Here is a 288358-nt window from a genome sequence, read left to right on the forward strand (position 1 = left end):
GAGTATAGGTGGGGAGGTAGGGAGGGGATAGGTCAGTCCAGGGAAGACGGACAGGTCAAGGAGGTGGGATGAGGTTAGTAGGTAGATGGGGGTGCGGCTTGGGGTGGGAGGAAGGGATGGGTGAGAGGAAGAACCGGTTAGGGAGGCAGAGACAGGTTGGACTGGTTTTGGGATGCAGTGGGTGGGGGGAAGAGCTGGGCTGGTGGTGTGGTGCAGTGGGGGGAGGGGACGAATTGGGCTGGTTTAGGGATGCAGTAGGGGAAGGGGAGATTTTGAAACTGGTGAAGTCCACATTGATACCATATGGCTGCAGGGTTCCCAGGCGGAATATGAGTTGCTGTTCCTGCAACCTTCAGGTGGCATCATTGTGGCAGTGCAGGAGGCCCATGAAGGACCGCAACTTTCCCCCCACAGTGATCGAGAACGCCCTTGACCGCGTCTCCCGTATTTCCCGCAACACATCCCTCACACCCCGCCCCCGCCACAACCGCCCTAAGAGGATCCCCCTCGTTCTCACACACCACCCTACCAACCTCCGGATACAACGCATCATCCTCCGACACTTCCGCCATCTACAATCCGACCCCACCACCCAAGACATTTTTCCATCCCCACCCCTGTCTGCTTTCCGGAGAGACCACTCTCTCCGTGACTCCCTTGTTCGTTCCACACTGCCCTCCAACCCCACCACACCCGGCACCTTCCCCTGCAACCGCAGGAAATGCGACACTTGCCCCCTCACCCCTATCCCAGGCCCCAAGATGACATTCCACATTAAGCAGAGGTTCACCTGCACATCTGCCAATGTGGTATACTGCATCCACTGTACCCAGTGCGGCTTCCTCTACATTAGGGAAACCAAGCGGAGGCTTGGGGACCGCTTTGCAGAACACCTCCGCTCAGTTCGCAACAAACAACTGCACCTCCCAGTCGCAAACCATTTCCACTCCCGCTCCCATTCTCTAGATGACATGTCCATCATGGGCCTCCTGCAGTGCCACAATGATGCCACCCGAAGGTTGCAGGAACAGCAACTCATATTCCGCCTGGGAACCCTGCAGCCATATGGTATCAATGTGGACTTCACCAGTTTCAAAATCTTCCCTTCCCCTACTGCATCCCTAAACCAGCCCAGTTCGTCCCCTCCCCCCACTGCACCACACAACCAGCCCAGCTCTTCCCCCCCACCCACTGCATCCCAAAACCAATCCAACCTGTCTCTGCCTCCCTAACCGTTCTTCCTCTCACCCATCTCTTCCTCCCACCCCAAGCCGCACCCCCGTCCACCTAATAACCTCATCCCACCTCCTTGACCTGTCTGTCTTCCCTGGACTGACCTATCCCCTCCCTACCTCCCCACCTATACTCTCTCCACCTATCTTTACTCTCCATCTTCGGTCCGCCTCCCTCTCTCCCTATTTATTACAGTTCCCTCTCTCCATCCCCCTCTCTGATGAAGGATCTAGGCCCGAAACGTCAGCTTTTGTGCTCCTGAGATGCTGCTTGGCCTGCTGTGTTCATCCAGCCTCACATTTTATTAACCTCCCATTCTCGTGTGTTTTGAATTTGCTGAAGGTCCTGCAGGGGACGCTATAAAACCTGAAAATTTCAGTTTGTTACATCCGTTCACTTTCCATAATCAATTTTGTGACTAACAGCCCCCTGACCTCCAAGTTGCAAATTCGTAATGATTGTGCCCTACATTTTTGTCCATTCATCTATTGATCATATTCTTTATAATTCACTTCCCCTACTACTCGTGAGAGCTATTAAGTCTGCAGTCGCCTGTTTTCTTTCTCACTTCCTTATTTATTAGTGGTACGACGTACGTAGCTTCCAACCTTTAGGAATCACTCCTTAGAATTTAGAAGCTGATGACCAACGACGCACTGTCCCGATAGCAAACACAACAAATGCTGGAGATTACAGCGGCTCAGACAGCATCGATGCAGAAAGAGTCGGCTGAACATTTCGAGTTTAGATGACTCTTCATCACAGCTGAAGCTCGAAACGTTAGCTTTCTTTCCTTTCGTGGATGTCGTCTGACCCGCTGTGATCTCCAGCTTTTTTTTGTAGCATCTGCAGTAATTTGTTTCCTTCATTATCTTGATAGCCACGTCTTTAAACTGTGTGGGATTTAAACTATCAGGTCCTTGAAGGCCAACTTTCAGCTCCACTTTTTCTCCAGTAGAACTTTTTTTATTAATACTAATTTGCTGGATTCGATCTCTGGTTCGGGGAAATAGCTTGCACCATCCTCGGTGAAAACAAACACAAACTCATCTACCATTTCTCTTATTCCTCATTATGACTTCTAGTGACTGCCAGTAAAGGACCTACATTCGCCTTAGCCAAACCTAGCCATGATAAAGTGTGACTGACAGACGTATAATTTCTTCGTCTTTCTTCCTTACAGTGGGCACTGGAAGCGAGAAATCTTCAACGGGAGTGAGGAGTTTGCAAATCGATTGAACTCGTTCAAGCGTGGGGAGAATTAAGACAAGTCATGTAAGAAAGCGGGGTGATTACTGGGGAACGGAATTTGGCAGATTATCGCTGAGTCAGTGTAAATCTAAATGCAGATTTATTGAATAAAAATGTAACCATAGCCACGACCTCAACGGCACAATCCAGATCAAGTGGTTCACCTCTCCCCTCCCCCAATAACCGGTACAACAGGCCACGGACCGGTACTCTGATTGGTCCAGGATCCCTCTGTTGCTAGGATGGGGACTCATTCCTATTATTTACTGCAACGACGAGGTGGCGACTTCATTAGAAAACAGTATAAGTTAGCCGGGGGAGGGGGGGGCGGGGGATAAATAACGCCAGGACACCATTCAACATCCCTCATCATAGGAGTATGTGTTTCAATTTGCTTTAAACGTGTACATCGCAACGAATGGGTGATAAATAACCTGTACCGACAGCTACCGTTCTCCCCGAGGCTGAAGGCGGAGCCAAGCCGTGCCGAACCACACCACCGGTCCCGCCCATCCGTGGCGGCCCCTGTGATTGACATTCCAGTAGCCAGAGGAACGCTGCCCTGAGAGTTACGCGAGGTGGGCGGGCTGGGGAGCCAATCGCAGAGAGGCGCAGGCGGGACTTCCGTTGTTACTGGCTGGCTTCACCGGCACGAGCGGGAGCGGTTGTCCGGCGCGTTCTGAACCATCCTCGCCCTGAAAATGCACGCGGATGCAGTCAGTAAGTATCGAGGATCCGCCGCTCTAACTACTGCTGTCCCCCATGGTGCATACATATTTCACATGGCTATGCCATTTCCTTTGTCAGCACTACAGGGTTCATTTGTTTTTGTCTGCGTTTAGTGCAAGGTATTCTGTTTCACCTGCGTCTCTTTAATGGAGATGATTCGTGTGTCACAGAAGAGAGGTGACGCAGTTTTCTTTCCAGAGTGTCTCATATTAATGCCCTGACTAACCTGATCGCATTCTTTTTCTCCTTGTCCGATTCATGGTCGAAAGTGGATATCAGCAGAATGATATGGTGGCGGCATTGGGCAAGGAAGGGGATTATTATTCTCTTTCTCTACTCCCCCTCCCCCCGATGCAGAAGCTTTGTCAACTCTGCTGAGAAGCTGTCTGGAGTTGTATTTATTTCAGGATGTTGGGGAGGGTACGAGAATGTGGGACGCGTATATCAACGCGCAGGCGCAACGTTCGTGACGTTTTCTGGGAATTGTAGTTCTATGACGACTAATTATGTGATGACACACCTAGTGGCGTCACAAGGGAACTGCAATCCCCAGACTGCTTTATGCGGTGTAACCTAGGGAAGCGTTTACCTGGGGGCTCAGCTCCTTGGCCACTCTGGCAGATTGGTCTCAATGCAGTACTCTCTATCTAGGTTTTTTTTCCATCTTTGGCCATCCGCAGTGTCCGTTATTTAAATAAATATATTTTTCTTTGCGTATTAGTTCTACTTTAAATGGGGTTTACCTTTTTGTTGAACGGGCATTATTTTAACTACATTGTCCACCTTGGCAAATTCACCCAGTTCTGTGGCTATGCAAGATATGGTGATGATTCTGCATTCTGGTCAGTTGATTTCTACTGTAGTTAACAAAATTCCTTCAGTTTTGTTTAATTGTAGAAACCTTAGCATGAATATCATGTCTGCTTGGAGTTGATCTAGATGGCTTAACCAGCTTTCACAACTACGAGCTAATGCTGTGTTTTGCTACTTGTTAGAATTGCGTGTTTACCTGTACTAAGAATAAAAGGCAACTTTTTTTTGTTAAAACTGGAAGGTATGACACTTATGAATAAAGTCATGGCATGATTTTGATTTATTGTCATGTCTGTTTACTTACAAAATATGGTAAAAATTGTGGTATAATGTTGCCACTCTCCAGTGTCATCTTAAAATACAAATAAACCAAAATTAAAGAATTTTAAGGCAGAAAAATGAAGAAATAAAGAATAAAGAAATTGCTGACTTCTCATCTGTGGCCCAGTGTCATAGAACCCCCTGAATGAAGATGTATTAACTTCTGTCCTGATTTCCAGTTGTGGAAGTTTATTGTTCATTGTACTAGACAAGTATTGTCTTTTGCGTGCATTCAGTTTCAATCCACATTTTGAAAGTTGAAATTTGGTCTGTTAAGTTGAGGATATAAACCAAAGTTGCATTTTACATTAATTACAACTATGATAGACCAGTTTTGTAGTACAGTAGTTTTTATTTGAACTTGTGGAACAGGATGAAGAGAACCCAATACTTAACAGTATTCAATATAAGTTGTATTTGCACACTTTTGTTACATCCAAATGTAAGTGGATACTTTTATGTTTCGGTATAAGCCAAGTTTTTAGAACTAGAGTATAAAATGTCCGAAGCAATCACAGCTGGATTCTCAGGCTGTTGGAGTTCAAGAAGTTCAGACATCTAAGTGTGAAAATCTAACACATGAGATAGAGGGGGATGTTCTGAGATATGCAGTACTGAATGTGAAAGAACTGGGAAGTACAGGATAGTTAGAGCTGAGAGTTTAGAACCAAGTGTAGATAAGTGACCTCACAGCAAGCGGTACTAAGGTACTGTTCATCAATTATTTGCATTTTAAGACAATTTGTACTTTTAATCTGCACATAGTGATATAATAATGGAAATTTAAATGTCAATATGCAGAACTTAAAATGATTTGTAAATAAAGAGGAAAATTCACTAGTTTTGATGTAAATTAATGCTTAATAATTTGGCTTTAAATATCTCACCTATGTAATAAACATGACATATTTGACTTGCTCTTTAAAAGTGACCAGTGTTTAAAAGTTTCCTTTTGAGGACAATGGTAATGTAACAATATTGTTCATCTTTTTTTAAAGTTCTGGGTAAAATACTCCGAATTAAATCATTTGCAGTTCATTTGAGATAATGATGAAATCAGTGAATTATAATGCAATAAACTGATTAAGGGGCCTTAATGATCTCCTGAACTTGAATAAAGCCTAACTGAAGACTGAAAGCAGCCAAATTCACTGACAGGTATTTGTTCTTGCACAGCAGTGAAATTTGTGATTTATCATCCTCATTGTTTGTCACTGCTTCCTTAGCAAGGTAACCACTTTTAAATAATGAAACTGTAGAAAAGTGCACCACTCTTTGTGGATTATTTGAACCTCTCTACAATCTGTATTTACTACACTAATATATTAAATGGTCCTTTAGTTTGCAGAATTATTTTTGAAGATTTTGTACCTCCTCTGTCAAAGCTGTTCCAATGATCATATCAATACTGAGTATAACACAATAACATAAGGTTTTTGAAATTTGCTAAATTGTTTCCTAGTTAATATTTGTTTTTATATCTTTCTAGAAAAAAATCATTGGTGTTATATTATGGAAGCTGGTATTAATTATAATTGTGCATTAATTTGCAAATCTGACAAAATCCAGAGATTATTTTTGTTTCTGTAGATTAATTGTTAGGATTGATTGCTGTAACAACTTTATTGTTGTATCATGCGATTACCGAGATGGTGAAACATAAACTAGAAGGGTCTTGGCCCTTTTTACATGTACCAGTTCCTATGACTGTTCCACTGAAACTCTGATTTTAGAGCACATTTTACTGAAAATAACAGTCACTGTTTAGGTCATCCCGAAAGGTTTTGACATAGTCTGACACTGTAAAGGTTTAGTCTGTTATATAGTTTTCTTGTTCTTCCTTCGGCAAGTTCTATGTTTGATGTCTTGCCCTAGTACTTTTGGCCAAAAGGTTTTTTTTGTCTTTTTTAAACTTTATTCCTGCTTGATGTGAAACCTATCCTGTTCTTGATTTCATTTTGTTGTGCGTTGATGAACTTGTTTCTTATTTCGCATACTAAGTCCTCTTCTACTTCTTTCAGTGTCTTGAGTATCATTGTATCTTAATTGGAATCTAACATTTTTGCAATTTTTTAAAGATTCAAGACATGAAGTATGTACACAGTGTGATTTTTTTTTGATGCAGCTTTAGACTTTATTTAACTTTCATCTCATTGAGCCCATGAATTTTCCATTACTAACATTGTGTCTAAAGAATTTGAATTTTTATTTTTTGTGCCAGTGTTTTTGATGAGCAACGATACAGTGTTAAAATCCACGGTTTGAATGCCAGTAGGGGTATTAGTACCCTGAATAGAATAAGAGAATTGCTTTTCTAGTAAGAGAACTGTTTTGGCTTCCACCCTCTAGTGAGTGTTTGATTTGATATTCCTCCTGCCTTTACTTATCAAGACTTTTTGAATTTCCTTTTCTTTCACATACTTTCTTAAACGATGGAATTTCAATTTGAGTTATCACTGTATTTCTGTCTTTGTCAGTCTATTTTTTAAAATCTGAGGAAAATACCATACCTTCTAATTTAGCTCATTTTTATTTTCAAATTTGGCCATTCTTAGTGAGACCTTGGACTCGTGTCTGGTTTCGCAACATGAATTTTTTTTTGTGCTGAATTCATAATCTTCACCAAAAATAGTGATATATGGGGTAGAGCTGAAACTTCCCTAAATTGTCAATTTAAACTGGGTGTAAAATTTTAAGGATGAGCAATTGTAGGATGAAGTTCATAAGGCATGGTTGGAAATGCCGTCTGAAGTATTTCGTATGCAATGAAATCAGCTTTTAAAAAAAATTAAAATAATAGCACCAACAGGTTGTGAACTTGTACTATATTGAAGAGAATTTATGAAATTGAGGTGCTGACTTCTAAGCTAAAGCTTAAGTATAGGTGGGATGAGGACCATTTCTTTTCATAATTGTAACTCCTGACACTAAAAGAACGAAATCAGGAACAGTTGAGCGCGTACAAGCCCACACAACGGCGACTGGTGCATGTACACCTGTTTCAGTCAGTGACAGGAGCATTGAAGTATTTTTAAGTATTCTAATGCTAAATTTCATAGAAATATTTAAGTGCCTCATTAAGAGTCATCATTCTGTGTAGGAAGCTCCTATACAGCCCAGCTATCTTTATTGTATTTAATGGGTAATCCAGGGTTGCAGTCTCGTGCTCCAAGTTGACTGATAGAGTGAATAAAAACTTGGTTTCAAACAAATAATGTTGAAGCAGAGCATTAAAAACAGTTTCTAGAATTGGCAGTAATCTTGTTCAAAATGGTTTGTCTGAATTGTTGCACTTTCTTTCCATTAACTAGTTTTGTGGTGAAGGAGGCAGTTATCTGCTTGCTTCCACTGGTCCAGCTTAGTAGGAAATCCAAGGCCAGCAAGACACTTCCATCCCCAATCCATCGCAGAGATAATGGGAACTGCAGATGCTGGAGAATCCAAGATAACAAAGTGTGAAGCTGGATGAACACAGCAGGCCAAGCAGCATCTCAGGAGCACAAAAGCCGACGTTTCGGGCCTAGATCCCCTCTGATGAAGGGTCTCGGCCCGAAACGTCGGCTTTTGTGCTCCTGAGAAGCTGCTTGGCCTGCTATGTTCATCCAGCTTCACACTTTGTTATCTCCAATCCATTGCAGTCTGTTTTGTTCCAGTCCATGTGGTGTCCCTCACTTAAATGTACTTCACTAGGTCTGCTTCAGCTACTGCCTTCTTTTTCTACCTGATAGTATATGTTCTGTCACTCTACCATATTGTCTGGAAGGCAAAATATGTCAGCAACTTGCAAATTAAACTATTTAACTCCATGGTAGAAAAACAGAATTGTACATAAGCTGTTCTTACTTTATACTGACCTAGATAAACTGACACTGCATCTGTGTGCTAAGTGGCTCCCCTGGTTTGTGGCAGAAGTAAAATGTGCCTTGTCTAGATGTCTCAAGAAATAGTCTGAAACCTAGGGTGACACTTCTGTTTAGTACTGAGGGATTTTGGATTGATGGAGATGCTTTCTTTCATATGGGAAGTTTCTAATCAAGGCCTAATTTTCAATCTGGTTGATGTACAATATTGTATAGCACTATTTTGAAGTAGAGTGGCGAAATTCACCCTAATATCTTTACCAGTATTAGTTTTTCAACTTACAGCATGGGGACTGAGGAAAAAAGAATATCGACTGATTTTAATTGAATTGTCTTGTCAAAATTGGCTGAGAGTTTTTATATTAACATAGTAGCTATAGACATATGACCACTCTTTCAGTCTCTTTTTTTTTCAAAGAAGTTAAGCATTCACAAGAAAACTTACTCACGGATTATCTTCTTAATGGAGTCAAGCCATTTCTAACTTTGAAATTTATTAAGCAATGAGAAAGATCTGTATAATTTGTGCAATACCTTCTTAATCTAATTCATTTGACAATCATTTGGGCTATTATTCTATACTTGATTCAAAATAGCTTTCATATTTAAATTGCTTTACTGAAGTTAGTTAGATTGATTGATTCTTCATGGGGTGTTGGTTTTGAATTAATAGGATTAGGAATAGATTACAAATAAACAGATTTAAATATTCAATCCTGTGATATTTGTTAATGAGTTTTGAGAAGACTTGTAGCTCAGGTTGAGGTTCTGGATGTGAGTTTGCTCGCTGAGCTGGAAGGTTAGTTTTCAGACGTTTCGTCACCTTTTTTTATTTGAAAAAATATACTTTATTCATAGAATGTACAAAAAATAAAACATTTATACACCTACCCAGTCATGCAAGCCACTCCGGGTTACCCAGGGGGTACGTACACCAACTAAAAGGAAAAAACAAAACAGAGAAAAAAAAACAAAGCAAAGAAACCACCCCGGCAGTCGTCACCCCGCACAGTCCCAGTTGGCCCCCTGACCAGTTGGGGAAGGCGCCAGCTGGGCCCAGTTACCAAATAGAGTTCTTTTTTCTATTCTGGACGAGGGGGTTCATACGGTGGTCTTTCCCCACCGCGCCTTGGCGGTGGCTGCCCCTAGCTTTAGCGCATCCCTCGGCACGTAGTCCTAGACCTTGGAGTGCGCCAGTCTGCAACACTCGGTCGGGGTCAGTTCTTTCAGCTGGCAGACCAGCAAGTTGCGGGCAGACCAAAGAGCGTCTTTCACCGCATTGATGGTCCTCCAGGCGCAGTTGATGTTGGTCTCGGTGTGCGCCCCCGGAAACAGCCCGTAGAGCACGGAGTCCCGCGTCACGGAGCTGCTCGGGACAAACCTCAACAAATACCACTGCATCCCCCTCCAGACCTCCTGCGCATAGGCACACTCCAGAAGGAGGTGATCAACAGTCTCGTCCCCCCCCGCAGCCACCTCGAGGGCAGCGTGCGGTGGCACAGAGATTCCGGGCATGCATAAAGGATCTCACTGGCAGAGCCCGTCTCTCAGCCAGCCAAGCAAGCAATGGACGTTTCGTCACCATTCTAGGTAACATCATCTGTGAGCCTCCGACGAAGCACTGGTGTTACGTCCCGCTTTCTATTTATCTGGTTAGGTTTCCTTGGGTTGGTGATGTCATTTCCTGCATTGGTGATGTCATTTCCTGTTCTTTTTCTCAGGGGATGGTAGATTGGCTCCAAATCAGTGTGTTTCGACATCATCAACACACTGATTTGGAGCCAATCTACCATCCCCTGAGAAAAAGAACAGGAAATGACATCACCAACCCAAGGAAACCTAACCAAATAAATAGAAAGCGGGACATAACACCAGCGCTTCGTCGGAGGCTCACTGATGTTACCTAGAATGGTGACGAAACGTCTGAAAACTAACCTTCCAGCTCAGCGAGCAAACTCACATCCATATTTGTTAATGGCCAGAGTGCATTTAAGTGCAGCAACTTTTTAAATTAATTGGCACCTATGGGACCAGAAGTGTGCCATTGATCAAAAAGTCCACGTAATCATTGTGAAAACACAAACTAAATAATAAATATAATACAGGAGATATACACATCATTGTTTATACTTGCATAAATCACTTAAATAATAATTCGGCTTTGCCTTATGGGTGGCACAGTGGCTCAGTGGTTTGGGCGGCACGGTGGTTCAGTGGTTAGCACTGAGGCCTCACAGTGCCAGGGACCCGGGTTCAATTCCAGCCTCGGGTAACTGTCTGTGTGGAGTTTGCACATACTCCCAGTGTCTGCGTGGGTTTCCTCTGGGTACTTCGGTTTCGTCCCACAGTCCAAAGTTGTGTGGGCTAGGTGGATTGGCCATGCTAAATTCTGTAGTGTTCAGAGTTGTGTGAGGGTGATGGGTCTGGGTTGCATGCTGCAAGGGATGGTGTGGATTTGTTGGGCCGAAGGGCCTGTGCCCACACTGTAGAGAATCTAATCTAATCTTAAACAAAATGTACTGGCAGAGAGCCTTCTCACTCGCAACCTCAACTGACTACTTGGATATTGCAGTGATCATGATAATACAATAAACTTTTGATATTTTGGGTATATAGAGCTTTTAGCCTGTTTATAGAGAGTGCTGGTTCATAAGGTGCCCGATTATAACATAGTTTGCTGTAGCATGTTTTATCTTTATTAAAACCAAAGAATGAGAGGAAATTTTGTATGGTTATCTTCTAATATTTATTTATCTCTTAATGTTAATTAATGTTAATTCTCAACTTTTTCCCTTTCTCCTAGATTTTCCACTAACTTCTCACCTGTCTACACTGGCCAATATTCACAAGATTTACCACACCTTAAACAAACTGGTAACTTTAATTTTCTTAATACTCAGCAGTGCAGAGTAATTTGCTACAAACATTTCTTCACTGGCTGGATAAGTGCAAACTTCAAAAGGAATGGCTTAAATACAAAATGACAGCAACAAAATTATCGTATAATTTTCTGTGTCCTTGAAAGCTAATTTAACCTCTTCGGTTTTAGTTTGCTGGCTTAAATATCAACAAACGATTTGGTTTGGTGTTCTTGGGAAGGTAGGTAACTTTTGTAGTGAATAGTAAACTCGGGTAATAAACACAAAAGGGAAACAGATGCTCAAATAAAGCAGAACTTGGATAGACTGACGAACCTGGCTGATACGTAACCTGGCAGATGACTTTTAATGTGGATAAGTGTTACAGTTGTGAAAGTGTAATAAATAGGAACTATGTAAGGTATTATTCTACAGTCTGTGATAAGCAAGAGCTATCTTGGGACGTGGTGGACATATTACTAAAGGCATCAAGTCAGTGAAGAGGGCAAAGAGGATCTTACATTTTGTAGCCAGATAATTAAGCATTGGAATTCACTCCGTATTGACATTTCGTGTCTATTTATAGCATATTGCAGCGGTTTAAGAAAGCAACACCACCCTTTTCTCGAGGGCACCTAGGGATGGGCAATAAATACCGGCCGGGACAGTAATGCCCATAACCCATGAATGAGTTAAAAAAGAACGACTAGAGTTGCTCCCCAAGGCTTTGTACCGAATGCTTGTTTGAACCCAATTGGACTACTATGTGCTCCTCTCCCTTGATCCAGCTGAATTTTGGTGTTCGGAAACATGGTGTTTGGGGCTGGTGGAGAGTGCAAGGAAGCAAAGCTGACAGCAGGAGAGTGGGTGGCTGTAAACAAATGTGGAGCCTTGAAGTTAAGGTCGCAAAAATTTGGGAACCTGCCCTATCCCTTTATAGGTGGTGCAGTACTAATTAGGGAGAATGTCACATTTGCACTCAACACATATGGGAGGACTCATCTGCTGAGGCAATATGAGTAGAGCTCAAAAATAAGATGGGTGCAATCACTGTGATAAGCTAATACCATAGCGCCCACCACCCCCCCCCAAAAAAAAAGTGATTGAGACGTTGAGGAACAAATATGTAGGCAGATTATGGAAAGAGGCAATAACAACAGAGTTGTCATAGTGGGTGACTTTAACTTCCCCAGTACTGACTGGGACTCCCTTGAAGCAAGAGGCTTAGACGGGGAGGAGTTTAAGTGCCTCCAAGAGAGTTCCTTGAAACAGTATGTGGATGATCCAACTAGAGGACTTGTACTGGCTAATGAGCCTGGCCAAATGATTGATCTTTCAATGGGAGAGCATTTCGGAAACAGTGATCATAATTCCTTAAATTTTAAGATAGCTATGAATAAGGATAGGTTAGGACTTTGCTGGAAGGTACTAAACTGGGCCTAGGGCAAATTATGGCAATATTAAGCAGGAGCTAGGAAGTGCTAATTGGGAGGAGCTGTTATCAGGCAAGTCCACATTTGATATATGGGAATTGTTAAAGACCAGCTGATGAGAATTCAGAACAGACATGTTCTTGTGATGAGGAAGGACCCAGGATGGCAAGATGAGGGACCTTTGGATAATGAGGGAGGTGGTGAATTTAGTCAAAAGGGGAAAAAGAAACATATGTAAGGTTTAGGAAGCTAAAATCGAACAGGGCCTGTAAGGAATACTAAGAAGGCAGAAAAGAGCTCGAGCAGGGAATTAGAACAAGGGGCTATGCAATAACCTTGGCAAGTAGGGCTAAAGAGAATCCCAAGGCATTCTGTGTACATTTAAAAACAAGAGGATAACTAGGGAGAAGGATAAGGAGGGAATTTGTGCTACAAGACAGAGGGTGTGGGCGAGATCCTAAAATGAATACTTTGCATCAGTATTCACCCGATAGAAGGGTATGGAGGATAGTGAGATTTGTGCGGAGTACTCTAATGTGCTGGGGTGTTTTGAGATCAAGAAAGAAGTGGTCTTGCAGAACATTTGTGTGGATAAATCCCCAGGTAATTGAGAGAGATGAGAGGTGATTGCTGGGTCTTTGACCAAGATCTTTGTATCTTCATTAGCCACTGGAGAGGTTCCAGAGGACTGGTGGGTAGCTAATCTTGTTCCTTTATTCAAGAAAGGAAATAGAGATAATCCAGGAAACAATAGGTCAGTGATCTCATCAGTGGTTGGGAAGCTGTTGGAGAAAATTCTTTGGGTTAGGATTTATCAGCCTTTGGAAAAGCATGGCTTTGTGTAGGCCAAGCCTTGTCTTACTAACTTAATTGAATTTTCTGAGGAGGTGTCAAACGTGATCGATGTGGGTAGAGTGGTGTGTGTTGTACACGGATTTTAATAAAGCTTTTGAAAAGGTCCCTCCAGAAGATTAACATGTGTGGGATCCATGGTGACTTTGGATTCAGAATTGTCTCGCCCTTAGACCGAGAGTAGAGGTCGAAGAGTGTTTTTCAGGCTGGAGGTCCATGACTAGTTCTGCAGGGATCCACTGGTACGTCTGCTATTTGAGATATTGACTTGGATGAAAATGTAGTTGTAAGTTTGCAGACAATGCAAACATCAGTGGAGTTATGGATAGTGTAGGAGGTTGTTATTCTTATTGAGTATTTACATCAGTATTCACCAAGGAGAAGGACATGACGGGTGTTGAGGTAAGGGATGGATGTTTGATTACTCTAGGTCATGCTGGCATAAGGAATGAGGAAGTGTTGGGTATTCTAAAAGGCATTAAGGTGGACAAGTCCCCAGATCCAGATGGGATTTATCCCAGTTTATTGAGGGAAGCAAGCGGAAATAGCCTGGGCCTTAACAGATATCTTTGCAGCATCGTTAAACACGAGTGAGGCCCCAGAGGACTCGAGAATTGCTAATGTTGTCCCTTTGTTTAAGAAGGGTAGCAGGGATAATCCAGGTAACTATCGACCGGTGAGCCTGATGTCAGTGGTAGGGAAGCTGCTGGAGAGGATACTGAGGGAAAGGACCTATTCCCATTTGGAAGAAAATGGGCTTATCAGTGATAGGCAACATGGTTTCGTACAGGGAAGGTCATGTCTTACCAACTTAATAGAATTCTTTGAGGACGTGACAAAGTTGATTGAGGGAAAGGCTGTAGATGTCATATACATGGACTTCAGTAAGGCATTTGATAAGGTTCTCCATGGCAGGCTGACGGAGAAAGTGAAGTCACATGGGGTCCAGGGTGTGCTAGCTAGATGGATAAAAAACTGGCTGCGCAACAGGAGACAGAGGGTAGTAGTAGAAGGGGGTTTCTCAAATTGGAGACCTGTAACCAGTGGTGTTCCACAGGGATCTGTGCTGGGACCACTGTTGTTTGTGATATATGTAAATGATCTGGAGGAAGGTGTAGGCGGTCTGATCAGCAAGTTTGCTGATGACATGAAGATTGGTGGAGTAGCTGATAGTGAAGGGGACTGTCAGAGATTACAGCAGAATATAGATAGACTGGAGAGTTGGGCAGATAAATGGCAGATGGAGTTCAATCCAGGCAAATGCGAGGTGATGCATTTTGGAAGATCAAATTCAAGGGCGAACTGTACAGTAAATGGAAAAGTCCTAGGGAAAATTGATGAACAGAGAGATCTGGGTGTTCAGGACCATGATTCCCTGAAGGTGACAACGCAGGTCAGTAGGGTGGTCAAGAAGGCATATGGCATGCTTTCCTTCACTGGGCGGGGTATTGAGTACAAGAGTTGGCAGGTCATGTTGCAGTTGTATAGGACTTTGGTTCGGCCACATTTGGAGTACTGCGTACAGTTCTGATCGCCACATTACCAAAAGGATGTTGATGCTTTGGAGAGGGTGCAGAGGAGGAACTTAAAAGACTTTATACAGACACCAAGCAAAACGAACGTCATTTACAAAATACCTTGCAAGAACTGTGACAAACACTACATTGGACAAACAGGCAGAAAGCTAGCCAGCAGGACACGTGAACATCAACTAGCCATAAAAAGACATGACCCACTATCACTCGTATCCTTAAATACAGATGAGGAAGGACAGCACTTTGATTGGGACAACGCATCTATCCTAGGACAAGCCAAACAGAGACACGCACGAGAATTCCTAGAAGGATGGCATTCCAACCAGAACTCCATCAACAAACACATTTATTTGGAGCCCATCTACCACCCTCTGAGAAAAAGAACAGGAAATGACACCACCAACACAGGAAATGACATCACCAACCCAAGGAAACCTAAACACACAAATAGAAAGCGGGACATAACACCAGCGCTTCACCGGAGGCTCACTGATGATGTTACCTAGAATGGTGACGAAACGTCTGAAAATGAACCCTTCAGCTCAGCGAGCAAACTTACATCCAGAATGTTATATTTTATTGTAGGCACATACAAGGCATTGATTGGGAATTCACTTGAACAGATTGTGAACTTACTCAGACAGAGTTTATGGTTGGAGTAGCGATGTAAAATAGCTGTTAGTCAACATGGTGAAATGTCTCTGGAGCAAGTGGGACTTGAAGCCAGAAGTTGTGACCCAGACGTACAATACCACTGTACAAGGCCTGAGTTAGAGCTGTAATACTGCTATGTTTCAGTCTGTTAGCCGAAGTAAAGATTGGTTCCAATGTCAACATATAGGGAGGAAGAAAAAGGTACAGCACAGAAACAAATCCTTCTGCCCACCAAGACTGTGCTGCCTCTATGCTGTTGTTTTCCTGTATTCATTAAGATGTCTCTCAAATATTGCTATTGTATCTTTTTTTTTTCCGCCGCCGCCACGGCCACCGCCACCGCCACCACCCCCCCTTGGGAAGGGTGGAGAATAGGCGAGCAATTATAGTGGGAGATGCAATAGTAAGAGGCGCAGACAGGCGGCTCTGTGGAGACAAACAGATGGTATGTTGCCTCCTGGGTGTCAGGGTCCATGACATCTCGAATGCTGCCTTCAAGATCCTTAAGGAGGAGGGTGAGCAATCAGCGGCCATGGTACACATCCGTATCAATTATATAGGTAGAAAGAGGACTGAGAATGTCAAAAACGAGTACAGGGAGTTGGGTTGGAAGCTGATGTCCAGGACAAACAGGGTAGTTATCTCTGGATTACTACCAGCGCTGTGTGGTAATGAGGTGAGAAATAGGGAGAGAGTGCAACTAAACATGTGGCTACAGGGCTGGTGTAGGAGGGAGGGCTTCCATTATGTGGATAATTGGAGCTCATTCTGGGGAACGTGGGATCTGAACCAGAAGGGCACAAATATCCTGGGAGGGAGGTTTGCTCGAGTTAAACGGGAAGGTTTAAACTAGTTTGGCAAGTGGTGGGGAACCAGATTTATATTTCAGAGGATGAGGTATTCGGCCTTCCAACAGACGCAACAGGGAGTGAGGTTGTTAATAAAGAAATGCGGTCAATGGAGCATAATTGTGGACACAGGGATGGCTTGAAGTGTGTGTACTTCAATACTAGAAGTATCAGAAATAAAGCGGATGAACTTAGGGCATGGGTCAGTACTTGCAACTACGATGTTGCCATTGCAGAAACTTAGGTACCAAAGGGATTGGTTGTTGGAAGTTCTGGTATTTTGATGCTTTAAAAGAAATAGGGAGGGTGGTAAAAGAGATGGGGGAGTGGCATTGCTGGTCAGGACTAGTATAGCAGCTACTGAAAGGCAATTCAAGAATGATATGTCTACAGAGTCAGTTTGGGTTGAGGGCAGGAACACGGAAGGAGCAAGTCACTTTGGGAGTTTTTTTATCGACCCCACCCCCCCCATAGTTGCAGAAAAGTGGAAGAGCAGATTGAGAGTCAGATACTGGAAAGATGCAGAAGTCACAGGGTTGTACTCATGGGTGACTTCACTTTTCCAAATAACTCTGGAAACTTTTTAGATCTAATAGTTTAGATGGAGCGGATTTTGTCCAGTGCATTCGGGAAAGATTCCTGACACAGTATGTAGATACATCAACATGAGGAGAGTCCACTTTGGATTTGGTGCTTGGCAATGAACCGGCCAAGTGTTAGACGTGTTGGTGGGAGAACATTTTGGCGGTAGTGGTCATAACTCTGTTACTTTTACAGTTGTCATGGAAAAGGATGCGTACATACAGCGGGGTAAAGTTTATAATTTGGGGAAGGGTGATTATAATTCTGTTAGGCAAGAACTGGGTGACATAAAATGGGAAACAGATACCGTCGGGGAAGAGCACTAGAAATGTGGAGATTGTTTAAGGAATGCATATACTGTGTGTGCTCGATATGTTTGTCCCTATCAGGCAGGGGAGATGCAGTTGACTGAGGGAGCCGTGGTTCTCAAGAGGTCGAACGACTGGTTAAGAGGAAGAAAGATGCTTGCATAAGGTTTAGGAAACAAGGTCAGAAAAGACTCTCTAGAGGGATACAGGTTGGCCAGGAATGAGCTGAAGAAAGGGCCTAGAAGAGCTATAAGGGGGCATGAGAAAACCTTGACATACAGGGTCAAGGAAAACTCCAAGGCTTTTTACATGTGCGTGAGGAATAAGAGAATGACTAGAGAAAGGTGAGGGCCAATTCAGGATTGTAAAGGGAATTTGTGCATGGAGCCTAAAGAGATAGGGGTCCTTAATGAATACTTTTCTTCAGTATTCACAACTGAGAGGGACCTAGTTATAGTGGAGAACAGTGTGAAACAGGCTGGTAGGTTAGAGGAGGTGGATGTTAGTAAGGAAGATGTACTAGGAATTTTGAGGAACTTGAAGATAGATAAATCCCCCCGGACCTGATGAGATTTATCCAAGGATTCTATGGGAAGTGAGGGAAGAGATCGCACGGCCTTTGGAGATAATCTTTTTTGTCCTCACTGTCAATGGGTATAGTGCTGGAAGATTGGAGAGAGGCAAACGTCATTCCCTTGTTCAAAAAAGGGAATAGGGATAATCCCAGAAATTACAATCCAGTTAGTCTTACGTCAGTGGTGGGCAAAATATTGGAAAGGGCTCTGAGGGAAAGGATTTATGATCACTTGGATAGGCACAATTTGATTGGAGTCAGTCAGCATGGATTTGAGAGGTGTAGGTCATGCCTCAAAAACCTTATTGAATTCTTTGAAGAGGTGATCAAACACGTAGATAGAGGTGGATCAGTGGATGTGGTTATATGTGGATTTAAGTAAGGTGTCTGATAAGGTTCCCCATGGTACGTTCATGCAGAAAGTAAGGAGGTATGGGATGGGGGAAATGTGGCAGATTGGATTCAGAATTGGCTGATCTTTACAAGACAAAGGATGGTCATGGATGGAAAATATTGAACATGGTGTGCAGTTATGAGTGGTGTATCACAAGGATCTGTTCTGGGTCCTCTTCTGTTTGTGATTTTTGTAAATTACTTGAACGTATGAGTGGAAGAGTGGATTGGTAAGTTCGTGGACGATAAGAAGGTGGGTCAAGTTGTGGATAGTGTGGAGGGCTGTTCTACGGTACAAAGAGACATTGATAGAATGCAGAGCTGGTCTGAGAAGTGGCAGATGGAGTTTAACCCTGAAAAGTGCGAGGGGATTCATTTTGGAAGGACAAACTTGAAAGCAGAATACAGGGTTAACGGAAAGATTCTTGGCAATGTGGAGGAGTAGAGGGATCTCCGGGTTCATGTCCACAGTTCCCTGAAAGCTGCTACCCAGGTGGATAGAGTTGTTAAGGATGCATACGATGTGTTAGCTTTCATTAATAGAGGGATTGAGTTCAAGAGCCATGAAGTTATGCTTCAACTATACAAAAGTCTGGTTCGACCACATCTGGAGTATTATGTCCAGTTCTGTTCGCCTCATTACAGGAGAGATGTGGAAGCGTTGGAAAAGGTGCAGAAGAGATTTACCAGGATGTTGGAGATAATGGGAACTGCAGAAGCTGGAGAATTCCAAGATAATAAAATGTGAGGCTGGATGAACACAGCAGGCCAAGCAGCATCTCAGGAGCACAAAAGCTGACGTTTCGGGCCTAGAATTTACCAGGATGTTGCCTGGAATGGAGGGAAGGTCTTATGAGGAAAGGTTGAGAGAGCTAGGGCTTTTCTCTTTAGAACAACGGTGGATGAGAGGTGACTTGATAGAGGTGTGCAAAATAATCAGAGGTATAGATAGAATGGACAGCCAGAATTTTTTTCCTAGGGTGGAGGTAACTATTATAAGGGCACTTAGTTTTAAAGTGAGTGAAGGTAGATATAGGGGAGACATCAGAGGTAGGCTCTTTACTCAGAGTGGTAGGGGCGTGGAATGCATTGCTGGAGAGGGTAGTGGAGTCGGCCTCATTAGGGGCATTTAAGTGGCAATTAGATAGGCCTATGGATGATAGTATAAGGTAGGGGTGGCGGTTAGATAGACCTTAGGTTTAGGGTAAAAGTTCAGCACAACATCATGACCGAAACTGTACACAATATTTCAAATGTGGCCTCACTAAGGTTCCATACAGCTGCAATTTGATTTGCTAATTTTTATACTGAATGCACTGACTTATAGAGACAGGAACGCCATATATAGATAACTCAGAATGGAGCTGGAGAAGCACAGTAGGCCAGGCAGCTTCAGAGGAGCAGGAAAGTCGACACTTAGGGTCCGGACCCCCCTCCAGAAATGAGGAGGGGGAAGGGAGCTCAGAAATAAATTAGGAAGAGGAGAGGAGGGGTGGGGCTGGGGTAGGGAGGTGGGACGGTGATAGGTCAGTGCAGGTAGGCAGTCATGGGTGTTGGTCAGTGAGGTGGGAGGAGCAGATAGGAGGGAGAGAAGATGGACAGGTTGTGTCAGGTCAAGGAGGTGGGGATGACAGGGAGGATTGGTTATGACATGAAGCCGGGGTGAGGAGATTTTCGAACTGGTGAATTCTGCGTTTCGGCCATCAGGCTGTCGGATCCCAAGGTGGAATATGAGGTACCGCTCCTCCGGTTTACAGTTGGTGTCATTATGACACTGGAGGAGGCCCAGGATGGACATGTCACCCTGGGATGGTGGTGGTGTTAAAATGGTTTGTGACTGGAAGGTGTTGTCATTTGTTGCATACAGTGCATGGATGCTCTACAAAATAGTCTCTGAGTTTATGCTTGATCTCACTGATGTAGAGGGTGTCACGTCAGGAGCAGCAGGTACAGTAGACCAATTTGATAGATGTGTAGGTGAACCCCTGTCTAATGCGGAAGGTTTGTCTTGTACCTTGAAGGGAAGCATAAGGGCAGGTGTAGCACTTCTGGCAGTTGCAGGGAAAGATGCCGGGGGTGGTAGGGTTAGTGGGAAGTGTGGAGTGGACAAGGGAGCTGCAGAGAGTGCGGTCCCTACAAAAGGCAGATGGAGTGGGGAGGAAATATCTCTTTGGTTGTCGGGTCAGATTGTAGGAAGTGGCAGTGAATGATATGTTGGACGTGAAAGTTGGGGTGATACATGAGGACGAGGGGATTCTGTCTTTACTTTTGGGGGGAGGGGATGTGAACATAGTAGTGTGAGATGCATTTGAGAGCATTTTTGATCACGGGTGGGGGATGGGCGAATTTACGCTCCTTGAAATAGGAGAACATTTGGGATATGCTCCCATCTTGGCAGCAGATGTGGCAGAGCAATTGAGAGTAGGCAATTGCCATCTTGTAGGAAGGTGGTTGAGTGGAGGTGTAGTCCAGGTAACTCTGGGAGTTACCGGGCTTGAAATAGATGTCAGTTTTAAAGTGCTCACCAGAGATGGAGACAGAGGTCCAAGAAGGAGTGGGAGATATTGGAGACATCCAGATGAATTTGAGGTTCGGGTGAAAGGTGTTCGTAAAGTTAATGAATTGTTCAAGCTCCTCGTGGGACCATGAAGTAGTGCTGAAACAGTCATCGATGTAGCGGAGGAAAAGGTAGGAGATGATGCCAGTGTAATAGTGGAAGATGGATTGTTCCATGTATCCTATGAAGAGGGAGGCATAGCTTGGGCCCATGCAGGTACCCATGGCCACCCGTTTAGTCTGTAGGAAGTGAGCGACGTTAGAGGAGAAGTTGTTAAGGATGAGGATGACGGTGGAGGGGGATTGCTTGGGCCTGCCATATGCCTTTTTAACTACCTTATCCAAACTGTGATGCCACTTTTTCAGGAAACTGTGGACCTATATGCTTTGGTCCCTCTGAATGTTCATGCTTCTAAGGATTCTGCCTATTTACTGTATTCTTCCCTGCTGCATTTGAGCTCCCAAAATTCATCACCTTGTATCATTCTGGATTAAAGTCCATCTGCTGCTTCTCTGTCCAAGTCACCAATCAATCTATATCGTGCTGTATCTTCTTGCAATTCTCTTCATTTTCCACAGTGTCCCCAATTTTTGTTCTGTCTGTAAACTTACTAATCAGCCACTTACTTTTTCCGCCAAGTCATATATACATAATATATATAAAATATTACAAACAACAGAGGCCCCTGCATTGATCCCTTCAGAATACTATTACAGATTTCCAATTTGAAAAATATACTTTGAATCTCTACTGTGTTCTATGACTAAGCTACTTCTGTATCCATTTTATCAGCTCATCCCATGTGACTCCACTGCCCTGTCCTCATCAATCATCTTTGACAATTTTTGAGGAAGTGCCAATCAAATTTGTGATGACAACCTTCCCTGCACAAATCCATGCTGCCTACAGCTAATAAGTCCACACTTTTCCAAATGTAAGTAAATCCTATCCTCAAGAATCTTCTCCAATAATTCCTCGACCACTGATGTAAACCTCACTGGCCTGTGATTTCCCTGATCATCCTTATTGCCCTTAAGATTCTGCAGTCCTCTCGGACCTCCCCTGTGACTAAAGAGAATGTGAAGCTTTCCTTCGAGGCTTAAGCAATTGACTCACCATGCTAGGACAAATTCCATGAGGTCCTGTGGACTTGTCTGCCTTAGTGCTTTTCAAAACGCCCAATGCCACCACTTTTAAAAAAAATATTGATGCCTTAGAATATCAATGTAACCATCCTCTAACTCACAACCGACCATGTCCTCATTAGTGAATATTGATGCAAAGTACTTGTTAAGGACTTTACCCACTTCCTGTGGCTCTAATTCCCTCCTTTATCCTTGAGTGGACATACCTTCCCCAGCTACTGTCTTGCTCCTTTTTATGTGTAAATCACCTTGCGATTTTTCTATAATCCTGTTTGCCAGAGACATTTCATAAAACCTTTTGGCACTCCTAATTCCTTGTTTGAGTTCTTGCCTACTATCTTTGTCTTGTTTGAGGCTCTGTCTGTCTTTAGTTTCCTAAGCCTTCTGTAGGTTTCCTTTTTTGACTAAGCTCTCAATTTCTCATCACCCAACGTTCTCAAATCTTGCCATCTTTCATTTTCACAGGAACGTGCTGGCCTAGTCAACTGCCCTTTAAAAGATGTATCAGAGATAATGGGAACTGCAGATGCTGGAGAATTACAAGATAATAAAATGTGAGGCTGAAGGGTCTAGGCCCGAAACGTCAGCTTTTGTGCTCCTGAGATGCTGCTTGGCCTGCTGTGTTCATCCAGCCTCACATTTTATTATCTTGCCCTTTAAAAGATTCTGACTTGACAGATGTGGATTTAACCTCAAACAACTGACCCCAATCACTGTTCCCCAGTTTCTGCCTGAGGGATGTCAGTTAGCCTGCTTCCAATTTGATATTTTCACCTGAGGACTATTCTTGTCCATATCTAGAAATAACTTAAACTTACAGAATTATGGTCGCTGTTCCCAAAATGCGTCACCACTGAAACTTCAGTCACCTGGCTGGGCTTGTTCTCCAATAGGTCTGGTATAACCCTTCCCTAGTTGGAGCATTTACATTGTTTCAAAAAACCATCCTGGAGACAGCTCACAAATCCACCCCACCCCATCCAAGCCTCTGCAATAGGCAAGTTCCAGCCCATGTAGGGGAACGTACATCACCCATCACAATTTTTTAAAAAACATTTTTCCATAATTGTCAACATATCTGTTCCTCTACCTCAATTGGCAGTTGCGAGGCCTGTAGTATAACCAAAGTGATTGCATCCTTTGAAATCCTAAGCTGCACTCATATCTCTGCTTCCAACCCTACCACCCCCAAATGAGCCCTCCAGGGTGTCCTCCCTCAGTAAAGCTATGATATTGTCCTTTACCCATAAAACAACTCTCTCACCTCCTTTGACATTCCTCTCTATCTTGCTTGAAACCTTTAAATGCTGGAACATTAAGGTACCAGCCTTGTGCTACATCATAGTTAAGTATATGGACCCAAGCTTCAAGCTCATCTGCCTTACCTGTCACATTCCTCGTGTTAAAACAAATACTCCTCAGATCACCACTCCTACTGTGTTCAGTCATCTTCTCTGTAAGTTCTTCCTCTTAGTCTTGCTGGCCTTAGTTGGTTATTTTACTTAGAACTACTGCTCCGCACACCCCCTACCAAACTACCAAACCACCAAACCTCCCTACCAGAATATTGATGTACCTTGTCCTTCTTGAATGGGTTCTACATGCCCCAGAATGATCACCATACCTGAAGTCCTCCTTCCTATGTCAGCTCTTCAGACATGTATTTAACTGTACTGTTTTCCTATTCCTAGTGTCGCAGGCATATGGCACAGGAAGTAATCCTGAGATAACAGCCCTTGTTCTTGCTTTACAACTTTATACCTAACTCCCTGAACTCCTTTTGCAGGACCTTCTGTCTCTTGTCTATATCATTGATACCAATAAAGACTACAACCTTTAGTTGCTCACCCTTCCCCTTCAGAATGTCCTGTGCCTACTTCAGAGACCTCCTTGATCCTGGCACCAGGGAGGCAGCACATCATCTTGGAGTTTTGCTCATGGTGACAGAGACATCTATCTGTGTCCCTAACTATTGAGTCCTCTCCTGTCACACTCCAACCCTCCCTGCTGTACAGCAATGCCAAGTTGTGGTGCCGCTGCCCTGGCTGCTGATTCTGACTCTTGAGAGTTTATGCTTTTGAGGTTTGATGTTTGTATTGTAGCTGTTCATATGCAGATGATCCTTAAATTTTTTTATATCAATTGGATGAATTCCATGAATGAGTACCCTTTACAAATTACTGCAGCTGGAAGGAATGTTTTGAGAAAAAGTAGTAGTGTCTTTTGATGTAACAGAGTAAAGAAGACTTCGAGGATTTATGTACAACTGGGGAAGTAGCAAATTTACAATAGTTCAATGTACACTTTATTAAACTTCATTCAGAAGTTCATAATTGTCTATAAAACTATATAAAATTTAAGCACTAGACTAACCAAATTGTGGAAGCCCATTAGGGCATTGACTTCACATGTTGGCTAAGTGTGAAGCAGTGTATTTGGCATTTTCTTTATAGTCTAAATTAAGTTAGAATGGAGAAGTGCATTTGTAGGAATTGTTTTTCTTTTGACTGCTGACTAGCTCCACGTGAACTACCTCAGTAATTCGATATGCCAACCTTCTGGAGGGACTGTTGATAGTGGCAAATAGAAATGGGCGTTCTTAAAGAATCCAACTTTCAAAGTAATATTTTTGCACTTATTTGCAATTGTATTACTTACCGGCAATTACAAAGTCAAAAAGTAGAATTGACATGGCTGAAGAGCTTACAACGGCGGTAAAAGTGGGTCTGCCACAAAATGTTTACCCTTTTCTGTTGTTATTAACACTGCTTTCCTATTGTTGAAATTATCTGCTTTGTTTTTGAAGGCACCTGTTCTTAAAACTGGACTTAACCTGAAAATATTGTAATTGCAGTTTCCAGATTTACTGTTGGTGTAGCATTTGTATTTTTACTTTGAGTAAACAAAGAACATAAATTGTACAACACCTTTTGCAACCTGAGGACCACCCAAAGAAATATATAGCCAGTGAAGTGCTTTTGTACATTATTTCTACGTTACAACAATGAATGAATAATGTGACTGTTAATCTCTACTAACTAGAAGCAATCTGTTTTCTAAACAATATTGTTTAGAAAAATAAATATTGGCCTAGACATTGGGAAGGACTCTTATGCTTCCCTTGGAGTAGAGTGGTGATTCTTTTGCATCTCCCTAAACGAGTTAATGGAGCCTTGTTTTAATTTCTTACGGAAAGCCTGTAGCTCTGACAATGCAGTTTTCTGACTTGGTTGAGTGTTTTTTCACTGCACCATGGCAATGCTTGTGTTTTACAATAAAAATAGTAATGATAAATGGATCAACATGGTCTTTAAGAGCTGCACATTGCAGCGCATCTTGGGAGAATTAAAAAGAAAAGTGTAGCAATATTTTTCTAGGGCATGAGGTATTTTCCAAAGACACTGGTTTGAGCTGCAATCCAATTCTATGGCCCTGACAGCCAATAGTAAACTAACTCCTGAAGTGTGGTTGAATGCTGGCTGAAACTTAGGCTATATAGTATCTGGACTGTAAATTTATAAAATTTGGTTTTGAATTTGGGAAACAATTTCTCTCTCTCAAATTGAATGCACTTCTCTATAAATTGGGCATTGAAACACTTCAATACATTCCCTTCAACTCTATCATACTTTACTTCGAAAATTGTCCATTTGTAAAATGCATTGTGATTGATTGGATTGCAGCCATTCTAACAACTGTAGAATATCCTTTAAACAGTTGAGTAGAATATTTTTCAGAAAACTAATCACTTCTGAAAAAGGAATAAAACAGCTCAATCTTTTTGCAGACTGTGGCACTTTAATAGTTTCATGCTCCTGATGATTTATGATTACCTGCAGCAATCTGCACACATAATCACATTTATCTGCATGTTGCACAGCGCACTTTTCTCGCACCAGGTAAAACAGCAAAAATATTTATTTGAAATTTAAAATACCTAAAGAATATAAACATAATTAAATACAGTATTTTGAGGTTAATGAAATTTGTTTGTATAACTTAGTCAAGTGAACTACAATAAATTGTTCCCAATCATTGGGCGGGCACGGTGACTCAGTGGTTAGTTTTGCTGCCTCACACTGCCAGTTACCCATGTTCGATTCCATCCTCGGACGACTTCTATGTGGAATTTACATGTTCTCTGCCTGAATTTCATCCGGGTGCTTCGCTTTCTGCCCACAGTTCAAAGATTGCAGGTTATGTGGATTGGCCATCCTCAATTACCCATAGTGTCCATGGATGTGCAGGTTCAGTGAACTATCTGTGGCAAATGCAGGGTTACACGGATATGGTAGGGGTCTCGGTGAGATGCTCCTCGGAGGGCCGGTGTGGACTTGATGGGCCAAATGGCCTGCTTTCACACTGTAGGGCTTCTTTGACTCTGTGATCTGTTGTGACAAGTGTGCAACCACTAGCAATTCATTACAGCAATTAGGCTATTTTAAAGCTCTCCTGTGTGAAAGCAAATGTAGTTAATATTGCAAGCTAATTGCAACAGTAGTTAATGCCATGTTATATGGCCACATGAGCAGAATAATGTAGCTTTTCCTCTGAAAATCCCTCCTGGTGATTTATTGTCAAATGAACAAAATCTAAAGACCTTGTGTAAATCAAGTACTTTTTTAAATGAAAGGTTTTCATGGATCTTGAGGTTTAATATCTGAATAATTTGCCCAGTGATTGCTTAATATTGATTTCTTTTAGGGAATGATAACACCCCATTCCTGACATTGAACACAGAAATCAGTGCTGTGCTGGGGAATACAGCATTGTCAGCAGAGCTTTTGTTGCTTTCAAGTGTGATATGAAATGAGTTCCTCTATAAAAAGACAGCAGATATGTATCTTTAAAGTAACTTTAAAATTTGAAAACCTTTGTGTATGTACTTATAAACATTGTTTCCCTTAGAATTAATTCGAAAATGGACCTTGTTGCACTTGTTTCTCTCACTCAAATGGGGGCCAGTGGTTCAGATTTGTGGAGCTCTTGTCTGTGCTTCAAGCCCTTAAAATGCATCTCCAGCAGAGATTTTCTAGCCAACCTGTTAGATGTTAGGTGATGTGGTGGCTCAGTAGTCAGCAGTGCTGCCTCACAGAACCAGGGACCCAGCTTCAGTTTCAGCCCTGGGCAACTGTCTGTCTATGTGGAGTTTGTATATTCTCCCCGTGTTTACAGGGTTTCCTCCAAGTGCTTGGGTTTCCTCCCATAGTCCAAAGGTGTGCAGGTTAGATGGATTGGCCATTCCAAAATACCTGTAGTGTCCAGGGATATGCAGGTTGGGTGGACTTGCTATTGGAAATCCAGGGTTATAGGGATGGGGTAGGGATCTGGGTGAGATGCACCTCAGAGGGTCACTGTAGACCCGAGGGTCTGAATGGCCTGCTTCCACACTCTAGGGATTCTAAAATAGTTACCTCTGAAACTGTGGCTCCAAGCTCAGAGGTAGAGACGTTCCTGCTGCATCTCCAATATTGTAGTTCCTTGGATGATATTCGGTTGTCACCTGATTGCCTTAAATGATTTAAGATTGGGACCCTTGCATATGCATAGCGACCAGTCATCCATATAATTGTGAAATAGACTCTTCGGTCCAACTCGTCCATGCCGACCAGGTGTCCCAATGTTAACTATTCTCGTTTGCTTGTGTTTGGTCCATATCCATCTAAACCTTTCCTGTTCAGGTACCTATCCAAATATCTTTTAAGTGATGTAACTATGCTGCATCTGCCACCTCCTATGGCAGTTCATTCCACATTTGAACCATCCTCTGCATGAAAATGTTGCCGCTTGTGTCCTTTTTAAAGCTTTCCCCTCTCGCCTTAAACCTCTAGTTTTTGACTCGCCTACCCCTGAAAAAAGATACTGGCTATTCACTTTATCCATGCCCCATGATTTTATAAACCCCTGTAAGGTCACCCCTCAGCCTTTGATGGTCTCGGAGGGGGAAATCTCTGTCTGTGCACCCTCCCCTTTATAATTCAAACCCTCCAGTCTTGGCAACATCCCTGTAAATTTTTTTTGTCCCCTTTCCATTTTAACAACAGCCTTATAGCAGGCTGACCAGAATTGAGCACAGTACTCCAAAAGTGGCCTCACCAATGTTATGTTACAGCCGTTCAAGACATCCTAATTCCTATACTCAGTGTTCAGACTAATGGAGGCAAGCATGCCTTCACCCCATTCACGTATGTCACCAGTTCCAAGGAATTATGCACCTGCACCACTGGAGCCTGCTGTTCAACAACACTCTCCAAAGCAGTACCATTAACTTCATAAGTCCTGCCCTGGTTTGCCTTCACAACAATTGCTTTTATCTAAATTAAATTCCATCTGCCGCTCTGACCCTTGGTCCATCTGATCAAGATCTCTTTAGCTCACATTGAAGATGGTTGTCTATGCCAACATTTTGGTGTCATCCATGAACTTAATAACCATGCTTCCTATGTTCTCATCCAAATCCCTGGTATAAATAACAAAGAACAGTGGCCATCATTGGAGATAAGGCATTCGGAAAGCTGAAAGGTCTGAAAGTGAATAAATCGCCTGGACCAGACAGACCACACCCTAGAGTCCTGAAGGAATAGCGGAGGAGACTGTAAAGGCATTGGTGTTCTTTTAGGCATCACTGGAGCCATGGAGGGTCCAAAAGGACTGGGAGATGCCTTATTTAAACAGGGCTGTTACAAAGCAAACGGGGAAGAAGAGGAAATCATGGGCCAACTGGTCTGACCTTGGTCAGTGATAAGATTTTACCATATAAGGGGCTCTCTCGGAACTTCAGGTATTCTGGTTTTCCCTGTCTTGCTGTGCTTTACTAGTGATCCTGAAAGGGACTACCAACAAAAAGGCGGATCACTTAACTTTGCTCGTATGAAACCAGGATAAATACTTCACCTTGTATCAGAAATAATGGGAACTGCAGATGCTGGAGAATCCAAGATAATAAAGTGTGAAGCTAGATGAACACAGCAGGCCAAGCAGCATCTCGGGAGCACAAAAGCTCACATTTTGGGCCTAGACCCTTCAATCTTTGTTATCTTAAACACTTCACCTTGTTCTGGCTTCATAGATCTTGAAGGCTGCTGGCAGCCAACTTCTCCCTTTTTTTATCCTACGGTTGCATTTGGCCTAAGATGATGTAGAGTCAACTGGCAAATTGCCACTTGGCGCTTGTAATTATCTGACCTACATTCTGGTAAGTTTTTAGGGCCTAAATATGCCTAAAGTGTTTTAAAGCTCATTGATCTGTTACCCAACCCAATAGTCTCCATTTGTGCTCACAAAACTAACTGCCAACTGAAACATTGAATACATTTCAACTATAAATATACTGGGGTGGGTTTGGGATGAGGAGGGAACATCATAATGGATTTCTGTAAATTTAAGCATGAGCATTCAATACAAGGTGTGTCAAGATTGTTCATTTATTTATAAAACATGTTGAAGAAAGCAATTTTTAAGAAGTAATGCTATAGACCAAAAAAGCTCATTTGTTTAACAGTCTAATCTATGTAATGTATTAAATTAAAATGCAAAGAGTAGTTTCTATTTAGTTCCCAGTTCTTTTAACGTAGAGATTACCAAATTGTGGAAGAGCCGGGATGAAAGAGATGGGCAAACAAAGCTGGACGGACAGGCTTAAAGAAATGCCACCATTGCAGTTTGGCTGCTATAGCTGCACTATGGGGTGATCTCAGCAAAGATTGTTTGTTTGAATTCTAGTCAGTTTATTGAGCAGATATTGGCCTATGCAATCATTCCAAATCCTGCCCTGAACTTATAGCTGGCATGTCACATCTAGTGTTCCGTTTGCCATGAGATGATGCCAATACTTTCTGGGCTTAGTGAGAAAAATCATCAAAGGTGAAAAGGTGGGGAGAGGTTACTCTATAAGACGATGTTTAGTAAACCTCTACTTTTAAGATCAAGATTGATACAACACAGTTAATTTTGTTACGTGGTGAATTGTTTTATAAAGTGCAGTGCTGCAGATTTGCACAGTTTTTCCTTCTTTCTCTTCCTTTTTTGTGTTCCTTTTTTATTACAGAATTTGACAGAAGACATTGGCCAAGACGACCAGCAATCAGGTTTGTGATTTTCTTTTTTTCCCTTTCTCCCGCACTAGCGGGGATCGTCAGTAAAATTCAGCTTTGCCAACTTGTATAAAGTTGTCTGTGAACGGAATGTGGTTAGTCAGTTTTTGTTTTTGAACATCTATGGGATATTTCCCATTCTATTGGCTGTGAAAATATTTGTACAGTCAATGCCATGGCACCACCTATGATTGAAATGCTATTACGTTTGCAATGTATCTTAGAATGCTGAAAAATAGCATAGCTTGGGCAACTAATGTACCAATGACCTTTTGTGACAGAATAAAGAAACAAAGAGGAGGCATGGTTTGATTAAGGACCAAAACAAGGATTAATGCAAGGGGGGCGCATGTGGCTGAGGTACTTTGACCAAGAAGGACATTGTTCAAAAGGTGCAATGTTTCTGAAGCCAAAGTGAGGAAAGAAGTGGTGATATTGAATAACAATTGATCAATTGATAAATTGAGGATATTAAACACTTTGGTTGTATTTAAAATATGATAAGAAGTAATCAAGATTGTTATGGGATTGATTCAAGGATACAGAAGTAAGAGGTTACTTATGGTACTGCATCCCTAACTCCTGGGCTAGAAGGTCTGCATTCAAATCCCATTAGCTCCAGACATGTCATAATGTGTCTGATCACGTTGATTTAAAAATATCTGCCAAGATATAAGATGGGAAATTTTGGATGCTGTTGCCATTGAATTTTGAATTTTTCTTTGGCCACGAGAGGTGCCAGAGGGCTAGTAATATGGTACTATTATTTCAGAAAGGAGCAATGGATAAACCAGGAAATCACAGGCCACGCAGCCTGACCATTGTGGGAAAACTATTAGAAGCAATTCTGAAAGACTGATTAATCCGCTGTTGCGGAGTCAGGGATTAATCAAGAACAGTCAATATAGTTTTGTGAAGGGCAGGTCATGTCTGACCAACTTAATTGAATTTTTGGAGAGGTGACATGTAGATGAGAACGCTACTTTTGGTGTAATCTTTTTGGGCTTCAACAAGGATTTTGATAAGGTTCTGCTTGGGAACTGATAAAGGTAAGTGCACATGGGTTTCAAGGAAATTTGGCTAATTGGATTCACAATTGACTGAATGGCAGGAAGCAGAGGCTGATGGTCAGAGGGTGTTTTTGTGACAGGAAGCCAGTGTCCGGGGAGGGGTGTTACACAGTGATCAGTGTTGGGGCCCTTGCTGTTTGTGGTGTGTATATATAAACCCCATTTAAACTCGATTGGAGGAGGATTACAAAAATTAGTAGGGAGGTAAATAGTGAGGAGGATAGCCTTTGATTACGGGATGGTATAGTGATCTAGTTAAATGGGCTTATCAATGTAAATGGAATTCAATCTGGGTAAATAGGAAGTGATGCATTTGGGCAGGACAAGCAAAGCTAGTGAATACCATGATGAATAGTGGGACTCTGGGAAGCACGAAGGATCAGAGGGACATTTGTGGGCAGCACCATGGCTCAGTGGTTAGCACTGCTGTCTCTCAGTGCCAGGGATTAAGATTTGATTCCACCCTCTGGTGACTGCCTGTGTCAGTGTGAGTTTCCTTCGGGTGCTTTGGTTTCCTCCCACAGTCCAAAGACTTGCAAGTCAGGTGGATTGACCATACTAAAATGTCCATAATGTTCAGGGATGTATTGGTAGGGTGCGTTAGCCATGGGCTGTGCAGGAATTGGAAAGGAGGATGTGTCTGGGTTACATCCTCTTTGGAGGGTCAGAGCGGACTTGTTGGGCCGAATGGCCTATTTCCCCACTGTGGGGATTCTACAATGAAGGTCTTAAGGCAGTGGCTGAAGTTGATTAAAGTGGTTAAGGAGGCATATGGGACATATGACTTTGCTTAAACTCTACACCTTAGTTAGTAAATGGGAGGTTATGCTAGAATTGTACAAAACCAAATTACTTGAACTAGTGTAGATTAAGTAGCTGAACCTGCATGGATTTTGTGAGGCAACCAACTTGATTTTTGTTTTGGGGGTAATTTGGTTGATGTCATACATGTGGACACCTAAGGAGATGTTTGCTAAAATGTCGTGAATAGTAAAGTCAGTGGATATGAAGTTGCTGATTGAGAAATGGTGAGATTGAGAGTGGTGGTGAACCTTTTTCTTCAAATTAGGGGAAGGCATATAGTGGGGCTTTGAAGGGCTGAAATGAGGACCACTGCTCTCCCTGATATGCATTAGTAATCTAAGTTAGCAGTACTGTAATTTTCAATTGCAGGTTTTAAAATTTGCACAATATACACCTGAAAGGTTAATGAGAAGGAATATGATATACTTAGAGAAACTAGGCTATGTGCCAACTAAGTGTAATGCAGTGATTATATTTTAGTAGCCAAAGCAAAGAGAGGTAAAACAAAATAGAGTGGAATTCTAATAGGAATGAGGGAAAGAAACAGCTAGTGGTATAAATAACAAATCATACGAAGGTGGGGTTGGGCAAGTCGAGAAAATGGGTAAAGAGACCAGGGGATCCTAGCCATATGTACAAAGAGGCATTGAGTTCAAAAGCACATCAAGTACTGTGAATTTTCTTTTTAAAAACTACCATCTTAACTTAAATTGAAATATTGTCCGATTCTGCTAATTGAATTTTAAGGAATATGTGAATTCTTTAGAGAAAGTTCATAAAAAAAATATAAGAATTGTTCTGGGATGAAGGACTGCAGGTGTATGATGTAGAGCTGTCAGTGTTGGACTGGGGTGGACAAAGCCACAAGTCTCGTGACACCAGGTTATAGTCCAACCAATTTTATTTGAAATCACTGGCTTTTGGACCACTGCTCCTTTCTCAGGTAAAGTGAAGTGAAGTACACAGACACAGAATCTGTAGGCAGAGAGATCAAAATATTGTACAAATGGTGTGAGTGGAGTGTTGACAGGCTGAATAACAAGTCTGCACGTGATCAAAAGTGTCAGATGGTGTGAGGAAAGTGTCAACAGCTGAATAGCAATTGAGGTGATGATCTATGATATGACCTGACTGCTGTTGCTAGCCCCGAAAGGTCATCCCCTTCATCCAATAATATCCAAAGTGATGTACCAGTTATTGAGGGGAATGGCCAGAGGGGAATCCCTGCACTGTTTGCAACACCCTCCTGCTCGTCCCCACTGCCCACCCTCAAAGAAAACCTCTTCAGGTGGTCACCCGACTACCCGCAGCCTGCACCTTAGGAGTGACCATTTCACTATAGCTCTTATCAATGATGTTCTCTTTGCACCCAGATGATCCTGAGTTCACTCAGCTCCAACTCCCTAATGTGGTCTATCAGCGCTGCAGCTGGGTGCACTTCTCACAGGCATAGCCGGCAAAGACACTGGAAGTCTCCCTACTCTCTTCCAGAATCCTGTTATGACTTTCAGCCGCCCTCTGATTTGCTCTATTACTCTGACTCCATGGTCATAGAAAAGACGTACCTTCAGGACCTCTAGAGATGAGCAACGTATGTGGCCTTCTTAGTTCATTAAGAATAAATTCTAAGAAAATAACTTTGACACTCTGCATTTGAAAGCCTATTTCCAAATGCAATAATGGGTAGAAAATCATGGCCTGCTGAGCACAGAAGCAGAAAGTAGAATCTTCGTTGCATGGAGGAGTTCTACCTGCATTTGGAAGGGATTTAATGTATGCAATTAATTTGCTGCTTTGTACAATTTCATAAGGAGTAGGCTATTCCACTACTTGAGCCTCTTCATCATTCACTCAGATCCTGATTGATCTGTACATCAACTCAACTTGTCCTTATCTATGGCTACGTGAATCCTGGTTTTAAATTTCAGTTGATGGTGTCCGTACCTGAAATTGAAGTTCCTGTCCCAATCCAGAGACTTGAGCACAAAGTCTGACCTCTTGATGCAGCACTGCAGGAGTGCTGGTTTTTTTTTAAGCTGAAATGCTTAACCAAGGCCTTGTCTGTCCTGTCAGGGGTCTACAAAAGATTCAAAACAAAAAAGGCGTAACGTAATCTCTGTCTGGGCCAGTACTTATTTGTCAACCCCAGGTTAAAAGTTGTGTATATTTCTGGCACAGCCCAGGTAGCCAGATGACCACCTGTGCTGATTTGTTCTATATTTCTTGGATTTCACTGCTGTTTCTGAGATCTTGTTATATGCATGTTGGCTGCTGCGATTCCCTGTATTTAGAACAGTGACTTCAATTCTGACTGCTTGGATTAATTGAAAAGCACTTTGAGATGTCTCAAAGTTTGGAGACGTTTTTATTGCAAACTCTTTCCTTTCTTTTTTGGCACTTTACAGCAAGGTGAAATTACATTTATGTGGAGTTGATCCGAAAGGGAAAAACCTGAAATTTTATTCAAAAGTGAAAGTTCACCTTGCAATGTTATGCAAAAGAATCGCTTGTTTGAAATTAACCGTTAGGTTCCATGTGTAAAATGTTACTCTTGTCGCTATTGCATTCTTTTAAATATTGGTGTATATAAATTCATGGTGGTTGTTTATGTATATAATATTCTACTATGCAGGAAATCTTCGATCTTGCAGTTGCCCCTCTGACTGCTGTAGCAAGGGAATGCCACCCAGGAAAAAGAGGAGACCCACAGTAGCAGATGATCTGACAGCTAAAAAAAGCAGGCATGATGGGTATGTTTTACACTCCTTTTCTAAAACAAAACTCCATATTCACAACAGTTCAGTTTAAAGACTTATAAGATTTACTTTGCTCTCAAATTCATAATTATTGAAAGAAAATCTCATTGAGTATATGTTGCAATGTCACCTTTATTTCCCCTCTTAAGGAGCAGAGGAATAGGAATGGGCCATTCAGACCTTGAGCCTGTTCCACCATTTGACAAGGTCATGGCTAACTCCATATTTGTTCTTTTGGTCCATATCCCTTTTGCTTAACAAGAGTTTATCTATCTCGGATTTAAATTAACAATCAATACTGCATTTGCTGCTGTTTGTGGAAGAGTGTTCCAAACATCTACCGTGCTTTGAGTGTAAAAATGCTTCCTAAAATTTCTCCTGAACCATATGGTCCGAATTCCCAGACTATGCTGCCAGTTCTAGAAACTCCAACCAATGGAAATTGTTTATCTACTCTGTCATTTCTTGTTAACATCCTGAAGACTTTAATCAGTTCACCTTTCTAAAGAGTAAGGAATTCCAAGGAAGCTGTAATCATAACAAGGTAGAATTCACCATGCTTTTAGAATAATAGACTCCCAGCAGTGTGGAAGTAGACCGTTTGGCCCATTTTGAGACCAGACTGACCTCTCCTACGAGCATTCCACCTATACACATCCTCCACCCCCACCCACCCTATCCCTGTAACCATGCATTTTCCATGGCTAATTCACCTAGCCTATACATCCGTGGACACTACAAGCAATTTAGCATGGCTAATCCATCTAAACCTGCATACCTTTGAACTGTTGGAGAAAACTGGAGCTCCTGGAGGAACTCCATGTGGACACAGGGAGAGTGTGCAAACTTCTCTCACACACAGTTACCCAAGACCGGAGTCAAACCTGGATCCCTAGCGCTGTGAGGCAGTAGTGCACCAGTCTGAGATAGAGAAGCAGGAACCAGATGTAACTATAGTTACTTTTTACTCATTTGTAATACCAAGACAAGAGTGAAGTGCTGGCCAGAGTTGATTGGAAGGGTAGTCTGACAGGAAAGATGGTGGAGCAACAATGGTCGGAGTTTCTGGGATAATTCAGGAGGCAGAAATTTTTCCCAAGGAAGCAAAAACATGGCTGACAGGGTTGTCAGGGACAGCGTTAAAGCAAATGAAAAAGCATACAATGTGGGAAGCCAGAGGCTTGGGAAGCCTTTAAAAACTGAAGGATAACTGAAAAAGCAATAATGGGGAAGAAGATGAAATATGAGAGTAAGCTAGCTAGTAAGAATTTTGCAAGAGCATTTTTAGTTATCGAAAAGGTAAGAGAAGGGAAGACCATGCACTGGACTACTCGAAAATTAGGCTGGAGAAGCAGTAGTGGAGAACAGAGAAACAGCAGAGAAACTAAACAGGTACTTTGTCTTCCACTGTGAAAACAGATACACTAGTAACAAAGCTGAATATAGAACTGTACAGCACAGGAACAGACCCTTCGGCCAACTATATTGTGCCAATCATGACGCCAAATCAAACTAGTCCCTTCGGCTGCCCTTGACCCATGTCTCTCCATTGCTTGCATATTCATGTGCTTATCTAAAAGTCCCTTAAATGTACCCATTGTATCTGCCTCCAATACCACCCCTGGCAGTGTTTCAGACTCCTGCCATCCTGGTAAACCTCTTCTGCACCCTCTCCAGAGCCTCCACATCCTTCAAGGGAACTCCAAGTGAGTCAGGGCAGAGGTGAGTGTGGTGGTTGTCAAAAATGAGAAACTGAGAAGTCTGAAGGTCGTTAAATCACATGGGCCACATGGAGTATAGTTCTGAAGGAGTTAGCTTACGAGATTGAAGGTGCAGTAGTAGTAATGATTCAGGAATCACTGAAGTCAGGGAGGGTTGCAGAGGACTGAAAATGTAGCACTCCTGTTTAAGACGGGAGGGAAACAGAAAACTGGTAACTATAGGCTGGTTAGCCTGAAATCAGTTATTAGGGATGCGATTGCAGAGTACTTGGAAGTAAATGGTAACATAATGCTGAGTCAGCACGGCGTAGTGAGGGGAGGTCATGCATGAAAAATCTGTTTGAGGAGGTAATGAAGTTAGACAAAGTAGAGCTGGTGGACATGATCTCTTTGGATTTCCAGACGGCCTTTCATAAGGTGTCATGTGGGAGGCTGCTGAAAAAGATAAGAGCTGATGGCGTTAGTGGCAGTTTACTGGCATGGATAGAGGTTTGGTTGACAGAAGGACTTGAACATGCTAGGTGAGTGGGAAAAGTGACGGATAGAATACAATGTGGGAAGGTATTTCTTAGTAAGATTAGAGGTGTAGGCTGTTCTAAATGGGAAAAGGCTTTGGAAATCTGAAGCAGAAAGGGGCTTAGGAGTTGTATTTCAGGAGTCTCTTACAGTTAACATGCAGGTTTAGTTGGCGGTTAGGAAGACAAGTGCGCTTTTGGCATTTATTTCAAGGATAGAAAACAAGTGCAGAGATGTGCCGCTGAGGCTGTATAAGGCTCTGGTCAGACTGCATTTAGAATATTGTGATCAGTTTTGGGTCCCATATCGAAGAAGAGATGTGTTGCTGTTGGAGGGGTCAAGAGAAAGATTGCAAGAATGATTTCGGGGTGAAAGGTTGTCATATGAGGAATCTTTGAGCACTCTAGATCTGTACTGAATGGAGTTTACAAGGATGAGGGGGGATCCGATTGAAACTTTTAGGATACTGAGGCCTGGATAGAGTGGGTTTGGTGTAGGTCTTTCCACTACTAGGAGAGACTGGGACCTGAGTGCGCAATCTCAAAGTGAAGGGTACGACCCTTCAGAACTGAGATGAGGAAGAATTTCTTGCCAGAAGGCGGTGGATCTGTGAAACTCATTCCACAAGAGAACTGTGGAGTCCAAGTCTTGGAACATATTTAAGACAGAGATAGGTTCTTAGGGGATCAAGGGTTATGGGGAGAAGGCAGGAGAATGGGGTTGAGAAACATGTTAGCTTTGATCGGATGATAGAACAGACTTGATGGGCTAAATAACCTCATTTTCTTTCTGTATCTTATGGTCTAAAACCATAGAAAAGGGGCCTAATTTGTATAATCTCTCCTCATAACTTAACTCCTGAAGTCCATGTATCTATCATTCTTCTAAACCTACGTTTTACTTCCTCAAATGCCAATATATCCTTCCTAATATGTGGTGCCCAGATCTGCTCGTAGTACTCTAATTAATTAGGATCCAACCAGGATTTTGTGCAACAGTAGCTTAACTTCTGCATTTTTGTACTTTAGCCCTGTAGATCATAATGCTGGCTTTTGTTTTTTTGCTTTCTTGTTTTTTGTCTCGCTCTCTAAACCTACTCACTTGGTCCTGTACATTGAAATAAGCTTTAAAATTTTATTGATTGAATCTAATGCCTGATTTGCACCTAATATTGAAATTTTCTTGAATTTACATGAATTTCTATATTTCTCAAATCACATTTGGTGGTTAAAAATGTTTTAGCACTCTGAAAAATATACAAAGAAAGTTTATAGTGATAATGGGAACTGCAGATGCTGGAGAATCCAAGATAACAAAGTGTGAAGCTGGATGAATACAGCAGGCCGAGCAGCATCTCAGGACCACAAAAGCTGGTGTTTCGGGCCTAGACCCTTCCTCTCTGACAAAGAAAGTTTATAGTTATGTTTGTCATCAAAAACTGGACTGTAGACACAAGTGGAAAGATTAAAGCTGAAGAGTTTGTTTCAATTATGTTGGGAAATGCAAGCGCTCAGTTAATATTAGAAGACTAATATCTTGTTGTAGATTTGTGGAATGCTTGATTCTTTATCATAATTTAGGAGTAAATTGAAGTATAGAATCAAAAAATGCTAGATGTTTTGAATAATCAGCTAATACCCCTTGCATGCTTTCTTTGTTAAGAAAGGGCATTTGCTACTCAAAGAAGTAAAAGTCTGCACTAAGGCATAGGTTGATGTCAGCCATTTCCATAGCAGAAGTGTTAACTTATAGTTGCTTAAGATTGTGCACTTTTTATATGCAAATCATAATGTTTAGCTTTTTTCATTATTCATGAGGAATTTCATGAGATACTTTAAGTAGTGGTTTTGACTGGTAAGTTGTCAATTATGAAAGAGTTTAGTTTCTTTCCAGAAAGGCAACCTTGTATTTTGTTTAATCAAGTATAGATAGAAAATTATTTACCATTCTCACGAGTGGAATATATTAGGCAGTCATATGTCTTCTGCTAGATTTTGTGATATTTTTACTTCCTTTCAATCATGTAATGCCTGGCGACCAAAAGAGATCCTAATTTTTTTTTCAAAAACAATATTAACCAATTTAAATTCTGTTTTTTTTAAATGGCTCTTAGTTGATTTTAAAATGTTGCTATTAAACACAATGAGCACTTCAGCCACTCTGGAAATTTCTAGCAAATACCAGGACAAAATCAAACTCATTACTTTTCGGAAAGTTGCACTCCTTGCATTGTATGAACTTCCAACCAAGCCAACACAATGGAATAGTCTACCTCATTCTGCCCTAAACAAGGCACACCATCACAAACTACTTTCATGTCTTGGTGGTAGTGACACCACAATTATCTGCTGAAAAGCAATGGTTTCTGCCAAAGGGACATCAGATACGTCTCCTTAGCTGAGTGTCTCAACCTGAAACTTCAGTCACATGATTCAAATTGCTGGTTTGATTGAATAGTCTTTAATTTACAGTTTTTGACTTCTTTACTCAGTTTGCTTGTAATAGCAGAAGAGCAAGCAGATCCAGGCTTAGCTGCCTCTTATCTCAATCTCTCAAAAATCTGATTTTGGAATGAATCCTGTATTTTGCCTGCAGAGTGAACCAATTCCCAGCTTACACCTTTGCACTTTGCTCAGCAGTTTGACTGCATTGTTGACGGGTGAGGACATGATGGCCTGAATGGCCGCCTGTGCTGAAAACATCCAAGTCTGTGTATCTGCGCTCCTGTGGAATGGACTTCTGTGCGCAGTCAACTGACATCCCCCATTGGCACTGACTTACTGGATTCTCTAATTCATGTGAACTAATTCTGATATCTTTGATTATAAGTAACTTGTAATCCATCTTTTTGTTTCTCTCTTTCTTTCTTGGATGCAAGTACATGTGAAAGCATGTTATAAAAGTACTCCCCCAAATTTTGAATGCAGTAATAAACTGTATTTGCTTTAACCCCAAAGAAATTGCTGTGGGTTATTTTTAAATTGAATTTCACAAAACCAATACTGGTATGTTTCCCCAAACCCTATTTCAAAAGGAAAATAGGTAAATAATTTTTTTTTAAAAGCCTTTTCACAAATAGGAGAATTGTTTTAATAAGTAAATTCAATTCTCCCACTTGTCTGTGGCATCGGTGTGACATAAATACTTCAAACTGCTCTGAGGAAGGGTCCCTTGACCCAAAATGTTAACTGTAATTTCTCTCTACAGATGCTGTCAGACCTGCTGAGCTTTTCCAGCAACTCTGTTTTTACTTCAAAACACTTCTATCATTTATTTGAAGCCAATGTCTGTCAAACATTGTGCAAGATAGTTGGAGGTTTTTCACCTAAATGTTAATAAGCTTGTGGCATAGCAGCATTGGAAAATGTTGAATCGGGATACTATAGGGTAAATTTGTTCAAATGGATTGGTTAATAGAAGCTGACTAACTGAATTATCAACCGAACGGACAAACTTTTTGACTATACCAGTTTTCTCTTCTTAATTTTGTTTTCCAGATGTCATTGTTTTTGTTTGATAGCTTATGTTAAAGATGCTGCATTTCACACGACCATCAAATTTACCTGAGGCTTGTCTGAAAGCCCTATCCAGGCTCTATTGAACAGCTATTCCATTTTTGTCATTTTTGCTTTTGTGCCATTGCTTAACTGGCTTAAAGCTGCAGCCTGGACTTTTAGCTGATAACTTTTTCAGCAATTCCAGAAAATTTCAATCCTTTGTGTTGAAAAATCAGATAACTGTACCAAGTTGAGGGAGTAGTTTTGCATTTGTGAGTTTGAATCTTTTGATTCAAATATGACTATTACGAGCCAATATTGAGATCACTTCAGCAGGTATGCTTTGTAAACGCAGTGGTGAATCTGGGAAAATCCCTTGTCATTTCCTAGTCTGGCTCCAAAGCTTCATATTTAGGTTGTGTGCATGGACTTGTGGTTTGAGGCCTTGCCACTTCATTTTTTGGATTACCTTTTAGATGCAAGTATTCTCTTCTTTTTTTCGTTAACCCCTGTTTATGAAGCAAGACTTGAGTCTTGTGTACAAATCTATACAGAAGCTCTAATTCAACCAGCAGTTTCATAACATCAAGATTTGGTTCTTGGTGCTCAATATGTGTACGGTGCAATCATTTATGCACGCTGACAGAGGAGGTTATAGGATGTCATATGACCAAGAGTATTACTTTTATCTTTTTCTACAGACTTGGGGATTGTCATTTGAAGAGGGAATTACTTATTGGATCCATGCTGAAGAATGAACAAATGATGTGCAATGAAGATGCCATTTGATGCCACCTTTCCATAGGGCTAATGACTACAGTGCTTAATCTACAGAAACGAAATACTAGGTTTTTTACTTGTTCTCGATTTTAACACTTGCTTCAGCTCTGATTACTTTGCACTTGTGTTAAGAACAACAAATATAGCGTTTTTAGACTCTTTGATTTCCCATTTGTTGGCTATAAGATAACTTGCAGTTGTCATGGGTTGGTTTAGTAAATGTCTCCAAATTACTAAGTTTAAAGTTGCGCCCTTACCTTGCTAACTTTTTAGAACAGACTATCTGACCCCTCAAAGCCTTTCAACAATCTGCAAGGCACATGTTAGGGGTGTAACTGCACATCTTGTCTTGCCCCTGTGGCTACAGCTGCAACCATGGTCAAGAAGCTTAGCAGGATCCAGGATAACATTTGCAGCAATGCACTGAGGTTACCCTGGCATCACCTCCCTCTCATGTGGCCTTCATCACCACGAAGAACATGAGAAGTAATTGCTTACATTATACAATAAGGGGAAATGTATATGAATGTGTTTATGATGTGAATAACAAGAGAGAGAGCAGATTTTTTTCAACTGAAGGCGTTGGCTAAAAGATATTTTCATGATGCTTTTGAAGATTGAGAGAACTGTATCTTGGTAGAGTGTTTTAATACAAAATTTTAGAATATGATAGGATCAAGCTCGCTGAAGGATCAACCATTGCAGACTGAAGTGGGAAAGGGAAGAGACAAAGCAAGTGTCCACAAGTGTGGTGAATACTGGAGACCTCTTTTTATAAAATATAAAAACAAGTTGTAGATGAGGAGAACGATTTTTGAATGGAGAAGCAATGGGAGTGGATGAGTCGAGTGCTAATAAGTAGATTTGAACAGGATAGTAAAGTTTAATCAAATTAAATTTTCCTTATGGCCTAGGCCTTTAAATGATGAAATTTAAATTGTCATTAACCTTTGAATGTATTAAATCAGAGATGTCATGGGAAATCAGTTTTTTATTGAAATGTAAGGTTAAACAGTTTTCGTAATTTTTGTATAACATTTCATTTCAGGAGCTTGTTTCTTGGACCTTTTTCAGAGTTTAGTGTATGCTGACTTTCTTCCTCAGATGGTATTACCCCAGGTAGATGCTAAATACTGTGTCTACAAAGGAGTGTCTTGGTTATGTGAAGAGACGTCTGCTGGAGAAAGTGTTTTATTGTCAGTGAAAACCCTTTTATTTAAAGGCATATGCTTCCAAATGTTACAGCTAATGTTTGAAATCAGGTAACTAGTATCAGAATTTAAGATGAACTGTTTGCATGATATATTTTTGTCTTTTCTATAGAAGCATGTACAAGAAGCAAGACTCAAATAGGATGAAGTCTGAAGAGGAAGGTTTCTCCACTAAGCGATGCTTGGAGTGGTTCTATGAGTATGCAGGTATGCCTGAATTTAGAGTTCAGTGCTAACTAATCAACATGTCCTTGAGATCATGGCTGTTAACTTAGAATCTACAATACTTCCAAGAATTTCCAGAAAATAATGTCTACCAGGTGATAGGGACAAATGTACGGCAGGGAAAGGGAAGGAAGAATTAAAAACAAGCGTATCACGTTTCATAAATTATTGGTAGTTGGCGTGAGTCCCAAATGCATAATTGAGATGCTTACTACCAAAGCTCCTGAGTACTCTATCTTATTTGTGGGATCAACATGGCTTACAACAGTTAGTGTCACATTTACTTTCTTATTTGGAGAGTTGTGGAGGCTGGAAGCTGATTATTGCTGGACAGCTGCAGTTATACAAAACTTGATATTTGTAAAATTTATACTTAAAACAAAACTAGCATGTTGCATTTGTGTCAGTTACTTGCATAGTTAAATAACATTTGATAAACTGATGGTTTGGTTTGCAAAATTGTAAAATTATACAACTTGGAAACAGAGACCCTTCGACCCAATCAATCCAGACCAACCATGTTCCCAAATTAAACTAATCCTTCCTGCCTGCCTGTGTTTGGCCATTTTCCTCCCAATATTTCTTATTCGTGTACTTATCCAAATGTCTTTTAAATGTAGTAACTGTACCTACATCCACTGCTTCTTAAGCAGTTCAGTCCACGCACAACCCACTCTGTTTTTAAAAAACAAAGTTACCCCTCAATCCTTTTAAAATCTTTCTCCTCTCTTAAAAAAAATATGGCCCCTAGTTTTCCTGGGATGTTGCTCTATTATATAGTCAGTCAGAAGGAAACGAGCTTATGGGAGGGTTTTTTTTGTAAATGAGGATCGTAACCTGCATTGAGCCTTTAAAAGCACTGACATTGTGTGACTTGTGAATTGACATTAAACCACATCTAAAATCCGTTCAGTTAGTATGAACTGGAACGTTAGCTGAGTCACATATTTTCCCTTTACCGCTGGTTTTCTGATAAGATTATAAGACATAGAAACAGAAGCAGACTATTCAGCCCATTGAATCTGTTCCATGTGATCATGACTGATCTGGTAGTCCACAACTTTTTTTTGCCTTTTTCCCATAATCCAGAAGACCATAAGACATAGGAGTGGAAGTAAGGCCATTCGGCCCATCAAGTCCACTCCACCTTTTAAATCATGGCTGATTGGCATTTCAACACCACTTCCCTGCACTCTCCCCAAGAATTTGTCGATCTCTGCCTCGAAGGCATCCAACGTCCCGGCCTCCACTGCACTGTGTGGCAATGAATTCCACAGGCCCACCACACTCTGGCTGAAGAAATGTCGTCTCATTTCAGTTTTAAATTTACCCCCTCTAATTTTAAGGCTGTGCCCACGGGTCCTAGTCTCGCTGCCTAACGGAAACAGCTTCCTAGCATCCATCCCCTTCTAAACCATACATTATCTTGTAAGTTTCTATTAGATCTCCCCTCAACCTTCTAAACTCTAATGAGCACAATCCCAGGATCCTTAGCCGTTCATCATACGTTAAACCTACCATTCCAGGGATCATCCGTGTGAATCTCCGCTGGACACACTCCAGGGCTAGTATGTCCTTCCTGAGGTGTGGGGTCCAAAATTGGACACAGTATTCTAAATGGGGCCTAACCAGAGCTTTATAAACCCTCAGAAGCACTTTGCTGCTGTTATATTCCAACCCTGTTGAGATAAACGACAACATTACATTTGCTTTCTTAATTACGGGCTCTACCTGCAAGTTAACCTTTAGAGAATCCTGGACCAACACTCCCAGATCCCTTTGCACTTCTGATTTGTGAATTTTCTCACCATTTAGAAAATAGTCCATGCCTGTATTCTTTTTTCCAAAGTGCAAAACCTCACATTTACTCTCATTGAATTTCATCAGCCATTTCCTGGACCACTCTCCTAAACTGTCTAAATCTTTCTGCAGCTTCCCCACCTCCTTAGTACTACCTGCCTGTCCACCTATCTTCGTATCATTGGCAAACTTCGCCAGAACGCCCGCAGTCCCTTCGTCCTGACTTACTGATTAAAAATCTATTTCAGCCTTTAATATACTTCATGACCTAGCATCAACAGGCACCGGTGATAAAGAATTCCTCAGATTCACTACCCTCTTAAAATGGAAATTCCTCCTTGTCTGTCATAACCTAGCAGCTCCTTATTGTGTGATTATACCCTTTAGTTCTAAGCTCTCGCATAAGGAGAACTTTTGTTGCCATGTCACCTAAGAATCATGTATGTTTCAACAACGTAGCCTGTCATTCTTCTAAACACCAATGAGTACAGACCCAATGTACTCAATCTCTCCTCATAAGACACTATCTAAGATAATCTAGTGAGCTTTCTTTGGACTGCCTTCAATGCTCGTATATCTTTCCTTGGATAAGGTGACAAAGTTGTTCATAGCATTCCAGCTGTGCTGACTAGGGCCTTGTATAGTTTTAGGAAAACCACTTCTTAGATTCAGTCTCCTTTGAAATAAAGGCCATCATTCCAAAGCCACGTGACTCTGAGAATTACAACGGGATCTTGATGAAATGGATCAATGGACTGAAAAATGACAGAGTTCAACCTGGATAAATGTTAGATATTGCGTTTGGTACAACGAACGAGGGAGGGCCTTAAGTAGTGTTGTAGAACAGAAGGACCTAGAGATTCACGTATCTAATTCTTTGAAATTTGCATTTCATATAAGTAGGGTGGTGAAGGTGTTTAACATGTTTGCCTTCATTGTTCAGTCCTTTTGAGTATAGTGGTTGGGACATTATGTTAAAGTTGTCGCAAATATTGGTGACGCCTCGTCTGGAGTACTGTGTCCAGTTCTGGTTGCCCATTTATGGGAATGTTACTAAGATGGAGAAGGTTCAGAAAAGATTTACTGGGATCTTGCCAGATATGGAAAGTTTGTGTTATAAAGAAAGGCTGGGAATTCAGTCACTGGAGTGTAGGAGGTTGAGAACCGACCTTACAGAAGTTTATAAAATAATGAGAGGTGTAGACAGAGTTAATGGTAATTGTCTTTTCCCTAGGATGGGAGATTAAGACTAAGGGGCACATTTTTAAGATGAGAGGAGAGAGACTTAACAAAAGACATGAGGGGCAAATCTTCTACACAGAGTTCATGTAAGGAATGAACTTCCAGAGGAAGTAGTGGATGTGGGTACAATTACAATGTTTGGACAAGTACATGAATAGGAAAGGTTTGGAGTGAGGTGGGCTAGGAGCAGGCAGGTGGGACTAGTTTAGTTTGGGATTATGTTTGGTGTGGACTGATTTTGACCAAAGGCTCTCTACCCATGTTCTGTGACTCTGCCTCTCTTAGATGGGCAATCTCTCACTTTTGAACCACCCAGATTCTCTCTCAAGAGTGGACGTCATTTCAACATCCACTTGGTCAAGATACCCCTAAACTTTAGACAGGCTTGGCCTGTACTCTGACCTTTTCCTTATAGGGCATAATTTCCCCTTCGTGAAACCAAACTGACTCTGCTTGAATATGTTATGTAAATATAGGCAGACTGACGAGCTGCAAATGGGACTTAATCCTAAAAGCATCATCAAAGATCCCTCCCACCTGGTTAATGCTGGCCTACAACCTCTTGCATTGGGCAGAAAATACAGAAGCTTGAACACACGCACCAACAGGTTCAAGAACAGTTTTTCTTTTTCCCTGCTGTTATTAGACTGAATGGGGACTATCTAACTTTAAATAATGTTGATTTTGTTCATGTTGATTTTGCTTTGTGCACCTCTTGTGCAGTGTAATCAGTTTGCCTCACTCTGTCTGAGCACTCTATGCTCTGTATATCCTTGCTTACTGAGATCTGCTTGTACTGCTTGCAAACAAAACTTTTCACTGTACTTCGGTATACTTGACCACTAAGTCAAATCAAATCAAAATGTCAGGTGATGCATTTAGGGAGGGCTAACAAGGCAGGGGAGTAAATGTTGAACAGTTGACCTTACAAGTACACAGGGTGAAAAAGACTGTGTGTGTGTGTGTGTGTGTGTGTGTGTGTGTGTGTGTGTGTGTGTGTGTCCCTGAAGGCAGCAGGACAGAGTAGATAAGGTATTTAAGAATGCATATGGAATATTTGCCTTTGTCAAGGCATTGAATACAAGAGCTAGGAGGTTATGATGAGATGTCAAGTTCTGAAGAAGGGTCATTGAATCTGAACTAGTAAATCTGCTTTCACTCCTCAGATGCTGAGTTTTTCCCAAATATCTGGTTTTGTTTCTGATTTCCAGCATCTGCAAATCTCTTGGGTTATTTTATGAAGGCTAGGGTCCTCTTCCAAGTAGAGGAGGTTGGAAGTGGGGGATTTCTGATCGTACACCTCAAAGTTCTGACTGGCGTAGACCTGAGGGTGGAAAGTTGAATCTGAAAACCCTGCCTGAAATGGTAGAGGCATGACCGTTTTAAACTGCACACATCTCTTGACCATGACTGATCACTGCCCTGGCTGCATAGTTGGAAGAATCGTGTGCTAAGTTCAGGTTACTGGCCAAATTTCCCTTGCATGCATATTGAGCAGCAGTGCTTTGGATCATTCGGATTTTCTATCCTTATGTAGCACATGTGATGGCACTAACAATGTCGCTTGCTCAGGGCGGAATTCATGAGTAATATCAAACTATGTCTACAAATGGAACTTGGATGCCTGCCTTTTCTTGCCTGCCTTTTCTTGCCTTTATCATCTTTTCAGAGACTGTGTCTCCTTTTTAGCTTGAAAAATCAAGACCTGGTTTGTTACTTCAGATTGCAGTAAAGTGCACTTGCTTGTCTCTAACTTCACTGAGCCCTTAGCAATTCATCGAATTCTTGAAGATTCTCTTCCTGTGTTGCATTTGCAGTTGACATCATCTGGATTGCACAAGCAATTACAAAATCATCTCAAAATCCTCCAAGCTACAAAGGATAAATCAGCATACCACAGGGCATGCTTTCCGGAGAGACCACTTTCTCCGTGACTCCCTTGTTCGCTCCACACTGCCCTCCAACCCCACCACGCCCGGCACCTTCCCCTGCAACCGCAGGAAATGCTACACTTGTCCCCACACCTCCTCCCTCACCCCCATCCCAGGCCCCAAGATGACATTCCACATTAAGCAGAGGTTCACCTGCACATCTGCCAATGTGGTATACTGCATCCACTGTACCCGGTGCGGCTTCCTCTACATTGGGGAAACCAAGCGGAGGCTTGGGGACCGCTTTGCAGAACACCTCCGCTCAGTTCGCAACAAACAACTGCACCTCCCAGTCGCAAACCATTTCCACTCCCCCTCCCATTCTCTAGATGACATGTCCATCATGGGCCTCCTGCACTGCCACAATGATGCCACCCGAAGGTTGCAGGAACAGCAACTCATATTCCGCCTGGGAACCCTGCAGCCATATGGTATCAATGTGGACTTCACCAGTTTCAAAATCTCCCCTTCCCCTACTGCATCCCTAAACCAGCCCAGTTCATCCCCTCCCCCCACTGCACCACACAACCAGCACAGCTCTCCCCCCCCCCCCCCCCCCCCCCCCCCACCCACCCACTGCATCCCAAAACCAGTCCAACCTGTCTCTGCCTCCCTAACCGGCTCTTCCTCTCACCCATCCCTTCCTCCCACCCCAAGCCGCACCCCCAGCTACCTACTAACCTCATCCCACCTCCTTGACCTGTCCGTCTTCCCTGGACTGACCTATCCCCTCCCTACCTCCCCACCTACACCCTCTCCACCTATCTTCTTTACTCTCCATCTTCGGTCCGCCTCCCCCTCTCTCCCTATTTATTTCAGTTCCCTCCCCCCATCCCCCTCTCTGATGAAGGGTCTAGGCCCGAAACGTCAGCTTTTGTGCTCCTGAGATGCTGCTTGGCCTGCTGTGTTCATCCAGCCTCACATTTTATTACCACAGGGCAACCTCGTTTATAAGTGTAATCCTGTTGTGTTTATTATGAGATACGGTTGGTTCTCTTGATCATCATTTAAGCATATTTAAATTTTGGACCTATTGAAATACTTAGGTTTTAGGGGCTGGGGAATCTATTTTCACTAATTCAGCCAGAGGAGGGGCCGTTCTGGACCAAATACTGGCTAATGAGCCTGGCCATGTCACTGATCTTTCAGTTGGAGAGCATTTTGGAAACAGTGATTACAATTCCTTAAATTTTTACAAATGTCAGGATCTTGCAGGAAGGTACAAAATTTGAAGAGGGCAAATTATGGCAGTATTAGGCAAGAGCTAGGGAGTATTAATTGGGAGGAGCTGTTCTCGGGCAAGTCCACATTTAAGATAACAAGGCATAGAGCTGGATGAACACAGCAGGCCGAGGAGCAGGAAGGCTGACGTTTCATGCCTAGGCCCCAAAACATCAGCTTTCCTGCTCCTCCGATGCTGTTTGGCCTGCAATGTCCATTCAGCTCCACATCTTGTTATCTCAGATTCTCCAGCATCTGCAGTTCCTATTATCTCTGAAACAAGTCCACATTTGATATGTGGGAATTGTTTAAATATCTACTGATCAAAGTTTAGGACCGGTATGCTCTGGTAAGGAGAAAGAACAAGGATGGCATGTTAATGGATCCTTGGATAATGAGGGAGCTTGTGAATTAAGTCAAAAAGGAAAATGGACTATTCTATACATACCTTCTTCCTAGTTATCCTCTTGTTTTTAAAGGATTAAGGAGAGAACTTGTGCTTGGAGGCAGAAGATGTGAGTGAGATCCTAAATGAGTAGTTTGTGTCAGTATTCACCCAAAAGGCGGCTATGGAGAACAGTGAGAGTAGTGTGGAACATGTTAATATGCTAGGACATTTTGAGATCAAGAAAGAAGAGCATTAAGGTGGACAGGTCCACAGGGCCCAGTGGTATCTATGCCAGGTTATTGAGAGGCAATAGAGGAGATTCCTGGGGCCTTGACCAATATCTTTATATCTTCGCTAGCCACTGGAGAGGTCCTGAAGGACTGGCAAGTAGCTAATGTTGTTCCTGTGTTCAAGAAGGGAAATAAGAATAAATCGGTGGTTAAGAAGTAACTGGAGAAAATTTCTCAAGGGCATGAATTATGCTCATTTGGAAAAACATGGCGTAATTAGGGATAATTAGCTTGGCTTTGTGCGGGCCCGGTCATGTCTTACTAACTTGATTGAATTTTTTGAGGAGGTGATGAAAACGATTAGAGGGTAGAGCAGTGGATGTTAGTCAGGCTTTCGACAAGGCCTGTCATTTTGGCCTCCTCCAGAAGATTAAGGTGCGTGGGGTCTATAGTGACTTGACCGTTTGGATTCAGAACTGGTTTGCCCATAGTGGTATAAGGTAGTGGTAGAAGGGTGTTTTTCAGGCTGGTGGTCTGTGACTAAGTGATGTCCTGCAGGGATCTGTACTGGGGCCTGTGCTGTTTGTGATATATATAAACGACTTAGATGAAAATGTAGATTGGTGGGTTAATAAGTTTGCAGACAATACCAAGATTGGTGGAGTTTAAGGTAGTTTAGAAGGTTGTCAGGGGATACATTGAGATTGTAGATCAGTTGCGTAGATGGAGCTTAGTCCAGTTAAGTGTGAGGTGCTGCACTTTGGAAGATCAAATATTATGGAAAGGTAGACAGTTAATGGCAGGACCCTGAACAGCATTGATACATAGAGGATCTTGAGGCTCAAGTCCTTAGCTCCCTATAAGTGACCACACAAGTATGTGGGCTGATAAAGAAACTGTATGGCATGCCTGGCTGTATTGGCCGGGCAATTGATACAAGAGTCCGGATGTCATGTTGCAGCTTTATAAGACTTTGCTCAAGCCACACTTGGACATTATGTTCAATTTTGGTCACCAAATCACAGGAAGAAGTGGGAGCTTTGGTGAGGGTGCAGTAGGTTTACTGGCATGCTACCTGGATAAGAGGGTATGATCTATGAAGAGATACCAGAAAAACTTGGGTTGTTTTATCTGGAGTAGCATAGGCTGAGGGGTGACTTGATAAAAGCCTATAAAGTTGAGATGCATGGGTAGGGTTGATGGACAGATCTTCTTCCCAAAGTTGAAATGTCTAATATTAGGAGACATGCATTTTAAGTTGAGAGGGAGAGTTCAAAGGAGCTGTGAGGGGCAAGATTTTTATACAGTGGTAGGAGTCATAAATGCACTGCCAAGGGTGGTGGAGGAGGCAGACACAAGAGGGATGTTTAAGGGATTTTTAGGTAAATAGTGAATATGGAAGGAGTAGAGGGAAATGGATCAAGGGCAGGCCGAAGGGATTAGTTTAATTTGCCACTATGCCCGACACAACATGGTGTGCCGAAGGGCCCTTTCCTATGCTGTGCAGTTCTGTGTTCTGTTACTCTTAGATTGAGGTAGAAGGAAAGAACCTAAGCTCTTGAGAGCATCTGAAACTGGCTGTGTGCACTAAGTACTGGTTTTGCGTGGGTCTAATGAGCTGTGTACATTTTACTCTAATTATGCCCTCATGTATCTTTTGAAAATATTGCCAAAGCAGTTCATCAAATGATCAACTTTCTTGGTTTTTCAACATTGTAAACTTAGTTTGGAAAACCAATCCATACCCGTTAAAACTGGTTTGTGACATAACTTGCTGACGACAGTGGGAAACTTGATGAACTTTGCTTGTTTTAGATATAACACACCATTTGACTGTTTTTAATACCATGTCAGTGTAGATTTTCAATTGAACAATGCTCTGCTGAGGTAAGTCACTGAATTTGCTCTTGTCTGCATGTTTACATCTAGTTTGATAGTACCAATGTAACACCCTTTTGTGTGTCCCAGATAATGGCAAGTTTTCTGACCAATTCCCAATTATTAATTGAAGAAAATATACCTGCATAGACTGAGAATTGATTAACGGGCAGAAAACAACAAGAATAAATCAATCATTCTTGTCATGGCATGCAGTTGCTAACTGGATGTCACAAGGATCAGTGCTACAAATACAGTCCACAATCTATATCCAGTTGGATTTAGGAGCACAATGATCTGCATTACTTTTAATGGGCTTTGCTTTGCATGTAAAATAACGAATTGGAAAACACCAATGATTTACTGGTGATAGTTAATAGATCAAAAATGGGTGGCATGGAGGTTCATTGGTTAGAATAGCTGCATCACAGCATCAGGAACCCAAGTTTGATTCTACCCTTGGGCAACTCTGTGTGGAGTTTGCACATTCTCCCAGTGTCTGTGTGCTTTTTTTCCCCCTCCCACAATCCAAACATGTGCATGTTAGGTAGGCTGGCCATGCTAAATTGACTGTAGTCTTCAGGGATGTGCAGGCTAGCTAGTTTAGCCGTGGGAAATGTTGGGTTACAGGAGTAGGAAGGGATGCACTTTGGAGGGTCGATACAGACTCAGTGGGCTGAATGACCTTTTTCCACACTATAGGGATTCTATGATTTAGTGGGGGAAACAATGTTCAGTTATTCGATGTGCAGACCAGGGCTTTTGTGGCACAGTGATAGCATCCCTATCTCTGAACCAGGAGGCCCAGGTTCAGTCTTGCTTCCTCTAGAGATTTGCAATAACATCACTGAACGGGTTGAATAGAAAATATAAATGCGATTGAATTGCAGCACAATAGATGTGCAGGCTAACAGCTCTTGTCATGCAGTGGTGGTGTCCCTTCATATGGGCCAGAAGTCTAGATTCAAGTCCAACTTGCTCCAGAGTTGTGCAGTAACATCTCTGAGCAGGTTGCTTCAAAGATATCTGGATGTATAGGCCATAGGTGTCTCTTGTGGCACAACAGTAGTGCATTAGAGTATTTACTGTTTTAGCTACTTTCCTGAGGAAGTTTACACTTCTCCTGGGGAGCGAGTGCAATAGAAGATCTCACTTCGGGTTGTGGAATATTTTGAGGAGAGCAGGCCTTATTTCCTAGAATTTCAAAGAATGAGAGTTGACTTGATTCAAACTGGCAAAATTCTTAAAAGGCCTGACAGGAGGAATGTAGATATTTCTCCTTGCCAGTGAGCTTAAAACCATGAGATGTAATTTCAAGTTAAAGGGTGAACCATGTAAGATTGACATGAGGAGAAATTTCATCTTTGACAAAATAGTAGATCTTTTCAGTTTTCTAATCCAGTGAGCTGTGAAAACTCAATCATTGAACATGGTAATGACAGAAATCTTTAGATTTCTGGAGACTAATGTCATTCAGAGTGCCACATTCCCAAACTGAGGTAGATGAGCAGCCATGACCTAATTGAATGGTGGAGTCGGGTATGTTGTTTAATTTTCCAATGTAGGAATTTAACCATTTTAAACTCCTGTATTTCCCTACGGAGGGGGTTTGAGGTGAGTGTTTTATATTTCTGCTAAGGAATGCCCATGGAACTAACTCAAGTTTTAACAATGCTGAAAAATCTAACTGGAATCAATCTACCTGATTTTGTGAGGACACCCTGTATTTTGGAAATGCTGCTCCAACTTTACAGTTTCAAAGATAAATTAGTTAAAGGTATTTGTCACCACCAGAAATTTGTTCAGAGACAGCTCATCATTGACAATTTACTCTGGGAGAGTATGGCAATAAAATATCTAAGTAATGTCCTATTATGCAGGTAGTGATGATGTTATAGGCCCTGAAGACATGGAGAAATTCTGTGAAGATATTGGAGTTGAACCTGAAAATGTAAGTACTTGTCTGCAAAATGTGGAGCAGTGCAAAAAAAGCTAACAGAACTTTTATTTTAAGCATTTATGTTGAATCGCTTTTGTATTTGTATATTTGTAAGAAAGGTAGACTGAACTTTTTGTATTAATTGTGTGTAGAGATTTTTCAGGCTTCTGGGACGGTTTGTGATTTTGGCAGTTACTTTTCAGCACTTTAGTGAATTGAACATAATGTACTGGTCACAAACTATAAGGCAGAGATATAATTCAAATTGCAGCTTTTCAGAAAACATAACAATCTCTGCAGATGATGAGAAGCTAACTCCCTGAAAGTGAAGCCATGTCCTTTTTGTGAGCTAAAAATGGGTCTTCTGTTGTCTAATCGCAATTTTCTTAAAGAATTGCAGAATTTTAGTTTTTGTTTGAGGGAGAAAGTTGCAACTCTCAAAAGATGTTGTCTGTGTGTCCTTTAAATGAGGATAGGTAATGTTTAGTTTCTGCAAGAAAACTGCATTTAAAAATGTTTAATATATCTGGTGCTAACATTTGAGCAAATCAACACTGCTTACATAAAATAGCAGATAACATGGAAATGTGTAGGTGTAATACCATGAAAATAGACCTTTTAACCAAAAACGATGATGCTTATCCTGCACTTAGCCAATAGTCCTAATCTTTTGTGCCTGTCTTGTTTCCATTTCTCTTTTATTCTGCCTTTTCCTTCAACTATTATATAATTGATTGTAATAAGTCTCTTTTACAATTGTAGAATTGGTGTTTGAAGATATTAGTTCAAAAGAGAATTGAGTATTCAAGTGCACAAATTATTGTATACTAACAGTTGAAATCTGTAATTTTCTTCTCCACTTCTCTAACATTTTCCCTGTTAATTTTCTATACAATCCAGTTTAATTTTAAAAAGTTGATGTTTGAAAATTCAAATGGAATGTAGTGAGGGCTGATTGGAGAGTTGGTAGTAAATTGTTGCTGAACCAGCCTACAGTAGCAGTTAAAGATTAAATCAGTTATACGAAATGCTTTTGTCACAAAAGTTCAGTTTATAACAGCAATTGCATTATTCCCTGATGGACCAAGTAATGTATATTTTTTAACATACCTTAACTAAAAAGGTCTGTAAGAGTAAGGGTTTTATTTTTCTAAAATTAATTCTAAACCTAACTGTTTATTCCTGCTGAATTTTTGAATTTATCCAGCTTGTGAAGGCTCCATTGATCTTTTATCTCAGTGCTCTGCTGTGCCCTTGTAGAAGAAGGAATCCCTTTTTCTACTCGTCAAAATCCAGGATCAGATGTATTATTAGAATGCAGTGGACTGATAGTGTTATCCCTTTTGTTTTCCCTAATAGTATGCTAAAGTAGTCACAAATTCCCGAACAAGTAATAATGCAAGTGCCATTTTGATTGAAATAACCAAACAGCTTTTTATGAAAGGAGTTGAAAGCGTAGCACTGTCAGAAATATACTTCTTGACAGTTTGGATTTTTATCCTGTTTTATAAGCTATTGCTTTCAAAAATGCCTGTGGAAGTTACTCATGTCCACTAAGAAAATCCTGCTTTCCTCACCTGCTTTGGCCTCATGATGCTGATTCAAGATCCAACAGCAATCTTAAATGGCCTAGCAAGCAACTCAGTTGTATCTAACAGCTTAAAGAGCCTGAAAAAAGAAGTGAGTAGATCAACTGACACTGACCAACCCATCAGAAATGATTACGTATGCAGCCCTGTTAACATAGAAAAATTCTTATTAACATCGAGAGCATGTGTCAAAATTGTGAGATCTGCCCCACAGACTATTCAAGAAATTTTATTTTGCACAGTAAGTTACTCTCATGTAAGAAAATCTTAGAAATGTAAGTGAGTCAAATTCGAAAACTTGTCTTAAGACCAAGGCTAGTAGACATTTGCAATCTTGAAAATTATGTCTGTTCTCTTATCTCTAGAAAAGTATAATAATTTTGGTTTTGATCTATTTGAATCCTTGACCAAATCACTAAAATTAACCTCCCCCCCAACTCATCCATTAAAAGTTATGATAAAGGTATATAATTTCAGTTTGGAATTTGCAGGGAGGTTGTTTTCACTGGCTGGTGAAACTAGAACTCAGAGGCATGGCCTGAAAGAGCCATATCTTCCAAGCAGTCTCCTGGATTTAGCCATCCTTGGGCATACCCTGCTCCGCTGACAGGACAGATTCACTAGAGGTGATAGCACAGTGGTAAATAGTCAGAAGAAATTTGTAGTGGGAGTCCTCAACATTGATTCTGTGAAGTCTGATGGAGTTGGGATAAACATGGACAAAGAAACCTACTGATTAATGCCTCTGTCCTCTGTTGCCACCACCACTAGCAGCAACTCCCTGCCCCCAACTTGGTTTGCTTTTTATCCGTCTCTCTGCCTCTTTCCACCACCCACCCCAAGAGAAAAAAGATGAATTAGTTTTCCATGTTGAACGCCATTTTAAGTGACCATTGCCAGGAGTGGGTTTGTTGCACCATAACAGATTGAACTGACCAATTTCTTGAGGGCAAATCCTACAGGTGATGAGGAAGCCAGATTGACCTTATCCTCACCAGTCTATCTGTTGCAGGTGCACCTGTCCATTAAAGTATCATTTAGTAGTGATCCTTGCGGTGTCCTTTTGAAGATGAAATCTTGCCTTCACATTGCAGATCCCATCCATCATGCCTGGCCCTACCCCTGTGCTGAATGGGATCGATTCCAGGCAAATTGAAGCCATTAGTAAACCCAGATAGGTTTTCCTGACCATCAGTGGTGGTTTCATGGACATATTTAGATTCTTCATTCCAATTCAGGTTTGAGCTGATGAGGAACATTCATGCTACAAGTGTCAGGCAGTGGCCAGTCCCAACAGAACAGCATCTAACTGTTGCTTGATATTCAGTGCAGTTACCATCTCTGAATGACACTTTGAGCATTGTGGGAGTTACCATCAACCAGCAACTGAACCAGCCACATAAATACTATGGCTACAGAGAGTCAGAGGCTGAGAATTCTGTATTAAGTAAGTCACCACCTTTCTCCCCTATGCCTGTCCACTCTCTCCAAGTCACATTGGCAAGAATTGAAATATTCTCCCTTTGCTTGGATAGGTGCAATGCAAACAACACTCCAAGCAGAACACTGTCTGGAATAAAGCAGCCTGCTTGATTGACACTCCATGTAATAACGTCAACATTCACACTGTACCACCAGTGCACAGTGGCAGCCATGTGTGCCATCTAAAGCTTTGCTGAAGCAACACATGGAAGCTGATGTCTGACAGTTACAAGGGCAGCGGATGCATAGAACACCACCTGCAATTACCCCTGCAAGTCACACTGCATCCTAACTTTGAACTATATTGCTGTTCCTTCACTCTGGGATAAAATCTTAATGCTAATTCTCTTTGTAGCATTGTGGGTGTCCCTATATGTCCAAGGACTGCCATGGTTTAAAAAAGCAGTTCGGCACTCCCTTATGCAGGGGAATTGAGTTTAAATGCTAGCCTAGCCTATAGTGCCATATTCTGTAAATGAATTTTTGAAAATGAGTCATTTTGTGGTGGTACGGAAGAACAGAAAGAATTGATCTGTAATGTGCTTTATGGGGTGATTTGTGTTATCTGATACCCAAAATGGTATTGGTTTCATAACTGAACTATTGAATATATTCTTTGAATTCTGATTGCAGAAATCTTTTTAAAACAAATGTTGTATGCTATTATTGCTCTCTTGTACTTATTGTAGGTGGTGATGTTGGTGCTTGCCTGGAAGTTGGATGCCCAGAGCATGGGTTACTTCACTCTACAAGAATGGTTGAAGGGAATGACCTTATTACAGTATGAAGAGCTTTTGGTTTAGTTTTTATTTGAAATAGTTGACAGTTAATTTAAAGCTTTCAAATAATGTTTTATTTTTAAAGTGTAGATTTCACCTGTTCTATTTATGTTGCAATTCTGCATTACAAAATATGGCTGTTTCAAATCATCATGCCTGTTGTACTGCTAGTTTCACACTTCTGTTCTACCAGTTAGTTGAGTCTGAAATGAGATGTTTGGATAGCATCTCATTCAATTTCTAGTGAGCATTGGCCTTCAAAAGACACTTGTTCCTAATCTTGCTTTAATTGGCAATCTCATTCCAAAACTGTAGAATTGCTTCTGTGGGAAGTCAGGAAAATTGCCAGAAATGTGATTGGCAGTACCATTTCTTAGTTTGGGCTGCTGGAGGCGTGTCAGCAATATTGTGAACCAGGAGAATTGAACTAAGAATACTTATTTTAGGCAACTGATATTGGTAGTGAGAAGAGTCCCTTCTACAGCAATAACATTCCTTTCGTAAAATGAGCATAATTTGTTTAAACTTTCCCTGAACTGTGAAGTGGTAGTTGGCTGTTTAGGTCTTCAGACCTGTCCTGCCCTTCTGAAGGATCTGCAGCTGAATTCATATATGCCAGCCTTTTTCCTATATCTCTTAATTTTATAGTCAACCAGGTATTATTAATCCATAATTTCAGTTTCACTCTTAATTGTCATTCTTGGGAGAGAGTTCCAGATTTCTTCCTATGATATTGTTGACGCACCTCCAGCAGCTCAACTCAAACTTGCAGTCACATTTATGGCAATTTTTCCTGACTTCCCACAAAACCAATTCTACAGTTTTGGAGTGAGATTGCCAATTAAAGCAGGATTAAGAACAACTGGAATATAAGAATGTTTCTTAATTTCGCTCTGAAATCTGTCTCTAAATATTAGGCAGTCTTAGTCAGGAATGGTTGTCTCCTGTTTTACCTCCCCTCACTTGCTTCCTATCTAATAAATTTAGCTGCAAGGGTTCTTGCTGGACACACCCCACTCTTGGCTCCTCCTGGTCGCCATTGAGTACTTATTCAACAATAAAAGTGTTATGCATTTAGTCTGATAACCTAATATGGTTTTGACTGTAAAAATGTTATGTATCTTTTTTATTTCTGCTTTCCACTTTAAGGTGTGACACAACAGAGAAACTGAGAAATTCATTAGATTACTTGAGATCATTGTTGAACGAACCCACAAATTTTAAACTTGTATACAGATATGCCTTTGATTTTGCCCGGGTAAGTAAAAATTGTAAGAAAATTTTGAAAGTGCAAATGAGTGAAATTCCAAAACTTGTCATAAGACCAAGACTAGTAGATATTCACAGTTTTAAAATACAATACTATTCTGTTATCTTGTAGAAAAACATTTGGTCCATTTTTAAAAACTTTGATATATTTGAATCCTTCACCAAACCACTGAAATTGTCCCCCGCCTCTGCCCTATCCATTAAATGTTATGACAAAGGTATATAATTTGTTATCAGTTTGGAATTTGCAGGGAGGTTGTTTCCTCTGTTGGGTGAATATAGAGCTTGACGCCATGGCCTCAAAATAAGCGGGGGGTGGGGAGAAACCAGATTTAGGACTGAGTAGATGTGGGATCTCTTCACCCAAAGGGTCGTGAATCTGTGGAATTCCCTGCCCAATAAAGCAGTTGAGGCTGAGATAATGGGAACTGCAGATGCTGGAGATTCCAAGATAATAAAATGTGAGGCTGGATGAACACAGCAGTTGAGGCTACCTTGTTGAATGTTTTTAAGGCAAATATAAATATTTGGACGGGTAAACAGAGCTGAGTCCACAAAAAGGTCAGCCATTATCTTAACGCATGGCCGAGCAGTTCCAAGGGGCCAGATGGTCTAATTTGGTTTAAGATTGAAGCAGGTGAATTTCAGTTCTGTGCTATTGACTTTTTGTTTTTTAAGAGTTCAGAAAATTATTTGGAAAAATGACCTAAGCGCATACTTCTAAAAAATTTATACAATTCAGTTACGATACAATTCAGTACAACACAGGAGCAGGCTCTTTGGCCAACCAAGCCAATGCCGTTTCTGAGTCTCATTTAGACCCACCGGGTCCAAATTTTCCAAAATGTGACTTGGTAAGTGCTCAGCCAGATACCTGTCGTGTTAGTTGAAGTGTTTTCACTGTTGAGTCTGTGATATAAGGAAAACAAGTGATCAGGGTTGCTGGTAGCTTAGCTTTCAGTTTCAGACTAGCAGAAGAGCATTCTGTTAGATTAGTACAACCTCCAGATTGAGAGTTTGTAGAATCTGTCAGAACGGAAGAGGAATCCAGGCCAACAGAACTGACTTGAGTAGCAGTCCAATAAGGATGACTGCTAACAGTCCTTCATGTATTTAATTAAATTTAAAGATAAAAGTGACAGTTCTCCGGGATTGAGCTTCTGAAAAAGATATTGTTGGAGGAAAAAAAGTTATCCTTATATTTGATAGTCATGTTAAGATCTCAAAATGATTGACGGACACAATATAATTTTTTTTCCTTTCTTCCCCCCCCCCCCCCCCCTCTTGTATAATCTTGCGTTAAAAGAACATTGGCCGCCTCCTGTGAATATGTTCAGAGACTAACCATTTTAGGCATATAAACAGTGTGGTTAAAGGAGAAATAGGGCCAATCGGAGACCAAAAAGGGATTTTACACATGGAGGTAGGGGGCATGGCTGAGTTATTTATTGAACACTTTACATTTGTCAGTACAAAAGAGAAGGATACAGTCCAAGCTATGGTGACTGAGGAGGAAATTCTGTTAATAGGAGGGGTCCGAGTTAATATGGAGTAAGTCTTGGATAGTTTGTTTGCACTTAAAGTTGACCAGGCACCAAAACTGGATGAGATGCATTTAAGCATTTTGAAGGAAGTGATACTAGAAATGGCCAATGCTCAGGCCATAATCTTTCAGCTTTCATTGGGTTTGGGAAGTGCCAGAAGACTGGAAAATTGAAAATATAATAACCTTGTTTCAGAAAGGTATTAAGGATAGTCCAAAAAAAAAGTTAATTACCGCATAGAGTAGAAGTGCAAGGAGATGATGTTGCATTTATACAAGACACTTTGTTAGCTGGTGCATTGTATACTGTTGCTTACATGATAAGAAGGATGTAAATGCATTGAAGAAAGTGCAGAAGAAATTTTACAACAATGGATTCAAGAATGAGAAACTTCAGTTGTGAGGACAGATCGAAAAAGTTGACTGATTTCTCTTGGAGAGCAGCAGCTTTTGTTACATTCTGTCATTTCCTTTACTAAACAGTTGCACAGCTAAATATTGTAATTCAGAGTTTTTGCCATTCCAGCCAATAGTATCAGGTTTTTCAATTTAAAATGATACACTTCCCTGCTCTGCAGTGTACAATAGCAGAGTATGGAAGTGACTGCATATTATAGCAGTTCTGGTCAAACTGCAAGTGGTGGGTTTAAGCATGAACCAAGTGAGAAGCTAGAGACAGTGGTATAAAGTAAAGCTTGATTGGAAAATAGCCATTCATCCCAGCAGTACAATTTGGGCAGCGTGGTAGCTCCGTGGTTAGCACTGCTGCCTCACAGCACCAGGGACCCAGGTTTGATTCTAGCCTCTGGCGACAGTCTGTCTATGTGGAGTTTGCACACTCTCTTCATGTCTGCGTAGGTTTCTACGAGGTGCTGTGGTTTCCTCCTACAGTCCAAATTTATGCACATTAGGTAGTTTGGCCATGCAGAGTTACCCATGATGTACAGGCATGAAAAATGTGGGGCTACAGATAGTGGGGTCGGCATGGATGGGATGTTCTTCAGAAGATCAGTAGATTTGATAGACCAAATGGCCTGTTTCCACACTGTAGGGCTTTTATAAAATTGCCTATACGTCTGCCCCATCAACACTTTCAAAATTGACAGATACAGTGTATATTCGTTTCTTTTATGTAATGTGTGAGCCACTAACAAGACCAATATCTGTTGTCTATTCTCAATTTAAAGGCAATTGGGTAGCTAGGCCACTTTAGAGGGCTCTTGAAGCAACCATGTTATTGTGAGTGAGTTGTATCTAGGTCAGACTAGGTAAGCATAGCAGATTTCCTTCCTAATGGACATCAGTAAGCCAGACGCATGTTTACAGCAATTGATGGTAGGTTTGTGTACTGTTACTGAGACCCATCAGCATTCATGTTCATGATTTATTGATTGAATTTAATTTCCCTTAACTGCCTTGGTGGGACTGTTCCCACAGTATTAGTTTGGACCTTTTGGATTATTAATTTAGTTACGTTATCACTATAGCACTGCTCCTGAGGGCTGAAGAAATGAATCTCCTCTTCTTTCCCCAAACCTCCTTAGTTTTGACTGGCATCTCTTGGGTATTTTGATTCAATTCCTGCCAATCTGACCAAAAAAGCCACCAAGAGATTCTTTCCTCAATGAGAAAGAGTGCCCTTCGATAGCAATGAACTGAAACCCCAAAGACAAAAATAAACTGACTTTACATGTTGCTGGCAGGGCTCTGTATACAATCTGAGCTAAGTTACTTTAAGAAAACGTGTGAAAGGGTAGAACCAATTTTGGGTTCTTTAACTCGAAGGCCTCATTAAACATAGCAATATTTCAAAATAATATAATATTTATAAATAAGTAAAGTCTGTGTTCTAAATTTAAAGTTTTACCATGAGGTTTCAACTGTTGACATTCTTTAACAACAGAATGGCTGTCGAAAGGCAAACTACAACTACAAGAACAACACACAAAGGCAACTTTGGTGCTATTTTGCTAAAATTTAAAGCATGTATTTCGTGGTTCTTGTTCTAACGCACGGCTTTCAGGTCATCTTTAGACATGAAAGAAGTGTTTTTTTATTTGATTAATTTACATTTCTAATTTAAAAAAAAAATACATTTGTGCCTTGTGTGTAGCTTTTAAAACTGGAGAAGAAATTTCTTTGCTTAGTACCACTGCAGCATTCTTTATTTAACATCGCTGAAGTACTCCAAATCATAATTCCCATAGTGCATGTTTCTAGGGAATAGAAGAATGTCTGGAAACTGTATTGAGTTGCTTAATTTCTGTAAATATTAAATTAATGTTGTATCAAAAATTCAGCACTTAAAATATATACATATAATGCAAATAATCAATTGGCTCATTAATGTAGCATTGCAACGAAAACTAAATGTCATTATCAGACTAGTTTTAGAAATGAAGTGACTTGCTGACTTGTTCATGTCTACATGCCTTTGTATTTTGTTTACATTTTTTTAACAGGAAAAGGACCAGCGTAGTTTGGAGATTAGCACTGCTAAATGCATGCTGGGACTACTTCTAGGAAAAACCTGGCCACTCTTTCCAGCCTTCCATCAGTTCCTTGAGGTATTAAAATGTGAACTCTTTTTCATTTGCAACTATTTCTGCCACCGCTATTTACATAGTTAATTTGAATGTAATAGTAATGCTGCTGTGTGATTGGAATTTATCTTACGCTGTCCAAAAAATTCTAATATTTAGAGACTCTAAACTAGATGCAGTTGCGTTCTTCTCCGCAGTTGCGTTCTTCTCCGCAGTTGCGTTCTTCTCCGCAGTTGCGTTCTTCTCCGCAGTTGCGTTCTTCTCCGCAGTTGCGTTCTTCTCCGCAGTTGCGTTCTTCTCCGCAGTTGCGTTCTTCTCCGCAGTTGCGTTCTTCTCCGCAGTTGCGTTCTTCTCCGCAGTTGCGTTCTTCTCCGCAGTTGCGTTCTTCTCCGCAGTTGCGTTCTTCTCCGCAGTTGCGTTCTTCTCCGCAGTTGCGTTCTTCTCCGCAGTTGCGTTCTTCTCCGCAGTTGCGTTCTTCTCCGCAGTTGCGTTCTTCTCCGCAGTTGCGTTCTTCTCCGCAGTTGCGTTCTTCTCCGCAGTTGCGTTCTTCTCCGCAGTTGCGTTCTTCTCCGCAGTTGCGTTCTTCTCCGCAGTTGCGTTCTTCTCCGCAGTTGCGTTCTTCTCCGCAGTTGCGTTCTTCTCCGCAGTTGCGTTCTTCTCCGCAGTTGCGTTCTTCTCCGCAGTTGCGTTCTTCTCCGCAGTTGCGTTCTTCTCCGCAGTTGCGTTCTTCTCCGCAGTTGCGTTCTTCTCCGCAGTTGCGTTCTTCTCCGCAGTTGCGTTCTTCTCCGCAGTTGCGTTCTTCTCCGCAGTTGCGTTCTTCTCCGCAGTTGCGTTCTTCTCCGCAGTTGCGTTCTTCTCCGCAGTTGCTGTTTTGACCTACCGTTATCTATAATTCAACTACTAGGGTCTATTTTTAATCTATTTAAAAGATTCTGAAAATTGTTGGGCCTAAATGCTTGATGCGAGATCATGTTAAATATATGCATGTAAAACATATTTACCTGTATTTATATGACTGTATTAAGGTGCTTTCTACTAAAATTAATGCATGTGCCTAAAACTGTTACTGAACTAGGCATAACTAAACGCTCTTACATCAGAATGCCCAGATTGCTGTACTAATGGCTTATTATAGTGTTTGCATGCCAATATCAAATAATTCATTGTTTGTTTCACTTGAGTTGAATAACACAGAAACAACGGAATTTTTATTATTTGATAACACTTAGTTTAAATGTCAAAAGTTGTCCATTGGTTGATTTGGTAAAATCTGGGTATCGCCTGTTTGTACTTTTTCCTGAAAGACGCTACTAGATTTAACGTGCTTCATCAAAATGTGAATGGTGAGGAATATGCTAACTTGTAGTTTGCCATAGTATAAGCAAAGTAGAAACATTTTGCTTTTCTGCATCATCAAGACATATGAAATGATCTATAGCGTTTTTAAAATTTTGTTTCACACAGCAATCCAAGTATAAAGTGATCAACAAGGACCAGTGGTGCAATGTGCTTGAATTTAGCAGAACAATTAACCTTGATCTTAGCAACTATGATGAAGATGGGGCTTGTAAGTACATTAGTTGAATTTCTTTAACTCTCTTCGTTTTTCTCCTTGTCTTTTTCCCTTTAGCATCCATGCCTGAGGGAGTGAGAAACAACAGACTGCTGAAAAAGATGTTCTGAGATCTCATGTTGGAAGGTTTACAGTGATAACTTTTCCTAAAATTTTCCCCTTCCTTCAGGGAAGCACCAAGTCAATCGCCCACCTTCTCATTGTAATGAAATGGAGGTTGGGAAATCCGTGTGAATGCAGTGCAGGTGTAAACCAGCATTCCAACATTTTGTGGTTCACCAAGGCTTTATTTTGGTAATGAATTGATAGGGAAGTTCAATTTGAAACAATCTTTAAAAAAGTTAGGATCATGTATGTCCTTGAATTAAGTCTATTGCAATCTTGATGGAACAACTCAATTGTTCTGTTTATTGTGTATTTTTAACTTAAGCCCTTCATAACATTGATTCTCAATCAAAAGGAGATAATGAATAATGTAGTTGAGAGAATCTTCATGAAAAAATGATTATAACATAAAATTATTCAGTGGGATAGAGAGTGCAGTATGTCAAACAGAATCTACTGTCTTAAATATAAAGGCAGAAAATTATAAAACTGAAGTTACGAGGGATGATTTGCTTGTGTCAGACTGGGTACTTCCATTTAAAGGCATGACAGATACGCATAGCTAACATTTCAAAGGTCGACTATCCATTAGTTATCCATTCCTTTTTGACTGAAAGAGAGCAACAGAAAATGTGGCCCAACCATGACTAATAAAATAAAGAATAACATTAGAGCCAAACAGGAATCATATAAAGTTGAGAAATTGTCCCTGAGGACTGAGCAGTTCAGAATTCGGAAAAGGAAGACCAAAGGCTTGAGGGAAAAATGGAGAACGCGAGTGAACTTGCAAAGAACGTAGAAGCTTCTACATCTATATTTAGAAGAATGTAGTGAAGAAAACATTAGTGAAGACAAATATAAGCCCATTATAGTCTGAAATAGGAAAATTTAGAATTGGCAGAACAATTGAACAACTACTTAGATGTGTCTTCTTCTGTGAAGACAGTAAATAGATTCTTAGAAGGTGCCGTGGTTTGTTCCCATGGTCCAGACATGTGCAGGGTAGGTGGATTGGCCATGCTAAATTGCCCATAGTGCCCAGGGATGTTTAGGTTAGGTGGGTTAGACATGGCAGGTGCGGTGTGGCTCTGGGTCAGATGCTGTTTGGAGGGACAGTGTGGACTTGTTGGGCCAAATAACCTGTTTCCACGCTGTGGGGATTCTAAATGCTAGGTAAGCAAGGATCTTTTGGGAACTTTTGTTGGGGACCTTTGTCATCACTAAACAAAACAAATTAGAGGAAACCTTCAAGACCAGCAATAATACCCTTTACTGGCATAACATTCACAAAAGAGGAGGAAAACAACAACAAACTGCCATTCCTAGATGTCACAGTAGAGCGAACAGCCAATGGGGATCATCAAACCAGCGTCTACAGGAAAACAACACATACGGACCAAATACTGAACTACAGGAGCAATCATCCCAACACCCACAAACGAAGCTGCATTAGAACATTATTCCAACCAGCCACCACACACTGCAGCATAGAGGAACTACGAACAGCAGAAGAAAATCACCTATACAGCGTATTCAAAAAGAATGGGTACCTTAAGAACACGGTCTGCCGATTTCTCAGCAACAAACAGACAAAACGGGCCCAGAAACCATAACCACTCTCCCCTACATCAAAGACATTTCCGAAATGACTGCCAGACTGTTCGGACCTCTTGGCATCAGGGTAGCCCACAAACCCACCAACACACTAAAACAACAGCTAATGGACTTAAAAGACCCTATACAGACAACAAACAAAACGAACGTCATCTACAAAATACCTTGCAAGAACTGTGACAAACACTACGTTGGACAAACTGGCAGAAAACTAGCTACCAAGATGCATGAACATCAACTAGTCACAAAACGACGTGACCCACTATCACTCGTATCCTTACATACAGATGAGGAAGGACACCACTTTGATTGAGACACACATCCATCCTAGGACAAGCCAAACAGACATGCACGAGAATTCCTAGAAGCATGGCATTCCAACCGGAATTCCATCAACAAACACATTGGCTCCAAATCAATCTACCATCCTCCTGAGAAAAAGGACAGGAAATGACATCACCACCAACCCAAGGAAACCTAACCAGATAAATAGAAAGCGGGACATAACACCAGCGCTTCGTCGGAGGCTCACTGATGATGTGACCTAGAATGGTGACGAAACGTCTGAAAACTAACCTTCCAGCTCAGCAAGCAACCTCACACCCAGAACCTCAACCTGAGCTACAAATCTTCTCAAAACTCGCTAGGGAATAAAGGGATATGGATCCTGTAAGTGAATGCAGTTTTGGTATGGAAGGGCAAAATAATGTTGATGCAGGCTTGGAAGGCCAAAGGGCTTGTTCCTGTGCAGTATTGTCGTTTTTCTTCCAGAAAAACGATCTTGATGGCATCACCTGAAAGTATTTGTACTCCAGAAAGAATTCCCCTCACTATCATATCTGTGTTTTTATTTTTCCTTAATTTTCAATATCCCATTTTTTTCTTTACCCTCCCTTTCCCTTTTCTGTTTTCTTAACTTTGCCCCTTTTTCCCCAATATCCTCATGTTTTCTTCGCTTCTCTCTGATTCAATTTTTTTCATGTCTACCTGTATCTTAACTAATTTCAGCTGTGACACCCCAATTTCAAGATTCCTTTCTTCCAGTTCTGAAGCTTGGTTACTCATTTGGAGCATCTCATCCTTATGAGATCCTGCTTTTGCTCCTACTTTCAATTTATCTCCTACCTGACATTAGCTTTAGTTAAAGATTTCAAATAATCTACTTTATATTTTTCCTACTTCCAGAAAATTCTTAAGTAACATTCAAAGCCATCTTCAAATTCTATGCACTTGGCTTTACCACAGCACCACTGCATCAGATCCAGGGCCACAAGGTACCCATTTTTTTTAAAAAAAGACCCAGATCCCTCTTGAATGTGGAGATTTCAAATCCTGGGTATGTCCGGAAGTTTTTTTACTCCCTACTGATATTATTACTGGACGCTTATTGCAGTTGATCCCAGATTTTATTTAGGCCGGATAGATTTATGTTGTTTCATGACAGATTTGATTTTTAACAATAAAACAAGCCTTCCAGAAGAAATGAAGTTAAAATAGAATAGAATGACGTATTTAAAGATAACAAATTTAAATATTTTACATCACAGTAAAAGCGCAATTCCATTTAGATCAAAACATCACTTTACAAAATAGTAATACCCGGGAGAGTTCCCTTCCTGCTTGTGGAATTCATTGCCACGGAGTGCAGTGGAGGCTGGGACGTTGGATGCCTTCAAGGCAGAGATCGACAAATTCTTGATCTCCAAAAGGAATCAAGGGCTACGGGGAGAGTGCAGGGAAGTGGAGTTGAAATGCCCATTAGCCATGATTTAAATGGCGGAGTGAACTTGATGGGATGAATGGCCTCACTTCCACTCCTATGTCTTATGGTCTTATGGTCTTCTGTATCAGTTGTCCTTTTTACCAAATTTCCTGTCTTGAACGTTTGATAAGTTATTTATTTTCGAGCTTAAACTTTGTTAGCTTCAAAAAGCTCCTCCGGCTTGGACTAAGTACCTTACGACAAGTTAACTTATTGCCTAACTTCTCTGAACCAACTCACGGAGAAACTGTTTCTTACATCTAACTTCAGCGAGGACTTGTGCAAACCAAACAAAAAGCTCTCAATTATTTTTCTCCCACTCAAGCAAAACACAATCCTTATTTTTTTTTAAGCTGAAGGCAGGTGAACACTTTTCAGTATTTACTTTTGTCCAATCATGAAATGCTCTCAATGCAAACAAGTTGCTGTAATTACCCTAAGTGCTTGCCAATTCGTACCAGTTTAAAATATGGCTCCAGAAATACTAACAAGTTAATTATGAAAGTCCCTCCTGCACAGACCAAAATCAATGTACCAATTGTTAAAAATCCAAAATCTAAAATGAATGATATTAAGATATAGATAGATAAATCACTCCTTGCATCCCATTGCTAATTTTTAAAAAAAGCTGGTTAAAATTATAGCAAAAATGCTACCCAGCTATTTTAAAAGGAGCACGGAGGGAGAAAACCAGGAATTACACACTGGTTAGCCTAACATCAATAGTAGGGAAAATAATGGAGTCTGTTACACACATTTGAGAGCAGAACACTGGGAGGAAAGAAAATACAATAGGATTACACCGTCAGCATGAATTTATGAAAGAGAAGCCATGGTTGACAAACCTATTGGACGTTTTGAAAGTATAACATAAAAAATGGTTGGGAAAACCATTGGATGTTGTTTATTTGAATTTTCAGAAAGCTTTTGTAAAGCTATCCATGAGAGGTTAGTGTGCAAAATCAAAGCACATGGAATTGATGTAGTATACTGGCATGGAATGAGTGTTGGTTAGTGGATGGACAGGATAAAGTTGTAATAAATGGGTCTTATTCAAAGGAAATGACAAGTTGTGTCCATAGGAATGGGTGCTTGGGCTCCAACTATTCACAATGAGTGATTTGGATGAAGAAACAAAATGTAATATGATCCAGTGTTACCAATGATGAAGTATTTGGTGGGAGTGTGAATGGTGAAGACAACATAAGGAAGCTTCAGCATGATTTAGATAAGTTTAGTGAGGGGCAAAAGCATGGCAAATGAAGTAAAGTTGTCCACTTCAGTCAGAAAAGCAATGGTGGAGAATTACTTAAATGGTGATAGATTTGGAAATGTTAACATCCAGAGTCCTGAGTGCCCTTGCACACATTTCACTGAAAGCAAGCATGCAAGTGCTTGCCTTGATTATAAGGGGATTTGAATACACGGCCTTAGTGAGATCACGTAGTGTCGCACAGCATGGAAACACACCCGTTGGACCAACCAGTCCATGCCAGACATGAACCCAAACTAACCTGTCCTACCGGTCTGGTCCTGGCCCACATCCCTGCAAACATTTCCAATTCATGTATCTATCGAATGTCTTTTAAATATTGTAATTATACGCACATCCACCATTTCCTCAGGAAGTTCATTCCACCCTGAATGTAAAACATTTGTCTTTTATGTCTTTTTTCAATCTCTCTCCTCTGACCTTAAACATGTGCCCCCTAGTTTTTGGAAATCCCCCATCCCTAGGGAAAGACAACTAGATTAACTCTATCTATCCTCTCCATGTTCTCCTTATTACAAATAACTAGTGTATCAAAACAAGGCAGTTATGATGGACTTTTTGTGGAACACCAATTCGGCAACAGTAAGAGTGTTGTATCCACTTCTAGGTGTCACATTTCATGAAAGCGGTGAAGGTTTTAAAAAAGGTGCAGAAAGTATTTTGGGAATGATTCCCGAAGTGAGGAGTTTGTTGCATGGATTGAAAAACCTATATTCATTCCCTTTAGAGAAGGGATTTATTCAATCAAAATCATGATACATTGACAGAGTAGATAAACTATTACTATTGGCAGAAAAATCAAGAATCGGAGGATAGCAATATCAGATGAATGGTGAAAGAAGCAACCGCAACCTACCATGTAGCAAATAAAAATGTTCTACAGCAAGAAAACTAGGAATGAGATGAAGAAAACCATCTTTGCTCAGAGTTGTTAGGATTTGGAATGTGCTGTCTGGGAGAATGTTGGAGGCAGATTCCATTGCATATTTCAAAAGAGCTAGATAAATATTTGAAAGTGATTAATTTAAATGGCTATGTACATAAGACCAGAGAATAGGACTAGCTCTTTCAGGAGCCAGTACAGACACAGCGGGCCAAATGACCTCCCTCTACTGTAAAATTCTATGATTCAAATATTTATGAAGTGGCTCTAAGTATTTGTATACAGCACTTATGGGTGCAGCTTCTCCATGCAAGCCTGTATCTGGGCAGTTGACTCATTTATGCTTTGATTCATTGACAAAGTTATGTAGCACATGTTCAAAATAGTCCAGGATCTGTGTTTCATATCCATATTCTCTTTTGGGAAATCTCAATTGCAACTTTTCTAAGGTGCACTGTTCCTTAGTGCCACATTTGGAATTACCGAGCAAAAATGTAATTGTCTTTAGGCAAATTTCACTTCCTTCTCAGTGGCAGGTTGCGGAGAAGAGATCTGTAAATACTTTCCGTTTTGAAGCAGTTACCTCAGCAATTTGATTGCTTCAGCAAGAAAGACCTATAAGGCAACTTGTGCATTGCTGATGATGAGCATTGCCATGTGATAATCATCAAGTTTCAGAGATGTTTGAGGAACAGAATATTGGCTACAGCACTATGTGAGTAGGGTGTGTGCCCCTTCAGGGACTGGTCGTCAAGCAGAAGCATCATACTTGGAGCATTCCAAACATAATGAATGAGGCTGACAAGGACCTTTTGCAAGTCGGTGCTCAAGTAGTGGTTTTCTGCATCAGTCAAATGGTTAAAAACTGCCTCCTAATCCTTTTTCCCTTCAGGATGTATAAACTATTGGCTGACTAATGCTTAAATCGTAAGATACAGTCAGGTGGATAATAACCTGACAAGATGAAATAGAGATATGAGGTACATTTGTATTTCACCCTTTACTGGTGTAAACTATAAAATAGCAGGATTGGTGAGTTATTCTGGAGACCGTCAAGTTGAGGTCAAATATTGTATCTTAACCTAGAGACATTCCACAGATTACCTAGCTATTATCAATATGACTGCTTGAGCAATCTTTCTAACTTTTTTGATGGTGTTTATCCTTATGTTCAAGCAAGGAGTCTATCAAGGCATTTAAAAAAAACTAATTGAATTAAAATGATAATCAATTTCATTTTCCATTCAGGGTTTCCAGTCCATTTAGACATTGTGGACCAGGTGAAGACTAACCAGTCATAATCAAGACCTTTCAGTTTAGTTCTCTGCAAGTTGATGTATTCATGACTCAAATTTCCTTGATTGTGCAATAATACTTACCTTGTGTTCAAGAAGTTTAATTTAGGCTTGCAGCTGATAATCTATAAGCTAATATTGTAGTCCGTCATATTTGATGTGGATTTCTGACTGTTTGGAAATCGCCCAGCATTTTATACAGAAGTGTCTTTACACCTTTTTCATCTTGATTTGGAGGTTCTATCCTATTCATTAAAGAATGGCTTGTAGAAAATGTATTAGTTCACCTGCATTCATGTTTACAGGTCAGTGAGTTAGTATATTGACTGAAGAATTTCTTGAACGTTTTCTAGCTTCCTGAGGTGTGAGAGATGCATGTGCTTCTGGCTAACCGATTTTATTTATTATCCATCCGTACTTGCCTGTGAAGGTGGTGGTAAGCTGTCAGTTTGAGTGTATTCCTTGAGGTAGAACAACATCATAGTACTGTTGGAAAGGGAATTCCATAATTTTGACCCAGTGATGGGGAAGGCACTATAGTTCAAAGTCTAGGTTGTATGTGACCTGAAGAGGAGCTTGTAGTTGGCAGTGTTCCCAAGCATCTGTTGTCCTTAAACTACTTAGAGGTAGAGGTTATAAAATGTGAGGCTGGATGAACACCTGTGCTCCTGAGATGCTGCTTGGCCTGCTGTGTTCATCCAGCCTCACATTTTATTATCTTGGAATCTCCAGCATCTGCAGTTCCCATTATCTCTAGAGGTAGAGGTTGTTGGCTTGGAAGGAGCTGTCAAAAGACCTATAGTGAATTTTTTAAATAGTATACAGTACTGCCTCTGTGCATCGGTCGTGAAGGAAATTAATAGTGAAGATTATGAATGAGTGCCAAACGGGTGGTGTTCTCAGTGTTGAGCTTCTTGAGCATTGTTGGAACTGCATGCTCATCCATGTGGAGAGTATTCCATCTCACTCTTGATGGTGGATTTGCAATGGAGACAAAGTGAGGTACTTGCCATAGAATTTGTTGTCTCTATAGCTACAACAGTAGGCCAATGACCAGTCCAGATCAGATTCTGGTAGGTGTTAATCATCAGGATGTTGTTAGTGAGGGAATTCGGCAACGTTAATGTCATTGAATGTTGAGTGGGTGGTGATGGTTGGATTCGGTCATATTGTAAGTGATCATTATGTAGCACTTGTGTGATGCAAATGTTGCTTGCTGCTTATTGGCTCAAGCCTAGATGTCATTCAAGTCTTGCTGCATTTGGATGCTCATTGCTTTAGTATCTGAGGATTTGCGAATTGTGCTGAACATCATTCAATCACTAGCAAATAATCCGCTTGTGCCGAATGATGCAAAGACCCCAAGTTAAAGAAATAATCATTGGCCCAGGCCAGCACATTTGTTCTTCTATTCTTTCATTGAGATGAGGTCAAAGTAGCAAGTTAGAACTTATATTAAAACTGCATACTAAATATTTCCCAGTCAGCTTCCAGCTGATGTTTGAAAAAGGCTACCACATAGCATGTTTTTCCACATGTCTCCTAAATGTAAATGTGTTCATTTGGCTCATGCATTCTGGACCTCAGTTTGTTTACTAATAAATCTGCCCAGGCAATTAGTTGGCAGTTTGAAGGAAGCTCCATAACTTCTGTATTTAGAATGTTAATTTCATATGCCATCACGTGATGCAGAGAATGTTTTAGACGAAGATCTGTTGCCTAACTTGTATGGTCTTTATTTGTAAAATTATGGACATCTTCCACATAGCATGATCCCTTGCAAACATCTCAATAGCGTATCCCCTGTCAATCTGAAGATTTGCGGGTCAAGTGGATTTTCCATGCTAAGTTAAATAGTGTGTCCAGGGAGTTGGATTAGCCATGAGAAATGCAGGGTTACAGGGATGGGTTAGAGAGGTAGGCCCTATGGGAGGGTGGAATGTTATGCTTCTACACTGTAGAAATTCTATATCTGTTAGAATGTACATTTTTTTTCGGAGGAAATTGACAGATTAATAGTTTTAGTTTGGCTTCAAACTGATTTAATAATACTGGAGTTTTGCAAGATATGGAAATAAATCTTTTATAGCACAACCTTTGACAGCATGAAATTTTCGTACAGCACATGGTTTCTGCTAAACCAATAAAATTTATTATTCAGGTCATGAAGACCACCTTGCAGTATATATCTTGGCTAGTGTCATTTGTGGGTGGATTTTTATGTTTCAATTTAGACCTCAATACACACAATATTTATTTATGTCAGTCTGAATTTTTTTTTAGGAACAGTTACCCTTGTACAGATCTTTCTATATGAATTCAAATGGATAGTCAGAGACTTTTTCCCAGGGCGGAAATGACTATTACGAGGGGTCACAATTTTAAGATGACTGGAGGAAGGTATAGGGAAATGTCAGAGGTAGGGTCTGGGCGCCCTATTATAGGAAAGATGTGGATGCTTTGGAGAGGGTTCAGAGGAGGTTTACCAGGATGCTGCCTGGACTGGAGGGCTTATCTTATGAAGAGAGGTTGACTGAGCTCGGTCTCTTTTCATTGGAGAAAAGGAGGAGGAGAGGGGACCTAATTGAGGTATACAAGATAATGAGAGGCATAGATAGAGTCGATAGCCAGAGACTATTTCCCAGGGCAGAAATGGCTAGCACGAGAGGTCATAGTTTTAAGCTGGTTGGTGGAAAGTATAGAGGGGATGTCAGAGGCAGGTTCTTTACGCAGAGAGTTGTGAGAGCATGGAATGCGTTGCCAGCAGCAGTTGTGGAAGCAAGGTCATTGGGGTCATTTAAGAGACTGCTGGACATGCATATGGTCACAGAAATTTGAGGGTGCATCCATGAGGATCAATGGTCGGCACAACATTGTGGGCTGAAGGGCCTGTTCTGTGCTGTACTGTTCTATGTTCTATGTTCTATGTTCTAGGGTCTTCGCACAGAGAGTGGTGGGCGTGTGGAATGCGCTGCCGGCAGTGGTAGTGGGGTCAGATACTTTAGAGACTTATAAGCGACTCTTGGATAGGCAACATGGAGAATATTAAAATGTAGGGTATGCAGGGTAAATTGATCTTAGTAGGATAATAGGTTGGCACAACATTGTGGGCTGAAGGGCCTGTACTGTGCTGTACTGTTCTATGTTCTAATTTTTGATTTTGGCTTCAGTAAATCAGGGTGAGAAATAGTGAAAAGCTTTAAACCCTAATCTTGCTTCTGATACCTGATATATTTAGATTTGTGTTTTAGTACTCCAGTCTTTAATTCACTGTGTGTAGGGCAGTGGATGTTAGTGGTCAGTGGATTACTGATATTAGTTCATATCTGCCCATGACAGATGATGCAATAGTAATTTAAACCTGGATAGAGCAGAGTCCAGGCCAGGGAAAGCTGAAACTTTGTATGTAAGAAGCTCCTGCACCTCTGGACTAATTTAAGGAAATTAAAGGGAAAAAACGAATGCCTTTCATCTAGTGGAAGTTGGCACTGACTTTCCCCAGTCCATTCAAAGATGAAATAAGAGTTGGGACCCAGCGTGTCTTCAGATCTTGATTTCTGTACTTTCAGAAGGACTCTGCTTATTTCAGGCAGATGCCTTTGCCACCTCATATGCATATTAAAATTTGATTATTACAGGATTCAGGCAAGACAAAAGTAAATCAGTTATTAACTTTAACTACTTATGCACTGGATCAAAAACTGGCATATAAATTAGGATAAATTACCTATTGTTTTTCTGCATTGCTGGTAGTTTTCAAGTTTGTTTAACATTTGAGATATGCTGTTCGTGAAGGCTGATGCAATTTTGAACAATACGTTCCTCATTTGTAAGTTGCTGCTGCATGCTGTTAAGTTTTCAGTGCAGCAAGCTATATCTTTAAATTGCATTCTAGGATTCTGAAAATGGTCAAGGCGGGATTAAAATAACTGGCTTCTGTTTGAACAGTAATTTTGTTATGGTATTGACAAATATATTGAGAGCAATATTACATTTTAACTCTATATTATCCAATAAAGTATTAATTTCATATCGAATGAAATTAAAAGGCTTGATTGTAACTGCCTTTATTTTTAAAGTGAATCAAACTGTTAAGTAAATTTGTGCTTCGCACAAACTTTATTGTTGAAGTTCCTAACGTTTAGGCATTGGAAGGTCACTGATTTGTAACCCAAGAAAAGGTGAAAACTGTAGTGATTGTAACAGGATCAGCCAGGCATGGAATGATTTCCCTAAATGTGGCTGTTAACCTAGCTCAACTGCAACCATGGCTGACAGATACAAACTGGAGTGTCAGAGGTTCTGTTCAGTGATCTGCTCTGTGGAAACCGGACCAGTGTCAAGTACTATGCATGTGTAAATAAAGGGTGACTTGGTGATGGGATACCAGTCCCTGGAGTCCTTTCAATGGTAATGAGAGAGAGAAAAAAAAGGTTAAAGAAATTTGCTCACAAATGTTGTCTTTGAGTTGGGGTTAGCATTTCTGGCATTGTGCCATGATTTGGGAAACTTAACTTTTTCGATCCTACAATTGAAAATTGAGCCCAGTGTGTGGGAGGAATGGCTTGTAAAAGATAACAATGATGTTTGAAGCACAGGAAATGTAGTGAGTGATCATCCTGACAGCTTGTGGACCTGCAGCTTTTTGGATTATTAGAAGCCTAACTTTCCCTTAGGAACAAGAAACTAAAACCTTTCAAAACTTTTATTTAAGGAATATTATGACCCCAAGCCATCTCTAACTCTGAGATGCTGTCAGTTTTATTTGACAGTTTGCAAATTTGGGATTTTTGAGGTTAAGATGCCTAACAGAGGCATGTGACTTTGGTTTAACCCTTAATGAGTTACTGAGAGACTTTGGTATGTGGGATTAATGAAGTAACCATGGAACAGTGCCTACTTAGCTGAAGTCCAATTGGATTTCAAACAGGTACTATAATTGGCTTTGTCATTGGAAAAATGGAGCGTGGGAGTGGACACTCCCACTAGGCTGACTAAGCTTTGGGGACACCAGTCGAGTGAAAGCAATCGCATAGCCTCAGTCAAGACCTATCCTGAACAGAGGTAGTCTAGGTTAGCCCGAAACAACAAAGCCAAGCCTTTTCTTTGGGATCCAGGTTGGTAAGCCATTGTAGTTGCCACCGGTATGTGGACTCGAGACAGTAAGAGTCCCACTAGGTGTGAATTAAGAAAGAGAACTCATAGGCCAGTATGCAGGAGAGTGCACACCCTGGAAAGCTCATTTACATCTGGTTTGGAACAATTAAATTGTTTAACAACATGTAAGTCAGAACCAGCCAAAAGGAATATTTGGTTAAATGTGCCCCCAGTTCTAATACAGATTGCTGGTGTGGGTGTATCAGTGATTTATAGAACTAGTCTTAAACAAAATTCGGTCTGGACTCCAACCCTTAAGTTTGTGGAAGACAATGGCTAGACTGAGATAATATTACTAGGAAACCTTTTACAGATTAAGGATACAACTTGTGGTTCCAGTCTCGCATGAGAAACAGCTGGTTTGGTTACTAATTTGTAGAAAAAGGTTCTGGTTGTAGCTTGGTTAGAGACTTGATGGGGCGACATTCTTTGAGAAAGATTTGCCTTTATTGGCTGAACGGTTTTGATTAGGACTTTACTTCGGCAGCTATTTTCTAACGAAATACCTGGAAGCTCAGGAAAGCCTAGGGACAATGAATGGAGCCAAGGTTATGTTTCATGTTGACCAGGAAGCAATTACATGATTCTGCAAGGCCCTCACCACCATCCCCCCCACCCTCGCCAAATGCCATTTGCCTTGTGTGCAAAAGTAGACGTAGAAATCAAGGGGCTGGAAAGTGAAAGAATCATCAAACCAGTTCAATTTGTGGAATGGCAGCACAGGCCGTTCCGACTGTGAAGTCCATTGGGTTGGTTCGGCTTTGTGAGAATTTTAAACAAACGGTAAACTGCTTTTCGTAGCTGGATAAATACCCAGCCCCTTGCATAGAGGACTTATATGCAAAATTGATGGAGGTCTGTCCTTCACGAAGTTGGACATGAGCCATGTGTACCTGCAGTTACAGTTAGATGAGGATTCCCAGAAGAATGCTACAGTTAATACCCATAAAAGTTTGTACCAACATACGAGGACGGCCTTTTGGCGTATCATCAATCTGTGTTAATTTTCAGCAGACAAAGGGGAACATTTTACAAGGTCCATCCAGGTAGCCGTTTATCTAGATGATGCCCTAATAACATGGAACGCCAACATAGAGAACTTAGGTATGTTCCTTAGATATTTTTCCTGCAGTGGACATATACTTAAGAAGAGAAGAATGTGTTCCAGGCACCCCAAGTGACCCACATGGGCCACAGAGTTGACAAGACCAGGTTACACCAGTTAGAAGATAGTGAGGGTGATCAAATGTACCCTGGCTGCCCATTTCTGCACTGGTGCATGGATCTTTCCTTGGGTTGGTGAATTGTTATGCAAAGTTCAGTCTTTACTTGGCCTCCATCTGGCAAGCCTTGCATTAGAAATGGTCTGGTATCCAAAACGTGGCCTTTAGGGAAGTGAAGAAGCAGCTATCATCATCTAGGGTGTTGGCACACTACAATCCCAAGCATCTCTGAACCAACACTATCCAGATACTGTACCACACCGGACAGAGAAGGAACGTTTGATTGTCATCTTTGATATGAGAAATTTCTACCAATACCTTTATGGAAGTAAATTTGTAATAGTAACAAACCACAAACCCCTGCCAGGTCTGTGCTGTTCATAGTTTCAGGTCACATTCAGAAGTGGGTTCTCATTCTAAGTGCATACAATTACAACACCTGGTAGCAAATGTGGATGCCTTGAACTGCCTCCCACTGGCTGATACACCATTGGTGGAAGAATCCATTCCGGTTTTAGACTTGCTGGACATCCTTCCAGTCACCGCTTACAATATCATCCGTACATTCTCCCCCTCCGTCTCGCGTTGAACAAGACTCAGAGTCCGTGATGGACACGGCGGATGTTGCAGCCTTAATGTCTTTTGCTGCCTGAAGAAGAGGATAATTTCTTCCAGAATGTTCCGGCCACAAGAGGTAGGCTATGGTCTGGTACCTGTATCCCAGTCTTGAGTCGGAGGAACCAGACCCAGTGCAAAAACGCCCCAGGACAGACTACGAGGAAAAAGTACAGGCCTACGTCCCCAGATTTAGAGGGGGTAGGGTGGGGGGGGTGGGGAGTGCGGTGTAATGATTGTAACAAGGTCAGCCAAGTGGACCTCCGTAGAATGAGTTCCCTGATTGGGGCTGTTAATATGGTCCAATCAGGAAGCCATGACTGACAGATGTGAACTGGAGTGTCAGAGGTTCTGTTCATTCTGAGAGCTGGCCCCGAGGAAGCCGGACTAGTGCGTGTGTAAACAAAGGATGACTTGGTGATGGTTTGCTGATCCACGCGGAGTTAGTTCAAAAATGTGTCTCTCTTGACGTTCAATGATCCCACAAATTGTGCAGGTGCAGTGTCAAAAATTGTTACAAATAGTAAAAATCCAGTAACGTGAGATCAAAAAACTGAGGTCTAGTTTGTCAACCTCTTAAAATCTTGGAAGCTTCAGTTCCTGGTTTCCTTGCCACTCCCTGTATTTCTGATAGTTTTTTAACTGGTCCTCATGATGTCAGAACCCATTGCAATGTAGTAATTGAAATTGAATGCTCTTTTTCGGTTTGGATTAAACCGGTGCTGCATATGACCTTACAGTTGCGTTTTCACATTTATAACACTGAGAGTTTCCTGGATTCTTGTTTTTAAAAATTGAACAATGAGTTTGATGTATTTAGTGTGGTGTATTTCATAACAGTATGGATTACAAGTTATAATATTAAATTCTAATTTAATTGGTTTCTTTCAGGGCCAGTCTTATTGGATGAATTTGTGGAATGGTTTAAAGACAGACAGATGTCCTAGCACTTATGATTCAGAAACAGCAGTCCAACATCCATTTTCAACATTTAGCCATAAAAGACCTAGGAAAACAGATTTGGAATGCAATTTTTTGTTTTTGTCTTCCCCCTCCCCCTCAAATCTCACCCCAAAAAATAAGTTGCTGAAAGCATTAAATATCTACAAGCACTGTGCTACAAACACCTAAATCTGGTATCAGAATTTCTTCTGAGCTTGCTTTGCTTTTGTTTAATAGGACAACAGTTATGGTACCACAGACCACAATGTGCTATCTTGCTTTTGACATTGTGAATTCTGTGTTGTAAGCTGTTTCATGCAGAAACCTCCATTTTCCGAGGGATTGTGAATTTCAATGAAAATTGTATTAAATGGTTAAAAGTCTTAGATGAATATTTGTTGAAAAGATTTCTTAATCTTGTGTATGTAAGCGAATAGAACTGTTCTGTACAACTTAACTGATGAAATGCAATTAGGTTTTCTTAAAGTGTAAATTGTTGGGCAATAGTATAACTGCGTTTTGATTCATTGCACCTAGCTGTGATCTGTTGAAATGACTAATGCACCATATGGGTTATAACGCTAAATTTTGCCTTGTATTTTCTGGCTAATTAGCTTTTTTGTTTTGTTTTGCTTTGTGTAATTTAGCTGCAAACATTAAACTATGTGCCCCCTAAAGGGCAATTTAATGTTACCAAGTTTTGCACGTTCTAAGATTAATAGAATATTTGAATGTCTGTTGTGGAAATCAACTAATATTCAGCTATGTGTTTAAAATCATGTGCATGATTTTTTTTCCCATAGTACCACTTACTGATGAGAAAAGTGCTGACACATTCTTATCAGACTGTTTAAATCTGGTGTTAAAAGTCAACTTCATTAATTTAACTTAGCTGGCTTGACTTTGATTAAAACATTGATCTTAATCCAATGTGTCCTGTATTATAGTATGACAGTGCCATTAAAGGTACCTTTTGATCATGTCAGCAAGTGGAAGTCTGTACATGTAAAGCAAGTGAATTTTCTACTCTAGGTTTTTTTTCTATTGTTCCAGACAAATTCTGCCAAAGACCATGGTATTGTCTATCTCCTCACACACAAGTTAGATCTGGGCACTTCCTTCAATACCAATATAACTTCATTACATGCCACAATTTCTGAATTTTATTAATGTGGTTCATAAATTCCCATTGATTTGTAATCAGAACTTTGTAACCAGGAGTGAGAACGAGTTATTTATCTGTTATTTTTGACAATAAGGTACATTCAGCAATACTGGAAACCAAAACAGTTAAGGCAAGTATTATTTCAAGTTGAAATGTATGAGAAACAACTGTTCCAATGTAAACTTTCTCTATTAACACTTGGAAATTGTATCCTGCTGAAATACAAGTATGGATAAAGCCATTTTTAATGTACAGCAGTGCATTTATTTTTAGTATGACATTAGTAAGATCTTTTTGCCTGTTGCACTTTCGTTATTTAAAATATCTGCTGTACAGTCAGTAAATAATATTGCTAAGCTTGTTCATGCCTCATTAGTCACATTTTACTGATCTGGTTTAACATCAGTGGTGATTTTGTAGCCATGTGAAGAGGACAGTATTTCATATTTGCAGTGGGAAAAAAAATCAATGATTTAAAACTAATGGAATTATGTATGTGGTCTTCATGGAAACTTTTTAAAGTCCTGTGCTTAATTGTCACACTTTTTTTTGTCAAGAGGAAAAAAAAAATTTTATTAACTCGAGGTCTGTAATATTATTCATAAATTCAACATCCTAAGTTCAGTCCTCTGCTTTTGTATTCAGCTTTTCATTTCTAAATCTCTCTCTCTTTTAAGCACCTGTTTCTTTAGACATGAAAAATGAAAGCATTTGCTTTTCTTCTCCAGTTACCTTCCTGCTCCTTTCCAATTACTACATTGTTGCACTTTGCACATGTTTTTGTATATTCAATAGTCTATCATTCCAACACAATTGATAGCATGGATGCTCATTTTATTGGACCTGATTTTCAACCAATAATTTGCAATAGTCTATTTGACATTGCACTGGAATATGATATTATTTTTGCTTTTTCATTTTAACTGATTAGCGAGGGTATATTGAAGCTTAATCGAGATCATTCCCATGTACCTGCTTATTTTAGTCTTGGTGAGCCCACTTAACTAATCAAGGCTTTTATTTTTTTGAAAAGCTATCTCAATTACTTGTTTGCACTTGTTCCCTGCTGCTCCATTTTGTTTTAAAAGGCCAGCAAGTAGTGCTGCTTAGATTAAAAGAAAGGTTGATGGAGTTGCTTTAACCTTATTTTATATCTTGCTATGGTAAAAGTTAATGTTATTTTTCATTTTTAAAATTTGAATTTCTCTGTTGGAATATTTGCACAGTGAAGAGTACATAAAGTAAAAAGACAATATCCCACCTCTGGTACTTTTTGTGAAGAGTGTTGGACAGCTTGTGTTTTATTCATTTTCATCGATTTGCAGACTTCAAAGCTTCTTAACAAATATTCCACGTAATATCTCATTACGTCATGGTATGTTTGTTTGTTTTTATTTTGCAGATAATGTTCTTGAGTTCAAACAATTCAGAAGTGTTTATTTTGATCAGTTAGCCAAATTAGATATTGCTTCTATCCATCCAGGTGCAGGAAATCCTTTGTAAACCCACACTTTATGGGAACAAAGATAGGAGGATTCCATAACTTTTATAAATAAGAACCCTATGAACTACTGCTTATTACAGATAAATGGTTTTCTACATCTGTATTCCTGTTTCGCTGACCTATGATTATAAATTACCTGACACTGTCAATATTTATTCGTAAGTGAAATCTGCTTGTTCGTTGATAAATTATACAGTTCCACTAATTGACCATGAGTTCTAATAATGCATTACTTACAGATTTATAGAATATCACATGTAGTAACTCCTCTGCAGACCCAGAATAGACCAACGCATGCCCTTTTGTATGGCTTCCCAAAACTACTTTTTGAAAGATGTTTTGGTTTTGTTTTGAAAGTGCAGTAGTTTTCAATCCATTCCTAAACTACTGCTTGTTAAAAATGGAAAACTAAATTTTTAGCTTGATCCACAAGAGATCTTTTATTTTGGTTCTTTTGACAATTCTGTTCTATCAGTTTTTGTTTTGTACTAGTTACTGTACATGGGTTGTTTTTGTATTTTTGTTTCATTTCAGCTTTAATTTTTATGAAATCTCTTGACAGGCTGTGTAATACTATTTAAGAATGCATGGTCAGCAATTTTGTTGTGGAAGAAATGACAAACTGAATAAATTAGCTGACTGAAGTAGCGCAACTAAACATACTTTGCTAATTCCTAATTACTGTACTGCTGCTATTTAAAGATATATTTTTGAGTGTTCATTTCTTTGGAATGTTCGAGTAATGGTTGCCAACTTTTAAAATCATGAAATACATAAAGTTGTCTGAACAATTGATCACACTATCAATGTGTAAAGCATGCCATGTGCTCAGCAACAGCTTTGCAAAGAAGTAAGTGGTGCTCCCATTCTTGAAAATGTTTCATAATTCTGAAGTCTTCCTTACTTCAACTGTAAAATGACTTATTAGTTGGGTGCATTTGTTTCAAATGTTGAGCTAAGCTTGTTTTTGTTTTATTAGTGCACAGTATCTGTATTGCCTTAGTGTCATTAAATAATGGCTTATTTGAATCATCGATTTTTGTATTTTTATTTCATTTGCTTTAATTTTTATGAAATCCCTTGACAGGCGTAAATATATAGGTAAGTTGGGAAAAAGTAATCACAATGGAGAAATGAAAGAAAACCAATATTCATCATGTATCGGGAATTCTTGGAATCTTGTCTACAGAATCACTCACTTTGTCTATATCTCTTTCATCTCATTTAAATTCTTTGTCCATGTGTTTGTCATTGACTCTATTGTACAATGTTCCGCTTGCTCGACTTCTACCCTCAAGTGTCCAGGAACCCATTTCCTTTCTCACTCTGAGTTCTAAGATGTATCCGGTTATTTGAAATAGATACTGATCACTGAATGAGGGATTGTGGCGAGGTAGTTAGCCCTGTACACAAAATGTAACATGGCCCCAGATGAGATTAATTTAGTTCATTTCCTTCAAGATTTCAGAAATTTTCATTTGACAGAAATGGAAAATGCATCACCACTGCTACAGTAGCCCATAGTTCATGTTTATAGAAATGAGCTTGATTTTGAACAGTGAGTCATAAGCAAGGGGCATTGAACAGAATCCAGTGCTTTAAGCTGATACTTTTAAAAACTGGCACAATTTAGGGGCACCATCATTTCCTGTGGCTGCTACAGAACAAAAGAGCTGCTAAGTTACATCAGTACAGTTTACAAAAGCAGACGGTTCAACACGGATAGAGTTTGATAACTGGACTTGCAAGAGTTGGGACCAAGGCTTGCAGAACCTTTTGTTTCACAGTTAGAATTTAACGTGCCATTCACCTTGATAGAATTGCTGTTTGATCCATAACTTGGTACAACTTTCAAAACCATTTTGGAGAGAGAAAATTTAGATCATGCTCTTCTAAAAATTGAGCTATCCACTTTGGCTCAACTTTTTTTTAATGGGATGGCATTATGGTAGGTCTGGTATCCTATCCCAGATAAATTATTTTTGCTAACACTCGTTCTAACTCATGCTGTCAATATTATGCCACCATGCTTCCCTTCCTGCTCATTCCTTTGAAAAGTCCCCACTGTGATCTCTTTGACCCTGTAATGACTACAAGATCATATCTATTGTCTTCTACTTGTGCTGTTAATTCACTTATGTTGTTCGTGTGCATGTTCATTTAGTAAAGAACCGTTCGTTATGTTATTATCTTTTTTAAAACCCTTTTGACACTATTTGCTGCTCTTTAATAAATACTTGTGCACTTTTGCCTCCGTCCCTTCATGTCCCATTAAGAAAATAGTGTAATGTTGGCATATCTTTTGCTTTGTAAGCTACTGTAATGTCTCTCCTATACCCTTCCCCTTTAAAGCCTGCTGCATAGCCCTAGTTATGAGATTTGCCAGGATACAGGGCCCAGTACTGTTTAAGTGTAGCCTGTTGGACTGGAATGGCTCTGTTACTGTAGAAGCTATATTCCAAAATACATACACAAGGACAAGTGACCAGAACTTGCCCTTAGTTAAGTTGTTCCAGTACAGCTACAACACTGGCATGTCCCTGACAATATGGAAAATTATTCAGGTATGTCCTCTACACAAAAAGCAGAACAAATACAATCCAACTTTTTATTGCCCCATCAATCATCAAAGTAACAGAAAGTCTCTCCAACAATACTGTTGAGCAACACTTGCTTATCAATAACCTGTTCACTCATGCTTAGTTTGGGCTCCACTGGGGCCAATCAGCCTTTGACCTCATTACAGCCATGGTTCAAAGGGGACAAAATAATAGAATAACTGAATTTCCAGAGCAGAGGTGAGAGTGATTTTCCCTTGACATGGAGGCTGCATTGACCAAATGGGGCATCAAGGAGCCCTAGCAAAACTACTACTCACTCATTTCAACTCTAGGACTGCAGGAATTCCTTGATTTGGTAATCTTTTTAATCTGTTTAGAGATATTTTGACCCACCTCTAGAGTATGTGGGACTTGAACCCAGCCCTCCTGATTCAGGGTAGGGAGTTCCTCAGGCAGTGCCCTAGGTATTCCATCTGCATTTCCACCGTTAGGTCAGAGGTGAGGATATGAAATCGTGAATGAACAATATTCAACACTGTCTTAGACTGCTCCTGAACAGTTACAAATAATGTCATGATTGAAACAAGTGGCAAGTAACATTCATGCCATACATGTGCTAGGCAATGACCATTTTCAATAAAAGAGAATCTAACCATCACCCTTTAACATTCAATGGTGTTACTATCATGTCATCCTCCACCATCGGGATTTGAGAGTTATTGTTGACCAGAAACAGCTAGACTGGCTGTACAACTACACTGGCTACAAGAGCCAGTCAGAGGCAAGGAATACCACAGCCAGTAACTCAGCTGGCTCTGCAAAGCCTGCTGCCATCTACAAGGCACACTTCAGTAGTGTGATGAAATATACTGCAACACATTTGCAAACACTGTCTCCCACTGATGCTCAGTAGCAGCAGTACACAATATGCACTGTAGAAATTCACCAAAGCTTCTTAGTACTTTAAAAATGCATGACCACTACCATGTAGAATGATCTGGGAACCTGTACATTGGAACCCGTGAGATGCAATCTAAGCCATTCACCATCCTGACTTGGAAATTTCTCATTGACATTCAATATATTTAGTGATATAGAATTATACAGCATAGAAACAGACCCTATGTCCAAATCCTCCATTGTGACCAGATGTCTTAAACTGAAATAGTCTCGTTTGGCTGATATCCCTCTGAATCGATTTACGTACCTGTCCAAATGCCTGTTACATGTTGTAATAGTACCTACCTCTACCACTTCCTTTGGCAGTTCATTCCATATGTACACCATCCTCTGCGTGGAAAAATTGCCCCTCACATTCCTTTTAAATATTTTGTCTCATCTTAAACCAATGTCCTCTAGTTTTGGATTACCCTATTCTTGGAAAAAAAACCTTGGCTATTCTTATCTATGCCCGTCAAGATTTTATAAACCTGTAAGATCACCCTCAACCTCCTTTGCACCAGGAAGAAAAAAAGTCCTCACCTGCCCAACCTCACCTTATGACTCAAACTCTCCAGGTCTGGTAACATCCTTGTGAATTTTTTCTGCACATTTTCCAAATTTATAACATCTTCCTTGTAGTAGGGCAACCAGGACTGCATGCTGTACTCCAAAAGTGGTCTCACTGATGTCCTAACTCTTGTACTCATGTGTGTCAAATGCCACCTTGACCACCCTACCTGTGATAGTAGGAACTGCAGATGCTGGAGAATCTGAGATAACAAGGTGTAGAGTTGGATGAACACAGCAAGCCAAGTAGCAATAGAGGAGCAGGAAGACTGACGTTTTGGGCCGAGACCCTTCTTCAGAAATGGGGGAAGAGAAAGGGTATCTGAAGTAAATAGGGAGAGAGGGGGAGGCGGATAGAAGATAGATAGAGATGATAGGTGGAGAAGAGACAGACTGGTCAAAGAGGTGGGGAAGGAGCCAGTAAAGGTGAGTGTAGCTGGGGAGGTAGGGAGGAGATAGGTCAGTGCAGGGAGGACAGACAAGTCAAGGGGGTGGGGTGAGATGGGGGTGGGAGGCGGGGATAGGTGGGAGGAAGGACAGGGTAGAGAGGTGGGGATGAGCTGGTCTGGTTTTGGGATGCAGTAGGGGGAGGAGAGATTTTGAAGTTTGTGAAATCCACATTGATACCATTGGGCTGCAGGGTTCCCAAGCGGAATATGAGTTGCTGTTCCTGCAACATTCGGGTAGCATCGTTGTGGCACTGCAGGAGGCCCAAGATGGACGTGTCAATACGAGGAATGGGAGGGGGAGTTGAAATGGTTCGCGACTGGGAGGTGCAGTTGTTTAATGTGAACGGAGCGTAGGTATTCTGCAAAGTGGCCCCCAAGCCTCCACTTGGTTTCCTCGATGTACAGGAGGCCACAACGGGAACAGCAGATACACTATACCACGTTAGCAGATGACTACCTGCTTGATGTGGAAAATCTCCTTGGGGCCTGGGGTGGGGATGAGGGGTGAGGTATAGGGGCAGGTGTAGCACTTCCTGCGGTTGCAGGGAAAAGTGCCAGGTGAAGTGGGGCTAGAGGGGAGTGTAGAGTGGACAAGGGAGTCACGGAGAGAGTGGTCCCTTTGGAAAGCAGATAAGGGTGGGATGGCAAAATGTCTTTGAGGTTGGAGGATGATGCGTTGGATCCGGAGGTTGGTGGGGTGGTACGTGAGGATGAGGGGAATTCTGTTTTGGTTGTTATTGCAGGGAGGGGGTGTGAGGGATGAGTTGCGGGAAATGTGGGAGACACGGTCAAGGTCATTCTCAACTACTGAGAGGGTGAAGTCATGGTCCTTGAAAAACAAGGACATTGGAGATGTACAAGAGTGGAATGCCTCATCCTGGGAGCAAATGTGGAGGAGGCAAAGGAATTGTGAAAAGGGCATGGCAATTTTGCAGTAAGATGGGTGGGAGGAGGTGTATTCTAGGTAGCTGTGGAAGTCGGTGGGCTTGAAATGGATATCGGTTTCTAGGTGGTTGCCGGAGAGTTACCTTTTTGAAGTAGATGTTGCCCTCGCTTGGAAGGAATGATTAGGAGGTTAGATGCAGATGCAGATGAAGATGAAGTTGGGGGTAAATGTTCAGGTATTGTGTCTCCTGCACTTGCATGGAAAGTTTTGGCAAAAGGATAAGGGGAAGTGGCCATTGAGGAATTGGTTTGGGCATTGCAAAAGGATTGGTTTGTTTGGAATACTGGAAGGGGAGAGAAGACAAAGATGCACTTTGTGGAATTGCAAAGAATGTAATGCCAATGGTGGAGGATAGCCTCCCTGTATTCTTTAAAAGTGCACGAAGAATTGACATGTATGTGCTTTAAGCCAATACTTCTACCTGCACGTTGCGTTATCAGTCTAGAATATCTGACTGGGTGGCTGCACATAAGCAAAAGCAACTTCAGGAATTGTTTATCTGTTCAATTGTTCTGTCATTTACATCTGTACACGGTAGATGATCAAATTTGCCTCTCTAGTCTATAGGATCACACTCTTCACTTGCTCATTCTAGACTTACCATCTCTCTTACTGATGTTAGTCATGTCATAGTTACAGCTTGATGACTTATTACCTCTTAATACACCACATCCTTGGGTTTCTTTCAACTTACTCTACATTGTTCAAATTATTTACTTGTGCAAATATTTTTGGTAATAATGTCATTAATGACTAACATTATTATCACCATGCATACCTCCCTGCAATGTACATTGTCTTGGCCAGAGAGAATGTGAATGTCTTACTGATGAAAAATACATTAGCAATTGTTTCTACAGCACATATAAACATGTCACGCTCATCAGATCTTGCAGCTTCTGTGAAGAAAAAAATCAGAGTTAATGTTTCAGGACCAGTGACCCTCCTCAGAACTCAGCACATAAAGGTGTGTTGACTTGATGGCATTAGGTTCAGCTTCACGTGTGAAAGAGCACTTTATAGTGCTTAAAAACTGCTGTTGCAGAGATCCCATTTTCTGATTTGATGCAAACCTGTATTAACAAATGGTTGATCTATTGGCGAAGTCTCAGGAGCTGCAACTCCTACAGTATCTGAAGGACCTGGGTAAGTAGTTGGACTTGTTGATGTTTGTGTTCTGATTCTATACTTTTATTTTCCAGTTCATGCTTAGGCTTCAAAGTCTTCCAATGTCTTTTTCCCTCCACCCTTGAGTTATCCTGCACTGTAACTCTGTAATCAAGTCTTGAGGTCTTTTCTCTGCCTTCAGGGCAATAGCTTCCCTTATCAGCTACTGTTGTTTTAACTAATATTGGCTTTGGAGAAGTCCCCACAACCCCTGACCCACCCCCCCGGCACAACCCTTATCTATGTTACTATGCTTTATCTTGTACATTATGCCAGTACTACTGCTTGCACATTTGAAATACTGGTCTGGAGTATCCTTGGTTCTAGGAGTCTGCAAAGAAGACATCAGAGGTTAAAATAGTATCAGAGATAATGGGAACTGCAGATGCTGGAGATTCCAAGATAATAAAATGTGAGGCTGGATGAACACAGCAGGCCAAGCAGCATCTCAGGAGCACAAAAGCTGACGTTTCGGGCCTAGACCCTTCATCAGAGAGGGGGATGGGGGGAGGGAACTGGAATAAATAGGGAGAGAGGGGGAGGCGGACCGAAGATGGAGAGTAAAGAAGATAGGTGGAGAGGGTGTAGCTGGGGAGGTAGGGAGGGGATAGGTCAGTCCAGGGAAGACGGACAGGTCAAGGAGGTGGGATGAGGTTAGTAGGTAGCTGGGGGTGCGGCTTGGGGTGGGAGGAAGGGATGGGTGAGAGGAAGAACCGGTTAGGGAGGCAGAGACAGGTTGGACTGGTTTTGGGATGCAGTGGGTGGGGGGGAAGAGCTGGGCTGGTTGTGTGGTGCAGTGGGGGTTTGCAAAGCGGTCCCCAAGCCTCCGCTTGGTTTCCCCAATGTAGAGAAAGCCGCACCGGGTACAGTGGATGCAGTATACCACATTGGCAGATGTGCAGGTGAACCTCTGCTTAATGTGCTCTCTGCTCAGTTCGCAACAAACAACTGCACCTCCCAGTCGCAAACCATTTCCACTCCCCCTCCCATTCTCTTGATGACATGTCCATCATGGGCCTCCTGCACTGCCACAATGATGCCACCCGAAGGTTGCAGGAACAGCAACTCATATTCCGCCTGGGAACCCTGCAGCCATATGGTATCAATGTGGACTTCACCAGTTTCAAAATCTCCCCTTCCCCCACTGCATCCCTAAACCAGCCCAGTTCATCCCCTCCCCCCACTGCACCACACAACCAGCCCAGCTCTTCCCCCCCACCCACTGCATCCCAAAACCAGTCCAACCTGTCTCTGCCTCCCTAACCGGTTCTTCCTCTCACCCATCCCTTCCTCCCACCCCAAGCCGCACCCCCAGCTACCTACTAACCTCATCCCACCTCCTTGACCTGTCCGTCTTCCCTGGACTGACCTATCCCCTCCCTACCTCCCCAGCTACACCCTCTCCACCTATCTTCTTTACTCTCCATCTTCGGTCCGCCTCCCCCTCTCTCCCTATTTATTCCAGTTCCCTCCCCCCATCCCCCTCTCTGATGAAGGGTCTAGGCCCGAAACGTCAGCTTTTGTGCTCCTGAGATGCTGCTTGGCCTGCTGTGTTCATAGACATCAGAGGTTGCTTTTCTTCGCACTAATTAAGACTCTTCACACCCTTATAGACAAACAGGAAAGTGGAAGAACACAGCAAGCCAGGCAGCATCTGGAGGAAAAGAGCAGTCAATGTTTTGGGTATTACCTTTCCAGTCCTGAAGAAGAGTAATACCCAAAATGTTGACTGCTCCTATCCTCAAGGCGTTGGCTTGCTGTGTTCTTCCAGCCTCCTCTTTGCAGATGCTGCAAACTAGGTAAGCAGTTTTTTTTTCTGCATTCAAATCCTTAAACAATGACACAACTTTCTTTTACATTGGTTCTCAACTACACCCCCTCTCGTGTCCAAAACCTCTATGTAACTATTATATACTGGTGGTCTCTTTCTGATGTCAAAGTTACATCATCAATATTTATCTCACTATACCACAATAATCAGCTTAGTTTTTTACAGAAGATTTAGCAAGTGACAATCACAACTGAAAATTTAAGGGAGTACTGAACATTCAGGATAAATACCAACTGGGCTGGATAAGAAGGGTCCCGACCTGAAATGTCAACTTCCCTATTCCTCTGATGCTGCCTGGCCTGCTGTATTCCTCTAGCTCCATACTGTTATCTCTGAGAGAGTTTCTGGCCACAGCCATGACCCAAAAGCTGGAAAATGGGTTAGTGTAGTCAGACTTTTGTTGGGCACAATGAATTGAATGGTCTCCATCAGTGCTGCAAGTATCTGAATTTATGAACTTATAATCAAATGGCAAGAAATTAACAACTATTTTTCCTCAAAGCCATGTTTAGACCAGATTTCTCATCTGTGGGTGGAATTCAGACTGCTTGACTGTGTTCAAGATTATTAAGAATATTCCATGCTATAACCCTATTTGTCTACCTTGGACTACAATTATTCACAACAGTATCTGCAGATGCATATTTCCTAAACCACATTTTTAAATTCTTCACATTACTTCTGAGCTTTCTTCCATCATTTCCACTCTACAAGCTTTGTTGAGGGTAACTTAAATGTTTGAGCCTGTCCACCTTTGCGTCAAGGGCTGTCTCTTGAATTTTCAAACATTTCCTCCATCTTGCATATTCACTCTGATTAAAATTTTAATGTATGGTATACTGTAACCATTTAAATAGTTTTAAAATATTCCAAGAAGTCTTGTACTTTTCTGTGCTTTAAATGATACTGTCAACTTATAACTTTTATTGAACAATTTTTAGATACAAATGTGGTTTAATGCTAAGAATGCATCATGTTGTACAGAAAATTTCATGACCCCTCCCACATTTGCAAAACCTTTAGGCCAAAATCAAAGTGAAATATTATGTTAATGGATTACTACAATTAAACCATTAAAGATTGCTTCAGAAAAAGGAATGACTCCTGAAAAAGTGGATGACTTTTAGAAATCTGAAATGTCTTTGGAAGCTTGAGCGGCTTTATATAAATCTTCATTTAAATAACCAACAGGGGGAATATTCCTGTTTATTCACATTCTAAAGAGGAATACTCTGACTGGAGGATGACTTCTGCTCCCTCATTTGGGAAGAAGCTATGTCAATAGCAGCCAGGATTGTAAGTACATACGTTACCCAGGATGAGGTAGGAGCGGTTAGTATTAAACCAAGTTGGGGTTCAAGGCCCAGGGCGAGAGGGATGAAGGTCTTGACCGAGATGCCCAGGAGGGAAGTACACTCATGCACCCATGATGTGGCAATGAGCCCACACAGACAAGCCTACTTCATTTCTGCCCAAGATCTGACAAAGTAACCTTCCAAGCTCCTGCTACCGAAACCCAATTTTCCCCAACAGTAAAACTGAAGTTGAAATTGAGTCACTTATGGGACTCAACTGAATACAGGCAACGGCAAGTGTGTCTTGCCTATGCCATTTTTAAACTGCGCATGGGTTGGAGTGAGTAGCAGCATGAGGGGAAAGCGCTTGGTGATAATTTCATGACGCCTCCCACATTTGCAAAACCTTTAAGCCAAAATCAAAATGAAAGATTACGTTAATAGATTACTACAATTAAACCATTAAAGATTGCTTCATAAAGTCAAGAATCCTACACAATTAGCCAAAAAAAGCAATAATCTCTAGGACTGTTATTCAAACAAACAGTATTTATTAAACAAAACACACAATTGCATTGAATACTTTCATAAAATATTACCTACAATGGTAAAGACAACCGAGATATACTGTGCCCATGCTAAGTCAAACAAGTTTGCCATTCAGTCTGTTCGCGTAAGCTACTGGTCAAGAATGATGCATTGAGAACTTCAGTTCAACATGTTAAATTAACAATCAGCAAAAATGTGTTAAATATTTTTTTATAGGCATTTGAAAAAGGGTAATATGGACATCTTTAAGTGATAAGATTATTACTTTTTCTGTTTTATTTATATTTTTCTACATAAACTCTTACAAACACAAATAATTTACTTAATTAGCCATTCAATTCAGCTCCCAAAATGTTGTCCATAGCTTTTATTCAGGAGGAAGAAGTTCCTAAGTAAAAACAATTCCAAATAAGTTTTGAAGAGGCAGTAGTGTTCAAACATTCTCTTTAAACTTATCTGAAAAGATATTGCAGTGTTTACAGAAAAGGTTGGATATAACATGAGGCAAATTAGCCTTTCAGAAAGTGGTAATTGTTTCATTTAGTTGATTTGAAAAAATTCCATCACCAGTTGAAATCCATCTGTCATTCTCTGTTTAAAACTGAATTTCTTGCTTCATGCAACATTGTATTATCACAATATTTTAAACAAATACATAAATATGTAGGAAGGGCTGAAAAAACCCCACACTGCAAAAATGAAAAGCATTTTAAAATGATTAAGATTCAATATAAAATAGACTATGCCAGCAACTTGTGATCTGTTAAGTTTTAATAAACTGCTTTTTGTAACAATGCTCAGCTGCTTAGAGCACTTGGTATCAATAACTGAGTGAAGTTACAAGTGATTATTACAGTATTCTGCTATGACACTGTTCAATGTAAAACTCTTCTATGATAGAGGAATAGTGAAGCAGCACCATTAAAGCTATATTACATTTCTTTAACAATACACATGCAATACTGAAAAACAGACTCAGAAATACAATCACTTAGTAGTTCAAAACTTGAATATTGCTTAAAGGGAAGGCAACAGCCTAGTGGTATTATTGCCAAACTGCAAATCCAGAGAACCAGGCAATTTTCTGGGGGGCCCATTGCAAATGGTGGAATTTGAATTCAATAAAAATCTAGAATTCTTGAATTCTAACAATGACCATGAGTCAATTGCCAGAAAAACCCTCACTAATGTCCTTTAGGAAAGGAAACCGCCATCCTTACCTGGTCTGGCGAATATGCGACTCCAGACCCACAGCAATGTGGGCGACTCTTAATTTCTCCTAGGCGTTTGGGAATGGGCATTAAATTCTGGTCTAGCCAGAGGTGTTTTCGTTCCATGAAAGGATTTTTAAAAAAGTAACATACTGTCAAAGTTTTTCATTTTGCACTCCAGACAAATGCAAAAATGTCAAGTTTAAAGTGGTCACAATTTATACCAGCACTGGTGTTGACAATACATCCAATACGTAGACTACAAATTCCAGTGATTGGGTCAAATCAAACAGCATGTTTTTTTTCAATTGTTTGTAATGAGCACTCTGCATCCAAAGACACCGTTCTTGCTAAACCCAAAACAAAGCATCTACCACAAAGTACTTACACTAATGTGCCAGCCAACCAGCACCTTTTCTCTCCAGTAATATGAACTGTTGATATTGTTTTATGTATTAGTCTTGACAGGTGGAACGTGGTAACATGTCTTTTCTGTTTGGCAACATTCAAGTGTGATACAAAAATAGTAACTCTATACAATAAATAACAAGGTGTAGAGCTGGATGAACACCACAGGCCAAGCAGCATCAGAGGAGCAGGAAAGCTGACGTTTTGGGTCTGGATCCTTCTTCAGAAAATTTTCTGAAAGAGGAGCTTTCTTGCTCTTCTGATGCTACTTGGCCTGCTGTGTTCATCCAGCTCTACACCTTGTTATCTCAGATTCCCAGCATCAGCAGTTCCCACCATCTCCAACTCTATGCAAGAGATTAGCTGTCTAATCCTGAGCATTAAGCTCAAAGCGCAAAACACACTTGATTAAGATAAAACGCAGACTCGAACTTAATGACTATTTTAAAATCTTTTTCAGTTAGATATAGACACTTGACAAGACTCAGCCATGGGGGCACTATGCAAGTTGTGTTGTGACTTTTTGCAGCCTTTTGACAACTTCCTAAGCCTACGTTCTTTAGTGATAGTAACTGTAGGGCTAAATCTCATCCATTAATTTGATAATACTAACTTTTGGTTTCTGTCTACAGAAAACAAACTGATCTTTAAATAAGTTATAAGATCATGGTTATATGGTGCAGTGAATGCACTTTAGCTCCAAAGCTTAATTACCTTTGCATTCACTCTTCACAAATAACTAGTTATTAATGAACAGTCTCTCCAAAGCTATTTTTAGTCACAAATGTTACTTTTTCACAACGTTTCAAGCAGGCTTGTTTTGGATTTTAATTTGAAAAGCCATCAAAAAATATAACTATTTAATTTTGCATCTAAACTTTGTCATTTTCTTTACTAACAAAACATTTTGTAGTGTATATGAAATCAGAAAGATAAAGCATGTTTTGACTTTTGGTTTAATCAATTAAAAGTTGAACATTTCTTTAGCTCAGCTTAAAATATGTTCAAATAAAATGTAAGACATCAAGCCACTTTCCACTAATTAAGCTTTCCAATCACTGTTAGTATAAACTTTAGAAACATGTTAAGAGATATTAGCCATCTCATTTTATGAGAACTAATTGTAGAACAGTGAAGCTTGCATTAATTCTTAAGTTTATTTCAACTACTTTTATGTTTTGTAAACAGTAACTCCAATGAAATTAGAATATAGCTGGTAAATTCTTTACACAGTTCTCTTGTTCATGCTTCGAAGGAATTATTATGGCAACCTTCCCCAAAATTGTCAAAAATGTCAATTTTCTGCACTGATTGCGTTGCTCTTCCACTTCCAAGATTAAGCTTACTGCTATGTGAAAAAAGTAGAATGTTGAGTTTTCTGCTGTGTAATTGCAAGTATGGGATTCTCCTTTCTGTTAAAATGAACAGGACTAGAATCATAGGTCTTCTCAACAATAACCACAATGTTGTGCCCTGCAATGTGATGCAGTGATTGTAAAGTACATTCAAGAATAGCAAAATTGGATACATGATATATGCTCCTTTCCAGATAGGATGATAAAATTAGATTCCCTGGAGACACCCCTATCTACCATTTGATTGAGAGCTACTGATGCATGGATTTTTTTGGGGATGTTTACATGAGATGAAAGACAAGTTCAATTCTAACCTTTCGAAGCAATGCGTTGCTCACTTACACATCTAGAAAAAGGTAAATCCTAGTTCAATTCCACAATTAATATAAAATGCTTACTTTATTAGGGATTTTATAACAAACTCATTGTGTAATGCTGATTGCCAAATTCAAAATATGAGGTGGTGGAGCTAGTTTTATTATTTTAAAGTGTTCTTAATATTAATGTATTTATGCCATTTTCAGTCAACGAAAGTTTAAGAAAAATGTTTTGAGTTGGAGTCGAACCTTATTTACAGTTTTAAACCATAGGTTTAATTTTATGCAAAATTTTAATTCTCTCCATACTCTTAACTCAATATCTGTTGTATTACATGGACTTTGTCCTGCCAATTTGATTTATTTCCTGTTTGTAACAAAAGGCCATTGTTCAAGCTGCTGTTGAACTATACAACTCTTGTATCTTATTGTAATGTCTACTCAAATTAAGTCAGGCACTTAATTTATTTTAGTCACTGTTCCTTTATAACCTAAGTGACCCATCTGCATTAAACGGCTTCACTTTTTTTTGAATGATAAATTAAGCCATCATCTATCCCCTCATTTCTCAGTATATGCTAGGTTTTCCTCTTCAGTGCATGATTCCACAGGGATTGTTGGATGTTTGACAACCCATATTTCCATTTTTCACCGGAACTCGGAAGAGTGTTCCATCTGCACACATACAGAGTTTATAACGCTCCCAGCCATCATCTACCAGAAATTCTCCAGTTGATGGATTTGGAAGACGTGATGTATTAATCATCACTGTGCCATTAAGAATTATACTGTTTACCTAGGGGTAAAAGCATTAGAAAAATTAATCATTTTTACCACCTTTTGGAACAAAACATTAGGTAGGCACATTATGTGCAACTTGAGAAATGAAAAGAAAATTAGAAATTAAAAACTCCACTGCACTGTCTCAAGTCTATGTTCAAAATCTGGACACTTCTTCTCTAAAAAAAATAATATTTTAAGCTTTAAGTTTCCCTATTTTATGGTTAGTCTCCCTATTTTCTAAATGTGGTCAGAACTCTGCATGTCCACATCCAAAATTTTCACAAAGCAGTGGATCATCTACCACTAGTCAGATGCCCACAGAACTCTCTCAAAGATTCTCCTTATATTAAGCCCCATCTATTACATTTCTTTTCTTCCCAATTCTCTCTCGCCTTTCATTTGTTCAAAATTTGTTACATTTCTAGGTTGTGTCACAGATGCTGTATGATCTGTTGAGCATTTCCAGAACTTGGTTTTTATTTCAGATTTTCAACGGCTAAGGTATTAACTGAGCAGCAGTTTCTCTTTTTATCTTTCTCGATTTAAGGGGATTGTTTTCGTTTCCTTCCAAACTGTTGGAACATTCTAAAAGATAAGGAATTCTGGATGATCTAGCAATCAGTCTACCATATATACTGATCACTTAAAACCATCATGGCCAGGGAATTTGTTAGTTTTCAGTCCCATTAATTTCTCCAGTATTAACTGAGAAATTTAAATTTGTGCTAGATTAGACCCTTTGCATCTCACTACTTTTGGAACGTTTTTGAGTTTTCAATGAAGACATACGAAATATTATTCGAATTCCTGTGTCATCTTTTATCATATTACAATTTTTCCCATCTATTTGTCAGTACAATTCAAATAAACATTAATTTTAATTGGAACACAAGTAAGAAATGAAAACCACTACTCTATTACCAAACAAAGTTATCAAAGACCTCTGCACTCACAGCCTTGAGTTCCATATCACCTCGCATGCGAAATTCAATGGTTTTGCCCATGATGAAGACTCCTTCATTGCCACGCACAATCACACGGCCACCAGCATGAATCTGAAGATCAGTGCTATGATTGCTTGTTATCTGAAAGAACGATCTAATTTGTGTCAGTCACAGACATTGAATATGTCAGCATAAATAAATGTTTAAAACACACCCCAACCTTAGAATTTCCACAAAATATTGTTCTGATGGTATTAGTTTCTAACATGTATTTTATGCAGTACCAGCAACATGTTTTTGTTGTAAGCATAGGGAGATCATTTAATGCATTTAAGGTAATACTGGCAATACTCTAACTACTAAGCTTATTAAAATAGCTGAATCCTCTTTCACTCTCTCTCTTCTGGAAATTCCATAAATAGATTTATACCAATAAATATGATACTTGTGGAACAGGCCATGCCTTGTGAATGATAAATGTCAGCAAAAATAAACAGCATGCATACCCATCTATATATAAACATCATTGCATTGATACTGTAATAAACACATGCATGAGTGAAATGTAGGGATGTGTGTGAAACTGAGTATCTGGACAGCCATAGAAATAGACCTACAGCACATTAGAAAACTGAATGTCCAAACCAAAAAAAGCCCCAATATATAGAGAATAGAAAATACAAAGTCATTAAAAGAATCTTGAAAATATATCCATCGGTACTTAATTATAAGCATCAATTTCTAATTAGAATGTTTTTATTATTTATAGAATTTCTTTCAAGAATAAATGGTGTTTCTAAGATTGGAGAAGAGTTAGATTTGGTGTGCTGTAGGGGTCAGGGCTGTATCCATATTTATGCTAAATTTAATTGCACCTCCAACACCGAAGGCTGTTCAACCAAAACGGCCTGCGTCGTGTTTTTTAAGAAATTGTGTTGATTTATAATTTATACACTTATAGGATTCTATAATTAATACACGTATACAGATGCAAAGAAAATAAAAATTTGCATTTTTATACTGACTTCCATAACCTTGAAGCATCTCAAAACACTAGAATTAATGAATCACTTTGGGACTGTGTATATCATGCTTTAAGAATTTATTGAGAACAGTAAAATAGGAGCTCTGGAGCAAACACAAATGACGATTACAATAAGAAAGCTCAGGAAAACTGATTATTTGATAGGATAAGCTGATGCAGTTTATATGGGTGTATGTGAGGTCTTACAAGTTGGAAGGAAAAACAAGGATTGAGTATATATTCACTAAGTTTGCTGAGGTATCTAGGTGATAAAGGAAAAACCTTGGGAGTTCAAATATATAATAACAATTCAGGTGGATAAACACATTTTAAAAGGCCCAACAGTATTTCTAGATTTACAATGATGCCTCAGTTTGTCGGGGTGTTTGGTACCAATTCCGGTTCTTTTTCTCAGTGATTTGTACACAGAGTCAAATTCAATGTGTTTGCTGATGGAGTTCCAGTTGAAATACTAGGCCTCCAGGAATTGCCTGGTGTGTGTCTGTTTGGCTTGTGCGACTAAGGATGTGCTGTCCCAATCAAATTTGTTTGAGAAGATTTGTAGCTCGGGCTATGGATGAGATTGTAGACATGCTCGCTGAGCTGGTGGGTTTGGAATTCAACTGGGGCAACACATTCATAATTGCTCAAGGCAAACAGAGACACACCAGGGAATTCCTGGAGGCCAGGTATTCTAACCAGAACTCCATCAACAAATACACTGAATTAGACCCTGTGTACAAACTACTGAGAAACAGAACTGGAAATGGTACCGAACAGCCCAACAAGCCGAGCAATATAAATAATGAGCGGGACAGAACACCGATGCTTCACCGGAGGCACACTGGTGACGTTACCTCTCAGGGTGACAAAACATTTGTAACCTAACCCTCCAGCTTGGTGAGCACGTCTACAATCTCACCCAAAAAAAACCAAGATTTTGGGTGCACTTACTGCATGCACATTAAAAGTCAAAGAAACCATTCTGCATAGGTTTAGCAGACTAAGACCAGAAATGGAAACTATGGGTTGAATACTGGCTACCCTGCAACCATTTAAAGGCTGTGGTCATTAAGAGACCTGCGCTGAAACTTCCATCCTTCAGGGACAAAGTCAGATGCCAGTCAATGAGGTACTATAAGGTCCCGAATACTAGTGTGAGAACGGGAGACACTCAGTCCCGCTGATCAGTCCCACTGTCAGGCAGCTCTGATCAGCAGCAAAACTTCACGAAAAAAAAATCAAAAATGTGATGTCACAGAATACCTGATGGGTGAGTATTTTGCCCATCTATCATGAAGGACTGAATTTATTAAATGTCAGATTTTATAAATATTAGTATTTGTACAAGATTTATTAAAGCTTATTGGGAAGTGTAGGGTTTATTAGTCATACTTAACTAACTTTAATTTAACATCATAAATATGGCAAGGCAGACGACGTGCAGCAACTGTAGGAAACGGGAGCTTTTCAACTCCACTCCACATGATCCAGTGTAAACATATATTGAAGCAAAATTTGCAGATCAAAAAACTTTGGTTCAGAGTCAGTCACTCAGCAGACACTGCAATACACTAGGAAGGTGGGAAGTTATCCGGACACTTTGTTTCAGGCAGTCTCATCCCTCTAGAATATGGTCGTTTAATTTGGACATGGTCAGGGACAGGAGGGTGTAACTGTAAGTGAAGTAGGTAAGGTGCACCAAAAAGTTAGAATTGCAGGAACCTCAGCCTTTGCAATTGCCCAAGAGATTTGAGTTTCTTGTATGGATGAAAACAGGCAGTGCAGGGTGGCTGAGTGAACTACCAATTGCACCATGATATGAGAGGTAAGTTGACAGGAATGTAATGGTAGAAGGGGCCGGCACAGGGAGATAGATACAGTTTTCTGAAGCTTAGAGCAAGAGTCCAGATGGCGGTGTTGTCTGCTTGGAGTCAGTATTTGGGATATCTCCTTTGGACAGGAGAGTAACTTGCAGTAGAGGGGAGGATCATATTGTGGTTCTAAATATGGTAGATACCAATACTGACAGAACTAGAAAAGAGATCTTGCTGAGGGAATATGAGCAGATTAGAGTTAAATTAAAAAGCAGAACCTTTAGGATAATCTCTATATTATTACCGCAGCCACAAGCAATTTGACAAAGGATAACTAAAGTTAGAAATGAATGCACGGACTGGTGTGGATTTTGATTGTCTGTAGCACCGAAACCAGAACTGGGAAAGTGGGATCTGTACGATTAGACAGTTTTCACCTGAACCTGCTCAGATCAGAATTCTGAGATAGTAGGAACTGCAGATGCTGGAGAACCTGAGATAACAGGGTGCAGAGCTGGATGAACACAGCAGGCCAAGTAGCATCAGAGGAGCAGGAAAGCTGACGTTTCGGGCCTAGACCTTTCTTCATTTTCTGAAGAAGGGTCTAGGCCTGAAACGTCAGCTTTCCTGCTCCTCTAATGCTGCTTGGTCTGCTGTGTTCATCCAGCTCTACGCCTTGTCATCCCAGATCAGAATTCTGGCAAGTTGAATTACTGGGGTGGTGGACAGGGTTTTAAACTAAACAGTGGAGAACACACATCAGGTTTTGGGGGATCCTGCAAACTAGATAGAGAAGACAGGACAGCAGTAAGGAAAATGATGATAGGAAAGGACAAGAATGTACAATCTAAGAATGCAACAGCAGACGGAGCTAGAAGTTATTTTCTATATCAGACAAAACTGATCATATTATGGTTGAATTTCACATTCAGTTTAAGTCGGACAAACGGATCCAAGATTAGAATTTTAAACTTAAACACGAGCAATAATGAGAGCATGAAACAGCTGGCAAAAGTAAACTGGGAACTAGATTCATAGACTGGCTGAGATACAATAGCAAACATTTAAGGAGACGTTTCAGAATATCCAGAAAATATATCCAGTAACAAAAGTTGCAAAGGAAGGATGTGTGTGAAATAGCATGAAGTACTGAATGTCAAAGAACTCCAACATGTTTAATACTAACCCTCTCTGTGGATGCCTTTTGTACATTCAGTGTCTTCACACCTTTGGGCAAATGGAACTCGTGGGTATCATAGTCAGTGCTAAACACAGTTTTCTGGGTCCGGGGATCAACAAACGACATTCCAATATCACTAGTGATGGAGGTTTTATCTTTCTCTACACTGAGCTTGGTTGTTCCCTGCTGGAACACCACCTAGAAAGAGCACAGGATCAAAAGTTGTGATTATAAATTCATAAAGTAATATCACAAAGAAGAATTGCACAGGAACTTATTTAGGTATGTTTGTCTTTGCTATATTGTAAGCTTGTGAATAAGTAACCTAAGTAATAGTTTGACTGGTTATCAGATGGGCAAGTCTCAGCGTTGCAGTCACTAGATTTGCTTCGGTATGGTGAGAGAGGCAGTATGTGTAAGCCAGTCAATTCCCCACAGGGCAGGAAAGAAAACATTCCAAACTACTTTCATGCACTTCACGGTGTTCTCAAATAAAAATAGAAAAAGATAGAAAGCTAGGTGAATTAACTTGTCCTTTCTCCTTCAAAAGAGGAGGAATGGTACGGTGAGAAAAGAAAGGTAAAGGGAAATTAAAATTTCCCAATTTCAGGAACATGCTGCACTTAAAAATTTTAATAAGTGTTCTGCATTATAACGCATCAGATTTTAAATTGTAGAGATTACACAAATTACAGATGACTTGGTGTTTTTATATTTTTGTGGTTCAAGGTATTCACATCCAACATCTTTGCCCGCACAGATTTACTCATTTTAATCATGGAAGAAAATTTTTACATGGACTCCAGTTTAAAAACTTGATGCTGTTAAATTAGAAAGGACTGATATATTCACTCAATCTGTGCTAAATTAATTGTAGAAATACAAGTTACTGTAATGGGACAATTGCCAGTTTTCCACTATTACTGATGTACTATGCTCCGAGGCTCTTCCTGGTGCTTGAGGGCCAGGCAGCCTCTGGCTCTCCCTTGTCCTACTCCTCTCTTGGTCTCAGGGTAGATTGGTAAAAGGTCCAACGAATACTAACTCTATGAGAACAAATCTAACATGTGAATCATTGATTTTCTCATCTGCCACTGAAACATTCCACTAACACAGATGGTCTGATGCCTAGGATTTTTCTTTCTCAAAACCGATTTTAAAAAGTTGGGAGTTTGTTGCTTGTTCCGCGTGCATTTAACGGATTGGAGGGTGAATTAACAAATCAATTGATTTGAAAAACTTAAATGAAACTTAAGGGAGATTCAATTCTTATGTATGTGGATCAAGACAATGTAAGAAAGGTGTCGCTGGGTAAATAGATTCTCTTGCTGATTCAATGAATGAACTTCAAAAAAGACCTGATGCTGTAAAAAGATTTGGTTCTGAAGGAATTCATGTTAAAATTGTAGTAGCTCTACCCAACCACAGAGGTAGCTGAGTTCTGCACAAGTACATGAAGGGAACAGATGCATTCTATACGGTTGACAGCCCTTAGTACTAATGCCTGACTAGTAATACAAACTGTATTTACTACTGTCATGCAATAAACCATCTTGTTAATTACTACTGAAAATTGAAAAGGCACTAGCACAGGAGACTTGGTGGCAGTGGGAGCTCTCTCAACCACTCCTAGTCTAGTGTCATTTAGTGGTGGCAAATATCAGAACATTCCACGTACAGGCCATCTCATGTGAGACATTAAACAAACTCTATTTACATTCCTGATTGTAAATATTACTTACGGAGCCAGTGTTGGTGGGCTGGGTGTTGGCATTAACTACACACCACGCTCACTTGTTCTGAAGGTACACTTCTCAAAAGAGAAAATCAATTGATGGCAAAGACATTTCCATTTGGCTTGTCAAAGATTTTTGTTGCCCCTTGCATGCTCTGAAATTGACTTTGATTGTCTTTGTCTCCACATTTGGGGTGTCCTCTAGTCTGGGTTACCATGCTCAGCTTGCTGTAAAGTACTGTCTTTAGTATTTGTGAATCTTATTTGCAAGTCATTGCAACACATGGCCAACCAAACCAACCTGAGCTTTGATATGCATTCTCTCAATCAGATAAATTAATCAAGAACTGCAGATGCTGCAGAACTGAGGCAAAAGCAGAAATTGCTGCTGAAAGTCAGCAGGTGGTATCTGTGGGTAGAAAGCATTATGAAGAGTCACTGGACTCAACATTGACTTAGCATTCTTTCAATGCCAGGATTGCAACACAATGCAAGAACTGTAGTGTTAGAAATTCTGCCCTGATACCTGATGTTACAAAGAGAACTCTGACAGCATGGGTAGAATACTTACAATTGCTTTACATGTTGCTCATCAGTTGATCAAGCCTCACACCCATAAACAACTGATCTAGAAATACTGCCTGGTAGGTAAATTTTAATTTTTGTTCTGAGACAGACTTTGGCAAAGTCTATCAGTTTTGTCAGCTGATGGCTGATTTTGTTATCCCGTGTAGTGTAACTGAAGGTAATACTCAAGATAGCAAAGCTCCTACAATGAACAGAGGGGTGTGATGTATTAATAGTGACTGTGGGATCTTAAAGTACATGATATAGGGCTGGTTGATACAAGATCTGCGTCCATTGTGGACTTTGTTAGGCTGGTATTCTAAGGCAGGGCTAAGCAATCAACAAGCAGTCGAACATTCTCCATTGAACGTGCTGCAAGAACATAGTTATTTGCAGGTGAGTTTCCTCAGTAACTGTTTATGACCTTTGTCTGAGCCTTGACATCTTTTACAAACTGAAGAGTTTGTTGTCTGTCCTGAAATCCATGCAGAGTTGGGGTGTAACCTTCTTACTTAATACTTGGTCTATTTTGAAAGATAACAGCATAAATTACAGTTTTCCTTCAAGTATCAGTTTATTCAGATACAGAATGAAGGAATGAACTTTGAGAATTGCAAATTTTAACCAAAATCTTCAGAAAAATGTGAACTTCATAACAGGTAAGCACTAATAAACAGAGCAAAAGCAGAGGATTGGTAAATCAGCTGCATACTAATCAGGGCTTCAGAGTTGCCATGCCTCACTATTAGTTACCATAGGTATGCATGCGATTATTCATACATACACATATATTCTGTGTATGTGTGGGGGGAGGGGTTTGGAGAAGAGAGGCTTTGCTCAGTCTTCAGTCACTAGAGAATACAGGGGGCTTGCTTGCCTGAAGCCTACACTATTTTAAAAACTGATTTTCATATTCATATCATGCATTGCCGATCCACAACATGCACACATTAACATTACATGCTGAATGTTACTCTACTGGTTTATTGCTGTTTTACTTATGTTAGCATCTGTGATCACGTTAAATTTCAAGTGTTAAAATGGGGTTAAATTGTAAAACAGTCTGGAATCAGTGCCATATAGCAATTTGAAAAGAAAGATCATAATTTTAAATTTGAGCTATTGCTGGATTGAGAGCAAATGTAGGACAGGAAACCCAGAGGTGATGGGTAAGCATGGGCTGGTGTGATTTTGGATAATGGTAGCAGAGTGTTGCATGAGTTTTTTTTGAGGAAGGTAAAAGATACCGGTCAACCAGGAGAACTCTGTTTTATCATTGTAATCATCAAATCCAGAAAGAACAAAACTATGGATGTGTATTCAACAGATAGACTGATGCAGGGGTGGAGAAGGGTAACAACAGAAGTGGAAGGAGGCAGTCTTGGTATTAGGAAAGGATACCTGGTGGGTGACAAGAGTTTGGAGAAAGAGGAGGGGGAGAGAACAAGTCATATGTTCAATACAAGTTTAGGATGCTGTTAGGTAAACAAATGGGCACAGCCTCAAATCACAGCCAGAGAGGGGGATGGAATACTCGGCTTAGAAACGAAATTAGGGGTGGTGTAGAGAATAGCTTCCAAATTTTTAACTGGAAGAAATTTTGTCACCAATATTAGTTGTCAGACAAGCAATGCAACAAATCAAATGCAATGGGACAGTTTGAGACAGTCGATGATGGATCTGGATGTCATTAATTTATATGTGGAATCTTGCTTTGTTTCTGATTACATCATCGAGGAGCTGTATGCAGATGAGAAATGGGAGGCCAGTTGGTAGATATTTGGAGAACTCTAGATGAATATTTTTACATTTCTAGCTCCACATGGAAATTCAGCTATTCTGAAGGGCATTTAACAGCATACATTATATTTTTCTGTGCTAAGACAGATCAACTCAAGTTATGTCAACTCATCACATTCCATGTTCAGCTTTGAAAATCTTAACATTTTTTCTACACTTTATTCATACTGTTCACCCTTTACAGTGCTTGCAAAATTTAAACTACAAAAGGGCTAGACTTACTGGTTGATTATTGCCAGTGATTAACAAGTCTTCATCTCTTCTGCCTCCTACAGTACTCTTGTGCATGGGATATACCACTCCCATGTCAGATTCCTGTTTGAACCGTAGCAACCCTTCCTCGTGAAACTCCATACTATCACAGCCATTTGGACCAATGCGAATTACTGCCCAGATAACAAGCGTAATCTGAAATAGTAACAGTCATGTTACATCACGGCCAAATAAACAGTGAAGCATTTCCATTATAATGTGTTGCAATAACCAGCAAGTTGATTGATAAATAAGAATCAAAAACAACTGACTTGAGTGAATTAACCTACTGCAGCAAACTTTGTTTTAACCAGCACCTTGTCAATCAGCATTCTTGATAAACTAGCAAAAATCACACATCTCAAATACTGCAATGTCTGAGTATTTATGTTGCAAATAAAGTATAACAGTGTGTATACCCCCTGCATTATGTTTCTGCTACTTACTGTTTTTACAGTTATTTTAGGAGGTGAATCAATGTTTTTACAACTATTTTCATTCAGGATGTTGATGTCTTGTAGCTTTGCTTGGTCAGGGTTTACTGTGGTTATGGGTACCTCTTGATTATGCAGAATATTTGATCAAACAGTGCACTGGTCACAGTTAATAAAAGGTTTTCTGTATGTTAATATACTCTTCTTGTTGTAATTTGCCAAAATCATGATGTAATTAATAGAATTTTATTTCTGCCAATACACTATAAATCCATACTACGTGGCAGCAGTCATCATCAACTGCCATTGATTTGAGGACCTGCAGATTTTTATGCATTTTTATGCACATGGGGCAGGATATCTCTCTCATGAGACAGTGGGTTCGAGACAGCAAGGATTGCTCCTTTACTTTCTTTCTCTGCCACCATTCTGCCTTTGGTCAGTCTCAACATGAAGACGTTATGGCTCAGCAGTTTGATAGACAAGTTATTGCTATTTTGAATAATCGGTAGTAAAGTCCTCTCCATTATTAATGTCCAAGTTGCCATGTTTTGAGAAAAGACACAGTGACTTTGAAGTGTAAAACAAGATATAAAAGAAGATTATAAGAGTTTTTTTTTAAGATATTATAAAAGGTAAGAGAAAGGCAAAAGTGGACATTGGACTGCTGCAGAAGCAGAAATCATAGAATCACTACAGTGTAGAAACAGGCCATTCAGCCCAACAAGTCCACACCATTCCTCTGAACAGCATCCCACCCAGACCCATTCCCTCAATTTCTCATGTCTAACCCACCTAGCTTAAACATCCCAGGGCACTACGGGAAATTTAGCATGGCCAATCCATCTAACCTGCACATCTTTGGACTGTGGGAGGAAACCGGAGTACCCAGAGAAAACCCATGCAGACACTGGGAGAATGTGCAAACTCCACACAGACAGAGGCTAGAATCCATCCTGTGTCCCTGGCGCTGTGTGGCATCAGTGCTAACCACTGAGCCACAGTGCTGCCCACCACTAAGTAAATGTTTCATTCTGTTGCTTTCAACTTAGGCGCAACTCATCTCTACCCAGCGTCAGCATAACAGCCAACCAACACAACCAGCTGACAGCACAAGTGGCAGCGGTGGGATTCGAACCCATGCCTCCCAGGAGAATGGAACTTGAATCCAGCACCTTAGAATGATCAAGCACACTGGGAAGTAGGGAGCAAAGAAATAGATAAGGAAGTAAATAGGTACTTTGCGTCAATTTTCATGGCGGAAGACACCAGCAGCGTACCCAAACTTCAAGAGAGTCAGGAGAGAAGGTGAGGGTAGTGGCCATCACTACTTCTGGGGAAGCTGAAAGGTCTCAAATTAGTAAATCATCTGGACCTGATGGACTACACCTCAGAGTTCACAGAATCATAGTATCGTGGAATCCAGTGTAGAAACAGGCCATTCAGCCCAATAAGTCCACACTGATCTCCAAACAGCATCCTGTTTTGACTCACCCCTACCCTATCCCTGTAACCTTGCATTTCCCATGGTTAATCTATCTAACCCACACATCTCTGGAAACTATGAGAAAAGTTCTGAAGGAAATAGCTGAGGAGATTGTGGGGACATTAATGGTGACCTTTCAGGAATCGCTGGGGGCAGAGAGAATCCCAGAGGATTGGAAAATGACAAACGTAACAGCCTTCTTTCAGAAAGGAGTGAGTTGAAGATAGGATGCTATAGGCTGGTTAGCCGGACCTCAGTCATTGGTAAGATTTAAGAAACCTTTATTAAGGATCAGTTTGCAGAGTACTTAGAAGTGCATAGTAAAATAGGGCTGTGTCATCAAAGCTTCATCAAGGGGAGGTCATGCCTGACAAACCTGTTAGAATTCTCTGAAGAGCTAATGAGCAAGTTAGACCAAGGAGAGTCAGTGATCGGCATCTGTTTGGATTTCCAGTAGGCTTTTGACACGGTGCTGCACAAGATGCAGCTAAATAACGATCTGGGCAAAGGAACTAGAAGCATTGCTCATAAGAACTGTAGAAATCCCTACAGTGTGAAAGCAGGCCATTTGGCCCATCAAGTCCATACCAACACTGACGAGCAACCCACTGAGACTCACCCCCATTATCCTATCCCTATGACCCCACATTTCCCATGGCTAATCCACCTAGCCTGCATATCCGTGGGCAATTTAGCCTAGCCAATCCACCTAACCTGCACATCTTTGGACTGTGGGAGGAAACCATACCTAACCAGAAGAAACCAGAGCACCTAGAGTAAACCCACAAAGATACAGACAGAAACTGTAAACTCCACACAGTCGCCCAAGAGTAGGACTGAACCCAGGTCCTTGGTACTGTGAGGCAGCAGTGCTGGTCACTGAGCCACCATGCTATCTTGTTCCTAAGTTTGCAGATGACACAAAGATAGATGGTAGTGTTGAGGTAGTGGGGAGGCTGCAAGAGGACATGGACAGGCTGGGAGAGTAGGCAAAGAAGTGGCAGGCAGAATACAGCGTAGCAAAGTGCGACATTATGCATTTTGGTAGGAAGAATGACAATTTTCTAAAAGGAGAAAAGCTTTGGAAAAGAAACAATCTTCAGAGTCTCAGTTCGGGATTCTCTTAAAATTAGTATGCGGGTTCAGTTGACAGATAAGAAGGCAAATATAATTTAGCATTTATTTCGAGAGGGCTAGAATACAACAGCAGGGATGCACTGCTGAGACGTATAAAGCTCTGGGCGGACCACATTCAGAATACTGTGAGCAGTTTTGGGCCCTGTATCTAAGGAAGGATGTACTTGTGTTGAAGGGGGTCCAGTGGAGGTTCACAAGAACGATCCAAGGAATGAAGGGCTTGTCCTACCAGGAGCTGTTGAAGGCTCTGTGTTTGTATTTGAAGAAGTTTAGAAGATGAGGTGAGATTTCATTAAGCTTCAATAAGTACATTAACATTTGTTCGATCCAAAGAATGTAGTACAGGCAACAGTGATGGAACTGCCCAAGCATTAAGTACAATGATACATAGTCCAGTCTCACTGAAAACACTGCTCTGTACACTACAACGGTTTTGACTTGTAGAGGAGGTCTTTGTTGTTGAACAGTCACCACCATAGTTTGTAGAAGTTGAGCTAGCACAGCTGATCGGATACTGGATCTCCTCAATGGTGGTGTGTCAGGAAACATAGCTGCCAAGGTATGAGAAATGCTCAACATATTCCAGAGCGCCTCTCTATAATGAGGTATGGAATATTTGGCTGACCAGTGTGTTGATGAGTTGTTTTGGTAACCCTCGATGACAGGCCACGTTTCTTACTTGCAGTAGCAAGGAAATTAAAGAGTGGTTTGCAAATCTAGTACTGAGTGGGCAATAACACTGCAGTCATCCTTAAACTATAAATCATGCACATCTTGGTATTCAGCTTAGATTTGACACACAGGTGACCAAGTTTAAGAGTTTTCCATTTAGTCAAGATTTAATACAGACACCAGAGGGCGATTCAGCAAAATACATGTTAGGATTTTTATTACTATGGACAAAGGGAATATTTAAATCATTCTACGGAAACTATTTATCTCCCTTCATGAAAATAGTTACAATTGTGACAATCCTGAAGTTGGACGGTGCAGTAGTAGGAGTTCTTCTCAAAGCCCTAGAAGTGCACGGAGCGTTGATGTGAGCAAAGGTCCACTAGGTTTGAAGACCTCAGCTGAAACACCATGAATGTCAGATTATTTCTTTCTCCTCCTCCTCCACCTCCACCCCTCCACTCAAAACCATCTGCTTTATTGTTGCAGTTTTCTCATTGAAAGTGATTCACCTATGGACTCTACCACAGGGTAGTGGGGGATAGTCCAGAGAGTATCAGCTCAGGAGCGTTTCAAAATGTTCTTTCCAGCATCAATGGACCATGTTGTCATCCTTGAAAAGAGAAGCTTTATCCTGTGAGCAAAAGGAGGTTGTCCGTTTGTTTTGAGGTAGGATCACTGGACCCAAAACGCTAACTCTGTTATTTCCTTCACAGATACTGCCAGACCTGCTGAGCTTGTCCAGCAACTTCTGTTTTTACTCCTGATTTACAGAATTCACAGTTTTTTTTTTGTTTTTATTTGGTCAGCATGTTTTTGGATTTCTTGGACTTTTCTTCCTATCCCTCATATGCAGCCGCTGGAATGCTGCCTTGATTTGCGACCTTGGGTTGTTCTGCCAGGCAATGAAGGATGCTTGGCTTTATTCTAAGAGTCATTTATTTCACTCACAAAAACAATGTTGCTGGAATTGCTCAGCAACATCTGTGAATAAAAAGACAGAGTTAACGTTTCGGATCTGGTGACCCTTCCTCTGAACTGAAGAGTTCTGAATGGAGTTCTGAGGAAGGGTCACTGGACCTGAAATGTTAACTCTATTTTTTCCTTCATGGATGCTGCCTGTTGCTGAGCTTTTCCAGCAAATTTGTTTTTGTTCCTGATTTACAGCATCTGTAGTTCTTTCAGTTTTCATTTATTTCACTACTGTCCTAATTGAAGTAGACCTTCTAATGATGCTGCTGAAACCCAGTGGTCTTGGCACAGTCAACTGGCACAACTGACTATTTGATCCCACTTTTCAGCACAAAAACGATCAAAAGGATATGCCACCCCATCCAGACGGTGGTGATTTTAAGAAATGTTTACAGGCCCTACTAATTTAGGGTGACCAAAATATCCTGAAGTGAACTGCTCAGTCATAGATACTGCTGCTCTGTCCGACCACAAATGTCCAATGACCATCATACATCAACTTCCTGTCTGCAGATTCTTGGCTTGGGAGTCCTAACTGACCGTCCCCATACCAAGGCTTGGTTTGATTTTATTTATCATGGGGACTTTGGAACACCACCACCATCCACATAAATTTGATAGATTGGTTGTCATCTAAATAATGGTTGAGATTACCTTGCTGCTGCAGATTTCTTTCACCTTTGCAATCACTGAGATGTATAATCTTTATCTGTCTGTTCCGCTATTGAAGACTTTATATCCTGCGCTTTGTCTGGCAACTCCCCCAAACTCTCCACCATGGGTAGTCCTAGTGGGAGAAAGGAGTTGCAAGCGCCTTTGCTCAAAATACACAAACTTCACCAGGACAAGGTTGTGATCCACAGTAAGCATCCCATATGAAAATATAGCACTAAAATAGAACTATAAGAAGGGGAACAATATACAACAGCATACTAATACAGTGAAGCACAATTGACAATTCTTTAATCATTAGATGGCGTAGCTTTCAGTCATGACCACTAACATAAAAGCAGCAAGGGACAAATAGAAAACACAGAAATTAAAGATTAAAATAAATTTGTACTGGCAACATTGCTATTACCCTGATATATGAAAAAGTCACGGAAATAGATATAAAATCAAGTTAGAATGTAATTAGAATAGATGCTGTGCTTTTGTGTTGTTACGCAGGTCTTCCTTCTAACTTGATACATGGGATACAATGATCAATCTGAACGTTATTTTCAGATTCTGCAATTGGATTTTTCATGATTCTCAGAATCTGCAATCACATATAGCGGAAACTGAGTAAAAATGGCAGATTTGTCCATAGATGTGTAAGTTAGGTGGACTGGCCATACTAAATTGCCCATGGTGTTTAGGGATGTGTAGACTAGGTACATTAGCTATGGAAAATGCTGGATTATAGGGACAGGATAGGAAGACGGATCTGGGTGCAATGCTCCTTGGAGGGCTGGTGTGGACTTATTGGGCTGAATGGCTCATTTTTCCACTAGGGATTCTTAAGAACTCATTCCCTAAAGGACATTAATGAATTAGATTTTAATGACGATCTGTTGGTTTCATGAACACCATTGCAAATCTAGCTTTGAATTCCAGATTTATTTACTGCATCTTTCACCAGCTGCTGTGATGAGATTTAAACTCGTGTCTCCTGATTATTAGCCCAGAATGATTAGTAATCTAGCAAAATAACTGCTGCTATTCATTACATGAAATTCCCATGACTTTTCAGTTGGTCAACATACTGAGAAAAGATGGTACTCACAATTAAATTAATCACTGCCAAGATAAACATCAGGACAATTACACAAATGGCCAGGTTGCCTTTACGACCTCTCAATCCTGTCCTATGCAGTCTCTCTTCATCAATAGGAACATATCCAGCCTTGAAGTTGCTGTTGTGCTCTTTGTTTATATTTCTACGATCAACTGCTTTCTCGTGCATGGAACGTCGAACTGGACCATTTGAGCTCTGTCAAAATAAAAGTTGGAAATTGACACTGCAAATAATGTGCTATTGCTCTGCAGCTGTTCCCTTCTGAAAAATGTCACTCAGGTCTTACTATGAACTAATTTAGATATTTACTAAATACATTGGTTAAAAAATGTTTTGCACTTAAGAATATTTGTTGAAAATCTAAGTTATATACAGATACACTAGTTTTTGAAAGTACACATTCCAAGATTGTGCAGTACTACTACATATAAATAATTATAAACTACTTTTATAATTGAGTCTAAATACTGGAATTCCATCCCTAATGCTATCATGGGTCTACTAATTTTCAAAGGCAGCTAAAGATGGGCATTAAATGCTGACCTAGCCAGCAGCGCCCATGTCTCACAAATGAATAAAATACTCTATTCTAGTACTTCATGATTTTAAATACCATCAAGTTAATCTTTAAAGCTCCCTGCTTTAATGAAAACAAGCAATATTCAGTCCCTACTTTTCCTAGCAATTCCTTATTGTATTATTTCTATTCTGGCTTTTATTGTGATTAGCACTGTTGCTTCACAGCGCAAGCAACCCTGGTTCAATTCCACCCTTGGACGACTGCCTGTGAGGAGTTTGCATATTCCCCCCGCCGTGTCTGTGTGCGTTTCCTCCTACAGCCCAAAGATGAGCAGGGTAGGTGGACTGCCCGTGTTATATAGACCATAGTGTCCAGAGATGTTTAGGTTAGGTGAGTTGGACATGGGAAGTGTAAGGAACTAGGTTTGGATGGAATGATCTTCGGAGGGGCAGTTTGGACTTGTTGGGCCGAATGGCCTGTTCCCATATTGTAGGGACCCTATGGTTTTATGAAAGCCCAATTTTTCCAATCTTTATGTTTTGAACTCATTCGCTATGAGATTTTATTTCGTAAACTCTTCATCTTTTCCGTTAATTTTAGGCATAACTAACGGAATACTGCAGCCAGTAGCGCAGCCACAACCAACTGAGGTTTAATACAAACAACGTCATTAAAAATCACCAACTCCTCCCCAAAGTATAATTATTTTCAGAATGTTATATGAATATAATTATTTACTGTAACATATTTTCATCTTGCCACATTTTTTTGATCCAGTTCTCCCTAACGGTAAACAGTAATAGGACCAGCCCTGCTCCCCGCCTCAATCCTTCGCTCACCTCTTCCGCCGCCATCTTGTCTCCGCGCTATAGCCCCGCCCCCTTTGCTGGATTCAACTATCGGCGCGGTGGGGGGAATCTGGAATCAACCATCAGCATAGGGAGGGGGAGGAATGGGTGGAGGAGGTGGTATTGTGCGCAATGAAGGACATTATCAGAAATTGCAGGGGGATCTTGATCACCTGGGGAAGTGAGCCCAGAAAGGGCAAACAGAGTTTAATATAGTTAAGTGAGGTGTTGCATTTCGGAAAATCAAATCAAGTTAGGAGTTTCATGGTGAATGATAGGGCTGTAAGGTGTGTAGTGGAACAGGGCGACCTTAGAATGCGGCTGCACAGTTCTCTCAAAGTTGAGTGACAGGTAGACGGGGGCAGTGAAGAAAGCGTTTGACGCACTGGCTTTCATCAGTCAGGGCACTGAGTACAGTAGTTGGGAAGTTATGTTGCAGTTGTACAGAACGTTGGTGAGGCTGCATTTGGAGTATTGTGTTCAGTTTTGGTCAGCATGCTGTGGGAAGGATGTTATTAAACTGGAAAGGGTGAAGAAGAAATTTACAAGAATGTTGCCAGGATTCAAGGGACTGAGTGATAGGGAGAGGTTGGACAAGCTAGAACGTTTTTCTTTAGAGCGTAGGAGACTGAGGAGCAATTTTATAGAAGTGTATAAGATCACAAAAGGCATGGATAGGGTGAATGCACACAGTCTTTTTCCCAGGGTTGGGGAATGAAGGACTAGAGAGCATCAGTTTAAGGTAAGAGGGGGAAGCATACATGGGAACCTGAGGCAACTTTTTTTGGACAGAGGGTGGTATGCATAAGTGGTGCCAGCAGAAGTGGTTGAGGTGGGTACATTAACAACATTTAAAAGGCATTTGGACAAATACATGGCTAGGAAAGGTTAGAAGGACATGGGCCAAATGCAGGGAAATGGGGTTAGCTTCGGTGGACGTTTTGGTCAGCATGGACCCATTTGGGCTGAAGGGCCTATCTCTGTGCTGTAGCACTCAATGACTCTAAGAGGATTGCCAATAATCAATACTGGTCATGGTCTAATGGTGTTATTGCTAGACTATTGATCCAGACGCCTTCAGTTTCTGTCAGTCAACCCAAGGAAAGCGATGGCCCTGGATGGTGTCCCCAGGCAGATCCTGTGCAGATCAACTGGCAGAGGTGTTCACCAACATCTTCAACCTCTCCCTCCTAGAAGCCGAAGCCTCCACCTACTTCAGGAAAACCACCATCATCCCCGTACCCAAGAAAACACATGCAGTCTGCCTTAATCACTACAGTCCAATAGCTCTGACTTCAATAATCATGAAGTGCTTTGAGAGGCCGGTCATGGCCCACATCAACGCCAATCTCCCAACCTGCCTCAATTCCCTACAGTTTGCCTATTGGCATAATAGGTCCACAGAGGCTGCCATTTCCCTAACGTAGAACCCCTACAGTGTGGAAACAGGCCTTCAGCCCAACAGGTCCACACCGAAACTCCAAACAACATCCCACGCAGACCCATTCCCCTATAACCCCTATCTACTGACTATCTAACATCCCTGAGTTCTACAGGAAATTTAGCATGGCCAGTACACCTAGCCTGCATATCTTCTGATGTGGGAGGAAACCAGAGCATCTGGAGGAAACCCACGCAGATGTGGCGATAATGTGCAAACTCCACACAGACAGTTGCCCAAGGGTGGAATTGACCCCTGGTCCCTGGCGCTATGAGGCAGCAGTGCCAACCACTGTGCTGCCCTACTTTAACTTTATGTCTTTTTTTTCTGTTGACAACAATTAACCAAAAAAGCAAGGGCATTGATAAACTGGTTTCACTCAGTTGTGTTGTATTTAAATTGTTTCTAATTGGATAATCTCTTTGTCCTTTGTGATTTGATCTCCCCTTGTGTGTGTGCAGGTATGTCTGATTGCAAAGTGTTCTCGCTCAGCTAACAGTGTGTGGAATAAGGTGTACTTTTGGTTTAATGTTACATCAGTGTTGTAATCCATACAAGGTTGGCTTCCATAAAGAAATGCAGAAAAGCTCCTAATTTTGTTTTAGAAAGAGCAAAGTTAAATTACAATCTGCTTATGAACAAGTGCTAACAGTATAGAGAGATATTTGTCTTAAAACTCACAATCTGCCTGCAACAGGAGAGAAATGGAGAAAAAGAATGAGGGGAATGCAGAGAAAAACAGAAGCAGTTTTACCAGTTTCAGTGACAGAGACAGATGTACAACCTGTCACTGTGATGGATGGTGGACTGACTGGAGGAGACATCTCTAGCCTCATTTTAAAGTTGGGCATTGGCATGTTGATAGACACCCAAAGAAGATTGCTTGTTTCTACACTAAGTACAGGATAACTCTTAGTAAAGGTGGTAGTGACATTGGCTGTTTTGCTGTGGTAAGCCATAGGATTGTATCAAAAGGTGACCATCTAGATAAGATTTGTGACTGCTGGATCTCACATATCACTGCAAGTTCAGGGCTACCTGCAGAAGTCTTTAGTGCAGAGAGGGTTGGTAGCAAGTGGGAGCAGAGAAAGAAAGGAATTCTTTAGCCAATATAACCCACACAGTAGACCCATGTACATTCCTAGTTTATCCTTTATGTGTTTATAATGACCTGATGCCAGTGGAATAAAAAAAAATCCCTGTTCTCTGATCTTTGGGTCTTCTCTGTGTTCAAATCTCATGTTAATCAAGTAAAATATATTTTATTCTATTTTTCTATAACGTCAATTAAAGTGTAATTCCTTAAGGAAATAACAAAAGCATATTGAAAAGAGCGCAAACGCCTGCACTTTTAAGTTTGAAGAAAATGACAAAATTAGGCAGAAAATGTGTTCGTTATTAATGTTATATGGTAAGATTTAATCATGTTGGAAAGCCGTGCAATCTTTTGCTAAATTGGATCAATAGCATACATTTATGGATGCTGCAGTACAGTAGAAACTGATGACATACCACAAGATTGCCAGCAGCGAAGGAAATAGCGTTGCTACAACTAAAAATCAGCAGTAAGAGCACAGCGCAAGCGTAGCGTCCCTAACATTGAAAGCACATAGCAATCCGTGTAGCCACTGTATAAATACTGCAGAGAGCGCTCTGCTTTAGCTGGCAGTGGTTTGGAGGGGTGTCAGTGTGTGGCAGATTCCCAGAACTACAAGCGGTTGTACCTCAGTTATGGCTGACACCTTACGAAGGTTGGTCAACACAACGACCTATAAACTGCTGCAGAATAAACTTGAAACCTGGTACAGAGAATATCACGTGAGTTTTATGTTTTCTTTTTCATTTGGGAAGTTCTGGCGGCTTTACCAGGAAGGCAGTAGACGCATGAAAGAAACATTAATTGCTGGATCAGGCAGCACCTTGTTTGAAGAACCGTGTCTTCTTTGCGATCTAAAATCAAGTGACATCAGTAACAAAATATTTACAACGTTTACATAAATAAACTATTTGAAAACGCATGTCTGATCTAATCAACAATGAGAACGGTGACAACGTTTGATTTACAGTAGTCTCCCAGTGATGAATAAGTGGTCAATTTTGGTTTCGATAAATTAGACTCTATTGTTATTTTGCTATTTCATGTGGTGAGTATAACAGCAAATATAAAGTTTATTTTTAGACTTATTCTAATATTTATTCTTAAAGCTGTTCTTGTTGAAATTTTGCAAGTAAACGTGGAAATTTCCCGGGAGTTTGGTAACTAAGGACGCTTGTTGCTATGGCAATGTGGAAAGCAGCCCTGGTATAATTGTTGCACATATCGCACTTGCAGCTACGCCAAACAATGCATTTTTTTACTCCTTCAGTCAAAATTATTTTAGTACACCGAGCTCTACGTTAGAGCAGAGCTGGTTAATATTATTGCACACTTGTTTTTTCTCAATAGTTTATCCTTAACATACATAAATTTTAAAGAGTAGTAGTTTTTGTCAGCCAGCGCCTGAAGTAAAACTGTAGTAGCAACTTGGGTTAGCTTCGTTTTGTCATCTTTGACTTCCACACAATTTCGAGTTTCAGGAAAACCCAGCAGTTGCATAAATCAGCAACGGTGAAATGTATGTCCGTTTAAGTGGATGATCCAATTCCGTAAACATTTCGAAATTTGAAAGATCAATTGTTATCAAAAAAAGGACTGATTTCAGGAGAGAATCATAGACCGACAACAATAGTGGGAAAAGGCCCTGTCAGAAAATAATTTTTAGTCATTTAAAAAAAATCTCATGCTGGCACTCAAAAGTAACTGAAGTAGCTAAAATATTTAAAACTGTTTATTGTTACAAATGTTGCAAAACGACGGTTAAATCCATTTATTCCAAGCTGCACTATCAGTCATTCATTCTTTTGATATGCCCTAACAATTAAGAAAGTTGGTAGCCAGAAAGCAGTTATTGTCAGTTTTATGCTTTAGAAAGGGTAGCTGTTGTCTATTCAGTATTGTAAAAAGATGCTAATCTTATTGCTTTTCTTATCTTCAAGCTCTCCTCCAGAATGTCATTATTCTGAAATGGATCTGTGACAGTTACCAAACAGGGTTAAGATTTCAGGCTAAGAATTTTTATTGAAACAATTTATGCCACGGCCCTCAATAACTTCGAGCCACGTTAAGTCTTTAAAAATGAGCTTATAAACATCAAAAATCAAATATTCTGATAAAATATTAAGCCTGTTTAGCTGCACAAGTGCTGACTACTTCAGCATTTAAAGTTTTCTTTGCAGATTTGTAGTATCTGCAGAGTTGTGCTTTTACGTTTTGCAGCAAATGTGAATTGTGCACTCTGCTAAATTTGGCTGAAAGTGAATTTTGTATAGCGAATAAGTGAATATATAGAGACTCACCATTCTGTTCTCAATTGAAATGTATGCAGATTTATTTTTGACCATCTTCGTACAGAACGTGGAGAAAGAATTACAGTCCTTTTAAATTTTGCAGCTTTAGGAGACTCATTGGACCCGGAACATTGACTGCATTCTCTCTCCAAATGCTGCCAATTTTCCATATCCAGCAGCATTAAGTCATAAGTGGGAAGGTCCATTGTTGGATCTTTAACCCAACTACCAGTTGAGGCCTTGAAGTAGGCATTGAATGACAAGAAAGCCCACATATAATGGGAGAACCATCGATTAGCTGAAACGGCTCCACATGCCATGTTTTAACGTCTAAAATGACCTCCGTACTGATAGGTGTACTGGGACTACTGACTGTGGCATTCCCTCATAAACTATTGGACAGTAGAAGACACTCCAGTTCTACTTGTGAAAGACCATGATGCAATCATATTTTTGCAGAGCATAGTGTTCCTCACCTGAAATTCCCATAGGGATCTTTGTGAGTTCCCGCTGTTTTCTGTTTTTTTTAATGTTCTCTTGTCAGACTTAGGCATTGCTGGCTGGCCAATATTTTATTGCCCAGCCTGGTTTTCCTTGAGAAGGTGGTGGTGAACTGCTTCCTTGAACCACTGCAGTTGACATACTGTGGGTTGACACACAATGCTCTTTGGGAGGGAATTCCAGGATTTTGACCCTGTGACAGTCAGGATAGTGAGTGAGTTGCTTGGAGGAAGGTGCTACCTAAGGATCTTTGGTGAATTTCTGCAGTGCATCTTGCAGATAGTTCACAAAGCTGCTGCTGAGCTCAGTTGTGGAAGGAGTGGATGCTTGTGTATGTGATGCCAAAAAAGCAGGCTGCTTAGTCCTGGATGGTGTAAAGCTTCTTGTGTGTTATTGGAGCTGCACCCATCCAGGAAAACAGGGAGTATTCTATCACATGTCTGACTTATTCCTTTTAGATGATTGACAGACTTTGGGAAATCAGGACATGAGTTATCCATTGCAGTACTCCTCGAGTCAGCGTGGCTCTTGCAGCTACTGTTACTGGTAGTCGATGATCATCCTCATCTTTAGCAACTACATGGCCAATTTTTGTATTATTTGCAAATTCCTCAATAAATTACCTTCTACATTTCAGTCTAAATCATTATTGTATGTCGCAACTTGTCACTATTGTCCTTTAGGGAGGGAAATGCCATCCTTACATGTTTTGACCTACATGTGACACCAGCCTCACAGCAATGTGGTTGACTCTGAACTGGGCAATTAGGAATAGGCAATAAATGCTAGTTCAGTCAGAGACATCCATGTCCCGCACATGAATTTTAAAACAAGCAAGAGACCCAACACTGACCTCTGTGGAATACCACCGGAAACTGCTTTCCATTCATAAAAAGATCTGTTGTACATTGTCCTTTGGTTCTGTCACTAAACAAACTTTGGATTCCATTTACCACATTGCCCTGTATCTCATTGGCTTTATGTTTTCTGAACAGTCTGCAATATTGAACCCTGTGAAATAATTCCCTTAAATTCATGTAGACAACTTCCACTGCATTGTCATTTTCAATCCTCCTTGTTATTTGCTGCAAAAAATCAATTAAGTTCATAAGACATGACTTTTCCTTAACAAAACCATGCTCGCCATCCCTGATTAATCCAGTGCCTTTTCAAGTAACTGCTAATCCTGTCCCTCAAAACTGATTCCAGTCATTTGTCCATTACTGAGGTCAGACTGATGGGCCTATCCATTGTACCATTTTTGAATACCAACTCCCATACTTACCCCTCCTTAAACTTAAACTTTAGCTCATACAAAATCCTGCTCCTCCTTCCTATCACTCACTGTGCTGCATCACATCACCCATGTTCTTATTGACTCATGTTGGATTCCAGTCCTTCAAAGCCACAAACATCAAGTTCCCACACTTATGTTCACATCTCTTCATGCTTATGCCACTTGCTTTCTCTGTAACCCCATCATCCTCTGAATGTGTATTCCTCAAATTTTTGCTTCTTTCATGCTGCCCTCTGTGTTTGCATCATCACTGGATAGTGTCTTCAGCCATCAACAGCTTAAGCTCCAAAACAAAAAAAAAGGAGCAGCAGGAGGCCATTTGGCTTTTCAAGCCTGCTCCGCCTTTCTTCACAATCATGGCTGATCATTCAACTCAATAGCCTAATCCTGCTTTTTCCCCATAACTTGTGATCCCATTCACCCCTCGGGCTATACCTAGTTACCTCTTGAATACAAACACATTCCCCCATCCGTTCTCTCTCCCTCAGTTTAGACCATGTTTAAAATACATATCTTGAACACATGTCTAGTGACTGCATAAACCTCCTTTAGCCCACATAAATGTATTTTTCAACTATGTTTCTTTGGACTACCTTGTGACATTTTCTACGTAAAGGCCATTATATCTAAATTCAGTTTTGCCTGTTGAGTGTGGAAATCAGGATTAATTAGATCTCTGGAATTGACATTAATGCCAAAGTATTGAGAGATTACATCTGAAAAGTAGGGACTTTGTAGTGAACCTTTTCTATTGCTGGATAACATGAAGGGTTCTTCAATTTCTGTTTCCTTTTTTGGTTCACAGGTTAACTCATGTGATCAGAACTTGAATCGCTGCTGTGAACTTATTGAACTGACCTCAAAAGTTCAAGGAGAATTATTCACCATTCTCAGTCTCACAGCAAGTGAAGGTATCACTTTTAAAACATCAAGTCTTATTTCTGCATTTCTCTTTCACTGCTCTGTGTTTTTAGAAGAAAGCTCACTTCAGTTCTTTTTACTTTAGTTACTTAGATTGTAGGTGCTAGCTTCCACTCCATTTTGGTTATCAGTTGAAGGATTTATTTTTGAGGGTCAGTGGGTGAAAACTGAATTCAGAAGCCACACTTTTACATGTATTGAAAAAAAGACTTTGCTAAAAGCTAACTAAGGAATACTTTCAGTAGATTCTGAGATTTCTAGGCTTTTGTGAAAGAAGAGGTTTGAATGTTTACTTCTAGCCCCTATGTTTTGCTTTAAGTGCCTGGCAAAAACATGGAGAAGGCTGCATTATTGAATTTGGGAGAGGAAAGTCCTTTTTTTGCAAAAATTTCAAATTTGCACAATTTGGGGTGAAAATTTTTTGATGACTCGCCATCAGAACATCACATTGGCTGAAATCAGGACTCAGTTTTTAATTTGTTGATAATTTGATCAATTAATTGTCTGCTTCTGGGAGACCTAATCAACTAGTAAAGAAAGTAGGATCCTGACAATGGAAGGGCAATAGGAAGCTCCCTTCCCATCAGTGGGAGCTGCTGATGTAAATTGTTGAAGGCTTAAGGTGGAGGTGCCCTCTGAGAAAGCTTTAAAACCTTTAAAGTAATTTGAGGCCACAGTTGCCAAAGTTGTGTGGAGAGAATCTGCTGGAGTCAACTTGCACACACTGCCAGGGGGAAGAAATAAAAATGATAAATGAAGCGCTGTTCCCCAAACCCCCAAACTGTTACCAGGAAGATACCTCCATTCATCAGCCAGAGCTCACGGTTTTGTAGGAAAGGTGGGGGGAAACTCCAATTGGCATTTACACAATGCCCTTATTTGGCTCATTCAGGGGCATACTTGGCTGCCTCTCACATATAGCTATCCAACCTTCATGACTGACCTCCCATCCTCCCAAAAATGTTAGCCCAGTCATTCAGATCCAAATGTCCTCAGCTTGTGGCTCATTGGAGTGTAGATCTGCATTTGCTGTAAGTTACGTCAAAGAGGAAAGTGATGTGCATATAACAGATTCGTATTCACTATGTATTTGGAAATTAATGCTTTCAAGGATGGCAGGGATAGGTATAGCAACCCAAGAGGTGAATGTTTTATCTAATAAGTTGATCTGATAGGCTCTTCTCATAGGGGTGTACTTCCTGCCTGAATTTCTTACATTCACTGCACACCACCATTCCAGCACAACAAAGGAATGCAGGAACAAGAGTAGGCTATTCAGCCCGCCATTGTTCTGCCATTCAATGAGATCATGGCTAATCTGTGGCCTGCCAGGACAATCTACACCACAATCATTATGCCATTATATCGGCATTTTTGTTCTATATATTAATGATTTGGACATCGATGTATAAGAAAATTTCAAAGTTTGTGAATGACAATAAATTTAGTAGTGTTGCAAACTCTGAGGACATCAGTGAACAACTTCAAGTGTACATAGCTGATGGAATAGGTAGAGACATGGCTGATAAAATTTGGCCTGTGATAATGTGAAGTGATTCACTTTGGTAGAAAGAATGAAGAGAGGGTTTATACATTTTAAAAGGTACCTTTTAAAACGGGTGAAGGAACAAAAGCCTGGAGGTCTGTGGGCACACGTTGCACATAGCAGGGCAGATTCAAAGTGATCAATAAATGTATGTGGTCCTAAGCTTTATAAATAAAGTTGAAGTACAAATAGCATGAAGGTCAAGATGAAATTTTGGAAACTGTTTCTTCAGCCTCAACTGTAATTTTGTCCATTTCTGGACACCACACTTTAAGATTGATGTGAAGGCATTAGATTGGTTGCAGAAAGATTCCTGAGAATAGTTTCAGTAATGATGAACATCTGTCATGAGGATAGATTGGAGAAAACAGACCTTTACACATTTTTGAAGAATAGAAGGCCAAGAGGAGATTTAATTGAGGTATTCAAAAACACCAGGACTTTAGAAAGAATAGACAAGGCAAAAGACTTGAGAGCCAGTGTACACTGATTTTAAGGCAATTAGCAAAACCAAAGGCAGCATGAGGAAGAGATAACGGGAACTGCAGATGCTGGAGAATCCAAGATAACAAAGTGTGGAGCTGGATGAACACAGCAGGCCAGGCAGCATCTCAAGAGCACAAGGGCTGACGTTTCGGGCCTAGACCCTTCATCAGAGATGAAGGGCCTCTGATGAAGGGCCTAGGCCCGAAACGTCAGCTTTTGTGCTCTTGAGATGCTGCTTGGCCTGCTGTGTTCATCCAGCTTCACACTTTGCTATCTAGGCAGCATGAGGAATACATTTTAGTGCAGTGTGTGGTTGGATCAGGAATGTACTGAAAAGGGGTGAAATTATATACAATGGGGCTTTCACAAAGAAAATGGAAAAGTACCGAAGTTAAACCATTTGTTGAGATATAGGGGAAATGGCAGGGGAGTGGGACTAGCTGAATTGTTTTTTTAGAGAGCTGGCATGTGTGGAATGGGCCCAACAACCTCCTGTCTTGTAACTGTTTTGTTAGGTGACGTTTAGTTGTCAAATCCAGTGCAGCCTGTTGTTCAATTTGAAGCTGTGGTTTTGATAAATGTATCTGATGCTGGCTGCCTGAGGGAAATCAAAGTCGGAAGCACCTCAAATGGGTACCATGCCCCATAAATATTTTCTAATCAACCTGTTCAGAGATGTTTTTATATACCTGTGGAGCAGATGGAATTTGAACACAGACACCTTGGCCCAGAGATGGGGACACTACCACTATGCTACAAAATACTAATGGTCCCCATAGTTGTCCTGTCTGTTTGCTGTCAATGTAGTAACTGAGTGGGTAATGCATTTCTGCTTTTCAACAAAGGTGCACTTCATACCTGTTATATTGGAAGCTTAGCATTTGATAAATGTCCATAGTGCTGGAGGATTTTCAGTCTCTCACTAGAATTCGCAAGGAAATGATTAATGATGATTTTGAGCCCAGTGGAATTCCAGCTGTAACACCAACTTCCATGGGAGTAAATATTTGGGGTATGTTATCAATGATGTGTGACCTTTCAGAATTTTCCAACAGACAAAAATGTCCTTTTTGTGTTATTAGATTTTGACCATTTGAGACAATTGATTGGGCAACTAAAATAATGTACATTTCCGAATGTTTCATCAGGAACCATGGAGTTTATATTATTTGTTCCTGTCACGTCAGCGATTAGACCAGTGTTTACCGCCCTCTGCTGTGGTCCCAGAGGGTCACCGTGGGCCTCCTCCTTTTACTGCTGCAGTTATTGGAGTGTCAATACACTGCAGTGCTCTAAGGAAAGGAGTTCCGGGACATTAAATAGTGCTTTCTAATGTTCAGCTGAGTTTCGGTAGTTTTCAGTCTTTATCCCTATTTTAGTTGCTTGTCCATGGTTATTCATGGAGAAATGAAGAAAACATTTCTCAATTACTCAGCCACAAATAAACCACATCCACTGAGTTTAACGGGGCTGCTCTACTTCTAGGTCGGAACTGTCAATCAAAAACAAAGAAACTTCATCTATAATTTTCTTTTCTGTTTTTACAATAGAAGATAAAAATAAAGATCTGTGGGTGCTGGAAGTCTGATTTTAAAAAAATTCCAGTGTAACGGGGCTCTTGAGTCTTTTTACAGACGCTGCCAGACCTACTGAGGTTCTCCAGCACTTTCTATTTTGATTTCAGACAACAAAGGACATTTCAAATCAAATTGTAAACACTGCACTTTCATTAAACACATCAAAGATTGACAATAATGTGTGGAGCTGGATGAACACAGCAGGCCAAGCAGCATCTTAGGAGCACAAAAGCTGACGTTTCTGTTCCGTCAGCTTTTGTGCTCCTAAGATGCTGCTTGTCCTGCTGTGTTCATCCAGCTCCACATGTTGTTATCTTGGATTCTCCAGCATCTGCAGTTCCCATTATGTCTGATCACAAAGATTGACAATAAATAGGTATTTAAACATTTGCTTTAGTCTTATTTATTTTACTTTTCTTCCTCTGCTTTTAAAGGTGGTGTTTATTCTGGTGTTGATACTATCAAATCTCGCTTCCTCCCCTGGCTCGGGTCCAGCTTTACTGTCCTTACATCGGGAGTGACGTCTGACACCAGCCTTACTCTCATGAAGGTATATCAACAAATACACAATCTAACTGAGTCTCGCTCTTGCAATTGAAAATCTCTGATCATGTGGCCTGGAACTTAACTCTCTATCTTTGACTGACAGGTGAAAATGTGCTGTAGCATACATCTGAAATTTCTTGTTACTGGAATTCAATTCCTACACCTTTCAGCCTGAAACTTTTTTGTCCACCACATTGATATGTGAATTGATGGTGGTGCAGGCAGGGAGACAGTACCTGTGTGAACAGCAGTAGTGAGGCTATTTCCCAGCCAATCTGACTGGAGGACTGAGCAATAAATAGCGAAAGGACTGAGAAGGAAAGAAAATTAAGTGGATGAATTTAAGGTGAAAGTGAATAGACAAAAGGAAATAGGGAGGTTAAGAAAAATTTGACATGATTAAGAACAAATAAAAGCAGCTTTATATAAATTTGCTTTTGAGAACATTTTAAAATTAAAAATCTGAATGAACACAATAATTCATTTTTATCAGTGAGATTGTTTGGTCATATGTAATAATAATCATATTGTTAAAAGGCTTCTTGCATTTATACTTGCAATAATTACCTACTACAGCACTTTGGTTTATTACCAAATTCTGCACAAATACAGCACTTTATGCCTTTCAATGTCTAATTCAGAAAGTGAGGTGGATAGCAAAATGCCATGAGGAACATTGGAACATGAGAAGGCCATTGGCTGGGATTTTCCAAGCCCTTGACTAGCATGGGCAAAGACCAGAAATTTAGGTCAATGAAAAGATCTGAATCTTGACAGCAAAAAAATTTGCTTTTCTCCTTAAGGTTTCAACAGTGAGTTCTGAATTTCACAAATATGCACTAACTTCTATATGTCCATGTATTTTTGTTTTTATTGGCTAATTTAGCCTTGTGGCCAAATTCTACACAATTTGACCCTAAATCAGGCCATTCAATCTGTTGACCCTACTCCGCTATTTCAATTCAATCGTGGCTGACATTCCATTTTCATTCCTTTTTCCAATACTATTATGGGTTTTTTGGCATCATTGGTATTTAAAAATTGAACATCTTTACTTTTAAAGATGCTTAATAGTTGAGCTTCTGCAACCTTCAAAAGTACAAAATTCCAAAGATTCATAACCATCTGAGTAAAAAAAAATTCTCTTTGTCTCAGTTCTAAGCATTCTCAGTTCTAAACTTCCTTAGTTTGAAATTATGGCCCCTAGCTCTAGACCCCCCCAATCAAAGGAAACACCTTCATCGGCACTGTCACTTTTGTTTAAGTATTTGGAATGTTTCACTGAAATTGCCTCTTATTCTTTGAATCTCGAGAGAATACAGGCCCCGTTTTTCAGTCTCTCATCATTGAAACGTCCCACCGTTCTAGGAACCTTTGATGAACATTCCTTACGTCAACAATGTCCTCCCTAAAGTATGGAGGCCAAAACTGACAACAATGTTCCAGGTGCTGTGCAACCAATCTCCTATGCAATTGAAGCAAGACTGGCAAAGCTAATGACAGAGTGGTGCAAAATTGGATGTTAAAGTTCAACCACTATTCTTGCATCAAAAACAGTGGACATTATTAACTTCCCTATCATTATGACAGCAGTAACACTACAGAAGAAACAACCACAGCATTTAAACTGGTACAACAAATTAATTTTTTAAGCAAGCATGGCTGGCATGGTGGCTCAGTGGTTAGCACTGCTGCCACACAGCACTAGGGATCCAGGTTTGATTCTACACTCAGGTGACTGTGTATGTGGAGTTTACACATTCTCCCTGTGTCTGCAAAAGTTTCCTTCAGGTGCTGTGGTTTCCTCCTGCAGTCCAAAGATGATCAAGTTAGGTGGATTAGCCATGGGAAGTGCATGGTTACAGGAATGGGGTGGGCCTGGGTGAGATGCTGTTCCAAGGGTCAGTATGGACTTAATGGGCCAAATGGCTTTCTTCCACACTGTAGGCGTTCTAAGTCTTGAAATAAAGTAAGTTACATTTATAGCTTTTCTCATTTTAAAAAAAGGTAATATTTTCACCACATTCCCTGGTGAACATTGCCTCTGACCTGTGGAAATTTCTAATCACACTTTGCACAACTTATCACCTATTTGATTGTTGGGAAATGATGTGATGCATAGATCCAAATTTCAAATATTTGCCGCATATCACTACTTATTCCATAAAGGCTGTAGAAAAGCTTGAATTCTACTGAGAATTGATGAGTGCTCATTAATCGTCAGTTCTGGGTAGGCCTCAGGAAAGATGCCAAGGCTTTAGAGTGAGTCAAGGGGAAATTTACAAAATGGTATCAGTGATAAAGGTGATAACAGTGTAGAGCTGGATGAACACAGCAGGCCAAGCAGCATCTTAGGAGTTCAAAAGCTGACGTTTCTGGCCTAGACCCTTCATCAGCCTTTGTGGTCCTAAGATGTTACTTGGCCTGCTGTGTTCATCCAGTTCTACACTGTGTTATCTCGGAAAAAAAACCACTGGAAAAAATTCTTCCTCACTGTATGTATATCTACACCACAAGGACTAGAAGTTCAGAAAGGGGCAATTATTGATGGAAGAAATGCTGACCTTTTCAGTGATATCTGCATCTCATAAAGAATAAAAGAAATTCCTATGTCTTTTGTTCTCTGCACTTAAAGTTTTTAAAATTGTTGGAGGCAATTTTGAATTGGACATTCCAACATTGTTTTCTTCCACCCACTCCCCCATCTTACTACATAGGCATTTTCATTGCAGCCCATGACCTTCTTGGTAGGTAGGTGCCTGAAATTCTCTTTAATCAGAGAATCTAATATTTACCTTACTACTTAAGGAGAGTTGGTGGTAGAGATTCTGATTGGTTACATTCCAGCACTCATGCCAACATGTTCCCTTCTGTGGATTTTTGATCACAATATTTATCAATCAATCTTTAAAAACATGCAAAATTTTCCAATACATTACCCATTATATCATGTGTTGTTTCGTAAACTTTCACTACATTATGCGTCTACTTTTCGGCAGCTTGTACCTGTTTTCTGCTCCACTCATGGGCCTCATAGAGCTCTACCTTTCCTTTTTGCCTTGTTGAGATAGTTTTTCTACAGTTTGCTATTTTAGTCCAAGGCGTGGTCAGGTGGAGGGTGGTGCTTAATAGGAATCGTAGGATTATACCTGGCGTGGCCTGACCACCTTGGGAGCAAGTGCCCACAATGATGAGATTTTCACGACTGTTGTTGGAGGTCGGGGTGGGGATGTAAGGGGCTGGATGTGGTGAGCTGCTTTTGAACCACCTCCAAACAAAATTTAGTGATAGTCTCGGTGGCTGCTGGCTGCCAGGGCACCTTGTTTAAAAGTTTCACCTTTGTGTTGTGGGACGGCATTGAAAACAGCTATAGTGAATACAGAGAGTCCCTCATACACCAACTAGCACTCATCCCACCTCCCACCCCTGCACCAAGACATGAGCACCAAGACTTAACAACTTCAATTGCAATGTTTTCCCTGGGTTTCAGTGATATTGCGCACTATTGGATTTCTGGGCTTTCAGCTGAAACCACATTATGAATTTTGACTGACAGCTCCGAGATCCATTAGACTATTGACACACCTGAACCCCTGCTCTGGTTCTTTGGTCTTGGCTGTCAACTTCACAATCATTCTCTGTACGAAGTTTAGATATTTGAGTGCTTGCAGTTTTAGCTATTGATAGTTTAAAGGATCGGGATTATTGACACTTTTTATTAGGTTATAGTGAAAATGAGTTTTTTTTTCCAAGAAAGTTATTGTGGCAAAGTTTTAATGCTATTTTTTTTAAAAAAGCACAATGTACAGTAAATTCATTGTTCACTGGGTGTGTGGGCTTAGAGCGCCATAGCTTGGCATGAAGGCCACAGATGCTGTTCATTGAGAATAATTTTGGAATGGTTATGTCAGCTGTTTATTTATGCAAATGAAAATGAAAAGTGAGTCACCTACTGAACAGTCATTTTGTATTATTGGTGATGGTATGAATGAGATTGGTCAGCAACTTGCAGATATCTAAGGTAATGTAGAAAAATGTCCCAAGGAGCTGTACAGGATTATTAGAAAGCAAACTTTAATGCCAAGCCACATAAGATGATATTAGATCAGACTACCAAAGAATTGATCAGTGAGCAACTTCAACAACATGGGCAGCTGGAGAGGTTGAGGGAGAGAATTCCACAGCTCAGGCCCTTGGTAGAGCAATTAAAATCAGACATGTACATGAGACCAGAATTGGAGATGACAGAGAACTTGAAGGGTTATTAGGCTGGTCAAAATTAGAGAAAAAAGGGACTAAGTGATTGAAATGATCTGAAAAATGACATGAGAATTTTAAAATGGACAAGTTACTTTGCTGGGACTGAGCATAATCCAAGTTTGAACTAATCTGCTCTGAAAGGCTATTATTACTAAGTGAAATTAATGGAAACAAACAAATTTTAATAGTCTATCTTTCCTTTTTTCTACAGTTTTCTATTTTGGGTCAATGTTCATCCCCAAGGTTGGGGGTGGGGAAAGTGGGTAGTCATGGGATTATGTTTGGCCTGGCCGGAGTACTTTGGGAGTAAGTGCCCACAAGGATGAGATTTTTGTGGCTGTTGTTGGAGGCAGGGTGGGGTGGGGTGGGGTAGGGGTGTTAATGGCTGGATGAGGTGAACTGCGTTTGCATCAACTCCAAACAAAATTTAGAGGTAGTCATTGTGGCTGCTGGGTGTCAGGGCAGCTTGTTTAAAATTTGCCTGTTAGAATAAACATTCAATCTACCTTTTTTATACTTCAATTTCTTATTTTGTTTCACAACTCCTTTAGATATTTGATCACAATTTTTTTGCGTAACTGCACACGCATAGTAATATTTGTGGTTCACTTTCCAGGAATCCGCTGAAAAGGATCAGAAACTGAGGGAACAGGCAACAGTCCATGAAAAAGAAATGATTGAATTGGAGACTGAATTAAATACAACACGTCGCCAACTTGGGACTATCAAACAGGAGTAAGAAAGTTAAGCTGAAAGTCAGGAATCTCCCTGATATAGAGTTGATCATTAAAGATTCTTCTTATTTTACTTGTTGATATTGTTGAGATAGTTTTTAAGAAGATTTATTGAATTTTATAAGGCAAAAACGTAATAGATGTTTATAAGTCTAGTGATTGTTGGTCATCAATCAGGGCTTATGATGGGGTCTTTGCTATCAGCTGGAGGACTGACAGGTCTTAGATTACTTCTTGAGGATGGCCTGCTGGGGTCCAGTGGCTAGGTATGGACCCTTTCAGAGACCTGGGGTCGGTGGTAGCTACCATACACCAGAAACAAAGAGGTACCGTAGCCAAAAGTGAATGAGGGAGGAGTTGCTTTTTAGTGAATATCAGCAGTCAGGACATGACCTTAAGTGCACATTAATGGCTGTAGTTGGCTTCTAGGCAGGGAGGCTGTCCATGATTGGTTGGAGGCAGGATCACCACAATGCACCCTCTCATCAGATCATATGCTCCAACCCTCCACACCCACTCCAGACAACATTAAATTCTGCCCTTAGAATTAAGCTTGGCTCTCTCTAATAATCCCTTCCCTCCATTGAATGTCCATTTTGGTTCACATCTGAATTTGGAGAATTCAGTGAGGTATGAGAGTGTTAGAACTGCACACCCGATAAGTACTGACTGCCAGTGGTGAAACTTGGTGAGAAAGATTTAAAAAGGGAAAAAAAAACTGCCGAATTTTTTTTAAGATAGTATATTAGTCTTTGTGCAATAGTTTAAACTAGTTTGCTAATTTACTAAAACATGAAATGTGAATGCCATTGATGATTTTGCTAAATTGTGCCCAACCAAAATCTACCCCAGTGTGTACATAGCAGACATAACAAAGCTATATCAGCAAAGTAGATGCAATTGAACAAAAACATATGTTTGGGTACACTATTATGGTTGATAATGAAAAGTGAAAATTGCCATGTTTTTATATTTTGGTCAAATTTTTTAAAAGCTTTCTTTAAATCCATTGCAGATGCATCCCCTTTGAAGCGAATGTAATCAAATTGTACTTTTTATATATGCATCACAGAAATCAGAAAATATGTTAGATCACATCTGTTGTAACTGAAAACATGATGCGTTTTGGTATGGATTGAAACTCTGATAACTAAGCGGGGCTGTGGAATCTTTCAGTTCATTGTCAAAATCCAAAATCTCCACCACTTCTCTAGATAAGACCATGAGCTACATTACGCCAAGACACCAGCATTCCTCCATCCTATAGAATTAAAAATAGAAAGTGTGCATTAATATGCTCCCACAACATTTTCCTCAATTATCCCAAAGTGTTTCACACATCATGAATTACTTGAAGTATGTAGCTAAATGTGCATGTTTCATGCAAGAAGTTTGCGCAAATAACAATGAAGAAAATAACCATTTAGAACATAGAACAATACAGTGCAGAACAGGCCCTTTGGCCCTTGATGTTGCGCTAACCTGTGAACTAATCTAAGCCCCTCCCCCTACACTATCCCATCATTATCCATATGCTTATCCAAGGACTGTTTAAAAGCCCCTAATGTGGCTGAGTTAACGACATTGGCAGGCAGGGCATTCCACGCCCTTACCATTCTCTGAGCAAAGAACCTGCCTCTGACATCTGTCTTAAATCTGTCACCCCTCAATTTGTAGCAATGCCCCCTTCTACAAGCTGAAGTCATCATCCTCGGAAAAAGACTCTCACTGTCCACCCTATCTAATCCTCTGATCATCTTGTATGTCTCTATTAAATCCCCTCTCAGGCTCCTTCTCTCCACTGAGAACAGACCCAAGTCCCTCAGCCTTTCTTCACAGGGCTGCGCTCCAGACCAGGCAACATCCTGGTAAATCTCCTCTGCACCTTTTCCAATGCTTCCACATCCTTCCTGTAATGGGGCGACCAGAACTGCACGCAATATTCCAAATGAGGCCGCACTAGCATTTTGTATAGTTGCAGCATGACATCATGGCTCTGGAACTCAATCCCTCTACCAATAAAACCTAACACACCGTAAGCCTTCTTAACAGTACTATCAACTTGGGTGGCAACTTTCAGGGATCTATGTACATGGACACCAAGATCCCTCTGCACATCCACACTACCAAGAATCTTTCCATTGACCCGGTATTCTGCCTTCCTATTATTCCTCCCAAAGTGAATCACCTCACATTTATCCGTATTAAACTCCATTTGCCACTTTTCGGCCCAATTCTGCAGTTTATCCAAGTGTCCCTGCAACCTGCAACATTCTTCCACATTGTTCACCACTCCACCGACTTTAGTGTCATCTGCAAACTTACTAACCCATCCACCTATGCCTGCGTCCAAGTCATTTACAAAAATGACAAACAGCAGTGGTCCCAAAACAGATCCTTGAGGCACACCCCTAGTAACCGGACTCCAGGCTGAATATTTTCCATCAACCACCACTCGTTGCTTTCTTACAGAAAGCAAGTTTCTAATCCAAACTGCTAAATCTCCCTCAATCCCGTGCCTCTGTATTTTCTCCAATAGCCTACCATGTGGAACCTTATCAAAGGCTTTACTGAACTCCATGTACACCACGTCAACTGCCCTTCCCTCGTCCACATGCTTGGCCACCTTCTCAAAAAACTCAATGAGGTTTGTGAGACATGACCTGCCCTTGACGAATCCATGCTGACTACCTCCAATCAAATTGTTGCTTGCTAGATCATCATAAATCCTATCTCTTATAATCCTTTCCAAAACGTTTCCTACAACAGACATAAGGCTCACCGGTCTATAATTACCTGGGTCATCCCTACTGCCCTTCTTGAACAAGGGCACAACATTTGCAATCCTCCAGCCCTCTGGTACTAAACCTGTAGACAATGAGGACTCAAAGATCAAGGCCAAGGGCTCCGCCACCTCCTCCCTAGCTTCCCAGACAATCCTCGGAAAAATCCCATCTGGCCCAGGGGATTTATCTACCTTCACACCTTCTACAATTGATAACACCTCCTCCTTACTAACCTCCTTTCAATTCTAGTTATCCATCACTCAGTCATCTCCTCTACAATATTCTCCTGTTCCTCAGTGAAAACAGATGAGAAATAATCATTTAGCACCTCTCCGATTTCCACAGGGTCCACACACAACTTCCCACTTCTGTATTTGACTGGCCCTATTCCTACCCTTGTCATCCTCTTATTCCTCACATACCTATAGAAAGTTTTAGGGTTCTCCTTTATTCTACCTGCTAATGTCTGCTCATGTCCCCTCCTTGCTCTTCTTAACTCTCTCTTTAAATCCTTCCTAGCTAACCTGTAACTCTCCATCGCCTCATCTGAACCATCTCGTCTCATCGTCACATAAACCTCCCTCTTCCGCTTAACAAGAGATACAATTTCTTTAGTAAACCATGGTTCCCTTACCTTATCGCTTCCTCCCTGCCTGACAGGGACATACCTATCAAGGACACGCAATATCTGTTCCTTAAACCAGCTCTGCATTTCAATTGTCCCCATCCCCTGCACTTTGCTAACCCGTTCTATGCCGCCTAAGTCTTGCCTAATCGCATTATAATTGCCCTTCCCCCATCTATAACTCTTGCCCTGTGACATGTCCATATCCCTTTCCATTGCTAAAGTAAACATAACCGAATTATGGTCACTCTCTCCAAAGTGCTCACCTACCACTAAATCAAACACCTGGCCTGGTTCATTACCAAGTAGCAGATCTAGTGTGGCCTCCCCGCTTGTCGGCCCTTCGACTCACTGAGTCAGGAAACCCTTCTCCACACATTGGACAAAAACTGATCCATCTGACGTATTAGAGTTATAGCATTTCCAGTCAATGTTAGGGAAGTTAAAGTCTCACTCCTGCCCAGAATAGTTTTGCCGATCCTCTCCTCCACATCCCTGGAACTTTGTGGAGGCCTATAAAAAACTCCCAGCAGTGTTACCTCTTCCCTCCTGTTCCTGACCTCAGCCCATACCACCTCAGTAGATGAGTCCTCATCAAAAGTTCTTTCAGCCACCGTTATACTGTCCTTGACCAACAAAGCCACACCTCCACCGCTTTTACCACTTTCCCTGATCTTAATGAAAGATCTAAACCCTGGAACCTGCAACGTCCATTCTTGACCCTGCTCTATCCATGTCTCTGAAATGGCCACAACATCGAAGTCCCCGGTACCTATCCATGCTGCAAGCTCACCTCCCTTATTCTGGATACTCCTGGCGTTAAAGTAGACTCATTTCAATCCAGCTTGCTCTCTGCCAGCACACTCCTGTGACAGTGAGGTCCTGTCCATGTCCTCCCTACGCTCATCCTCCTGTGTACTAGAACTACATCTCAGTTTCCCATCCCCCTTCTGAGCTAGTTTAAATCCACCCAAGTAGCACTAGCAAATTTCCCACCCAGGATATTAGTGCCCCTCTGGTTCAAGTGGAGACCGTCCTCTTTGTAGAGGTCCCACCTTCCCCAGAATGAGCCCAAATTGTCCATGTACTTGAAGCCCTCCCTCCTGCACCATCCCTGCAGCCATGTGTTCAGCTGAAATCTCTCCCTGTTCTTTGCCTCGCTATCACGTGGCACGGGTAACAAACCAGAGATAACCACTCTGTTTGTTCTAGCTCTCAGCTTCCATCCCTGCTCCCTGAAATCCTGCCTGACATCCCTATCCCTCTTTCTACCTATGTCGTTGTTGCCTATGTGGACCATGACTTGGGGCTGGTCACCCTCTCCCTTCAGGACCCCAAAGACACGATCCGAGACATCACGGACCCTGGCACCTGGGAGGCAACATACCAACCGTAAGCCTCTTTCGTTCCCAGCAAACCTTCTTTCAGTCCCTCTAACTATTGAGTCCCCAATGACTAACACTCTCTTCCTATCCCCCTTCCCTTCTGTGCAAGAGGGACAGACTCTGTGCCAGAGACCTGTACCCCAGTGCATTCATTTAATCAAGTGTGGAGCTGGATGAACACAGCAGGCCAAGCAGCATCTTGGGAGCACAAAAGCTGGCGTTTCGGGCCTACACCCTTCGCCCAAAACGTCAGCTTTTGTGCTCCTGAGATGCTGCTTGGCCTGCTGTGTTCATCCAGCTCCACACTTTGTTATCTTGGATTCTCCAGCATCTGCAGTTCCCACTATCTCTCATTCATTTAATCCGTTTAGTTTAGGATTTGCCGCTTGATGAACTTCCCAACTTCTGGAATCTTAAAAATCCACCAACCTATGGAAAAGGGAGACATCAGTTTGATGTCTACCCAGATGACAGAAACTCCAACAATTTTGAAAAAGCTTCAACGCCCTTCCTGCTGTATGAAAGTGTCTCTACTTAAGCCAAGGAGGGCTAAACCCATACCTTCTGACTTGGAGATGCAAACCAAGTGCTGCTGGTATTTATCACCAATATGCTCCCTCCAGAATCAATTACTGTGTTCTATTCAGTGATAATGGGAATTGCAGATGCTGGACAACCCAAGATACGTCCACTTACGTCCGTGACACCACCCACGCCCTCCACCTCCTCCAGGACTTCCAATTCCCTGGCCCCCAACACCTCATTTTCACCATGGTTGTCCAGTCCCTATACACCTGTATTCCCCATGCAGATGGCCTCAAGGCCCTCCTCTTCTTCCTGTCCCGCAGGCCCGACCAGTTCCCCTCCACCGACACCCTCATCCGCCTAGTCGAACTTGTCCTCACCCTCAACAACTTCTCTTTCGATTCCTCCCACTTCCTACAGACAAAGGGGGTGGCCATGGGCACCCGCATGGGCCCAAGCTATGCCTGCCTCTTTGTAGGTTACGTGGAACAGTCCCTCTTCCGCACCTACACAGGCCCCAAACCCCACCTCTTCCTTCGTTACATTGATGACTCCCCAGAGGAGCTCGAACAGTTCATCCACTTTACCAACACCTTCCACCCCAACCTCAAGTTCACCTGGGCAATCTCCAACACATCCCTCACCTTCCTGGACCTCTCAGTCTCCATCTCAGGTAACCAGCTAGAAACTGATGCCCATTTCAAGCCCACCGACTCCCACAGCTACCTAGAATACACCTACTCCCACCCACCCTCCTGCAAAAAATCCATCCCCTATTCCCAATTCCTCCGCATCTGCCGCATCTGCTCCCAGGATGAGGCATTCCACTCCTGCACATCCCAGATGTCCAAGTTCTTCAAGGACCGCAACTTTCCCCCCACAGTGGTTGAGAACGCCCTTGACCACGTCTCCCGCATTTCCTGCAACACATCCCCCACACCCCACCCCCGCCTCAACCGCCCAAAGAGGATCCCCCTCGTTCTCACACACCACCCCACCAACCTCCGGATACAATGCATCATCCTCCGACACTTCTGCCATCTACAATCCGACCCCACCACCCAAGACATTTTTCCATCCCCACCCTTGTCTGCTTTCCGGAGAGACCACTCTCTCCGTGACTCCCTTGTCTGCTCCACACTCCCCTCCAACCCCACCACACCTGGCACCTTCCCTTGCAACCGCAGGAAGTGCTACACTTGCCCCCACACCTCCTCCTTCACCCCCATCCCAGGCCCCAAGATGACCTTCCATATTAAGCAGATGTTCACCTGCACATCTGCCAATATGGTATATTGTATCCATTGCACCCGGTGTGGCTCCCTCTACATTGGGGAAACCAAGCGGAGTCTTGGGGACCGCTTTGCAGAACACTGCTCGGTTCGCAACAAACAACTGCACCACCCAGTCGTGAACCATTTCAACTCCTCCTCCCATTCCTCAGACAACATGTCCATCATGGGCCTCCTGCAGTGCCATAAAGATGCCACCCGAAGGTTGCAGGAACAGCAACTCATATTCCGCTTGGGAACCCTGCAGCCCAATGGTATCAATGTGGACTTCACAAGCTTCAAAATCTTCCCTTCCACCACTGCATCCCAAAACCAGCCCAGTTCTTCCCCTCCCCCCACTGCATCCCAAAACCAGCCCAGTTCTTCCCCTCCCCCCATTGCATCCCAAAACCAGTCCAGCCTGCCTCTGCTTCCCTAACCTGTTCTTCCTCTCACCCATCTCTTCCTCCCACCTCAAGCCGCACCTCCATTTCCTACCTACCACCTCATCCCGCCTCCTTGACCTGCCCATCTTCCCTGGACTGACCTATCCCCTCCCTACCTCCCCACCTATACTCTCCTCTCTACCTATCTTCTTTTCTCTCTATCTTCGGTCTGCCTCCCCCTCTCTCCCTATTTATTCCAGTTCCCTCTCCCCATCCCCCTCTCTGATGAAGGGCCTAGGCCTGAAACATCAGCTTTTGTGCTCCTGAGATGCTGCTTGGCCTGCTGTGTTCATCCAGCTCCACACTTTGTTATCTTGGATTCTCCAGCATCTGCAGTTCCCATTATTACTGTGTTCTATTCCTTTCATTTGGGGCTTTTACCTTTTTTTTACTTTATGTGTGCTAACAATTGCATGCAAAATCCAGTATAGAATCTGTGGAAATGCATATATATCCTTGGAAAACAAGGTGGTGTTTGTACAGAATTTTTGAAGCAATCCTATTGGATAAATACTTCAATTTGCAGGCAATGCCCTGTTAAGTGAGATTTCCATAACGGGCTGTTGCTATAATTTTAACTTTGTATTCCAGCTTTGCCGAGAGCCTTTTCAAAACCTCTTGATAGATGATGTAGCACTTTTAAATAATCCTGCTTGATTTAAGTAATAAATTATAATTATAAAGTGATTTTACCGTATAAATGAACTCCAAAAATATTATGGTATGTACTTACTGCCCTCGGCATCTTCCCATTCATCAAATCTAGACACATTGGACATTTACCTTATTTATCACTTTTTTATATAATGTGAAAATGATGACATGTCTTATCATGCTCAATTTATATTTACAGCTATGATCTAAATAATAACAAGTTTGACATCCATAACAAATATTATTTAATTTGTAACTGGGGAGACCATGCACCTGCCATTAGTTGAATTTACTCTGCACCTTTCAGTACGTTTTTTGCCCACCCATTTGCTGAAAGTGTGAACTGATAGTGAAGGAGTGAACAAAACAGGGAAATCAACAAAGTGTTCCCTTGACCAGTTAGTATTAGAGATATTGGGAAATATTTTGAAGGAAGGAGAGTGGATTTAAAAGTGGGTGAATGGGGTACATTCAGTGTCAAGTCAATAGAGAAAGGGAGAAAAAGGAAGATTGGATTAACAGACAGAATGAAAAACATAACATCTAAGCAATGACATTTTAAAAATACCCTAAAGATCAAAATATGATGGAATGAAGCATACAGTAGCAATTGATTTTCAATGCAAGAAAAGTTAATTGGCAGACTGTGAAACCTACACTTAGAATGACAAACTTTAAACTTTCAGTGACAAATGTAATAGGCAAATACAGTGAAACCATTGCTCAAAATACAAAATTTGGGAGGCCAAGGGTAAAATGCTATTTATACAAAATTTCTGGTGAAACAGCATGAGTTGTGTAGCAGGTTTTTGGTATCTGTTTTAATTGTACATCAGTTCCTTTCCTGAAGTTAATAATCTTTCTTACATATATAATAACAGCAGTGTTATCCTCATTGCTCATAAGACAGCAAAATCTGATCTGTGCTCTTTCTCCTATTCTCTTGAAATTCGACATTCAGTTTTGGGTCTTGTTCTTTTGGCAAAGTTGCCAGAGCTATTGGGAGTGAAACAACACCAGCACATTCTCACTTATATGACCACATATAACTTGCCACTTGCAAATTTGATAAAGAATAGCTGAAATTATTCCTTGTATAGTAAAAGTTCAAAAATATGTCTGAGAGACCCTATGAATATCTTGCCTTCTTGGAGAAAGATTTCGTGTTTTACTCTTACTTTGAGATGTAAAGTTAATGTAAATGTTACAATCCTTACACATTTTTGTTCTTCCATGGAATAGCTGACTAGACTTCCATTTGTTTCCAGTTCCTAATTGTCTTTGAGAAGGTGGGGCATGAATCATCTTGAACCACTGCAATTCACCTAGTATAGGTGCACATATAGTGCATTTCCTTCCCTCCTTTCGCTATTCTTTTATGGCATATAGGTATCATTTGCAAGGTCATTTTTTTTTGCTCGATTTGATTGGCTTATTAGACTATTTAAGAGGGCAGTTAAGTGCTGTGCTGTGGATTTGGATTGACATGTAGGCTAAACCACACAAAGATGCCTGAGTTTCTGGGTTGTGTTTTTAAACAATTATCAATGAGAATTTTCATGGTCAACATTATTGAGACTAACTTTCAATTCCATATTATTCATTGAAGTTAAATTCTGCCAGCTGTTAAATTGGGATTTAAGCCTATGCTCCCGATCATTCGCCTGTATCTCTAGATTACTAGTCGAGTGATATTGCCAACTCGGCTACCATCTCCTGGAATTACAAGGGGGTAGGATTCAAACTAGTAACCTGTGTCCCTCAAAAATTATGAAAACTCTCTAGTTAAGGAAGATTCATGAATTTGTGCTGGAAATCAACCATCTGGAGGTCAGTTCAGAAGCTACTAGCCAGTCCTATTGACATTTTGATCCTTAAATTGCTACACTGAATCATTGTTGGTCTCCGCTGTAGGCTAGCAGAAGTTCACATGGAGCTGGATGATACTCAGAACAAATCTGCTGCAACGTTCCTGGCAACAGAGGATGAAATAATTCAACTGAGGGCTGAGTAAGCTTGAAATCCTTAAAATAATTTTGGTTATCTTCTTACTCCAAATGCATGTTATGTTGAAATATAGAGGGGTCAACGATAGATTCATATTGGTATTTCAGATCCTGATGGGCACCAACTTTAGGTTGATACAATCCATTTAGGAACAAAGCTGAGATGGAATGAAAACCTTTTTTGTTCTTTTTCTTCACCTTTGTTCAATTGTTACAACAACCCTACCCCCCAACCACATGACAGTTTAAACTTGTGGAAGATAAGGCATGTGCATACAGTTATAGAGACACACAGCACAGAAACAGACCCTTTGCTCCAACCAGTCCATCCTGACCATAATCCCAAAACTAAACTAGCCCCACCTGCCTGCACTTGGCCCATATCCCACCAATCACTTCTTATCCATGTACTTATCTAAATGTCTTTGAAACATTGTAAATGCAATCCCATCCATCACTTCCCCTATAAGTTCATTCCACACACGATACACTTACTGTGTAAAAAAAATTGCCCCTCATTCTTTTTTAAATCTTTCTCCTCTCACCTTAAAAATATGCCCCCCAGTATTGAAATCTCCCACTCTAGGGAAAAGACACCTTATCTGTACTCCTCATTATTTTACAAATCTCTATAAGGTTACCTCTCAGCCTCCTACACTCCAGTGAAAAAAATTTCAGCTTCTCCTTATAACACAAACTCCCCATTCCTGGCAACATCCTGGTAAGTCTCATCTGAAACCTCTCCAACTTAATAATATCCTTCCTGTAACAGGGAGACCAGAAGTGGACATAATACTCCAGAAGAGGCCTGACCAATATCCTGTACAACCTCAACCTGACTTCCCAACTCCTGTACTCAAAGGTCTGAACAATGAAGGCAAGTGTGCTAAATGCCTTCTTAACCACCCTCTCTATATGTGATGCAAACTTCAAAGAATTATTACCTGAACACCGAGATCTCTATGAATTGTTCTTGTTTATGGTTCAGAACTCTTGTTGTGGAACAGAAATTTTAGCTCAAGAACAAAAGATTAATCTATGGCAAATAGGGAAACTGTTACAGGGAGGGAGGACTTTGCTCTACCCTGACCATAAAACACATCTCTTTGCCAAAGTGTCTTGCTCACCCTTGATCAAGCTGCAGTGTTGGATAGATTTCCTGTATGACGTTAGACTTTATGTTTTGTACATAAAAATGGTCACCACATGGCAATTGAAATGGCCGTAGAGTCTATTCGATAGTTAATGAACAAACCCTGAGATTTGGATAGAATCATAGAATCTCTACGGTGCAGATAGAGGCCATTCAACTCATGGAGTCTGCACTGATCCACCAAACAGCATAACCACCCAGACCCACCTGTGCAAACTATCCCTGTAACCCCACATTTCCTATGGCTAATCCACCTAGCCTGAATATCCCTGGATACTATGGGGAAATTTAGCATGGCCAACCCACCTAACCTGTACATCTTTGGACTCTGAGAGGAAGACAGAGCACCTGGCAGAAACTCATGCAGACACGAGGGCAACATACAAATCCACACCCGGAAGCAAACTCAGGTCGCTGGTGCTGTGAGACAGCAGCGCTAACCACTGAGCCACTGTGTCCACCCGGATGACAGCTATTGAAAGGCTTTACCGTGATGATGAAAAACAAATATCAGTGTGCTCCCATGTCAAAGGGCTGGTGCTTGCTATGATTGTGTTACAGCAAAGAAAGTGGCTGCTACTAAATGTCCATGTGTCCAACTGTTGGAACCACTGTTCAGCAGAATCTGGCACATTATGATCAAGGTGACGGTGACAGTGAATTTGAATGTTATGAATTGTACTGCTCACCTTGGCACAGGAGAGGAGCTCTTGATTTTTGTTGCTCAACTAATGAGGGCTCACAGTTGTGCTGGTTAGTTACCCACCTCCTAGTATCCTCCTTGCTAGTGAAAATAAGTAAGTTCTGTACATATTTGAGTTTGCTTTAGGACAACATATCTGATGATGGAAAATTGCAATCGACTCTTCATAGCTGGCTCTGTGATCCAGTAGCAGTTCATTGTCTTATTGTTGAAATTGACATGTCACCAGGTCTAGAATTCTTTCATCTAGGCCAGAGAGCCTTTCAAAACCAATGCTTTAACAAAAGCCAAATGTTGCAGATGTCGGACATCTGAAATAAAATCAGGACACGATGGAATTACTCACCAAGCCAGGCAACATCTGTCCGGTCTGTCACTGCTTACTGGAAATATCAGCCCAGTTCCGTTCCCAAATGTGAGGCAGCCTAGCCCTTACACTTCATCCTCCATTATTCTCCAGGCACTCTCCACACTTACTCGAGCAACGCCAATATGGCCAAAACCCAAGAGAACTGTAAAAGCACTGGAAGTCTTTGCACTGTTATAAAACTGACACAAAAAAACCAAACATTTATTCAAAACCCTCCTTGGAGCAGTAAAAAGCTTAATCATCTTAAATACACAGAAAACTATCAAAATAAACCAACAGGCATTTTTAAAAACCACTTCAAAAAATAAAATAATTTTCTCCCCAGCTTTTAAAAATCGCCATTAAATATAGGGTTTCCTTTGTAGAATCACCCCTATAGAGATAAATCCATTAGTTGGTTTTGGAACTCAGCCAAACATTCCATAATGGAATTTCATCCCACAGCTGTGTCAGATTAGTCCCTTGAGCTGAATATATTGACAACTTTGAAACAGATGAGCAAATAGCCACCTGACTGTACTTAATAGGAGTATGTGTTTCTTCAGAGGGAGTTTGAAAGAACATTTATTTATTATGACAGTTTTATTTGTGTGAAAGTCATTACAGTATTATTATAGGGCCTATGAATTTTGCCACTGGGGACATAGGAAGGATTTTTCAAAGGCTCAGTAGATCTTTACGCTTTAAACAATAGATAGATGAAAGCTCAGTGTCTAAATGTTATATTGCAGTCAGATTCTCCATACTGTTGAATATATAATAGACCTTTAACATTTGATAAAATACACTAATGCTTATGAACTTTTACATAATTCTGGTCAATGTAATGGTTGCTTAATTGTCAAGGAAAGAGCCAATGATTAATCACTACACTAAAACCTTGCTTAACTTGTCATCAGCATTGAATTGTTAAAGTTGCTAAGAGCTTTTAAACTTAGCTGACAGGCTTTGTGGAGCCAGGAGGTGAGTTACTCAGCCACTGATCTACTGTTGTAGCTACAGTACTTGTGGCTCATCCATGTTCAGTTTCTGGTCAGTGGTGACCACCATGTTTTGATATTTCTTGATGCTTGTTGACAGATCTTGACATGTTGCACAATTCTGAGGGGTTTATGCACTATTTACATAAAATCTTCTTCACAGTTAACAGTCCCAGAGAGCACATGGCCAAACTACCCCCAATCTCAAAGCATCCTGGGACCATCTGCTGAGATACCTTAACACTCCAAAGGGGTAACCTAACTATTCAAAAGAAATGTACTGGGAACAACCTGATCTTAGTAGCTTCCTGTGTGAGAAAATACCTGTATTGAGGAAGGAGCCTAAGATTATAGATGTCTAATGCAAAATATACACTTTTACATTTCTATCATTTCCAGTATCTTGCTTTTAAGACCTTGATTTTTTTTGCCATTCTCTGAAGGCCTATCATTGAATGCACAAGAGCATTCGGCAGGGTGAGTTGACCCTATTATATGTAAATGTTACCATGAAAACCAATGAATTTTCCTCTGGCTTTCTTTACATTTTAGAATAAGCTGTGTCCTGTATTCTCTAGGTTAAGAGCAGTTCGAGACCAAGTGAGATTTTATAAACAAAAGGTGGATGTACTGGACGACTATGAGCGACAGATCAGACAACTAAAAGATGAAGTTGCTTTCCTATCTGCAGAGAAATCCTTGCTGCAGGAAAGGTATAGCCTTTGACCCTCCCTACAGCTCCCAGGCCTCACCTGACTTTTAAAAAAATTCTTCTTAGGGAAACATACTGTTTTGGTTTCCATGAAACAAAAGGATGCTTTTTGCAAGAGCTATTACACAGGCAATTGAACTCACATTTCATCAACCAGGAACAGGTTAATTGAACAAATTCTCTTTAAGAGTAAATGATACAAATGCCTCCTTTCTTCTAAGATTATATGTGATGAGGACTTGTTTCTTCCATGGGTTTGAATGTCTAAAATTGCTTACTGACAATGGAGACAAAATTAGCACAATGAATTTTAGCCACTTTAAATTTCGGGCAGAAATATTACAAGTCAAAAGATACTCCAAAATACTCATCATAGCTGCACACCACCCTGTCACCTGGAGCGTGCACGCACACACACACACACACACACACATATATACACACACACACACACACACACACACACACACACACACACACACACACACACACACACACACACACACACACACACACAAACACGCGCGCGCGCGATTATACTTCTCATAAAAATTGCCTGCAACACTCGGTCATTTAATTTTGGAATGGCTTCATCTATTTTAAAGATGTTTTGCCTGAGGAAAATGTTCTTGAACATTTAAGTTTACAGCTGAGGTCCCGATCTCCAGCTGCTGCAGCAGCTGTCATATTGTCTGATTATGTTGTTCAACAACAAAAGGTGGGTCTTCCAATTTTTTCTTTTGTTTTAATAAATATTTAAAATAAAAGAAAACCTATTCTATAGATAGGATACCATGCAGTTCCCAATGGGCGTGAGAAATTATTACACACAACAACGTTGCGATCCTCTTCATTCTTTTTTAAATCTGGTGTTTACTCGTGCAAATAGAGGGTGTTTTTAGGTCTGTGCCATCAGAAGGAGACCATTCCGCCCAAATGCTACAGGCTAGTCTTTGCTGAGCAATCAAATTCGTTCCACTCCTGTGCTCTTTCCCAAGAGTCCCGTTCTCCACCCACTCCCCTGTTTCTACTTTCCATTTTAAACAAAGCAATTGTGGGTTTATCAATGATTTGATTAAATGGCCCATTCATGATTCAATGTTTTTATTGTTATGACCTGTTGAGTTTACTTCTTCAGGCAGGACACTCCAGATCAAAACAATTTAAGTAAACATGTGCTTCCAATTATGACGCCACCCCCCCCCCCCACCCCCAATCCCACCCAATCATCCACCCCATGCAACTTTTTTACCACTTATTTTAGACTTGTGTCCTTTTTCTGTGACTTGGAATGAGCTGAGATTTGCTTGTCATTTCATGGTATGAATTCTGAGCTGTCTTATTCTCAGTTTCCAGTTGTGACATTAGATGTGAGTGCTGAGACACTCAAACTGAAATGTACAAATAGGAGCCAAGCTAAAGTTCCAATGCCATGTTTTGCAAAAACAATTTAAAAATGATATTGGACTCAAGTAATAAAATAAACTGCATTGTTTTCTAGTTAATTTTTAAAAAAATTATATCTAGAATTGTTTCCTCTCCTTTCTTCTCCATTATGCATCAAGGTGAATGGCGCATGACCCTCGGCAATGAAAGCAAGTACGTTACCTAATGAGAGATAATAGGAACTGCAGATGCTGGAGAACCCGAGATAACAAAGTGCGGAGCTGAATGAACACAGCAGGCCAAGCAGCATTTTAGGAGCGGGAAAGTTGATGTTTGATGAAGGGTGTAGGCCTGAAATGACAGCTTTCCTACTCCTAAGATGCTGCTTGGCCTGCTGTGTTCATCCAGCTCCACACCTTGTTATCTAGGCTACCTAATGACATGGGCATCATAGCTGATTGTGTAATCACCCTATCCTCGTGTGCACCTCCAGCAAGGCTGGATAGGAGTCAGAAGCAAGAACCCAGCCCAATTGCATTCTCTCCATTCCGGTTACTATCACTGTGAACATCAGCCATGTTTTATGAAGATCAGCTGGGTAGATCAAAAGGCATTGGCGTATATCTAGTTTCAAAGTAGCTGATAGCTAAAAAAATGTCAAAGGCACTCCAAGTCTAATCATTAAGGGATAATTCTCTCCATTATCTATTTGGAGCCAAATTGTAAATTTAAGAATGATGAGCGTGTTTATGTTTTGTTACAAGTTATGATATAAGGAAATTGTGGCCCTCTGAGTCTCGTGAAGGACAAGGTGGGAAAGCTTGCTTTTTGCTCTTCGTGCAGTAGAAGTATTAACCTGTTCTGAATAAATCAGTTCATTCACAAACATAGAAGAAATATCCCCACAGAATAAGGGAACAGAGGAAACAGTTTCAATCCTAAAATGCATTTTAAAACTGCCGCAATATTTATGTTGAAAATCCTAACCAAGAAACTAAGGAAAGATAGAGCCAATCATTGTGAAATGTCCTGGTTTGGTTTGTTTTCCTGCAACCACCTCCAAGAGATAGCAAATGCCTGGAAAATGGTATATACAGGCTATTTATAATTGCATATCTGAGTGCTGTTCCATTTTTACATTGGGGCATGTGTAATGCCAGTGATTTATTTTCCCTTTTAGAATCTCAGGACGTCGTTCTCCCATCTGTTTTTCCTCTCTGACCAGTCACTCACCTACCAGTAGCAAACTGACTAGTGCCTCTCGTCATGCTCGACTGGTTTCCCGCTTCAATGATCTTTATGCCAATGAACGTCTGAATGCACAAAATCTCCTCAGACGTTATGTTGATGATCTAGAGATGGTGCAAAAAATAATATTCATTGCCACAACAGTAAGTAGAAAGTTCTGGCTTGCATATTGCAATAAGGGTATAGAAATGCTAGAGAGGTGGGGCAGCGCAGTGGCTCGGTGGTTAGCACTGCTACCTCACAGTGCTAGGGGCCTGGGTCCTAGTCCAGCCTTCGGTGACTGTGTGGAGTTTACACATTCTCCCCATGTCTGTGTGGGATTCCTCCGGGTGCTTCAGTTTCCTCCTACAGTCCAAAGGTGTGCAGGCTAGGTGGATTAGCCGTGGTAAGTATGGGGATAAGATGGGCGCTGGCTCTGGGTGGAATGCCCTTTAAAAATTCAATCCAGACTCAATAGGCTGAATGGCCTCTTTCTACGTGTATGAATTCTATAGAAAGTGCTTCAATGTTCAAGAATAGTACATGAACTGATTATGTACGAGCCTTGAGAAATATTTAATAAGGAAAGGAAAGATGATCTAGTAGAGGTTAAGTTATGAATTTGTTCAAAAGAATTCAGAGGAGGAAGAGGTTTCTACTTGTGGACAAGTAAAAAGGAAAGTCATAAAGTTCAAGAGAATCACCAAATAAATCCAATCAGAATTCAGAGGAAATGTCTTTATTTAAGGTGCTGAGAATGTGGAACTTGTTATGACGGAGTTGAGTCAATAGCATCGGTACAGTTGAGGGGGAAGTTAGAAAAGTACATGAGGGAGAAAGCATTAAAAAAGATATGCTTATTGGGTGAGAAGAAAGGAAGGTTGGGGGAAGCTGATGTGAGCATGAACGGTAGCATAGACAGTTTGGGCTGAATGACTTGATTCTGAATTGTATAGCAAAATAATTCTGTTTGACCTTTGACAAGGTGCCGAATAGGAGGCTGCAAAATAGGATAAGAGCCCATGGGCTTAGGGACATTGATAGAAGATTGGCTGACTGGCAGAAAGCAGAACGTAGGGATAATAGGGATCTTTTTCAGGATGGCAGCTGGTAATTCGTGCAGTTCTGCATGAGACCATGTTGGGGACACAAATATTCACATTATACACTAACAATCTGGACTAAGGACTGAGGGTGTTATTGCTAAATTTGCAGATGACCCAAAAAGGGTGGTGAGACAGGTAGTGTTGAAGAGATGGGGAGGCTGCAGAAGGACTCGGACATGCTAGGAGAGTGTGCATAGAAATGATGGATGGAATACAATGTGAGAAACTGTGAGGTTATGCACTTTGGAAGGAAGAATAGAGGTTTTCCAAATGGGGAAAAACTTCAGAAATCTGAAGCGCAAAGGGACTTGTGAATCCCAGTTCAGGATTTGTTTAATGTTAACACGCAGGTTCAGGTGGCAGTTAGGAAGGCAAATGCAATGTTAACATTCATTTCAAGAAGGCAGGAATACAAGAGCAGAGAGGTATTGCTGTGACTGTATAAGGCTCTGGTCAGATTGCATTTAGAATATTGTGAGCAGTTTTGGGTCCCATATCCAAGGAAGGATGTGCTGGTGTTGGTGGGGTCTAGTAGAGTTTTACAAGGGAATGAAGGACTTGTCATCTGAGGAGTGGTTGAGGACTCTGGGTTTGTACTTGGTGGAATTTAGAAAGATGTGGGGATCTGATTGAAACTCACAGAATACTGAGCGGCCTGAATAGAATGGACGTGGAGATGATATTCCCACTAGTAGGAGAGATGAGGACCTGAGCACCCAGCCTCAGACTGAAGGGATGACCCTTTCAAACAGAGATGTGGAGCAATTTCTTCAGCTAGAGGGCGGTGCATCCATAGAACTCATTGCCACAGAGGGCTGGGGAGGCCAAGTCATCGAGTGTGTTTAAGACAGAGACAGGCAGGTTCTTCACTGGTAACAGGGTCAGAGTTTATGGAATGATGGCAGGAGATTGGAGTTGAGAAACATAACAGCCCTGATTGTATGCTGGAGAAGACCCAATGGGCTGAATGGCTTAATTCTGTTCCTGTATCTTTTGGCCTTAAGCAATGGGTTGAATGAAACTCTGTGCCACCTCCTCGTTACTCACTATATGTGTTGTATAATAAATGCTTGTAACCATTCAGATTTTATACAAAGATTTATAAATTAAAGCTTTTAAAATCCTGAATAATTAACCATTATTTATTGATTCACATGCTGTACCCTTTTCTCTTTCTCATCTCAATAATGTCCTGCATGATGGACTTTGTTTGTAAAAAATATAGCTTATTTCAAGAACAACTACATGATAATTCTAATAATTCTGAAATTCCCTTACATAGAGAAGATTAAGGGCTGATGCGATTAACCTGTTTAAAATGTTAAAATGATTTAACAGTGGATACTTAAAGCAGCTGCAGAGAAATCATTTCTTCTGATGGGGAATCAAGACAAGGGGAAATAGAAGTTACTGTAGGGTCATTTAAGAAGAAAATAAGGAATGACTTTTTCCACACAAAGGGTAGTATAATTCTGGAATTTTCTGCACCGAATGACTTTGGGTGCTGGGACAATGGGAAATTTCAAGACTAAGATTGGGTGATGTTTATAAGGATATCAAAGGGTATGGTCTTGAATGCAGTACTGTTGATTCAATATATACTTGAATGATTGAACAAGGTACTGAACAGCTTACTCTTTTCCCTATGTCTCTGTCAGTTAATTTATGCTGTAGGGACAGAAACGAAGGCGAATAGGTCGATCAGTTAAATGAGGGTTTTTAGTAATCACCTTGGGAATTACCTATGTATAACTGATATATTTGATTAGTTATATTGCTTCTGTTCCTCTTCAAAGCTGTTACATAAGTGCTTTACCTTCCAAACATGTACCCGTCCCTCTAGCAATTACATGAATGAATCTCTGTGAGAGATAATGGGAACTGCAGATGCTGGAGAATTCCAAGATAATAAAATGTGAGGCTGGATGAACACAGCAGGCCAAGCAGCATCTCAGGAGCACAAAAGCTGACGTTTCGGGCCTAGACCCTTCATCAGAGAGGGGGATGGGGAGAGGGAACTGGAATAAATAGGGAGAGAGGGGGAGGCGGACCGAAGATGGAGAGTAAAGAAGATAGGTGGAGAGAGTGTAGGTGGGGAGGTGGGGAGGGGATAGGTCAGTCCAGGGAAGACGGACAGGTCAAGGAGGTGGGATGAGGTTAGTAGGTAGCTGGGGGTGCGGCTTGGGGTGGGAGGAAGGGATGGGTGAGAGGAAGAACCGGTTAGGGAGGCAGAGACAGGTTGGACTGGTTTTGGGATGCAGTGGGTTGGGGGGAAGAGCTGGGCTGGTTGTGTGGTGCAGTGGGGGGAGGGGACGAACTGGGCTGGTTTAGGGATGCAGTAGGGGAAGGGAGATTTTGAAACTGGTGAAGTCCACATTGATACCATATGGCTGCAGGGTTCCCAGGCGGAATATGAGTTGCTGTTCCTGCAACCTTCGGGTGGCATCATTGTGGCAGTGCAGGAGGCCCATGATGGACATGTCATCAAGAGAATGGGAGGGGGAGTGGAAATGGTTTGCGACTGGGAGGTGCAGTTGTTTGTTGCGAACTGAGCGGAGGTGTTCTGCAAAGCGGTCCCCAAGCCTCCGCTTGGTTTCCCCAATGTAGAGGAAGCCGCACCGGGTACAGTGGATGCAGTATACCACATTGGCAGATGTGCAGGTGAGCCTCTGCTTAATGTGGAATGTCATCTTGGGGCCTGGGATGGGGGTGAGGGAGGAGGTGTGGGGACAGGTGTAGCATTATCAGGTTGCCATCCCTAACTCGGTTCTGAAATGGCCTTGATCGAAGTTGCAAATTATGCGCTTTGACAATTGATCAGACATATCATTCTGCATCTCACTGTCCACACAATGCCTGACCTGTTGAGTGTTTCCAACATTTTTGTTTATTATCACAACTGATATCCTATGTATTTCGATCATATCATCTTTCTCCAAAACGTTTCTTCTTTTGGCAAACTCACATGGGATTACTTTGCTTATCCAAACAGAACCAGAAACCTGCCAATAATGAGCTCTCTGCAAGTTCTCATACTGTTATGTCTATAAAGCCTTAAAGACCTGTCCGTAATCACCTCCACCTCCTCAATTACATACACCCCATCAGCAATGTCACCTACAGATATTTGTTCAGGTTACATGTGACGACACTATGATTTGCTCTCTTTCTCATCTCATCTTTGTTGTCAGAAGTATGAGGAAAATTATGCTTGCTTTTATATAAGAAATGTAGAGATTAACAGGTTCTTTGAGAGAGGTGTTAAAAGTGATTAAAGAATGGGAAAAAAATAGATAGAAAAGACAGTCTCTAAGGATTGAACAGCCCAGAACTAGAGGACATTGATAAAAAATTAAAAGAAACATGCTGCGGACAGAATTTGGGAGAAAATTCTATAGACGTTGAAGTTGTAGAATGCACTCCTGGCTTAGTGAATAAAGCAAAGAACTTGACAACTTTTAAAAATAGTTTGAATAGGTGTTTGACGGAAAGGCGAATGAAGGAATTTGGGTACACATGGTTAGGTTTGCTGCTTTTGTGAAGGATAATAAAGATCAATACGGATGGGTTAGACTGCATTGAACATTTGTGTTGTAATTTCTTGTAATTTTAGATTTACAGGTAATTTGGGCCTTGAAAAGGCCAGTGTAAATGTGCATGATGCTAAACATTGTGCAGATATGCTACAATAGTTTTGTGATGCAGGTAACTGCATCATTGCTTATAAGGTGGTGAAAAATCCTTTTCCAACAAATGTGTAATGTTAAGGTCATTGTAATATTTGATGCAGTGACACATGTTAGCATTGGGTAGCAGTGCAGACAGCAATATTTCTGCAGCTGGTACAGTTTTGTTTTGGGAGTTTGAGAGATGGTGAGATGTTTAAGTTTCGAGGCTGGGAAGTGGCAGCCAGAAGTGGCTTGTAGTCTGTTACTTACAGCAACAAGTCCGGGCCTAGTGAAGAAAAGATAGTGCCAGTTGTTCTAACAAAACAATCCAAGGTGTTTAAATCAAAATGAAAAACTATTGCTGTACAGTGCTAGTGTCTCTACTTTTGAGACAAAAATTCAAGTTCAGAGATAGTAGGGACTGTCAATGCTGGTGTCTGAGATAACAAGGTGTAGAACTGGATGAACGCAGCAGGCCAGGCAGCATCAAAGGAGCAGGAAAGCTGACTTTTCAGGCCTGGACCTTTCTTCAGAAATGGGGGAGGGGGAGGGGACTCTGAAATAAAAGGTGGAGGCAATGGTAGAAGGTGGAGAGAGGAGCAGGTAGGTGGAGAGAAGACGGATGGATCAAGGAGGCAGGGATGGAGTCAGTAAAGTGAGTGTACGTAGGGAGTTGGGATGAGGGTTGGTCAGTCAAGGGAAGACAGACAGGTCAAGGAGCAGGGGATGAGGTGGGCCTTCAAAATCTCCCCATCCCCGACCTCATCCCAAAACTAGCCCAGCTCATCCCCGCCTCTTTGACCTGTCGGTCTTTTCTCCCACCTATCTGCTCCTCACACCTCACTGACCAACCCCCACCCCCACTTCCTACCTACCAGCCTCATCCCCGCCTCCTTGACTTGTCCGTCTTCCCTCCCACCTATCCATCCCATCCTACTCACTGATCAACCCCCATCTCAACTCCCTACCTACACTCACCTTTACTGGCTCCATCCCTGCCTCCTTGACCTGCCCGTCTTCTCTCCGACTATCTGCTCCTCTATCCACCTTCTACCGTTGCCTCCACCTCTGTCTATTTATTTCAGAGTCCCCTTCCCCTCCCTCATTTCTGAAGAAGGGTCCAGATCTGAAAAGCCAGCTTTCCTGCTCCTGCGATGCTGTCTGGCCTGCCGTGTTCATCCAGCTCTACACCTCGTTAGTTCAAGTTCAGAGCTGTGTAATAGCATATGATCAGGAATAGCTATTATCCAAAAGTTGAAACATAGTGAAAACGATGAATTGTGGAAGAAAATGTGAGGCTCAATTTTTCTTGCTTCATTATATATTGGTGCTGCACTGTTTGCAAATTCCTGTCTTAACCTTTCAAAGAACCTGGTCATATTTCTAGGTTTGGGTTGAGTGCTGGGAATTGTTGCAAATTTGTGCTTGCTGTAATTTAAGACAAAGGTTTTCTGTTTGCAGGTATCTGTTTTAACCTGCTGTCTGCCGCTAACAATTGCTGCAAAGTCAAATTTCTAGTGCATTTGGAGGAAAAAAATACTTGCCTGTGGTTAAGCAGAAACTGGGTGTTACTGATTGTCACAGTACATGAATAATAAGGAGGCCAGTACTAACCTTGCAGCTCCTAACTGGCAGAGGATCGACAGGATCTGGAGTGAGAAGGATACATTTTTCGTGCACCAATTCCATACCATGCAAACACTTTTTCCAATTTCAGACAGAATTTTCATTCCTGAAAGATTCAGGGTGGGCAGATACCCAGCTTTCCACATTTCCATATTAAGCAGATGTTCACCTGCACATCTGTCAATGTGGTATACTGCATCTGCTGCACCCGGTGTGGCCTACTCTACATTGGTGAAACCAAGTGGAGGCTTGGGGACCACTTTGCAGAACACCTAGGCTCAGTTTGCAATAAACAACTGCACCTCCCAGTCGCGAACCATTTCAACTCCCCCTCCCATTCCTTAGACGACATGTCCATCCTGGGCCTCCTGCAGTGCCATAATGATGCCACCCGTAGGTTGCAGGAACAGCAACTCATATTCTGCTTGGAAATGCTGCAACCCAATGGTATCAATGTGGATTTCACCACCTTCAAAATTTCCCCTCCCCCCACTGCATCCCAAAACCAGCCCAGCTCGTCCTTGCCTCCCTAACCTGTTTTTCCTCTCACCCATCCCCTCCTCCCACCTCATGCCACACCTCCATTTCCTACCTGCTAACCTATGCCACCCTCTTGACCTATCCGTCCTCCCCAGACTGACCTGTCCCCTCCCTACCTCCCCACCCATACTCTCCTCTCCACCTATCTTCTCTTTCCATCTTCAGTCCGCCTCTCCCTCTCTCCCTATTTATTTCAGACTCCTGTCCCCCTCCCCCTTTTCTGATGAAGGGTCTAGGCCCAAAACGTCAGATTTTGTGCTCCTAAGATGCTGCTTGGCCTGCTGTGTTCATCCAGCTTCACACTTTGTTTTCCCAGCTTTACTGGGTTTGCTTTCTATTAGTTTCAGAACTGATATGCACCTGCCATTAGTTCCAGGATGTCAACTCAAAGCAATAGTTTGGGGGTTGTGGGTGTGTGTAGTGTGGTTTCAGAGAGGCAGATCAATTGATTACGTCATTGTATCTTTGAATGAAGCATTTTGAAGTGAGTTTAGGAATCCTGCTTGGTAGAGGCGCTATGGGTTCTGGAGAATATCTTCTTAAGATAAGACTATTTCACAGCCTTTCGATAAGAGGGCAAATAGCACTGAAGTAGAAGAGTTTACTTATATAATGTGCTGAAACATTTTCTCTCTCTGGTAATGGTAACTCTCCAGATTTTTGTTTGGTTTTCAGTACTTCACCCTAGTACCATTCTTCCTGTGAAAGTCTAGGCAGTGAATGTCCATGGATTGCACACAGTGCAAGCCGTCACATCCCCCTGAAGCAACCATCTAGCACCGTGTATACAGCAAAACACTTTCCTACTTAGCATAGAGGGAATAAACAGAAAAATGTATTTATTATGGCAGTGGTTTAAAGATTATTTTCATCTCTTAAATGAAATACAATTTAATTTTATTGTATTTTTTCTGGGGAATATAACACACAAGTGGGCAAACAGACCAGGTTGAACTGCAGGCTTAAGTCATTAAACTGCAATGTTAAAAAAAATAGGAAAACATCTTAATAAAAACACACACAGGGGCAATTCTTGCTTCTAATTGAATCTTGTTTCCATTGAACATAGGAGGCATTCCAAGCAGCCAAAATGGCCTTCCGACAATTCAAATTGCGGGTACGGAAAACACTTTCTCCTTCTCACCATGGACCAGAGCCATTGGATGAAGCTGTGATGGATTATATCATTCGTAACCAGGATCTCTATGATGTTCAGTCCAGCATTAATGTATGTATGAAGGAAAGTACACAAAAACATGTCTCAAATGTGTTATAGAGTCACATTTGTAGAATTTATTCCACCATATTATTGAAGATAAACCAATATTTGTAATACATTTTATTTCCTAAAGACATAGAACATAGAACATAGAACAGTACAGCACAGAACAGGCCCTTCAGCCCACAATGTTGTGCCGACCATTGATCCTCATGGATGCACCCTCAAATTTCTGTGACCATATGCATGTCCAGCAGTCTCTTAAATGACCCCAATGACCTTGCTTCCACAACTGCTGCTGGCAACGCATTCCATGCTCTCACAACTCTCTGCGTAAAGAACCTGCCTCTGACATCCCCTCTATACTTTCCACCAACCAGCTTAAAACTATGACCCCTCGTGCTAGCCATTTCTGCCCTGGGAAATAGTCTCTGGCTATCGACTCTATCTATGCCTCTCATTATCTTGTATACCTCAATTAGGTCCCCTCTCCTCCTCCTTTTCTCCAATGAAAAGAGACCGAGCTCAGTCAACCTCTCTTCATAAGATAAGCCCTCCAGTCCAGGCAGCATCCTGGTAAACCTCCTCTGAACCCTCTCCAAAGCATCCACATCTTTCCTATAATAGGGCGCCCAGAACTGGACGCAGTATTCCAAGTGCGGTCTAACCAAAGTTTTATAGAGCTGCAACAAGATCTCACGACTCTTAAACTCAATCCCCCTGTTAATGAAAGCCAAAACACCATATGCTTTCTTAACAACCCTGTCCACTTGGGTGGCCATTTTAAGGGATCTATGTATCTGCACACCAAGATCCCTCTGTTCCTCCACGCTGCCAAGAATCCTATCCTTAATCCTGTACTCAGCTTTCAAATTCGACCTTCCAAAATGCATCACCTCGCATTTATCCAGGTTGAACTCCATCTGCCACCTCTCAGCCCATCTCTGCATCCTGTCAATGTCCCGCTGCAGCCTACAACAGCCCTCTACACTGTCAACGACACCTCCGACCTTTGTGTCGTCTGCAAACTTGCTGACCCATCCTTCAATTCCCTCGTCCAAGTCATTAATAAAAATTACAAACAGTAGAGGCCCAAGGACAGAGCCCTGTGGAACCCCACTCACCACTGACTTCCAGGCAGAATATTTTCCTTCTACTACCACTCGCTGTCTTCTGTTGGCCAGCCAATTCTGTATCCAAGCAGCTAAGTTCCCCTGTATCCCATTCCTCCTGACCTTCTGAATGAGCCTTCCATGGGGAACCTTATCAAATGCAGTGAGAAACTCTGCAAAACACTACTGAAGAAGATAAAAGCCTGTGGTGTTAGGGGTAGTTTATTAGCATGGAAAGGAGATTGGCTATCTAAAAGAAGACAGAAATTTTGTTTGCAGGGGCATTTTTCCTTAAACAGCGGAGTGCAACAGGGATCAGTGCTGGGGCCAGAATTATTTTCACTATATGTTAATAACTTGGATGATGGAAATGAATGTACAATTGCCAAGTTTGTGGATGACTCAAAAGTAGGTAGAAAGGTAAGTGGTGAAGATGTCAGAGTCTACAGAGGGATGTAGATATGCCAAGTAAGTGGGCAAGAACTTGGCAGATAGAATATAGTGTAAGAAAGGTGAGATTATTCACTTTGGAAGAAAATAATAGGATAGCTGAGTATTACTTATGCATTTTATTTTGGATAAATGTGAGGTTATTCACTTCAGAAGCAAAAACGAAGTGGTAGATTTCTACCTGAATGGCTGTAAATTGGGAGAGGGGAGTGTGCAGTGGGACTGGGCTTCCTTGTGCACTGGTCGCTGAAAGTAAGCATGCAGGTGCAGCAGGCAGTAAAGAAGGCAAATGGTATGTTGACCTTCATTGCAAGGGGTTTCCAGTCCAGGAGCAGGGATGTGTTGTTGCAGTTGTACAAGGCCTTGGTGGGGCCACCACTGGAATATATTGTGTGCAGTTTTGGTCTTCTTTTCTGAGGAAGGACGCGGTTGCTCTCAAGGGAGAGCAGCGAAGGTTTACCAGGCAGATTCGAGGATGGCGAGTCTGATGTATGAGGAGAGATTGACTAGGGTGGGATTGTTTTTGCTAGAATTCAGGCGAATGAACAAAGAACAAAGACGATTACAACAGAGGAACAGGCCCTACGGCCCTCCAAGCCCGCGCCGATTGAGATCCTCTGTATAAACCTGTCATCTATTTTCTAAGGGCCTGTATCCCTTTGCTCCCTGCCCGCCCATGTACCTGTCCAAACACATCTTAAAAGACGCTATCGTATCTGTGCCTACCACCTCCGCTGGCAACGCATTCCAGGCACCCACCATCCTCTGCATAAAGAACTTTCCACACATATCTCCCATTAGCGTTTGCCCCCCTCACCTTGAACTCATGACCCCTAGTAATTGAGTCCCCCACTCTGGGGGGGGAAAAAGCTTCTTGCTATCCGCCTTGTCTATACCCCTCATGATTTTGTAGACCTCAATCAGGTCCCCCCTCAATCTCTGTCTTTCTAATGAAAATAATCCTAATCTACTCAACCTTTCCTCATAGCTACTGCCCTCCAAACCAGAATGAAGGGAGATCCCGTAAAGACTTATAAAATTCTATAGGTTTGGACAGGGTAGATGCAGGGAGAATGGTCCCAATGGTGGGTGCGTCCAGAACCATGGGTTACGGTATGACAATTCAGGGTAGACAATTTAGAACAGAGCTGAGAAGACGTTTCTTCACCCAAAGAGTGGTGAGTCTGCGGAATTCATTACCAAATGAAGTAGTTGATGCCAAAACATTGAGGCAACTGGATATAGCACTTGGGGCAAATGAGATCAAAAGTTAGATTAGATTAGATTCCCTACAGTGTGAAAACAGGCCCTTTGGCCCAACAAGTCCACACCACCCCTTGGAGCATTCCACCCAGACCCATCCCCTGATAACCCACACACCCCTGAAAACTATGGGCAATTTAGTATGGACAATCCACCTAGCCTGCACATCTTTGGACTGTGGGAGGAAACCGGAGCACCCAGAGAAAACCCATGCAGACTCGGGGAGAATGTGCAAACTCCGCACAGACAGTTGCCCAAGGCTGGAATTGAACCCGGGTCCCTGGCGCTGTGAGGCTGCAGTGCTAACCACTGAGCCAACGTTGTGAGGAGAAAGCAGGATTAGGCTATTGAGTTGGAGGATCAGCCATGATCATGAGGAATGGCAGAGCAGGCTCGAAGGGCTAAATGGCCTCCTCCTGCTCCTATCTTCTGTTTCTATATTTAAATACAGAAAGACTGCAGCAAGCTACAGCACAGAGGGCCTTGGGAGTTCTCATACATGAATCACAAAAGGTTGGCATTTCAGTTCAGTGGATAATAGGGAATGCAAATGGGATGTTGGCCTTTATTTCAAAGGGAATGAAGTATAAACAAAAGGAAGTCTTACCCTTGTATCCACAATATTTATGTGGCTAGTTCAGTTCAAATTCTGGTCAATCATAATCTTCTGGTTAGCGAGTTTTGAGAAGATTTGTAGCTCAGGTTGAGGTTCTGGATGTGAGATTGCTCGCTGAGCTGCAAGGTTCATTTTCAGACCTAGATGTTACCTAGAATGGTGACAAAACATCTGAAAATGAACCTTCCAGCTCAGCGAGCAAACTCACATCCATAATCTTCTGGTGGTGGAGCATTCGACAATGGCAATTCCATTTAACACCAAGGGGTAATGTTCAGATTCTGTCTTGGTGAATGGAGGTGGCTGTTGCCTGGGACTTACATGGTACAAATATTATTTGTCACTTAGCATGCCCAAATTTCCTTTGAACAAATATAATCAGTGAGGGAAAGCAGAAAATGAGCCCAGAATAGTTGGAATGAATGTTACATAGAATTAGAAATGGACATTTAACATCTTGAATATGTTCTGTTTATATAATCTAACACTTTTATAATTTGTTCAATGTGCAGAAAAGCAGATATAGGAAAAACAGCTTGTCTTCAAAATACTCTTTGTCAGCATGTTACCTGCCTTGAAATATTCTAATGTCTCTGAAAATACACACACCTACCAATTCAGCCCCAGTATAAATACAGCAGGAGTCCACATCGGAGCCAGAATCTGGACAAATATCTAGATATATTAGGGGAGGTGAAAGGCTAGTGATGTTATTATTAATCTATTCATCCAGAGAGCCAGGTAATGTTCTGTTCATGGCAAACGGTGGGAATTTGAATTCAATAAAATCTAGAATTAAGAGTCAAAGGGTGACCATGAAACCATTCTCAATTGTCAGAAAAACCCACCTGGTTCACATATGTCCTTTAGGGAAGGAAAGTGCCATCATACCTGGTATGGTCTACATGTGACTCACAGCACCAGGGACCCAGGTTCAACTCCACCTTTGGGCAACTGTTTGTGTGGAGTTTATTACATTCTCCCAGCATCTACAGGGGTTTTCTCCAGGTGCTCTAGTTTCCTCCCACAGTCCAAAGATATGCAGGTTAGGTGGGTTGGTTATGCTAAATTGTCCATAGTATCCAGTGATGTGCAGACTAGGTGGTTTAGACATGGGACATGCAGGGCTACAGGGATAGGGCAAGGTGTTGGGTCTGGGTAAGATGCTCTTCGGAAGATCGGTGGGGGCACGATGGGTCGAATGGCCTGCTTCCACACTGTAGTGATTCTATGCTGATAAGTGCAGAATTCTTAAATCAAGAAATTTCTTGACTGGGAGCCAACACAACTCAGCAAGCCCAGGGGTGAGATGGGATTGGAGCTTGCTGTGAGTTAAGTCACAAGCAGAATTATGGATGACTTCAAGAGGGTCGATGTGAGAGACCAGCCTGGAAAGCATTGGAATGGCCAAGTCAAGAGGTACTGGAGGCATTGATGAGAGTTTCAGTATCAGATGAACTGAAACAGGGGCATGGTGACATCGAAACAACTCAGTTTAGTGATAGAATGGTCAGAAGCTCATCTCAAGATCAAGATGACACCAAGATTGTGAACAGATTGGCTTAATCTCAGATTCCAACCGCAGGGGGAGATGGAGTCCAAAAAACCACAAGAAATAGGAACAGGAGTAAGTCAATTGGCCTCTCAAACCTGCTCCATCATTCAATACGATCGTGGCTGATCCAACATGTCTCACGTCCACTTTTGTGCCTTTTCCCCATAACCCTCAATTCCCCAACTGATCAAGAATCTATCTATTTCAGTTTTAAATATACACAACAATTCTGCCCCCTCAGCTCATTGTGGCAAGGAGTTCCAAATACACTCAAACCTCAGAAGAAATTCTTCCTCATCACAATCCTAAATAAAATTGCCATCCCTTTATTCTAGTCCTAGTTTCTCTCTTGAGGGGAAACATTCTCTCAGCATTTACCCTCTCAAGCCCCTTAAGAATCCTGTATGTTTCAATGAGACCACCTCTCATTTTTTAAACTGCAGTGAGTACAGTCCTAACACAGTCATAAGACAATCATCCCATTACCTGGGGTAATCCAGTGAATCTTCTCTAAACTTTTGTTTAATCATTCATGGGATATGCATGTCCATGGCAAGGCTAGCATTTATTATCCAACCTAATTGCTCAGCAGACAGTTAAGAGTCAGCTACGTTGTTGTGGGCCTGAAGTCACATGTAGACCAGACCAGGTATGATGGCTCTTTCCTTCTCTAAAGGACATTTGTGAACCAGGTGGGTTTTTCTGATAATCGACAATGGTTTCATGGTCATCCTTTGAGTCTTAATTCTAGATTTTAATTGAATTCAAATTCCCACCATTTGCCATGAACAGAACATCCCCCGGCTCTCTGGATGATCTCACTACCTCTATTTCCTCCCATGAGACACTTCTGAAAAGATCCCTGATCAAGTCTTTCATGATCTGATCTGATTTCTCCTGGGGTAGTGTAGTGTCATACTTGTTCTTTAAGGCATAGTCCAACAGCAATGTGGTGGACTTCTACTTCGGAACTAGATGGACACATCACATGAAAAAATAAATTTTTGAAAAAGTAAACATTTTATCACAGGCATGATTTTTCAGATGGTGGCATTATCTGCCCCACCTCACTAAGAATCAGCACCAATATTAGTCGTCTGGAGCCACTTCATGTTCTAAGGGCCGTGAGCTGGCTGGAGGAGGGGCCTGCACCCCTCAAGCTGGAAGATTTTCTGTGTTAGAGTGCTGTCGGCTAGTCAATCATCCCGACATTGCCAGTTGCAGTAGTGGCCAGCACTGGACTAGAGGCAGTCCCCATAGTCAACAGGCTGGAGTTCACGACGAAGTCAGTGCAGGAGCTCTCATAATGGGATTGTGAGGTGAAGCCTGGGGAAGTGGGAACAGTTGGTGGAGGGTTTGCAGAATTTTGTTGGGAAGAATGAGACAAGGCATCTCTAAGAGGGTCAGACGTATATGTCCTCCTCTGGTATAGCACTGAAGTTAGGACAATTCTGCCCCTGTCATTTGTGAGGCTTGAGGAGGCTTCCCTCCTGTCCCTGAACTACCTCCACCAGCCTCAAAAACTGAGACCAGACAGAAACAGCCCGTAAGTGGTGTTTAATTGCCATAGGCCTTGCCCATTCCACTGTAACATTGTTGACAGGGTGGGGCAGGTAGAATAGTAGTGGCAAGGCCAACCAGGGAGTTTATGTACCCAGACCCCATCCACTGCAAAGCCACAAATTTGATATGAATATTTTCAATACAACTCACCCACATTTGGAGAATGGCTACTAATATACCTCTCATACAAGAATGTTCTGAAAGTCTAGTCTGTTTTGGTGAATTTTTCTAAAATTGCAAAGCCATCACTGGTTGCAACTAGCTTAAGAATTGTGTTGTGATGTTGGAGATGGAATCCACATTTTTATCCATTGTATTCTTCAAGGATATTTATAGCAGATTTACAGTCACATGTAACTATAGAATAACCTGTTTTAAAAACCCCTGTATTTCAATAGGATGTGATCCGCAGCATGAGCATCAATCCGAAGATTTCCTTTCCATCCGAGGTTGACTTCATATTGATCAGCAGTTTTATCCGCGAAGTGTGTCGTGTAGCTTTTGCCATGCAGACGCTGGAGCCTCCGCTTGATGTTGCCTTCACAACAGATGGTGAACTCTTCAATGAGAAAAAGTGAGAGTGGCCTTCTATTTATCATAATGAGCTAAACATTAGTCTCTCCAGTCAGCAAACAGCCTCCAATACATCTCGCGAAACCATGAGCTAAGCAATGCGTCATAACGCAAAGTTGTTGCTCCATCTCGGCAGTGGCTACACTTAAGGAGCACTGATTAGCTGTGAAACGCTTTAAGATCTTCTAAAGGATTCTCAAATCCTTTAAACAAACCTATCTTAATGTCAGAGATGTTATGTTCATAAGAAGCCCATACCTTTCAAAAATTCATAAATAATGAATAGTGTCCTAGCCAAAGAGGGACTGTCCCCATTTTGGAGAAGGAAAAATTCTTGACAGGTTAATAAAATTTTTATATCTTAAAATTTTAATTGCAAAGGCATCAGGAGTAACTAATGGGATAGTTTTGAGATACCTTATTCTGAAGTTAAAGCACATAGAAGAGAGGGTAGTACATTGGCATGGATTGGGAATTGGTTAATTAACAGGAAATAGAATGGGAAGAAATGGGTTATTTTCCAAGTGACAGGCAGCAATTAGTGAGGTACCGCAAGGATCAGTGCTTAGTCCCAGCTATTTACAATAAATGTAAATGACCTGGATAAGGGAACCAAATGCAGCATTTCTTGATGACATAACTGGGTGAGGTTAGGGATTATGCAAAGGATGCCAGAGATTTCAGGATAATTTGGACAGGTCGAGGGAGTGGGCAAACACATAGCAGGTGCAGTACAATGTGACTGAATGTGAAGTTACTCACTAGTGTGAAAAACAGGAAGGAAGATGTTAGTTATATGGTGGTGCATTGGGAAAAGTGAATGTACAAAGAATCTGGATGTCTTTGTACACCAACCAATTAAAATAGACAGGCAGGCCTGCAAGCAATTAGAAAGGCAAAAGGTATATTGGTCTTCAGTGCAAGAAGATTTAAATTCAGAAGTAAGGATGTCTAGCTGCAGTTATACAGTGCCTTGGTGAGACCATACCTGGAGTATTGCATGCAGCTTTCATCTCACTATCAAGAAAGGATATACTTAGCATAGAAGGAGCACAGTGGAGATCCACAAAGTTTGTACTGTAAACATGTACATTTTTATCTACTAAAATTTAACTTAACCTTCTGATCTTTTTAGAATATTTTACCATCACAAATTACAGTAGAATAAAAAATGAAATAAATGCAAATCTTCACGGACATTATACTAAATTAAATGTACTATATAACTGTTAACATAGAATATACAACTGGACAGCACAGGAATAGGCTATTCAGCCAACGAAGTTGTGCTGAACATGATGCCAAATTAAACTAATCCATTCTGCCTGCTCTTGGACTGTATCCCTCCATTTCTTGCATATTCATGTGCTTACCTAAAAGTCCCTTAAATGCCCCTATAGTAATTGCCTCCACCGCCAACACTGGCAAAAGTTCCAGACTCCTATCACTCTCTGTGTAAAAAAACTTGCCCCTCACATCTTCTTGAACTTTCCCCCTCTCACCTTACATGCATGTCCCCCCAGTATTAGACATTTCAACTCTGGGGGGAAAATGATCCTGGCTGTCAACCCTATCTATGCATCTCACAATTTTATAGGCTTCTTTCAAGTCTCTTCTCAGCGTTCGCTGCTCCAGAGAACACAACCCAAGTTTTTCTAGAATTTCCTAATAGCTCATACCCTCCAATCCAGGCAGCATCCTGGTAGACCTCTTCTACACCCTCTCCAAAGCCTCCACCTCCTCCCTGTAATGTTGTGAACAGAATTGAAAACAAACTGTAAGTGTAGCCTAACCAAAGTCTTATAAAGCTGCAACACGACATCCTGACTCTTGTACTCAATTTCCAAGCCAATAAAAGCAAGCATGCCATACACTTTTGTTACCACCCTATCTACCTGTGTAGCTATTTTCAGGGAGCTATGGACTTTGAAACCCAAGATCCCTCTGTGCATCAATGCTCTTTGGTTTCCTGCTACTAACTGTACATTTTCCTTAATGTTTGATCTCCCAAAGTGCAGCACCTCACACTTACCTGGATTAAACTCCATCTGCCATTTCTCTGCCCATATCTGCAGCTGATCTATATCCTGCTGTATCCTTTGTCAAGCTTCTGCACTATCAACAACTCCACTGGCCCATCTACATTTATATATATATTCACAAACAGCACAGGACCCAATACGGATCCCCATGGAACACCACTAGTCATGGACCTCCAGCCAGAAAAACATCTCTCCACGACTATCCTCCACCTTCTAGGGGCAAGGCAATTCTGAATCCACGTGGCCAAGTCACTGGTGGGTCCCACGGATCTTAATCTTCTGGCTGAGCCTACCATGCGGGACCTTGTTGAAAGCCTTACTAAAATCCATGTAGACAGCATCCACTGCTCTATAAATTATTGTTATTTTTATTGAATTACATTGCTTGTGTATCTCCTGAATTGCTACTGGATTTATTAATGACAATCACATACCTGGCTAATTTGGAAATTTCCAGAAGGTTTGCCGCATGATGCCTTAGCCTTTGATTTCCTAGAAAAGAAACCCTAACTGTTTCAGTTTTATCTAACATCAGTAGTTATAGGTCACATGTTAATCTTCAGATTGGAGTCTGATGGACAGCTGGCCTGAAGGCCTGTTGACTAACTACAATGAAACTTGCCTTGCAGAGAATTGATAGGAGCCTTAAACAAGGGATTGACTTTCAGAGTATAGGAACAAAAATAGGCTATTTAAGCTTGTGGAGTTGCTCAGTTAGGTCCAAACCATGGATTATGAGTCCACTTTCAAAATTGGTACTGTAATGTACCATGTGCTTTTCATACATGATGATGTCAGTCTTCAAGTCTTTATGTGCTAAAAAGCCATTTTTGCAATATTATTCTATAATTTGTCACTGGTTCCTTTTATACCATAGGCAAGCCATTTAGCTATTTGAGCCTGTTTGATTATTCAAATAGATTTCAGCTCATGCTTATCTGAATTCTTTTACCTAATATTTCTTACAGAAAAGGAGTTTCTGCTGCACATTACAAAGTAAACCAGCAGGCCAAGTCCCAAATTTTCCTGGCTTAATCTTTTCATTAATGACACTTCATGAACATCATTCCAAAATTGAATTAACTAACAGCTGCCATATAAAATGGTAAAGACAGAATCCAATATCTTTGTTGTTCTTGCTTTACAACTTCAAGACCAAATTGAAAATAAAAGCTCAGAAAAGACTGCTAGAAATTCATGGTCAACACCTGTAAGATAAAGTTAAATTTTGACCTTACATCAAATCTTTCCCTTTCTCATTAAGTTATTAACATGTCACGCATTTTTGTAACTTTCTGGGATTATTTTTATCGGATTCCCATTGTAATTTGTAATTGTTGTAACCCTATAAAACATAGGTGCCAAAGCAGGCCATTCGACCCATTCATCTATGAGATCACAGCTGACAATCCTCAACTCTGCTTTCTTGACTTAGCACTGTAACCCTTGATTCCCTTACCAATTAAAAATCTTTCTTCTCAGCCTCGAATGATTTTAACCCAGCAGCTTCCATAGCCTTCCATGATGCAAAGAATTGCCGATTCAGTGCCCTCTGACAGGTAGAAATTCCTGCTCATTTCTGTCTTAAATAAGTAACCCCTTCCCCTGAGCTTGTGCTGTCTGGCCCTACACTCCCACAAGAGGAAACAACGTACCCCATCAAGACCCCTAAGACCCTCATATGTTTCAATAAGTTAGCCGCTCATTCTTCTAAGCTTTAATGAGCCACTGAGTACAAACCCAACCTACTTAACCTCTTCTTATATGACAGATGCAACCTAGTGAACCTTCTCTGAACTACATTCATTGCCACTATATCATTCCTTCAATAAAGGGATCAAAACTATTTACAGAATTCTGGATAGGGTCTAACTGGTGCCTTGTATAGTTTTAGCAAGACCTTTCTACTTTTACACTCCATTCCCTTTGAAATAAAGGCTAACTTTCCATTTGTCTTCCCTATTACCTGCTGAATTTGAATGCTAGCTTTTGTCATTCATGCAAGAATACCCCCAAATTCCTCTGTGCTGTAGCTTCTTGCTGTCTTCATTTAAATAACTTTCAGCTCCTCTATCCTTCCTGCCAAAGTGCACATTTCCCCATACTATATTCCATCTGCCAAGTTTTCTTCTACTCACTTAACCTGTGGTATCCTTCTGTAGACACCTTGTGTCATCCTCACGTTTTCCCATTGTTATGGACCAGGCCAGAGCCCCTAAAGTATATTATGGAGATAGCATAGATCCTTACTTTTATATTTTTTAATGGCAAGTTTAAGGCACTGTGTTCCAGATACGATTTGATTGCTCTACCACCATGCTTTAATCAAAACACACTTTATTCTTATAATAGTTAAAATATAGTAAAAGAAAGAATTGGCATAACTTTACGGATGTTATGATTCTCACATGCTGTTTCTCTTCAGTCCAGATGAAAGAAACAGTTTGCCCCTTTAGGTTTTTAAGAGAAAGCCTCGCTGTCTAAGATGTTATTCTAGCAGCCAGCAGAAAGCTTCTCCCTAACAGCAAGCAAAAATAGAAACCTTCTTGGGTCTGTGTGAGTCTGACCCTGCCCACTCATTATTTAAAACAAGATCTAGGGAGAACTGAAAAGCTGTTTACCAACTGGTAGACAGGATGGTGAGGCAGGTATTTAGCATGCTGGCCTTCATCGGTTGAGGCATTGAGAATAGGGGCTGGGACATTATGTTACAGTTGTATAAGTCGTTGGTAAGGTTGCACTTGGAGTATTGTGTACAGTTTGATCTCCCTGTTATAGGAAAGACTTGGTTAAACAGGAAAATGTGCAAAGAAGATTTACAAGGATGTTGCCTGGACTAATAGGCCTGAGTTATAGGGAGAGATTGGCCAGGATAGGATTCTATTCGTTAGAACATAGGAGAAGAGAGATGACCTTATTGAGGTGTATAAAATCATGAGGGGCATCGATAGTATGAACACATATAGTCTTTTTCCCAGGGCTGGGGAATTGAAAACTAGAGGTTCAAGGTGAGAGAGGAAAGATTTAAGAAGGACCTGAGAAGCAACTCCTTCACACAGACAGTGATGCATATATGGAATGGGTTGCCAGAGAAAGCGGTTGAGGCAGGTACAATAGCGATATTGAAAAAAACATTTGGATAGGTACATGAATGGGAAGGGTTTAGAGGGATATGGACCAAATGTGAGCAATTGAAACTATCTAAGTGGGCACCACGGTCAGCATGGACCAGTTTGGGCTGAAGGACCTGTTTCCATGCTGTATGACTCTATGACTCTATAACTATCTGTCTGAAGGTGACATTTTTGTACCACTGTGACAACATCCTGCTGCAAGAGAAACAGCACAGAACAGCTCTCTTAAAGCCACAGTACTTTCAAAGTATGTACTTTTGTGTCATCTGCAAACTTAGTGATAGTATATATCACCCAAATCACTAATATTATCTTGAAAATAATTGTGGCCCCGCCCCGAACTGTGTAATTCTCTTTTTAGCATTAAAGTGTATCAGAACCTCAAGTTACTATCTTACTCTGCTTGCGACTGAACAAAATAGTTGACAACCTTCACTTTAAATTGTTCATTTTCATCTGCTCAGAAACGAGTGGAAATTTATGAAATTAACAGAGAATGTGTTGGCATTTTTTTGTAAGGCACATTTGGTAAATTACCACTTACGTGAGGAAATTGTGAAATGTAACAAATTAAAATTATATAAAACTAAAGGGCATGGTGAAAACTCATATTGTTGGCAAAGCTTTTAGCTTTAAAAATTGCCTAGATCTGTACATGAAATTCATCTGCTCACAACTTTTTCCCAAATACAGTAACATACTTCAGTTTCCTTCTCAATTCTTAAAATTCTTGTTGTAGCCACAAGCAGTGAGGATGTAAAAGAAAGAATTGTTCTTTCACAAACTCAGGACAACCTGAATTGCACCACAACCAATGAAGTAACTTTGGACTTTGCTAATATGGAGTGCTCTAACGTAGGAAAATATACCACTCCGTTTTTACATAACAATCTGTTTTAGTGGAGATGGAGAAATAGGAAACAGCCAGGATACAAGCGATGAAGGAAGGCTGTGAGGAATGTGGCTGCCCTGCTGTTTTTCAAATCATGCTATGGTAGTTCTAACATCTAATCAGCATGAGAAATCAGGACTCCCAACAGTTTAAGCTGCATTTAATACTTCACTTCAGTGTCAATGTAGGGTACATGCTCCAGTTTTTAGCTATCGCTTGCATGAATATACAACAGCCTGACCCAGAGGTGATAGCACCACAACTGAATCAAGATTGACACCCAGACTACAGCAAAACATTCAATACATTGCATTTTAATGAAAACAAGAGAGAAAATGAAAATATTTACATGAGAGTACCATTCCTTTGCAAGTGTTTATCACACAGATTTATTGTTAGACAGTCTTTTTTGCATAATTCAGACTGCACCTTCAGTGAATGTAGGATTTTTAAGTAAATAAACATTTTTTTCCATCCCTGCAGGTATCGTCGCAGCTATGACTCAGATTTCACTGCTCCGCTTGTGGTTTATCACATCTGGCCAGCCTTGATGGAAAATGACACAATCATCGCTAAGGGAGAAGCATTCACGAAAAGAGGAGCTCTGGTGAGTTGGCCAAGGTGTTGAGGAACAGCTAAATGTAGTTAGTTTAGAAAAAACAACTCATTGTGGGTTATAATTCTGACCCTTGCATTTCAAATCACTCCATGGATTTACCCCTCTGCATCTCCAGTCCCCTCCAGCCAGCAACCCCACCAAGATCTTTGCACTGACTGTCATGTCCTCTACTGCTCCAGTTCTGAACAAGAGTCCTACTGGACTTGAAATGTTCGCTCTGTTTCTCTCCCCAAAGATGCAGCAGGACCTGCTGAATTTCTCCGGCATTTCTGCGTTTGCTGCAGATTTACAGCATCCACAGTATTTTACTTTTAAATATGTACCAAGCAGGAGAACATGTAAGTGCTTCGCAACCAAGAATTCTGACTCTTGAACATGAATGTTGACTTCAGGCTTCTTCAAGGGCAGAAGGAAAGAAAAGACAGCTATACCACAAACATTTAAAGAACAGCCAGTTGTGGAACAGTAGATCACAGAAATCTTTGGATAAGAGACAACCAGTGGAAGATTGGAGATTCCTAAAGAACCTGAAAAAAGAAGGCAGAATCCATTGGGATTCTTTATGCTGGCTTCAAAGAATTGTCTCATACTGATAACAGCTTGGAAACTTGTGGTAACAGGATCTACTGAAATATTTTCCACTGAAGGCCTGATAGCTGACCTGACGTTAGCGCCTCTATTATTGCAATGGAGGTCATGGATTCAAAGCAGACTCCATGCTTGCATTTTGAGTCAGGGAGGCCCATTTTATTTATTTTTAAATATAAAACCCTTGTTATATTTCTTTGCCTAAAATTGGTGACTAATTTAAATAAAAATACTTCCTGTAATCATACAATTAAAAACCTTTTGGCATGAATATTTTTTGGGAGCTTTCACAGAATTGTACTTCATTTCCATAAAACAATAGAATTATTCCGATATTATGGTAAAAGCAATATTCCTGCTCATATTGTTGTTCCTGCACAGACACCTGAATGTTCTGTGTGGTATGTCTAAACCACAGCGGAAGTCATACAATGGAATATGATTAAATGTATGTGGGGTTTCTCAACTGTTGCATGGCTGCATGTGTATGCACTCTATAAGGAACATTGGGTGAAAGTCTCCTCAGTTTTATTGGTTACTTTTGCATTTTTATTTACTCAGTGGTCACCAAGTAAAAGCCGAAGCAGAGGTTCCAGTCCAGCCCGCTCTCGTTCCACCAGTCCAGCCCGTGCACTGGTAGGTTATTTTAAAATGATGCTTGCTGTTACTCATACATTACACAGAGGGTAGGCTAACAGCTTTTAACTATCTGACATAGTTAATATAGATTTAATTGTGGTTTTCAAATCTAACTTCTTGAATTTACCTGAGCTGGGAGTGCCGGGGGTGCAAGAATGGTTTGAACCACTGCTTTTGACTGGGATTGTAAATTGTGTTCTACATGTGAAACAGAAACATGTTTCTACAGGAAACATGTGACATATTTTAATTTGTTCAGGGGGTGTGGGCATCATTGGCAAGGCCAGGATTTAGTTCCTTTGGTACGTTGAGATGGTCTACCTTCTTGAACTGCTACTGTCCTTGTCGTATTTGTCCATTAACAATTTTCACCTAAGTTGTACATTTTTGTAACTCCTTCATGAAACAGTTGAGTTGGCCGGCAAGCAACCTGTCCTCAGTCTTCCTTTTCTTCAAGTGGTTCAATCATCGATTGATTTTCATCAGAAAGACAGAATGCGGAAGAATCGTTTTATTTTAATCTGTAACAAAAATATTGTTTTGAGTCAAAGTACTGTTATGTTCCCAGCTGATTTTATTCCTGGAAAAGTCAGATTTCAAATTGATATCTAGCTTGACAGATCGTGTTTTATTTGTTTTTAATCAGAACAGTGGGGTATTTCACTGAAACATACACATGCATACATAGTAAAATGCTGCAGATTCGGTTTTAACAAATAAACAGAAATATATTACACAAAAGAAATGAAAATAACCAAATTATTTACGTATAACGCAATTGAAAGATTTTGAAACATTCTCATCTATGCCAACACAGTCGTTTAAAATACTTAAACACCATAGAGAATCACTTCTCCATCATACCCATGTGTTTGACTTAACTGTTTCTTTTAATTCCCAGTCACCAGAGTGTGGTAACCTCCACCTTGATTTTTCACACAACTGAGCTTAGACTTTGTCACCTTCTAGTGCTAACCCAAACATTTATCATCTGGCCGTTCATACTAAAACCGTACACTGAGGTAAACTGTTTCCAAGTTTTCATAGATCATACAAGTCTGTACTGACCCTCATAGTATCCTACCCAGATCCATCCCCCAAAACCCACCTAATCTACACATCCCTGAACACTACGGGCAATTTAGCATGGCCAATCTACCTAGCCTGAACATCTTTGGACTGTGGGAGAAAACTGGAGCACCTGGAGGAAACCCACGCAGACATGAGGAGAATGTGCCAACTCCACACAGACAGTTGTCCGATGATGGAATCAAGCCCAGGACCCTGGTACTGTGAGGCAGCAGTGTTAACCGCTGAACCACCGTATTAACTGCAAACAGGACTTCTGCGTACTGAACCCAAATATTTTCCAAGCCACAGATCTTACCCCTGAGAAAACCAAAACCAATTTCTGACTGTTATAACCTGAAAGCCAGCTAGTACACCTCAATGTTTATTCTGTTTGAGCATAAAACTGTCTTAGTGCAAACCAATTCCCGTTATTATCCTGGGACTCCAATCTCATAGTGGTTTAAAAAGAAATGTTGACAAGTTAATCAATAAACCCATTTCAACAAGCAGACAAAACCTATTTGATATTTTTAAAGTGTTAGTGTTTGAAATGCAAGTTGCGATGGTGCTGCCGTCAACCGCCTATCCTACTGACACTAATGGCATGATGGACTGTGAGCCTCTGATTGGCTGGCAGCTCCTGATGGGCAGAACGTACTCCAGGGAAGGATCTGAATCTTGAGGAAGATCAGATGGTAGTTGTTTATGTGTCTGAATGACACTTTATTCCATTGGGCCTTCCCCACAGAACTGACGGTGGTTCTCAACTCATTGTCTGACTGTTGGGAGGGATCCCATTGACCTGACAGAATCCAAATCAGTGTATCAGTAGGATTGAATGATGCCACATATTGTCTCTGGGCTGTCCAATATTTCATTCAGAACAAACACATATGTACAAGGCTTTTGCAGAAGATAGGAAGAATGTATTAGTTTTGATGTAGATTCACCAAAATAGCTGAAAGAGTTAAATTGTGAGAAGGTACATAAATTTGGTTTGCATTCCCCTGAGTTTATGTTGTTGAAGAATGATTGAATTGAGGTCTTTAAAATGATTAAGGGACCCTTACTGATTCTTGCATTGGCCAACAGCACAGTTGCTAAGAAGCTGGTAATCTCATGAACTGCAAAATGTTATGTGTAAAATTTTGTGACCTGCACTTGCTTGGCTCGATGCCTCTGGGGGAAATAAACCTCTCAAAATCAAGATTGTGTAGTTGTTGAAAAGGCAGAGAACTCCACCTTGGAAGTAGGATACCCACAGGGGATGAGTGTTAATACAAATTACTTGGACCATCTGCCATTCAATTGTTTTCAGGCTTTAATTTGCACTGTTGATATAATCCTCGAGATAACTATTTCCGGAAAATGATGGAACCAGAGAATACTCCTAGCTCTAATATTTTGATGGAAGTTTTAGTTATGTCACATCAAATATGGAGGCCTCTTTTAGTTGTCAGGCCCAACATAATTTATAGCACTGAACATAAATTAATAACATTCATTGATTTTGGGTGAACTTGTTATTGTGGTTCACCCAACATCTGTGAGGAATCTCCACCAGAATCAATGAAAATGGTAATAAGCCCTTTGCCTTGATTTTGAGCTGCTATGTGTGGGCTTAATGATCATGTCTTCTTGACTGTGCTCCTTGTGTTTTCTTTATTTGTTTCTTGTTTTGTGCAGTGAAAGTGAACAATTGTTTTGTCGCTGCAAGATTGAGAGCTTACATTTTGTCTCGTGTGTTTTTACAGTCTTCTCGAAGCCGTAGTCCTTCCCCCATCAGACGAAGCATTAGTCCAAGTAAGTGAGAAGGCATTTTTAAAGCAACGATATGAAATAGTTGAGAAGTTTGTTAGTGAGTGTGTGACATATTCCTCAAAGCAATTTAATGATTTCATTTAGTTGGTTGGTTCACGTGTTTCTGTACACAATGTATTACACCATGTAGGTTACAAACTGAGATATCACTGCACTGATCTACGTTTAAGGATGGGGGGAAGATACTCAAGCCTGGGACACAAGGATCCGTGACAGTTCTCTGAGGCAGTGTGACCAGGAGCTTGACAATTGATGTCTCTTTAGCAGAAGTTCCTAAAATGATTGCAGAATGTTGGGAATGAGGGAGGAAGTGGGCAATTAAATGAACAAATTGAAGGTTTGTTCTAAGTTTCAAAGGTTTACTTCCGTTTTTTTTGAGGATTGTGATTAATTCCTATTTGTGAATTTATTCTTTTTGAGGGTGTGGTTTAATGTGTGCGTTTGATCATGCTCATATAAAAGCAGTTAAACAAACTGCATCAGATATCCTATGTCCTTTGGATGTATCTGACTGATATAAGACGTAAAGACTTTTTAACTCGATAGAGTGGCCTTGAAATTGCATATTTTTAGCAAATGAACACTTGAGCAAAGATAAAAAAACAAGTTATTTGATATAAGTAGATCTGAGGTGCTTGTAGGGGGATAATTAAACAAGTAATTTGGGGGAAGGGAGCATCTGTATAAATAGATGGAACATGCGTTAAAGATTTTGTGTCCAGTTCTCTCAAACATCACTCTATGTTAGGAGAATCTGACTGCAAATCACCCTGCAATGAAATCACACACTTATAATAGCAGAGTATTTGTAAGGTTGCTCGATGAAAAGGAGGGAAAAATAGTAGTGATGACAATGGTGCCTACGCTCATTAAGCACCATGTTGCTGCCAAAATTGTGGGATTGCTGGTTGCTACTCTGGGTTGATTTCATCCCAAATGCCATGATTGGAATCATTAACATAAATAAAATGGACATCCACATCACTTATAGTGTTTCCTGTCTGTGGGTAAACAGGAATGTGGGAACCAAAGAGGGTGTCTCCTGGTCAAGTAGTGGATTTTTGAAATGTGGATTTCTCACATGTTGTGACTGCCAGTGAGCAAGTGTTAGGACCACGTGGTCATAAAAATATGAGCTGGGATACTATCAGCTGACAACCAACAGGGATGTTGAGGAATGTTCTTCCATCAGCCCTGGCTCTTTTTGTGAAGTCAGGAAAAGAGAAATGCCAGAAATGCACAATCCTCCTTTCAACTGTTTGATTATTAGTAGAAGGGGAAAAGTGGAGCCCTGGTAAATCTGACCACCCCAATCCCTCCACCGCCCCCACCACCCTGCGCTACCCCCCTCCCACACCACCAAGTTCCCCACCCTCTGTCTACCTGGGATATGTCATCCTGATGCCCTCCTAGCTGCATACTTTGGAATAATAATCATTTGTAAAATGTTTTTTTGAAAGGGGGTTACGTGTAGTGGAAGGAGCTGCTAAAGTGAATGCAAACTAACTACCTACTTCTCTGGAAATACTCCTGCATTGTGCAGCACACTGCATTTTTCTTACTGTTACACTAAATGGAATTCCAGACAGAATCTTACTATAATGTTGCAGCTTTAAGACATTATGTGGGCAGACATAAGCCCCATAGAGTGCAACTGGAGACTAAAGCAGTTCAAACTGTCTTTTGTGTGGTACCACAGAGTTCTAAAGAAGCATGTTAATTGAGATAATTGCCAGTTTCTCATAGTTTCAGGCAGAACATGAGGTATAACATCAAATATGGCATTACAGTGGTTTTGCAATTTATTTATTGGTTCGTGTTTTGTCACGACATTGTCAGATACAGACGGACAGGCTCTTGCTATAGGAATGCCTGTTAAGATGAGCTTATCAGAATTGGTTCCAAGAGTGGTACATCGAGTGACAAAACTGACTGAGATCATCCAGTATTACCAACACAACCATGACAGATTCATAGTGAGAAGCCTCCAGTCATAATGTAGAGACAATACAAATCAGTGCTATCTGAAGAAATCACAAAATCCATTGCTGGAGAGACAGTTTAATTTCTTACACGTTGATTTACAATATTCTCAAATCTTGTCAGGAAAACATACAGGAGGCACAGAGTGTATTGTCTTTGATGCTGTTTCTTCCAGATGAATGAGGTTTATTGCTTGCTGCAGACTGAGAGTAGAGTGTATATTTCACTGTGACCTAAGGGTTACCCTGCCTGGGCCGTCAAGGTGACAGCTGCTCCGGATTTTGCATGCAGCTGGCTGCTTCCAACTGGGAACCTGTGTGAGATCCCTCAGTCCTCACCCTACAATTGTATCAAGGCTGTTATTGATGTAGCTCGTGCCAGATCACACCACTTCCTCTCATGCTCCTGTGATGAGGTCCATGCTACAGAGCGAGCAGTAGGCTTGGCCGATACAGCTGGCGTCCCCCAGGAGTAGGGAGTTGTAGACTATACAGATGTTGTACTGAGAGCTCCATTTCATAATGCAGCTGATTTCACCAACAGCATAGGTTTCCATTTCATTAATGTACAACTCACTTGTGATCATCAGTACTATAAAGCCTTCAGGTATAGGAGTAGATTTGGGCCATTTGACCAATTGAATTTACCCTGCTGTTTCAACATGACATCTGTTTATCATCCCCATTCTCCTGCCTTCTCCCTGTAACTTTTGATTCTTTTACTAATCGAGATCCTATCCATCTCTGTCTTCAATACACTGAATGACCTGTTCTCCACTATCCTCTGCAGCAATAAATCTCATAGATTCACCACTTTCTGTTTGAAGAAATTCCTCATCTCAGTTCTGAAGGGCTGTCCCTTCACTCTGAGGCTACGCCTTGGGTCCCAGTCTCTTCTTCCAGTGGAACCATCTTCTGTGTCCATTCTATGTTAGGCCTCTCAGTGGTCTGTAAGTTTCGAAGAGAGAGGGGATCTTATCCTTCTAAACTTCATCAAGTACAGCTTCTCATAGAAAAGCCCTCATCCCTGGGATTACTCGTATGAGCCTTCTCTAGACCCCTCCAATGCCAGCACGTCCTTCCTTAGATTTGGAGCTGGACACTGCTCACAAAAGATGTTTCCAGGACTGGAGGGTTTGAATTATAAGGAGAGGCTAGATAGGCTGGGACATTTTTCCCTGGAACATTGGAGGCTGAGGCGTGCCCTTACAGAGGTTTATAAAATCATAATGGGCATAGATAAGGTGAATAGCCAAGGCATTTTTTCAAAGGTAGGGGAGCCCAAAACTAGAGGGCAGTTGTTTAAGGTGAGAAGGGAACGATTAAAAAGTACCCGAGGGTTATCTTTTTCAAGCGGTGGCTGGTGCAGTTATGGAATGAGCTGCTAGAGGAAGTGGTAGAGATGGGAACAGTTACAACATTTAAAAGACATTTGGACAGATACATAAATAGGAAAGGTCTCGAGGGATATGGGTTAAACCCAAGCAAATGGGAATAATTCAGTTTAGGAAACCTGATCAGCATGGTTGTGTGGGGTAGAAAGGTGACTATATTGTATTCCAAATGCAGTCTGACCAGACTGTTATACATTCTTAGATGTACATCCCTGTCCTTTTATTCTAGCCCTCCTGAAGTGAATGCTAACAGTGCATTTGCCTTCATAACCACCAACTGAATCTTGGTGTTAACCATAAGAAAATCCTGAACTAGCCTTCCCAAGTCCCTTTTGTGCTTCAAATTTCTGAAGCTGTTTCCCATTTAGAAAATTATCTACACCCCTATTCTTCCTATCAAAGTGCATAACCTCACACATGCTCATATTGTATTCCATGGATGTGAGTTTGCTCACATGTGAATTTGAGATTGTATTCCATCTTCCACTTCTTTGCACACTCTCCCAGCCGCTCAAATTCTCTGCTTCCTCAAGACTACTTGTCCCTCCTTCTATCTTCGTGTCATCTGCAAACTTAATAACAATAGAACATAGAACATTACAGCACAGCACAGGCCCTTCGGCCCTCGATCTTGTGCCGACCCATCTAACCTACACTATCCATGTACGTCCATATGCTTGTCCAATGATGACTTAAATGTACTTAAAGTTGGCAAATCTACTACCGTTGCAGGTAAAGCGTTCCATACCCTTACTACTCTCTGAGTAAAGAAACTACGTCTGACATCTGTCCTATGTCTTTCACCCCTCAATTTAAAGCTATGCCCCTTCGTGCTCGCTGTCACCATCCTAGGAAAAAGGTTCTCCCTATCCACCTTATCTAACCCTCTGATTATTTTATATGTCTCAATTAAGTCACCTCTCAACCTTCTCTCTAATGAAAACAGCCTCAAGTCCCTCAGCCTTTCCTCGTAAGACCTTCCCTCCATACCAGGCAACATCCTAGTAAATCTCCTCTGCACCCTTTCCAAAGCTTCCACATCCTTCTTATAATGCGGTGACCAGAACTGTACGCAATATTCCAAATGCGGCCGCACCAGAGTTTTGTACAGCTGCAGCATAACCTCTTGGTTCCAGAACTCGATCCCTCTATTAATAAAAGCTAAAACATTGTATGCCTTCTTAACAGCCCTGTCAACCTGGGTGGCAACTTTCAAGGATCTGTGTACATGGACACCGAGATCTCTCTGCTCATCTACACTACCAATAATCTTACCATTAGCCGAGTACTTTGCATTCCGGTTACTCCTACCAAAGTGCATCACCTCACACTTGTTTGCATTAAACTCCATTTGCCACCTCTCAGCCCAGCTCTCAGCAGCTTACCTATGTCTCTCTGTACCCTACAACATCCTTTGTCACTATCCACAACTCCACCGACCTTAGTGTCGTCTGCAAATTTACTAACCCATCCTTCTACACCCTCATCCAGGTCATTTATAAAAATGACAAACAGCCGTGGACCCAACACCGACCCTTGCGGTACATCACTAGTAACTGATCTCCAGGATGAACATTTCCCATCAACCACCACCCTCTGTCTTCTTTCAGCAAGCCAATTTCTAATCCAAACTGCTATATCTCCCACAATCCCATGCCTCCGCATTTTGTACAGTAGCCTTCTGTGGGGAACCTTATCGAACGCCTTGCTGAAATCCATATACACCACATCAACCGGTTTACTCTCATCTACCTGTTTGGTCACCTTCTCAAAGAACTCAATAAGGTTTGTGAGGCATGACCTTCCCTTCACAAAACGGTGCTGACTATCCCTAATCAAATTATTCTTTTCTAGGTGATTATAAATCCTATCCCTTATAACCTTTTCCAACACTTTACCAACAACTGAAGTAAGGCTCACTGGTCTATAATTACCAGGGTTGTCTCTACTCCCCTTCTTGAACAGGGGAACCACATTTGCTATCCTCCAGTCGTCTGGCACTATTCCTGTATACAATGACAAGTTAAAGATCAATGCCAAAGGCTCGGCAATCTCCTCCCTGGCTTCCTAGAGGATCCTAGGATAAACCCCATCCGGCCCAGGGAACTTATCTATCTTCACACTGTGTAGGATTTCTAATACCTCTTCCTTGTGAACCTCAATCCCACCTAGTCGAGTAGCCTGTATCTCAGTATTCTCCTCGACAACATTGTTGTTTTCTCGAGTGAATACTGTCGAAAAATATTCAGCGCTTCCCCTATCTCATCTGACTCCACACACAACTTACCACTACTCTCCTTGATTGGCCCTAATCTTACTCTCGTCATTGTTTTATTTTTTATATACCTATAGAAAGCCTTAGGGTTTACCCTCATCGTATCCGCCAACAACTTCTCATGTCTCCTCCTGGCTCTTCTAAGCTCTCTCTTTAGGTCTTTCCTGGCTACCTTGTAACCCTCAAGTGCCCTAACTGAGCCTTCATATCTCATCCTAACATAAACCTTCTTCTTCCTCTTGACCAGAGATTCCACTTCCTTCGTAAACCACGGCTCCAGCGCTCTACAGTTTCCTCCCTGCCTGACAGGTACATACTTATCTAGGACACACAGGAGCTTTTCCTTGAATAAGCTCCACAATTCTAATGTGCCCATCCCCTGCAGTTTCCTTCCCCATCCTATGCTCCCTAAATCTTGCCTAATCTCATCGTAATTGCCTTTTCCCCAGCTCTAGCTCTTGCCCAGTGGTATACACCTTTCCTCACTAAAGTAAACATAACAGAATTGTGATTGCTATCACCAAAGTGCTCACCTACTTCCAAATCTAATACCTGGCCGGGCTCATTACCCAATACCAAATCTAATGTGGCTTCACCCCTTGTTGGCCTGTCTGCCCTCCTGTACACATGGACAAAAACTGACCCATCTATAGCACTCGAACTGTAGTGTTACCAGTCAATATTTGGAAAGTTGAAGTCCCCCATGACAACTACCCTGTCTCTCACTCCTATCGAGAATCATCTTTGCTATCCTTTCCTCTACATCTCTGGAACTATTCGGAGGCCTATAGAAAACTCCCAACAGGGTGACCTCTCCTTTCCTGTTTCTAACCTCAGCCCATACTACCTCAGTTGACGAGTCCCCAGACATCCTTTCTGCAACTGTAATACTGTCCTTGACCAACAATGCCACACCTCCCCTCTTTTACCATCTTCTTTGTTCTTACTGAAACATCTAAATCCCGGAACCTGCAACATCCGTTCCTGTCCCTGCTCTATCCGTGTCTCCGAAATGGCCACAACATCAAAGTCCCAGGTACCAACCCATGCTGCAAGTTCACCCATCTTATTCCGGACAATGTCAATTCCTTTGTCAGATTGCTAATCTAAACATGAAGAGTTCTGGTCCCAAAACATACCCCTGTGTGACTCCACTAGTCGCTCACTGTCATCTTAAAAAAAAACCCTTTGTCCCAATTCTCTGCCTTCTGCCAGTCAGCCAATCCTCGATCCATGCCTGTATCTTGCCTGTAACACCACAGGCTCTTATCTTGTTTAGCAGCCTCCTGCATGGCAAATTGTTCAAAGGCCTCTGGAAATCCAAAAAGATCATATCCACTGGCCCTCCTGTGTCTTACTTGCTCATTATCTCCTCAAAGAATTCTAACAGATCTGTCAAGCATGACCGTCCCTTTACTCAACTGTGCTGACTCTGCCCTATTTTATCATTCACTTCCAAGTATTCTACAATTTCATCCTAGCTAACTGGTCTATAGTCTCCTGTCTTCTGCCTCCCTCCCTTTGTTACATTAGCCACTTTCCCATCCTCTGAGATTCTCCCTGACTCTAGTTATTTTTGAAAGAATACCACTCAATGCATCTACGATCTCCCTTAAAAACGGCCATTACTGTCACCTGCCCCTGACTCTCTTGAAGTTCTAGTACACTGCTGGTGTCTTTCAGGTGAAAACCGATGCAAAGTACCTATTCAGTTCCTCTCCCATTTCTTTGTTCCCCATTAGTACTTCTCCAGCCTCATTTTTCCATGGTCCAATATCCATTCATGCCTCTCTCTTACCTTTTATATGTCTAAAAAAGCTCTTACAATCTTCTTTTATATTACTAGCTTTATTATATTACTATTGTCATATTTCATCTTATTGTTGTTTTTAGTTGTCTTCTGTTGGTTTTTAAAGGCTTTCTAATCCTCTGGCTTTCCACAGGGTCTAGGCCCAAAATGTCAGCTTTTGTGCTTCTAAGATGCTGCTTGGCCTGCCGTGTTTATCCAGCTTCACACTTTGTTATCACTAATCTTCACTACATTGTTTCTATAATCTTTTGCTTTTATGTTGTCCCTTTCTTCTCTTCTCAGCCATGGTTGTCTTGTCCTGCCCTTAGTATGTTTCTTCTTCCTTGGGATGAATTTCTGCTGTGCCTCCCGAATTACCCCCAGAAACCCTGCCAATGCTTCTCCACCATCTTCCCTGCGAGGCTTCCCTTCCAATCAACTCTGACCAGCTCCTCCCTTGTGCCTTTGTTGTCACCTTAACTCAGTTGTAGTACTGTTACATCTGATTCCAGCTTCTTCCACTCAAATTGCAGAGTGAATTCTACCAAGTTATGGTCACTGCCCCCTAAGAATTCTCTTTCTTAAGTTCCCTAATCAAGTCTGCCTCATTACCTGTTCCCTAATCGGCTCTACCACAAGTTGCTACAAAACAAAAACCATCTCATAGATATTCCACAAATTCCTTTCCTTGAGATCCGCTACCAACCTGAGTTTCCCAATCCTGATGCATATTGGAGTCCTCCATGATTATTGTAATAGTGCTTCTCTTGCATATCTTTTCTATGTCCTGATTTATTTTCTGCCCTACATCCTGACTACTGCTAGGCGGCCTGTACATACCTCCCATCAGAGTCTTTTCTCCTTTGCCGCCCCTCAAGTCTACCCATGCAGATTTGATGTCTTCTGACCCTATGTTGTTTCTTGCTATTGATTTAATTTCTTGTCTCTCTAACCAGGTAACCATGTCCCCACTGCCCATCTAAGTGTCCTTTCGATTGAGCACATAGTGTTGGATATTTAGTTCCCAGCCCAGATCGCCTTGCAGCCACCTCTCTCATACAACATTGAACCTGCCAATTTCAATCTGTAATACAAGCTAATTTACCTTGCGTTAAGTACAACACCCTCTGTGCTGCACTGACTGCCTCCCCCTTCTCATTGTTGTCCCCTTATCTACGATGTCTGAAGTTAGATTCCTGAGCCTTTCCATATTCTGTGCTTTCAGTTGTTCTGGAAACTTTAATAACCTCTCCTGAGTCTTCCCGCCTCTTTTAACTAGTTTATAGTCCTTGGGACCACCTATTTAGCCTTTCTGCTAGGATCCTGTTCCCAGATCACTTCAGGTGAAGCTCATCCCAATGGTCCAGTTCCTCCTTTTCCAGTACTGATGCCAGTACCCCATGAGATGGAGCCCCACTTGCCCACACCACTCCTTTAGCCCCATGTTTACTTCCCGAATTATCTTTATGCCAATTTGCATGTGGTTTGGAGAATAATCCAGAGATTATAACCGTTGAGAGTTCTTTAATTTCTTCAAATTTTCCTTTTCATTAATTTTGTTACTAATTCCTGATCTTTCCCAAAAAGGACCTATTGCCTGTCTTGTTGCCATCCTAGAACACAGTGCAGTAGTCAGTTTTCCTATCCTCCCTACAGCCTTTCTCCTCATCCACACAGGGAGCACATACCACATACCTGGATAACAAAGTGTGGAGCTGGATGAACACAACAGGCCAAGCAGCATCTCAGGAGCACATAGGCTGATGTTTCGGGCCTAGACCCTTCATCAGAGAGGGGGATGGGAGAGGGTTCTGAAATAAATAGGGAGAGAGGGGGAGGCGGACTGAAGATGGATAGAGGAGAAGATAGGTGGAGAGGAGAGTATAGGTGGGGAGGTGGGGAGGGGATAGGTCAGTCCAGGGAGGACGGACAGGTCAAGGAGGTGGGATGAGGTTAGTAGGTGGTAAATGGAGGTGTGGCTTGAGGTTGCAGGAACAGCAACTCATATTCTGCTTGGGAACCCTGCAGCCCAATAGTATCAATGTGGACTTCACAAACTTTAAAATCTCCCCCTCCCCCACTGCATCCCAAAACCAGCCCAGCTCGTTCCCTCCCTCCACTGCATCCCAAAACCAGCCCAGCTCGTCCCCGCCTCCCTAACCTGTTCTTCCTCTCACCTATCCCCTCCTCCCACCTCAAGCCACACCTCCATTTACCACCTACTAATCTCATCCCAACTCCGTGACCTGTCCGTCCTCCCCGGACTGACCTATCCCCTCCCTACCTCCCCACCTATACTCTCTTCTCCACCTATCTTCTTTTCTCTCCATCTTCGGTCCACCTCCCCCTCTCTCCCTATTTATTTCAGAATCCTCTCCCCATCCCCCTCTCTGATGAGGGGTCTAGGCCTGAAACGTCAGCTTTTGTGCTCCTGAGATGCTGCTTGGCCTGCTGTGTTCATCCAGCTTCACACTTTGTTATCTTGGATTCTCCAGCATCTGCAGTCCCCATTATCTGTGATCACATGCCACATACCTGTTGGGCAAGGTCAAAGGCTCAGGCCCTTCCAATGCTAAATTCAGGATCCCTCTACCTGTCTCGCTTGTAGTAGATAGGCAGGCTTTTTCCCAGGGTGGAAAGGTCAACTACAAGAAGGCATATTTTCAAAGTAAGAGGGGGAAAGTTTAGGGGAGAAGTGTGGGGACAGTTTTTCCACACAAGAAGAAGATGGTCCAGGTACAACTCCTTGGACTTGTACACCTTCCCAGAAATTGATTCACTGATCTAGCAATCTGAAACCCTCCCTTCTGTTTGAAATCTTCAGCCATACAGATCTCTTCTATCTGCCTATTCCTAAACTAACAAGCACATGGCACCAGGAGTAATACAGAGAATCAAACCTCTGAGATACTGCTTTTTAATCTGCTAAGTTCTTGTTGCAGGACCTCACCCCTCTTTCTAACTGTATTTTTTGTCTGAATGTGAACCATGGCCTCTGACTGTTCACCTTCGCCCTTCAGAATACCTGCAACCATTCAGTGATATCCTTGACCCTGCCCCATGCAGCATGCCATCATGGAGTCATGTCTGTGGCTGCAGAAATGCTCATCTATACCCTCTGTATTGAATCTCCTACTACCAATGTTGGCCATTTCTTTCTGTTCTTCCTACATGCAGCTGGGCTCTGGCTGCCCTTCCGAGTGGAACCATCACTCTCACCACTTTCTAATACAGAACATTTCTTCTTGAGCAAGAAGAACTCTGAGGCGTTGCTGACTGTCTGCCTGCTATGTTTCTTCTGAGTAATGGTTGACCATTCTCAATGCAGCTCATTCTTCCCAGAATGCCATACGGTGGCACCAAGTGCAGGACACTCTTCCCAGAATGCCTCATGGCAATGCTAAACACAGGGCCCTCTTCCCAGAAAGGTTTAATTGCAAAAATGTGCTTTATTCACGTACAGAATATTTCATCGCCAGAACTTTCCAACAAGCATGAAGGCATTACTCGGCTGGTGGTGAGAAAGGCACTGCATTGTCAGATCCTTCATGTGCGCCCAGTTAGTTTACACCACAGCATGCTGCCCTTGAAGTGGCTGTGAGGGAGTAGAGACTGTCACTCACCTTCTGCTGGAATGTGCCTCAGCAAAGGAAGCCTGGAGAGAGATGCAATGGTTTTCATCGAGGCTCGTTCCGAGCAGCTCTGTAATATAGATCTCTGTGTTCATATCTGTACTGTCTTTGCGTACAGAATAAAAAAAACAAACTTTGGGGTTTGACTTTCTCGATAGTGACAACAAACCCAAAAGCTTTAGTCTGTGTCTCAGAATGTATTCCTGGATGTTGGAATGTGCCAGTCTGCAACACTCAGTCGAAGTCAACCTTTTACATATGGAAACCACTATGTTTTTGGAAGACCAAGTAGCATCTTTCAGCAAGTTAATGGTCCTCTAGATGCAGTTGATGGTTTGTCACATTGTGTTGTCTGGGAACAATCCATAGAACACAGAGTCCTGCACGATGGAGCTGCTCAGAATGAGCCTCGACAAGAACCATGCATCTCTCTTCAGGCTTCCTTTGCAAAGGCACATTCCCAAAGGAGATGTATGACAGTCTCTGTCCCCTTGCAGCTGCTTCAAGGGCAGCGTACGGTGCGCAGACTGACCAGGTGTAGATGAAAGATATGATGGGCAGTGCCACCACCAGCCACGCAATGTCTTTGTGCTTGTTGGGAAGTTCTGGTGATGATACATGCCGCAAAATGACTTTGACAGTCTGCTGTGGGAACAACCCCACAGGATGCACCCTCTCCTTCCCCCGTAAGGTCTCGAGGACACCACGTGCTGACCACTTCCTCATGGACATGTGGTCAAAGTGTTTCCACAAAAGCCAGGTGATACGGAATGGTCCAACTAACTGGAGTGTTCTGCAGCAATAAGGCTGGGCTGATCCTTCTCAACATTGGGGACAGGAAAATTGCGGTATGTAGGGACATTTGATGCTTGCATACTGAGGGGCTACGCAATGGTTCACTGTGCTGCTGAATGCAAGATACTCCAGCTGGACTGCTTCACTGTGATGCTGACTGCAGGACACTACCTAGATGGTGAACTTCTTTGCAGCCTTCCTAGCCTGTGCTGACACAATGGGCCGAATGACTTCCTAGTGTACCATAACAATTCTGAGATTCTGTAACTTAATCAAAGCATTTGGTCTGATTAGCTCAACACAATCTTCCTTTTGCATATATGCACTTGTTATACTTAAGTAACTTGAGCCTCTCCAAGTGGCTGTTGATTTGTTTTTCCTGATTATTGTTTCTAAAACTTATTCACTATGAACATCAAACTTACCAGCCTGTAATTGTCAGGACTGTGCTTGTATCCTTTTCTGGATAAGGATGCCACTGCAATCCTCTGACACTATTTCCATATATAGGGGAGTTTGGGAGATGATATGAAGCCTTTCAGCCACTTTCACTTGTTTTAGGAACTTGGAATGTAAACTTTTCTGACCCGATGACTTACTCATTCTTAAGCAGAGCCTGTCTTTCTAGGACCTTCTCCCTTCTCAATTTTCTCGCTATTTGATATTTCTGTTTCTACTGATACTTTCTCATAATCCTCTTATTTATTAAACACCATTGAAAATTAGGCATTTTCTCAAAAAATAGCTTAACTTTAATTTACAAAATGTTTATGATAGTTAAGTTGACTCACGTATATAACTTGGAAGGCTTACTAATTCTTTTTTCTGCTTATTTAGGACGCTGAAGCAATTGAAGTTTAAGAATTAACAGAGTGATAGACTTCTGAAAGCTTTCTCTGATATCAGGAATTTAATCGACAGAAGTGGATTAATGTGAAAATTTTCTGCAGGTTCTCATCTTCTGAGAAAGGAATCCTCTTTTTGTGTGTTTTTTTGTGCATGCCACTTAATTGTGTGAATAATTAAATACATTCCTTGTACAGTATCAATCTAAGAGCTATGTTAGCAATCACATACACTTAACAAGACCCATCGATGAATATTCTTAAATTCTCGAACACAGTAACACAATCGATAAGACAACTAGGAAGTGAATGAAATATTTGGCTTTGCAAGTAGGAATGTTAAACACAGAAACAGGCAAGTTACAGTTAACATTTACAAATCTCTGGTTAGACCTCAGCCAGAGTTGTGTACAGTTCCAGGCATTCCACTTTTGAAAGCAAGAATTTTACCATGATGATATCAGTAACTTCAATTATATGGAGAAATTGGAGAAAGTAGGTTTTTTCTCCTTAAAGGGGAGACCAGATGGAGACATTTGAAAGGCAGTGCGTACAGAGGATTCAGTTGGAAATAGGTCAACAGTTCGAGGCCATTGATTTTAAAATGATTGTGTGAAGATGGAACTCTCCTGATTTCCTCACTGGTTCAGCTATCAGAAGGTTATGAAGAGCTGGAAAATACTCTCTGAAGGGGTGGTGGGACCAGATTCCATAGAAACTTTCAAAAGGTAATTGGACATAACTTGCCGGGCTATGTGAACCAAGCAGGTCAGCAGGACTAAACTGAACAGCACTTTGAAAGAGCTGGCATGGCACAAAAGCCCAAAAGGACTCCTCTGGTGCTGCAGGATTCTGTGCTTCTAAGGTTAAATGTGGGCAGTGCATTCCTGAATTTACAGTGGCTGTAATTGCAAAATACATTAATAGGGCATGGAAGGAATTTCGGAGAAAAGATACAGCTAAAACAAACTCCTTTAATTTTAGAAATTACAAAGCATTCTTTCAAAATCCTAGCTATTTTTTCAGTCTTACATGACGCAAACTGAGCACAATATTAACTGAAAATAAAATAGTGCAGATGCTGGAAATCTGAAACAAAATCAGAAAATACTGCAAACTTTTAACAGGTCTGGAAGTGTCTTTGGAGAAAAGGTAATATTATTACTTCAATTCGAAGACTCTGAGTTGGAACAATAAAAGAATTAGTTGTAATGAGAGGCCATTGACCTGATGTGTTAGCTCAGCCTACCTGCCTCCATTGAGGCTTCTTGACCTGTTTAGCATCTCTGACAATTTTAAGTAGGTTTTCATTCTATTGGAACCAGGGTCATCGATACCCGACTATGGTGCTGAATATAACACACAGGTAAAATAGTTTTATGTGTTAATGAAATCTGAAATGTTTTATATCATTCAGAGTTTTACAATTATGTGGAGTTTGGTTGTATAATGACTGTTCAAGGAGTACAATACTGTTTGTTAATTCTTTTAATTATCTTATAATTATCTTACTTGATAACTTGTCATTAAAAAAACATTTGGTTACACAACTATCAGCGACCCAATAGAAGCAAGAAGTGGGAACTTTTATTCTGCAGTAGGAAGGTATTTTATTTGCTTGGATATTTGGTTAAAGGCAGCAGAATTGTAATTTATCTGATTTTACCAGATTGTTCTGATATTACCTTCTATCAGTGGAATGTAATGAAAAGCATTAATGACACCTTACTTACAGGCAAACTGTTTTCTACTCCTTTCTATGTAACATTCCATCCTGTGTTTCTCAAATTCCATCACCATATTTTAAGATTGAGGCCTTTTTCCTAATATTCTCCTTCTATTTCAATTTCATAATCCCATTTCATAATACAATGACCCTACTTTATACATCAGCATTTCCCCTGATTTCTACTGGTCTTTTGAAAATGTTTTATTCATGTGCTGTGTTATCTTACCAAAAAAGCTTAAGCAGTGCAATGATCACTGTTTTGTTCCACATCAGTCCACACAGTATTGAAAGAACAGCTAGGGATTAAAAGTTCACAGTTAACTTTAATACTTTGACCCTCAAGCTTTGGTAAACATATTATGCAGCTGTGAGTGTATATGCACATGGTTCAGCATTGGTACCTTCACTGTTTTAAAATGTTTTGTAACCTGCACACAAGCACTTTATTGGAGATCAATACCATCTATCATTAGACAAACAGAATTCCTACGATAATCCGGTGACTGATTAATGTAATTAAAAGTAGGAAGCATAGCCACCAATTTTCTTTACTTATTCACTCCTTTATTTTTTTAAAAAGCATTTATAATGTCAAGCACTCACAGAATTCAATTGCATGAAGCCTTGTCATTTCGCCTATAGAAAGCTGGGTTCAAACCCCATAGATAGGACAACAATATTCAATGCCTTTTGGCTGTTCAGGCTCTTCATCAAATGAGTTAGATAATTTGAAACCAGTAACTTCAGATGTCAGGCCCGAAACCTCAGCTTTTGTGCTCCTGAGATGCTGCTTGGCCTGCTGTGTTCATCCAGCTTCGCACTTTGTTATCTACTTCAGATGTCAGCCCGTTATCAAACTGGCAGCTCCATATAGAAATGCTACAGAAAACTAATAATGAAAATGGAAAAATATTACTGTTAAAATGGAGTCACTTGGCTAAAATTAATGCTGAGGCACATGGCTGGGACAGAATAGAAGGAGTTTTACTTTACAGCTGAGTCTGCTTGATCTGTGCTTAGTGCTAATACTGAGCGCTTAAAATGAGAAGGTGTTTCATTTCCTTATGATAATATTCTTCATCTTGACAACACAAAGTTCATGAATCTTTTGAAAAGGAAAAAGAAAGGGGAATTATGAGCACTAAAAATTTAATATTTCATGGGAATTAACATGCATTACAGTTTTGTTGTTTTTTTATCCCCCAACACAATTTTAACATCTGGAGAAAGAATATGTCCTGGTGAATACACATCCTGTACTTGTTACCCTGTGATGGTCAGTCATTTAAAGATCCTGCAACCAAAGTATTTGAAAGAACAGTAATGTCCAACAGTTCGGGAACGTTGTCTTGTTCCACAGATGTACATAAGGCCTAGATGACGTTCTGTTGGCCTGCGTGGACAATCCCTGACTCTCAAACACTATCCCTCCAGAGGTAACAGCTTCACAGCAATGATTACAAAATGAACAACGCATACTTTCTTAACTTTAATTTCTACCTGTTATATTCAAAGAGAAGCATTGCTGACTATCCTCCTGCAGGAGGGAAGGAGATAATTTCATTAGCCTGGAGTGCATTGTTGGCATGCAGATCCCAAAATTATTCTCTAGGTGTTAACCATAGTGATTCAAAATGTACATTCCCTTAAAGAATTTACATTTAGCAGGGTTCATAACCAGATGCAGAACCATATTTTACTCATGTGACATTCATATTCAAGAATTTTTAATTCTGTACACAAGTACAATCTACTTTAAACAGTAGTATTGCATCCAATGTTTTGGTTAATGCTTGAAAATAATGCTAATTTTTTTTATGGTGTGTGCTTCCTTTTTTTCCAAAACATTTTTGTTTGTAAGACATAAGTATTAAATTTTTTTTATAATACATCAAATAATTGCATGTTTTGGTTTCATTGTATGTACTGTGATCAATGAAGTAAAGTTATGTCACGTTTCCATTGACTATTATGTGATAAGAGAATGTAAAATAATTCCTGCAATTACAAACTTTCACGTGATGCTTGGAAATAGTAAGGGTGTTGGATTTAGTTAGTTACCACTGTTAGTGATGAGGTGCTGAAGCTTGGGTTGGCTCAGTTTCTCATGCCTTGTACGTGATAATACATCTTGAAGGCAACTCTGGCACAAAGGGGCTTTGCTCATGTACTAGAGCATGAAAATTATGTACATGATGGCTAATTTTGATATTGTGCCTCAACAATACTTGTGGATACTCCTCACTATATGAGTGCTGCTTAAGAATCTCCCTTCTTATCTGGGGATGAGAATTCTATTTTTGCTCATAAAAGAGGCGCAGTGAGGCTGATTGTCACAGACTGATGTCCTGTGTCTAAAGACTTTAGAAGAGCATTCAGCTTGCAAGTATTTCATACCATTTCTTAAGCGCCTGGAGTATCTAATAAATGCCTGATTCAGGACCCCTCTGGGATGTTGGTCTGCCTCATATGGACAACATTGGACTCGCTGAACTCAGATTTGCCTGGGTTTTGTCTAGCCATGGCAGTGGCCAAAAAGGTAAGCTTGAGTTTTAAAAAAATACAGAAGGAGAGATGAGCAGGAGTTCCGCTGTCCTTTCCCTTCCCCCAACTGAACTCACTCTTTCTCATCTCCCTGCACTGTTTCCCCAGCGGTTATCTCAGTTTGCTTTAGATCAGGTCTATTTAGAAAGGAATTAAGGAACATACTGAACGAGTGAGGTGCATATTCTTCTTATTGGACACCAGGGACTTAAATGTTTAGAGGTTTGGGATATGTAACATTTGCACGAGTAATGAAATAAACTCCCAATAATTTCTGCTCAGTTCATTAACTAATGATAACATACAAATGTAACTGGATCTGTTCACTGTCATTCTATACAACACCCCATCCCTTCAGTCACAATCTTATAAATTATGTTTGTATATATGAAGTGCTATCTCATTTTAGAGCATTCTTATTTCAGGTGAAATGCTTTTATGATGGAAAGATAAAGCATGCTCCAGTTTTTCATCTTTAACTTATTAAACTCCATACTCTGTCAGCAAACCAGAGAGGAGAGCTGAGCCTCAATATTCATTCTCTGCACCCACAGACCTCAGTTGTCTCCCAGGTCTGCTGCAGAGAATGAATGTTTGGTCATGCTTCAACTTCTCCTATTTACTTCTTTTCTAGATTTTTTCTTTCTTTTGCTTCTTTATTTGTCCTAAATCTAACCCCCCTTTTGGCTCAATCTTTATTCCTTTTGTCATTTAACCTCGCCAGCTGTCTTTGTACAGATCTTTACTCTTATTATGTGAGATTTAATCTCTTATACAGTCAGATGATTGTAAAGCAGGGATTTCTTAGTCCACTGGCATGAACTCTTTTCAAAATTAGGGTTAAACAAGAAAAACAGAATATTTAAATGGAAATAAGCCAGTAGTTCACACCTAGTTGAGGAAATTGGCCAATGTTTTCTCTGCCCCATGAATGAAGGTAACAGGGGCGTTACAGGGTTAAACAACATTCTCATGTATTTGTAAAGTCCACTAGTTCCTGCTCAGAATGATGTCTTCTCAATATCTTGTTCAGCATTTGAAAGCAGGTTAGAACACAGGATCAAATCAAGACCACAGAATTACTTTAAACATCTGAGAGCTTGCCATGATCCCTCAATCCTAGGTAGGTGGTAAGACCCTTATGAGTCTTTGTGTCGACTGCCTGGTAATTGACACATCCTCAGTTTTCCATCTTTCTTCCTTATAAGGACTAAGGTGCCAGAGTATGGACTTGAGGACTCTCGAATAACACTTTGCTCCAAAGACTTTGCAGCTAATCTTGACTTCTTTGCAGAGATGGGGTGAGACCCTGTACGATCAAATCTTATCTGGATAGTCACCTTGAATTACAATCCTGTGGCTCACCAGGTCATATCCCTGATGTTGTCATCATCACCTTTACTGAAAATCATCCCTTAAAGACTTAATGGGTCTTAATGGGGAAGACTAGAAACAAGATGTCTCCACCAAACAGTTCCACTGACCATGATGAATGCAGGTTTAAAGATGCCGATGGTCATTCTGTGGAGGAGGCCAGATATACTGAATTTGGCAAACTGCATGGGTATCCAGCTTTTTACTCCCACACTGATGGGGGTAGCTCCCAGAGTTACAACAAGTACAGTTACAGAATCCATACAGTTAAGAAAGAAGCACTTTACCCCATCAAATCAGCACTGACCCTTCAAAGAGCATCCCAACCTCCTACTCCATCCCTGTAATTCTGCATTTATCATGGCTAATCCACCAAACCTGCATTTCTTTGGAGTGTGGACGGAGACTGGAACACCCAGCAGAAACCCACGTAGGCATGGAGAGAACATGCAAACTCCACACAGACAATTGCCCAAGGTTGGAAAGTAACCTGGGTCTCTGGCAGCGTGAGGCAGCAGTGCTAACCACTGAGCCAGTGCGCCATCCTGTGGGAATTTTGTTACCTGTAACGTGGCAGTTTAACAACGCCTGATATTAATCAATTAGAAGCAGCTGGCAGGAGCACACTTGGATTGGATACGGGACATGGGGGCAATGAAGAGTATGAGGGGTATTAGGATTGGTGGGGGAGTGAGTTGGCTTGGAGAGTATGTTAAATCATTTGAAATTACTTTTCAAACACTCACATAGTGGTTCATGATTCTTCTGGCCCAAGTTCACAAAAATTGCTGGTGGCTAGGAGTTATCATTCACAATGAAGCTGGCAAGATCAGGAATGCCAGGTGTGTGCTCACCCTTCCCTGTGTAAGTGAGAGTCAAAGTAGGGGTGGGGGTGGGAATGCGAATCCTAGAACTGAGTCCCGTCCATAACTTATAAACGTTCCTGGAATCTTACAGCCTGGTCTGCTGATTCTGTTTGACCATTTGCAGGACTATATTTCTTTGGGGCATAGTGAGTGATGTGATTTGAGGATACAAAAACCAAACTTCAAAGTTTGGGAAGAGAAAGGCTTTGATTTTTCTTTGGACTTTCATAGAAACAAGGGGCATGAGTAGGGCATTTGGCCGTTCAAGCCTAATCCGCCATCCTATATGATCATCAATAAAAGAATGATCTATTTATGTCACTTGCAGTTTACAAGGAATAATATGCTAAAATACAGTGAGGAGCTTCTACAGTCATCACAATCTGGCTCCATTTTGAACAGTTTATCAGTAAAATGGATAAAATGTGTAACTTTAAGAGAGTCTTGAGTTCTGTGCCGGCTCAACAATGACATCTGTGTCACCACCTCCGCTCCAGGGGCTCACTGGACCAGATCCACACCAGCGTAGGATTCACCAGTGTTCGCTGCTGGCTCCACCTCACTGCTGCCACCAACGCAGATGCTGGGTCCCATGCTGAAGCTACACTCGCCCTCCAGCTAGCAGTCCCCAGCTCTGCTGCCACCTCAATGACACCAGGGGGTCCAGCTCCGGGCATGCTACCCTGCTGCCATTGCTGCCTCACCAATGCCACGATTCCAGACACTGGGTCTACTGCAACCAGGAGTCCCAGGCTCCACTGCCGGGCCAGGCCACTGCTGACCTGCCAAGATTCCTGCCCCAGCTGCCCTCCTTTGAGACATTGCCTTTGCCTGCGCCACTAACTTGAAAAGTCCGCTGCCACCGCCTGTGATCCCTGGAGGAACTTTGCTGCCACCGATGCTGCTGCCATCCCTGAACGGCAGGAGGACCTCCCTGCTACCACTGCCATCACTGCCTCCAGTTGCCAGAGAAGAGCCGGTATTCCGCTTATGGCCCACGCTAGCTGCCAACCCGATTTCGCCGGCCAACCCGCTGCGAAAGGCTCCAAAGAAAAGAAAAATGAAAGAAAAACAGCAGAAGTAAAAAGGAACAAACAAAGCAAGGAAAAGTAAGAAGAAAGAAACAAAAATGAAAGAAAGCATGTGGGGTGGCTGAGGCCTGAGAAAGAGCCCTGCTACTCCGTTGCTATTTGCAGTAGGAGCTGGCTGATCCTCTATCTTTATGCCTTATTCCCACGTTCTCCCTATACCCCGTGATGCCTGTAACATCTAAAAGTTTATCTACATCTTTCTTGAATGTATTGAGTGACTTGGCCCCCATTGCCTTCTGCGATAGAATCATCCACAAGTTCACTGCATTTATGTGAAAAGTCTTCCTTCATCTCAGTTCTAAATTATCTATGCCATATCCTGACACTGTCCTCCAGTTCTACATTCCCTAAATAGAAGAAACATCTTTCCTGCATCGTATCTGTCTAGCCCTGACAGATGTTAATGTGTTTCAGTCAGCTTCTTTCACCCTTTAAAATCCTCATGAATACAGGCTCAGTCAAATTAATCTCTCCTCATAGGACAGTCTTGTCATTCCTGCGGCAATCTAGCCATCCAACACTGTTATCCCTCTCTGGCAAGTCTGTAAGCCAAAGATGTAATCATGGATTATAAGTTTTTTTTATTCTTTCATGGAAAGTGGGTATTAATGGCAAAGCCAATCATTGTTGTGCATCATCTTCTATTGAGTGGCATCCTGAGCTATTCTGGAGGGTAATTAAGAGTCAACTACATTTCTGGAGTCACATGTAGGCTTGACTTTGTAAGAATGGCAGACTTCCTCCTGAAAGGACATTAGTGAATGAGATAGGACTTGTTGAGGCAAGTGCCCTGTTTCCACACTGGGGATTCTATGAGGTGTTTATGATAACTGATCGATAGTTTCATCATGGTAATGCTGACCAGCTTTGCTGGCACCTTCTCTCCATATTTTCTAATATTAGATAAGGTACCTTTGGTGTAGACCGCATCTTCCTGGTTTGTGAATGCTAAACATTACCTGCTAACCATCATTGGATGCAGAGTTTCCATGCTAGGGGCACAACTTCATTACACTGTCCTGCGGTGTAAACTTCTGGAGTTTTATTTGATTATCGCTGAGGGAGGAGTTTGACAGCCGTTGATTTTTCACAGAGGTTTACCTAGGATTGATTGACTTTCTGAGGTATTGAGTGCATTGGGTGCATGAAAATACAAATTATTCACCTTAATGATTAGAATTACATTTTCCACTTCTGAACAATCCCATGTTCCAACTAAATGATTTAACTGTGTGGGTTACTGAGGAACAGACTGAGCAATGTCAGGCACATTGTTCATTACACTGAATGACAAGGGAGTTGTATAAACCTAGTTCACACAATGGTTTATTTTTTGTCAAAACTTGTTGGTAACCTGTTTAAAAGCTACATTTGAGTCCTGACAGTGTATATTGGGAGAACGGGAAATCAGTTCTTGTTTGATTTGTAAAACTGAAACAGCTTTCACCATCTCAACATTTCCCAACCATTCCTCTGCCATTAAGTCATTTTTTTTTCAGTTTTTACTCTGGTAATATAGACACAGTGGTATCAATTTTTACAGAGCAAGGACTATTTTTTTCTCTACTACTTTGGTGTCACCTGAAAATTTAGCCACTGTACATTTGGGATGATGAAACTTGATTTCAATAAAAATTTGAATCAGAAAGTTAGGATGATTGAAGCCTTGAGACCACAATCCAAAGTTGTAAAATCCCATCTGATTCAGTAATGTTTTTTAGGGAAGGAAATCCATCATCCTTGAAGAGTCATATTAAATTAAAAATATTAATTTTGTTTCTGTCTCCAAGGATACAGAGTTTTTTTCCAGCATTTTCTGTGTTTGGATAATCAGATTTTTAATTAGCAAAAGAATTAGAGATTATGGGGAAAAGACAGCGAAGTGGAGTTGAGGATTATCAAATCAGCCATGATTTCATTGAATGACAGAGCAGTCTTGATGGGCTGAATGGCCTACTTCTGCCCTAACATCTGATGGTCTTGTGCACCCAGCATTGATTACTCTGGTAAGGCACTGGGTACATTTTGTCAACTTGAAAGAAACCCTTTTATCCCTTTTTTTTATTTCCTGTTAAGTAACAAATCTTTTTTCCATGACCATGATACCCCGAAACCGTGATTCTTATTTATTCATTTATTAGTTTATTAATTTTTCATCTTGTGCACAAATCCAAGCGTGCTACATCCATAGATTTCTCTTTTTCCATGTTGTTTATTATTTCGTCAACTCTAATGATTTAGTCAAACACAATTTTCCTTTCACTAAACCATGTTTACTCTGCCTGATCCCATCAGGCTTTTCTGCATATTCTGCTATAACCTCCTTAACAATGGATTCTAGCAATTTTCATTTGACAGACGTTAAACTGACTGACCTGTTGTTTCCTAATTTTGGTTTCCCTTCTTCTCAGAATAAAACCTTTTCATTTTTTTTAGTTCATGGATATTGACATCTGACATGTGGCAGTCCGTGTTAACCCCATGGCACAACCATGATCCACTTCCTTTACTTCAAAGCTGCACCTTGGGCTGCACCTTCAACTCTCATTGTGATGCTGCAGGAACGACACAGTGTTTGGGGAAACACAGCCAGCTCATGGACTATATTATTTCAGTGCTTTTGCATCTCGTCGATAGCACAGCTTGACTCATTTATACAATCATCATAGAATCACAGAATCCCTACAGAGTGAATTCAGATCATTTGGCCCATTGAGCCCACACTGACCCTCTGAAGAGCATCCCACACAGATCCAAACCGCCCCCCCCCCCCACCCTATATTTCCCATGGCTGATCCACCTAACCTACACATCTTTGGACACTATGGGCCATTTAGCATGGCCAGTCCACCTGTGAGAAGAAACTGGTGCACCCGGAGGAAACCCACGCAGACGCAGGGAGAATAAGCATCTTGAAGGATGGAATTGATCCTGTGAGGGGCAACACTTTGTGTAACTGTACTCAGCAGACCTGCATTATGAGGGAGAATAAACATGTGACCTGCCTATTGTACATTTCTCAGACCTGAGTGGCAGTGTGCTGCCTTGGAAAGTTGACACATAGACTTAAACTCTGTGTCTAGAAATGAGCGGAGTCATCACTGATTCTGTTTCATTCACAAGGTGGGTATAAATGTGCAACAATGTGTCCTGGCCTGGCTCAAGCTCATTCCCTTATTCACCCCAGGTGACGTAAAAATAAAGTAGGAAATGTGCTAACAAGGGAAATTAGGGATAATATTAAATCTAAGGAAGAACCATACAAATTGGTCAAAAAACAAACAGATCCAGCAAAGGGAGACGAAGAGATGATTATGAGTGGGAAAATAGAACATGACAGTAAGCCTGTACAAATAGTCAGTAAAAGCCTGGGCAGGTATATGAAGGTAAAACAATGGGTTAAGATGTCTCTAGGTCCCCTATAGTCAGAAATCGGAGAAGTTACAATGGGGAACAGAAGTTACAATGGGGAACAGAAACATGGCAGACGGATTAAATGCATACTTTGGTTCTGGCTTCACAAAGGAAAATACAAATTACATCCCAAAAATATGGGGAAACACAGACCCTAATTGGAAGGAGGAAATTAAAGAAATTTATATTGGTAGGGAAATAGTGTTGGTCAAACCAATAGGATTAAAAGCAGGTAAGCTGCCAGGGGCCAATAACCTTCATTCCAGAGTACCAAAGGATGTGGACCCAGAAACAGCAGATGTGTCAGTGGTCATCTTCCAAAACTCTTCAGACTCTTATCAATTCCTGTGGATGGAGAGTAGCTAATATTATCCTACTGTTTAAGGGCAGTTGAGAGTAAGCAATGATTTTCTTTATTTATTCACTCCTGAGATGTGGGCATCTCTAGCTAGGCTAACGTTTATTGGTCATCCCTAGTTGCCCAGAGTGCAGTTAAGAGTCAAACACATTGCTGTGGATCTGGAGTCACGTGTAGACCAGACCAGGTAGGAATGACAGATTTCCTTCTCTGAAGGGCATTAGTGGACCAGATGGGGTTTTCCAACAACTACAATGTTTCATGGTCGACATTAGCCTCTTAATTCCAGATTCTTAATTGAATTCAAATGCAGCCGTGGCAGGATATAGACCAGTTAGCTTGAAATTAGTAGTGGGAAAAACACTAGAGTCTATTGTAAAAGGTGCATAGCAGAGAACTTGGAAGATAGTGAAAGGATCAGACAGAGTCAACATGGATTTACGCAGACTATGTCATGTCTGAGAAATCTGTGGAACTTTTTGAGTATGTAATTATTGGAGTGGATAAGGGGAGCCAATCAGTGGATGTGGTTTACTTAGACTTTCAGAAGGGTTTTTATAAGGTCCAACCTAAGAGATTAGCATACAACATTAAAGTGCATGGGATTGGGTGCAGTGTACGGAAATGGATTGAAACCTAGCTAGCAGAGAGGAAACAGAAAGTAGAAATAAATGGGTCCTCTTCCAAGTAACAGACAGTGATTAGTGGGGTACTGCATGGATAGGATTGGACACCAACTATTCACAATATATATTAATGGTTTAGATGAGGAAACTATGTGTCGTATCTCCAGGTTTGCAGATAACACAAAGCTGGTTGGGAGACTACACTGTGAGGATGATGCAGAGAGGCTTCACTGTGATTTGAACAAGTGGATATGGAAGATGCAGTATGGATGTGCATTAATATGAGGTATATATCCATTTTGGTAGCAAAAACAGGAAGGCAGTTTATTATCTAGATGGTAACAGATTGTGAAAGGGGAAGGTACAATGAGACTTGGATGCCCTCGTACACCATGTCACTGCAGGTAAACAGGTAGGGGTAGCAGGCAGTGAAGAAAGTACACGGTATGTTGGCCTTTTTAAGAAGATGATTTGAGCACAGAAATCGGAATGTCTTGTTGCAATTGGACGGGGCATTGGTGAGACCACACTTGGAAAATTATGTGTAGTTTTGATCTCCTCATCTGAAGCAGGATGTTATAGCTCTTGACAGTGTGCAAAGAACATTTACCAGACTTATTTCTCTGATGGTGAAGTCTACAGCCGTGAGGCTGGAAAGCACAGCAGGTCAGACAGCATCAGAGGAGCAGGGAAGTCAATGTTGCAGCCCGAAATGTTGGCTTTCCTGCTCCTCTGATGCTGTTTGACCTGCTGTGTTGTTCCAGCCTTGCACCTATGGACTCTGACTTCTAGCATCTGCAGTCCTTATTGTCTCCAGTTCTTTGATGGTGGGACTGATATATAAAGAGAACTGGATCAGTTCAGACTATACTAATGACAGTTTAGTAGGAAGAGGGGAGATCTCTTAGGAACCTATAAATATCTAGCAAATTAGACAGGGTAGATGTAGGAAGGAAGTTCTCAATGACTGAGCAGTCTAGAACCAGGGGCCACAGACTAAGGATAATGGGTAAGAACAGAGATGGAGGGAAATTTCTTCATCCGGGATTGTGAACATGTAGAATTTTCTGCCACAGGAAACTGTTAGGGCCAACACATTGAAGATGTTCAAGAAAGATATAGATGTAGTTTTTAGGGCAATAGGGATCAGAGGATATGAGAAAAAGTGGATTAGGATACTGAGTTGGATGAATAGCCATCATATTCAATGTGAAGCAAGCTCAAAAGGTTGAATGGTATACTTCTGCTTCTACATGTTTCTATATTACCCACAATAAGGTATAACAGCTTAGCTGCAATCCTCAGGATCATGGCTCAAGGATCCCTGAAGTGTGAGGCTGTCTGCAGTCAAAGAGTTAATGATTTCTGCGAGATGTGCAATGCTTGGTCATTACAAATTCTTTCATCCTTGGAATGTCAGAAGGGGACTGATGGTGAAAAAGGCGTAAGTACAGACATTTCAAGGTTGCAAGTGAATATTTATTAATGGAGGTGAATGGTTGTTTACAATGAAGAGTCCTTCTTGTTGTGCAGTTGGCCCAGTTGGCTTAGAAGACATGGACAGTCGTACCCTTGATGTCTTCAAGTGTAGATGTCCTAGGCCTGCTGAGAGTGTCCTGCTCAGATTCAGGCTCTCCCTCTTGCAGACTTTGAGATCACAGGCAGCAAGGGGAGTTGTGGAGGGGGCTGCGGTTGAGGTCCTTTGAACTATTCTGAGAAGAAGCTTCCAGATGTCCTGCAGGTTGCTCCTCCTCCCTGTGTGTTTCTGCTGACATCACCCTGTCTCCCTCAGCCTATAGCTTCATGTTTATGTTTGCTACTTTGCAGTCTGATGAAACCTTTTCAAAGTATAGCCAATTTTGGAAAATTAAGACCAATGCATCTACTACCTCATTAGCCACCTCATTTAAGATTCTAGTTTAGAGTGCACCAGGACTCGGAGACTGGTCACTTCCCAGCTCCAAGATAACAAAGTGTGAAGCTGGATGAACACAGCAGGCCAAGCAGCATCTCAGGAGCACAAAAGCTGACGTTTCGGGCCTAGACCCTTCACCAGCTCCGTCTGTTTACTCAGTATGACTTCCCTGAATATTCATTCTTGTATACTTTAACTTACATTGTGGTTATTGATAGGGGCTTGTTGATCACTCATATTAGTGACTTGTGTTTGGAGCTTTATTGATCCTATTGATGAAAGCAAGTCACCATTCAAAGTATGATTAATTATTTGAGTAATCCTTTGAATAAATTATATTGTCTTGAGGACAATACTATGAATAAAATTAAACTAGAAATGTTCCAGGTTATGTAGAAACTATTTAAAATTAAGAAGTGAACTCTTTATTCCAGCGGCACTGTTTGGCCTACTAGTTAAGTGCTGTAATTTCCATCCTATTCAGATACCCATCATTAGGCTGCGAATGAGCTTTGTGGGAGTTGGGAGATGGTTGCAGGAGGGGCAATGAGGGATGTAGTTGGTAATGTCATGACATCCCTGAAGACTTAAAACAATGGACATTAGATGTGATCTATGTCTTTTGGTTACACATGCGCTGCTATCCAAATATGGGTTAGAAATTACATTTTCAAACATGAGCATACAAAAGCTTGACATATTTAAAATAAAGGGGTTTGGCATTTCAGGTAAAGCAGTGAACTGAGGAATATCATTCCATTTCTAGAATTTACTTCCTGTGTATTTGCTTTAAAATATTCCTAATCAACCGGCCCAGCCATGTTATGACACATCTCTGCAGCAGGAGGGATATGAAGGTGGAGTTTCTTTTCTCGATGTCACATCTCCATAGTAGGTGGTACTTGAACCCAGATCTTTTTGCCCAGATCATCCTGTCACAGTAACCAACCACTATAACGTTTTGAGCATAATTTTGTACTTCAGCAGCATTGCCAGAAGATGGCAGTGTTGATTCGCAATTGATAGTATATTTCATTACTCCCAGCTCCCCCCGAAACAGTCCCCATCTACTACTAAAATTCCTCAACAATCTTCAGTAACCGCAATCTTTACGTATTTTCAAAACAGCAGCATGGCGAGACAAATCAGAGTTAATCATTGCTGCATGTGCAAAAAAAAGTTTAAAATCTTCTTTAACAAGAGGCTAGAAATAGAATTAATTTACAAAAGAACACGAGCTTTGATTCTCCTTACAATTTCCAACCATAAAACTTAAAATTTTGCCATCTCGATTTCCAGAAAGGAAAGTTGAAAGTAGGAGGCATTCAAAAAACTTTTACCCCACGCAAATGTTTTTGTCAAAGTATAGAAACCTATTCCACAAATTAAGAACAGCTTTCAAATAATATGAGATTGTATTTAATCAGCAAAGGAAGATAAAAGTGTACAATATTTAAAATGAGTGAGCCCATCCGTTACTGACTGCCTTTCTTTCTGTCACATTCTTATTCTCTGACAGCATTTTTGTACAATATTTCTTAAACTCCAAATTGTGGACTACTTTTAATTTATAGGACTAAATCCTGTAAATCCATTAATAGAAAAATAAATATTAAGAAATCATATTTATAATGAAGCACAATAAAATGAAGATTGTATAATATACAACAATGGGCCTGGAATTGTTTCAATGAGTTGCAAATAATTTGCAAAAGCTTTGTCCATCAAATAATTAGTTAGCATTGATGCTCCCATTCCTCTCATGGATGAGATTCCTCTTCCAAGAATTGTGAACATTCAAAGGATCAATAACTTCGGGTTCATCAGCACTCTAAGAAGAGATAGTCACTGCTGGGGCAGCACCTAACACAGAGGATGCAATATTGGACTTTACCCTCACAAACCATGCCAGTCAGACAAGTCCCAATGAGGGAAGAGGTTTTGGTTGATGAGGGAACAGTGGGAGTTGTTACTGCAAGGGTGACCATTACAACACGGGTCATTCCATGGGATGCAGAATGCCTGATTAGGAAGAATCCTGAGCTGGCTGGTGAGCTGCCAGGAGTTCATGTAGTGGGGTCCCCCCCAACACTGGTACAATGCCAATGACAATGACAAGAGGGAGGTCACTGAAAGCCTGTGGAGATGGTGTCGGTGAAAAATTCTAAGGCGGAGGCAGGTGGATGCTTGTTAGGTAGTGAAAGGGTATAGATGGGAACGGAGAAATTGGATACAAACAGATCAACCATAACCTTATTGAATGCTGAGATGGGCTTGAAGGGTTGAACAGCATACTTCTGCTCTTAATTCATAAGTTTGCATGTTTGTAAAACATCATGGATTGATGACTTAGGCAGTTCAGTTGCCTCTGAGCAGGAGATCAGTCTGCAATAGACTCCTGTTGCTGGTAAAATGCTATGGCGGTGGAAAGGCGATGAAGAGGATACTCCCTAACTTTTTATGGTTCCTTTGCCTCCCAGCTCATCCCCAGTGAGCTGGTGACATCCAGCCCGTTACCCACAGCATTGCTCATTTTGGCACCTGTTTTCTGCCTTTAAAAGAATGCAGTATCATTGAATTTCTAAGCTAGGGCATATTTCAGAGCTCACAAAACCCAGCCCCACCCAATGCAATATAAGTGCAATTATTCTTGTCAATAGTCATTGATGAATAATAAGGTCAATATGTTCATTCAGAGCCTGTCAATCAATTTTTCTGTTTTACTGTGGAATTAAACTGTCTCTTTGTGTATCAATTGTTCCATTGAATCGTTTCAACAACAAGTCAACAAATGTTTAGAATGCCCCCCACCTCAAAATTATACGGCTTATTTTAAATTAAAATCTGTTAGAAGCAGATGAATCAGAGAAAGAAGATTTAACCCATTGCAGTTTGATATGATTTAGACACAGAAAACCTGCTGCTACAAAATTGCAGATATACCAAATGCGATTTGATGTGACTTTCTTTTAATTTATCATCTGCATGAAAAGATTGAAACTAGATAAGGGGAATTAGATTATCTGGTCACTTCTTTATATGAGATTTTGAAGACTCGGGAGAATAAAAAGGAAAAATAATATGAAAATATATCTTAAAAGCATTACAACTGCCAAAAAGTTGAAAGCTGGAATAAAAGATATAAAAATCTGAAAAAGAGTATGATTAGATCTAAAAGGAACTTCAAAATGAATCCCTCAGTAATCCTCAGCTTTCAGCCTTTTCTTTTTACTGAAATTGTTAGTGGGAAGATCAAAGACTTTAAGCTATAATAACATGCACTTTTTTTTATCAAATCATAATTCTCCCATATTCTGCTTAAATTTAATAAACTATGTCAGAAGTTATGACCATAGAAATTAAATGCAACTTCTTTCATTTTCAAATGAGGGTATTAAAAAATAGAATTTTACATCTCTAGATGTTTGTCTTTTTATAATCCAAATTTGTCAAATTTATTACTTTTTCACTAACTCCTTTATTGCTTCGCATCCTCCCCAAAAGGCTATTCCACTCAGCCAAGTCTGTTCTACATAATCTTGCTCCAGTACTTCATCTCAATTTTTGCAGTCATTGTAGCAATGGTTAAAGCATTTCTCAGTAAATCAAGGTCAAAGGAAATTTTAAAAATGGGCACATTTTATACACCACAGTTTTCCCCCAGAGGTCAGTTTGACTTTTTCTGTACTTGCAGCCTGAGTCCCTCATCCCACCCGAACACAATAGGCTTTCATCATCCTGCTTGCTGTATTCAGTCAGTCAGTCAGTCATCCCAACCAATGCTCCTTGCCTGGTGTAGTTCCTCTATCCATTCCATCAAAACCCATCCTCCAATACCACCATACTCTGTCTACTCCAGTTCACATTGCTATCCAGTTTAGTCAGCTGCCTCAGGCATCCTAATCTGTGTTTCATTTTTCCCTCAGTCTTCCAGTCTCCCAGTAAATCTACTCATATCTGCACTATTTCCAGCCGAGAGTAACAATTTCACAAATGCCAGATCATTGAGTCCAAACAGGAACAGCTGCATTACCACGTAAATATTGCTACTTTCCTCTAAAACCTCAAGTTCCCCACTCCAAGTTAAAATATTAATAATTTAACTCATTAACTTTACAAACATTTGTTATAGAAAGAGATAATAGTGCCCCAGTAATCTGTTTCAGAAAGGCAGTTGTAAAAGATAGATCTGTAGCTGATTCTTACACATTTTTATATTTATTTAGAATTACAATCTGCTTTGGCCAAATGACCATAAGAGATATGAGCAGAATTAGGCCTTTCAGCCCGTCAGGTCTGTTCTGCCATTTGATCATGGCTGATGACATGTTTCTCGGTCTCATTCTCCTGCCTTTTTCCATAGTGCTTGCTCTCTTACTAATCAAGAACCTATCTATCTCTGTTTTAAATACACTCAATAACTTGGCCTCCATAGCCCTTTGCAGCAATTAGTTCCACAGATTCACCTCTGGCCGAAGATGAGCTTCCCGTCATCTCAGTTCTAAACAAACCTATCCCTCCACCTATCTTTGTGTCACCTGCAAACCTAGCAATATTGCCGTCTATTCCTTTGTCCAAATTATGAATGTATAATATGAATACTTGTGGTCCCAACACCGACCTCTGCAGAACTCCACTCGTCACTGGCTGCTATCCTGACAAATTCCCCTTTACCCCTCCCTCTGCCTTCTGCCATTCAGCTAATCCTCTACCCATGCCAGTACTTTGACCCTCACTCAATGGTTTCTTATCTAATTCATCAGCCTCTTGTCAATGTTTTCTGGAAATCCAAATAGATCATGTCCATTTGCTTTCCTTTGTCTAACTTGCTCATTACCTCCTCAAAGAATTCTAACAGGTTTGTCAGGCATGACCTCCCCTTGATGAAGCCATTCTAACTTGGCACAATTTCACCATACTCTCCCAAGTACTCTGCATTCTTAAACTTAGTATTGGACTCTAAAATCTTACCGATGACCAAGGTCAGGCTAATTGGCCTACTGTTTCCTATCTTCTGCCTCCCTCCCTTTGGAAACAGGACTGTTACATTAACCATTTAACATCCTCTGAGACCTCCCTAACCCCAGTCATTCCTGAAAAGACACCATCACTGCCTCTAAAATCTCCTCAGCCCTCTCCTTCTGAACGCTGGGGTGTAGTCCATCTGGTTTGTGTGATTTATCCACTTTCAGATCTTTCAGCTTCCCCAGTACCATCTCCTTGCTAATGACCACTATTCTCACATTTGACCCCTGACTGGCTTGAATTTCTTGTATGGTACTGATGTCTTCCACTGTGAAAGATGACGCAAAGTACCTATTCTGTTCCTCCACCGTTACTTTCTTCCCCATTACTAGTTCTCTAGCGTCATTTTCCAGCAGTCTAATGCCAACTGTTACCCCACTCATGTTTTAGATATCTGAATATACTCTTGCAATCTTCTTTTTTGTTGCTAGCTAGCTTACTCTCACACTTAATCTTCTTCCACTTTACTTGGTTTTCAGTTATCCTCAGTTGGTTTTTAACGGCTTCCCAATCCTTTGGTTCCCACTAATCTTCACACATTTCATACTTTTCCTTTTGCTTTTATGCAGTCCCTGACCTTCTTTGTCTGCTACGGTGGCCTTGTCCTCCCCTTAGAATTTACTCCTTCCTTGGGTTGAATTTCTGCTGTGCCTCCCGAATTACCCCCAGAAACTCCTGCCATTGCTGCTCCACTGTCTTCCCTGCCAGGATCTCCTTCTAGTCAACTCTGGCCAGCTCCTCCATCATGTTTTTGTAGTTACCTTTACTTGATTGAAATACCGTTACATCTGATTCCGGCTTTGTCCTCTCAAACTGCAGGTTGAATTCTATCATATTAAGTCACTGTGCCCTCGGTGTTCCTTCACCTTAAGCAGCCTAATCAAGTCTGTCTCATTACACACCACTGAATCTAGAATTGCTTGCTCCCTAGTGGCCTCTATCCAGGCTGCTCCTAAAAACCATCGTGTAGACCTTCCATGAATTCCTTTTTCTTGAAATCCACTACCAACCTGATTTTACCTGTTCACCTGTATAAGATGCACACTACCTTTGTGCTTCCATTGCCAACATATATGTGTTGTGATCTGCCAGCTACATTATTACTCAATTTTCTATTTTGCTGGGTTCAACTGAATCGCTAACCTACACCCAATCAATATACAATGAACATTTCATCAAAGCTTTTCACCTTGTACTCATCAGGACAACAGCAAAGAATACCAACGCAAAGTGAAAACAATATTAGTCTTCCTGTGAATTATCCTGATGCTTACTAGATGAAAAGTTTTGAAAAAATGTGTCTAATTTTCAGCAACGTTCAAGTCCTGTCCTACCAAGACCCTATACAATTGAATACATAAATGACACAGAACTATGTCCATAAGACCATAAGACCATAAGACATAGGAGTGGAAGTAAGGCCATTCGGCCCATTGAGCCCACTCCGCCATTTATATCATGGCCGATGGGCATTTCAACTCCACTTCCCTGCACTCTCCTCATAGCTCTTGATTCCCATAAGACCATAATACATAGGAGTAGGACGATCAAGCAGAGAAGTTGCACAGAAATTGTTTCCACTGAATTCCTGTCTTTAAAACATTTCCCACATTTCCCTCTTTCGCCCACTGAACTTGTGACAAATGAAGTGCTTGGATTTTCACAGTTTCTGATATGGTCAGAGCATTATACTGTCCTGGGCCACTCACGTCCAAGGAGCATTATTCTGTCCTGGGCCACTCACATCCAAGGAGCATTATACCGTCCTGGGCCACTCACATCCAAGGAGCATTATACTGTCCTGGGCCACTCACATCCAAGGAGCATTATACCGTCCTGGGCCACTCACATCCAAGAAGCATTATACTGTCCCGGGCCACTCACATTCAAGGAGCATTATACCGTCCTGGGCCACTCACATCCAAGGAGCATTATACTGTCCTGGGCCACTCACATCCAAGGAGCATTATACTGTCCTGGGCCACTCACGTCCAAGGAGCATTATACTGTCCTGGGCCACTCACGTCCAAGGAGCATTATACTGTCCTGGGCCACTCACGTCCAAGGAGCATTATACTGTCCCGGGCCACTCACATCCAAGGAGCATTATACTGTCCCGGGCCACTCACGTCCAAGGAGCATTATACCGTCCTGGGCCACTCACATCCAAGGAGCATTATACTGTCCCGGGCCACTCACATCCAAGGAGCATTATACTGTCCCGGGCCACTCACGTCCAAGGAGCATTATACTGTCCCGGGCCACTCACGTCCAAGGAGCATTATACCGTCCTGGGCCACTCACATCCAAGGAGAATTATACCGTCCCGGGCCACTCACATCCAAGGAGCATTATACTGTCCTGGGCCACTCACATCCAAGGAGCATTATACCGTCCTGGGCCACTCACATCCAAGGAGAATTATACCGTCCCAGGCCACTCTCATCCAAGGAGCATTATACCGTTCCGGGCCATTCACATCCAAGGAGCATTATACCGTCCCGGGCCACTCACATCCAAGGACCATTATACCGTCCTGGGCCACTCACATGCTGTGAAGGCATTCAAGGAGCAGGTGAAGTATTCCCTTTCAACATACCCCTTGGCTGCAACTCTGATGGAAGTAAAGGAGCAAAAGTGATCAATGGCCCTTTTCTGAGAAGAAAATGTGATGAACAAATGGCTTTTTATGGACAATATCTATCCCCCCACTTCTGCCATGGACGATGACTTCAGTTGAAGCGACTCAAAAAGCAGCAGAAGAGGATCACAACGGCCATTCAGCTTTGCAAACAATTAGGCTTGATTAGTTAGTCACGACATTTCAGTTCAAGAAGGATAGGATTTACACATTGCTTCAAGAGTCGTCAGAGCGCATTTCATCACTCCGATCTTCCTCTTCTGTGTAACCGTTTGCTTTTAACCATCAATGTTCCTCTTTCTCTCACACTCCCTACTAAAGGCACACTCCATCAATCCACTGTAACAATATAACAGCCACCTTTGTTTCTTTGTGAATGGGATAAGTCAGTCGTCACTTAATAAATGTTCTGCATAACTGTAAATGTCAATATATATTCATAACAGTTCACATTCTATTTTATTAAAAGTCCAAAATGAACACAAGAGAGACTCATTTTTCTGTGATTTCCTCAGTGGCTTAATTTCGTGCATCTTTCTCTTATCCAATTCATTGCTTTTCCATGATGTGACATGAGATCCTGGAAATAGGGTAAATACTGAACAAAGTGAAATTCCAATGGAATGGACCTCTGGCCTGTTTTCAGCGATTTTACTCATGTTCATACACCAGACAGTTTTGGTTGGAAAGTCCAAGCTTTTGAAAAGAACATTCATCAGAATTAATTCAAGAACTGAATAAAAGAACTTATCGAGGTGATCTCCCACTCTTGACCTTGACCTTCTTACAATAGCCTCTTGCTGTCCCCATAATCTCTCCTCTTCCTGATCCTGTCCCCCCACGTCTTCTTGATTAACCCTCCAAATCTTGATCATCCCTCTCCTTCTCAACATTCTGCTTCCTCCTTCTCAATAGTTCATTCACATTCAATCATCCCTCCTTCCTGCTTACTTTCTCACCATCCCAATTGTGGCCACCCGATCACCGCCTCAAATCCAGGACCTTCCCAATAAGCAATGACAGCTTTGCCATGAGCAGATCCATCAGTGATCTTTCAGTGGAGTTCAGGTTGGTTGACCATTGCTGGGACTTCGAGATAGTTATGTGCATTTCTGTACAGGAGCAAGTGTGAAATGACAGACTGTCTTCTCAGGGTTACATGCAGTCCCTCAAGTTGGAGAATTCTGTGACTCTATTCCCCCAACTGTCTTACCTGCTTGGGTTGTACAGCTTGTCATTTCTGATCCTCAAATTTATGGATGTGTTTGTGGAGGTTGGCTGAGATGTCAAGAGGCCAAAACAGAAAAGGTAGCTCAGTTGAGCCAACACACCAGTCAATGCGGTAAAAGGTGGCCTGTTCACATTTTCTATCAGGTTTTGTTACTTCCTTTTAGGTCCTGTAGTTCGTGAGTCATCAATATCAGAGATGCTGGTGGTTGGTGGAGCAGTGGCTCCAGCAAGTGGTCAGTGAAGATGTAGGTAAAGCCACTTCATCAGGGGCAATGCCACTGTAAAAACTAACACCTGCACAAGGAGCGAGGATCCGAAAGCTTGTGCTTTCAAATAGGCCTGTTGGACTAAAACCTGGCGTCATGTGATTTCTGACCTTGTCCTCCCCAATCCAACATCAGCACCTCCATATCACAGTAAAAACTGACATCACATTCCTTTCGTCTACTGCAGAAAGCAGAGCTGATCTTCCGTAGAAAAACAATAAATAGCTGGATATTACCGCCATGGGAATAGGGTGACAATGAACAATTGGAAATCGGCAAGAACATTAACCTCAAATCTAGGTCATCTTGTCTCATGCAATGTTTTCTAACCATGAGTTGAAATACAAAGCTGGTATTCCTTGGCGCAAGATCAGTTGCTGCAGACATGCGTACCATGTGCAACATTTGAGAATGATTTGTGGGATTTTTGAAGCTGCTTTTGTGATGATTTATTGCTTATAGCACCATGGTCCTATTAAGCATCTGTTATTTTGTTCTTAGTTATACTTTAAAAGCCTGAATGTATATATTAATATTTTAATAATGGCAAAATACTGTAGACGCTAGAAAGTTGAAACAATCACAAAGAAAACTGCAAAAGCTCAGCAGGTCTGGTAGCACCTGTGGAGAGAGAAAGCAGATGTAACTGTTTCAAGTCTGATATACCCAGAATATTATTCCCAAAATACCTGCAGGTACTTCCCCACAACTCCCTGCCCACAGTAGTAAACACGTTCCTCCCCATTTTCCTGATTCGCTTAGAGGTGACTGACCCTGATTCCATCCAAGGCACAGTTGTAATTTCTGAACAATTGAGTTTGATAAGCAACTGCTTTTAGATGACTTTTCTGGTCCATTTTGTTTTTGCCATTGGGCCATCAATGGATACAAAACTCATATGAGAAAGATATAGCATTGCGCAGGGTGGGCGGGTGTTATTGATTGGCTGTCTGACTTTCCTTCTGCATTCCTTTGTGAAATGAGCCCAAAGGTTTCCCGGCTCTGCTTCACTGGAGTGGATATGGTGGAAAGGGCCCTGTTGACCTCATAACAACTGTTGAGAATGTTGTCAGTGAGTGTCTGAGTCAATGTTGGTCCTGATTTCACATACCCATCATCATGTCATGTGGCACTGCAAAATGGGACAGACTTTGAATAGATCTCGCAACTCGAAACTAAGCATCCAGGAGGTGCTGTAGATCATCAGCAGCCGTGGGATTGTAATTAAATCACAATCTACAACCTCATGGTCCAGCATATCTCTAATTCTTTCAATATCACTGAGCTGGAAAATCAACCCTGTGTTCAATGGAGAATACAAGAGGTCTTGCCAGAAGCATACCTAAAAATGAGGGCTGAATCTTATTTATTGCCTTGTCAGTTTCATCAGATTCCACACGGGGTTTTCCTTCCATGAGGCCCAGTAATATCTCTCGGTGTATCTTACCAAACTCGCCCCATTACTACCTACTCTGTCCCTGCGGTGGCCTTCTGCACAATTCTAGCCCCATTCTATCTATGCTGATCTTGGAACAACTCCTGACTCACTGGGTGTTTACCAAAAGACTGGCACTCCTGCTGAATGTGCCATCATTAAAAGGCAGTGGTCACCTGGGCAAACATCGTGGTCTTAAGCTGTAGATGGTTGTCATGTTCATCGGGCAGTCATTCTGAAATGGAGTAAGTAGCGCCATGATTCTCAGAAGGGGACTTAGAGGGCCTGGTAGATGGGCTGGTCCTGTTAGATCCCAGAGGACCAACAGAGAAAGCCAGGCCACCAGACCCTGGCAGCCTGAGTTGCTACCCAGGTCAGTTCCATGTGTACAATCTGGAAGAATAGTGCCACTGGAAGGTCAATGACCTTCTCCACTCTACCAGGGTAAGTGCCTCACTCTTCTCTCTGATATGTCATGCTCACTCCATCTCTGCTGCAGAATCCACCTCCCACCAAGGCTCATGCTCCATTGCCGTCACTATTTCGTGCAATATCTTCCCTCACTCGCTCTTGATACCCCACCCTGGTCGTCTACCAATAGCTCTCTATGGCTCTTGATGTGAGTTTGCTCGCTGAGCTGGAAGGTTAGTTTTCAGACGTTTCGCCACCATTCTAGGTAACATCATCAGTGAGCCTCCAACGAAGCGCTGGTGTTATGTCCCGCTTTCTATTTATCTGTTTAGGTTTCTTTGGGCTGGTGATGTCATTTCCTGTGTCGGTGATGTCATTTCCTGTTCTTTTTCTCAGGGGATGGTAGATTGGCTCCAAATCAATGTGTTTGTTGATGGAGTTCCGGTTGGAATGCCATGCTTCTAGGAATTCTCGTGCGTGTCTCTGTTTGGCTTGTCCTAGGATGGATGTGTTGTCCCAATCAAAGTGGTGTCCTTCCTCATCTGTATGTAAGGATACGAGTGATAGTGGGTCATGTCCTAAACCTAAATAGATAAATAGAAAGCGGGACATAACACCAGCACTTCATCGGAGGCTCACTGACGATGTTACCTAGAATGGTGACGAAACGTCTGAAAACTAACCTTCCAGCTCAGCGAGCAATCTCACATCCAGAACCTCAATCTGAGCTAAGAATCTTCTCAAAACTTGCTAGCTCTCTATGGCCTCCAGACTGCCTTCTCATTTCCCCAGAGCATCACACCATCTTTTAACCTTCTCCACCAACACTCATGTCCCACACGTTCATCTCATTCTATCCCTCCCTTTCTCTCATTCCAGGACAAAACAGCCAAAGAGAGAGTAGGAGAGCCAGGACAAGTGAAGGGGTGCCCAACTTTAGGACCCTTCCCTGCTTTGGGGGAGAATCTTATCCACTCCTACAGGGATGCTGAACCACCCATATCCTGCCAAGTGCCAAAGTACCACTCATTATTTTTCTGTAACTTTCTCATTAACCATTGGAGTCCATGTTATTCATTGCAGGATGCTTCTAACCATTGGCCACGATGCTGTCTCTCTCTTTTATGTTTTGCGGGTATTAGTAAGATGCCTAGACCCTCTATGGGGAAATGGTCTACTCATTCAGAAATCACCTCTTCGATCTTTGAAGGAGAGATTTCAGAGGCCTCAGAGCAAGCACAAAGGTTAACACCCTCAAAGAACTCTAGCAAATTTGTCCTTTCCTTTTCACAAAACCATGTTAACTCTGACTGTATTAATCTTCTCTATTGTCCTGCTGTTTCTTCCTTATAATAACAAATGTTGGGCTAACTATCCCATAGCTTCCTTCTTTGCACTTCCCTACCTTCTTGAAATTCTACCATGTTATAATCACTACCCCTGTAGAATCCTTAACTATGAGTTTTCTTACTAATGTGACCACATCACGCATTGGTAGATCTAAAACAGCCTGTGCATGGGTAAGGTTCGACAACCTACTGCTCTAAGAAGCAATCCCCGATGAAATTCTAGAAATTTGTCTTTCATGTTGCCATGTCCCATTTGCTTTGTCAAGTGAATATGCAGACTAAAATCACCCATGACAATTGTAGTGCCTTTTTAAACTCCTTGATTTATGTATATCAATTTATTTCAGCTTAACACTGATGCCTTCCATTATTAACACCTTCTCCTTTTCCTTTTTGCCCAGCATTCCAAACATTTCCTACACGTGGAGCTTATCCACATTATTCACATGGAGGTTAAGCTAGGCAGACACAGACCTGAGCAGTCAATGTGTGCAGTTCTTATAGTGCTTCACGTATAGTTTGCACCCAATGGGTAAACCTTTGTTACTGCGTCACGTCAATATCCCAAACGCAGTTAACTACATGCTCTTTCTGTTTATATTAAGTTTAGTGTGTTTGGGATTTTGCTGCAATCCTAATAAAACATTGCTCCTAATTAACGTTCACCAGCTGTAGAATGAAATGAGTCGTTTTTGCTCAGGAACCTTGTGCAAGAGCTCAAATGTGTTGCCAAGTGGGTGATAAAATAGAACACAGACTCACTATTAATTTATCTTTATTTCCATTTATTTTGTGCCAAAATCATTCAGCTGCTTTCATTCAGGATGTATTGGAGCTGCCAAGAGAATCCTTGTCACGACTATCATGGAAACTAGAACGGAAGTTTATCTGTGATAAACATATGAGCCAGCTTCCAAAGTCTTATACGAGAACCAGCCCCTAGACAAAAACATCTTTAGAAAGTAGATTGTTTAGTCCCTTTGAAATATAGGCTTCAGAGATGTGACATCATGGCAAGAAAGCAGCTGTTGCTCAAGCTGATGTTCCCCATTCTGCACATGCTGGAACCCTCATGGTCCTGCTAACATATGGAAGTCATTTAACCTCTTCTACAAATTATTAAACTACAATTCGAGTAAAAAGGTGAGAGAGGAGATGAATTCAAGCCACAAATGATCAAAACTTTGGGATAATTCCCCATCACCTATATTTTGCCCAGTCAGAGCCTTGTGAGGAAGAATTGAAAGAGTGCTGTATGGGTATGGAGGTGGAAATATCCTTAGGGTATGAGATGCCATCATTGTATCACAACATAATGTTGCTAAGAAGTGGTTATTGTGGTTACTATCCAGGGTTAAAACATTGCAAAATTTTAGGTGTGTTTCAAATATTTTAAATTACTTTACACCTCATTAGTTCATAAAAATACCTCTGCATATTCTGTGGCCACAACTATACAGTGAGATAGATACATACTTGGTACACCGGGGCTTCAGAAGTCTGACACTACCCAAGGGCAGAGTTAGGCCCACTTCTATCACCACCTTTACCATTCCCACCAATGCTCAGTGCCAGGTATATGTATCACCTACAAGATGCACTGCAGTATCTCACCAAAGCACATTGGACAGCACCTTCTAAGCTCAAGGACTGGGGCAGCAGATGGATCGAAACAACACCTTCTGCAAATATTCTCCTTCAGTCATCGGTGATATTGTGGTGAGCATGTGTCTTTATTTTCCCAGTATCAGAGAACAATGATTCACTCTTGATCCCACAAAGACATTCACAGGATGGCTGAAATAACTTCCTTTCTTAGATTGCCTTTCTAAATACCAAACACCAAAGTTCAATCTTCCAAAACTGAACAATGAGCTTTGAGCCATATGATAGCAGGATGATTAGCTGGAGAAGAGAAACATTACCTTTTCCCACTACACAGTCCATTTCTTGTCAATGATGAAGGTCTTGTCTTGGTAGCACACGTGGTCATTTCAATGTCCCCTTTCACTTTCCTCATGTGGGAGGATAATTCGGGACATGGGATAGAAGAGGAAAGTGAAGGAAAGAAAATATGCTTTCACCTCAGGGACCTGAGTTGGAATCAAGCCCAAAACAATGGGATGTACTTTCTATTTCACTCTCCCGAATGACTATGAAGGGCCCCAAACAAAAGGAATTTGGCTGTCTGTAGTCACACTCCCTGTAGGCATGAGTCCGCAGCTGCAAAAAACTGGGCTTATAATTTGCACTAATTAGCACTGAAAAGCAACAAAGTTCCAGGGACCTTCACAAACTGCCTGCTTCACTTTTCAGACTTACTTCCCCGTTCTGTTTTGTTTTACTTCAAATAATGATATTTCTTCGGCTTTATGTTATCTCTTAAAAACTAACAGCAGTACAATGGCAGCTCTGTACAGGAACAAAAAGCCATGTTAGTTGTAACCGGGATAAATCAAGGACATTTCAAAATACTGGCTCAGTGAGCGGACTCTGTCCTCTCATAGTTGCGGCTGGAATTGCTGGTGAAATAAGACCCTATGACTTATAAAGACAACTGAATAAGCAAGAACTAGTTACAATGCTCACAAATGCACGAAGAGACTGTAACATGAAAGAGAAGTTATGAAAAAAACCTCTTTAAGATGCAGTTCTTGTTAATGCCACATCAATTTTCAAGTGTTGTCCCCCATGCTATACTGTTTCCTGCAGCAGAGTTGCTGGAAATTCAACAGTGTCTGCTTAAAGGAAAGAAACAATGTTAAGTTACAAAGAGAGGAAACAGTTCACGTCAAGCCAAACTTCCCCAAAGGCTCATCCCTGAACCCAGTGCCACTATCCTTACTCCCCACCACACCCCTACCTCCAGCACCACCAAAGTATATCTACCACGTATTTAACATCTTTCTCTCTGTTCTGCCATGTCCTTTTGGAGCTTATTTGGCCTAACTCTATTCCATTGCATATTATACAAGCTTTAGAACAAGTCATTGTCCTTCACCTCTTGTCCTTAAACAGAATGAGATTGCATCATTTTCTGAAGAAGGATCCTGACCCAAAACGTCAACCTCCCTGCTCTTCTGATGTTGCCTAGCCTGCTGTGTTTCTCCAGCTCTACACTGTGTTATCGCAGAATAAAGAGACTATTGGTTTAGCAACAATTCAATTGAAGAATACCGGTCCTTGTTTTTAAGATGTAGTCCAAAAGTCTAAAGATGGAGTTAACACTCTGAAATTCCTTTCTGGGGCTGTCTGCTAGTTCAGGAATCATTGACATTTTCTCCTTTTTGAGATTTCTTTGAAAGTCTTCTGAAGAATATCATTGAAAAGTAATTTCTGTTTCACTATTTGAGGAAAAAGCATATATGCAGACTATTGGCTGCTTTTTACAGGCCAGAGGCTTTTCCTTTGTAGCCTGGAGTTTGGGGTTTTGATATTATTGGTTGATATTATATGATACAGGGTTGACCCTCTAAATGACTGCTTTTCCAAGCTCTCTGGTTTAAAAATAGTTGGGGTCAGCAGTTCAACATGATGGAGCGATAAGACCAAGCCTCCTTGGAGGAGGCAAGGTGTCAGCCACCCATTCAGAGAAAAGCTTGCATTGTCGATCATCAGCTCTGTATGGCCCATCACAAAAGTTAAGTGAAAAATCATTAACAACTTTTTATAGGATAGGTTAACTTGTAATTCTATGATGTGGGTGTTTTGCTGGACGCATTTTGTGCAGTTATAATTCCAGTCGCATCAGGACTTGAGGCATTGATTGTCCAGCTGACAATCAATTGCCCAGTTTCTTCTGAGAAGCTTCTGGAAGGTTACTAGAAGTTCTGAGAGTGTTCACTAGGATGATCACCCCTATGGAGGGATTGTCTTATGAGCAAAGCATAAACATGCTGGGACTACACTTACGAGAGTTTCGAAGAATGAGAGATGATCTCATTGAGACAAAAAAGGATTATTATAGGACAGGGTAAATGATAAGAGGATGTTTCCACTCATGGGAGAATCTAGGACAGGAAGACATAGTCTCAGAATAAAGAGATGTCACTTTAAGATTGAGTTAAGGAGGAATTTCTTCTGTCTGAGGATGGTAAATCTTTGGAACTTCTTGCCAACAGAGAACCAGGGGGCAGACTCCTTGTGTATATTTAAGGCTGAGATAGTTAAATTCTTGATCAGTGGGGAAATCAAGAGTTATGTCAAAAAAGCAGGAAAATAGAGCATGGGGAATGTTAGATCAGCCATGATCCTATTGAATAGCAGAGCAGGCTTGAGGGGCTGAATGGCCTACTCCTGTTCTTATTTCCGCTTTCTTACCAAGCAACAGCACAACTCATGGGTAACAGTTTCATGTTCCCCTTTCATATGGCTATTGATATTCAATATTTGCCAGACTCTCTCAGTTTCTTCATTACACCTCTCTGATCCAGTTGAAGATTGTTGAAGAAACAGTGACCTGCACTGCAGGACATACCAGCAAGTAGCATTGAAAGATTGCTGCAAGCGAACTTTACATGCACAGATTGCCACTCAGTTCATGGGCTGCACCAGGCTGTATTTCAGAGGCACGTGCAGTTGTCCTAGTACTCACTCACTTGCAGCATTCATATCTTGCCTTGCCTGTTAGTGTTGCAGTGCTTCAGCCAGAGCCTAAGGGCTCTCAGTACTGCAGTGCCGTGTCGTATGGCTCTTTTGTACACGCACAGCGATTGTTTGTCATACTTGTCAGAAGGCATCTGCCTGGGACGGTGGGAAGGCATGTTGCTCAAAGCCAGGCTGAGATATCAGTCTCACAAATACAGAATGTGCCAGATGTCTGTGCAAAAATGCCCTAAATGTTTATCCAACTAAATGGTCAAACGTGGATGATGTTAGTCCCCAGTCCAGTCATGGGGTTTGCTATTGGTCAGAGGGTCTCAGTATTGTCAGTCACGGGCATGGTCCTCACACTGTCCAGAGCCTGTCAAAGATCTGTTGTCCATTCAGGCTATTCACAGAGGAGTGAAAATGGTCAGTCCCACAGGATTATGAAAAAAAATCAGGGCAAGATTCAACAAGCAAGGATCCACAGTTACTTATAAATGTATGTCAGACCTGGTAAGAGAAATACAGAAGCAAGTGTGAGCTAGAAACTACACAGACCTGGTATCTCAGTCATACTTGGCAGTTACAGGCTGTATCGGGGGGCTGTGGGAGCAATCCTGAATTGTGCTCAGTTAATGAACAAACAGGTGTTTGAGGTTTTGGTATGCATTTGAATTCCTCAGTGAGCAACTGGAAAACTTTAAAAAGAAGTCACAGGTTACAGGTTATAAAAGCAATATGTAAAAGCAAAGCATTTACACCTTAAAGCAAGCCCATGAATAGTGAGCAACACCATAAGGCTTAGCTGCCACAGGGGAAATCAAAGGAAAGCTGTAGAAGGTTTCATAGGGCTTTCTAGACTAATGATGAAACACCACAATAAGATTACTTACGTTGGCATAAGTGCCTGTTAAGTGTTGTTTCATACTGTCAAAAGGATAGGAAATCTGTGACTATATAGCATTGGCAGAAATGTTTCCCATTCCTATCATCACTGAAGATAATCCAGATGATTAAAAAAATCAGCAAGATGAGTGAGAAGATACCTGTGATGAGAAAAAGAATAAGTGGTATGACACATTCAAAGTCATTGATGAATCTTGATTTGAATTTGTTCAGGCAACTTCCAAACATTGCCTGGAACTTAAATCATAATTCTGGATGTGAGTTTGCTCGCTGAGCTGGAATGTTCGTTTTCAGACGTTTCGTCACCATTCTAGGTAACATCATCAGTGAGCCTCCAACGAAGCTTCGTCGGAGGCTCACTGATGATGTTACCTAGAATGGTGACGAAACGTCTGAAAACGAACCTTCCAGCTCAGCGAGCAAACCCACATCCAGAATCTCAAACTGAGCTACAAATCTTCTCAAAACTTGTTAAATCATAATGACAGAATTGAATTTAACGTTAAATGAGACTCCAAGAGGAAAATTTCACTTCTTCATTTGCCAAGAAAGAATCATCGGTACTAGTAACAGAGGTCCTGCTATATCGTACAATATAGTAATTCTAAAAGAGTCAATGCTGAAGACTGCACTAAGTTCAGCACAGTCTGAAGATGTCATAAGAAGTTAGGTGGGGAAAGGCAGAACTGCTGTAGATCCTGAAGGGCAAAGACCTATCCCCAGGCTGTGATAGACATGGTTATTCAAACAATGATGCTAATCACTTGAGTGCTATCATGCAATTAATTATATTTTGTTTAAGACAAGAACATCTTATTAGATTCTCTAGTTGCGTTCCACTACAATATGGGACATAGTGGTACTGGGGATCCCAATTTAAAAGAACGGTGGTGGCAGCAAATCTATCCTATTGTCTCCAAGAGTCCAGGTGGCTCATTCAACATGGTGTCAGTGGTGGTTATCTGAAGATTTAGTTTAACTCTGCTATGACGACCGCAGCCACTCCCTCCCTGCTGCTGATCATTGAGGAGCTCCAATCATTTTGCATGTGGAAATTCCATGTCTGTAGGCCCTTGATCCTGGGACATATCCTCTGCCGCCCAGTTAAGTGCCTGATTGGCACATAATTTAGAGCTGCATGGTGGCTCAGTGGTTAGCACTGCTGTCTCACAGCTCCAGGGATCTGAGCTCGATTCTAGCCTTGGGCGACAGTCTGTGTGGAGTTTGCATTTTCTTCCCGTGTTTGTGAGGGCTTCTGCTGGTTCCTCCCACAGTCCAGGGAGGTGGTGTGGGGGCAAGTGTAGCACTTCCTGTGGTTGCAGGGGAAGGTGCTAGGTATGGTGGGGTTGGAGGGGAGTGTGGACCAAACAAAGGAGTCACGAAGAGAGTGGTCTCTCCGAAAGGCAGACAAGGGCGGGGATGGAAAAATGTCTTGGGTGGCGGGGTCGGATTGTAGATGGTGGAAGTGTCGGAGGATGATGCGTTGTATCCAGAGGTTGGTGGGGTGGTGTGTGAGAACGAGGGGGATCCTCTTGGGGCGGATGTGGCGGGGGCGGGGTGTGAGGGATGTGTTGCGGGAAATACGGGAGACGCGGTCAAGGGCGTTCTCGACCACTGCGGGGGGAAAGTTGTGGTCCTTGAAGAACTTGGACATCTGGGATGTGCGGGAGTGGAATGCCTCATCCTGGGAGCAGATGTGGCAGAGGTGGAGGAATTGGGAACAGGGGATGGAATTTTTGCAGGAGGGTGGGTGGGAGGAGGTGTATTCTAGGTAGCTGTGGGAGTCCTCCTCCTCCTTTCCTCCTCCCTCCCTCACCCCCATCCGAAGCCCTAACATGACTTTCCATATTAAGCAGAGGCTCACCTGCACATCTGCCAGTGTGGTATACTGTATCCATTGTACCCGGTGTGGCTCCCTCTACATTGGGGAAACCAAGCGGAAGCTTGGTGACCGCTTTGCAGAACACCTCCGCTCGGTTCGCAATAAACAATTGCACCTCCCAGTCGCGAACCATTTTAACTCCCCCTCCCATTCTTTAGACGACATGTCCATCATTGGCCTCCTGCAGTGCCACAATGATGCCACCCGAAGGTTGCAGGAACAGCAACTCAAATTCCACTTGGGAACGCTGCAGCCCAATTGCATCAATGTGGACTTCACCAGCTTCAAAATCCCCCCTTCCCCCGCTGCATCCCAAAACCAGCCCAGTTCGTCCCCTCCCTCCACTGCATCACACAACCAGCACAGCTCTTTCCCTCCACCCACTGCATCCTAAAACCAGCTCAGCCTGTCTCTGCCTCCCTAACCTGTTCTTCCTCTCACCCATCCCCTCCTCCCACCTCAAGCCGCACCTCCATTTCCTACCTACTAACCTCATCCCACCTCCTTGACCTGTCCGTCTTCCCTGGACTGATCTATCCCCTCCCTACCTCCCCACCGATACTCTCCTCTCCACCTATCTTCTTTTCTCTCCATCTTCGGTCCGCCTCCCCCTCTCTCCCTATTTATTCCAGAACCCTCTCCCCATCCCCCTCTCTGACGAAGGGTCTAGGCTCGAAACGTCAGCTTTTGTGCTCCTGAGATGCTGCTTGGCCTGCTGTGTTCTTCCAGCTCCACACTTTATTATCTTGGATTCTCCAGCATCTGCAGTTCCCATTATCTCTCATATGATTATAATATGTCAGGATTTCCCCAAGACAGGATGCAGAGCTGTCATCAGCTCTGTCGCTGGCGAACAAGAACCTATACACCTCTAGTAAATAACACACTTCCTGCCTTCATCTGTGTTTCAACATTTTCAGGCATCTTTCTTTCTCTACAGTTAACAAAGTCTTTCCAATTGTTTGGACTGCACCCTAGTTTTTATTCTTCTTTGAGTCTTTAAGTGCAGCTCAGACATCTTGCAGCATTTCAGTTCAGAGCAGCTTAAAAACACTTCATTGTTTAAAAATAGTGATTTATTGAATTGTGAACGCAGCGTTCTAACATTGAAATAAATACTTAAACAAAGACGAGTAAATCACAGTTAACCTTGCCATAAAGGACTCTCCAATGTGCTCCATGTCTATACACACATCTAGTCTGTAAGTTAAATGTTTGTAGCTACACCTCCCAATTGGGATTGTTTTTGTAACAGCGAACGTAAATAATAAATTGTGTGGGATTTTGAGGGTGGAAATTAGTTAGTCCCATCTTAGAAACTAACCAACTAACTGTACTGTGGCTCTTGGTGTCCAATCTCAATTTTTATGCTTATATTTTATGAGTCCAACTAATTGACACCATTGAGGTTCAAGCCTTAAGCCCAGCATTTTCCATGTTTGGTTTTTGCATCTCAGGCAGTCCTGCAGGATCAAGCATGATATGTTTCCACTTTGATTAGATTAGATTCCCTACAGTGTGGAAACAGGCCCTTCGGCCCAACAAGTCCACAGTTGGTTTAATATCTTGTGAGAAATCTCTGCCTGAGTGTCAGCTTATGAACATAAAGCCACAATCCAGGAGACTATTGCTGAGGCCTATTCAAGTTCCAAGTGGATCAGTCCAACCACCTGAATCTCACCTACAAGAGCATGATAGTGCACCTCTGCTACCTTCGTAGGATTCCTTACTGGAGGCAGGAAGCCCCTCTTTAGTAGATAACCCTTTTTAACAAAGAATCCCTCATTGAAGAAATGTGAAACGTTTGATCATCTGGCAGGGTTGTGATTGCTTTCAGGGTACCAAGTAGTAATCTGAAGGATCTATTAATAGTGGCCAAAGGCTGATTGGTTATTAATGGAATGGAATACTTTGAAAATGCTCCTGTAAAATGAAGTCCACCAGCTAGCCACTTTGTTTTCACATGTGTAATCTAAGGGACCTCCCTGATGGGGGGAGTCCAGCAATGATCCCAAATTCCCTGGTCATTCTAGACTGTCAATGGATTATTGGTTGACCCATCTCAAAAGGCCATTCGTCACCATCTTGTTGTCATGATGTGCCCTTAATTGGGAGTTAGCGCTCAAGTCTCGAATGGAACACTTGGAACAAATCATGGAAATTAAGGGCCATGGTAACCTTCACTGTCACTGGCATTGGATGATGCCAATGGGGTAGGTCAGTTCTTCTACCAACATAGCCCAAAGATCTGTGACAGCCTCGCAGACGACAAGCAGTTTTTGGTGACACTATTGTTCTGACATTTGGAGGTTAGTTATCCTCTGTCAGCATATCCTTTGCAGAGATTATCTCCTTCCCTCACTGACAATTGCTTGCAGCCCCTCTCCCCTTTTCTCCCCAGAACCTTTCTATTAATTTGCCATCCCAGGGTTGACGTTTAGGGGCAATGGGTTTGCTGTTTTCTGGTCCATGTGGCTGTAGCCCCTTACCTCGTTGGAAGGCCCACTTGTATGCACAATGCCCATGGTGAGTTGGCATTCACGATCTTGACAACACTCTACCAGATGCTTCCACCAAATATTCAAAACTAACCGTGTCTCAAACCACCCTTGCCCCAGCAGCAGTCAGACGGCACTGTGGAGGATCAACCCCAAATCCCTGGCACCTGACATTGGTCATCTTTGATGCTTCCACCCTGATGTTTGAGGCTATCTGTGAGGACATGCCTACCTCGCCCTATGACTGCCTAACACAGCAGTGATGGCAGTTTTTCTGTTGCTGTCCTGACTTGCCTGGATTCTGACACCTCCTGACTCCTTCACCCTAGCTTCAGTTATGTTCTTAATCACCTTAAAGATCTCTTGATTGCCATTTATCCAAAAGTGCACAGCATTCGCATTTGGCTTGCTCTCTCCTGCTCGTAAAACCTAGATGTGGCGTAATGGCCTTGGAGATCTGGGTTGACAATATTTCCACCACACCTGCTTCTAATGCTGATCTGTCGGGATCTGGTTTGCAGTTACTTACTTCCTGATTTTTAAGTGATTTGAATCACTCCCAGATCCCTGCTTCAGGACACTGCACTTATTTAAGGAATGTGAAATGAGAAGGCAGTAGTCATGTTTCAGGGCAAAAAATCTCTGCATTTACTTAAAATACAAAAAGATAAGTATAATACAAGAAATATAGGCAATGCAATAATGCTGAAATTGTCACAACTAATTGTATAGAGAAAAGTAGTACTTTAAATTACACTATTTACTGGATTCAAATGATTAAAACTTTATCCTACTGATACGCACAGAAAACAACAGTTTTAATTACAGAGTCTTTAATTAGAATTCCTACGCAATCCATTGTCAGCACCTGCCTTCCTCTCCATGCTCGCCAGGTCAGAATTTTGGTGCCTTGGGAGTTTAAGCTCACTGCTGTGAAATATGCCTGACTGTCCTCGTTTGCTGTACCTAGAGCCTGGATGAAGACTTTGGGCTGCATGCGGTAGGGTACATATTGGATGTATTGGGTAAGTAAGTACTTGGTTTTCTTTACTTCCTTCCATGTTGCAGGCCTGGTTTTCACTTCAGGATGTGTCTGAGGCCTGTGGTGTTGGTCAGGTTGGTGGTTTGCAAAGTTTGTCGGCTCTTGGTTCCACTGGTTGTGGTTCAGAACAGACATGTGACTGTAAGCTCTTGTTTGGAAGCCCTTGGATCACATTTGGATTGCGCTTGGATTGTTTCCTCGGGTCAGATTGTGGGCCCCTTATCTTCACACCAAATCTATACATTCCATTGTGTTTCTGGTGTTTCCTTCTGAAGTCAGTCGGTTTCCCAATCATTAAGAGTATGTGTGAATGAATTTGGATTGGAATCAAAAGTCAGGTATCTCTGCAAGCCCCATATCGTCTGTGATGCGTAGCCCAAGCTGTGTAAAACCTGTCTGCTGGTTTTGGTTGATTGCTCTTTTAGAGTGGAGGTGTAAATTGGAATTTCGGGCTGAACAATAGTTCCAGACAGCAATCTCCATTCTGCTCACTGTGTTGTGCATTTGCATTAGCCTCTGTATAGGGTTTTGCCCAATATTTTAGATATTGGAAAAAGTCCAAAACTTTGTCCAGCGTTTTAGGTATTGGTGATTTTTGCTCGATTGTACAGTCCACAAAGGGAGGCAATGACTCCTGGCCATTGTCTTCATGGCTACTTATTCCAACGGTTGTCATGCATGCAATTTAATATTTTAAGATATTTTGTAAACATTTGAAATTTGGCCTCTTTAACATGCGGGGAATTCGAGCACTTTGTTTACTAATACCTGGCAATACAGTCTGGTCGAGAGGCACCAAATGCTTCTTTATTATGTAACTGCACTGAGCCGACCTGGCTGACGGTTGCCGTGCCCCCGGAAAGCTCTGGTCAACAATAACTCTAACAGACATTGTGTGGAGAAAATATCCAGTGTGCTAATTTGCCCTAAGGAATTTTATTTTATATTTCACTCAGAACTAGCATGTACTTTCTGAGAATATCGTTTTGATTTATGAGGCCTTGCACAGGGTCCTCTGCTAAATATATACCAGCACAATGTGAAAAAGCATGCATTTCCCATGGTCCTGCTCTTACCCAGAAAGCAACCATATGAACATTGCAGATGCAAGCCCTGAGCCTGAGAATTCAAGGCTTGGAGCTTGGTCAAAATGCAATACAAACCATTCTATTTTGTCACTGCCATGATTTTAATCCCATTTAAAGGGAAAGTTATGCCATAAAATCACAGAAACATGCAACATAGGAGAATTCTATTGGCTCTTTGAAATAACTGTCTACAGTATTTGGTCCTGTTCTTTAGCACTTTTGCCACAGCCCTGCAATTTTCTTCAAATATTGGCCCAATTCTGTTTTGAAGATTGCTGGAAAGACCACATGGCCTACCCCTGTCCCTAACTACGGTGTTCTCACTTAGCCCAATTCCACTGCCGTTGTGAGAGTGCATTTCCAATCATAACAACTCACTGTCTTATAAAGTATTTTGTTCAAATAATTGCTGGCTCTTTTGCTGATTATCTTCTTTCTGTGTGCTCTGGTTACCAATCTTTCTGTCACTAGAAACAGGTCCTCCTTAATGGCTTCATCAAAAACTTTCATGATTTTAATCGTTCTATTAATTTTCCATTTAACTTTCTCTGACCTAAGGATAGAATCCAGCAGCAAAATATTTCTAAAGTAAATAACAAAACCTGTATCTTTCAGGACAGGAATGGACAACATCTGCAGGATGAAGGCCATTTCTGAGTGGCCTCAAGACTTGTGTCATTGAGTTTGGCATATTATAATTTAAAATAACTCAGGAAAATTCTTTCGCATCTTCCCCTTTAACAACAGTTGGTGAGTTCTATAACATCCTACTCCAAAACCCTCTTTACAACTGCTGCGAAGATAATAATGGCCAGGAAATTGCAGAAGGTTTTTTTAATAAATTTTCTTCTGTCTCTCTTTCAGTGAAAATGCATCATGTTCAAAACCAAAGTTATGTACATTAGGCAGCATAGGGAAAGCACATTATTGAATATTTCCAGTTAGAATACAATTTTGAGGGGAGAGCTGTAATGTCATCCAACACTGTATAAACTTTACAAGAACAAAAATTCAACAAATGAATATATGTAAATGTTGGTCGCTTTTTACTAGGCAGGATTTCTCATGGGCTCTGTCACATTGACATTGTGTGGCAATGCATTTTCCCAGCCTGGTTTGGTGTGGATATAGACTTCCTGCCTTCCCAGGGAAATGTCCCTGGTGGGAGGAATGCATTGGGGAGACTTTCCAACATGGTTCCCCTCTTTTTCCTGACCTCTTTCCCCAGCTCCACTTCCACTGTATCAGAGATAATGGGAACTGCAGATGCTGGAGAATTCCAAGATAATAAAATGTGAGGCTGGATGAACACAACAGGCCAAGCAGCATCTCAGGAGCACAAAAGCTGACGTTTCGGGCCTAGACCCTTCATCAGAGAGGGGGATGGGGGGAGGGAACTGGAATAAATAGGGAGAGAGGGGGAGGCGGACCGAAGATGGAGAGAAAAGAAGATAGGTGGAGAGAGTGTAGGTGGGGAGGTAGGGAGGGGATAGGTCAGTCCAGGGAAGACGGACAGGTCAAGGAGGTGGGATGAGGTTAGTAGGTAGCTGGGGGTGCGGCTTGGGGTGGGAGGAAGGGATGGGTGAGAGGAAGAACCGGTTAGGGAGGCAGAGACAGGTTGGACTGGTTTTGGGATGCAGTGGCTGGGGGGGAAGAGCTGGGCTGGTTGTGTGGTGCAGTGGGGGGAGGGGACGAACTGGGCTGGTTTAGGGATGCAGTAGGGGAAGGGGAGATTTTGAAACTGGTGAAGTCCACATTGATACCATATGGCTGCAGGGTTATCCTCCGACACTTCCGCCATTTACAATCCGACCCCACCACCCAAGACATTTTTCCATCCCCTCCCCTGTCAGCTTTCCGGAGAGACCACTCTCTCCGTGACTCCCTTGTTCGCTCCACACTGCCCTCCAACCCCACCACTCCCGGCACCTTCCCCTGCAACCGCAGGAAATGCTACACTTGTCCCCACACCTCCTCCCTCACCCCTACCGCAGGCCCCAAGATGACATTCCACATTAAGCAGAGGTTCACCTGCACATCTGCCAATGTGGTATACTGCATCCACTGTACCCGGTGCGGCTTCCTCTACATTGGGGAAACCAAGCGGAGGCTTGGGGACTGCTTTGCAGAACACCTCCGCTCAGTTCGCAACAAACAACTGCACCTCCCAGTCGCAAACCATTTCCACTCCCCCTCCCATTCTCTAGATGACATGTCCATCATGGGCCTCCTGCAGTGCCACAATGATGCCACCCAAAGGTTGCAGGAACAGCAACTCATATTCCGCCTGGGAACCCTGCAGCCATATGGTATCAATGTGGACTTCACCAGTTTCAAAATCTCCCCTTCCCCTACTGTATCCCTAAACCAGCCCAGTTCGTCCCCTCCCCCCACTGCACCACACAACCAGCCCAGTTCTTCCCCCCCACCCACTGCATCCCAAAACCAGTCCAACCTGTCTCTGCCTCCCTAACCGGTTCTTCCTCTCACCCATCCCTTCCTCCCACCCCAAGCCGCACCCCCAGCTACCTACTAACCTCATCCCACCTCCTTGACCTGTCCGTCTTCCCTGGACTGACCTATCCCCTCCCTACCTCCCCACCTACACTCTCTCCACCTATCTTCTTTACTCTCCATCTTCGGTCCGCCTCCCCCTCTCTCCCTATTTATTCCAGTTCCCTCTCCCCATCCCCCTTTCTGATGAAGGGTCTAGGCCCGAAACGTCAGCTTTTGTGCTCCTGAGATGCTGCTTGGCCTGCTGTGTTCATCCAGCCTCACATTTTATTATCTTCCACTTCCACTGTGTTTGGGCTAGAACAATGCTGCTTATTATTCCCTATATCCTTCTGAAAGCAACCTGATAGCACTCAATGTGTCTTACAGAGCAATTATTTCTATGTTTTTTTGTTTTAGTTTTCTTCTTGCTAGCTCTTCAAATATCCCAGGTCAGTCAACTGTAGGTGAACCTGTTCATCAGCAACACACCTCCCAGCTTGACCTTGCTGCTTTGACTGGAGCTACATAACACCCATTAACAAAACTGATCTTCTTTGGTAGTCCCTCAGAGTGAAGGATGACTTGTTTCCAGCCCAGGAGATGGTGGGTTCCTCCGCGGTTGAATAGGCCAATCCTGCAGCTGCAGACTCTGCCACAGGAAGCGCATGCAGTGCTTGATTAGGCCAGTGGATGGGACACTCTGGATTCTTCATGCTGTTTCTGCTGTTTATGCTTGGCCTCCGTGTGCTCCACTCAGTGATGCTCGAAGTGGTTGGTGCCTTTGCGTATTGCCTCTTCCCCAGGTTATTGGTCCCAGGGCAAACAATTTGCAGGAGTTGATGGAGATGTTGCATTTGTTTAGGGATGTTTTCAGAATGTCCTTGTATTGCTTCCTCTGTCCTAGTGATGGCTGACCATTACAGAACTCAGAGTAGAGCACCTGTTAACGGAGTCATGTGTCAGACAATGTGGGACCCTTCCATCGCTGCTGGTCATGTGTGACCAGTGCCTTGATACTGGCCTGGTACACCTGTCGTGCCAGTGGATTCACAGGATTTTGTGAAGGCAGCGCTTGTGATAACTTTCCAGGGATTTGAGGCAACTACTGCACATGGTCCATGTTTCAGATATAAACTGGAGTGTGAGGAGCATGCCTGCTCTGTAGACCATGACCTTGATGCTGAGTTTAAGGTCTTGGACGTTGAATACTCAATACCTTAGGTGCCTAAAACTGGTATGTTGGATTTCATTGTCAACGTATGAAAGGTAGATCCTGAGTTACTGGATATGATCTACACTGTCCAGTGTGGATTTTGATCATCAGCGGCAGTGCTGCATGGATGGATCAGGCTCGTAAAGAACAAATAAGGATTCCAGTTTGTGGAAGGAGATGGAGGAAATAGCTCTATCACATTTGTATCCATTCATTTAGTACAGTCTAAGTTATCCTGGCATCAATAAGACCTGGTCCCAGAAAACAGTCTTTGATTGAGGTTTTGTTTCTTTTAAATTCTTTCCTGGGGCGTGTATATCACTCTCCAGGCCCATTCTTAATTGCTTTTTGACTAAGTGGGCTATTCATCCCACTTTCAGAGGGCAGTAAAGAGGTAGTCAGGTCACTGTGGGTCTGGATTTGGATCAGAGCAGGATGGCAAGTTTTATTCCCTCAAAATAATTCATCAGATGTATTTTTTAAAACGAAACCATCAGTAATGTTTTGTCACCACCATTAAAGACACTAGCTTTTATTTTCAGATTTATTAATAAAGTTTCACTAATTGACACTTGGATTGAAACCTAGAGCATGAGGCTGAACCTCTAACTGAAAGGCCCACTGACATTACCATTATGTCAGTACCTTCCCTTGGTTCATGTCAGTTTACCTTAGTCTTGGTCACACTCAAATTCTGCTATGTACTCACAGTTCATCAGACTAACTTAAATAACCAATGATCCTGAAAATAGTCCAGGTGGACAACATGTGGCTGATTAGTTGAATTCATGGCCGATGTGAGTTGAATTGGAGGATTCCCTGCTGAACCGTGTGATATCAGTTCAATTACACATTATGTACATTGTGGTTACAGTCATAAGGACAAGGCAAGCTTCTGCTAAGTTACCTGTACAATCATCTTCCATGCAAACAATTCACCAAGAAAGAAATCTTAGGGAAAGGGTGCATGTTTCGAAGTGGTTTTTCTTGTGTATATTTTGATTGGTATCTAAAATTTGAATAGCAGATTTGACCTAAGACGCAGACATTGAAATAAGCTTTATTTAATAAAATGCCATTTATTTCCTCTTAACAATGTAAAATGCCATGGTCCTTTTGTGTGCTTTCATTCACTTAAATCTTCAGTTTCTTTCAGCCATCATATACAAACCTTCCCCATCCCATCCTCCCACTTCCTGTTTGTATTTATACATGCAGATTATATAGCATCTGGGAAACACATGGATTTCTGGCAGAAACTTTTCTCCTCTATTGCTTTTTGTTAAAAGTCAAACTCATTATAATGGAAAAAAGCAGACTGGAGAGCATGACGTGTTTTGCAATCTACAAGTTAATGCAAAAGAAAATATCCTGACTGATTCTAGTGAAATATCTTCCTCGATTAAGAAATGTGATACTTGAAAGTAATTTAGTTTATTATCTTGTCTGAAGTGATGAAAGAGACAATAAATGTTCTCCTCAAAATCCTAGCCAAGTGTAGAAAGACCTAGAGTGAGAAATTAGGATTGTTTGCAGCTGTTATTTTGCTGCTGCACATACCCATTAAAGTCCAAAATGGTGCCTGGTGTGTGTGCGCGCACATGTGACCCTGAATAGACTGGGTGTCATCTTGGTGTGGGTGTGAACATATGCAGACCAGGCCCACCAGACATTTGTAACATCGACAGTTCATGATGACAATCTGTGTGCCACATTGATTGGATGCCAGTGGTGCCATTTTTGGGCTTAATGTACCAACTAATGCCCTTGTTTCACCTCACACAGGTAAACGTGCGTTCAGCAGCAGGAAGCAACTGCCTGTGCCCATAACTGTGCTCTCTAAAGCTATCATCTAAAGGGATAAACTACTTTCAGGTTAGATACTAGTTGATTTTTTTTTAAATGGCTGTTCTTATGATTCTGCAAGTACCCGGTGCTTTCTTTAAATGTTTCAGGTTTCAAAATTACGCAGGCAATGGTTGCTAAAATCTGCAGAATTTTTTTTTTACTGACTTTACGGCTTCAGCTATCACTGTTCCACTGACTTCATAACTTTGTCTCTTCAGGTGGACAATGAGCTCTCTCTCTGAATTGCTGGTGGAACGAGCCATTCACATTGTGTTGCTGGCCACACTATACCTCTGGCTCTCAAGGGAGCAGCGATGTTGAATTTCTTTCATTGCACACCAGCTGGAGACTTTTCTAGCATTTCTTGGGCTTGAGCTCGCTGTTGCAAAAGGAGACAGATGCAGTTTTTGGGCAAGTAAATCACGTCATTTTATTCACCACCAATAACATTATTGAAGCTGAGAGAGCCTGGGGCTTAGCAAGTTTTGCACATATGATCATAAGGTACCCACTAGTATGGTATAGGCAGAGACATTTGTCAAGCATTCACATTTCCACTTCTTCCACGTGTCAAGTTGTATGTGACCATTATCCAAGGATCATGCAGATGTGTACTCTCTCTCTTGGGGGCAGTCATGGCTCATGCATCCTTACACACTCCTAGATGCTGTGGATATTCTGTCTACTGGAGCTTTTGGAAAGTTGGCTTCTTTGAGAGAAGGGATAGCTGCTGAAGATGATTAGGCACTGTTTTCTGTGGTTCTCCTGCCCCAGTGAGACGGATGTCTTGATACATGTATTATGATTAAATAACTGACAGTCTGTGCGAGCTGTGAGGAGTGTCTGAGGCTTGACATAGTGCTAGACGTAGGAAGGTGAGGTGAAACTGTGAAGGTTAGATATGAATTGTGTTTGGGAGAGATTATTAGTAAGCGAGTGGTGGCAATACTGTGAATTGAAAGAACTATGAGCTTAGAGGTTCAGTAGTTGAAAGACGCACAGTTCAAGATGTATTCACTGACCTTGAACTCTTGTGTGAGGTCATTGAATTTTTATGGCATGTTTGCCAGGTTAATTGCTGGCAATGATCATGATGGCTATCTGGTCTGATTGTTTTCACAGTTTCTGCCTGGCGGCTGTCCTGACCTCCTGTTGGAGTGTTTCAGTCCTCCTGCCCAGATCCTGCACTAAAATCTCTGATGCTGTATCAAGAAATCTTTAAAGGCCAGTCTGTGCTGAATTGTGCCATTCCTAAGTCTTTCTTTGGTCAAACTCCATTCAAGACTGACTTCCAGTGCCTGCTTCAGCAATGTTGAAATAAACCTTCTTTCTAAGGGGAACAGACTGGCTTTAAGTTGTGTGCTAATTGTTCATGCATCTGCAGCCCAGATCAGGCATGCAATCACTGTGTGCCTAGCACTGGGTGCACACTATACGCCTATAACTGAGCAGTCAGCACACAAACTGCTGCCTGAACTGGAAACAGCAGGAATGGAGCAGCCACTTGTTTTGGTGCTGTATAGGATCTCATCAAAGGTGTTTGAGCTGTTTCTCAACTTTTTCTTCCTCAACTGCCTGTCCATATTCTTGCATATATGTGGGGGTGAAAATTGCAGTGGTGTGGGGTGGGGGGGGGGGTGTTGGGTGGCATGTGGAATGGCAAAAAATATATAGGTTCTTGCATATACCTTCTAAATTAGAAGATTATGATAGGAAAATGGGATGCAAGAAGGATACTTGGTAAATGGTGCCACCACCAGCAACAATCAAGTTGTGAGTTTGAGACTTGAAGATTGATCTTGACTTTCTGGTGTAGATCACCATGGCTATCCTCTTCCATAGTTGCCTGAACATGTGTGTGGAGGATATCCTTAACACCCTGGAGATAACTTTTTGTCGTTTTCATTTCCTTATCCAGGAGCTCCAGTTTATTTCCTAAGAACTTTGGAGACTCCAAAACCATGCAATTTTTCAATGCTTCCAGCAATTGCCAGAAAATACTACAGGAATTCATCAAGTCTGACAGCTTCTAGTGAGAGAGAAATAAATTTTTAAAGTTTCAGGTCCAATAAAATTCTTCTTCAGAGTTCTGAAGATAAGGCATATTGAACTCAAAACGTTGGCTCAGTTTCTCTTTCTGCAGTTGTTGTCAGCTCACAGTTTTATCAATATTTTCTGTTAGTCTTGTAAACTTTCTCTGAAATACCTCTAATGTATTTACTTCTTTCCACAAATAAAGTGACCAAACTCCAGATGTTATCTCACCAGTTTCCTGTATAACTGAAGTATAACCTCTCTACTTTTGCATTCAGCTCTGCTCACAATAAATGATAGCACTTGGCTTTCCAAATTACTTGCTGTACCTGCATATTAATCTTATGTGATTTGTACATGAGGATGCACAGATATCTCAGCATCTCGAAGTCTGCAATCTCTCATTGTTTAGATAGCATGATATTTAACATTTTCTTTCCAAGTTTCACATTTTCCCACATTTTACACATTTACCCGCTTAATCTATTTTTTAAAAACTTCTTTCTTCTGTTCTTCTCACATCTTACTTTCCAACTGATCTTTGTGTCATCAACAAATTTAGTTACTGTACTTTCTGTTCCTTTTTTAGGCAAATTACTTGTATACGTTGTAAAGAATTAAGGTACCAGCACCAATCCTTGTAGCACACTGTACATCACATTTTGCAAACCTGAACTAAATCTATTTATGCCTAGTCTCTGCTTTCTATAAGGCAACTTTTTATTCATGCCAATATGCCACCCCCGAGGCCAGGAACTTTCATTTTTCATAACCTTTGACCTGGCACCCTATCGAGTATCTTTTGGAAATCTAAGCACAGTATGTCCACTGGCTTCCCTTTATTCATGGCATGAGTTACCTCCTTGAAGAACTCCAACAGATTTATCAAACACAACCTCTCTTTCACAAAATCATGTTGACACGGCCTGATTATTTTGAATGTCTCCATGTGCCTTCCTCCGAACTGGATCCAAAATGTTAACTTTTTTTTCTCCACAGATGCTGCCAGATCTGCTGAACTTTTCCTAGCAACTCCTGTTTTTTTTCCCTGATTTACAGCATCCTCCGTCTTTCAATCTCCCTGGGGGTCCCGAATAGCAGGGAATCAACCCATTGGAAGTTTAAACTTCCTGAAAGTAGCCACGTCTGTCCATGTGGTAAGACTTCCACGGTGTCCTGATTTCTATCTCCCAACTTATTTTCCTCCTCCTCTAGAGACTGGAGATATGGGCCAATGACAAATATGCCAGAAGAAAATTTCAGAAATATTTTGAAGGTCTTTTAGAAAGAAGTTGTCAATTTTGCATGTTAGAAAATATCATTTAATGTTCAGAAAGAATTTAAAAATATATTTTGTTTTCTTTACATCAAAATGGAGTTTCAATCTATCAAGAACACACCTTAATTAACTCCACATGGGTTCAGAGCCACAAGTTTCAGACCCCTGGGCTGTGCCATGCATGAAAAAAGATGCATCAAAGTGCAATTTCCAATCCTTAGTGGATATTATTGTGTGTGGCAGTTAGTGCCTGAAAAGACATAAACAAACTGTTCCTGAGAGAAGCTAAACTGTGTGTTGTCTTGTTGTGTACAGAAGGTTTCAGTAACAGTAATGTGTATTTATCTTAAGTATAGCTTGATGTCTCACATGAAACTATAATGCATCTTAGATCTAATCTAACTAGCTATTAAGAAACATAGAATAAACCTATAAAAATAAAACCTGGAATACAAACAGGAAGTGCTGGATAAATTCGGTAGGCTTGGCAGGATCTGTGAAGAGAGAGAGAGTTAACAGTTTGAGTCCAATATGACTGTTCTTCAGAAATGTCATAAACTTATTTTGTTTATCAGGGCTGAGCTTAGCTTCCGCCAAAGACTTTGTGTGGGTTCCCTTCCTCATTTGATATCCGTAACTTAGACAAACACCAAGAATAGGAATTCATGGCTGTGAATCTACCCCAGGATCCCAGTTGGGCCGGTAGCTCATTGTATCAGATGTAATGTATCAGAAGGTAAGCAGCATTCCAACTTGAAACTAACATGCAGAAGTCTTTTTTTGTTATTTAGCCTTTTTTTTAAATCAACCTGTTCAGGATTGGTTTCTTTGTCCTGGATGGTGTCAAGCTTCCTAGGAGCTGCACTCATCCAAGCAAGTGGAGAGTATTCCATCGCACTCCTGACTTGTAGCATACATTATCACACCGAATGCAACCACTTGCTACTGCACTGCAGCTTGAGTACCGAATAAGCAATGTTTCAGTCCGCAGCATATGGTGTGATCTGAGAAACACGTTTGGTGAAGCTGCCGAATTTGAGACCTTTGAAAAGACAATTATTTTGCACCTTTAGGAATATTTAAGCATATCAAGTTACAGTAGGTATCCCTGAGTAAAGCCCAAATATTTTCAAAGGGGTATAATGCTGAATCAGATTCAGAAAAATCAATCTGAATTAGTCAGCAAGATGAAAGCAGTGAATCATGCAAAAATCCAAATGGTCACCAGTGCAGTAATGATCACACAGTTCCAAACTACAATTAATTCAAATTTGTAGAGGCATTTGAAATGTCTAAACTTAAGTGTAGATTGGCATTCAATACTTTTCTACAAAGGAGCTAGTGAAGAGGAAAAGATTAGCCTCATCATTTTGTATGCATGAGGGGAACAATTGGATTAAGTTAATAGCTGGCTGATCAGTGGGATGTCAGCAAAAAACACACGCAAATGTTTTTGAGAAATTCAGCATACATCTCCAGCCAGTCAAATCAATCCACCGCTATGTATCTCAAAGCCTGAGGCAGGGTTCAGGCGAGCTTATTGATAATTTCTGGATGAGTTTGAGGACTGCACCCAGCTGAAAGGCTGGTAGTTCAGTTCACTTGGGCTGTGCATGTCATGATGTAATACAAGCTCTCATTGGAAAAGGCAAACTTACAGTATCATAGGCTTTTGACACTGTCAAAGCACATGAAAGAGCAAGATGAAGATGCTGACTACACAAAGAGCTGGCTTTCAATGAAGCCAAAGGAAAGGCAGCAGGGTTGATGCAGTAAGAATGAACACCAGATAAAAACACTGTAAGAGTTGTGGACTACCACATGAATTCACAGACAGCAGGAAATGTGCCACATATGGATCAATCTGCAGTACTTGTGAGAAGTAAATCACTGGGAAAAGATATCCAGAACAAAGAAAGATGATGGTAAAGGAGTTACCAGAAGCCACACAACAGAGAACTAAAAATAAAAGAAATAGATCTGACAACGGCCTATTTTTGACCAGACAGTATAATTCTTTGAGCATGTTATTTGATTTATTTATTTTTTTGGTTTTAATGTAATCCAGGCAACAAAGATCCAATTTTCAGTATATCAAAATAGTTTTGGCCCTGTTTCCAGCAAATTTGTTTCAGTGAGTACTGTGAGGTTTGCAGTAAATAGCAAAAGGAGACTAATTTGAACCATTCTCATAAACAAGAAAACCAGTCAATTCTAACATGATGCTCTGTGCCACCAGCAGAAATAGAAGCTAGAGCAGGCAGTCCCAGGATTGAAGTGTAAAGTTGAGAGCTACAGCATGTGTGTTTTTTTTAATAAATGGTTGCACTGAGCAACTGGGCTGAGACTGTGAGATATGCTTAAGCTGGTGTGGAACAGCTTCAGAAAGAAACTCAATCAACATGTGATACTAAGACGACAGTCTCTATGGGCAACATGTTTGCCAAAACAAACCATCCTGGCTGCGGCTAACAGGGCATTCATTCATTCACACAGCACTCAATGAATGCCAAAGTTGACACATAGCTGAGCCCATGGCAAGTGTGGTGAAATCATTGTAAAATTGAACAGCCACTGTCTCCACATGAGATCAGAAATATAATGTAACACTAATAACAGCTAATGAATGGTTGGATACTTCAATAAAAATTTTCCAATTACATTATAAAAAAAGCAATATTTCAATGTTTATGATATACAATACTAAGTGATCAGTGTTATGGCTTTGTCAGAGGGAGGTCAGGCCTTACATATTTGATTGACCTTTTTGCGGAGATGGTCGGCTGTGTAGATATCACCATTCCTTCACTGTCACCGGATCAAAATCCTGGGAATCAGGAATGGCAAGTTGGGATAGTATGGCTTGATAGAAATTGGAAGTGGTGGTTTTCCATGTGCCTGTTGCCCCTATTCTTGTAAGCACCGGAGGTTGAGGACTTGGGAGACGCTGTTAGCTCTGGTGAGCAGTAAATCTTGTGGATTGTACACATTGTTGCCATTGTGAGCAGAGTATTGAGAGAGTGAATGTTTTAGATACTGGATGGCATGTCAATCGATTGGGCTGTTTTGTTTTGGATGGTTTCTAACCTCTTCAATATTGTTGCATTGACCCAGGCGGTGACTTAGAGGTAACATCATTGCGCTGGTAAATCAGAGTCCCACGCTGATGTTCTGGTGACAAAGATTCAATCCCACCATGAAGAGATGGAATTTTTAAAAAATAACAGTAACTTCGTAATCTTTGTTGATTGTCGTAAAGCTCATCAGTTTTGCTAATGTCCTTTTAGGGAAAGAAGTTGGTCATCCTTACCTACATGTGACTCCAGACCCACAGTAATGCGGTTGACGCTTTGCCACTTTCTGGAAGGGATTAGCAAGTCACTCAGCTCAAGGGCAATTGGGATGGGCAATGAATGAATTTTATAAAATGCAAGCTGGAAGTATTCCATCGCACTTTTACCTTGTGTCTTGTAAATGGTGGACAGACTTTGGGGAGTCCAGGAGATGAGTTACAGAATTCCTAGCCCTCAATCTATATGTGTGACTGTAATATTTATATCCCTAGTTGGGTTTCTGGTCAATGGTCATTGACAGTATTTTGATTTGGCGATGGTAATGCCATTGAATATCAAGAGGAGAGATGATTAGGTTCTCTCTAGCTGGAGAAGGATATTTCCTGGCACTTGCGTGGCATTTATCAGCTCAAACCTTGCTGCTTATGGACCTAGAGTGCTTCAGTGCCTGAAGAGTCACAAATGGAGCTGAAAATTGCGCAATGATCAGTGAACTTTCAGATTTCTGACCTCATGATAGCAAAAATATTATTGACGAAGCAGCTAAAGATGGTTGGGCCTAAGACACCATCCTGAAGAATCCCTGCAGAGATGTCCCTGGGCAAGATCAGTGCCCTCGAGCAATCATAGCCATCTTCCTTTGTGTGAGTTTAAAACAGATTTCTATTGCTCTCTGGGAGCAACCAATTAAATTTTGAAAAAAAAATCTAAAAATGCAGTATAGCTAGAGGAGGAGGAAGCTGGCAGTCATTCATTAAATAAATAAATCTCTTTGTACACAGACTCAGCTATCAATTCAATGAATCTGCTTCAATACATCCAATAGCAGGACCAAATAAATGATTTAATTGAATGAGGGTGTTCTGAATACATGCAGTTGAACTGCAGGGTGAATGTGCCAAACGCAGAGTAAAGAATTAAAGAACTCTCAAAAGAACGGATACAGCTAAGCTCCAGGGGTAAAAGATTGTCACAAATTTGTTCATTAATGAATTAATCCTCTCACTTCCCGTCACAAAAACCACGCCTTATCCCGTTCCTTATAAAACATTACTAACTGGAACTTCCAGTCTTCAACGCAACAGGAGAACCATTAATACAGTACTAAAAGCACCTGGTCTCCTGTAGTTACCTTGTGGAAGACAGTCTATTAATAAAAATATTGGTGAATGTTTCCAGTGCAAGAATATAATAATGTCTAAGATTCGTGGGGATTTATCTGGAAATGGTCCAACAATTGTACTGGGAGCTTTTACAGGCTCCATAGAAACTGGCATTTTGTCAATTTTGTTGTTTCTACCACTAAAGATTTGAAACGGTCTTTTTTTAGTTCATTTGACAAACAAACAGAAATAGAAGATCCAATATATTCTATTTAATTATACACCATTAAATTACAGTGTTGGAAATTTTAAACAATGTGCTGAACTAAGAGAAGAGTCGTTCTGATGTGCTATTTTTGTTTCATTCTTCAAATGCATCTTTATGTTATTACATTGGTTACAAAGTCATGGAGGTATTGAGAGTCTCGCTGTTAGATTACTAGCCAGGAAGAGCCCCGTCTTACCTTGTTCCAGGATAGCCCACTGCATTATGTGCCGGTGAAACATATGGCAGGCCAGTGTTGGTCCTTCAACCCCCATCCCAGTCCAAAAGATGCCAGGGGGCATCAAGAGCTACAGGTCAACCAAAGGCTAGTAATTCTACTGAACAGTAATGCCAATGAGATGGCAGTGCTTGCTGTTCGAACCCCAATTATCCCAAAGCCTATTATCATTACTGAGTCCCAGGCCAGAAGCGATGGATGGAGGTGATATAGTGAGGGGTTTGTTGTTCATGGGGTGGGGAGACCTGGCAGAGACTCAGTGTTGTTTTGAGAGTGTTCTATCATTCAATAAGATCATGCCTGTATCAGCCGTGGTCTCAGCTCCAATTCCTTGTCTACATTCTAGAACATAGAACATAGAACATTGCAGCAAAGTACAGGCCCTTCGGCCCTCGATCTTGTGCCGACCTGTCATACCGATCTCAAGCCCATCTAACCTACAATATTCCATGTACGTCCATATGCTTGTTCAATGATGACTTAAATGTACCTAAAGTTGGCGAATCTACTACCGTTGCAGGCAAAGCGTTCCATTCCCTTACTACTCTCTGAGTAAAGAAACTACCTCTGACATCTGTCCTATATCTTTCACCCTTCAATTTAAAGCTATGCCTTCTCGTGCTCGCCCTCACCACCCTAGGAAATAGGCTCTCCCTATCCACCCTATCTAACCCTCTGATTATTTTATGTGTCTCAATTAAGTCACCTCTCAACCTTCTTCTCTCTAACAAAAACAGCCTCAAGTCCCTCAGCCTTTCCTCATAAGACCTTCCCTCCATACCAGGCAACATCCTAGTAAATCTCCTCTGCACCCTTTCCAAAGCTTCCACATCCTTCTTATAATGCAGTGACCAGAACTGTACGCAATACTCCAAGTGCGGCCACACCAGAGTTTTGTACAGTTGCAGCATAACCTCTTGGTTCCGGAATGCGATCCCTCTATTAATAAAAGCTAAAACACTGTATGCCTTCTTAACAACCCTGTCAACCTTGGTGGCAACTTTCAAGGATCTGTGTACATGGACACCGAGATCTCTCTGCTCATCTACACTACTAAGAATCTTACCATTAGCCCTGTACTTTGCCTTCCGGTTACTCCTACCAAAGTGCATCACCTCACACTTGTCCGCATTAAACTCCATTTGCCACCTCTCAGCCCAGCTCTGCAGCTTATCTATGTCTCTCTGTAACCTACAGCATCCTTCGTCACTATCTACAACAAATTATTATTATTCTATTAACCTTGAATCCCTTGTCTATCAAAAATCTAATTTTTTTTAGCTTTGAATAAGTTTACAGAGCAAGCCTTCACTACTGTTTGTGTCCGTGAATTCTACATCTTTTAGAGTGAAGTAAAAGTTCCCCATATCTTCATCTTAAATGACAGACCTGTGTGACTCAAGGCAGTGCCCTGTCTCCTTGTGAGGAAGAGGGCACATAGAATAAGCTCAAGGTCGCTCATCCCCCTGTTGCCTTGCCTTTGGTGCTGAGCACCAGTGGCTGGAGCAATGGAGAACAGCTCTGGACATATTCCCTAGCAGACCTCGCTCTCCATGGCAGCTATAAACCTGTCCATGGAGCCAGATGGACAGCCACACACCTCCCTGCATTCCTGCTGCCACTGAGCAATGAGGGCCATTGCTTCTCACAGAGCAGTCTGTCTCTCCTGTTCCTCCCTGTACATGTGGACCAAGTTCCAGATCGCTTACACCGTGGGATCCTCTCCAGCCTGGGGTCGAGCAGGTGCCTGGGCTCCAGCAATCCTCCAGGATCCTAGGAAGGGGTTCCTTCCTAGGCTGTAGAGCTGTTGCAGAGACGTGCTCACCAAACTGTGGTCTCAGACTTCCTGGTGAAACGGTCCCACCGAGGTGTCAGTATCTTCACTTCTGCAAGAGGGGCGGGGGGGTTAGGAGGCAGCTTTGTCAATGTTTCCTCTTAGGCCTCGGTACTTTCCACTACCAGAGGTTGAGAGGGAGGCCTCTGGGGGAGCATAGTGTTTCACTACAGAGATGATGGGGATGCTGGCCATATCTGCAAGGCAGAAGAATGAGGAAGAAGGTGTAGCAGCCAGGGGTTAGCAGTGGTGAGCTGTGACCGAGACTGATGGCAGGGTTAGTTTGAGAGTTGCAGTGAAATGAAGGGCAGTGTTGACAAAGTTGGCAGGATATGGAAGTCAATTCATCCCAGTAGAAATAGCCCCATTCTTCTCCTCTGAGAGACAGGATTCTCTCCTCACATGGGGCAAGGAACCTTTCCCGCCATACTGCCTCTTGCTGCCCTGTTGGGGTGTCATCTTCTGTAAAGTGAGAAAAGGAGGGATTGAGTGAGATGAAAGTCCGTGGCAGGGCTGTCAGTGTTGGTACAAGGGGTCGGAATGTGGTGAGTTGCCCCAAAGGAGTGACGAGGCAACACAGTGACCCTGTGGGCTTAGTGGTGTGGGAGGCAGGGGGTAAGTGAGAGTGCGTGAGGGAAACAACAGTGAAAGAGGCAGACCCCGAGGTTTTGGAGGTGCAGTAATGGAGATACGGTGAGTGTGAGGTGACAGAGAGAAGTGTGTAGTGGAGCAGAGAAGGCTGTCGACCCTCTCATGGCATTGCTGGCCATTCCACCCACACCATGTAGATGGTACTGGCCTGAGGGGTGATCTCAGAGCAAACTGCCAGGGTCTGGTGATGAAGCCTTCACTGCCATTCCTGCAGAGAGAGGTCTTCTCTCCTCTCCATGAACCCCTTGACCAGAACCTCCAGTTCCCTGTCAGAGAATCTGCCAGATGTCAGAGGTTCCATCTTCCCCTTCTCCAACATCTTCTGGAAATGTCCCTGACCAGGCAGAGCAGCTTCAAACTGTCACTGCTTACCTGGGTGCACAGTGGTCTTTTAATGAGCATGGGAGCAGAGTGGCTGGTCTTTGGGTGGATCTCCAGTGAGAGGCAAGTTGTTGTGGGAGTGGCCCCCGGTAAGACGGATCTGGAATTGGATGTGATGGATGCCACAGGGGCTGGGTGGCTTGTTAATGAGTTGGGTTTGGTAAGATAGTGTAAGAAAATGCACTAGAGACCTCACGGCAAAAATCCACCCAAAAAACTCCATTCCATTTCAACTTAGCCAAAAAGTCTAAGGTTTGGCCTTGAGAGATAATGGGAACTGCAGATGCTGGAGAATTCCAAGATAATAAAATGTGAGGCTGGATGAACACAGCAGGCCTGCTGTGTTCATCCAGCCTCACATTTTATTATCTAAGGTTTGGCCTTATAAGTTTTCTTAAATAAGGAGATTAAAACTGTAGACAATATTCCAAGTGTAGTGTCATTAACAATCTGCCCAATTGAATTAAAATTCTGCTAATTTTATTTTCCATTCTATTGTGATAAAGCTCATTCCATTTACTCCCTAATCATAAGCTGTACTTCCATTCTAATGAATGTGGTTATGTGATTCATGTACCAGGGCACCAAAATACCTCTGTACCAACACGATCTGCAATCCTTTTCCATTTAAATAGCTTTCTGCTTCTCTAGTCTTCCTGTCAAAGTGACAAGTTCATATTTAATGACAAAATGAGATATTTGTCTTTATTAGACAAGGCATGGAATAAAAGAACAAGGAGATAATGCTGGAACAGAACAAAACAATGTTTAGACAACAGCTCGAGTGCTAAATGCAGTTCCGGTCACCACATTAATGAAGGAAGTGATTGTATTTGACAGAGTGCAGAGGAGATATACCAGTATGCTGCCTGGCCTGAGCTAGAAGGGAAAATTGGATAGGCTTGGATTGTTTTCCTTAAAGCAGTGAAGTTTGAGAGGGGACCTGATGGAGGTTATATAAAATTAAGAGGGACATAGACAGGGTAGATAAGAAGCCACTTTTTCCATCCGTAGATGCTTCAATATCAGAGCACGTAAGTTTAAAGCAAGAAATAGAAGGCAAAGGGGAGAGCTGAGGAGATTTGTTTTTGTCTCAGGGTGAAGGTAATCTGGAACTCACCGCCTGAAAGGATCATAGAGTCATAGGGCTATACAGCATAGAAACAGGCCTTTTGGCCCACTATGTCTATGCTGACCAACAAAGACCAAACTGTACTAATCCCACTTATCTACACTCAGCCCACAGCCTACGATGCCCTGGCATTTTAAGTGCTTATCCAGATGCTGCTTAAATATTGAGACTAACTGCTTCTTCCACTCTCTCAGGCAGCACGTTCCATATTTCTACCACCCTCTTGGTGAAAAAATCTTTTCAGATCTCCTCTAAGTAACCTACTCACCTTAAACTCCACTGGATTAGTTAAATATAATTTCGCTTTCAAAATGCTGTGATGGCTCTGTGCACTCATGTCATGATTTACTCAGTATTCTGTTATGGCCTCCTTAATAATAGACTCAAGAACCTGTCCATTTGACACATTTTAAGCTCACAGGTCCATCGCTTCCTGCTGTTTGTCTGCCCAGAATATATCAGCCTATTGCCTTGCACCTCAATAAAAGCTTCTCAATACAAATGGGAATTTCAGACCGGGGTGTCTCTGAGTTGCTGGGGATGGAGGGGATCTGGTATGAAGAATTGAGAGTTGGAGGGAAAAATAACACATAGCCAAGTCTTGGTCATCATTGAATAATGAAAACTCTGGGACTGGAGAGATGGTCCACAGCAGGATCAGGATCAAGGTTCAGTGCTCACTACAATTTACTAGTTCCACACATGGACACTATTGGGATCTTCAAATCAAAAGGCAAATGGCAATAAATATCAAAGCACCAAATTGACATCAGAGAGAATCTTTTGTTTTGTTGTAATCTGAATCTTCTTGAAAAGCATCCACTTTCCATCTCTGTATAGGAACTGTAAAACAAAGTGAAGCTGATGTTAGAGGTTTAGCTGGGCGTGGCAGCTATGGAATAGATTTTAATAATAGGCCCTGAATGTACTGGCAATCTCAAGGTGTGCTCTTTATCCATAAAGCCAGTTGACTGTGAGTACAGTGGGGATGCCAGCAGCTCCACTTTGCACCCAAACAGAAGATTTCCCCTTCAGCCTAGGAGTAGCAATCAAAGGGCAGGGGAAGAGGGACGTGGACAGGCTAATAGCTGGCTGGCGGATTTTTACCACGATAACATTCTGAAAGCTCTTCCCTGGTTTTGATGCTTCCTTTTAGGTCCACTGGTCTGACTGCATACTGTCTACTCATTGCTACCTTAAAGGTTCAATGAGCAACTAACAGGACACCAAATTAGCATGTAGAATAAGATTTTCAATTGAATCGTACATTCACATGGTTTGTCCACAAGAGGCTGCAAAGGGAATAGTGACTGCTCAAAAAGAAGTGATAAGGAAATTGTAACTAGAGCACAGCATTTTTCAGACTATTACTGCTCCAGTGGCTGAATCTCAGTGCTCAGACCACCCGCAGGGCATCATACATTGCTACCATATAGGGTACATTCTTCAGTTCTTCTTTAGTTTATTAATATCATTAGGAAAAATAAAACATAAACGATATTTTGCATCCATTAAAATATACCATTACAGCATCAAAATGTTAATTTTACTTAGTTCATAGGATATATGCATCACTGGCTAAGTGAGCATTTATTGCACATCATTAATTGTCTAGCAGCAGTTAAAAGCCAACTACATTGCTGTGGATCCCAGAATCACACAATGACCAGATTCGATAAGGATGGCAGATTATGTTTTCCTCCCTAAGGGGTATTCAAGAACTAGATAGGTTTTTAGCAAGAAGTGGTGGTGACATGGCCAACATTAGGGCAGCTGTTTAAGTTCAGACCTTTTATTCCACCCAGTTCAAATTTCACCATTTACCACCATGCCCTGGGTCATTGCCCTGGCATTCTGGATTTCCAGCTCAGTGACAATACCATTGTGCCACCAGCTGCCTGTGTGCCATTTGGTATGGTCACCCTTTGTAGTATTACGCTGTTAAATTTGATTATACAAAAAAACTGTTCAAAAATGCTGGTTTACTGGGTGTGATTGTCAGAAGGCAATTCACCACCCTGACAACGGCAATGCTATCATATAAATTAGGACCATAAGTAGGCCATTCAGCCTCCAAGACTGCCCTGCCCATCGATAACATCATGCCTGATCTGTTTGTGTTTCACATTCCACATTGTCAGCTATCCCCAAACACTAATGTTGTCTTACTCTAATCACCTTCACCTTAAAAATATTCCATTACACCCCCACCCCCATCTTCTGATGCAAAGAGTTAACACCACAAGGGACTGCATGTTTTTATCCTCATCAGATGTACTTGCCTGACATTGAAACAAACTGAGAGAAGAATGGAAAAGCAAAAGAAAGTGAAAAGACACTTCTCTTGCTTCAGTTGGCCATGTGGAAAAAACAAAGAGGCAATGAAAGAAGGATTGAGTTGTTTCACACGTGATTTCTGTGAAGAACTGCTTCCAGACACATCTGGGAAGAAAAACTTTGTTTTGCAACTGTCAGCAGGAAATCAATGTAAAACTTGAAAAGCTTGCAGTTGAAAGCAGGGGAGCGTATTTCTGTAAAAACAACGTTTTATTGGTTATTAGGTGGCACAACAGCAGGGAGGTAGCTAAAAAGGACATCTGTATCTTGAATTTGGCTCTACTGTTTGTTGAGAAGAAAGCAGGTCCTGGTGAAATTGTACTCTGGTTGCCAACAATTTTTCCTGAGCAACCCTGTGTATGTGAGCTTCCACATGGAGTTCTCAGCAGCAATGCCATATGGAAGAGAATTCCACAGGCATGAGGAAGCAATGTGTAAAGCTTCAATGCTTTACAACTGCTGCGGGTCAGTTACCTCAGCTGTGTCCCTGGCATCAGTTTGGAAATCGAGTTCAAAAGGAGTTATGAGCTAGCGTCTGGCAAGCTGGCACAAGGGGGGAGGAATGAGATGTGCTAAAAGAGTGGGACATCAGTCTTGGCAAAATACTGAAGGCGAGCAAACCATCGATACATTTCAACAAGACTGACCTCACTACCTGACGTGCCTTTAATCAACTAATAGGTTATTTACAAAATTCATTTCCTGAGAGTCTGAAAGGCGCTTCTCTGTTTATGATCTCTCAGAAGAAACTTGATGTTATTCTGACCTAGATTCTATTTGAAGACCATTGCTCTTAGTAGTCCTGGACTGTATTAGTTATTTTTATTACTCATTCTAGTGTGGGATGGCATCACTGACACAGCCAGCATTTGTTGTAAATCCCTAATTGTCCTTGAGCTGAGTGGCTTGCTTGGCCATTGAACAGCGCAGTTAAGGGATGACCACGTTGCTGTGGGGCTGGGGATCTCCCAGGACAGACCGGATCACAGTGTCAGAATTCCTCCCCTTCCTTTTAAAGGCGTTAATGATTTGATGTGTTCCTATCCATCTAAAGAGGGAACTGGATCATGATATACTTTGCAACGGCAACAGTGACTACATTTCATTTGTGGCAAAGTGCTTGGGACATTGTGACAGGCGTTATAGAAATGTGAGCTCTTGATTTCCATCGCTCATGGTGGCAAAGCTGGGAATGGGTGTTTTCTGAATGCTCCTGGTCAGTCTTCCAAAGCCTCCAGAGGGTACTGCAACTTTCAAAATGAGTGTGGTGTCCTGGAACCGGCAGGACACTTGCCTTCTACTGAGAGCTCATAAAATCATTGAAAAGCCCAGTACCTGGCTAGAGAGAGCCACAAGGTAATTTTCAAATCACAAGTCAGGAAAACCAAACAGTTTGGTACTCATGAGTTGGGCAGCTGTTGGTTGCAATGTCGGGAGCCATTCAGTGATGGTTCCGCTGAAGCCAAATTGCTAGGAAAGAGAGGATGATTCACAGGGCAGATGCGGTCCCTTTTCATCAACGGGTTGGCCAATAGTCTACGCCATGAGGCTGCTTGTCTCTGATGTCCTGCTCCTCTATTCTGCAGGACCAGTCATGGCTGTCACCTTCCTTTGAACATCGCACTGGAGAGTCAGTTTCTGCCTCCTGGTAAGTGCTTAGTTGAGTTCACCTCCAATCCAGTCCCGAAATCTACATTTTAAAATTGCAGGTCCGTATGTTTGTATGAGTGAAGAGAGAATGTAAATATATCTCTCCTTAACCAATCAAATTGAAGGGCAACAAAATTAACAGGAGGAGCACTGAGGAGCAAGTGTAAGTTCAAGACATAGGATCAACATCAAAGTAGAACGAGAAATGAAAGGTTGGATTAAGACAGAGAGGGGACTGAAGTGAAAGGTAAACATGTTACAGGTTTAATGTCTCAGTTATTGTGTAAAGAAATGGCACTCCACATTTATAATGTTAATTTTCAGAATCAGTGAGGTAGTGATAATTATCGCAACACAAAGTGGGAAATTATGTCTCTGGAAAGATAAGTTTGTAAACAAATGTGCAAATGCAGCAACCTCAGACCATTTAATGTCCATCAATGTTGATGGCAGACAGGAGCGTTCTGTTTTGCAAAGCTAACGGTGAAGGGACATTACTTTGAAAGCAACTTCTTGGTATTCTTTGCTTGAAATTGCTAAAGTATTTTACAAATAAATGATTCCAGGTGTCAATAACTTTACCACTACTTTGGCAGCACTCTCATGTGAGAGATCACACCCTACGACCTTGTGCCCTAGGATCCTAAATTTCCACATTTAGAATTTGCCTGTTTCCTGGAATTTCTCCTGTTTTCTGTCCATGGAGGTTGTGAGGAAACAAAGGTTCATTGTAAGGGTCAGTGATGGTAATGAATCTTGAGATGGCTCTGTTCGTCATGTTCTCTTGTTTTTCTCTATTGCCAGCAGAAGAACGAAAAACATTTGCTGCATCCCTGATCAGATTCTGTGTGAAATAGAACGGGAAGCACTGAAAATTCAGGCTGAACAAAAAGACATAATAAGAGAAATACAAAGAAGAAGGGGATAGCAATAAAGTAGTCTCTTTCTGTGAAGGAATGCTCCAAGAAGCTTGGCTATAACATTTTAACGGCTATTTGCTGAGGCATAGATTTGTTTTCACATTAGATTTGGAACTGGGTAATGAGTCTGGCCAGGTGTTAGATTTGGAAGCAGGTGAGCACTTTGGTGATAGCAATCACAATTCTATTATGTTTACTTTAGTGATGGAAAGGGATAGGTGTATACCACTGGGCAAGAGTTATAGCTGGGGGAAAGGCAATTACGATGAGATTAGGCAAGATTTAGGGAGCATAGGAAGGAAACTGCAGGGGATGGGCACATTAGAAATGTGGAGCTTATTCAAAGAAAAGCTCCTGTGTGTCCTAGATAAGTATGTACTGTCAGGCAGGGAGGAAGCTGTAGAGCGCAGGAGCCGTGGTTTATGAAGGAGGTGGAATCTCTCTTCAAGAGGAAGAAGAAGGCTTATGTTAGGATGAGATGTGAAGGCTCAGTTAGGGCGCTTGAGGGCTACGAGGTAGCCAGGAAAGGCCTAAAGAGAGAGCTCAGAAGAGCCAGGAGGAAACATGAGAAGTTGTTGGTGGATACGATCAGGGTAAACCCTAAGGCTTTCTATAGGTATTTAAGGAATAAAAGAATGATGAAAGTAAGATTAGGGCCAATCAAGGATAGTAGTGGTAAGTTGTGTGTGGAGTCAGAGGAGATAGGGGAAGCACTAAATGAATATTTTTCGACAGTATTCACTCTTGGATCCTCTGGGAAGCCAGGGAGGAGATTGCTGAGCCTCTGGCACTGATCTTTAACTCATCATTGTCTACAGGAATAGTGCCAGATGACTGGAGGATAGCAAATGTGGTTCCCCTGTTCAAGAAGGGGAGTAGAGACAACCCTGGTAATTATAGACCAGTGAGCCTTACCTCAGATGTTGGTAAAGTGTTGGAAAAGGTTATAAGGGATAGGATTTATAATCATCTAGAAAAGAATAAACTGATTAGGGATAGTCAGCTGGGTTTTGTGAAGGGAAGGTCACGCCTCACGAGCCTTATTGAGTTCTTTGAGAAGGTGACCAAACAGGTAGATAAGAGTAAACCGGTTGATGTAGTGTATATGGATTTCAGCAAGGCGTTTGATAAGGTTCCCCACAATAGGCTATTGTACAAAATGTGGAGGAATGGAATTGTGGGAGATATAGCAGTTTGGATCGGAAATTGGCTTTCTGAAAGAAAACAGAGGCTGGTGGTTGATGGGAAATGTTCATCCTGGAGACCAGTTACTAGTGGTGTACCACAAGGGTCAGTGTTGGGTCCACTGCTGTTTGTCATTTTTATAAATGACCTGGATGAGGGTGTAGAAGGATGGGTTAGTAAATTTGCATTCGACACTAAAGTTGGTGGAGTTGTGGATAGTGACAAAGGATGCTGTAGGTTGCAGAGAGACATAGATAAGCTGCAGAGCTGGGCTGAGAGGTGGCAAATGGAGTTTAATGCAGACAAGTGTGAGGCGATGCACTTTGGTAGGAGTAGCCGGAAGGCAAAGCACTGGGCTAATGGTAAGATTCTTGGTAGTGTAGGTGAGCAGAGAGAGCTCGGTGTCCATGTACACAGTTCCTTGAAAGTTGCCACCAAGGTTGACAGGGCTGTTAAGAAGGCATACAGTGTTTTAGCTTTTATTAATAGAGGGATTCTGTTCCGGAACCAAGAGGTTATGGTGAAGCTGTACAAAACTCTGGTGCGGCTGCGCTTGGAGTATTGTGTACAATTCTGGTCACCGCATTATAAGAAGGATGTGGAAGCTTTGGAAAGGGTGCTGAGGAGATTTACTAGGATGTTGCCTGGTATGGAGGGAAGGTCTTATGAGGAAAGGCTGAGGGAATTGAGGCTGTTTTCATTAGAGAGAGGAAGGTTGAGAGGTGACTTAATTGAAACATATAAAATAATCAGAGGGTTAGATAAGGTGGATAGGGAGAGCCTTTTTCCTAGGGTGGTGAGGGTGAGCACGAGGGGGCATAGCTTTAAATTGAAGGGTGAAAGATATAGGGCAGATGTCAGAGGTAGTTTCTTTACTCAGAGAGTAGTAAGGGAATGGAACGCTTTGCCTGCAACGGTAGTAGATTCGCCAACTTTAGGTACACTTAAGTCGTCATTGGATAAGCATATGGACGTACATGGAATAGTGTAGGTTAGATGGGCTTGAGATCGGTATGACAGGTCGGCACAAGATCGAGGGCCGAAGGGCCTGTACTATGCTGTAATATGTTCTATGTTCTATACAACAGTCTGTTATTTGTGCTAGATATCTCAAACAGCCTTAGAATAGAAAATGACACATAGAATCATAGCGTTAGAGAGATGTATGTCATGGAAACAGTCATTTCAGTCCAACTCATCCAAGTCGAACAGATACCCAAAATAAATCCAGTCCCTTTTGCCAGTATTTGGTCAATATCCCTCTAAACCCTTCCTATTCACCTGCCTATCTAAATGCATTTAAAAGTTGTAATTGTACCAGCGTCCACCACTTCCTCTGGCAGCTCATTCCATACACACACCACCCTCTGTGTGAAAATGTTACCCCTCGGGTCCCTTTAAATAATTCACCTCTCACCCTAAACCTATGTCCTCTCGTTTTGGACTTCCCTATCCTGGGGAAAAGACTTTGACTATTCATCTTATCGATGCCCCTCATGATTTTATAAACCTCTATAAGGTCACCCCTCAGCCTCCGATGCTTCAGGGAAAGTTGGCCCTTGCCTATCGCAGCCTCTCTCTATAAATCAAAACCTCCAACCCTGGCGACTTTAAGTGTGCCATGGAGTGTAAACAATCTCCCTCCCACTGGACACCCAAAGTCCTAACACCCCCAGGCTTTCTGGAAGCTTCTTTTTGCGTTCCTGCAAATGTTGGCTTTTATCTGTCAAATAATTTGCTTTGGTCTTATCTTAATTATATACATAAAACAGTATTATGTCTCAAGCTGTGAATGACTGAAAGTACATTTGTTAAATATGATATACATTTGTGTGTGGGTGGTAAGGACACAATAGATCACGGTTCAGGCTGCCTTTACAAGAGGCCTACAGGAGAAAACACACTTGTTTCATAGCTTTATCAAGTGAGGCACAACTCACAGTGCCTTCTGAAGTGAAGAATATATATGGCACTTTTTTAAAGATGTTGAAGGGTGGAGTTGGAGGAACACAGCAGGCCAGGCAGCATCAGAGGAACAGGAAAGTTGACATTTCAGTTTGGGACCCCTCTTCAGAAATGAGGTCTTTCTAGTGGGAGTACGGCAACTTCTTCGAGCTGGGCTTCCTGAGAAGAGGCTTTGCGGTAGGGTTATAAACCATTCTGATAGCAATCACTGCAGATGCTGGAGTCAGAGATAACAAGGTGTGGAGCTGGAGGAACACTGCAGGACAAGGAGCATCAGAGGAGCAGGAAAGCTGATGTTTCGGGTCAGGACCCTTCTTCAGAAATGATACTATTTTGATTCTTTCGTGGAATGTGGGTGTCACTCGTTAGCCCAGACAGCAGCTAAAAGTCGAGCATATTATTGTGGGCCTGAAGTCAAATAGATGCTAGAGTGGGTAAGGAGGGCAGACTTCCAGGACAATGATAAATTAAATGTGTTTTTATGACAACAGTGACATGGTCACCATTAGACTAGTTTTTTTGTTGATTCAAGATCTTTGTTGAATTCAAATTCTACCAATTACCACATGGGAATTCATATCAGCCTGGGCCTCTGGACTATTAGCGACAACATCACTACAGCACGCCACTATCAGTCACTCATCTTGCTAGCTATCTGTCTACCTTTAATTCATCTCATTATCACTTCCTCAACTAACCCTCTAAAAGTAATCATTGAAAACATTTCACTGTACTCCTGCACTTTTGTACTTGAGTATATGTGATAATAAACTCTACATCTAAATCTAATCATTTTTGACTATGCAAGCTTTGTTTACAGTTGTCCTGTGACGTGACATTGTAGTTTCTGTTTCAAATCTGAAGGTACTATAATAAATAGTTTGGTAATGTAAAACAACTCATTCCGAATCTTATGGCAACAATGAAACCCAAACACCATTGCAGAAATTGTGTGAAACTCAATGTGTGAATGTATTTGAAATCCTCAGCTGCAAATTGAGACCTTGAAACGTATTTGCTGTTGACAGGCCTGCCTGCTTCATAGCCCCGGGAACTGTAGAGTTCCAGACAATAGTAGAGACCCCACAAATGGAAATGGCTGCCTTCCTTCTATAATACATGGCTTCATGTCAACTTTGTGTAAATGTATGTTTTGTTCTTCATCCAGTTTCCATTTACACTTCAGCTGCAAAGCAAATCCTGTTTTGTGGAAGACTTGTGCATGACAACTAACATTTTCTAGTAAACACCTCTCTGATTTATTGCTACAATTTCTCCACACGTTTTGGTAGCAGCTTATAAAAATGTTCACGTATTTGAACATACATGTTTACCCAGCAAGTAATTGATTCCCAAGCAGTATTTTTCCAACGAGACTCTTTGCCTCATTAATAATTATTGGGCCATGGCAGTTTGGTTTGTTGCTTCTTGGAGGTCAACTCTAAACATTAGGAGAGGGCAAGCAAAATCAAGGCATTTTGCAATGAGAGATGGGGTTTTTGTCTATTTGTAATTGAGCTACTTTGCCAGCAGCAAATTGTCAGTACTTTTATGTTTGAAATGAAAGGGAACTTGAGTGCAGTTATTTGCGGGAGATGGAATTCAAAGATGTAAAAGCGCTTATTGCTCACAAATTATAATGCATCTGCAATTTACCCCACTGAGTGCAAACACCAGCTACTTATGAAGATAAATGTAATTAACAGAAAAAATACACTCCCCAGAGTGGAGTTACGAATGAGATTTTGCTCCTGAAATGCTCTTTGGAAACTCAGGCTGACATCCAATGTTTGCGATCCCCCAGCTAACATAAAACATTGTAAGCTATTTTCATTTGTGTCCGTTTGATTTGTGATGTAAGATCATATCCACCATTAATAATTCAATAATTAGGCAGTAATGAACAAAATGAGGTAGTTTTGTGCTGGTAATGTCAATGGATTAAATAATCCCAGGCTAAGAGTTTGGGAATCCACCAGCTCCAAAACCCTCCCAGCCAGGCGATGAAGTTTGAACTCAAACATTCCAAAATAATCAGGAATAAAAAGCCAGCTTAATTTTTTAAGAGAAGGAAATCTGTGACACGGAAGAAATTTATTCTCTTCTTCAGGCTGCAGAGGCGTTGAGATGGTGACATCTACCATGTCCATCTCAGATTCCAAGGTATCTTCAACGCTTGACAGAGACGGAGAACTCACGGGTTCCAGAGAAGTTGGAAGTGCTATCGAGGAGCTGGGCACATTTTGCTCCCACTTCTTTTGTGAGATTGCAGCTTTCTTATGGTCCACGTGCTTGTCCGGGACCATTGCACCTAATTACATAGAACATACAACATAGAACAGTACAGCACAGTACAGGCCCTTCAGCCCATGATGTGCCGACCTATTTTCCTACTAAGATCAAACTACCCTGCATACCCTACATTATACTATCATCCATGTAACATCTGAACTTTACACCTCACTGGACCTGATCTCGTGTTGACCATGTGTCTTACCCATACACAGCTATTCCCATTGTTCCAATGCCAAACCTCATCCCGGGAAGTAAACTGTCTCACCTGTTTAGAGGAGGCTAGAGTCTGGCATTGACATTCCTGATGCAGTTTCACCCATCGCCCCCACCACTCCTGCACCCCCTCCAGGCCTGGGAAGATCAGATTTAACCTGGTGGAGAATCTTGTCCCCTGTAGCAGCTCTGCTGGAGTTATCCCTGTAGTTGCATGAGGCGTTGTCCTGCAATCAAATGGGAACCTGGGGTAGCCAGTGTCTGGTGAAGTTGTAGACTGTTTCTGTAAGTCTGTATTTAAAGTTTGGACTGCTCTTTCTGGCAGACCTTTGGATGATGGATGGTATGGAGCTGTCCTTACAAGCAGACACCATTCACCTTTCGGAAGCACTCAAATTCCCTGCTGGTAAATGATGGCCTGTTTATCTGTGACCAACACTTCCAGGAGTCTGTGTATTGTAAAAGACATGTGCACTTTTTCTGTTGTCATCCCCCTGTTTGATGAATTAACTCTATGCATGACCAGCCACTTTGAGTGAGCATCCTCAATGACTAAGAACATTAAGCCAGTGAGAGGACGTGCATAGTTGACGTGTAACTGAGTCCAGTGTTTACCCAGCCATTACCACGAATGTGGGGGAGCTGCTGGCAGTAGCTTTTGTCCTTGTTGGCACTCTGGCCTCTGCATCACCAACGCAACTACATCTGCATCCAGTCCAGGCAACGAGACATAGCTTCTCACCAACATCTTCATTTTGGACATCCCTGGATGATCCCAGTGGATTCAGCCAGTTTTTGGTGGCAATCTTTGCTCAGGACAGTCATTCTTGCCCCCCATAATAATATACCATCCTCTGTGATCTGGTTACTTCAGGCCCAAAAATGTTACAGTTCTGGTTGCGTCTGTCCTTTGGTTTTCCCCATCACCACCAGCAAATATTGTCAGTCATGACTGCAGATGTGTCCATAAAGTTTAAACCGCTTCATGCTCTTCCAGTGACTGTACCACTGGTGGATGTATCTACCAGTGGGAGGCAGCTTAATGCATGTACATTTGCAATTTGGCCTCCTGGATGGTGTTCCAGCTTGTTATTATACACACTTAGAATTAGAGCCCACCTTTGAATTCAGCCTGAAGCTTTGGGCAGCACTGACTTGTCCTCTTTGAGTAGACCTAGCAGGGGTTTGTGGTCTGTGATAATGGGAACTGCAGATGCTGGAGAATCCAAGATAAGAAAGTGTGGAGCTGGATGAACACAGCAGGCCAAGCAGCATCTCAGGAGCACAAAAGCTGACGTTTCGGGCCTAGACCCTCTCTGATGAAGGGTCTAGGCCCGAAACGTCAGCTTTTGTGCTCCTGAGATGCTGCTTGGCCTGCTGTGTTCATCCAGCTCCACACTTTGTTATCAGGGGTTTGTGGTCTGTTGTTATTACAAATTGACATCCACAAAGGTATTGGTTTAACTTCCTGACTCCAAATATGACCGCTAACCCTTCTTTCTCTCTCTGCGCGTGTATACATTCTGCATTAGCCAAAGTCCTGGATGCATATGCTATTGGACGTTCCTCTCCATTGGGCCATCATTGAGCTAACACTATGCTGATGCTATAGAGGGAGACATCACATGTCAATACCAGACCTTGCTTGGGATCATAGTGTGCCGACTCCTTAGGGGATAATAATTGTTCCTTCACTTCTCTGAAAGAAATGGCTTGGCTTCTTGACTATTTCCAAGGCTAAACCTTTTTAAAGAGTTGATGCAAAGGTGTCAGGATGGACACCAGGTTATGTATGAACTTTCCATAATAATTCATCAATCTGAGGAAAGGCGTTCCAGTACAGGCGTGGGAGCTGGGGCACATTTGATCACCCTCACTTTACCATCCAATGCGTGTAACTCAGTCTTCTCTACTCTATAGTCCATGTTGGGTGGCTGGGGCACACATTTTCCCTTCTGAAGTGTATGCTGTCTAATGAGAATGTCCAAGTTCTCCAAATGCTCCTCATTGATATTCCCCGTTATTAGCACATCTAAATTTAATGGCGACCTGGGGAAAACCTTGTAAGATGTTCTCCATCCCTTATTGATTGATTGATCAATTGATTTATTGTGACATGTACCGAAATACAGTGAAAAGCTTTGTTTACGAGTGATACAGGCAGATCATAGCAAGCAGAGCATGTTCACGTTGAAAAGACTTAGAGGCATACAGGTTACATTGCAGGTTACATTACTTGAAGCGAATAACAGCTGGAAAGAAGATGTTCCTGAACCTGCTGGTGCGTGTGTTCAGGCTTCTATATCTTCTGCCTGATGGAAGTGGCTGTAGGAGATCATTACCAGGGTGTGATGGGTCTTTAATGATGTTGGCCACCTTTCTACGGCAGAGGGCCATGTGAATAGAGTCCATGGAAGGAATGTTGACTTCCTTCATGGTCTGGGCTATGCACACCACCTTCTGTAGTTTCTTATGGTCCTGGGCAGAGCAGTTGCCATTCCAGGCTGTTATGCATGCGGACAGCATACTTTCAATAGAAAAAAAGAACAAAAGAAAAGCACAGAGCAGAAACAGGCCCTTTGGTCCTCCAAGCCTATGCTGATCACCATGCCCTGACTAAACTAAAATACAAACCTTCTGCCCTTATTCAGTCCATATCCCTCTATTCCCTCCCTATTCGTGTAATCATCCAGATGTCTTAAATATCGCCAACATGCCTGTTTCCACCAACACCTCTGGGAGTCCATTCCAGACTCCTACACTCTCTGTGTGAATAACTTTCCTTGCATACCTCCCTTAAATTTTTGCCCTCTCACCTTGAACCTGTACCCCCTTATAATTGAAATTTCAACTCTGGGAAAAAGCCTCTGACTATTCAGCCTATCAATGCCTCTCAGAATTTTGTAGACCTCTATCAGGCCTCCTCTCAGATGCTGTCTTTCAAGTGAAAACAATCCTACTCTTTTTAAACTTTCCTTATAGCTAATGCCCTTGAGACTGGGCAATATCCTGGTGAACCTTCTCTGCACTGTGTCCAAAGCTTCCACATCCTACTGGTAATGTGGTGGCCAAAACTGCACACAATACTCCAAATGCAGCCTAGCAAGAGTTTTATAAAGCTGCCACATGTTTTGCCAGCACTGGTACCCCACGCCACAGATGATGAAGACAAGCACGCCATATGCTTCTTAATTACTTTGGCCACCTGTGCTGCCAATTGTAGGGAACTGTGGACCTGCACGCCCAGATCCATCTGTATGTTAATGATCGTAAGGATTCTACCTTTAACAGTATAGCTCACACCTAAATTTGATCCTCCAAAAATGCGTCACCTCGCATTTGTCTGGAATGGTGCATCTGTAGAAGTTGGTGAGGGACCTTGTGGACATGCCAAATTTCCTGAAAAACTGCTGAAAATTGCATAGGATGACGATACCCCCAAAGGCAGTCACGTATTGTGATCCCTACAAAGGTGAACCAACCCATCAGGCATCACAATTTGTATGAACGGTACTGCCCATTCCACAAACTGCATCAGTTTGATTCCTTTGCTTTCCAGCCTTCTGATTTCTGCCTCTACATTTGCCCATAAGGAAAATGGTACAGGATGGGCCTTGCAGGATCTTGGAATTGCTTCCTGGTCAAATGCAAAGTGGCCTTGGCTCTTTTGATAGTCTCTAGGTCTTTCTGAAAAACTTCCAGGTATTTAATTAGGACTTTATTAAAGCAACCATTTTTTGTACAATATTTTTTGATCAATCTAAATGCATTGTTCTCAACCAATTTCGACCCATCAAGCTTGGGCCTGAGCCTTTTGCTACAATTTTGTCGGTTTAAATTATACAAGCACCATTTTAATTCATTCTAATGTTTAATCAGAAAGGCGAGGATCACTCTCCTGCCAAATGTGTCGCTACAAGGCAGTCAGGATACTTGGATAGTTGTCTGACATTTAGTTCAATAACACAACTTTACATAGATCTGCACCCCAGGTTTGACATACAAATGTATGGGCATTATTCATAGTCACTCCCAATGAGAACACACTGAACTGCGGAACTTAGAGTGGAGAATGGATTAAATTTGTATTTCTCTAGTGATGCATGTTTACAGTCCAAGTTTTTGGTTCTCTTAAATCACCCAAATAACGATAATTGGCTCGGAATAAACCAGGCAAACAACTACTCCAGTAACTTAGTATAAATATACACAATGAGCTCTTGCTCATTACATCGAAACAGTGCTCATGGTTAGATAATCTTTCTGATTCGCATTTGCGAATGTTTGTGGTGGGTTCATGCATACTTACAGATAGGAGTCATTCTGCACTCAGAACTGGTGAGCATGCGTGAAATTATTCTCTTTCCAAGAAAGGTGTGTACTATGATTTACATCATCAAGGGTTCTGCAATTAAGGAAAAGAAACATATAATAATTTCAGAAAAATTGTCACATCTGGGAATATCTGTTGGATAAGATTTATAATCATCAGCAAGGAAAGTGATAGTTTTGTCAGATAGTCATAGAAATTTTCCACAAAATGTGGGGCACTTACTAAAGGCCTTGCTACATGTCTCAGTGCTGGGCTTAAATCTGGCAATAATTAACACAGTATAAATCAGATTGGAGGTAATGAATCAGTGATTACTTGTCGGAATAGGTCTTGAATATTCTCAGGAGGGTCACAGTTGATTAAATAAATACATTTTCTTTTAATCACTCCTCCTGAAACCAAGCCAGATGAAGAAAGAATTGAATCAGAGAAGAAAATGACGCTGTTCCAAACACTTAACACGTGGTTGCTTGATATAAGCTCGACGTTAACTTTCGGTGACTTGGGTTAAGCAGCATCAGTGAACAGCACTGAACTGGTACAGATCATCACAGTCCCTTGCTCACAATGGAGAGAGACAGCTATCAGTGAGTTTAACCTGACAGGCACTGCCCCTCAGGTGAGTGTAAGGCTGAGAAGGTGGGACCTTCACAATAGCCTCATTTGGTGCAAGCATTGGACCCACACCACTGACATTACTACATTGTAAACCAGCCATCCAGGCAACTGGGCTGACCAAACCACAACTGTGGAATAGTCAAAAACCGAACTTGTCGTGCTTCAGCGAACAGCCTTCTTCAAATAAGCTAGGGGCTATTTAAGAAGGAATGGGGGATCGTACTGGTATGACAAGTAAATCTTTAAGTTTCAGGAACTGTTTCTATTTCAACTAATGTAGCTGCAAATTGGATGAGATGAAATATTGCAGACAATTAATTTCAGCAGAACTGGCTTCAGTGCTCTGCATTTCCTGCTGGAAACTTTGATTTATTGTTGCATGCACCGAAGAACAGTGAAAAGCTTTGTTAGTGAACAGTACAGACAGATCATAGTAAGCAAGGATGCTCAGATCAAAACGATTTAGAGGCATACAAGTTACAATGCACAGGGAATGCATTAGGCGAGATAAACGTTAACAAGATCAGCTTTATTTGAGGCAGGAGAGTCCATTCAGCAGTCTAATAACAGCTGGGAAGAAGCTGTTCCTGAACCTGCTTGTGCGGGTGTTCAAGCTTCTGTATCCTCTGCCTGATGGAAGAGGTTGTAGGAGGTGATTACCAGGGTGCGATGGGAATTTGTTGATGTTGGCCACCTTTCCTTGGCTGCGAGCCATGCTAATAGAGTCCATGGATGGAAGGTTAGATTCCAGATGGTCTGGGCTGTCACTCCACCTTCTGTGTATCTTATGTTCCTTGGCAGAGCAATTGCCATACCAGGCTATTATGCACCCAGACAGTAGGCTTTCAATGGTGGCAGCTTTAAAGTTAGTGAGGGTCTTTATGGGCATGCCAAATTGCCTGAGCTGCCTGAGGAAGAAGAGGCTTTGTTGAGCCTTCTTAACATTGCATCTATTTGGAAAGTCCAGGGCAGATTGTCAGTTATCGTTACTCTGAGTGACTCGGTGCTCTCCATCCTCTTAACCTCAGCTTCATTGGTGTAGATGGGGGCGTGTTCTCCTCCTTTCTTTCTGAAGTCAATAATCAGTTCTGTAGTTTTTCTGGCATTGAGAGAGATGTGGTTTTCATTGTGCCATGTCACCAAACTCTCTATTTCCCTTCTGAATGTTGACTCGTTGTTGTCATATATTCCTCCCACTATGGTAGCGTTGTCAGTGAACTTGTAGATGGCATTCACTTGGAATTTGGCAACACAGCCATGGGCATACAGGGAGTACAATACAGTGCTGAGGACACATCCTTGGGAGGATCCAGTGATGAGCGTTATTGTGGAGGAGGTGCAGTTGTCTATCCTCACTGATTGCAGTCTCTGACTCAAGAAGCTGAGGATCCAGTTGCAGAGGGTGGAACCGAGACCAAGGTCACAGAGTTTTGAGACCAGCCTGGAGGAGATAATGGTATTGAAGGCGGAGCTGCAGTCAATGAGAAGGAGTCTGACGTAGGTGTCTTTGTTGTCCAGATGTTCCAGGGATGTGTGCAGGGCTAGGGATATGGTATCCTCTGTGGACCTGTTACATCAGTAGGCAAATTGTAGGGAATCAAGGCTAGCTGGGAGACTGGAGCTGATGTGAGCTATGATCAGCATCTCGAAGCACTTGATGACAATTGAGGTCAGAACCACTCAGCGTTAGTCATTAAGGCATGATGAACTCGAGAGTTGTGAGGCAAGTTCCAACCATTTACTGTAACCAATCCGAAATCATCACCCATTTTTGAATAAAAGCAAAATCACATGCCAAAATTAAAGTCACATTCATAGCAGGTAGGAAATAAAAGGACAAATCCGTAATTGACTGTCTCAGCTGGGTCTCGTGTCATACAATGGTGTCCAGATAACAATTCATCCGCCAACATCTCAAACTTCACCAATATTGCTCACAACTGTTCCAATGCCAGAGACTCCCTTCTGAAAATAGTCAAGTGTTAAATATTATGGAGCATATGTAAACTTTATCTGTAGACCATATATGTATACTGTGGACAGCCCTGAACTATCCTTCGACATCTTGAACATACAAAATACATCTAACTCAGATCCACTTACTTCCTTTTAATCAATATGATGCATTCAACAAAGTGAAGATGCAAGCAGATAGATTTTAATGGAGACACACCAAACACAGAATGGAAAAAAGAGGTGTGCAAAACTTTTTTTCATTCACTCATAGGTGTGGGCAATATTGGTTGGGCCAGCATTTATTGTCCATTCCTGGTCACCCTTGAGAAAGTGGTAGTGAGCTGCCTACTTGTATTGCTGCAGTCTATTTGGGATAGGTATACCCACAATGAAATCAGGGAGGGAATTCCAGGATTAAAACCCAATAATATTGGAGGAATGATGATATATTTCCAAGTCAAGATTGTGAGTGGCTTGGAGGGGAACTTGTAGGTGGTGGCATTCCCACATATCTGCAGACTTTGACCATCCAGATGGCAGTAGTTATGTGTTTGGAAGGTGCTTTATAAAGAAATGTAAAAAAGCCTTGAAAATATCGGCAGTGTATCTTGTAGACAGTACACACTGCTACTACTGAGCATTGCTTGGAGAGGGAGTGGATGTTTTATTTCCTCAGTTAATTTAGTTACTTAGGAGAGAGATGCAGCCTGGGTACTAATATTTTGGAAGTTGAAGACAGAACATGTGTACAAGTTCTGCAACGAATATCAGCACATCAACCAAAAATTCAATGGTGTAACTGGAACAGTACAAATATCTTTATGATAGCTGTGTACTACCTGGTGAAATAATTCTGCAACAACCATAAACCACAGATCTTTTTGATCGAAGAGTAAATTAATATTTCCATGTTTACTTTTGAAATCAACTTGAGAACATCAACACTCTAGACATAAGTAAAATATTTCAGAAAATAATTGAAAATATACTATAATTATGCATGATTTCCCATGGCAGACAGACAAGGCAAAAATAGCACTGTTACTGTTGTGATTGCTGAGTAAATACAGTATATTCTACTTCTGGCATTATTTTCTCAAGAAAAATAACTGGGCCAGATTTTGCTGTGGCATTGTAGCAGAATATATTGTTAGATAAGCTAAGCCTTTGCACATTCAGATTTGTAAACTGTTTAATTTGGCAGGTTGCCAAAATTTTGAGCTGATAATATTACAGCAAAGGGTACTGGACATCTGGGATTTCTGTGACAGAAATCTGTGAGTTCTTTGTACTTGTTTGGAAGTAAAGTTGGAGGATAGGAGAGAGTGCACATTACTGTTTACAGTACAGACTGGAAGTTTTCAGTTATCTTTGCATTCCAGAATAATCCTGGAATCATGAACAGTTTAAATAGGTGGGCACAAGCCCCAATCATGTTTTGCGTTTAACTGCCAGATCCGATAGTAAATGTCTGGCATAACCCTTAAGTCTTCACCCTTGTATCAGAAAGGGAAATGGTTTTAAGGGGTGGTGGGGTGTCACTGGTGGAAGTGAGGGTGCTTGAATTAGGATTTTGAGAATGCATTTGTAAATGAGTCGAGAGAGAACTTTTTTCAGGGTTTGATACAGAGGAAGTTGGACTTGGAGGGGGAGGAGGGACAAGGGTGGAGAACAATACAAGGAATTGATCAGGGATGACATTATCTATGATTGATAGGATGAGGATACCGAGGTCATGTGAGATGGCAAGGTCATGCGGGTGGTCAAAGTTTAAATAGTTCTATTAATTATACTTGGTGGAAGTAAATGCTAGCTCTTGACCTGAGGGTCAAAGTGTCTTCAGGAATGGATGGTTTAGTGGATACTGTTAAGGGCAACAGATGAGTAGTTGCAAGCTGATGGGCCAGGAGAGCGTAAAAACAAAAAAAAGGATACCAAAGGTAGCACGGAGTGGGGGAAGGGAAACGCTAATTATTGTCAGGCAGGGAAAGACTTTGGCAACTGTTTGAGCTGATGGGAAATGCATTAAGCATGGCAAATGTATTTCAAGGAATGGATCTACAACTTGAACCAGCTCGTTTGTTTCCACCTGTCTCTGTAATAATGTAGATTGTATTCAAGTAATCTATATTTCGTTACTGTGATGCAATAAACTTTCTATTGTTTACTCAACAAGATTTTTCTGGTTAGACTAGAAAGACAGCTATCGTCTCCCATGCTTGAAGGGCACACACACACATAACAGCTCATACTACTCCAGTGAGCTTTATTAGATGGTTGAAATGGAATTCTATGCATTAACCTTCAACTTTCCTCATTTGGAACTGTCCTGTCATCAGAGACATTGAGTATATGACGCATGAACTTAATAGGTGGGTATGATTTATCATTCAGTAAAGAGGAGGAGTTATTTCTGCAAAAGCGACTCGGTATCTCTATGATGAGGAATCATGCTGAGTTTCAAATTAAGATGGAGTTTTTGTAAAGGACTGTCATTGAACTATAGTGGACATGGATTAACATTGACAGTATAATGGGTTTTCCTATTGGCCAAACATGAGACAGAACATTTCAACGTATTTAGAGAAGGAATGTTGTAAACTAGAGATAATGGGAACTGCAGATGCTGGAGAATCCCAGATAATAAAGTGTGAAGCTGGATGAGCACAGCAGGCCAAGCAGCATCTCAGGAGCACGTCTGATGAAGGGTCTAGGCCCGAAACGTCAGCTTTTGTGCTGCTGAGATGCTGCTTGGCCTGCTGTGTTCATCCAGCTTCACACTTTATTATGTTGTAAACTACACAAGTTTTTATCAGGAACAGGCATTAATGGATCTCCTATGGCATTGCTCAGAGAACATAAAGACAAAATCCAACAACTAGGTAAGTCCTCATTGAACACAGAAGGATTGCCAGGTTCAAATGAGAAAAGGCAGTCAAGAGGGAGGTAGCATATATGACTTCTATCCTGTAAAGTGCTTGTGACTGGGCTTGAATCTATGTTTTGTGAATTTTACCACATTCTCAGTCTTCATCTTTCCTGTAACCCAACCATAGCAATTGCTTCAGGTTCGATTTGGTTTAATTTCATCCTTTCGTTCTACTTATCTAATGAAACACTCTCTCATATCCTTCCTTCTAGTGGTAAGAAGCAGACGACCAGACCCTCAATGTAATCAATAATGAAGTTGGGCTACCCTGGCACTAAGATGTCCCAGGTTGGTGATGGCAGGGCAGTTCAGAATGAGGGACATTGAAGATTGATGCATAAATTGCACTTCAGCCACCTAATAAGGTTCACTGAAGTGGTTCAAACTGTTATGCGTGTGTGTGTCTTTCGAGCATGGAAGACGATAGCTGTCTTTCTAGTCTAACTTGGAAAGTCTTGTTGAGTAATCAATATTTGTTACATTAAAATAACAAACTATAGATTATGTGAATATAGCCTACATTATTGCAGAGATAGGTAGGAATACATTAACTCCAGGTCATTTCTAGCAAACACCTTCTTTACTCTCCCCAAATTGTCATGACAATATCACAAGATAGTGCTTATTACATTTATTCAAATATTAACCCCCTCAGACACTTGTATGGTGGGAGTATTGAAGTGTTTTGGGACACCTGAAGCCATGTTCTCTCCTTCCATTTTGAACTGAACTACCACATCACTGCCATTAAACAAATTGAAATCGAGAAACAAAAGATAGCTTATCCAGTAACATCACTGTGTTTAGCGATAACATTGTGATTTGAAGAAACAAGAATTATCCTGGTGTTACTTGGTGGAAATAGGACAATCCATATATTGTAGGAAGACAAGAGAAATTTCTTCTCCATAACATGAACTTAACAAAGCTAATTTTTTAAAAAGTATCCTTAAATCCCTAATGTAAAACAGTTCACTGTGGCTTTGTGGGAGCCTGAGATCTTGCAAGTGGTGGGTCAGTGTTATTGGATTACTGATAACTGTAAATGTTAATTGCACATAAGCGAAGTATAATGCAGCATATTTTGTGTCACTTCTTTTGAATATAGAGAAAGAAAAGTCTTCTGTTTGAGATTCTTAGCTGTGTTTTATGGGATAATGAAGTATATGTTTATATTAGATTAGAATTGCAATTTACCTTTTCTGTAGCAAAGCCTATTTAAAACAAAAGTAACACTTTTCAACCATCTCTAAATATTGTATCAAAGAAAGTGAGAGCGTAAGAAGATGATTCTAACTTGATAAGACATTCCAGAGTCACATTCAGAGGGAGGACATGGCCCAGTGCTGTTGTCACTGAACCAGTATTCTAGAGATCCTGGTACTGGGCAACTATGATGGGATTTGAATCCAAAAACATCTGGAATTAAGTCTAATGATGATCTTGTAAACATTATCAAATAATGTAAAAACCCATCTGGTTCACTAATGATTAGTGAAAGAAATGTGACATCTTTATTTAGTCTGACTTACAGTGACTGCAGACCCACAGCAATATGAAGAATATGGGCAGCAGATAAATGCTAACACCACCATCTGAAAGTTCCTCTCTCTCCAAGCCACTCACCATCCTGTCTTAGGAATTTATCACCATTCCTTCAGACTCAAAATCCTGGAACTCCCCTCCTAACAGCATTGGAGACCAATCCCATAACAAATGGATTGCAGGAACTTAAGAAGGCAACCATCTGGCCAATAAATATTGGTCTGAGCCAGCAACATGGCACATGCTATTAACTGTTAAAAGCAGTTGTAAGGTTGAGAATGCAGCTATGCTGATATTGATGACATACCATATCAACTACTTCTAATATTAAGAACCAATGCAGTTTTATGTTTGTATCTGGTTATATCAGCTAAATTCCTGTCCGTGTAATTCACCCAGAAAACAGGATGTAGCAGTCACTAAAGGGCAGCTCTGTATTTGCTAATGTGATCAGCTCTGTTTCAAATGAGTGGAATGCATCCAGAGTTCACTGTGTCCAGACGTTAGGGAGAATTCTCATGTGATCTTATTCAGAATTGGGTAGGGGATTGCTTTGGTAAGTAAATGAGACATTGCCATATACCTCAGAGTTTGACACCATGCTTTGGAGTTCTGAATCATTGGATTCAAAACATTGACTCTGTTTCTGTCTCTCCGCAGATGTTGCAGACCTGCTGAGTTTCTCCAGAATATTCTATTTTTTTTCAGATTTCCAGTTTTTTCAGTATTTTTTGCTTTATTAAACTTTCCAGTTCTGCTCCCTACCCTCATCACAATTGCTGCTACCTTCTCCATTCGGCCTACCACATTGAAAGGTCAGGAAGAGGGAGGTAACCGAGTGAACTTTCACCTCTGCCTCTGTTGTCACTATCTTGTTGGGCTGCAATGGGAAAGGTGGCAGTAGTAACTGTGCTGAATTGTTTGTGCTCATGCATTCCTGACGGAAATGTAACCAATGTCAAACATACTTTCGTAAAAAAAAATTCTACCTGCTGCAGCAAAATAAACATTTTGGGCTGGGAGATATTGGGGAAGCGGGGCAGAAAGAAGAGCAATTTGAAATTAGTAGCCTCATTTCTTCCCACATTTTCTCCAACTTTAGTTGTCCACCTCAGTAAGCCCAACTGTGGACGGTCTCATGGGCTATATACTCTCGCCTCAAACCATGGGGGTGGACTACCCACCCCACATATTTTACATGTCTCCCCATCAAAAACATACCGAGGAGAGTTCAGGGTGGGAGCATATTATGCATTTATCCATGAGAGATGGTGTTGACACTACGATTGTTCAAGATGAAGATTTTGTTATAGCCTCCCTTCCACACGGAATTGAATTAATTAACTCTTTGATCTCCTTTCTCAAATGGGAAAATCACAGCCTCTCTCTGACCTTGTATTGCCAGGTTATAGAGTATGAAAGTCACAAGATGAGACAAAATGGTTGGTTTTCAACAAATGTCAATACCTGTGGTGTCTTAGTATTGTGGATTGCTGTATATAATGCAGTAATGGAACAATTGAGTTATTTGTTGCCAGACTGACACATTCTGTCTCACTTCCACATTAGGTTCTGAGAGACTCAGAACTGTAAAACAGATGGACTTATCTTTAAGCTATACCTTTTCATATTTCTTTTTTCCTTAAGCTATCAAAATGGTGATGTATTGTGGTGATGTATGAAAGCTTTCCACTGTACTTTATTGTATTTCTCACCGTAAAATACACATGATAATAAAATCATTCATTCATTCATGTATTCGTATCTCAGCCTATAGAAAATATTTTCTACTCAGTCAGTGCTCATGCTTATCAGAATTACTTTGGTGACAAATATGGGCAAAATACTTGGCCTTCTGAAGGCAAAATCAGAGAATATGGGCCAAATTTGATTCTGATTTATTATTGTCACTTGTATCAAGATACTGTGAAAAGTATTGTTTTGCATCCTTTCCAGATAAATCATACCATACATAATCACATCAAGGTAATAGAACAGAATGCAGTGTCTGGTGTTACAGCAACAGAGAAGATTAACTCTAGTACATGAAAGGTCTGTTTATAAGTCTGATAACAGCGGAGAAGAAGCTGTTCTTAAATCAGTCGGTACATGTTTTCAAACATTTGTATCTTCTGCCCAATGGAAGAGGTAGGAGAGAGTATAACCATGATCGGAGGGGTCTTGGATTAAGTTGGCTGCTTTCCTGAGGCAGCAGGATGTATAGATAGAACCAATGGAAGAAAGTTTGGTTTTTGTGATGGACTAGGGCACATTCACACCCCTCTGTATTTCTTTGCAGTCTTGGGCAGAGCAGTTTCCATACCAAGCTGTGATGTATCCAGATAGGATGCTTTCCATGGTGCAACTATAACAATTGGTAAGAGTCATTGTGGACATGCCCAATTCCCTTAGCCTCCTGAGAAAGTAGAGGCTTCCTTGACTGTAGGTTTGACATGGAGGGATCTCTAGCTTTGACATGGATGGATCTCTAGCTTTGACATGGATGGACCTCTAGCTTTGACATGGATGGATCTCTAGCTTTGACATGGATGGAACTCTAGCTTTGACATGGTTAGATCAGGCCACATTGTTGGTGATATTTACCACCAGGAACTTGATTTTTTTGACCATCTCCACCTCAGCACCGTTGAAACAGACAGGGGCATGTCCTCTACTCGGCTTCCTGAAGTCGATGGCCAGTTCCTTCATTTTGCTGCCACTGAGGGAGAGATGTTGTCTTTACACCATGCCACCAAGTGGTCTATCTTCTTATTGTACTCTGTCTCGTTGTTGTTTGAGACCCGACCCACTATGGTGGTGTCATCAGCAAATTTGTAAATGGGTTTAGAGCTGAATTTGGCCATATGGTCATGAGTTTTTAAGGAGTATAGTAAATGGGGCTGAGTACGCAGCCATGCGGGGCACCGGTGTTGAGGTTTACTGTAGAGGGGGTATTGTCGCCTATCCTTACTGATTGTGATCTGCGGGTTTTATAGTGTTGTATGGTAGAAAATTCAGTCATGAACAGTCTGACCTTCAAAAGGACTGCCCAGCAGTCGGGCTGGGGAAGTGGGAGGAGTGAGTGTAAATGGCCTTAATGAGGTGAATGTGGCACTTTTGACACCTCAGGGACTGCAGGCTCCCCTTGTGTCACAAGGGCTGCTGGCCTGAGTCATCACAGCAGCAGTAGGACTCAGTAGTGGTCATTGCTGGAACTTCACCCAATCCTATGAAGAAGGTTATGGCCACTGGACTCAAAGGCAATGACTATGTTATTGGACAGGATTGTGGACCCATGGGTGTTTGGGAAGCAGCTCAGGTTTTGGAAGTCATAGTGGGAGGTACTTAGTAGAGGTAATATCTTGAGCTGAGGCCTTGATCCATAAATATCACCACCTCCCCACCAAAGGAGGTAAGTCCATTCTTTCCAGTGTTCCACCAGAGAAGTTGAAAATGTGGGCTAAACATTTACTTCTATTACCCACTGCATTTTAGCGAGGTGGGCAGATTCAATCTTTAAGTGCTCATTAGTCTGCCTGTTATGGGCCACAATTTGCCTAAAAGTGGGTGGGTGGGCAGGAACCTTGCCTGCCCTCTGTGTTGGAGGGGAGAAGCCATGGCTGGGTGGAGAGCCTGTGGGCTCACCATTTGCTCTATTTTAGTGCTCTTCTGCATTGAACGCACCAGGGGTCTATGACATTCCATCCTTAACTCTAGCCAGGCACCTCTTAAGCATTTCTTAGATTCTTTATTGAGCAGAGCAAACAGAGACCTATAACCAATCAATTGACAAAACACAGTACCTTATCCTCCAAATGTATATAAAGACATACCTAATTGTCAAATTCAGGCCAGATATTTTTAAAATCAATTAATCAAATAATTAAATAATGGGTGCATTTCTTTTAATTACTTTTGAGTGGTTTCCTCTCGATAAGTACAGGGTTCCTCCTGCAGGTCAATGCATCAGCAGGGGGTGTGTGGAAATATTGCTATTCCCCATGGGACTGTCACATATATTATGTGAACCTCCTAGCACTAAGCTACAAATAATTGTAGTGTGATGATTAATCCATTCATCTTTAAGTCTGCCTAATGCTAAAGTTTGTTATTTTTGTTTCCCCTATCTAACAATCTGTTCCCCCACAGATTTATTCAAGATGTGCCATTTCCCCATTGGCTCCATGAGTTAGTACAGCCAATGATTGATGACTGTTGGTGCAAGCATTGAATCTGCAGTTCAGCTCATTTTTATGTTGTGCTCTTCATCAAAAAAAAAACAAATTGGGAGATGGACATTGATCAGAAATAATGGAAATATGGGAAATGTAGAGAGACCAATGGCTTGCTCGAAGACATAGAAGTAAAAGTTGATTTACCTTGTCAATTTGGATGCAGGGGTCATAATTTGTGACTTGCCTAGGCTAGTCCATACCAAAGTGGGTAACATACAAACTCACCCACCTTACAGTCATAGTAGTAGGATCTGTCTGAGTGAATCTTACATTGCTTCCATCGTCATTATCTCTGAGGTCAAGAGGAGAGCTGAGTAACATTGGCTAGCTGTCCAGAAAGGCCAGCTGACCCTCTTAAATTGCAAGGAAGAAAACTGCTGCAATTTAAAATGATGAAAACTGCAAAACAGGGTAGAGACAGGGCCCCAAGATAAGAGGTATGACACTGGAGATATTAGTGGGCAGGAGGAGAGAACCTGTGGTTTCCAAGATATGACGACCCGTAAGGATGAGCCTTAGACATAAGTAAGCAGGTGGTCAGGGAAGTTAACTCCCAGAATCTGGAGAGAAAGACCTGGCAGCAATGCCACCAAATGTAAAATGGCCTCATGCAGGTGATTAGCACTACTGAATGACACGTCCTGTGACATCTCCGAACAATTGCACTACAAACTTTTCTTGCCACTCAATGCATCATTCTCTCACCATTCGTCAACAGATTACTCTGGGATTTTAGGATTTATGCCAATCTTCCAGGTGCTCCACCTCACCCTCACACACCTTCCAATGTTGCCAGCCTCTCTCACACCTCTCACTGGTTCCATATCCCTCCAGCTATCAAAGATATATTACCTAAACAGAATAGCACAAACATTGAGCTTTACAGCTCTATCCAACAGATCAAAGCAGCGCACCATAGAAAGGATCAGAGCTGATCTGGAGAGAATAAGGACACATACATCTCCTGACTCAATTGGTCGACATATCTTACCATCATTGAACTGACTGTGACAGAGGCCATGGTATCTGGCATTGCTGAGAATATTCAGGATAATGGTATATTCCAGGCCAAGCCCCTTCTTTACTCTCCGCTTACTGAATCACAGAATCACAAATTTGTTACAGCACAGTCAGAGGCCACTGTGACTGCACAACTCTCCAAATGTGCAATTAACATAATGTATGAACATTTTGTAAAAGACTTGGAAATAGTAAAAGATCAGCCATGCTTGCTTTGTGTACATGAGAGAATGAGTGAGACGCCACACTTAATTATATAAAAACAGAGAACCATATTAAAAAGGATCAGGAATAAGCCATTCAGCCCCCTCAAACCCACTCCACCATTCAATAACATCAGCCCAATCCGTTTGAGTTTTAATTTCCACATTCCCACCTCCATAACTCCTCCAGCCCTGATATCCATATAATTTCCTCTCCAAACTTTTACCCTCAGGCGCTTGGTAGCAGACAATTTCACAAACATCACGGGGTATGGAAAACAATAGAATAAGACATGGTTATGAAGTACTTAATTGTGTGTGTGCTTATTTCCCAGAGTGCAGAAGAAGTTGAACAGAATGATCTGATCTAGGAACAGTTTCTCATTTATTGTTAATTTACTTTGATTGCTAGCTGTTCTGAGCAAGCCTGAAAAGGAATGTTTTTTATAAGCTTTGCTAGTGTACATGTTCTGTTCTTAATGCTGGAGTAGATGTGATAAAAAGAAACTGGGGATCTATTAGCTAAATCTTGAAACAAACCATTTCTGGAATTAGCTTTAACTTGTAAGAGCAGTCTCTTGTGGATTTAACTGAGCTTAAGTAGTTTAAACTATTCATTTGATTTCAGTTACTCTGAAAAAGTCTGTTGTTTTGCAAAACATTTAAACAATATGCAATGTAATAATCCAGCACTGTTGCATTAGTCTGGTTTTAATAATAGTGAAATAAAGTGCCATATCATTTTATAGACATATTTTACCAGTAATGGAAGTTAAGGTGTAAAATTAGATTTTTCCTGATACATACAGCTCCATGATGGTATTAATAAATATACTAGAAAAGTGGTCATGGATATACCCTGCTATGGACATAAGGTCAATCCTCAGGGGAAATGCAAACCAACAGAGGCATTTCCTCCCAGCGGAATCCCAGGAATCTTAAGAATTGCCATGAAATGTGATACAGAATCCCCTTCTCGAGTTTTGTGAGCAGAATATTAAACACATTTCAGGCCTTTTGTTGGGTGATTCTGGCCAGTTAATGATGGAGACCAGAAGCCAAAAGTGCGGTCTCCTAATGTCAGTGGGGAACTGAAATTCATAAAGAAAGGCAACATGGTCTGAAAGTAACACAATCACTGCTGGAAAATGTCTGACATATATATTCAAAGACGTTTCTATCCGGTTTAAGCAAATTTTTTCAAAACATTTATTTTAATTGGAATGCATTCCAAGTATTGTGTTGCACGGTAAAGGACAATTGGTGGTCAATTTGTTGGATCCAAAGTATCGCTTTATTTATTTTTTTCTCCCTTTCTGTGTTGTTGATATATGGTGATTCTTGTTAGGATATAATTATCCTGTCATACTAAACCCTCAATTGCAATCAAATAAAAGTAAAATACTACAGCTCCTGGAAATCTGAAATGAAAACAGAAAATGCCATAGTAGCTCAGCAAATCTGTCAGCATCTGTGGAAAGAGAAACAGAATTAATGTTTCGAGCCCAGTGTGACTGTTCTTCAGAACAGTCTGTCTCATATTTCCACTCCTGGTGTCATTGATAGCCACAGGAGCTGAGTAAAGGCTAAATAGCTAAAAAACATAGCAGTGCGGGTGCTAGGAAACAGAGACAGAATCAGAAAAAAACTGGAAAACTCACTAGGTCTGGGGGCATTTGTGGAGCGAAAGCAGGATTAATGTTTCAGGTCCATTGACCCCTCTTCAGAATATGCTTTTCAAGCAATTTCTATTTTCGTTGGAACACAGTAAAGAGCTTTAATTAAAAAGGTCAAACCTCAAATGATATTGAGATGCAATCTTCGTGAGTAAGTTGTGCTGGTTCTTGTCTGGGTAACAGTATTGAATGCTTAGCAATGGCATTGCATCTTTCTGGGGTGGGGGGGCAAGAACAATAGGCAGGGCTTCTCCTAGATATGTCTAACAGGTCACTAGTGGGTTCTCAAGCAAGAACTGGAAAAAAATGGAGGAAAAAAATCCACGTGAAGCATTTCTAGCCCAAGACTAATTGAAATTGCCAATGTGGCAATTGAAATGTGTCTTCTCCCCATATTGCCTAGCCAGGATTTCCTGAGATCATTGTAAGCTTATATGGAATGATAAAACCAATGCAAAGAAAATGGAAATCAATGAAATTCAATTGGACTTGAATTTAAAGAATGATAAATAAGTACAGCTCAGAAACAATGTGTCTAACCATATGTCGTGCACCCTAAAATGCCATAAATGTTTTAGGATGCATATCTGTGAACATTTCTGCGGCATATTGTCAAACAGCTTTATGTATCAGGATAATCTAATTTTGTCTTCAACTTCCAAAGGTGTAGTCACTCAGAAAAAATTCTTCTTTAGCAATTATTTCATTTCACATTCATTAAAAAAAAATCAAACTGGTACCTTCTATCAGGGACTATTTGTAGAAGCAAAGTTGGACTGACAGCAAGGGAAACCTAAAGCAAGTGAAGGTGACAAGTCTGATGCAAGGGGTATCACAGTGTGGAGCTGGATGAATACGGCAGGGCAGGCAGCATCAGAGGGGCAGGAAAAGCAGATGTTTCGGTTTGGGACCCTTCTTACAGAAAACTCTGTTCAGAAGCAAACTGTTGTTATGTGTAAAGTGAAGTTACTTAGGCTTAGCCTCTTGATGGCAGTAGGATTACATGAAAACAAGGAGGCTCAGTCGACATTCGCAAAGATAAATCAATGTTTTCAAATGACGTTTAATAAAAGGACATGTTTTCAAAACAGCATAGATTAAAAGGTTCTTAAGTGGGAAAAGACATTACCTTTACCATATGGGATAATCACATCGTAGGAAAAAGGCATTTTAAAAAATTCAGTTATACTTGGAAATGAATGGCCGTGCTAATAAGTATACAAGAAGAGTCATGCTAATAAGTGTAATTCACAAGTTTTCCACGTTTTTTTCTTTGTGGGTGGAGGAGCTGATTTAACTGTTTATTCAACTGATGAGGAAAATTTACACCAAGATGTTTGCAGTGTAGCCATCGCTAAAATGAAAAGTCATAATTAAGTGTTTGCATGGGCCAGATACAAGTGACATGGCTTTCTTGGGGATAATTTTGTGCGATTATGTAAAATGTATAATACTAGTTCAGTCACTTGTGAAATATTTCATTAATTTTTGTAAAATCCAGATGGGTTTTCACAACAAGTGACAATGCATGACCACCATTTGACTTCCTTTTATTTCTAGATTATTTATTAATTGCAAATTTCACCATTTTCTATGGAGTGATTCAAACCCATATCTACAGAAATCATCGTCAGCCCCTGGAATACCAATCCAGTGGCAATACCAGAACACCAACACCTCTCCAAACTGTATCCAATGTATTCTTGAATATTAACAGTGACTATGAAATGTTTTGGGATGTCCTGCAATAATTAAAGCTGCCGTAACAATATGTGTTCTAACTTTCTTAGCCCTTAAAGTTGTAAATCTTCTAGAGTCAAATACTCTAACAGATTTAAAATCTGAATCTGTTGTGTATTGTACCTTGCAGGGCTGTGGTACTCAAAGAACATGCTCACTGAATTACACTGATCCTTTGGAACAACAAAAGATGGATATATTTTTAAAAGATGGGCATGTATGTATTGCTGTGTGTGAATAAAAGATTGTGTGTGTGTGTCTCTGAGTGTGTGTGTGTATACATGCCTGTGTGCATAAGCTCATAACAGATAGAAGCAGAAGTAGGCCATTCGGCCCATCGAGCCTGCTCCACCACCATTCGATAAGATTATGTTTGACATACCCATGGTCTCAGCTCCTCCCACCTGCATTATCCCCCAAACCCTTAATCCCACTAACCCAGCTGTGTCTTAAATATATTTAATGAAGCTGTCTCTACTGCTACCTTAGGCAGAGAATTCTGTTGATTCACCACTCTCTGTGAAAAGCAGTTTTTCCTCATCTATGACTAAATCTATTCCCCCCAATCTTGAGACTATGTTTCCCAGTCCTAACCTCTTCCACTACTGGAAACAATTTGCATCCCTCTATCTTATCTATCCCTTTCATAAGATTATATGTTTCTATAAGATCCCCTCTCATTCTTCTAAATTTGCGTGAATACAGTCCCAGGCGGCTCAACCTCTTCTCATTGGATAACCCCATCATCTCCAGAAGCAGCCTGGTGAACCTCCTCTGCACAATCTCCAAAGCCAGTGTATCTTTCCTCGGGTATGGAGACCAGAACTGCACACAATATTCCAGGTGCGACCTCACTAGCACCTTGTACAATTGCAGCAGAATCTCCCTGTTCTTAATTGCGATCCCTCTAGCAATGAAAGCTTGTCCACTTGTCTTCCTGATCACCTGCTGCACCTGTAAACCAACTTTTAGTGACTCATGTAGAAACACTCCTAAGCCTCTTTATGCTACAATCTTGCACCATTTAAGTAATAATCTGATCTATTATTTTTACTTCAAAAGTGAATGGCCTCACATTTACCAACATTGTATTCCATCTACCAGACTCTTGCCCAATCACTTAGCCTACCGAAACCTCTCTGCAGACTCTCCAAATCCTCTGTAACTTTTGCCTTTCCACTCAATTTAATGTCATCAGCAAACTTAGATACATTGCACCATGTCTCCTCTTCCAAATCACTTATATATATCATGATCATTTGAGGCCCCAACACGGACCCTGTGGCACTCTGCTCACCACTTATCTCCAACCAGAGAAACACCCATTTATCCCAGCTCTCTGCCTTCTATTGGTGACGCAGCCCTCTATCGATGATAATACATTCCCCGCAACTCCATGCATTCTTATCTTATGGATGAATCTTTTATGTGGTACCTTAATGAACACCTTCTGGAAATCCAAGTATGCAACATTCACCTGTTCCCCTCTATCCACTGTGATTATTATGCCCTCACAAAGAAATCCAGTAAGTTTGTCAAACATGAACTTCTTTTCCTGAACCCATGCTGCGTCTGCCTGATGTAATCCTTTCCATCCAGATGACTCGCTATTTCTTCATTAATGATAGCCTCAAGAATTTTGCCGACTACAGGCGTTAAGCTAAATGACCTGCAGTTACCTGCCTTTTGCCTACATCCTTTTTAAACAGTGGTGTGACATTCACTGTCTTCTAGTCCATTGGGACCTATCCAGAGTCCAGTGAATTTTGGTAAATTGCTACTAATGCATCTAACTTCTGCCATTTCTTTCAGCACCGTGGGATGCATTCCATCAGGACCAGGCGACTTATCTACCTTTAGACCCTCCACTTTGCTCATCACTACCTCTTTAATGATAACAATTGAATTGAGGTCCTCACCTCCCATCGTATCCTTAACATCATTCTTTGGCATGTTAGACACATCTTCCAGTGTGAAAGACTGACACAGAATAGTCATTCAAGACCTCGGCCATTTCAGCATTGCCCAATATTAATTCCCCCCTCTCATCCTCCAAGGGACCTATGTCCACTTCAGCCACCCTTTTCCATTTTATATATTTATAAAAACATTTCCTATCTGTTTCTATATTTTGTGATAGTTCACATTCATAACTTATCTTTCCTTTCCTTATTGCTTGTCTCATAGTTCTTTGTTGCTTTTTAAAGTTTTCCCAATCTTCCTGTTTCCCACTCCTCTTGGCAACTCTGTAAGCCTGAAGTTGTAATTGGATGTCTTCCTTTATTCCCTTAGTTACCCAAGGCTGGCTCTTCCTACCCTTGCTATCCTTGTTGTTATTGGGAAGAAAGTTGTTTTGAGCACTGTGAAAAATCTCTTTAAAAGTCTTCCACTGTTCCTCAACCGGTCCACCATAGAGCTTGTATTCCCAGTCTCGCTTAGCCAACAACTTCCCCATCCCAGTGTAGTCTCCCTTGTTTAACATAAAACCCTGGTTTTAGATGGTGCTTTAATTTCACCCTCCATTTGCATGCGAAATGTGATCATACTGTGATCGCTCTTTCTGAGAAGATCTCTAACTATGAACAAAAACAAAGTTGCTAGAAAAGCTCAGCAGGTCTGGCAGCATCTGTGGTGGAGAAAACAGAGTTAATGTTTTGGGTCTGGTGACCCTTCCTCAGAGCTCAACTCCCTGACTACAAGGTCATTAGTTTTACCTGTCTCATTACATAGAGCCAAACCTAAAATTGCACATTCCCCCCATGTAGGTTCAGTAACATGCTGTTCGAGAAAGCTGTCACGGATGAGTTCTATGAAGACCTATTCAAAACTGCAACTACCAACTTGATTCACCCAAGCAATGTGCAAGTTAAAGTCCACCATACCTACTGCCATTCCATTCTTACAAAAAACAAAGGTCAAAGAAAATTACAGCACAGGAACAGGCCCTTTGGTCCTCCAAGCCTACGCTGATCCAGATCCTCTGTCTAAACCTGTCGCCTGTTTTCCAAAGATCTGTATCCCTCTGCTCTCTGCCCATTCATGTATCTGTTTAGATACATCTTAAATGACGCTATCGTGTCTGCCTCTACCACCTCTATTGGCAATGTGTTCCAGGCACGCATCACCCTCTGCATAAAGAACTTTCCACACATATCTCCCTTAAACTTTTTCCCTCTCACCTTGAAATTGTGACTCCTAGTAATTGAGTCCCCCACTCTGGGAAAAAGCTTCTAGCCATCCACCCTGTCTATACTTCGTATGATTTTGTAGACATCAATCAGGTCCCCCCTCAACCTCTGTCTTTCTAATGAAAATAATCCTAATCTACTCAAGCTCTCTTCATAGCTAGCGCCCTCCATACCAGGCAACATCCTGGTGAACCTTCTCTGCACCCTCTCCAAAGCATCCACATCATTCTGGTAATGTGGCGATCAGAACTGTACGCACTACTCCAAATGTGGTCGAACCAAAGTCCTATACAACTGCAACATGACTTGCCAACTCTTGTACTCAATACCCCGTACGATGAATGAAAGCATGCCGTCTGCCGCCTTGACCACCCTATTGACCTGTGTTGCCACCCTCAGTGTACAATGGGCCTGAACACCTGGATTTCTCTGTGCATCAAGTTTACACGCATCAGATATTTCTTGATTTATCGCCTGTGCCACTAGAGCATTATTACTGGATAGCCTGTAGACCACACCCACCAGTGACTTCTTTACCTTACTATTCCTAATCACCACCCAGGTGGATTCAATATTTTGCTCCTTAGATCCTACATCACCTCTCAGTATTGCCCTGACCTCATCTTTAATTAAGAGTGCAAGCCCACCTCCCTTACCTTCCTGCCTATCCTTCTGAATTACCTGATACTCTTGGATATTTAGTTCCCAGTCATCACCAGCCTGCAACCACATTTCTGTAACCAAATCATACCCCTTCCTACTGATTTGCACAACTTTGTTTCAAAAACTACAGGCATTCATATAAAGTGCCCTTAAACTCATTGTCCCTTTAGAATCTAGTAATCTTCTTGCCTTTTGCATTTGATTCTGTCCTCCAATTTTACTTATTTTCTTTTCTAACTTTTGCTTTGGTCCCTCCATTGTTTCTTTCTACCTTTCTGGATGCAATCCCGTCCTTCCGCCATTTTAGTCTGTCCTTCCTTACAGTCTCTCTGTTCATTGCATCTACCTTTACACCAACTGCTTCACCTTCTGACCTAATGCTCTGATATCCATTCCCCTGTCAACCTAGTTTAAAGCCTCCCCAACAACTCTAACAAATCTGTTTGCAAGGATATTGGTCCGTCTTGAGTTCAGGTATGTATGGGTGTGACTGCGGTTTTAATGACTATGGGCATTTGCATTGTAATATAATCAATGACATGTTTACAGAATGAATTAGTTTATTTTAGCAATCTGAAGATCTTTTGCAAATATTGTGGTAGGTTGTGTAACTTCTGAAGAAGTGAAATGTACCTAGACCAGAGCTGTAAACCATGCAGAGGAAGCTTGATTGAACAGGCTTTGAATAGAGCAAAAGGATCACTTGGCCTTGATAAGAAAGTGTGTAGCTGGATGAAGACAGCAGGCCAAGCAGCATCTCAGGAGCACAAAAGCTGACGGTTCGGGCCTAGACCCTTCATCAGAAATTGGGGAGGGGGAGAGGGTTCTGAAATAAATAGGGAGAGAGGGGGAGGTGGACCGAAGATGGATAGAGGAGAAGATATGTGGAGAGGAGAGTATAGGTGTAGAGGTGGAGAGGGGATAGGTCAGTCCGGGGAGGACGGACAGGTCAAGGAGGCAGGATGAGGTTGGTAGGTGGGAAATGGAGGTGCGGCTTGAGGTGGGAGGAGGGGGTAGGTGAGAGGAAGAGCAGGTTAGGGAGGCGGGGATGAGCTGGGCTGGTTTGGTGATGCAGTGGGGGGAGGGGACGAGCTGGGCTGGTTTTGGGATGGAGTGGGGGAGAGGGAGATTTTGAAGCTTGTGAAGTCCACATTGATACCATTGGACTGCAGGGTTCCCAAACAGAAGATGAGTTGCTGTTCCTGCAACCTTTGGGTGGCATCATTGTGGCACTGCAGGAGGCCCATGATGGACATGTCATCTAAGGAACCAAGCAGAGGCTTGGGGACTGCTTTGCAGAGCACCTTTGCTCGGTTCGCAATAAACAACTGCACTTCTCAGTCACGAGCCATTTTATCTCCCCCTCCCATTCTTAGACGACATGTCCATCATGGGCCTACTGCAGTGCCACAATGATGCTACCCGAAAGTTGCAGGAACAGCAACTCATCTTCTGTTTGGGAACCCTGCAGCCCAATGGTATCAAAGTGGACTTTACAAGCTTCAAAATCTCCCCCTCCCCCACTGCATCCCAAAACCAGCCCAGCTCGTCCCCTCCCCCCACTGCATCACCAAACCAGCCTAGCTCGTCCCCCCTCCCTAACCTGTTCTTCCTTTCACCTATCCCCTCTTCCCACCTCAAGCCGTACCTCCATTTCCCACCTACCAACCTCATCCCGCCTCCTTGACCTGTCTGTCCTCCCCAGACTGACCTATCCCTTCCCCACCTATACTCTCCTCTCCACCTATCTTCTCCTTTATCCATCTTCGGACCGCCTCCCCCTCTCTCCCTATTTATTTCAGAACCCTCTCCCCATCCCCCTCTCTGATGAAGGGCCTAGGCTCGAAACATTAGCTTTTGTCCTCCTGAGATGCTGCTTGGCCTGCTGTGTTCATCCAGCCCCACTCTTTGTTATCTTGGATTCTCCAGCATCTGCAGTTCCCATTATCTCGAATCACCTGGCCTTGTCTGTTTCTCAATGTCTCAGGTCTTCAGGAGAGGTAGAGGTGGAATAATAATGTGGTTTAGCAATTCTGAACATCAGGCTAATTCCTTGGGGGCATAATTGTGAATCTTCCCACGGCAGATGGTGACATTTGAGTTAAATTTTTAAAAATCTGTAATTTATAAAACCAGAAATGTTAACCATGTTGCCCCTCTTGATTGTTGTGTTAAGGAAAAATAACCCCATTTGGTTAACTAATGTCTTCTAGGGAAGGAAATTTGTTGTCTGTACCTAGTCTGATCTACATGTGACACCAGACTCAATGTAATAGACTCTTAACTGCCTCTGGTCAATTAAGGATTGGTAATAAATGCTGTTGATGCCCACGTCCCATGAAAGGGTAAAGAAAAGGAAGTTCTTCAGGAGTTATTACTCATCAACTCCTATTCAATTTACTTGCTCCAATATTAGCAATGAACAGATTTATACATTCCAACACATTTATATATTTTTTGATTTACAGTGGGGGGAAGGGTTTTCTGGCAATCATCTTATCTGAAGGATTGCAACTTCAGAAACCCAGTATTCCATTTGTACTTAATTTATGTATTCAAGTCACAAGTCACAATCTTCTGACTCAAGACTGGCTGTCAGCTGATCCAAAGGCGGTATTTAAAACAAATGGAAGAACTGCCGGTTATACATCTGTCACTGCAGCAACTTGTTTATGGACAGCTGAGGTTTGTTCAACATTTCAGTGCGATGTCTGTTATGCTTAGGACATTTTGAGGGTGAAATTGGTCTTTGACATTTTACACATCACCATATGTTCTTTTGTACTGGTGCAAAATGGGCTGTAAATTCATTATCACATGTTTTTACGTTAGTTCTGAGGGCCTTACTCTCATTGACACCAAATACAACCACATAATCCTTGCAAATCTCTGTGCAAACAAGCTTCGTTGTATTGAATAGTTAATGTATATCTTCAAAACACAAATTAAACAACTGAGAACTTAAGGAATTTTGGCAACTTTTGTTTTAGGCAGATTGCATTCTGGTAGGGACAGAAAGAATTTTTGTTGAACATGTTGCAGATTTTATTGTCAGTGAATTTTCCATTGTTGCTAATTGTCAGTGTGTGGTGAAAAGAGACTTTTGCACATTTTAGATTTCTCACAGGCTGCATTAAAGAATTTTAATTCCTGGGATGATTATTGCCATTGATATGAAAAAAGCTCAAATGATATATCTATGAAAAGTTCTGAAATAATTATAGGCATCAATACAACCACCGTAGTTGTGATCCACTGAGCAAATGACTACATCTAAAGAATTATACTAAAATAGAGAAAAGTATCTGGTAGTATATTAAGAGAGGTCTTCTTCACTTCTTTTGTCATGATCTGGATCTTAAACAGGAAATTTAGGAGTGAGTGTTAAGTGATAATTCCCAATGAACAACCCCAAACTTACAAAAGTTAATTTGAGTGGTAAGCCTCAGGTGACTATCGATGTGGAGTTTTCCATTCTCCCTGTGGTTGTTGACTGAGAAGAGGTATGCCGCAAAGTTCATGCTTGCCAAAGATGGTGTTGCACATGGCATACTTTGGAGAGTTTCTTAGCCTGCTTCCAAGCATTGACTGGAAAGTCGTGACAGCACAAATAAAAATATTTCTGCTCAACAAACTCTTGCCACAACTTTATTGGCAGGCAATTAAAAACATAATGAGCTGCCGAGTTGCTCAATTACAGTAAGTAGCAAATCAGTACCCTAGCACATGCTGACACAGTAGGATTTCCAAATACTGCAAGGCTGAGGCACTGAAAGCTCCGCCCTGGTGTTGCCTATTATTTGATACTACACTGGTATTGCAATTATGCTGGATTATGAAGGATGTATTTTTCACACACACTCAATGAAAGGTCAGTTTTCCTGAATTATGAGAAAAGACCCTTAAACTGAAATGTGTAGCTGGATTGTCTGACTCCTCAGACCTTTAATAATGCTGGATGGGACCTGAATATGGGCGATTCACCTCTAATTATGACAGGTTCCATTTTTGTCAGTTGGAGAATGGGTGCGATTCACATGTGAGTGAAACTTGAAGTTGGCAGGACCATTTGCTGCACGGGGTGTCTCAGTGGTTAGCACTGCTACCTCACAGTGTCAGGGACCTGGGTTCAATTCCAGCCTCAGGTGACTATTGGTGTGGAGTTTGCCATTCTCCCTGTGACTGCAGGTATTCCCTCCAGGTGCTCCAGTTTCCACCTACAGTCCAAAGATGTGCAGGTTACGGGGACTGGCCATGCTAAATTTCCCCATAGTGTCCAGGGGTGTGTAGGTTAGGTGGATTAGCCATGGGAAATGCAGGGTTACTGCATTGGGGGTCTGGGCAGATGTTCTTTGGTGGGTCAGTTTAGTCTCAATGAGCTGAATGACCTGCTTCCAGACTCTAGAGATTCTATGGTTTGAAGTTGATGACCTACCAGAGGAAAGCCATAGTAGTCGATTCTCTGCCACTGAGCCTGACACTGTGGCAAAGAAGGGAAGGGGGCAGAATAGAAAAGTACTCGTGGTAGGGGACTCGATAGTTAGGGGAATTGACAGGAGATTTTGTGGTCAGGATCGGGATTCCCGGAAGGTATGTTGCCTCCCTGGTGCCAGGGTCCGGGACGTCTCCGATCGGGTGTATAAGGTTCTAAAAGGGGAGGGCGAACAGCCAGAAATCGTGTTACATATTGGCACAAATGATGTAGCCAGAAATAGGATTGAGGATATAAAAAGTGATTTCAGGGAGTTAGGATGGAAGCTGCAGAGCAGGACGAACAGAGTAGTGTTCTCTAGTTTACTACCGGTGCCACGAGATAACGAGGCGAGGAACAGGGAGCGGGCGCAGCTGAACACGTGGCTATTTAGCTGGTGTAGGAGGGAGGGCTTCAGATATGTAGATAATTGGGATGCCTTCTGGGGAAGGTGGGACCTGTACAAGAAGGACGGGTTGCATCTGAACTGGAAGGGGACCAATGTCCTGGGTGGAAGGTTTGCTCGAGTAGTTCGAGAAGGTTTAAACTATTATGGCAGGGGGGTGGGAACCTGAGCTGTATCCCAGAGGTGAGAGTTGATGCAGGTGAGGCAGTAGCAAGAGGTAGACCAGCTAGTGAGAAGGATTTTCCTGGGAAGGAACCAAGGGATCAGTTAAAGTGTGTTTGCTTTAATGCAAGGAGTATCAGGAATAAAAGTGATGAACTTAGAGCATGGATCAGTACCTGGTGCTATGATGTTGTGGCCATAACAGAGACATGGGTTTCTCAGGGGCAGGAATGGTTGCTGGATCTTCCAGGGTTTAGAACATTTAAAAAGAATAGGGAGGGGGGAAAAAGAGGAGGGGGTGTAGCACTACTAATCAGAGAGGGTATCACAGCTACAGAAGCTTCCATTGTCGAGGAAGATCTGCCTACCGAGTCAGTATGGGTGGAAATTAGGAACAGCAAGGGAGCAGTCATCTCGTTAGGGGTTTACTACAGGCCCCCCAATAGCAGCAGGGAGATTGAAGAAAGCATAGGTCGACAGATTTTGGAAAAGTGTGGGCGCAGTAGGGTTGTTGTAATGGGTGCCTTTAACTTTCCTAATATTGATTGGAACCTGCTTCGAGCAGAAGATTTGAATGGAGCTGTTTTTGTAAGGTGTGTTCAGGAGGGTTTCCTAACTCAGTACGTTGACAGGCCGACGAGGGGAGGTGCCATTCTAGACTTGGTGCTTGGAAACGAGCCGGGGCAGGTATCAGATCTTGTGGTGGGAGAGCATTTTGGTGATAGTGACCATAACTGCCTCACATTCTACATAGCTATGGAGAAGGAGAGGATTAGGCAAAATGGGAGGATATTTAATTGGGGAAGAGGAAACTATGACGCGATTAGACACGAGTTAGGAAGCATGGACTGGGAGCAATTGTTCCATGGTAAGGGAACTATAGACATGTGGAGACTGTTTAAGGAACAGTTGTTGCGAGTGATGAGTAAATATGTCCCTCTGAGACAGGCAAGAAGGGGTAAGATAAAGGAACCATGGATGACGAGAGCGGTGGAGCTTCTTGTGAAAAGGAAGAAGGTAGCTTACATAAGGTGGAGGAAGCTAGGGTCAAGTTCAGCTAGAGACGATTACTCGCAGGCAAGGAAGGAGCTCAAAAAAGGTCTGAGGAGAACCAGGAGGGGGCACGAGAAAGGCTTGGCAGAAGGAATCAGGGAAAACACAAAGGCATTTTACACTTATGTGAGGAATAAGAGAATGGTCAAAGAAAGAGTAGCGCCGATCAGGGATAGCACAGGAAACTTGTGTGTGGAGCCTGAGGAGGTAGGGGAGGCCTTAATGAGTTTTTTGCTTCTGTCTTTACGAAAGAAACGAACTTTGTAGTGAATGAAACCTTTGAAGAGCAGGTGTGCATGCTGGAATGGATAGAGATAGAGGAAGCTGATGTGCTGAAAATTTTGTCAAACATTAAGATTGGCAAGTCGCCAGGCCCGGACCAGATTTGTCCTCGGCTGCTTTGGGAAGCGAGAAATGAAATTGTTTTGCCACTTGTGAAGATCTTTGCATCCTCGCTCTCTATTGGAGTCGTACCTGAGGACTGGAGAGAGACAAACGTAATTCCTCTCTTCAAGCAAAGAAATAGGGAAATCCCCGGCAATTACAGACCAGTAAGTCTCACGTCTGTCGTCTGCAAAGTGTTAGAAAGGATTCTGAGGGATAGGATTTATGACCATCTGGTGGAGCATGGCTTGATCAAATACAGTCAACATGGCTTTGTGAGGGGTAGGTCATGCCTCACAAACCTTATCGAGTTTTTTGAGGATGTGACTAGAAAAGTTGATGAGGGTCGAGCTGTGGATGTGGTGTATATGGACTTCAGTAAGGCATTTGATAAGGTTCCCCATGGTAGGCTCATTCAGAAGGTCAGGAGGAATGGGATACAGGGGAACTTAGCTGCTTGGATACAGAATTGGCTGGCCAACAGAAGACAGTGAGTGGTAGTAGAAGGAAAATATTCTGCCTGGAAGTCAGTGGTGAGTGGGGTTCTACAGGGCTCTGTCCTTGGACCTCTACTGTTTGTAATTTTTATTAATGACTTGGATGAGGGGATTGAAGGATGGGTCAGCAAGTTTGCAGACGACACAAAGGTCGGAGGTGTCGTTGACAGTATAGAGGGCTGTTGTAGGCTGCAGCGGGACATTGACAGGATGCAGAGATGGGCTGAGAGGTGGCAGATGGAGTTCAACCTGGATAAATGCGAGGTGATGCATTTTGGAAGGTTGAATTTGAAAGCTGAGTACAGGATTAAGGATAGGATTCTTGGCAGTGTGGAGGAACAGAGGGATCTTGGTGTGCAGATACATAGATCCCTTAAAATGGCCACCCAAGTGGACAGGGTTGTTAAGAAAGCATATGGTGTTTTGGCTTTCATTAACAGGGGGATTGAGTTTAAGAGTCGTGAGATCTTGTTGCAGCTCTATAAAGCTTTGGTTAGACCGCACTTGGTATACTGCGTCCAGTTCTGGTCGCCGTATTATAGGAAAGATGTGGATGCTTTGGAGAGGGTTCAGAGGAGGTTTACCAGGATGCTGCCTGGACTGGAGGGCTTATCTTATGAAGAGAGGTTGACTGAGCTCGGTCTCTTTTCATTGGAGAAAAGGAGGAGTAGAGGGGACCTAATTGAGGTATACAAGATAATGAGAGGCATAGATAGAGTTGATAGCCAGAGACTATTTCCCAGGGCAGAAATGGCTAGCACGAGGGGTCATAGTTTTAAGCTGGTTGGTGGAAAGTATAGAGGGGATGTCAGAGGCAGGTTCTTTACGCAGAGAGTTGTGAGAGCATGGAATGCGTTGCCAGCAGCAGTTGTGGAAGCAAGGTCATTGGGGTCATTTAAGAGACTGCTGGACATGTATATGGTCACAGAAATTTGAGGGTGCATACATGAGGATCAATGGTCGGCACAACATTGTGGGCTGAAGGGCCTGTTCTGTGCTGTACTGTTCTATGTTCTATGTTCTATGTTCTAAGTTAGTGCTGCATTCACATCAATCTGTTCAGTGGTGTTATTATGTATGCCTGGAGCAAGTGAGACTGGAACCCAGAATTCCTGGCGAAAGGGTAGGATACTACCACAGCCCCAAAGAACCCTTGGAATTCTCACCATTTATACCATAAAACAACTGGTTGCAAAAGCCTTCAACTCACAGTGTTCATGGATTATAAAATGTGAGGCTGGATGAACACAGCAGGCCAAGCAGCATCTCAGGAGCACAAAAGCTGACGTTTCGGGCCTAGACCCTTCATCAGAGAGGGGGATGGGGGGAGGGAACTGGAATAAATAGGGAGAGAGGGGGAGGCGGACCGAAGATGGGGAGTAAAGAAGATAGGTGGAGAGAGTGTAGGTGGGGAGGTAGGGAGGGGATAGGTCAGTCCAGGGAAGACGGACAGGTCAAGGAGGTGGGATGAGGTTAGTAGGTAGGAGATGGATGTGCGGCTTGGGGTGGGAGGAAGGGATGGGTGAGAGGAAGAACCGGTTAGGGAGGCAGAGACAGGTTGGACTGGTTTTGGGATGCAGTGGGTGGGGAGGAAGAACTGGGCTGGTTGTGTGGTGCAGTGGGGGGAGGGGACGAACTGGGCTGGTTTAGGGATGCAGCAGGGGAAGGGGAGATTTTGAAACTGGTGAAGTCCACATTGATACCATATGGCTGCAGGGTTCCCAGGCGGAATATGAGTTGCTGTTCCTGCAACCTTCGGGTGGCATCATTGTGGCAGTGCAGGAGGCCCATGATGGACATGTCATCAAGAGAATGGGAGGGGGAGTGGAAATGGTTTGCGACTGGGAGGTGCAGTTGTTTGTTGCGAACTGAGCGGAGGTGTTCTGCAAAGCGGTCCCCAAGCCTCCGCTTGGTTTCCCCAATGTAGAGGAAGCCGCACCGGGTACAGTGGATGCAGTATACCACATTGGCAGATGTGCAGGTGAACCTCTGCTTAATGTGGAATGTCATCTTGGGGCCTGGGATGGGGGTGAGGGAGGAGGTATGGGGACAAGTGTAGCCTTGTCCCCATACCTCCTCCCTCACCCCCATCCCAGGCCCCAAGATGACATTCCACATTAAGCAGAGGTTCACCTGCACATCTGCCAATGTGGTATACTGCATCCACTGTACCCGGTGCGGCTTCCTCTACATTGGGGAAACCAAGCGGAGGCTTGGGGACCGCTTTGCAGAACACCTCCGCTCAGTTCGCAACAAACAACTGCACCTCCCAGTCGCAAACCATTTCCACTCCCCCTCCCATTCTCTTGATGACATGTCCATCATGGGCCTCCTGCACTGCCACAATGATGCCACCCGAAGGTTGCAGGAACAGCAACTCATATTCCGCCTGGGAACGCTGCAGCCATATGGTATCAATGTGGACTTCACCAGTTTCAAAATCTCCCCTTCCCCTACTGCATCCCTAAACCAGCCCAGTTCGTCCCCTCCCCCCACTGCACCACACAACCAGCCCAGTTCTTCCCCCCCACCCACTGCATCCCAAAACCAGTCCAACCTGTCTCTGCCTCCCTAACCGGTTCTTCCTCTCACCCATCCCTTCCTCCCACCCCAAGCCGCACATCCATCTCCTACCTACTAACCTCATCCCACCTCCTTGACCTGTCCGTCTTCCCTGGACTGACCTATCCCCTCCCTACCTCCCCACCTACACTCTCTCCACCTATCTTCTTTACTCTCCATCTTCGGTCCGCCTCTCCCTCTCTCCCTATTTATTCCAGTTCCCTCTCCCCATCCCCCTCTCTGATGAAGGGTCTAGGCCCGAAACGTCAGCTTTTGTGCTCCTGAGATGCTGCTTGGCCTGCTGTGTTCATCCAGCCTCACATTTTATTATCTTGGAATCTCCAGCATCTGCAGTTCCCATTATCTCTGTGTTCATGGATTAGATGTAAAAACTTTGGAAGGGCAGAAAAGATCTGATTAGCTGTCAAGATCCAAAGGACTTTTTCCCCAACAATTAGAAATTATCAATCAACCCAGTCCAACAAGACATAACATGCCTCTAAAGCAGGTGGGAATTGAACCCCAAGTCTCCTGGCATTGAGGTAAGAACACTGCCACTGAATCACGAGACTCCTGTAGTCTCACCATTTATATTTCCTCTGATCAATTTGTTCATGAGGTTATTACACACCAAGTGGGACCTGAACCCAGGTCTCCTGGGTGAGAGGTAGGGATGCTACCACTAAGCCACAAGAACCCTTAGAACCGTGACCCTTTTATAACACTTCATCAATTTGTATATCAGCCTTTTGCAGTGGTGATGCTAATGTTCATTGTGTCATTCCAATGTTACTGTATATGTTGCTTAAGCTAGTGCAATATTTTTATACAACCTGTTCAGATATTTTACCTCTTAAACCAAGTCTTCTGGCTCAGAGCTAGGGCACTACTACTGTACCACTAAGTAATAGTACCCAGTTTCTAAAGAAAACACCCAGAATACACATCCTTTCTTTGAATCAACATGGTTCAGCAATGTTGTTGTGTATGCCTGGAGCAAGTGGGACTGGAACACAGGTCTCCTGGCTTAGAACTAGGACACTACCACTGCCCCACAAGAACCCTTTGAACTCTTACCATTTAGACCATAAAACAACTGACTGCAGCTCTCAGTGGTTACGAAAAAAAACTCTGCCGGATGGCAATGATTGACAGTCCAGTTGCTGTAGCATCTGCTCATGTAGTATTTGTTGACATTTCCCTATAGGTTCTTATTATATATTTAAGCCAGCTTGGCTCACTTTCAAATGCTGCAATTATCTCAGCAGGGGTATCCAGTTCAAGGTTTGATTGACAGCTTATAGAGTATTAAAAGATTAACTGTTTCCAGTTTTGGATACGAATAGAAGTTTCTTTGTTTTTACAAGAGAGAAACCACTTTGGGTTTCAAAGCATTAATGGGCTTCGTGATGGGAGTTTTATTTTCTGTACATTTCCACATGACCTCTGAGGTAGTGACCATGGTGAAGAATGTGTGAGTTGACATGCAGGGTATCAAAGGCCATAGTGAGTGGATGTTGGCTGTAGAATGAGGGCTGTATGGCCGTATATCTTGTAAAACTGTTGGGAAAGAGCAACAGAGAACTGAGGCAGGCCTTCTAAACAGCCCAGCAGGTCTGGAAGCATTTGTGGAGAGAACCCTCAGGAAGGGTCACTGGACCCGAAACGTTAACTCTTTTTTCTCCTCCACAGATGCTGCCAGACCTGCTGAGCTTTTCCAGCAACTTTGCTTTTGTTCCCGATCTACAGCATCCGCAGTTCTTTTGGTTCTTCTAAACAACCCACCTAGCCATTCACTCAACGCAATGACAAGTCCAAGTCTATCTTATAACTTTGCCACCCCCATAACACTTTAAATTATAGAATTGCCTATGATACTGCAGCAGTGTCTGTGAGCTGCCTGTAATGTTGTAGCACAGTCTGTGGTTCTAGAGTTAAGTCAGTAGACTACCTGTAATTGTGGAGCAGTTCTGCACAGTTGAAGTCAAATGTTTGAAATGCCATTAACACAAGGCAGGTGTTTGCAAAATTTATGTTTTTCCTAAATGTTGCTGTGTGTCAGATAGGATCTTTTTCCTGTAAATTCTTTCCATCTTACAAAATTTTGTTTCAGTAAAGTGGACAGCTTAGCATGGATTTTTGTCTTCACCACTTTTGTTGTAACATAGAGAACAATAGGCTAACCATGATAAAATTGAGAATGCTTAGTGCATCAATATTAATCAAGGGAAATTTGAGCAGGTTCCACAAATGAACAGGCCTCTTAAACAGCCAGATTATAGTTCCTGGTTTGAAGACAAAACTGCACTGTATTGTGTAATGAAAAAGTACAAACAGGTCTTGTAATAGTTTGCACAGCAAGAAGCTGTGTGATATTGAGAAGTGAGTGATATCCAAGACTAATATTGTCATATTCAAGTAAGCCTATAAATGGATCAAGTCACATCCCTGAAACAGGCTTCAAGTTGCTGCTGTGCTACTCAAATCGAGGTCTTATGCCAATTCGAGGAGACTGTTGTAAAGCTCAGGTTTGGTGTCAGAGCTGATGGAATTCCTCAGACTCTAACCAGTGAGCAGCATTCTGAGATTTGTACCACAGACCAGGGCTTCCACTCAGTTGACTTTTATGTTTAATTTAAATTTGGCTTCAGGTTGACACAACCTAACCTGATGCCAATTATGAACCCAAATCAATTTTCTCCCCTGTCATGTGGAAAAATGCTCTCATATATTTCACTTGCTTTCAAATTTTCAATTGGAAAATATCTGTGATTTTTAGAGGCTCAAATTGATCTAATTAGCTGGAATTGTTTTTCTTTTCCCGAGAGAATGTAAAAACATTCTGTGATCTCTTCAGAAACTCTATTTTCACTGAACAAGCGACCTTCATCCTCTGACATCTCTGCTCTTTTTAAGCTGGATTGATTGGAGGAGGTTTCTAGGTAGAGCAGCAGCAACTCTGATGTTAAGGTCAATAAAGGCACATCAATTGTACAGCGTTGTAGCTTGCTATATCAGTTGGTAATAGTCCCTGATTCTTGTCCTCTTTATAAAGGTTCAAACCCTGAACAATCAGCTGGCTGTCAAAATAGTCCTAGCTTGATTCTCCTTGAAAGATATGAGATGTAAATAGGATCATTCTGGGTTGAGAAGGTTTGAGGATGACAGCCTTGGAAAAGCTGGAAGAACAGCAACCTCTTTTTCCACTTCAGCAACTTAGAGCCATCACAATTCAGCAGTGAGTTCAACAACATCCAAACG

General features: G+C 41.6%; 3 protein-coding genes across 11 annotated transcripts; 2 read left to right on the forward strand and 1 right to left on the reverse strand.

Moving 5' to 3' along the window:
- The first annotated feature begins 3075 nt into the window (after positions 1 to 3075).
- dcun1d4 (DCN1, defective in cullin neddylation 1, domain containing 4 (S. cerevisiae)) lies at positions 3076 to 82565 on the forward strand. 6 transcript variants are annotated; one of them, XM_048534675.2, is made up of 11 exons: positions 3076 to 3204; positions 11011 to 11081; positions 29994 to 30033; positions 34546 to 34663; positions 42507 to 42601; positions 53172 to 53260; positions 57009 to 57100; positions 58248 to 58356; positions 62373 to 62477; positions 63918 to 64020; positions 78845 to 82565. In XM_048534675.2, the coding sequence occupies exons 1-11, from the start codon at positions 3186 to 3188 to the stop codon at positions 78898 to 78900; spliced, it is 897 nt and encodes a 298-aa protein (XP_048390632.1). In that variant the 5' UTR covers positions 3076 to 3185; the 3' UTR covers positions 78901 to 82565. The 6 variants fall into 6 exon arrangements, with proteins under 6 accessions (XP_048390632.1, XP_048390649.1, XP_048390640.1 ...); XM_048534692.2 differs by having other exon boundaries at positions 53190 to 53260; XM_048534683.2 differs by having other exon boundaries at positions 42510 to 42601.
- A 9286-nt stretch (positions 82566 to 91851) lies between these two features.
- Positions 91852 to 113186, reverse strand: sgcb (sarcoglycan, beta (dystrophin-associated glycoprotein)). The gene is made up of 6 exons (XM_048531196.2): positions 113105 to 113186; positions 111734 to 111940; positions 105235 to 105420; positions 100917 to 101108; positions 96899 to 97030; positions 91852 to 95958 (listed from the first exon to the last, which is right to left on the reverse strand). The coding sequence occupies exons 1-6, from the start codon at positions 113117 to 113119 to the stop codon at positions 95755 to 95757; spliced, it is 936 nt and encodes a 311-aa protein (XP_048387153.1). The 5' UTR covers positions 113120 to 113186; the 3' UTR covers positions 91852 to 95754.
- On the forward strand, positions 112505 to 188395 carry spata18 (spermatogenesis associated 18). 4 transcript variants are annotated; one of them, XM_059647754.1, is made up of 13 exons: positions 112505 to 112600; positions 120545 to 120650; positions 124704 to 124819; positions 129692 to 129810; positions 139416 to 139511; positions 143292 to 143426; positions 145992 to 146202; positions 154048 to 154206; positions 161155 to 161330; positions 167881 to 168004; positions 169166 to 169240; positions 172069 to 172117; positions 184840 to 188395. In XM_059647754.1, exons 1-13 carry the CDS (start codon positions 112592 to 112594, stop codon positions 184845 to 184847), a joined length of 1383 nt encoding a protein of 460 aa, XP_059503737.1. In that variant the 5' UTR covers positions 112505 to 112591; the 3' UTR covers positions 184848 to 188395. The 4 variants fall into 4 exon arrangements, with proteins under 4 accessions (XP_059503737.1, XP_048387139.1, XP_059503745.1 ...); XM_048531182.2 differs by lacking the exon at positions 112505 to 112600 and adding an exon at positions 116236 to 116372; XM_059647767.1 differs by lacking the exons at positions 112505 to 112600; positions 120545 to 120650 and adding an exon at positions 116260 to 116372.
- The last annotated feature ends 99963 nt before the right edge of the window (positions 188396 to 288358 follow it).

The sequence above is a fragment of the Stegostoma tigrinum genome, chromosome 1 (assembly GCF_030684315.1).
Source record: "Stegostoma tigrinum isolate sSteTig4 chromosome 1, sSteTig4.hap1, whole genome shotgun sequence".
In the NCBI taxonomy this organism is placed as follows: domain Eukaryota; kingdom Metazoa; phylum Chordata; class Chondrichthyes; order Orectolobiformes; family Stegostomatidae; genus Stegostoma; species Stegostoma tigrinum.

Coding starts and splice junctions, on each gene's coding strand:
- spata18 (XM_048531182.2), top strand. CDS start 116,286: ATGGCTGACACCTTACGAAGGTTGGTCAACACAACGACCTATAAACTG. Junction 143,427..145,991: donor AAATCCTTGCTGCAGGAAAG/GTATAGCCTTTG, acceptor TTTCCCTTTTAG/AATCTCAGGACGTCGTTCTC. Junction 168,005..169,165: donor TCACGAAAAGAGGAGCTCTG/GTGAGTTGGCCA, acceptor TTATTTACTCAG/TGGTCACCAAGTAAAAGCCG.
- sgcb (XM_048531196.2), bottom strand. Junction 105,421..111,733: donor TGGCAGTGATTAATTTAATT/GTGAGTACCATC, acceptor TTACTATTTCAG/ATTACGCTTGTTATCTGGGC. Junction 101,109..105,234: donor TCACTGGCAATAATCAACCA/GTAAGTCTAGCC, acceptor TGCTCTTTCTAG/GTGGTGTTCCAGCAGGGAAC.
- dcun1d4 (XM_048534675.2), top strand. Junction 30,034..34,545: donor CCAAGACGACCAGCAATCAG/GTTTGTGATTTT, acceptor TCTACTATGCAG/GAAATCTTCGATCTTGCAGT. Junction 57,101..58,247: donor AAGGGAATGACCTTATTACA/GTATGAAGAGCT, acceptor TTCCACTTTAAG/GTGTGACACAACAGAGAAAC.